This window comes from Barbus barbus (genome assembly GCF_936440315.1).
Source record: "Barbus barbus genome assembly, chromosome: 42".
Taxonomy (NCBI): domain Eukaryota; kingdom Metazoa; phylum Chordata; class Actinopteri; order Cypriniformes; family Cyprinidae; genus Barbus; species Barbus barbus.
Genome location: NC_136720.1, coordinates 23,217,963 through 23,504,179, shown reverse-complemented (window position 1 = coordinate 23,504,179; position 286,217 = coordinate 23,217,963). Strand labels below are relative to the sequence as shown.

General features: G+C 37.6%; 24 protein-coding genes, 1 long non-coding RNA gene and 1 pseudogene across 39 annotated transcripts in view; 12 read left to right on the top strand and 14 right to left on the bottom strand.

The window, feature by feature from the left end:
- Positions 1-594: 594 nt before the first annotated feature.
- Positions 595-5,554, top strand: LOC306861782 (uncharacterized protein; the record flags this gene model as incomplete). Its single annotated transcript, XM_079404260.1, has 5 exons — positions 595-636; positions 787-909; positions 1,011-1,079; positions 4,949-5,041; positions 5,465-5,554. The coding sequence occupies 5 exons, from the start codon at positions 595-597 to the stop codon at positions 5,552-5,554; spliced, it is 417 nt and encodes a 138-aa protein (XP_079260386.1).
- A 5,937-nt stretch (positions 5,555-11,491) lies between these two features.
- On the bottom strand, positions 11,492-48,659 carry LOC306861890 (anoctamin-1-like; the record flags this gene model as incomplete). Its single annotated transcript, XM_079404374.1, has 27 exons — positions 11,492-12,865; positions 13,737-13,842; positions 15,882-16,063; positions 17,043-17,095; positions 17,201-17,353; positions 19,056-19,201; positions 22,514-22,614; positions 23,139-23,196; positions 23,419-23,530; positions 26,742-26,943; positions 27,529-27,603; positions 36,950-37,036; positions 37,443-37,523; positions 38,009-38,091; positions 39,615-39,775; positions 40,321-40,455; positions 40,740-40,804; positions 40,892-40,939; positions 41,021-41,076; positions 41,718-41,769; positions 42,023-42,077; positions 42,238-42,395; positions 42,620-42,718; positions 46,525-46,860; positions 47,187-47,225; positions 48,029-48,186; positions 48,629-48,659. The coding sequence occupies 27 exons, from the start codon at positions 48,657-48,659 to the stop codon at positions 12,506-12,508; spliced, it is 3,192 nt and encodes a 1,063-aa protein (XP_079260500.1). The 3' UTR covers positions 11,492-12,505.
- Positions 48,660-53,012: 4,353 nt separating this feature from the next.
- LOC306861296 (CD9 antigen-like) lies at positions 53,013-61,254 on the top strand. 2 transcript variants are annotated; one of them, XM_079403495.1, is made up of 8 exons: positions 53,013-53,316; positions 57,613-57,715; positions 59,429-59,526; positions 59,661-59,735; positions 60,246-60,347; positions 60,460-60,549; positions 60,633-60,716; positions 60,851-61,254. In XM_079403495.1, the coding sequence occupies exons 1-8, from the start codon at positions 53,239-53,241 to the stop codon at positions 60,914-60,916; spliced, it is 696 nt and encodes a 231-aa protein (XP_079259621.1). In that variant the 5' UTR covers positions 53,013-53,238; the 3' UTR covers positions 60,917-61,254. The 2 variants fall into 2 exon arrangements, with proteins under 2 accessions (XP_079259621.1, XP_079259622.1); XM_079403496.1 differs by lacking the exon at positions 53,013-53,316 and adding an exon at positions 55,648-56,061.
- A 12,783-nt stretch (positions 61,255-74,037) lies between these two features.
- Positions 74,038-79,523, bottom strand: LOC306861222 (scavenger receptor cysteine-rich domain-containing protein DMBT1). The gene is made up of 12 exons (XM_079403369.1): positions 79,174-79,523; positions 78,915-79,019; positions 78,492-78,827; positions 78,080-78,388; positions 77,358-77,678; positions 76,835-77,140; positions 76,442-76,744; positions 75,369-75,677; positions 74,943-75,248; positions 74,764-74,852; positions 74,561-74,660; positions 74,038-74,472 (listed from the first exon to the last, which is right to left on the bottom strand). The coding sequence occupies exons 2-11, from the start codon at positions 78,946-78,948 to the stop codon at positions 74,568-74,570; spliced, it is 2,406 nt and encodes an 801-aa protein (XP_079259495.1). The 5' UTR covers positions 78,949-79,019; positions 79,174-79,523; the 3' UTR covers positions 74,038-74,472; positions 74,561-74,567.
- Positions 79,524-80,501: 978 nt separating this feature from the next.
- selenoo2 (selenoprotein O2) lies at positions 80,502-88,020 on the bottom strand. Of its 2 annotated transcripts, none has more exons than XM_079403562.1 (10): positions 87,509-88,020; positions 84,952-85,155; positions 84,306-84,483; positions 83,841-83,971; positions 83,410-83,687; positions 83,072-83,277; positions 82,904-82,935; positions 81,803-81,988; positions 81,516-81,672; positions 80,502-81,429 (listed from the first exon to the last, which is right to left on the bottom strand). In XM_079403562.1, the coding sequence occupies exons 1-10, from the start codon at positions 87,961-87,963 to the stop codon at positions 81,205-81,207; spliced, it is 2,052 nt and encodes a 683-aa protein (XP_079259688.1). In that variant the 5' UTR covers positions 87,964-88,020; the 3' UTR covers positions 80,502-81,204. The 2 variants fall into 2 exon arrangements, with proteins under 2 accessions (XP_079259688.1, XP_079259689.1); XM_079403563.1 differs by having other exon boundaries at positions 83,150-83,277; positions 87,509-88,007.
- Positions 88,021-89,795: 1,775 nt separating this feature from the next.
- Positions 89,796-90,860, bottom strand: LOC306861889 (tetraspanin-7-like; the record flags this gene model as incomplete). The annotated part of the gene is made up of 1 exon (XM_079404373.1): positions 89,796-90,860. The coding sequence occupies one exon, from the start codon at positions 90,858-90,860 to the stop codon at positions 89,796-89,798; it is 1,065 nt and encodes a 354-aa protein (XP_079260499.1).
- Positions 90,861-92,585: 1,725 nt separating this feature from the next.
- On the top strand, positions 92,586-97,987 carry LOC306861706 (uncharacterized protein). The gene is made up of 7 exons (XM_079404119.1): positions 92,586-92,771; positions 93,390-93,586; positions 93,677-93,766; positions 93,866-93,961; positions 94,086-94,196; positions 94,305-94,458; positions 95,133-97,987. Exons 1-7 carry the CDS (start codon positions 92,738-92,740, stop codon positions 96,821-96,823), a joined length of 2,373 nt encoding a protein of 790 aa, XP_079260245.1. The 5' UTR covers positions 92,586-92,737; the 3' UTR covers positions 96,824-97,987.
- On the bottom strand, positions 97,518-107,636 carry LOC306861705 (uncharacterized protein). 2 transcript variants are annotated; one of them, XM_079404117.1, is made up of 20 exons: positions 107,403-107,636; positions 106,910-107,103; positions 106,740-106,832; positions 106,553-106,648; positions 106,338-106,448; positions 106,126-106,249; positions 104,903-105,340; positions 104,560-104,806; positions 103,715-103,893; positions 103,412-103,637; positions 103,127-103,269; positions 102,258-102,507; positions 102,038-102,156; positions 101,232-101,481; positions 101,049-101,155; positions 100,607-100,856; positions 99,738-99,847; positions 99,327-99,585; positions 99,095-99,247; positions 97,518-98,625 (listed from the first exon to the last, which is right to left on the bottom strand). In XM_079404117.1, the coding sequence occupies exons 1-20, from the start codon at positions 107,431-107,433 to the stop codon at positions 98,607-98,609; spliced, it is 3,399 nt and encodes a 1,132-aa protein (XP_079260243.1). In that variant the 5' UTR covers positions 107,434-107,636; the 3' UTR covers positions 97,518-98,606. The 2 variants fall into 2 exon arrangements, with proteins under 2 accessions (XP_079260243.1, XP_079260244.1); XM_079404118.1 differs by lacking the exons at positions 106,553-106,648; positions 106,740-106,832; positions 106,910-107,103; positions 107,403-107,636 and having other exon boundaries at positions 104,903-105,296.
- A 1,933-nt stretch (positions 107,637-109,569) lies between these two features.
- apex1 (APEX nuclease (multifunctional DNA repair enzyme) 1) lies at positions 109,570-112,653 on the bottom strand. Of its 3 annotated transcripts, XM_079404240.1 has the most exons (6): positions 112,547-112,653; positions 112,313-112,360; positions 112,090-112,209; positions 111,843-112,006; positions 111,497-111,689; positions 109,570-110,678 (listed from the first exon to the last, which is right to left on the bottom strand). In XM_079404240.1, exons 2-6 carry the CDS (start codon positions 112,344-112,346, stop codon positions 110,164-110,166), a joined length of 1,026 nt encoding a protein of 341 aa, XP_079260366.1. In that variant the 5' UTR covers positions 112,347-112,360; positions 112,547-112,653; the 3' UTR covers positions 109,570-110,163. The 3 variants fall into 3 exon arrangements, with proteins under 3 accessions (XP_079260366.1, XP_079260365.1, XP_079260367.1); XM_079404239.1 differs by lacking the exon at positions 112,313-112,360; XM_079404241.1 differs by lacking the exon at positions 112,313-112,360 and having other exon boundaries at positions 109,576-110,672; positions 112,547-112,649.
- Positions 112,654-112,824: 171 nt separating this feature from the next.
- Positions 112,825-116,567, top strand: osgep (O-sialoglycoprotein endopeptidase). 4 transcript variants are annotated; one of them, XM_079404235.1, is made up of 12 exons: positions 112,825-112,854; positions 113,200-113,318; positions 114,185-114,304; positions 114,378-114,553; positions 114,699-114,794; positions 114,937-114,986; positions 115,064-115,142; positions 115,220-115,285; positions 115,376-115,466; positions 115,536-115,611; positions 115,706-115,804; positions 116,359-116,567. In XM_079404235.1, exons 1-12 carry the CDS (start codon positions 112,835-112,837, stop codon positions 116,396-116,398), a joined length of 1,032 nt encoding a protein of 343 aa, XP_079260361.1. In that variant the 5' UTR covers positions 112,825-112,834; the 3' UTR covers positions 116,399-116,567. The 4 variants fall into 4 exon arrangements, with proteins under 4 accessions (XP_079260361.1, XP_079260360.1, XP_079260362.1 ...); XM_079404234.1 differs by having other exon boundaries at positions 113,197-113,318; XM_079404236.1 differs by having other exon boundaries at positions 113,183-113,318.
- Positions 116,563-121,325, bottom strand: LOC306861768 (uncharacterized protein). Of its 2 annotated transcripts, none has more exons than XM_079404237.1 (4): positions 120,655-120,779; positions 118,521-119,246; positions 118,401-118,433; positions 116,563-118,107 (listed from the first exon to the last, which is right to left on the bottom strand). In XM_079404237.1, exons 1-4 carry the CDS (start codon positions 120,668-120,670, stop codon positions 118,058-118,060), a joined length of 825 nt encoding a protein of 274 aa, XP_079260363.1. In that variant the 5' UTR covers positions 120,671-120,779; the 3' UTR covers positions 116,563-118,057. The 2 variants fall into 2 exon arrangements, with proteins under 2 accessions (XP_079260363.1, XP_079260364.1); XM_079404238.1 differs by lacking the exon at positions 120,655-120,779 and adding an exon at positions 121,290-121,325 and having other exon boundaries at positions 117,331-118,107.
- Positions 121,326-122,067: 742 nt separating this feature from the next.
- Positions 122,068-126,591, top strand: LOC306861888 (GTPase IMAP family member 8; the record flags this gene model as incomplete). Its single annotated transcript, XM_079404372.1, has 4 exons — positions 122,068-122,098; positions 123,019-123,726; positions 124,473-125,168; positions 125,608-126,591. The coding sequence occupies 4 exons, from the start codon at positions 122,068-122,070 to the stop codon at positions 126,444-126,446; spliced, it is 2,274 nt and encodes a 757-aa protein (XP_079260498.1). The 3' UTR covers positions 126,447-126,591.
- A 1,565-nt stretch (positions 126,592-128,156) lies between these two features.
- LOC306861343 (clathrin coat assembly protein AP180) lies at positions 128,157-146,011 on the top strand (the record flags this gene model as incomplete). Its single annotated transcript, XM_079403555.1, has 22 exons — positions 128,157-128,286; positions 130,984-131,126; positions 131,217-131,292; positions 131,961-132,063; positions 132,316-132,409; positions 132,663-132,774; positions 132,881-132,987; positions 133,072-133,113; positions 133,984-134,064; positions 134,472-134,590; positions 134,703-134,779; positions 135,313-135,327; positions 135,635-135,799; positions 136,892-136,990; positions 139,146-139,208; positions 141,872-141,991; positions 143,068-143,092; positions 143,192-143,258; positions 144,154-144,207; positions 144,287-144,391; positions 144,490-144,589; positions 144,990-146,011. 21 exons carry the CDS (start codon positions 128,157-128,159, stop codon positions 144,574-144,576), a joined length of 1,884 nt encoding a protein of 627 aa, XP_079259681.1. The 3' UTR covers positions 144,577-144,589; positions 144,990-146,011.
- On the bottom strand, positions 144,766-149,157 carry ccdc167 (coiled-coil domain containing 167). Of its 2 annotated transcripts, XM_079403556.1 has the most exons (5): positions 149,016-149,153; positions 147,709-147,803; positions 147,583-147,635; positions 147,223-147,329; positions 144,766-145,432 (listed from the first exon to the last, which is right to left on the bottom strand). In XM_079403556.1, exons 1-4 carry the CDS (start codon positions 149,064-149,066, stop codon positions 147,226-147,228), a joined length of 303 nt encoding a protein of 100 aa, XP_079259682.1. In that variant the 5' UTR covers positions 149,067-149,153; the 3' UTR covers positions 144,766-145,432; positions 147,223-147,225. The 2 variants fall into 2 exon arrangements, with proteins under 2 accessions (XP_079259682.1, XP_079259683.1); XM_079403557.1 differs by lacking the exon at positions 144,766-145,432 and having other exon boundaries at positions 145,460-147,329; positions 149,016-149,157.
- A 594-nt stretch (positions 149,158-149,751) lies between these two features.
- Positions 149,752-150,328, bottom strand: LOC306861887 (annotated as a pseudogene). Its single transcript has one exon. The product of its transcript is annotated as an uncharacterized misc_RNA (transcript).
- Positions 150,329-154,763: 4,435 nt separating this feature from the next.
- Positions 154,764-159,595, top strand: atp6v1e1b (ATPase H+ transporting V1 subunit E1b). Its single transcript, XM_079403202.1, has 9 exons — positions 154,764-155,007; positions 155,636-155,701; positions 155,819-155,928; positions 156,105-156,171; positions 156,270-156,359; positions 156,456-156,524; positions 158,601-158,695; positions 158,812-158,899; positions 158,986-159,595. The coding sequence occupies exons 1-9, from the start codon at positions 154,975-154,977 to the stop codon at positions 159,046-159,048; spliced, it is 681 nt and encodes a 226-aa protein (XP_079259328.1). The 5' UTR covers positions 154,764-154,974; the 3' UTR covers positions 159,049-159,595.
- Positions 159,596-159,751: 156 nt separating this feature from the next.
- On the top strand, positions 159,752-167,626 carry ada2b (adenosine deaminase 2b). Its single transcript, XM_079403200.1, has 10 exons — positions 159,752-159,875; positions 161,049-161,361; positions 161,437-161,656; positions 162,540-162,750; positions 162,830-162,957; positions 163,557-163,647; positions 163,889-163,997; positions 165,170-165,327; positions 165,951-166,153; positions 166,252-167,626. The coding sequence occupies exons 1-10, from the start codon at positions 159,855-159,857 to the stop codon at positions 166,337-166,339; spliced, it is 1,542 nt and encodes a 513-aa protein (XP_079259326.1). The 5' UTR covers positions 159,752-159,854; the 3' UTR covers positions 166,340-167,626.
- On the bottom strand, positions 167,312-169,597 carry LOC306861112 (putative polypeptide N-acetylgalactosaminyltransferase 8; the record flags this gene model as incomplete). Its single annotated transcript, XM_079403201.1, has 5 exons — positions 167,312-167,513; positions 167,762-167,927; positions 168,020-168,186; positions 168,259-168,463; positions 169,405-169,597. The coding sequence occupies 5 exons, from the start codon at positions 169,595-169,597 to the stop codon at positions 167,312-167,314; spliced, it is 933 nt and encodes a 310-aa protein (XP_079259327.1).
- A 1,477-nt stretch (positions 169,598-171,074) lies between these two features.
- On the bottom strand, positions 171,075-174,131 carry rad51ap1 (RAD51 associated protein 1). The gene is made up of 10 exons (XM_079403502.1): positions 173,894-174,131; positions 173,630-173,673; positions 173,412-173,550; positions 173,203-173,309; positions 173,043-173,120; positions 172,732-172,803; positions 172,101-172,229; positions 171,800-171,970; positions 171,589-171,726; positions 171,075-171,482 (listed from the first exon to the last, which is right to left on the bottom strand). Exons 1-10 carry the CDS (start codon positions 173,908-173,910, stop codon positions 171,355-171,357), a joined length of 1,023 nt encoding a protein of 340 aa, XP_079259628.1. The 5' UTR covers positions 173,911-174,131; the 3' UTR covers positions 171,075-171,354.
- Positions 174,132-176,932: 2,801 nt separating this feature from the next.
- On the bottom strand, positions 176,933-178,518 carry LOC306861279 (fibroblast growth factor 23-like; the record flags this gene model as incomplete). The annotated part of the gene is made up of 3 exons (XM_079403464.1): positions 176,933-177,364; positions 178,056-178,159; positions 178,278-178,518. 3 exons carry the CDS (start codon positions 178,516-178,518, stop codon positions 176,933-176,935), a joined length of 777 nt encoding a protein of 258 aa, XP_079259590.1.
- A 6,163-nt stretch (positions 178,519-184,681) lies between these two features.
- On the bottom strand, positions 184,682-187,748 carry LOC306861309 (fibroblast growth factor 4B-like; the record flags this gene model as incomplete). Its single annotated transcript, XM_079403507.1, has 3 exons — positions 184,682-184,858; positions 186,864-186,967; positions 187,400-187,748. 3 exons carry the CDS (start codon positions 187,746-187,748, stop codon positions 184,682-184,684), a joined length of 630 nt encoding a protein of 209 aa, XP_079259633.1.
- Positions 187,749-217,053: 29,305 nt separating this feature from the next.
- ccnd2b (cyclin D2, b) lies at positions 217,054-231,587 on the top strand. The gene is made up of 5 exons (XM_079403755.1): positions 217,054-217,298; positions 218,240-218,456; positions 222,550-222,708; positions 223,550-223,698; positions 229,067-231,587. The coding sequence occupies exons 1-5, from the start codon at positions 217,104-217,106 to the stop codon at positions 229,232-229,234; spliced, it is 888 nt and encodes a 295-aa protein (XP_079259881.1). The 5' UTR covers positions 217,054-217,103; the 3' UTR covers positions 229,235-231,587.
- A 510-nt stretch (positions 231,588-232,097) lies between these two features.
- On the top strand, positions 232,098-237,927 carry LOC306861092 (transmembrane protein 209-like). 2 transcript variants are annotated; one of them, XM_079403174.1, is made up of 15 exons: positions 232,098-232,184; positions 232,520-232,687; positions 232,767-232,825; positions 232,903-233,034; positions 233,908-234,128; positions 234,213-234,417; positions 234,513-234,688; positions 234,776-234,847; positions 235,284-235,380; positions 235,461-235,586; positions 235,697-235,794; positions 235,922-236,036; positions 236,206-236,303; positions 236,379-236,452; positions 236,604-237,927. In XM_079403174.1, the coding sequence occupies exons 2-15, from the start codon at positions 232,551-232,553 to the stop codon at positions 236,656-236,658; spliced, it is 1,665 nt and encodes a 554-aa protein (XP_079259300.1). In that variant the 5' UTR covers positions 232,098-232,184; positions 232,520-232,550; the 3' UTR covers positions 236,659-237,927. The 2 variants fall into 2 exon arrangements, with proteins under 2 accessions (XP_079259300.1, XP_079259299.1); XM_079403173.1 differs by having other exon boundaries at positions 232,105-232,184; positions 233,908-234,417; positions 236,604-237,349.
- LOC306861091 (putative adenosylhomocysteinase 3) lies at positions 237,797-271,445 on the top strand. Of its 2 annotated transcripts, none has more exons than XM_079403171.1 (17): positions 237,797-238,269; positions 259,226-259,334; positions 259,628-259,771; positions 260,501-260,601; positions 260,856-260,958; positions 261,048-261,142; positions 261,217-261,323; positions 265,022-265,138; positions 265,276-265,339; positions 265,896-265,984; positions 266,280-266,350; positions 267,366-267,460; positions 267,552-267,650; positions 268,303-268,371; positions 268,606-268,684; positions 269,921-270,041; positions 270,132-271,445. In XM_079403171.1, the coding sequence occupies exons 1-17, from the start codon at positions 237,871-237,873 to the stop codon at positions 270,136-270,138; spliced, it is 1,869 nt and encodes a 622-aa protein (XP_079259297.1). In that variant the 5' UTR covers positions 237,797-237,870; the 3' UTR covers positions 270,139-271,445. The 2 variants fall into 2 exon arrangements, with proteins under 2 accessions (XP_079259297.1, XP_079259298.1); XM_079403172.1 differs by lacking the exon at positions 237,797-238,269 and adding an exon at positions 256,213-256,345.
- Positions 270,304-273,746, bottom strand: LOC306861094. The gene is made up of 3 exons (XR_013783446.1): positions 272,974-273,746; positions 272,359-272,929; positions 270,304-272,071 (listed from the first exon to the last, which is right to left on the bottom strand). It is a non-coding gene; the product is annotated as an uncharacterized lncRNA (long non-coding RNA).
- A 1,578-nt stretch (positions 273,747-275,324) lies between these two features.
- The window catches only part of LOC306861907 (striatin-interacting protein 1 homolog), a 27,328-nt gene continuing 16,435 nt past the window's right edge, over positions 275,325-286,217 (top strand). Inside the window, exons 1-5 of one of the 2 annotated variants that reach the window (XM_079404389.1) lie at positions 275,325-275,443; positions 281,341-281,410; positions 281,695-281,769; positions 284,986-285,120; positions 286,077-286,197. In XM_079404389.1, coding sequence (XP_079260515.1) covers positions 275,417-275,443; positions 281,341-281,410; positions 281,695-281,769; positions 284,986-285,120; positions 286,077-286,197 — 428 coding nt within the window. In that variant the 5' untranslated portion in view covers positions 275,325-275,416. The remainder of the gene's footprint in view (positions 275,444-281,340; positions 281,411-281,694; positions 281,770-284,985; positions 285,121-286,076; positions 286,198-286,217) is intronic. The other variant, XM_079404390.1, reaches the window with a different exon arrangement.

Genomic DNA, 286,217 nt, shown 5'->3' with positions numbered 1-286,217 from the left:
CAACTCTGACCTCTGTGTTTTTCTGCAGGTTGATTGCACTGTCCATTCACACTGACCTGCGATCAGACTTATGGTTTCTTCATTATGGCATGAGATAGAGTGGCTGACTGTCAATCAGTATGGAGCAAAACCGCGTTCAGAAGTGTGAAGTAAACATATTGACATGGGACAATTCAATTAATCAAAAGTGAAGGGACAGTGGGTTTTATTAGCACCAGTGTGATTGTTTTAGCAGCCCTGTGTAGAAATAACTATGATGTTTTTTGTATGCCGTCAAGAGTATATTACCATTTGTTTTAACAGCGCAGAGAGCAAACGAAAGGAGAGCGCAAAGAAACTGGAAGCTTATCAGTCCAGGTGAGCTAGCAGAGATATTCTCATCCAATTGAATTTCACAAAATTATGCAGTTATACTAAATCAGGACACAGAAGGACATAAACTAGCATTCCTGCTTACATTTGTGCAGTAATTGTGTTTAAGATGGCGTGAAAATGGCCTGGTGGTTGTAACAAAACTTTTTTTTAGAGTGCACACGATACAAAATGAACTTAAAGTCAATTTGACTGTGAAAAATGTTCTTATTTATTTTTAGGATGGCTCATGCAAAGAGGTTTTCTCAAATCCCCATGTCTAAGGTTTTATGTTTCTATTGCAACTTTTTTATGCATGTTATGTTTATTAGGATATAATTGACAGATTCATTTAAAACCTTCAGCAAAACTGCTCAACTTAGTTGGAAACTTAAAAAAAGGCTCATCATGTGCATTGTCTTACTATCCCCTCAGTGCATGCGAGATCTTTGTAAAGAGGAAGATTACACTTTCTTAAACAGTCTTGGGAAGCAGGATGAGAGTCTGGAGGAGCGCACATGTCTGGAGAGCGAATGTCAGGAAAAGCAAGAAGAAAGGGTAAACTTGTTTACTACTTCCATCTCGTAAACCTCCAGAAGTCTGTGTTTAAATGCATACCGACTTTCATTGCACATCTCAGCACATCTCTGTTCTTCTAGATCCAGCGTCGACAGGCGCGCGAGCAGCTGGAACGAGAAAAGCAACATGAGACAGAGGAGCAGCAGAAGGTATGTTGAATAACATCAAAAAGTCACCGCAGGGCTATTGCTGCGGTCTGCAGAGATAACACTAATTATATCTGTCTCCACCACCCACTGCTTGAGTCTGTGCAGGGACAACAGACCTGCTTCATCAGACTTACATTGTCAGGCTAATTGTGCTTGATTGCATTACGTCTGCATTGTTCCTAACTTTGGCTGCTCATGCAGTGACCTCTGTATTGCATGGCCAGGTTACGCAGGTAAATACTAATGCAAGAATTTCTACTTAAAAATATTTTTAAAATACACAGTCTGTGTGCAAAATATCTTGGCGCCAGATTCCAAGAACATTTGAATAGAAAACACTGGGACAAATCTGTGGAAAATGTCCAATTTGTGTCCATCCAAAACTGATTATTTCGGGCAGAAACATAAAGGGGAATATACTTTAAGCTTGTCAGCATCTACTTTTCATGCTACTAGGTAACTCACATTTAGCTAATCTCACATTTAAGTTACAAAAACCATAAACAAAGCTTATACTTGCAATTATATACAGCAAATATTGCTTATGATGTAAGTTTTGTTGACCAGAGGAGAAAAAGATGTCAAATATTCCATCATTCCCTTTGGTGAAACTGAAAATTTACCAAAAAAATCTTAATATCTGTGAAAATATAATCAGTCTTACCCTTTAAAATGTTGATAAGCTATGCAACCCAAGCTTGCAATTTTACACACATGTCCTCTTTTACAAGAAATCTGTGTGCAAAAACGAGTAAACAAACAAACTGTGGGCAGTCTCTGGGCATGACAATCAAGTGTCCCGTTAGTTCTGGCAGGTCATATTAGTCAAGCTTAAATTAGCTGACTCTCAGCTGATCCTCGTCTACCCATAGGCATACCGTGCCTATCCTGACATTCTTATATAAGGTCTATTCAGTATAGTCTCACATAGCCAGACCAGGTCTGGGAATCATGGCCACTTTGAATGGCTAAGGACCGCCCATATGAGGCCATATGACTGACAGGTAAAGCAACCAATCACATTTCGTTTTGTGCCATGTCATGTTTAGGGGCGTGGAAATGTCCCCACAATAACACACCATTGTGTAAAACTCTGGATGTATATGCCGCAAACTTTACATATTTCACACTTTTGAAAATCCAGCATTTAGTTGATCCTGATAACAGTTGCCACAGTAAACATGAAACTTTCTTCTTCCACGAGGGGATTTGTCGTCACAACATCTTATTTTCCTGGCAGAACACTGAAAAATGTGACACGCCCATCTCTCAGAAATCTTTTAGAATTCATCCAATCAGATGATGACTTTTATACTCCTGAAGTGTTTCCAATTTTGTGTGCCATATGCATCAGATATTCATCCAAAAGTCTGTGGGTGCGAGGTCTGAGGCTGAGACTAATTCAGTATCAGCTTTATTGTTTTATTAATAAAACATCAGCTTTATTGTTTTGCTCAGGAGCTAAATAACCTACTCCTCCATCCCCAACTCCACATTTTTCAGGACTTGGTCTTCTGATATTGCTCATTGAATTAGACTCCTTTATCCTGAATTATGTTGTTACATTATATTGTCATTAAGAACATTAATGATATCTGCTACATTTATGTTGGTTCTGTTCTTTTTATCCTAAGGGGTTATTGCTGCTCTCCCTGCACTCATGCATGCTAGACTGCAGATAAGCAGGGAGTTTTTGCCATGAACTGAACAATAAAGCCAATCCAAACTGTATGTTAATTATTAAATCATCCTTGACAATAGTGATCCTGGCAGAACTAAGACTTCAGATGCAAGATGCAATGGTTGAGCACATGCTACCGTTTAGCTGTTAGCAGGACGCTCAGGGAGTGTTTGTGTAAGTTGATGAACCCCCAGCTGCACATGGTCTACTGCCAGTGAAGTCCAAGACTAACAGCCAAGTGTGAGGTCAATGAAGGACAGCCGTGTTGTTGTTGTCCACTTGGCTGTTGTCATAAATTCAACAGCTTGGGGAATTCCTGCAACGCCTAACTCAGGGCTCGCTTAAGAAGCAACCCCAAAGGGATCAAGTTCAAAAAAGCGTAATTGCTCTTCCTTTCTTCGTCAAGTCAGTCGAATAGCCTTGAGCTCTGCCTTTTTAATTCCTAAAGGCTACAAACGGACAGTCCACCACTCTCACTTCCTTCCTCTCCAGCTGCTCGAAGTCTCCCGGCGAGTTTCCAGGTTTGCAGTGCGTCCGTCCTCTGATTAATGTACAGAAGGCTCAGGGAGAAGTGCTTACACTTGTTTCCCATGTGCGTACTATTTGATCCTGTTATCATTCATAACCTACATCCCCCAAACCACAGATCTCATCAGATAACCCCACCCTCTGTGTGTTTGTGAGTGTGTGTCTTTGGGAGAGAACAGTCTGTGACTGTTTCAATCCTCTGAGGGAAAAGGTGTTACAGTCTGTTTTTTCTCTTAATAGTATGAATAGAAGGCGATGTGTTTCAACGTCTTCCATATGTTGAGTACAGCTACGTTTACTGCCTGGCCTATAGCTGTGATTATCACTTTAGAGACGGGAAGTAGCACCCACAGAATATCTGGCTGAGCCTGTATAGGTCAAAGGTTAAGCCCAGCCTCATTCCTTCAGCCCTACATCAGGGTCTGCCTCACCAGATCGGCCTTCAGACACACAGGCTTGTTTCTAAGTAATAAGGAGTGAAAAATAAATAGCTGTGTAATTTTTGCTGAAAATCAAACCAAGTTTATTCTTTGAGGTCTATTATGCAACCCTGCATCTCAAAAAATAAATAAATAAAATCTGCAGATTTGCAAAAAATACCTAATATTACCTAATTGGATGATTCTGTTCAAAAAAAATTCCACATAATAACAAATATTTTTTGCAATATATATATATATATATATTAGTGCTGTCAAATTAATCGCAATTAATCACATCCAAAATAAAAGTTTTTGTTTGCGTAATATATGTGTGTGTGTTGTGTATATTATGTATATTTAAATACACACACATGCATGTAAATATTTCAGAAAAATAGGTTGTTTATATATTAAATATATTTATTTATAAATTATATGAATATAAATATAGACATGTAAATACATGTAAATATTTTCAAAATATATAAATTTACACAGAACACACACGTTATGCAAACAAAAACTTTTAATCGTTTGACAGCACTAATATATATATATATATATATATATTTAATGCAATATATATCTTCAAAGAACTTATGCAAAAATTGTTTTTGAAAAATCTGTAATTTTCTGTCTCTGTTTAGATGTAGTAAAACACCTACAGATGTAGAAAACATCTGGGTCATGTTTGGATTTTTTTTCTGTCACTGGCCATAATTCTAACCTTGAAATCAGAATTAGGCATTAAAATTGTCTTCAGAAGGATTCATACATGTGAAAATTGGCTAAAAATTTAATACAAATCAATATATATAGCATATTAATGACTAATCAGTAATTAGCAACATGGAACACCCCAATTAATGTTAAGAGGTTAAACAATCATAACAGAGGTTTTGAATATTATCTTAACAGTATAGTAGAAAAAACAGGTAGTTTATTTCTCTGGGACAAAGATTATGGAAAATGGTTACATAAGGCTAAAATTGGTACAAGAATGCTTGACTAACATTATAAGTGGACAGCAGGGTATAAAAAGAAAATGCTACATAAATACAGCTCCCTTAATGTTATTTATGAAATTAGTGGTTTCATAACAACAGCCTAATGTTATTACAAAGCTGCATGTTCCTCTTTCAATAGGCCCACCATTACACTCTTGTTTTCAGCATTGCTTATCAAACCCTGTTGAGAACTATGAACATGCTGTGTGTTTGTATTTGTGTCTGTGAAAGGAGAAAGCCAAGCAGTGGGAAAGCCATGTGGCCGAGCTGGCAGTCCAACGCAAGGCCATCCGTGCAAAACTAGACAGACTACAAGAATTTAGGGTGAGGTTTAACTGGACATACATGCCGATACACCAACACACATATGTAGAAACCCTACTATTGTTCCCAGGTATAAACGTGAGGCCCAAAAGCCGTATGACTGAATGTGACCAGATGTCGAATGTATCTAATGCAAAGTATGCTAACCAATACCATACCTGCCTGACTTGCAGCAATGGACAGGCACAGATTACATCTACAGACACCAAAAAATCCTCATGAAATTTTCATAACATATTATTCAAATTCCAAGTTTTAAAATGAAACACTATTGCAACACATTGACTAAAGGAGAAAATGGTCCGTGGAAGTGGACAAACCGCAAGGCATGTCTGCTTGAGATCTTCAAGCTTATAGGAAGTTCACTTACAATATATCTTCAAAAATCATCGTAGACATTAATGCATCTGTTTTCATTTCCAGGACTTTCAGAAGAAAGTTGTGCTTCAGGATTTGGGTTTGGATCCAGGTTCTGTAGATGAATCCGTCAAGCACCTTCTGATGAGACTGTAACTGGGTTTACTAGTAAATAATGAAATAATCAAAGAAATTTAGCATTAAATAACTTGCTCACCAATGGATCCTATGCAGTGAATGGGTGCCGTCAGAATGAGAGTCCAAACAGCTGATAAAACATCAAAATGATCCATAAGTATTCCAGTCCATCATCTTTAACATCTTGTGAAGTGAAAGCTGCGGGTTTTAACTTCAAAACATTGCTTCTGGCTAAATCTGAATCTGGCTGAGTCTGAATCAGGAGAGAAATATGCGCAGATCAAGCACCATTTACAAGACAATACGGTTCTAAACAAATATGTGAGTGGATTTTATTATGATGTTATTATGGATTATGAACTATTTTGGTCAGAAGTGGCAGTTTAAAGTTAAAACATTGCATCTTAGTGATGGGAATGTTTCTTACAAATACGCAGCTTTTTGCTTCACGTTAACTGATGGACTGGAGTGGTGTGGATTACTTGTGGATTATTGTGATGTTTTTATCAGCTGTTTGTACTCTCATTCTGACGGCACCCATTCACTGCAGAGGATCCATTGGTGAGCAACTGATGGAATACAACATTTCTCCAATTCTTTTCAGATGAAGAAACAAACTCATCTATATCTTGAATGGACTGAGTGAGAATTTTCAGGAAATTTAAATTTTTAGGTGAACTATTCCTTTAACATGCTATCAAAGTCTTAAATGAGATATATTGTTATGCAGTGATCATATATCTTTAGAAGGTGTGTTAATATTTAAACCTAAAGCAGAAAGTGAGTATAAAATAACATGAGTGAAATCATATCTCTACCTCTTTTTTAAAGGCTCTAGTGAGTGAGTTAGAATATAGCTACTTCAGTGTTCAAAATGAATAAATAAACTCTCTGACTCTGTGGCAAATAAATCACAGCTAACAACTTAATGTGTCACATGTCCGATCTTTCACTGTAATATTGCTTTAGATGAATATAAATGGACAATAAATCGCATGACTGCAGTGAGGAGGGAGACATGAGGAAAAAAAGCGAGACAAACAGATGAGCTCAAATTCAAAAAGAGAACAGAAACAATTAATTATCATGCCTTTCATTGTCTTTTATGCATCTTTGGTGATCTCCAGCACAAAAGATGGTGATGGAGAGAGACAGATGAGAAAGGAGAATGCAAAAGAAAGGACGGAAGAGAAAGAAACAGGTGGTTCCAGTGGTACAGGTCTAGCATTAAGGGAGAACAGCAGAATCATGTTACAGCATGTCTGACCCTCCAGGGCAGGAAAATGCCACAGTCTCCAGTGTCACACATCCTCGCATCCCAGAATCCCTTTCTGCACGCCGCAGCTCTACATCAGCTCAATATGCTCTGTTGTGTTTATTTCATGACAGGCACACTGAGTATGTGTAACTGGGCTGGACAGCTCTGATTTATCATCTACCCTTAATGTGCACTGCAAAACATGGAGTCTTTTCCAAAACAAGCACTCCAGTAAATAGTTAGAGGCAATTCATCCCACCATACTGCTGCATTCCATCCGAAATGAAACATCCATCCAAGAGTAATTCCCTTTTGCATTCCCTGCCAGCTTTACCACTCATCCACCTCTCTAAACTCCAGTTAATTTAGCATATTAAATGTTTCTAAGCAATTTTGGCTCATTCAGCACTCATTTTGAGCCTTTTAGGCCATGACTCTTCATTACCATAACTATACAAAGTATAGAACTAGGGCTATGTTCAGAACAGCATACATCTATATGCACTATATACAGTATGCACTGTGCACATTATGCTCATTTTCAGTATGCATGGAATACCTATAGACCTGCTTAATTTGCAGAATGTTTTAGCATAGTGCATTGACTCTCCTGTTAATGAAAGTGCATTGATTCACTGCAGTCTGGAAATGAACCATAAGTAACACCGGTCATCATTTGATCTTCCAATAGATTTTACACAATTTAATAATAAAAAATAAAAAAAATGCATGCACTTAAAATCTTGCAATTAAATGTAATTAAATTAAAACAGATAAGAAAAAGGAATCAGTCCTATCGGTCTATATATATATATATATATATATATATATATATATATATATATATATATATATATATATATATATATATATATTAGTGCTGTCAAATGCAAATTCATTATAAAGGCACCAATTTTATTAACTCGGCGCACATTTTCTGTTTGACCGGTGGCCTAGCCCATAGTTGGAGAAGTGGAGATACAGTGCTGCCAACTTAGCGACTTTGCAGACCCCTTCGGTGACTTTTTTTCCCCAAACCTTATTTAAACTTAGTTTATGAGAATGAGACTCGCTGGTACTGCCGCGCGCACACACCCTTCTTCTCTCTCTGTGCGTCTGCTCTGTTCAGCGAGGGACGGAGAGGAGCAGCACTTTCAGATATTATGTTGCTTCTCTAGTTTTACATGCATAGCCGAAATAACAGCACAGCTATTGTCATTATCTTATGTGTAATTGATTTGATCAGACTACGCCTCGATTATCAGGATTTTTGTGCAGATTAATATCTTGGAAGGGAGAGCAGGTTATGTAGCCTAGTCTTAATGGGTCGCGTTTCAGTCACTATTTCATATTCATTCCGTTGTCTGACAACAGAAACAGTAAAACATACCAATGAAAACAGTTTTATTGAGAATTTAGCTGCATCAAAATACAGTATGTGGGCACGGAGAGGCAAACAAATCTAATAATAAATAATAAATGTACATTTTGCATTTTCAGAAGTGAGCTGCCCTGTCCTGCAAAAACGTAAACAGGTTTGTGTAAGTGAACTGCTCAGTGCAAAGAAAGAGAAGTAATGGGAACCTGGAATTTCTTTTTTCATTTGTTTAATAGACATGAACAAGTTCTTTGAAAAACATCTATGACCTTTGAAACATGTCTAGTCTTCATGCTCTATGTTGACTATGGTTCCAATAATAATAAACATACATTTGCATAAAGCATCCATATTTGTCCATGCCCATGTTAATAAGAGTATTAAAAACTTGAAAAGTATTTATTTTAGAGTGCATTTAAAACAAATAAAAATGTGCGATTAAGTTGCGATTAATCACGAGTTATCTCGTGACCATCATGTGATTAATCACGATCAAAAAATTTAATCGATTGACAGCCCTAATATATATATATATATAGAGAGAGAGAGAGAGAGAGAGAGAGAGAGAGAGAGAGAGAGAGAGACTGATAGGTCCTTTGCATGCATTCACATCATTCACTAGATGGCACAAGCTGATTGGCCTCTCCTGCTGATTCTACAGCCAATGAGATTGCTTGTTCAAAATTTGAATATTTTATTTATATTTTGTATGCAAAGTTACCCTCTCCAGTAAGCGAATTATGCATATGTATGTGTGCATATATATAATTATATATATATATATATTATAATATATAATAATAACTCATACTGTAATATATATATATATTATATTTCAAGATATGACAACAATGTTCCAATGTTTGAAATGTTTATAGTTGCATACTGTGAATTTTTTTTTACTTATTTCATAAAGTAATATGTATTTTCATAAAATAGTAGCCTAGTAGTAAGCTAGTATTCTATTCTGAACACAGCCTACAACCGAGAAGAGGAGGACAGGAAATGAATGGCTATCAGTCACAAATCGGGTCATCTGAAGGTTTAGTTGAGTTGACTATGGAATGCGCCATTGGCAGAGCTTCCGTGGAAAGGACAATGGTGTGATCTTCAAGTGTAGCTAACACCTGAAACCATGTGAAAGCCTGGTGTGTAACAACTCCAGATAAAAGCCAGTGCTTTAGGCCATTTAAGAGAAGCAAACCTGAATGCAACCCCCGGTGCCTCTTTTCTGCTTTTAGACACTGTGTTATGTTAAACCACTGTATAAAGGATCTAAATATAAAGTCTTGAAATGCAAAAATTGCATGCAAAAAATAATTATCCAGGAAACATGCATCTGGGAAGCGTGAAATTCCTGTCCTCTGATAGTTTAGTGACACTTATCAAAAATCCTTCTGACATTAACAATGCATTGACTCTTGAGAGAGAGATTCAGGTTTGTGTCACGGATCTCATTCCATGTCCTTTGCTCATCTCCACGTGCAGATGTTTATTTCACAAACCAGAATCTCTGACATCAAACTCCCAGCATGCACCAGCACAGCATTGTGGGTCTTCAGCTTGAACGAGAATAAATTGCAGTCAATCTGTAACTGATACTGGTTTATACTACTTCGTGCAGACAGATGTTCTGCATAACCAAGATGAAGAACACTTGCTTACCAATCTTTAAGACACACTGAACAAATCCAGGTAAATCTGTCCCTGTGATTATATTGTGCAGTGTGTAATGAAGAAAAGCTTTGGGGAAGATTATGTACAAATTAGACACTTCCGGCCCGCATCATGCAGTAGGTTGGATTGTGATTGTGCAAGAGGACTATGGTGTTTTCTGAGGATGCTTGAAACCCCTTCTTAAACCTTACACAAGATGAAGCCATGAGTATTGCATCAACTTTGAATGCAGATTTAAAGATTGTTAGCTATTTGTACAGAGTGCAGTGCCAGTGGATGTTGGTTGAAAGCCTTATTTTGCCTTTTCTTTTTTTTGCCAGTTTGCCTTTTGGTAGTGTGCCTCTGTTGTTTGTTCAATTTTGGGCATAAAGTATGTATGTTAGGGTTAGGGTTAGCTTAACCCTAACCCTAAAGTCCCATTAGTTAATGTACCATCTAACATTCGCTAACAATGGGCAATTTGATACTGTATTTATTTAACATTTATATTAATTATTCATTGTTAGTTTATGTTAGCTCAAGTCTATTAAGTAATATTAACGCACACAACTTTTGATTTTAATAATATACAGTATTAGTAAATATTAAAATGAACATGAACTAAGATGCTTTAAAACTAATGTAATTATTTTGTGTTAACTAATGTAGTTAACTAACGGGTCCTTATTCTAAACTAAGTATTGATTTTGCAACAAATACCTTTGATTTTTTCAAATATCCATAATTATATCAGAAAAAAAAGTTTTGTTATTGTTCTTACAGTTCTTACAAATGCATTAATCCATTTTTTCTAATTATAAAAGGCATAACAGTATATACTGTAAGTATTATTAAATTTAAAAATAAATAACTTAAAATGTTGAAGTGAAATACACTCACTCATGAAGACTTCAGTTGTATTAGTAACCTAATAAAAGTTGATAATTGGACACCCGTGGAATAAAGTAATTTAACAGCAAATAAAAAATTGTTTTTGGCCTTTGTCTTGTGCTGCATCCACAAGTGTCAGAAGTCAAATCTGATATATCAGCCAGTGCAATATAAAGTGCCCCTTTCTGCATCTACAGTACAAAGCAACTTATATCACCTCTGTTGAGACCGAAGGGGCTGACAAAACACTTCTCAACTTTACATATACCCGTCATATGAGGTGGACATTCAAGATGATCTGTCAAGTTGCATGGCGGCAGTCCTTTAGAGTTGAGCTGCTTAACTTTTGCCCACATCTTATGATTTTTAATCTGTGGGCAATACAAATATTTGCGTATTTTTACCCTCGTTCAGAATGGTTGTGTAATGAAACTATAAAGCGCATAGGACAGACATCATGATATCTGCCAAGATTATAATCCTCTTGAATTGTGAAGTCCAGACCCCAGGGATAAATCAAATGTGGCTCTAGGGTGAAAACACACAAAGATCAAAATCCTGCCCTAGTAAAACAGAAAAAGCAAATAGAGGAGCAGCATCTACTGGGTAAAGCTATCTTTGTTAAGCATGTGTGGCAATCATCAGGGAATTACAGTCCAACAAACAACCTGTGCAGCTGCTATAGTAGTCGAAAAACACAAGTGAATTGACCCCACGGGACTTGTAGCACAATGCCTCCAGGGCAAGAAAGAAAATCCACTTGTGCATAATTGGGATTAAATATTTATTCTTCTTGCATGAGTATTAAGTCCTATGAGTCATAGTGAATGATGACTTGATGGCCAGATGTTGGCACACAACATCCATCCATGATTCCTCCCTGGATAACAGTAACCCCCACTCAACCTTCCCACACCGGTGACGGCAAATTCATGGGAGGATTATAGTTGACATGGCACAAAAAGACCAGCTGCTCCACAATCATAAATACAGCAAATGCTGTGCGGTCCAAATCTACAGCCCTGTGTTTTATCAGATGGAGACATAGCATAAATATATGGATTGACAAACATGAGTTTAATTACATATTGCCTTAATGTGTTACATAATGGGCTGTATCGTTAAAAAGACAAAACGCCACACGTTTCACAGAATACGTCGCAGTACCACATTGAAATTGTGTTCTTTGCATTTTAATTTACTAACACGCATCATAGTCTTTATTAACCCAAGAACGGTCATATTAATGAGAACGAATACAGCCTACAGTGACGCTGTTACCTGAGAAAATGAAAGATTATTTGCCATTATATGCTACATCTTGTGGACAATGTGCAAAGCGGTTTGCGTTTGGACAGCACGTACAGATTGCGCAACGTCACCAAATATGTGCTGCTCTTTACGAGTGTGTGCCGACAAACCTGTGCTGACCGTGGAGAAAAACGTGCGTTTGAGAGGATCCCACTCGTGTTCTTGTGAACGCTAGTGCATGTGGAATGATTGCATCTGCAAGTGGTCCTACTGAAGCTCAAGTTTGTGTGTCAGATGTGCCTGAAAACGGTAGGAACATCTGAGGGTTTAAAAATCAGACACGGAGCCTGTAAGACAGACATTCAGACTACAGTTCAGTGACCAAAAGGAGTGACCCCTCATTCTCCGGTACAAAAAAACAGGAACATAGAACCGAGGGCACCTGATTCCCGAAACTCAGAGCCTCAAACTCCAGCGCTCAGGCACTGTGAAACACTCTCCACCAGTGGACTCATCTTCTCTCACCCGACTTCCCTCACACGGCCGTGTGTTGGGTGATGTCGCTTCGGGGAGACATGGACATCTGGCGGGTGAACTGGCTGAAGCTTGCTGCTCGGGGTCGGGTGCGAGGAGCCGGGGACGAGGTGGGAGGGAGCGGTCCGGTCTGGGTTTGCTGAAGAGGCAGCGAGGTCTGATCTGACACCTTCAGCTCCTCCTGCTGTTCTTGTGTCAGATCTCTGGAGAACAAGCTCTGGATCAACTGCAACTTCTCCTTTTCTTCATACAGGAAGACGTCCACCAGAAGAGTCTTCTCCTTCTTCAGCTGCTCGCTGATGTTTTTGGGCACGTCCGGGATCACCCAGGCCACCAGCATGCTCATGGTTATCACCAGGTTCTGGAGAAGTGGGAGATGCATAAGCACATTCATATTTACACACGTATGTTAATGGGTGGGGCGCAGGAAATCATACACATCAGTGGCTATGATGAAAAGATCTTTTACACACCAGGTAGCATTTCAGGTATTGGACCTCTGCCAATGACATATATACAGTACATACACTTCCTGATAATGAGGCTCATATAGAAGAATATATATTTTATATATAACACACCGTTCAAAAGTACGGGGTCGGAAAAGATTTTTCAATCTCTTCACTCACCAAGTCTGAATTTATTTGACCAAAAAAAGAGTTCAATTATAAAATGTTATTATAATTTAAAGTAATTGTTTCATATTTGAATACATTTCTGTGATGTCTTCAGTGTTACATGAGCCATCAGAAATCATGCTAACATGCTGATTTAACATTTCTTATTATTTATCAATGCTGTAAAACCACACTTTTCTTGTCCTTTTAAGAGCTTCACAGCTATGATCACCAAAAAATGTTTATTTTTGAACAACACTTGGAATGACATTTCATTTTTGAGTGAACTATAACTTTAACTGTTTGGTTTTGTGTTTAATTGCATTTCAATAGAATTAGTTTCCTCCCACAGCTGCTGACAGCAGGACATTTCTACTGAGTTACAGCAATTATTCTGACCAGCATTTAGACTGTTAATCCAAATGTGCAAACATTGCATCATTTATATGTGGTTGAAGCTCTCATGTTGCTGAGGTAGCTACTGTGTGGCTTTTGTTTGGCATTTGCTGAACATTTATGTTCCTCCATTCATAGTCACTTTATGTTGTTCATTAGGAGTAAAACTTTTATTTTAGGCTTTTAGATGGGAGGGAATGGTAAAAAAGGAGCTTGTACCTGGAACAATATGACGAAACCTAACCGAGCCGCTAGAACCGACCAGTACTGTTTGGAGAACTGGTAAGGCTCAGTCGACCATGGTGGTTCTCTGTAATCCTTGTACCTAAAATGAACAAAAAGAATAGGCATCCCGAGTCATTTAAGGCTAATTCATCTCCAGCAAGGATCAGTTTGCTGGTTGCCAATAAAAATAAACAGAAAATTTAAAACACATGCTCAACACATGCTTCTAGCAAGGCTACAAAGGGCAAAACAATACAACAGGACATTTTAAGTGCAAAAGAAGGAATTGCATATTTGTTGTTTTACTTTACAACTACTTTGTATAAGTAGATTTCTTCCTGTTCAGAATGCACAGACAGCTGTTACTTTTTGATCACCAAAAATAATTAAAATAAATATTTAGACTTATTAGCGAGTCATTCTATAATTTAGGGTACATTTCATTTTCCGTGTCTGATAATAGTATGTCTCTTAATGGATCAAATATTTCAACTGTTAGAACAAAATAGAATTATCATCAATGGACATGAAATGTACCCTAAATTATAGAATGACCCTAGTAGTTGTAGTAGGAGGATGATTGAAAACCGAGCATATTTTGATTATATCTTCAGGCCTAATTCATTAGAGCAGGCTGTTCCCAAAAGTTTTGATTTCCTTGAATTATGAAAAGTAAACTCTTGAGTCTTTAATAATCCACTAAGGACGTTGATTTCATGACCATATACAGTAATCTACGTGGAATGTGTTAGGCTGGTTTTGATTTCCTCAGACAGTCAGATATCTTCATCTGAAGACATGGTCCCTGGGGTGAAATCCTTGTTTGGTTATACAAGTCCAGAAAGGACAAATATGGCGCAGTAAAAACATGGGTTTGATTTGTTCCTCAACCCAATTTTAGAACACTGACAAGCTTGCTCTCTTGCTCCCTCTTCATCTATCTGCCCTCTTAACAAACAGACAGGGGGTCAAAGGATCCCAGACATCAGATTGCCACTTCACTTTGGTCCGAGTTGCAAAAAACAAGCGTAATCTCGTCCTCAAGTGCTTGGAGAATAAAAAGCAGACCGGTTTTGATAAAAGCACTTTTCTGACATGCTTCTGATCTGTGTTGTGAAGGCTGCCCGAGATAATCAAAGCAGTGGTGAGATCTCACACTTCAGGGTGATGGAGTCCCATCTAGAGGTTTTTCTCCCTCTCTCTTTCCTACACTTCAGTGTGAGGGTTTAACACTGTTTGCTATCCTGATCTGGAAATAATTCTTTCCAGAGAACTGATGAACACAATTACTATCACTATCATCACAAGCAAACAGCACCGCTTCATTAGAAAACTATTTTTCACATTAAGACAGTTTATAAAACTACTTAGGCCCACACAGGACCGGTGCATGCTCTTCCACATTTTCTGCTCTGATTTTGAAGGAAAATCTACAGAATTCTGTGGAACTGTTTACGATTTTGTAAAATGCTTTACGTTATATAAACTTAATGTGAAGCATCTAAAACATGCAAAAGGTGTGAGTTTTTTCTGAACGACAGTCAGATTCTACAGAAGTCTATTCACTACCAGGCCCATAACGAATCTGTGAAGAGTGCAAAAGATTTCCAAAGAACCAAATGTGAGTGTCTGTTTGTTATATATTTTGGCTAATTTGTGCTCTCAGCTAATTACGAAAGAACTGACGAGCTACCCTTCCTATGTGGTACAGTTCTTTGTAATTTACCGCTGAATTAAGTACGCTGAACTGGATAGGCTGGTTGATTGTTTATGACTGTATTTGTACGTACTGTACCATTTGTTTTGCCCTCCTATCTGAGTTTTCCACATGCAGGTGTGGAAAAATCTGATGAAGAATACACATGCTTCGACACATGTTTATTTCAAATACGATTTAAGAGCTGCAAATGAGGGATCCTACGGCTGTTTAGGCCTGTGTGCTGTTCTACTAAGAATCATTTTGATGAGAACAATCAGTTTGCTTAAACTACTATTCCGTTTTGAACTAAATGTCCGTGGTTGCATGTTTTATCAAAGGAATTGGCAGTTGTGCGTCCCAGTGATTTTACCACAGGAGATGGACCTTCAATAAATTGTTTGACTTAATAATTATTAGTAATATAGTGCATTTTTTCCAACCTGCAGAATGTAATGTCTTTGCCAAGACTGGAGATGGAAGACACAGTTCCTGGTTTAAAGTTGCTGACGTTAAAGTAAGAGAGCGTGTGGTTGATGAAGCCATGCATGGTCCCCGTCTCGCTGTACATGTACTGGTAGACCAAGCGAGGGATGAAATCTGATGTGAAGGAGATGACAAAGGCCTAAAATGATACAATACCAGGTAAGAGATCAAAATATGCAATTAATATGTAAAAAGCAAGAAGCAGTGCAAAACTTTCATAAACCGTAACAAAATCCAGATTAGGGTTATTAGTTAACCCCAACTAAAACCATAAAAAATTAATTGTTACCTAAAATAAAATAAACTTTGACTGAAATAAAATTTGAAAACCTATTTCGCAACAGTTCTCATTTTAATTTAGTTTAACTTGATGTTCTAGAATAACTAAAACTGAAATAAAATTAATAAAAACTAGACAGACGTATTTACAAAAAAAAAATCAAATTGAAAAAACTACTACAACTTTAACTAAAATTTAAATGAAAACTGAAAATATAAAAATCAATTCCAAATATTAATAAAAACTATAATGATACTAAAATAACACTGGTCCAGACCACTAAGAAACGCATAAAACTCAAGGTAATTCTCAGGCTGAGCGGTAATGTGTGGCATTTAATTGGATTGGAGAGGCAATTTATAGCTGTAACATTAAACAAATACTTGATTTCCAAAAGAACAACACAGCTGGAGTGAATCAGATGTCTGGCTTCTGAGTAAATGTGGCTTTCTTAATGAAAGTTCAGAGAGAAGCTGAAGGATCTTTACCATAAGGCTTACTAGAATATTCCTCTCATATTGGGAACATCGCATCTATTAAAATAAATCTGCCGGGGATTTCGAGTAGGAGAGACATGGATGAAACGAACCGTACAGGTGAAAGAACATCTGTACAAATCTAGAACAGAAATTGACATTCACATAAATTAATTTCGTCCGTGAATAATGTGAATTCAAGCATGTATCTTGGTCATCTAAGTCTTATGAAAACAATACCAATGATGCACCCTGGGGTCTTTTTGAATCCCTCTATATGATAAACTTTCCATAAAGAGGACTTACAGTATATGACTAGCATGTGGTAAGCAGCAGAGTTATACAGCAGAACAGAAACTCACATTGATGATGACTGAGAACTTTCCCAATCCACTCAAGATGTTGTACCAGATACCTGTGTGAGGAAACAATTTAAAGCAGAGGTTAAAATAGCAGATCCGGGTATGATTAAGAATGCAAGAGAATTGTTGTGGTGTAAATATAAATGAAAGGTCTTCACCGATATCTTTGGCCCTAACAGCATCTGGCCTGCGAAGCTCCGTGACAAACTTCTTGGCATCGAGGCGGATCTCGATGACATTGTTTAAGAGGGCGAATAGCGGAGCCAGTGGGAATGAGGCCACAAAGAGCGACACGAAACCAAACTGAATGACTGCAGAATGACAAACAAACAAACATGGAGTTTACATGTTGAGACATTTGGATTACAAATTGAAGTTTGACTGATAGAACTGTCAGACTGCTGTTTATTACCAGACACTAAGGATTAAATATTGATTTTATGCAACCATTCACCAGTTTTGGGGATCGGTAATATTTCTTAATGTTTTTGAAGTCTCTTATGCTCACCAAGGCTGCATTTATTTGATCAGAAACACAGTAAAAACTATAAAATTGTGACATTATTACAATTTAAAATAACTGTGTTCTATTTGAATATATTCAAAAATGTAATTTATTCCTGCGATGCAAAGCTGAAATCAGCCTAATATGCTGATTTGCTGCTCAAGAAATAATTACTATTATTATCCATGTTATTTTTGTGGAGACCAAGATACTTTTTTGTCAAGATTCTTTGATGAATAGAAAGTAAAAAAAAAAAAAAAAAAACACTACTTAATTTATGTGGTGATTTTCTAGGAACAGACTGTGTCTTTCTACAGTAACTTGACATTATCAGCACGGGTGTCAAGCACAAAGCTGATTATTTGTCAATCAAAAACACATGGAACATAAGTCTTGTGGGAAACTGCATTTCCTTCTTTGGCTTGACTGACACATGGCTTTTTTCTGTGCAACATGCAAACAATGGCTTCGAGAGAGATCAGGCTGGAGGGTATCCTGCAAAAACATCCATACGAGTGGGTCTCATTCCCCCGCTCTCACTGAGAATATCTTTCACAGTATGTAGGTGGTGATCTCCCTCCAGTGTTATTACTGAAGGTCTTGAGCTCATCTTCGGTTTCTCCCAATCGTTTCTTTGATTTGAAGAGTCTCATAAGCGTTTCTTGTATAAAGAACTTGAAAAAATAAAAAATCTGTTTTACTTGGCAGTGGATTAAACCATCCATACATTTTCGAGAAAAGACTAAGGCGCAAGTTTTATCACGCACAGGTCTCTGATAGACAGTTATGCAATGCGCCTGCACTTCAGGGACTAAACCGTCCCACATCAAACCACTCAATCAACAATCACAATAGGGAAGCATAATAATCTCTACAGATCATATAATTGCAGAATTAATTGCATACATTTTTTATAGCAAAACCAAAAAAAATCTACAGTATTTACAACAGAGCTATTTCGAGAAAAGCTGTTTTTCGAGTTAAGTTGAAAGAAACTTTATTGGCTTGCAAACGTGTCAGGAAACATCAGTCGGCGTCATAGCTCTCAGCATAATTGGGTTGTATAAATGCAGGATTAATAATAGTAATGCAAGTTTGCATTGGTGTTCAGATGTTTAACTTTGCTGTTTATCCACTAGGCTTTCAGATCTTTTGCAGACGCCTTCATGTCAACTTACATAAACACTCAGTTAGTTGTGTATCACCGTAAGCCACATGTAGGCCCTTTCCCGATTCTAAACACAGCTGTAAACCAAATGCTTGGGCTATTGGCCTAATTCACATTCATTCATAATTCTGACCTTTAAAACCATCACAAACTCTAATAACAGAGTGTCTTTCGTAAAACACTGGAGCGTGTGACATCTAGAAACCTATGCATTCCTATGACAACAAATCCTGCGGTTCCCGCCGAAGGGGATGAGTTAGATTAACCAGGTGTTTTCTCACAACGTTTCATCCTGAGGACGCTCTACTTTCACTTTTACACAGGGTGGAGTGCCACTCACTCATCTCCATGTATTCAGGTGTGAGTCCGTCAAAAGGCTCCAGGTCGTAGTCCAGGTGCCACTGCTGGTGGCGACCCGGCTGCTCCACAATCTCCTTGGGTGCCCGCTCTTTGTCCTTGAGTGTGCGGCACAGCTTCTTCAGCTTTCTAAAGTGGGAAATGAGAGGGAGAATGAGTGCGAGACAGAACGTAAACACACAAACCGTTGCTATAAACTTGACCTTGCAGCTGAAGTCAAATGCTAGGTTTGTTTCTAAGAACTGCATATAAATTTTATGCAGACATATCGTGTGCTTTGTTTATATTAACATAACTATTACTATTGCTTATACTGTACACAGAGTTGGTGGTTTTTCAAATGCAAACAACTGCACACATACAGACACAAACATAAATTTTAATTACATGTGTGTGTGATTTATACATGTACTGTATATGAATTTATAATTTTATGTATATATTAATTTTTATATATATATAAAATAGTAAATTCATGTAAACTAATATATAAATTGCATTTTAATTATTTTACATTTTATAAATACACATTCTAGCATTATTGCTGTGATTTTTGCACAAACAACACACATTTTCTTCAGGAAATTGTTCTTCTAACATCATATTAAACTTGCTTTTGGTTTCTGAGCTTTAACTTAATTTAAATTCCATTGTGTGATTCAGTTTAGCGATCTAGCATGTGAATGGACTTTCAGTGGCATGAATCCTGGCCAGACGTTCCATGTTTTATTGGTATAACCTCACGAAGGGGCATACAGGAGACAGACCGGTGCGTCTTATATACACATACACCAAAGACTCGGAAGAACTCTCTGGAAATCTCATTATTGTGCACAGCTGTTCGCTTTGTTTTGGATTTTTCTTCAAACCGCACATACACTGTCTGTTCCAGTCAGGTTACATTGAAAGAATAAAATCAAACAGAATATTAAAAAAAAAAATAAAAAAAACTCTGCAGCAAATCTGTTGATTAGTCAAGCAATACAGAGCTTATTAAATCTCTCAATTCAATGCTAAAACACACAGACAGCTTGACTAGAGGTCCTAAATGTGTAGGAGCCACCAATACCTAAAAAAGCAAGTGAAGATCACAGGACCTTCAGGTGACCATAAATAACTCCCAAAGTGTTGGAGCACGTTCACGTTTAAAGACAATCCTCTTATAAACTTCCATTAAGCAGTCTGGGATTTCAAAGACACAAAGAAAAGGTCGCTTTGAAAAATAGGAAATTAGAACTAATGACCCATGTTGTAAAATTCAAAAACTCAATGTAGCAGGATATGAATCACCATAAAAGCATACCAGCAATCGTGTTAATTACTGCCATGCAATCACGACGACAACGTACTTTTGATCCAATTTAACCTGAGGTTTTATTCCAAGACAGAAGGAATGTGCATAGACTTCACTCTAGATTCAAGGATTTGTGCTTGTAGAGTCCTCATCAGAAAAGCAAGTGCGAGAGCATGACAGCTCACGTTGGACTAGCCAAATAGTGGACGAAATGTGGTCCATGTGGTCCACCCGTCTATTAACGCTCCCAATAAAACCCACCAAATGCATCTGCTGCATTATTTAGTCTCCAAAACTACAGCCTTTTCCAGCACATTACTTTTTAATGCACAACTTTGTATCATAAGTGCTTTCCTCCATCTGTGATAAAGCTCTCGTTTACCAGCTGTTGAAATGCATTTGCATTTGAGAATGTGTCACATGCAAACCCCTACTGGTGAACAACAACTGGTCAACTACAATTAAAACAGACTTTAAAGGGATAGTTCTGCCAAAAATTTTCATTCTGTCATTTATTCACCCTTGAGTTTCGTTCTTTAGATATGAAGATACTTAGAAGAATGTTTGTAACCAAATAGTTGACGGTAGCCATTGAATTCCATAGTATTTTTTCATAATATGGAAGTCAATAGCTATCGTCAAATGTTTGGTTACAAACCTTCTTCAAAATATCTTCTCATGTGCTCAAAAGAAGAAAGAAACTCTTACAGATTTTCTATCAACAACCTGAGAGCCAGAAATGACAGAATTTTCAATTTTGGGTGAACTGTCCCTTTAAAATGACGGGCTTTTGAACATAACTCTGTTTTTTGCATGCACATTAGTGTAATATCGTAGTATGGCATTGGTCTGTGGGGAGATTAGATCGGTTAAGTAGGTCAGGTCTCTGCGTGAGGGGAATATTGAGTCATTCTGACCTCCATCATGTTACGTTGGCACCAAAGTCCACTTTTGTGCCTTCCGCCCCGAAAAAATATATATATTAAGGTGAGTATTTATAGAACTTAACAGGAGAATGGGTTTGACTTTGTTCTCCTCTCATTGCTTTTTTGATTAAATTAACTACTTTTGAACTCTGAGGTAAAACTGGGAGATCGAAAGGTCATTTGCAATGACAACATTGCGGAAAATGCCAAAGACTTGGAGTGTTTTTACATGCTCACACATGGTTTTCAACTAGAGTAAGAGCAAAAAAATCTGAGCTGTCATAAAAGACTAGTGAATTTGGAGTAGCTGTCATTCAACTGAAGCGAGTTACTGTTGTAGCTCGTAAATAGATGTTTTAGGGTCGCATCTAGGAGTAAGATGAGCAGCAGGGAACAAAAGGCATTCCTTTTGAGTTCCTTGAGTGATTCTGGCCAGTTGTGCGAGTTTAAATCGACCAAAACGTGTGACAAAGATGTGGAGATAAAGCACTCATACAGGGAATCATAAATGAAAGCGTTCATGTTTATCAGATAACTCACAACCAACTCAGTGTATCATTCATCAAAGAGATCCGCACGAAAATGGATGTGAAGAAAAAATTAACTGGTGTTCTTGTGAAGGACGAGGAGAAGTAGGTTAAATAGGGATTTCCACAAAATGGAAAGTCCACTCAGACTCAAAGGTTCATTTCTGCACCCAGGGGAAATCGCGCCCCAGATATTTGCAATCGTATGCTCGTGCATTAATGCATACACACTAGTCACTCTGCAGCACAAATGACACCTGTGATAATTTGTTTATATGTGCTGCAAGTACAAACTTCTCTCCATATATTCCATCAACATCAGTCACACTGATTTGCATTTAAACCTGTTCATTACTGACATGACGCACCGCTTGTGCAAACATGTGAAAAGAGACAGGAATCCAGCATATTAGAGTACAAGGAGAGGCATGCCAGAAAGTTTGCCTGTGTGCAAAGAGGGAGTAAATGGAATTGAAGAAAGGAAAAAACAGCAAAATAAGGCAGAAAGGCATTGGAGCAGACAGTGACAGCAAAGTCCACCTCACTATCCTGGGATTTCCTCGTCCAACTTTAACAGGAACAGTGTTTCCTGTTTATCTGAAGGAATGATCTTTCTAAGGTTTCCAGATAGAAAAGCTATTGTGTTTAGTGACAGAGTGTTTTATAAGATCCACGGAGAGGAGCGGGAACTTACGGAATGCCGATCTCAAAGATGTTATTCTGAATAAGCTGCTTCCCCAACATGATGATACTGAGCTGGATACAGAGTTCAATCAGACAGCCTCCAGGAGCACACTGGGAAGAAAGCGTACAAGATGTTTTGACAATGTCACGTTGAATAGGGTTGCAGGATTTGGGGGAGGGGTCATTTTTTGTGATTTAAAATGTGATTATATTGTTTTTATGGTCCTTATTATTATTAAATAAAAAACAAAATTTGAAATATTACTATTGTAATGTTTTACTGTATTTATAATGTATTAAGTTATTAAAGTATTTAAGAAATTTAGACATTTACTGAAATAAAATAAACAACTTTTTTTATTTCAGCAAGCAAAATACTAAAAATTACAAAAACACAAAATAATTATAAAACATTAACTAAAATTAAAGTAAAAATGGTTAAAAACTGATTCAAAATATAAATAAAAATTGTAATAGTATCCTCAATAACACTAAAATAACACTGATTAGTACAACTGTAAAATAATATTTTTGTCAGTCTTCCTTTCTTCTTTTTCAAACGTTCAAAACTCTTTTACCGACAAGAACACAGTGTTGTGCTTTACCGTGAAGTAGAAAAGCAAAACTGTACTCACCTCTTCCATACGGTAATCATTGAAGACATATACGTAGTCACCGGGACAGCCAGCAAACCTGTAAAAAAAAAAAAAACACTAGTAAGGGTCATGGGATTTGTCTCGAACCAAGAAAGGAAGTGCCAAGGGTCACATGCCTATCTTATTTGAAGCCAGATGTTTGTGCTGCATTCAGTCTTCACGTTTACTGTGCTAGAGGCTAAATATGTGTGGGTTTGTGTGCTTTTCTCGTTCTTCTGCAGTTAACTACGGTGTTTTGTGGTCTAATTTAAGCACACACCTCCCTTTGAAGAAGGCCACATAGAAGATGGGTGCATAGGCATTCATGAACTTCAGGAGGAAAGCCTTCAGAATGAGACGCTCCTCAAAGTTGGTCTCCGTTTTAGGGATCTCTGCAGACACATGAATGAAATTATTTTGGATTTAAACAGATATGTTATGGATAAACTGCATAGCATTTCAAAAGCTTGTTGTTCTGACAAGTATTATAAACACGGGTGGCTTGGAAAATTCTCCCAACATGTTTCTGTTTAGCAACTTCTGTTCAACAGGTTGATTTTCAGAAGACCATATGGTTACATTTGGGGTCGGGATTATACGTTTTGTGCTGTTCCCTAAATCTTAATCTGCCACGACAGATTACAGAAAGCAATTTTGGCAATACATTCACCATATTTCAAAGCATTCATTAACAGGGCACTCTTAAAAGAGAGCCCAAATTCCAGTAAGACTGGTATGTGTGTGTGTATATATGTATATATATATATATATATATATATATATATATATATGTGTGTGTGTGTGTGTGTGTGTGTGTGTGTGTGTGTGTATAAAAAGTCAAGTCAAGTCACCTTTATTTATATAGCGCTTTTAACCATGTAAATTGTGTCAAAGCAACTGCACAATATCAAAAAAGGAAAATAGTGTGTCAATAATGTAAAATTAAAAGATAAAAAAAAAAAAAAAATTCAGTTAAAGGCATTTCATTATTGAATTCAGTGATGTCATCATCCAGCTCAGTTCAGTTTAAATAGTGTCTTTGCAATCAAGTCGACGATATCGCTGGAAATTAAGTGTCCCCAACTAAGCAAGCCAGAGGCGACAGCGGCAAGGAACCAAAACTCCATCGGTGACCGAATGGAGAAAAAAACCTTGGGAGAAACCAGGCTCAGTCGGGGGGCCAGTTCTCCTCTGGCCAAACGAACCAGCAGTTCAATTCCAACTGCAGTAAAGTCAGATTGTAAGGGCTCAACTGGTTCCAGTGGTCTTTCCCGATGGCTGTCTCAGTGACGGGGTCCTCACTGGGGATCTGTCTCTGGGGCTCATCTCGGTGTTCTGGTCTCCGCTGACGTTCAGGGCTGTAGAGGTCGTCTCTGGGTGCTGATCCACCATCTGATCTGGATACGGACTGGATCTGGTGACTGCAGTGACCATCTGGGCTGGATACGGACCGGATCAGGTGGCTACAGTGACTGGGGATATGCCCCGGCGCTCATCCAGGCATGAAAAAGCATGAACTGGTGAGTTTGGAAGTAGGTTAAAGCATTAGGGTGAGCCAGACTGCATGTGGTCAGACTTTAAGAGAGAAAAATCAAAGAAGTATGGGAAAATCTATGTCTTATTCACGAGATGATAACACATGCTCAGGGGTGATAGTAGAAAAAAATCCTGAGCCTGAACTTTTTTCCCTGGGAGGTAAGCGGGCCCCTAAGCCAAGATATATGCCCTGATCAACATAATTGGCAAGCGGGATCCAGGGGTGTGCTCCCCTGGGAGAACATTTTGATAAATAGTCCCTTAAATGATAGATTCTGGTGACTTTTGTGGATATAAATGGACCTCATTCAGACATGAGATGAACAAACCCAATACAAGCCTATATTACAGTAGCATCTTTGTGTAGAGCACCAGCGCTCCTGGGACCCTGGGCCTGGTAGGCCTGTTCATTAATCCGTCCCTGCTTTTAACTAGTCACTTTTACCTGCATACTTATTGCTTGTATAGCATACTGAGACTACAGATACTACAGCCATACCAAGAAAGGTCAGTGGGTGGCAATTATAATACTCCAAAGTAAACTACTTACTGATTAGTAGCCTAACCATTGACTTAAGGGCATGAACAAGGAGATATTCATTTTTCTGCTAAATATGCACCATTTATTTTAAATATGTTTTTGAAACAGTTACAGTGCAACAAAACCGTATGTAATACAACACTCAATTTGTTTATTCAAAACCATTTGCTATTAAGAGAACAATAATTGGCAATAATTTAAAGTGCTTCAAGAACTGAAAAACAGTGAGAAAATAAATAAAAATAAGCAAATACAGTTTACTACAAAAAACATTTTTCCCTTCCTTTCCTTTTTGAACAGGTTCTTGGGTTAGCAGAACCTCCCCTTTTCATTTGCAACATTAACCTTTTTGCTGGCAAGGTGCTGTGTTTTCACACTGCCTGCATCCTCGTCATAAAATCAGACCAGTACATTTAGAATCTTATCCATGCTTTTGTCCGTGGCCTCATCGGTTAAGTGAAAACATGTTATTCTTAAGCTTGTCGGACAGATTTCTTTTAAATTCTAGCGAGATGCCGTGTGTAATAAGATAGCCCGCATGCTGTCTCGAGACAGACAGATGCGTAAGGGCGAGTTTATCCTCCGCTAATTTCTGACACAAAGTGACGAGTGGATGAGCGATTGTAAACGACAGATCAAACTCGGCAATGAAGGAGCACAAGCGAATTTTGAAATCAGCCACGCGATCGGTCATTGAGGGTCGGATATCTGCTGTGGCTGTTGCCCCCGGCAAACGTGAGGTGTGTTGAATTGCTCGGACAGCTGCTTGATGACTAGGGTCTAACTCGTGCCGTGGCAGCACTTTTTTCCCGCTAGTTCCATATAATATTTTCATTGCACACAAAGTGCAGAAACATGCTCCTGGTTGCCGGAGTTTTTGACACCAGCTTCCAAAGGGCTTTTCGTCTCTATCCACCTCCTCTATCCAAGACCAGCGCCATTTATTCTTTATGTCTTTATCGACAAGTTTGGTGTCTTCCCCTGGCTTCATAAAGTTGCACTCCATGACTTTGGCTACGTTTCACGCTGCCAGTGTGGGAAACACTGTCGTAGTGTATGGGGAAACACAAAACAAAATCGCACGTGGAGTGACTGCTGAATCAATCTGAATGGCCAAAACCCAAGACCAGCCCCTACCTTATTACCGATTGGCTGAAGTAGGCTTACTGGTGTGGTTTAGTGAAAGCGCCTCTCAGATCTTGGGAATTGCCAGATCACGCAAACATTTTTATTTTATTTTTTCGCAGACACGTCTGTACGCCGGAAATCCGGCGTGGCGCCGGAGTGCTATCAGGCCTGCATGCTTCCTTCCTTCCCTACATATCCACATAGACTCTCATTTATTAAAATGTAAAGGAAATCTCGATGATGGCTAACTGACAAGCCACGTTTTCTCCAGCGTTCCTGGAGTGGCTCAATCAAAAATTCATGTCATGTGGATGGGCAAAGAGGGGAAAAAGGACATCCGAAAGAAGGGAAGTTGACCAAAGTGGTAATTTAGCAACAAGGCAGTGTTAAAATCTCACCTAGTTCTGTCAGCCAGGCAGCCACCATGCCGTATATCTCGTCCAGGATGAGGATGACCACCAGGTTGATGATGACGGCGGTGGCCGTGACGGTCACCCGTACGTTAGACTTGACCTCTGGATCCGGGCTCATCGCCATGAGAGTGGAGATGGTGATGCGGTAGATGATGACACTGAAGACGGCAGAGAAAGTCACTCCAAACTACATGGAGAAAAGAAGACGGAGAAGTAAAAAATAAATTTATATATTTATTGCCAAACAGTAAGTTGGCAATAAATATATAATTGCTAGTTGTTTGGAATTTGCTTGGTGCGATCATCAACAATGATAACATACATTAAACACATACATACACATACATAAATCCAACTATATATATATATATCCAATCAATTATAAGGAGTGAAATGCAGATGCATAGATACCAGAGGAATTGAGAGCATGAACAATCCTACAATAAGTGCTGTTCAGAAAACATGTAGACTTAGTTTTAATTGCTTGAAGGCGTCTGCCTAAAGAAAGAGGCGCAAAGAGGTGTCTGGCTCGATGTAAGGGGTCTTTCAGGATTGTTAAACCTTTTTTCTGCAAACGTGAGACATAGATCTCATCAATAGTGGGAAGATCACAACCAATAATTTTTGAAGCAGCCCCAGTGATATTACAAATCTGACTGCTCTGCTGTACTGTGGAGCTACCAAACCATACTATAAGTGAGAAAGTCATTTCAGCAAATGAAATATGGACAATCACAAAAACATTGCACCAGACAGGAAGAATAAGGCTTACCATGAACAGAATAGAGGAAATGTTGATTAAATATCCAGGCAGTCTGTCCCTCCATGTTAGCTTCTCGTGTCCAGTCTGTGAAGGGAGAAAGACATTTAAAATGACTAATGGAAGTATGCATGTACAGGTACATCTCAAAAAATTAGAATATCGTGAAAAAGTTTATTTTTTTCTTGTAATTTTTTTCAAAAAGTGAAAATTTCATATATTCTAGATTCATTACACGTAAAGTAAAACACTTCAAACATTTTTTGTTTTAATTTTGATAATTAGAGTTTACAGCTCATGAAAGTCACAAATCCAGTATCTCAAAATATTAGAATATTTACAATTGAGTTTCAATAAATGACCATCCCTACAGTATAAACTTCGGGGTATCTCTTGTTTTTTGAAACCACAATAATGGGGAAGACAGCTGACTTGGCAATGGTCCAAAAGACAATCATTGACATCCTCCACAAAGAGGGCAAGTCACAGAAGGTCATTACTGAAAGGGGTAGCTGTTCACAGAGTGCTGTATCAAAGCATATTTAGTGCAAAGTTGACTGGAAGGAAGAAATTGGATAGGAAAAGGTGCACAAGCAACAGGGATGACCGCAAGCTTCAGAATACTGTCAAGCAAAGCCGATTCAAACACTTGGGGGAGCTTCACAAGGAGTGGACTGAAGCTGGAGTCAGTGCATCAAGAGTCTCCACGCTCAGACATCTTCAGCAAAAGGGCTACCAAGCCACTTCTGAACCAGAGACAATGTCAGAAGCATCTTACCTGGGCTGTGGAGAAAAAGAACTGGACTGTTGCTCAGTGGTCCAAAGTCCTCTTTTCAGATGAAAGTAAATTTTGCATTTCATTTGGAAATCAAGGTCTGGAGTCTGGAGGAGGACTGGAGAGGCACAGAATCCATGTTGCTTGAAGTCCAGTGTGAAGTTTCCAAAGTCAGTGATGATTTGGGGTGCCGTGACGTCTGCTGGTGTTGGTCCATTGTGTTTTATCAAGTCCAGAGTCAATGCAGCCGTACCAGGAGATTTTTAGAGCACTTTATGCTTCCATCTTCTAACAAGCTTTATGGAGAAGCTGATTTCCTTTTCCAGCAGGACTTTAGCACCTACCCACAGTGCCAAAACCACTTCCAAGTGGTTTGCTGACCATGATATTACTGTGCTTGATTGGCCAGCCAACATGCCTGACCTGAACCCCATATGAAATCTATGGGATATTTTCAAGAGAAAGATGAGAAACAGTTGATCCAACAATCCAGACGAGCCGAAGACTCAATAGTGCCTCAGAAGAGCCACAGGCTGATCGCTTCCATGCCACACCTCACTGATGCTGGAGTTTGTGCTAAAGGAGCCCCGATCAAGTACTGAGTGCATAAATTAACATACTTTTAAACATACCTTTACATAACTTGAGCTTTTCTATTTTGCAAATCCTTTTTTTGATTGATCTTAGGAAATATTCTAATATTTTTGACTTTCATGAGTTGTGAGCTCTAATCATCAAAATTAAAACAAAAAAACTTTGAAATGTTTTACTTTACATGTAATGAATCTAAAATATATGAAAGTTTCACTTTTTTTAAAAGTTTTAACTTTTTCACGATATTCAAATTGTTTGAGATTTTCAATTTTCTGTATGCAATTCGGTTTCTGCAGTGCCTCTTTATTTGCTTTTTTTATCCTCAATAGTGACTCAGAACTAGCCTATTGGGGAAATAATTTGGCTGCCCACTTGTAAAAACATGACAACATTAAGGCCATTAACACTTGGCCTTCCTGTAGAGTAACTTCTCTACATTCTGTACATTCAGGTGATAGATCATATCTTAAAACATCCGGCCAACAGGGAGAACCTATTTTAATGACCAAAGCAACCTGAATATGCCTCATTTCCACGTAGATCAAACCTAATCAAGCCAGAAACAACAACAACAACAGCGTGCGCTAAACTTGGCTGCACAGGCAGTAGTGGCTTGAGGGTGGTCTGTTCCCCTTGGATTCAGTCTTCCTTCATTGTCAAGCTTTGGAGAGCAGATCAAGAGGTATGTCCCTCTGAGGAATACGTGTTAGATGACATACAGCAGAAAAATGGATTCAGATTTAGTTCTGTAGAAATCGGCGTGAAATGAATTAGCAGGCCACAGGAATGTTAAACAGCAGCTTATGTTCCTTTTAAGTCATAGAAAAATGTCATTACAAAAGCATCATTACAATCGAAAGAGTGTTTAACAAGAAATTAGAGCCAGTTTTTCTAAGTAACAAATGCACACATAGTTCTTACTGTTTACTAGCAGTAGCTATTATAAGGCTTACTGAAAGGAAACCAAAAGTGATTTATTTGATGTTTTAACGTTCTTTCTCCAGAACAATCTGTGGTTATAATGCTGCTAAGCTACTTATACTCCAAAATGCACACAAATACAAAGCACACATAAACACTGGCTGAAATAGTTTGGTTTTAATTAGATGGAATGATTATTGATGCTTTTTAGTAATGAACAGAACATCTCCCTCAGCTTTGTTGCAATGCGTTCTGTTATTACATAATCTGTGCACGATGCAATGCTGCATGATTATAATTTAGACAAAATGCAATTTTGCTGTCTACTGGGAACAGATTTTGCATTTGGAGCATGCCTATGTTTCTGTCTATTTAGGGTTTGAAACAGAGCCCATCTCATATTTGTTGATGAATGGCACAGCTTTCGAGATGCCACAGCTTTAGGGTCTCCAGAATAACGAATGTGGGTCACGCAATTGTGCCGTTAATCATAATCCACAGGCTCGGCTCACAAACCCTTCACCCAGTAATGAGAGGAATTGCAGCAGGTCTGTGGTTTTTCCAGTAACTGACTCTTCATTCAGATGCATGGTGCTATTCAGTGACAGGCTGTGATATCCTCTTAAAATGCATTAATATCAGAAGAGGCCAAGTTCTTGCGAAACCTCGCTGGCACAATGACAAGCAGAGATGCATATTTGAAGCTAATGCCACAAATATGCTGTGAGGTGCCACAAGTATGTAATAAGAAGGCCAATTTGAGACTTTTTTTTTTTAGCTTTTATGCTTATTTGTGAAGGAAAATCTGTGTAATGGATGTAAACATGGTAAAATGTATTAGGGCAAAAGGATTTGTAGCGTTTTGTAAATGTGGGCCATTCGAATTCCACTGAAATCTGTGGATCTTTCTGTGGATTTCTGCAGGCGCAGATTCCGTGCGAGCTTATCAATAAATAACAATAACAAAAGATGCCTGACAAAAGAATGCAGAGGAATGGAATTAATAATTTATGTAATCAGCCACATCATACCACTGTAAAAACAGAAAGGGAGAGGGAGGAAGAGGACAGGTGGCATTGTTAATAAATAATTAACACTTTTTTTATTTTTAATTTGCAGATTTAATGTGTCAGATAAACTGAGATACAAAGGATACAGATATCCAAAGTCAAACTATTTGGTTAAAAACATACTTCAGTATATAAAAAAGGAATGCATGAACTTATTAAATGTGTACCTTGAATGCAATCTGGATAAAACTATCTGCCAAATGCATAAAGATTATTTATATATTTATTTATGTTTAACCTTTGAAACTGACTGATACAATCAAGAAACTGAGGAGATTTTACATTTAAGGTTTGATTGACACATTAGATGGTTCACGTGTGGTCATATGCATGCATGATACTGGCCCGAGGACAGCAGCCAGTGTCTGTCTGTTATATAGTGGATATAGATCACTGGATTAGTTTAACAGCTCAGTGAAGTAGGCTGAGCGCTACCCAGATGTGGGTTTCCACAGATGCCCCTGCATACAACAGCTGTTGGATGGAGAAAATCGCTTCCTTGAGCTTAACTCAAGATGCTCTGCAACCCTCTTTGTCTTTTATTTTGGCTGTCTAGGGGTTTCTTGCAGAAATGTTACTCAAAAGACTTTATAGTTCTTTAACAGCAATAAAACCTTTCCACTGCACAAAAGATTCTTTAGATTGTTAAAATGTTCTTCACACTGAGAAAAGATGGTTCTTTAAGAACTGTCCATTGAAAGGTTCTTTATGGAGCCCAAAATGGTTCTTCTATGGAATCTTTGCAAAAAAAATCTTTTGGAACCTTTCTTTTTTAGATTATATATAGAACTAACACATTTGCAAACTTCAGGACTTTTGTGATGCGACAAACTCTCATTGATTAGACTTCATGTCAACCTGACATCACATTGATCTACCCAACAGACATGAAAATGTCAATGGGCTCGGGTTTTGTTAGCGCATGATTGCCACACGCTCTCTCAGAAACACACACATACTCAGTCGGACAACATACAAGCGTCCCAGCGGGCCCACGCTAAGCCCTTTGGGAAATTAGTGACAGGATCACCACTGTGGGGATTTCCTCCACGGCCATATGCCGCTTTGCAGAAATGCCATGTTCACATTGACGTCACCGTACGCCCCGTTCTCTCAACCCCCCACCCTCCGAATGTACTGTAAGCCAGAGATGCAAGAGAACAAGAAACGGAACCACGCCAGTGCCCACGCTAGCAACCAAGAACACGTAAGCCGCCATATACAGTACAGAAAACATTGCATTTGTGTTAGAATCACACACAGTTTACTAGCGAATATTTCAGGCTGGTGGACTGACAAAAATAGCTTTTAGGGTTTTTAAACCAGGCAAAGGTCCATTAAGACAGGCTTGACTGAAGATTGTCTTTTGGGCGTCGGGTACAGAAGGGAATAATCTGATGTGAGCCCCATCTGACAGATCTGAAATCTCTTTAAAACACACTCTCATCTCCTTCCAGCTCTGTGCTCTGATCTGGGACGACCACCAGACCAGGATTACACACAAAGAAACCTACATGCTTCAGATCAGCGTGATCTTTCTAATAAACAGCTTGAGCAGGAACACACCGGGCCATAGACTGAATCAGGGACGAATGACATCTAAAGTCGGAAGGAAAATTAAATTATGCAACATTGCGTATTAGATGTCCCAGACTTCCTGCTCAGACTTCGATATCATCACTAATAAAACACATGCACACTTTCAGAAAGCAAACAAAACTCTCCTTGCATGAGAATTGCACAAGTGTTTTATTACTTATTTTATGCTTAAAAGACAAAGAATTTGCCAATTAAGTAAAAAAAAAAAAAAAAGAGATATATATTCTCTGAAAACAAGGGTTATTATTTTACATAGTGTTGCTTCTCAAGTAAATTCATCTTGCTTTAAGGATATTCAGCATACAGGGTTCCTTGCATAAGAGTTGCATAAGATTTTAAGTGTTTTATTATTTATTGCAAGATGTTTTAGTATAATTAAAGAGGTTTATGCTTAAAATACTTTAGAATTAGCCAATTAAGTACCAAAAACAGACAATTCAAGATATATTTGATGAAAACAAGAGTTATTATCTTACATAGTTTTGCTTCTCAAGTAAATGTATCTTGCTTTATGGATATTCAGCATACAGGGTTTTACATGACATTTATGGGCAGGTAAATCTGATATTGGACACGAGAAGAACAATAAAGAGGTGTGCTGAAGAATATCTTGTTTACTTTCTAGTGCCTCTATCTTATATCTTTTGAATATCCAAGATTTCATGCCACAAACCTTTCAATCTTTGTCCTAAGACGGTTTTAATCCTTTGGACCCAGAGTGAATGGAATTGAATGCAGAATTTAATAAATCTGCATTGAAAAAACACAAATAACAACTCAGTCAGAGGCCAAACATTTGATCTTCTCCTCCTCAGCCAGATGCACATTTTCAGAAAGCAAATGCAACTTTCCTCCTGAAAGATAATGAGGAATGTTCCCTGACTTTGCTTCTGGAGGCGATGAAAACATTTTGCTTTAAAATTAGTCATTCAAAGGGTGTGCTGCATTTTATTAACAAACGTCACTAATGTGGCCTAAAGATAGCTGCCAAGATGACATAGTTATGCGATAAAGGCTTTTAAAGAGCCGAAGATAAGAGCGAACCCAACCGAGCGTATGAGGGAGTGGGATTCGAGTGCCCGTGTCTCCATGGAGATGTGAGGACTTTGCTTAATTCAGAGGTTTGGCGTTCAGCCCGGCATGGGAGGACGCTTGCACACACCCGTGCGTATACACCATAGACTGTATACACACAAATGCACTGGAGTCTAGCGCGCTCTGTTGGCCAGCCTGTGTCGCAAACTGCACAAGATCTGTATAACAACAAGTCTCTTGCAGAAAAGGCCACACTTTAACAAACTCAGCATGTAAGCAGACACATTCTCCTTCTAACTCCCTGAACTCAATACCTTTCATCAACCGCTCTCTTCGCAGTCATCCCAAACCGCACACGTACCATGTGGCCCTTTTAAATGAGTGATCTGGAGGTTTTCACCAGACTTACTGCCTTTCCAGCATTTATTGGTTTATTCAGAGGGGTTTTGGGGTCTTGTGGCAATACAAATGAGCTGTGAGAAACATGGGGAGGTCTGTCAGTGCTCAGTCACAAAATCCCGTGGGGCAGTGGTTTTTCCACCACAACATTGCTTCCAGAAATTGATGAGCATCAACTGGATCCTGGTGAGTGCTGCGTATTTGCTTGACAGTGAGTATGTGCTGAATAATAATAATGACTTAACTACTATGTGTTTTTTTTACCCACATGAAGATTAAGCAGAAATTGCCTTGTTTACGGCGTCTGGCTGACCCCAACTGCACTGATCTGAAGTCCAGGCTGTTTTGAATTAAGTCATTAGGATGTATAGTCTTAATTTAAGGTTCTGCACAACATCTAGGTCAGGACTGATCGTGGGCCATGATATCTGGGACAGAGTAGCTAAACATAAGAATGAGAAAAAGCGCCATAATGCGAGTGATGGATGGAAATCTGTGACTCTTGGACACAAAGGCCTAAAAAAAAAAAAAAAAAAAAAAAAATAGGCGACAGATTAGGTGAGGGGTTACTGAATCGGTCTGAAAGTATGCCACAACATTACGCCTCCTGTGCTGAACAAGTTTTAATGAGGACTATGGATGCACAATGAGTCCAGAGAGCATCATAAAGGTCATAGCAACTGCTAATATTGTAGCTGAACTTTTCATAATTTTTTTTCCAGTGGGAAAGACACAAGACAGACAGATGAAGGACATTGACATTGTAATCATTCTTCTTTTTTTCACTACTTCCCAAACTACTATTTCTGTAAGCAAAACAACAAAGATTGCCTTTTTTCCTGGTAATGATGTGCAAACATCTTTAAAACAAGATTTACTTGAGAATCAAAATTGCATAAGATATTATAGCTTATATTCAAGCCAAACAAGACTTATCTTAAATAGTTCATTTTTCTTGGATATTCAGCATAAAGTTTTTGTTCAATTGGCATTTAATCGGCATATAAATCTGAAATCCGACATGAGTGTGCTAAAGCATATGTTGTTTACTTCCTACAGACTGCCTTGATTTTATTTCTTTTAACTATATAAGATTTGATACCTTTCAATCTTTAGCAAATCCAGTGAAAAAAAAAAATCTGTTTTTTTTATGTAATCTCTCATTGTAGCAGCCTGGTAAAGATTTTAATTCCCAGCAGATTGAATTTAGATTTTTATTATATTTTTATTATTACTCGTAAAACTAATCTTTAAGGCCAAAAAACCCACAGTGAGTCCAGGCTTGACTTATTAATGTTCTATAAACCTTGTGAAACCTTAAGAAGCTTGAACTACTGACACAGTTGGACGCATAATACGACACACACACACACACACACACACACACACACACACACACACACACAAACACAAACACACACACACACACACAGAGAAACGAGGCTACGCATGCCGGCATACCTATTTACAAGCCACGTCATGTATCAAATAATAAGTCCTAATTTATTGGGCTAATTTTCCATATCGCATTTCATGCAAAACAACAGCCCCCAAGCAGTAATGTCAAACAGACAAGCACAACCTACATTTTCCAAATTAAATGCTCAAATCTCTAAGGCTCACACCTTGTGTGTGAACAAATGAGAACTTCCTGGACAACATATTTATTTACTGAACATATGCTTTTTACACACAGCAGTATTTACTACTGAACAGAGCACAACGATGACTTTACACTTGACCTTAGGAAACCTTTAATGTTGTTACACTGTGACTAATGTTCAGTTACGTGAAACCAACAGAGCAAACTAAGAGATCTAATTGTATTAGCCCGACATGCACCGTCCAACAGCAAGAGGATTATAGCAATGAGAGATGGCCGTATTGCTCATGCCGACGACCCCGTTGTGACCACCCCACCCAGCTGAGCCCCTCTGACAGACACATGAGCCATTTACAAATTAAACAGGCTCAAATTCTCTCACTAAATATGCATCTGTGCTTGTGTGATCTGGCCGTGAGCCATTCTTTCAAAGTTATTGACAGGAAATGGTAATAGAATAGAGGGCAGACAGAGGAGGATTACATCAAAGTGACACTGTTTGGCAAGACATCCGAGGTGAATAGGGTAAAAAAATGGTAGATATCACCATATTTCCCAGGTTTATTGATTACAATAAGAATAAAAAAAAATGATATTTAATAAAAAAATCAGAGAGTTTTCTGAAATATTAAGTATGCAAATGAGATACTAATTTATTAGCATTCTATTTTGTATTCTTAACTGTTTTAATCAATTTAAATATAACTGTAAGCATTATAATTTTTTTGCTTTTATTAATTTATTTAGCATGCTAATTTTATTTCTTCTGCATCTGTGATTATTTTATTATTATCTTATATGTAAAGCACTTTCAATTACTATGAGGTGTTATCTAATTAAATTTCCAGAACAGAAATCTGAACATTGGAGAAAGCCAGTTTCAAAATTAACATTTTAGAGTTTAGATTTAGTTTGTTTTTACAGGATGTTTTTGATTTGTCTTTTTATTACTCTGTAAGTCAGAAAATACTGTCAATAGCCATAAAAAAAAAAAGTTCATCATGTTTATAAAAATAAAATTTTGTATAAAGTCATGTAAACAATGGCTCAATCTATACAATGTATTGTTCTATATTGTTTATGAAACCTATGCAATAGATGAAGTGCAATAAAATAAACACTATAAAGTGTATTTTAGATGTTTTCTTTCCACTAGTCTGAAATAATTACGGGTTATGAAAACCCAAATAGTGCATGAAAAAATGTTTTTGCCTACAGTGTCTTGATTTAAATAGACGAAAAAGAACATTCAAAATAAAGACGGAGCTGGATTGCTGGGTCAGGATGCAGTCGCACAGTTTGAAAGCGGAAAAAAACTTCCAACCTTACAACTAGGGACAACTGTAATATAGAAACTGTAACACAAGCAGGTGGAAACAAGGCTCTGGAGAGATGCAGGCGAGAATGAGAGAGAGAGAAAGAGAGAGCACCATTTACCGGATTCCCAGCTGCCATGGCTGACAGTAACCTCTGCCTCCATTTGTCCTTCCCCAGTTCCCCGCTCTCGTCCACACCTCTCTCAGGCTGGAACACACAGATCTGAACCATCACACAATCGCTGACGATAGAGGGCAAAACTCTTGCAAACAATGCAAATCTCGGCTTTCCGGAAACCAAACCGGATCTACATGACTTCCTTTTTTCTTGGGCATCACCAACGCAAAGTGCAGCCTACGAGCCCCAAAGCGCCAGTGCCAAATGCTCCAGGCCGGAGCAGTGCATGATGGGAAGGGTGTGCAAAAAAAGGCCCACAGCATTTGGCACCCCCTCTATCTGCCCCTACAACCATGGCAGTTCCCTTTTTGACTCTTTTCAATAAAGCATTTGCATATTAAGCCAGAAGCCAAAAGGAAATATATTTAGATCTTTTTAAGTCAGCCATTAATGAAATGCATAATGCATAAAAAAATGGTAAATACAGCCTACCCACCTCATTTTTGTTCTTTTTATTTTTCTTCTTCCTCTGTCTCTTCTGAAGGAGAATCGTTTCATATTTGGGTCTGGGATGTTCCTAAAGAGAAAAGGACAAAGAGGCAATTGCTTTCTACTCCGTGCGAGACCCAGTGGACAGCTGCAGACAGAGAGTTTCAAACCATTCAAACAGGTCAAAAATCCAGGGCAACACAAGGACACAAAGACTCAACATCTCAAAGAGCAGCAAGAAGAGAGTTTCAAACGTAAAACTCAAACCTTCGCTTTTTCCTGGCGGGAAAGATTGCATTTAGAGAAACAACAAGTTAACATATTGGTGAGTCCATTTTTGGCTGAGACTACATGGGGACATTCACATACAGCATTGGGGGATAAACATTAATACTATCGGATAGGGACGCCACCATTGTGTCGCATCACATAACAGTCAGCGTTAGTCATTTTCAGTTGGTCAGTGTTAGGAAACACTGTCATTGAAATCAGCTCTTGGCCAGTGCACTGGAATCCAGACAAACACTAGTGAGTAGTGAGTAACAATGTGACCATGTACGTGTGTGAACGTACCTCCTCCTCCTCCATGCCTGTCAGTTCCCAGCTATAGTTCAGACTGATCTGTCTGCGCTTCCAGTGCTCTAGAAACATGGCAGCTAAAGAGAGAGAGAGAGGAGGCATTCAGCAAATGAGTACTGACAAATATGAGCCTAGTGGGAAAAGAAAAGCAAAAGATGATTTATAAGGGGCAAAGTGTCATTTCTTAATGTAAGATAAATCACATGTCATTTACAAGACCATTACTCAAAATACTCAAAAAATTAATTATCCTGCTAGTTCAGTTTATTTAAATAAAACAAGTTAATCCAACATAATTCTATCAAGATGTTATCATGTTCAGCCAATTTACTCAATCCATTTAATTAAAATTTCAGGTATTATTTTTGTTGTGTTAAAGTAAACTAGGAACACGTTTTCCCATCATGCTTTGCTCTGGGATGTATAGGGAGTGTAAATGCTCAAATAGATAGATCCAAATAAGGAGGAAATGGGATGACTTGTTAATGTTTAATTATGTTGGTATTTGAGAGGCTTTATGTTATGTTGGTGGTTTTGGGAGTTACCATAATTAGCCAAATGGTTATCATTTTGTGCAAACAGTTATCCAAAAATTACAGTCTGTTATAATTTACCCACTTTCATATCATTACAAACATGTATGATCCCTTTTCCTCAGTCAAACACAAAATGAGATGTTTAGCAGAATGTTCATGATGCTCTTTTCCATCTTACAAAAGTAGTCCATATGACTTATATTAAAAACGTATAGCTATTTCAGTAACTAAAGCTATGATACATAGAAGAAAGAACAGTCAAAAAGCTTTGGGTGAATAAATGGCGACAGCTTTTTTTTGGGGGGGGTGAACTATCCCTTTAAATCCACACTAAACCAAACAGCAAGACCAAGGCAGTGTGTGTGCTTCAAACCAGCATTGCATGGCTAATTAATACATCTTAGTACCAACATATAAACAGATTGCAGTCTCTCTACACACTGCTGGGGGTCTCAGTATGACTAATAATGTATAGCTTCTGCTACCCCACGCAGGTGCCAAAGACAAGGCAGTGTCAGGAATTGAGCGGTTTCACAATACCTCCATCAGCCGGGCTCGTGATAGAAAGAGGTAACACTACTCTCTGGCCATTCAACATCTCTTCAACTCCATCACTATGGAGATATCAGCACTTCAGCACATTAATGCTAGCCACTCAAACTGGTCTCATATTCGACAGGACCGAATGACAGATCTAAGGCAGCTCTTCAAGTAAAAGATATACAAAAGTGGCTAATATCTAAACTAGGTTTGTTATTCTTATGTTCAAAAACAAAGCTAGAGTGTAGTGGACTGGAAACATTTAGGTCCTGAGGTGTACCATTTAAAATACGCACTTTCCACTGCACATTATGTTTTTTAATAACTGTTCACTGAAAGGTTCTTTGGGGAACCAAAAATGGCTCTTCAATAGAATTTCCATGAAAACCCCCTTTTGGAACCTTTATTTTTAAAAGTTAATCATATGATGATGTACAGTATAAACCATCAGATCAACGCATGTAAATAATGGTATAAAACAATAGACAGTGAGATAATAAAACGAGAGGAATTTTGAGTCGTACCCCAGAGGGACATGAAGATGGCGAAGAACACGGTGGCCGGGTTGTCAAAGAGATGGCTGGCACGCGCCGTACCACACGCTGTGCTCAGATGCCAGTAGTCACATGCTCGATCGCAAAGGGGACACATAGTGAAGTTCTGATCCTCGTCACACATCTCCTGGCTGGCAGAAACACACACAAAAAACACACACACGCACACAATTAGACACGGCCGTGCAACAGTCCAACAAAATTAATTAATTATGGCCTTGATATGGTGCAGCGTATTCATCCATCAGAGTGGCCCAATGTCTAAAGTATCAATTAAAAATACAACGCTATTTTTAAAATGCAGCTGTACTGGACAGAAACATTCACTGCGGTCTCAAAAAATAATACCGTCTGACTCACTGTGTACTCAAACAAGTACTGACATTTAAAAGGATCACAATATTCCCTGTTCTCCCCAGGGATGTTTCAGTCACAAATGCATGCTGAGCACATTCTTAAAGCACTTGCAATTCTAGCATAAATTAGTCCCATGAATCAGATGAAACCACATAAACACCAGAACTATGTTCCTTGATTCTAATTATCACTTTAATATCAGCGGAATATATTATATTATATATAATCACAGTCCGTTACTCTCAAGCTGGCAGCTATCGCGTGCCCACCCACAACAGGAACTCATGCCCAGCCCTCGGTGGGCTTTATTGGCACGTACCTAGGTACGTTTGTTTCCACAGTGGCCCAGCCATAGAAGAACACGATGATGCCCACCACAGACGCAGGGATCAAAAGCTGAGTATAGACACCAAGCCAGGCAAAGTAGAGACCTATCTTCTCACCAAAGTACTTCCTAAAAGTTACACACAAAACATCAGGAGTGTGCATTGCATGCAGCAATCAATCAAGTATTGATCTACATCAGAGGTGCCCAAACTTTTTACTACAAAGGACCGTGTGCTAATAGTAAATGTTGTATTATATCCAACTATGAATTAGAAATGAAGATATGCTTTAAATTTTATGCTTCACGGTTTTTCCAATTTTATCCTGACACGTCGGGCCAAATCTGTGCCGCAGGCCCTGGTTTGGGCATCTCTGATCTAAAGCAATGTGTCAAAGTGATCTGAGAGTTACCTGATAAGATCAACAGGCTGATACTTGTAAAAAGCACCGTATCTTGCCCATTCATCATGTAACAGCTGAAACCGGTACAACAAAAATACAGAATTTAATCACATTCTCCCTTCTGATTCATTGCATAAAAATTCAGCAAAATAGCAGCATACTTGTCTGTCGTTCTTCCCCTCAGCTTGTCCACTGGGGTGGAAGTCTCCCTGTAATCATACAAAAACACATTTCAACTTAACCTGACAGCAGAACAAATGGCAATGGAATCCAGAAAAAAAACAACTCACATCGTGTAGCGGGAACGCTGACTCATAGACCCCGTTGGCTATCAATGTGGTGATACCTGTGAGGCAAAAAAGAGGGCACCTTAAAATACCCGGGAATAATGATCGACTGCTTTGACTTTAAAGTGACCCAACTTCATTGCTTTTGGAAAGCCGGCAGCCTGAGTCCTCAAGGCGGAAGACAGCTGACATGTGGAACACAGGCTTTAATCAAAGTAATTAATCAGTCCTCAAAGGAACGACACGTACGCACTAGTGATTAGCCCTCAATTAATAAAGTAGCTCCCCAGCAACAAGCTGGAAAGACCACCACTACCCATCGCCCCCCCCTCTTTCCACCTCAATGGACCCGGCTTCAATTCAGATCCCAATCCCAGAACTTTATGACCCAATTTACTCAGTTTGTACAAAACCAAGTGAGAGAAAGTATGAGAGATGGAAAGAAAAGGAGGGATACGGGTGGAGAACTAAAGAGAGCACCAAGCCGTCCGTTCTGCCGGATAGCCTCGATTTCCCAGTAGCCCCCGGTGGTCCGTCTGTGCGGTGGCTCGGTCCAAGGGAGCATATGGCATGGGCTTGTGTTGCACCCTGTCCCAACTGCACCGTGCCCACATCCAAAGCTCTCATTCTGGCCCTGACTATCCTGAGGATTCCCCGAATGCTAGTTCGTGCTTAGGTTATGGATTAATGTATTACTAACCCATGGTTTGGCAGGTCCGTGAGCAGGCGGTGCGTCTGAGGATTTCATACACCTGGGACAGACAGTGAGAGAGAAAGAGTGAGAGAGATACGAGCAAACAAGAAACCTGAAAATTATTCCTGGAAAAACCCCGGCAGAATTGGTTTCCTAGAATGGTGCCTAGAGACGGCGGTCTCCTGCTGCTAGCAAATAACTTTTGTTCCCTCTTGTACATCTTGTTCTCTTCTCAACATCCAAAGAACACGTATCACATTGTACCATTCTGGCTGAAAATAACTTTCACAAGCAAAGCGATATAGACTTACTATTCGGCTCCTTGTGGCGTTGTCAAAGAAGGTGTCCTTTGACTTGATGTTGTACCTGCAAAAAGGCCAAAATTAGCGATGAGACATCCATGAGTTACCCAGATTCCTTTGGCAATCAAACAAATCCTGTCAAGTCCTCTAAAAAAGGAACAAAATCCCATGTGGCCCCTGAGGACATTTAACCCCACGTCACCCCAACCACGGCAGGTTCTCACAGATGGAGCTTGTCCCGGGAGAAACAGTGCGAAAGGAACTTGGTACGGCTGTGTTCTTGCTCCTGATGGGGTACTTTGGGCTGGAACGGTTGATTTAATTTTCGCCACACTTCGTTCATGGTGGCGGCCAGACCTTTTTCTTCCCTTAACTCGTAACTCTGAACAAGAGATAAAGTTTGTACGGTCAAAAATTGGCAGCAAAGCGTTAAACCAACAATCAGCATCAGTCATTTGTGCTTTTCCCTCTCTCCCTTACATACATCAGAGACACATAACTTAACGCATGCAGGGACTTCTGAGGGCTTGTGGAGAACTCGCATAAGGACATTCTGAGAGACTCGGGTCTGTCTTGAGAATAAGAGGGAGCTCTGCTGTGTCTTACCTTCTTGGTGGGTACCTTGATCTTGAGAAACTCTGCCTCTCTGCTCAACACCTGCCAAGGCGCATGTAGTCGGATGAAAGCATGACCATGAGCCTTGTTCTGGGGAAAGAATTGAAAAGAAAGGTCTTGACATACTGCCTCCAGTTTGATTTGTGTCATATTATGAATTAAAAAATACAATCAGAGAAACCAAAATAGTTCTAAAGCATCCCAGAAAGCACAGGACGTCAATATAACGTCAAGTTGATGTTGAGCATGACGTCAGACAGACGTTGCATTTTGGTTGAGAATGAAAATCCGTCTGATGTCAGTATTTGACGCCAATTTGATGTTGACTTAACCTTGGATTTTGGTTACACAACCTAAAAACAACAAATAACAACGTCAGCTGAAGTTGGTATTAGACATCAAATTAACTTTGGCATTAGACGCGTTTTTTGTATATGTACATGAACTGTCAAAATGTGCAAAAACTTTACCTTAAGGCAGTACCCTTATAGGAACAACTTCATATCTCATCTAACCATAGCAATATGTACCCTTAAGGTACTACTATGAACACATTTTTTTCTAGAATGTGGGAAATGAATAAATGAATATTATTGTAAACAACTGTGTATAATCAAATACTTAAATTACATAAAAAGCCTTTTTTTTTAAAGAAAACAACTAAACCGCATTTCACATTCGTTTAAACATACTGTGGAAATTATTGCCTGTGGTAATTGACAGCATGCAAACACAAACACATAAATTGGAAATAACCTAGAATAGGCAGTATCAATGTCAAAAGAGTGGCAGATTGTCATCAAGCCCATCCAAGAGCCCCTAAAGAGGGGCTATATATATTACATAAACTTGGGGGGTAAGGAAATGATCTCTTTTTGCAAGTTGTAGCCATGAAACCTAACACTGAAGCTGCGTCGTGCCCATACAGAGATGACAGTAACCGTATCTGTCTGGCATTGGTCAGCCATGCCATCTAGAGAAGCACATGTTAAGAAGAAAGGAAGATGAAACTGAAAGAGACATTGAGATGAGAGTGATGAGACAGAAAGAGATGATGGAAACCTGAGGACATCCTCACCGTCCCCTGCGTTCCAACACCACAGGTGTTTTTTCTCTGCCCCCTCCACACACACACACTCACAAAGGAGAGATAAAAATAACATGTGGATCTGAGAAGGTTAATTAGAATAAGATATTCCAATTAGTATTTCATCTCAGCAGGGTAAGGCAATTAGGTCGATCTGAGCACAGTCTGAGCGGGAGCCATCGCTACAGAAACCGGGTGCGACTGACATTTGAGGGGCTCCTGAAGACCCGTGAGCAGAAACGGTTCTTTATGGCAGGTTGAACCCTGTCTTTGAGATTTGGTATAATTAACTCAAACAAAGAGTTGAGAAACAGCTCCTCTGAAGGGATACAATCCTAAAAATCCATGGCTTACATCAGTGATGCAAACTCTAGCCTCAGACTCAAACTTAAGTCACACTTAAATAGTTTGCCTTAAGACTCGACTCCAAATTAAAGACTTACGAACAGACTTCAGCTCCACAAGAAGACATTGTTCAGATAAAAGGGAGTCTCTTTTGCATGCCGTAACTCTTGTGAGATCTTGTGAGATTTCAACATGGTAATTTAAACTGGTTTAATGCCCTAAAACTTAAAGAAAATAATAATGAGATAAGCACTGGCATCTACTTTAGAAAATGCTTGCATATCTGAAATTATGCTACATAAAGCATTATCGAAAAATTCAAATATATAATGTTAAATGTAGGTTTTGCATAGTTTGGCTTGAGGGAAAACAATTAGTAGTAACTATGGTAACTAGTTACCATAATTACCCATTCATTTACTATTCAGAAAATGAGAAGACATTTTCTATTGAGTGGATTTATAGATTACTCAAATTAGCCTGCAATATATCAAAAATGAGACTGAAAATGAGACTAGATGTAGCTTGATTTGGACTCCACCTCAAGGGCATGAGACTAGACTCTACGTCAGAGACTTGCGAACATGATGATGGTTCACTTGTTATTGACAGCAATGGTGCTGATAACACATCTAAAGAGGATAAGAATGCTGAATCTTTAATCTTTAATAAACTGTCTGTTAATGCATCATGCATGAATATTCACACCATTGAGAAAGGCGCACTAGTCAAACCCTAAAATAGACAGGTTGTTTCACCATGGACCCCTACAGAAAAAAACAATCACTAGCTGTGCAAATTGATGCCAAATTACAAAAGAAATGCAGGAAAAGCTCCCTCACCATATCGTCCCTCAGATTTTTGTTGTTTTTAGGCTTGTTTTTTATTGCCACCATAGAAAGCCAATGTTATCCATCAGAGCAGGGCTATTAAGACAAACAAACACAGCTAACGCAGCCACTGAAACATGATTCCAGCAGCGACGTCCCCTTGAGCATTGAAGATATTCAAAACAAAACTTCACTCTCTATAAAGTCAATCCACCAGGCACCTCATGCATGAAACAATAAACCAAAACTAGACTATTCTAGAACGCCTGAAGATATTTGAGATAGCATATCCGCCAGAGTGATAGTAAACTATAACGATGTGCGGAGATAAGAGGAACACGCCAGGTGAGAAGTGGTTCTAAGGTGTGACTTGACCCGCTGTCCCTGTTCAGACTGTCTTCAATCAAACTTCACTTACTGGCTGAATAATTCAGAGCGTCTGACCGCAGGTATTTGTAGCGGTCACAAAGCATACCTCGAAAACACCGGCCAGGGCAAAACATCATGTAATGACTGTGCTCAGACAAAGCAGGAGAGGACTGTTGAATTAAGGTTCAGTGATCACGATAATAATTATGATGAAAGCCATCATGACAAAGCGTGTCACTACAGGCACATCTTGCCACCTTACTAAGTTTTCCATGGGGAAACAATGCTTTGGAGTGCATTGGTTAATACCGGTTTTTAAATGCATGATGCATGATAAAAACACAGTCCAAGTTCAAAAAGGGGGAATATATCATTTACAATAATGACAAATAGCAAAGCGTTAAATTTAGAGCAGAAATTTGGTCCCTTTCAGGATAGGGTACAGTTAACTCAGTGTGCTATCAAAGGCTGGTTCACAGTTCTTCTGAGAGAGAGTAGACAATCACTACTATTACCAGCCTGATAATCTTACTTGGCTTCACACCACAAGCATTCACAGTCTAATCACCCTACAGATGCTCAATGATCACAAAGACAGAAATGCACAATAACAACGCGTTTTCTGCTATTGTCTACAAGAGTTTTTCATTAGACGAGAATGCATATCAATTAGCTTTTTAAGTAAGGAGAGTTAACCTGATTCCCCAGATACGAAATAAAAACAAGCTCACTAGCAACAGATAAAGAAGAGTTCATTTGGGACCATTAATAATACCACACAAATACAGTCCAATTACTCCACAATGGGCCGTCTTTAAGAGTAATGGCTTACATAAAACAATGATACGTGGATGATTCCCAAGTTGGTCTGATGCCCTGTGAAATGGTAACTCTATCCAATACTAGGCTGCTTAGTAGGACTTGGAAAGACTGACTAGCTCATAATTCACGCACACACATACACTGTTAAGTAAATAGTCTTTATGAAAATTGAAAACCAAACTGGAGTAAATTTTCACAGTCAATTATTTCCTAACATTTCTAGGATATAAATAGAAGTGGGCACTCTTGAAGATCATGACTGATATTGTTTTTTTGACAAGGCACGACTCAACTGATCAGCTTTCTGTAAAATCAACACCAGATGTGGTCCTTACAAAAATCAAAAACGCAATTAGATGCATCTGGCTAAAGCAAAATCAGTTAATTCTCAAATGATGGAAAGTAAAACCCAAACAAATAAGATCTAGTCAGCTTCTACTCACCTCTTTATCGCGCTCAATTTCCAGCCCAGCGTCCTTTAAATTACCCTCGAACTCCTCTCGGATCATGATTTTCTCCCCATCGGCAGGGTCCGGGGGTCCGACATCCACCACCACCTCCACAGGTTCATCCTTCCCTCCCTCTGGGTCTTTCTCCTCTACTCCTAAAGGATAACTACCATTGGAGATGATGGACAGTCTGTGTTGACTAGGAGACCCCCTGACAGAGGAGCGTTTTCGGTAGTGGTACACCAGCACATAGTCCACTTTCCTTCGGCCGTCAGCAAAGTACAGCCGTGTGCGAGGGTCCTGGTCCATGTCCATCAGGTTATTGGCCACCTGTACAGGTGAGAGGAGAATACAATGTACCCAGGCTCAGTGTTCATCAGCAGTGTGCGTGCATATCAAATTCAACTCAGGAGAAAGGGGGGAGGGAGTATGGTGAGGATAGATGTAGGTCAGACTATTGCTTCTTAATTTGGCTGCTCTCAATACACTTCAATTTAGATTGAAAGTGTGAAGGCAATAGCCACTTTTCATTGATGCCATTATTTCTGGGTTATCCTTCATTCAAGTTACTGGCTGTAGATCTAATGCTAACCTGTTTGAGTATTGTAGCTAATATTCTAGTAGTACTAATCTCGAGAAATCAAAAGCATACTCACGAATATCTTGTTGTCACTTGTCTGCAGCATGTTGTCACACTTAAAGAAAAACACAAAAACAATAAGAAACAGCAACAGTTCCTCGGCGTTCCTGGAAAATCAGATGTCACCCTACAGAGACGCCACCATCCATCTTTCCCTCTGTTTATCCATCGAACTCGCAAAGCATGAAATCCATCCGTCTGTCTGATTTTGGCAGCGTTGACTGGGAAGCGCAAAGCTTTGCTTCACGCACAACAGAACGCATCTCCACAGAAACTTCTGATTTGTCCCTGACTAATTATCCCTGGAGGAATACCTGCGCGTCTCCAAGAGCCGGAGCGCATCATTAGCGCCAGAGGGGCTTCCGCGCGTGCGTAAAGATGGAGTCGCCAACAGGTTCAACACCCAAAAAGAAGAAAAGGAAGAAAAAAAAAGCATTCCGCGAACATCCGTTTATTGCATCGTGAATCTCTGTTAAATAGCGCTTACTATTTAGGATTCTGGAGGCTAAGTGCCCCCCTGAGCACAATGTGCTTACTTCTAAATGAAGAAAAGTAATTAATATTAATTTATTCAAGCTAATTTCATTTCTCACTAGTGACATGCAACGTTTTAAAATTGATTAAATTTTACAGTAGATCAAAATTACCTCTATTTTTATCATTGCATATGATGACCTCTTGAATCGGGAAAGTTTTTCATGCACAGCGACCAACAAGTGCTTAGGAAAGTGGGGCTGTTGTTGTTGTTGTTGTTGTTGTTGCATTTGTTATTTGCTCAATTTTTGTGCTATTATAGCCAACTATACTATAACACATGAAAACTGAATTTATTTGCCACATATTGAGCTGGTTACTCACATGATGCCAAGACTCTTCAATGATGTCAAATGGATCATCAAATGTGTGGCTGATGGAGTTCATGACTTCAATTTCAGATACTTCCTTTAAATCACTGCAGATAGAGGAGGACTCACTCAAGGCAGTGCTGACTCCATTCAGAACACAGTTATTCACCTCTGTTGATGGAAACGGTAAAGTCTTAATAGCAATTAATATCCATACATTTAACATTTATATTAATCTTTCTCCAAAAATGTGACTACACAGGTTTAAGGCCCTTCCTACGGCGCTTTGATCACACATAGAAAAAAATGCAATTCATTTGCATAAACAATATTCGACACCACTAACATGAACAATTTTCTATATTTTATTCAAAACAAAATATTTAAAGTAATATCTAAATATAAGTCATAAATATTTATAATTTAAATTCAAATAAATGTCACCTACACAGGCACGCTGAGTCATATAAATCATTAAATATTATTCATCATCATACATGTACAGTGTACTGTTGTCAACAGCATGTTGTTATCCGGACATAGCACAACCATTCGCATTTTAAAGCACAGTCAACACTTGTATAGCCAATTATGTCAACAGGTTTTGACTTACCTACATACGAACAGGATTTATTCATAGCCATGTTGCCGACGAGCTGAAGCACAACCATGTATGGGACGCTTGGAGACTGTGAAGGCGCAAAATCCTCTCCAGGCTTTGGCCAGGCTTAATTTAATTCCATGACTGCTGGAGAGAGAGAGGGCTTATGATTGTGCCAAACTTTAACTAATTTCCAGGACCTTCTGTCACAGGTGAACAAAGCCCACTTGTCATCCAGGTCCACCAAAAATGGACTCATTTATACTGAGAGACCTATTAAAAACTGAAGCATATTCTGTGGAAATGTCAAAGACGTTATTAATGACTTGGAGTGTTCATTTTGGCTTACAGCATCATTAGGATGACGCACCTGCCCCATTCACTGCAATTATGGCACACACTAAAATATTAGGCCCAGCAGCCTTTATCCCAGCAAACAGGAAATTTGCCTAAGGTTCTGGCAAGGTTCTCTCAAAGTTATGATAAAAACATAGCACGATGGTTCATTAAACAAGTTCTACCTATGTTTTGCTAAAATTCCCATTGAGTTAAAAAAAATCTAGCTTAAGTGAACATTCAGTGAAGGAACATTTTATAATTTTGCAAACATTGTTACTTTTGATTAATCTCTAAATATTCTAAAACAAGTAATAACATCTAAAAAATGTTAGAAAAACATCCAACTAAAATGTTTCAGAAAAAAAAAAAAAATTCCATGAACAATGTATTAATAATGTTTTTGTGCTATAGTTTTTAGAACATTATTAAAGATCAGAACTTTCTGGTCTTTAAAAATGTTATTAAAATGTTAGCACAAAAATATTATTTATACATCACTCATGCAACAGTTTTGTAGTTTTTTAAACATCACATTCAGAAATGACATTTTACCTTAATAGGAACATTAGCAAAATGTGATTAGAACATATTTTTGTTAGCTGATATGTGATGCTCTTTCATACAGAACATCAGAAGCCCAGTAAAACATACATTTGAACACACAATTACCATGATTTTCATGTTGCCGAGTTACGTTCTATATCTAGGTCTATAGGAGCTCTACACATTCAGATCAGTGAGGAGATGTGGACTTTCCTCCATTCAGAAGCGGCGCTTATACCCCTCACCAGCTCACCCACACAACTGCTCTCGATTTGCTTGATTTCCTCTTGGGAAAAAAAGAATGGGGAGTATATCACGTTTAACTCTTCAAGAGCCTGCCCATTAAATCAGCTTTGATGCTCTCATTCATTTCACACCTTCTGCTTATGGACATGCTTTACATTACTCGGACAGTTCTGGAGGGTACAGTTGGGATAGATCTGGCCCACTGGAAAGGTAGGGATTTGCACTGTAAAGGCATGATTCTAATATGTAGGCTATGTAACATGCTCTATACATATAGTGGGAGGTTAAGGCAAGGTATTGATGGAAGTCAACTGTGCAACAGGCAAACCAACTATACAATGAATTAATAACAGAATCCTCTAAAGAGGTTTGGGGATGTGGATATGATGCAACATTAGCACTCTCTTGTGGTTAAAAAAAAGGTTGGTTGTGCTTAGATAAAGTCATCAGAATTTTAGCAGCGTGTGCCCTCGTGTGGTTAAAAATCAACATTGCAACCTAACTATCGCTCATATGCTTAAAAATGACCAATTATATGTTCCTACCCTTCTCAAAAAGAACCACAAGAGGGCGCCATTAACACAGCATCATTACCCTCCACTAGCCTCCAATAGCCTCCAACTCAAAAGCACTTTTTTTTCAAAACTGTCTTTGTGCCACTATGAATACAGAGTTGTTTTGAAGAGAGGTCCTTTCACAAAAGGCCTCAAACTGACCCTTATTTTCCTTTTCCCTTCTCGAAATCTGTTCAATTTCAAATCCAGCTGAGGAAATGTCAAGGAACTTCTTGAACATTATAAATATCACCACAAAAGATAATATTTTTGAAGAATGCTGGTAACCAAACTGTTTCCGTTCCCAGTGACTTCTGTTGTATTTTGTGTCCGTCAGTGGGAAAGAAAACTGATTAGTTTCCGACATTCTTTAAAACATTTTTGCATTCCACAGAAAGAGAAGTCATGAGAATGACATAAGGATGAGTCAATGGTAACAGATTTTTTATACACTTTTGGTAGTAGTGCGAAAGATCATGCACTAGACACCAGAGTATGACTAAAAAATACGCAATAGGTTATCTCAGCAAAAGAGGATGCTTGGTTATACCATGACGCAGATAAGATTAAATATAATTTCTTTGCTCAATGTTTGAAAATGTGGAAATATGAGGTCTGAATGAACTGTCTGGAATTTCATACCTAAATGATTAACCTCCATTTGTGAGCAGAGGCCATTGAATTTAATGAGCATCTGGGATGCTGAGGTGAGAAAGATTGTGACTCAGTTCTATGCCATCTGCCTTGTTGACGGGCTTTGTGAAGTAAATAGAATTTCACTTCAATCCATAATAAATAAATTATATTCCGTTGAGTCCCAGGCAGAATGATTGACAGTCATTGTTTTGCGGTTGCTAAGGGTGACGTGCATCACAGACAGAGATGGATGGGTGTCACAACACTGGGGGATGAAGAAATGTGCTCTGTCCGTGACAATAGGCTCCATTCAACTGCAACGAAATTGTCATCCTGACTGTATTTGCCTCTCCGCAGAGCCAGCACCACCAGCTTTAGGAAAAATCAATCAAAGCAAAGAACTTCTATAATTAGACAGAGGACAGACCCTGTAAACAGAGCAGAAAATGTTCAGTGTGGAAGCAACCATGAGTAATCATTACATAAGGTAGCAGTGCATGTTAATTATCCGCATTATCTGTGCTTTCCACAAATGCCACATGTGGGGTGCAATGCTTTAATAAATATGACTTAAACTGTGAGTTTTGACCTAGATATTATTGGAGAGGAAACCACAACTGACTATGTGTTTGGGCCAGGATTAACTGATGTGTCATGTAATGTTGACATCCTGTTAACATCCACTAGATCATATCTTAGAGAGGAAAGCATCATCTGCTGTGCTCTTATTTGACATTTAAGGTGAGATTTTGACAAATTTATCATTTATAGTCTGTTAATTGCTGTAAAGTTGTTTCAATAAGAAAGCTGTATCGATTATTTTTGAGTAAAAATGGCATCAGAGAATTTTTTTCAATACATCAGTCTCATAAGGAGAAATTATTTGCATAGACCCTACATCTCTTTGAAAAGGATATAAAAACAGGACTCATTTCTAGCATTGCTGGAACAAAAATATGTTCTAAGAACATTTTGTGTTTTGAATATTTATTCTTCACTGAATGTTCAAAATGTTTCCCTTTTTTTGTTAGTGAAGTGAAGTGAAGTGAAGTGAAGTGAAGTGACATACGGCCAAGTATGGTGACCCATACTCGGAATTCGTGCTCTGCATTTAACCCATCCATAGTGCACACACACACACACACAGCAGTGAACACACACACACCGTGAACACACACCCGGAGCAGTGGGCAGCCATTTATGCTGCGGCGCCTGGAGAGCAGTTGGGGGTTCGGTGCCTTGCTCAAGGGCACCTCAGTCGTGGTATTGAGGGTGGAGAGAGCGCTGGACATTCATTCCCTCCCCCCACCTACAATCCCTGCCGGCCCGAGACTCGAACCCGCAAACTTTGGATTACGAGTCTCTCTAACCACTAGGCCACGACTTCCCCCAACTTCCCCACAACTTCCCCCATTTTACATTTTAGCATTTTGCAAACATTATGACGACCTTACTTTTGAATGTTCTCTAAACATTCTGAAATACTGTGAGTACCAAGATTTAAAAAATGTTAGACAAACGTTAAACTAAAACCTAACAACAACAAAAAAACACTGCATGAATGATGTACAGATAATGTTTTTGTGCTAACATTTTTAAACACCAGATAACTTTGAATGAATGCTCTATTAACCTTACTGGAATAACTTCAGTGAACATTGCCCGAACGTGAGGGAAGTTCTGAGAATGTTAGGTTTTTTGCAACATAAACAAACATAAACTTTTATCAAATATCCCTGATTATATTATGATTGCAGATCTGGTCATTTGTTAGTGTTGTAACATTTGAAGAATTAGTTTGGCAGTTTTTGTTGTGCTGACAGTGTGGTGACAGCCACTGACTGCTTAAAATTGAAAATAAAGTGCATGGTGCAAAGTGCCATGTTAGTACTCTGATCACAAGATGAGACAACTCTTATCTGCTGCAGTCTGTGTAAGAGCCACATAGTCTAAAAACAAGCACAGAAAACAAGATCGAGAGGTCATGAGTGGACAATTTGAACATGTTCTTCTCCAAATGCCATTATCTTTCCTCTTTGAGTAGGCTAAATACAAATGCATTACTTGATGATCACTTCATAACATAAGGTGGTCATCAAAAATAAAGAAAGACAAGTGAATGTGAGCGTCTCCCTTTCTCACATGAGAGGTGGGAGTTTACCGTTATAAACAGGCACTTCCCCTGAGGGCAGCAGCATTGAGTCACAGACGAGCAACACAAGGACAGACACAGACCTTTGGGAATTTAAACATCTGAGAACAAGTCTTCTGTTGCTGTGTATTTGATTTAGAAATTGGGTTTACATGATGGCTAAGTCAGGTCTGTCCAGTGGAGAGCAATGCATCAAATACATCATATTCGTCTTTAATTTCATATTTTGGGTGAGTTTAACACAGTTCACTCCTAAATGTTTATTTATTGTGGAAAAAAGTATGCATGTGTGACATAATGTCTAATAGACTTGCTATTCTGCCTAAACAGTAGGCTAGTCTTTTAATTTGGTTTTTAGACAAACTTCTAAAAATACTTTTTTTTTTTATTATTTAACATGAAATTTCCTACAAATATGCGATGTAAAAGGCTGATATCTGATTTGCTGAATTGATTTGTCAGTGTCGTTTCGAAAAGCGCTGTCTCCTACTATAGCGAAGGCGCAACTCATTAATATTAATTACGTAACGTATTGTACAGCGTCTAGATTGGTGAGATTGGTATATGATCCCAATTGCGTTGATCTGTTGGCGAATTAATTTCTGTATAACATTCCCCTAGCTAACTTATTCGTTTAAAAACTAAAAAAGCACTTGCTTGTTATTCGAAATAAAAATGCGAATCGACTCATGAATATTAATTTGATTACGTGAGCGTCAGCACGCCCTGATTAATATTCAGGAGCTAAGACTTCGCAATAGTGTGACTCAAAATATTGCGTTTATTGCCAGCGGGTAAGCAAAACTAAAGACAAAACACATAACTTTCTATTAACTGCCGTTGTTTGTTCTTGTAAAGATTTATTTGAGAGATTTTGGCCTATTGAACACTTGAACTCTTAACAATAAACATGAAACACACAACACTATCATACTTTTTATTTTTATTTTACACACATATTTATTACATTACATCAAATTTGCACCTAACATACCTGTACATACTGAATTGTCTATTTTGTAAATTGTTGTGAATTTTTGTAAATTTGTACATTATTTTATTTTTTATTTTATTTTTTATTATCTGTGTCCTGTTGCTGTCATTCTGTTGCACTGTGGAGCTACTGTCACTAAAACAAATTCCTCGTATGTGCAAACATACCTGGCAATTAAGCTCATTCTGATTCTGATTCTATTAGTGGAGCGGTTCACAAGAAGACAAGTTTCAGGCTAAAATTTGATAATGTCGGCAACCCATGTCCAGGATGGTAATTTGTTCTTATTGAGAAGAACATGTCAAAGTTTTGCATACCTGTTGCTAAGCAACCACATCCCTAATCCATCCCATGAATGAGGTTAAATTTAGCCCTAGGGATGAAATGTAAACATATGCAAACTTTATCTCTCACAAAGAAAGAAATAAGGATTTAAGGACAGAAACCAATTACCTAACGTTATATGTAGTCCACACAGGGGGGAATAGAAATGTATATAAATAATCTATATTAGCACAAACAGGTTTGGTTGAACATTTTGAATACAGAGAAAGCAAATGCTTCCCCTGCTTCAGCTAGAAACTTTAAACAAAGTGTGTTTACTTTGATTCGTGTAATCTGATACCCCGTGGGTTCATCTCAGAAATGGGATCTTCTGGACTGCTGAGATTTATCCACACCTACAAAAGCCCCATAAAGCCTGACATTAAAAAATAATAGTAATTTTTCAATGGAACTTAATTGAACCTTTAGACAAAATATTAAAAATATGTGTTTGTCTTTTATGTTTTTTTTATTTTCACATTTAATACATCAGGTATTTATGGCCCATATAGTATGAGTTATGGAGCCTGATATTTATATTGGCAAAAAATATGAAATTCTGATAGCTTGTAATGTAAATCAACAAGATCTCTATAGCAACAATATAGCATACTACTTATATAAAATGCATGTAAATATCAGTTGTCCCTTTATATTTCTCAATAATATGTTTTAGTAAGATGATATATAAATATATTTGATCAATTTAATGCATGATGATTGAGATGTGCAAAAATGTTCCTCAGAAGCCTGATCATATCATATTTGATACTTACATTTTAACAGGATTTTTCAAAAAAGAAAAAAGATGGATAATCGAGTAAACCAAAGTTGCTTCAATCCAATAAATGTTACTAACAATAAGTTATTCTAACATTTGCTTCATAAGGATCATTAGACAAAATTTTACAGCAAAAAAAGACGTGTATCACAACCTTAAAAATGGGCGTTTTTAGAATAAAAAAACTTAAGCTATGAACAATTAGAGGGCAGAAGATTGTGTACAGGCTGCAACAGGTTTTCAGCACAACTTTGATAAAAGCTGATCATTTGGAGGCCTTATAAAATAATGCATGGCATATGACACAGCAGGCTTCATAGGGTGATGTTCGGTCTTCTCTGTCTCTGACCTCTGTCTCTAACCTGTCTGTTCGCTTTAAGAGTGAAAAGGTATTAAGCAAAGGGACAATAGCTGTGTTCTGACTTCCCAGTGTTCCTGAGAGACAGCTCGAGTTACATCAGCTGATCAGCTTGTGTTGATCCAGTTTTGGCAACTAAAGTGCCATGTGGATCTTTAATACTTTTAATACTCCATTTATATATTACTAAACTGTGTTAGCTCATTTTTCCACCTGACAAAGTGGCAGGTGGCCTTTTTTCTGCAATCTTCCTCTACACTTTCCTGTGACACGGACAATCTAAAGTGGTTTTGCCCCTCATCCTTTTTCCCCTGACAAAGGCCAGGTAGGAGGGTGCGGCCTGCTGGAATTTTTTTTTCTTGTTCACTCCCTCTGTTTTTTAAGGTTGAACTCAAGCACGTTTCAGGTGCTCAGTATCAGGTGTTTTCTCTTGAAACTACGCTTACTTTTTAGCCATGGCAGCAGGTGGACTTCAGTGTATCAAATACTTGCTCTTTGTCTTCAACTTCATCTTCTGGGTAGGTGTTTTTACATCATTATGAGCACATGTTAATTCAACTGTATGTTTGTAGAGTAAAAAAGGGAACATGTAAACACAGAAGTGTAAATGTGGGTTGAATGTGATGTGATGAGGGTATAAAAGTTTTAGTTGCTTGTTTACATGCCATACTTTGTGTTTGTGTGCTTACTTAGATTATCTATATTTGATGTAGTGTATGACAAACGTTGCTCTTTGAGAGGCACACGTTCTTAACATTTTGTATATAATTTACATACTTGAATTAAGTGTGAAATGAGTTCCTTGTTCACATGCCTTTCAATCCGAAGCTGTGCTCCGTCTGTGCATTTCTATCTAGTTCTATTTTAGAACACGTAGGGCTTAGTTGCTCGTGACAATAAACCATATTAACCGCGTTTTATGAGGTGAGCCTGTTGAATTTCTACTTTTACTGTTGACCTGAAAATGATTTAGTAAGATGTTTTAACCAACAAACAACAAAATATAACATTTAAAACAAAATAGGTGTGGTCTGTAACATTTATCTTGTCTTAAAGTGCTTTGAAATGACAATCCAAAGGTGTCTTGGTATTTAGGCCTGGACTTAAGTTTTAAGTTTTAAGCTTTGTGGTGAGTGAACAAACTAGTAAACACTGAATCCACCCATCAGTAACTCCCATTGTGTGTGGATGGAAAAAGTGGGATCAGTTTGGGAATCTTTGAGGGATAAGCCTCCACACCCCTGGCAGTGAGTCACCGTGAATCATATTTGTGACTTGCGTTTTCCAAAACAGAAGGAAACTGGAGGATCGCAATGCAATTTGTCGAGTGCCAGAGATGCTTGTGTGTATGTGTGGGTTTTTGGTGTGATGTGGTTTAGCTAGTATGGTTTGTTTCTTAGTATTCACTGTGTCATTGGTCAAAGCACCAGTGGAAACGGACTGATCCACCCTTTGGGCAACTTCGTAGAAGGCTGAATGATAATGAAAAGTTACACCAGCTTTTTATACATGCACAACAATGAAATATGAACTGTCTGTAGACAGTCAAAATGATCTGTTTTGACTACAATCAAGTCTAAAGGTGTTTTTTTTTTTTGTGTGTGTGGGCTGTTGATTAACTTTTGCCTGTGAGAACATGTAGGAACAAGAACGATTACAATCTAGTACATGTTACTCATTCATGGAAGCCACATTACAGTGTCCTGGGAATTGCTGGAGTTGGTCAAGACAAATTAGAGTTTCGTCACCATATTTTTGCACAGCTCTTTCTCAATATTTGCACTGGGGAAGTATGGTGTTGCTGTTCGAAGCAGGCTAGCAAGATTTTCAGGTTGGTCAGCTTTTTGTTGAAGTGCCTTTCCATAAGGCTTGTAGGACTTCATTCTCTGAGGAAAAAGAGTGAAATACTAGTTTTGGGCCTGACTTCCTGTACACTCTGCCTTCGTAAATAATTCCACGCTTGGCCTGGAGCTATGTTTTCTCTATGTGGTTGCTCAGTTTGCTAATGTCACTGTAGCTCAAACTAAACACATCCCTAGATTTATTAAATCTTTTGTTTGTTTCCTCAGCTCGCAGGTACAGGAGTTTTAGCTGTCGGTCTCTGGCTGCGTTTCGATGAAAGAACTAAAGGACTCTTCACTGGAGAAAATGCCCCGTCAGTGTTCCTCACTGGTGAGTTTGGCTTGTCAAAATAATCTGGCTACAGGCGCCTGTTGCTGACCACTGACCTACGTGATCAGGTCTTTGTAAATTGATGTTTGGGTATGAGGTATAATGGTGGTCATGGAAACCAGCCACACCTGTTTCCAGACACGGACCATCTGTCATGTGACTGTTGCATCATGAACACTTTGAATCAACATGAAGCAAATGAAAGGTGAATCAGGAGTTGTTCTGGCTTCTGTACAGATGATCAAAACTGAGATATAAAAAAATAAACACACCTCACCTGTCAAAAGTTTGGAATAATTATGAAATAAGTCTCAGTACAGTAAAAGTGAAACATTATTACAATTTAAAAGAACTGTTTTCTATTGTAATGTATTTTAAAATGTAATTTATTCCTGTGACGCAAAGCTGAATTATCAGCATCATTACTCCAGTCTTCAGTGTCACACGATCCTTCAGAAATCAATCTAATATGCTGATTTGCTGCTTGATATATTTTTTTGATCATATAAATACAGGCTTGTTGCGCATGAGAGACTGCTTCTTTTAAATCATAAAAAAAAATTGAGCTATTGACGGACAACACCCTGACTTGGTCATTAACATTCACTGAACAGTCCTGTTCTTAAATCGATACAAATAGCTTGACCACTACAAAAACATGTGTAATATTCAAAGCACTCGAGCTATTCTTCTAGGCTGTGTTTGTTTTATGAAAGGCACAGAGACTGAATTCCTTGTTTCTGGCTTGTGGAGGAAGACCGCAAAATGAACTTTAAACCGAAAACCAACCCCCTGATATAACATCCGTCAGTTTTTGAAGGGTGGAAACTGCCTAAATATAGTGACAGGGTTGTTGGGTTTCTCTCTGCGTGTTTGTTTTTTAAGAGGCAGGTTTTTTGAGTTATAATGGCAGTGCTGTTTTGGAAGAGGCTGTCTTTGGCCCACACGATGCCAGCTCTCTGCCCCTTCCCATCATCCCTCACAGAGCTGCCTTTCTCCTCCTCGCCAACAGAACCCGCATTGTTTGCTCCCTTCCCACCTCCTTTTGTTTTGCCCGCTGTATTTTCCTTTCTCAAGATATGTCAGAAGAATTCTCGCTTCCATCGATCCAGAAACACGATAAACTCGGTAGGCACGTGTTCAAGTGTCTGTCAGAGGTTTTGAAAGTGCTTTGAGTGACAGCAGGGCATCCTGCAACGCCAAACATCCTAGTGACAGACAATCCAGAAAAGCAGCTACATTCTTGAAAAGAAACATTCCAAAAGGGGGTTTAGAAGAACTATTTTCGGTTCCCCAAAGAATATTTTAATTAACTGTTCTTAAAATAACCTCTTTTTTCATTATTATTATTGTTATTAGTGTGGAGAATATTTTGATAATCTGATAACTCTTTTTCCACTAAAAATCTTTTGAACAATTAAAGTTTTTAAAGGTTCTTCATGGAACCATAGATTCCAATTACGAAACTTTCTTTTTAAGAGTGTGGTAGGGTGGTGTTTCATTGTTTCTATGGATACAGCACAATCCACTTGCATGGAATTTTCTTTTGCATATCGTGCTTTGCCTAGCTTATTCTGATAAAGTAGCCATACATTACATACAACATGCATTACATACAACCATACATTATTCCAGTTTACACTAAATGCCCTTTTTTCCAGTTGAGAAATAGAGTAATAGTAAGACAAATGTTCTCTCTTTCTTCATCCATAGGGGTCTACATCCTCATTGTGGCAGGTGCCGTCATGATGGTGGTCGGGTTCCTCGGCTGCTGTGGCGCAATCAGAGAATCGGCTTGCATGCTGGGACTGGTGAGTCCTCTCATATTCTTCTACAGCACAAAACATTTGTATTACTGATGTAGTTACACTGTTAAAAATAAAGGTTTTAGTTATTGCTGATGCCCTTGTTCACTTCACCTCTGACTTTTTCTTGCTCTCTCCAGTTCTTTACGTTCCTGCTCCTCATTTTTGCTTTAGAGGTGGCCGCTGGTATCTGGGGATTGTCCAATCAGGAAAAGGTGGGTGATGTTCATTCTCCTGAGAGTCGAGTCACATTTATTTATATAGTGCAGCTTCACAGAAATAAAAAGGAAGATGGCATTGTTGTAAAATGTCAATAATAATAAATGACTTTGATTTCAGTTGTAAAACACTTTAGAGAAGACGGTTGTCTTTTAGGTCGAGTCAGTTCAGAGTTGATTTGATGGCAGTGTCAATGTTGCAAAGTTCATCACTTGTGAAGTAAAATTGATAACGCAGCTCTAAAGAAGACAATAGTGTCATTGTACAGATCAGCTGAGTTCAACATTGATTCAATTCTGTTCAATAATTGTCAAAGTTGCAAAAGTCCCTCAGTAATGGAATGACTTTAAAGACAGCTCTACTGAAGACAATAGTATCATTATCCAGTTCTCATCCATTAGCTTCAGTGCATTTTTGAAAGTGAATTATCTTTTAAGGCCCCTCTCATGATACTCTTTCACTTTCTCACAGTGTGACCTCTTCTTTCTTTCTGTCCTCCTCCTCAGATCGTGTCAGATCTCCAGCAGTTCTATGTGCAGACGTTCAATACCTACAAAGACACTAAACAGGAAGCACTGAGAGAAACTCTACGAGCCATTCAGCACGGAGTAAGTGCTCAGTTTTATGGTTCATTCAAACCATAACATCGAAAACATTGAATGAATGGAGGGAAATAAAGCTAAACGTTAATCCAGCTGAATATATTCTCTCTGTTTTTAGTTGGAGTGCTGTGGAACAACAGGAACGGCTTTTGATGGAGCAGCTGAGACCTGTCCCAAAAAGGAGGGATTGGAAATCTTAATCACAAAGGTAGAAACTCAATGAATAAGAATCTCTTCAGTTCAATGTGTTTTTCCATGGGCCAGTTGTTACCTCTTGTGTTTCTTCTCCAGAACTGCCCAGAAGCTATTAATGAGATCTTCACCTCTAGGCTTCACGTGATTGGAGGAGTTGGGATTGGCATTGGTGTGGTCATGGTGAGGAGATACTCGTGCATATGATTCAGTGCATTTTCACCTAAAAAGCTTTTGACGCTCCAGAGCTTGTAGCAGAGTCTTTCTCCTTGGGTCACACTGCTGTCAGACATTAACCGTGTCTCTTTCATGGGCAGATCTTCGGCATGATCTTCAGCATGCTGCTGTGCTGTGCCATCCGACGAACCCGGGACATCGTATGAGCTGCCGTTGCCGCTGCAGTCTTCTGCTCTGTATTTATCCGTGTTTGTAAAGGTGTGTGTGAGCGTGTACTTGTTTGGAAAATCGCTCTGATAAACTTCTAACAAAGCCCAGCATTAGTCAAGCACTCTCAACTGTTACAGGTCATGCATACGCTGAGTGGAAAAATAAATGTTTTTAATTTCTTTGGTATTTCGACTAATGTTCATTTGAATGTACTTGTAAGCTTCTGGCATTCTTTTGTAACGTTTTACGTGGCTTATTTTATGTACCCATATGGGTGTCTGGAGAGAATAACACCTACTGTAGTAAATTGCCAATAAAGTTGATAACTAATTGACTGAATGGTGGAGATCTTTTTATTTTAAGAGAGCCAGCTCTCTTACTTGACAAAGTAATACACATATATTAGTGGAGAGTGAGGACGGCTGCAACATGGCTCATTTCTTCAATCAGGAATGAGCTACAGTAATGATATTCATACTGCACATGCTAAATCAGCCCCCCATCCCTCCTGGATGAAATTAGGCACATGTGACCTTTCCTTTTACCAAAAATAATTTTCATGGTAAAAAAAAGTATTTTTTTAGTCATCAGATTTTTTTGTCATGCTAAGTTGTTTGCGTGAAGCATTGTGAACATATGATTTATGTCTGCTTAGCTTCTAATAGGCATAGCTAGCATGTGTCAAAGATATTGTGTCAAGCTATTATACCAAGTTTTATCACAGCTATCAAGGGTGGGGACGGTTGCAACATGTTGTTGCAACCGTCCCAACATACTGTCCCTTACCACAACATTGATACACTTGGTTAACTGCTAGTTGGTCAAACTAGTTCTAAAGACAGTGACTAAGTTCATGCAACTGGCCTTAGTTCAGTAACCTTTCACATATGTTAACAGAAGTAGGCTATTATTAAATTTTAGTGTCTTGATTCTGATTAAATGAATATTTTGTAGTTCAAATGTATTGTAATATTTAACCAAGACAAGGTTAGTTACTCTTTTTTTTTCTTCCATTTACTATTCTTTGTTTTTATACAGACAATTTAACTTATTAAAGACCATGTCTATACACAAATAAAATAAAGAACCTGCAAAATGATATTTAAGAATGGTTTTAATTAAATTTTAATGAATGTTGCAACTGCCCCCTGTTGTGGGGTCAGTTGCAACATTTGACTTTGTCTATTCAAGTATAAATTGTGTGTATATAATCATATGTAGACGTGTCAAAGCAATGTGGGTGAGTAGCCGACTGATGTTTCTTTATTGTATTAAAATTCTGGCTTTCTAATGCAAACAGTCTCTGAAAAACTAAAGGAAATGCAAAAAGTGTAGTAACCGTCCCCACTCTCCCCTATATGTTCTGCACTGCCCTCTGGTGTTTTTCTGGTACACTAGCAAGCCAAACTTTTGTTTTTAATTCCAAAACCTCTGCATTTAAGTGTATCACCTTTTATAGAGAGTTTCAGAAAGCCAGTAGGAAGGTTTCAACATTTATTGGGTTGTAACAAGTTGTATATGATGGGATAAATAAATCAAAAATAAAGAGTCAGCTGAGATAAATGCAACATCCATTTTTGGCTAGAATTAATCAAATTGGCCACTTTATAATGCAACAACTGGCCGTTTAAAGAAGTGAAATAATTGAATAAATCAAATATTTGTGCTGATTATATTTACAGATAATTTAATTGGCACAAAACTACATTTCATTTTTTGCTCTTTTGTTTTTTGCCCTTTTTTCCTTTCTTCTTGGTGGCTCCAGTCCAGCCAAATCCTCTGAACTCCAAGCAGTCCACTGCATTATGGGAGATGTAGTAGACGTTCTCCATGGCAGCTGGACTCAGAATATCCACATTTGTCTTTGTGGATTTGGCACTGACAGACCTCTTCTTAGAAGAACGCTTTCTTTTGTTCTTTGCTGCAGGCTTGGCACTTTGAGATTTTGACTTTTTGGTACCTGAAGGCTATAAAGTGTATGGATTTTGGGAATGTATGCAAGAGATCTTCACAGATTTCAACCAGATGTTTCTCTTTCTGTCTTCTATGAAAATGAAGTGTATAGAAGTTTAAAAATTCTTACCATTTTTTAGTGCCTTCCTCTCACACAATAGTTAGTCGCTTGAATACACTAGGGAAAAAAAATAATTGTTTCAGAAAAACTGTGAACTGACCCTCGTCAATGCATGTGAAAATGCTTCCTAGATTTTAAACTCATTTTGCAATCAGCTTTAACAGAAATTCTTTCCAAAAGCTGCCGTTCCTCTCCAATGTATTCCTGGTTTCTGAGGTCTTTTGTTGTGTGCTGTTGTTTATCTAGGGTTGTCCTAGTGATGGGTCATGGGAGCTTTTACATGGGACTCATCCACAAACTGGCTTTTCAGGTTGGACTGGGATCTTTTTTTTTGCTGTGACCCCCCACTGTTTCAGTACACATAAGAATAACCTGATGTCTGATCATATAGTAAGACTGTGGATATTATATTCATAAACTGAGAAATAGGAAACTTCCTGAATATTCTAATAACTAGAAAATATTAAATAAACTAATCTATATATATATATATATATATATATATATATATATATATTAAGAAATAATACATCGTTTTTTAATTAAAGTTTTTGTTTTATTGAATAAATTTGTACATAAAAACTTATAATTATTCAAATCTATTGGAGGATGTATAAGGATGTATATCTGGCAAACGTAATGAAATATAGTTGGGTATTTTTGTAAAATGATTATATTATAGAAGTAATAATATATGTAGTAATTACAAATGACTGCGATTGGTCCATTCTGACGATGCGCTGAGAAAAGTAACAGTTCCCACGTGAAAAAAATACATACTACTTCATTTTAGATAAACAGAAACGAGTTTAGATCGGATAAATAATAATTCATACGAGAATCAAACCAGGCGGCTCAGGAGCAACAACTAGTTTTCCTTGAAAAGGACGCTGGCTTACAATTGACTATGCCATAACGTGTTGAAAAAGAGCACTTAGGCAGGTAATTTAACCGAATTTTTCATACAGCCTATTCAGTCATCTCCACTGATTCACGTATTACGCATTTTTTAGCTAAAGTTGGGAGTCTCCCTCTACGGGAGGAGCTCTGATGTAATTCACACATTTCACCACAGGAGGGCGTTAAATTTGCGTTTCACTGACTGCTTTTGTAATTTACAGATCTAATAATATTTTTCTACTAGCAAAAGAGATGATTTAGCAAATGTAATCAACATCTATCAAATGATATTAAACCAATATAAAAATAAATAAATAATGCCAACTCCTGTAATATAATTAGGAGGAGGGCGTTTGGTTAAGTTCTTTTGATTCGCATGTTAAATAATAATAATAATAATAATGAAATTAATATTAAAGGTCAAAGGACATTTAGTGTACAGAGCTATGAAAATATTTATTCTTATAAAATAAATGTTTGCCAGGTTTGTTGCTGCATATAATAATCAATAATTTTTTTAAGAATCTGTGCAAAATATTATAATTCAAGATTTTCCTCTAGAAAAAAACACATCGATGTAATTCACTTTACTCACCACAGGAGGGCTAATTTATGGGCAAACTATTTAAAAAAAAATATTGCAGTTCATTTGTAAGCTTAATCAACATCTGCTAAATCAAAGGGTAATACATAATTTATTTGATGCATTAAATCAATTCAAAATAGTATTATAGGCTATGGAATAAGCTGCCGCCTAATGTTCATGCTGCCTCCTCTCTCCAGACCTTGAAGTCTCAACTTAAAACTCATCACTTTGTTCTCTAAATAACTCTTTTACCTCTCTGATTCCCCTTTTCTCAACTTCTGTCTATATGACACATGACCATAACATGACCATTTTTAATTTTTAAAGAGGACCTTCAAAAAGAAAATGATGGTAACCTACATGTTTAGTGCACTAGAACACAGTAGATACATCACCTGTCCATGAGCAGATGTCCATCATTACAGTCACTGTCTGTCCACAGCTCTGCTTTATAATCCACAGCACATCACTTATTCTGTTCAGCCAAGACAGAAATCAACACATTATTAGACAGAGGGAATTTTGGGTCACTCCATAATTCACAAAATACTTAGAACAGACAGAAAACAATACATTTTCACAATTTTGGGGGGAATAAAATGTATATAAACAAGCAAATTATATATGAACAAATCCCTCTGTAAAACCCTGCAGGATATCAGAATCAGAATCAGAATGAGCTTTATTGGCCAAGTATGTTTACACATACAAGGAATTTGTTGTAGTGACAGAAGCTCCACAGTGTAACAGAAAGACAGTAACAGGACAGGACACAGGTAATGAAACAAAATAACAGGAAATAGCCAATAACCAATGTACAAAGCAGCAAAAAAAATAAAAAATACACAATATATAATATATAATATAGGCGACTATGTATGTACAGGTGAAGTATGTGCAAATTAGAAATGAGAAAATAAAATAAGTGAGTGTGGTGAATGGATAATGTATTAGTTGTGTGTTCTACGTTTATTTATTGAGTGTTCATGAGATGTATTGACTGAGGGAAGAAACTGTTCCTGTGTCTGGTCGTTCTGGTGCTCAGAGCTCTGTAGCGTCGACCAGATGGTAACAGTTCAAAGAGGTTGTGTGCTGGATGTGAGGGGTCCAGAGTGATTTTACCAGCCCTTTTGCTCACTCTGGATAAGTACAATTCTTGGAGAGTGGGGAGGGTTGTACCAATGATTCGCTCAGCAGTCCGGACTACCCTCCGTAGTCTTCTGAGGTCAGATTTGGTAGCTGAGCTGAACCAGACAGTTATTGAGGTGCAGAGGATGGATTCAATGATGGCAGAGTAGAACTGTTTCAGTAAGTCCTGTGGCAGGTTGAACTTCCTCAGCTGGCGAAGAAAGTACAGCCTCTGCTGGGCCTTCCTGACAATGGAGTCAATGTGAATATCCCACTTTAGGTCCTGAGAGATGGTGGTGCCCAAGAATCTGAATGACTCCACTGCAGTCACGGTGCTGTTCATGATGGTAAGTGGGGGGAGAGCAGGGGGGTTTCTCCTGAAGTCCACGATCATCTCCACAGTTTTGAGCGTGTTAAGCTCCAGGTTGTTGAGACTGCACCAGACAGCCAGCTCCTTAACCTCCTGTCTGTAAGCAGACTCGTCACCGTCCTGGATGAGGCCGATCAGTGTGGTGTCGTCTGCAAACTTCAGGAGCTTGACAGAGGGGTCTTTAGATGTGCAGTCGTTGGTGTAGAGGGAGAAGAGCAGTGGGGAGAGAACACAGCCCTGAGGAGCTCCAGTGCTGATGGTTCGAGTGCTGGATGAGAATTTGCCAAGCTTTACTAACTGCTGTCTGTCTGTCAGGAAGCTGTTGATCCACTGGCAGACGGAGGTGGGGACGGAGAGCTGAGTTAGTTTAACTCAGCTCTCCGTGCAATATAGACAGGAATAAAGATGTAAAGTGTGTAAGTGCTACTGAAGTGGAGAGATATGGCTCAATGTAGGAGAGAAAACTCATTTTGAGTAAACAGCCTTTAAAAATATGTATTGTAATTGAAATCTATTGACACAAATAGATAAAGTGCTATAAAAGAAACACTTTTACAGTGTCTTTTGGATGTTTTCTTTCCACTAGTCTGAAAAAATACTTTATGAAAAACCAAAAAGCCCAAAATCTCAAATTTGACAGGTGCATGAAAAAACTGTTTTTGCCTGCAATGTCTCCCTTAAGAACAAAAACTGAATTCCTAAACTGCGTACAAATATCACAGAGTATATAATACTTAAGCAATGCCATACCTTTAATGATATTTTAGCTCATTCTGCTTTGCACACACTGGGTTTCAAAACGATTTAATACATAATTGCTTCAACAAAAACTTGTATCCAAACTTGTAAAGCAGCAAAGTGGTCTACAGAAAAACAAAAGCACACTGAGATATTTAGACTATACACTTGTATGGGTTAAATGCAGAGCACAAAAACCACACACCACTTCCCTTTCCCTTTTTCCCTTGAAAATATCCCATAGATTCCATATAGGGTTCAGGTCAGGCATGTTGGCTGGCCGATCAAGCACAGTAATATCATGGTCAGTAAACCACTTGAAAGTGGTTTTGTCACTGTGGGCAGGTGTTAAAGTCCTGCTGGAAAAAGAAATCAGCATCTCCATAAAGCTTGTCATTAATTGAAACTCAAATGTACATATTCTAATGTTTTGCGATACTGATTATTGACTTTCATTAGCTGTAACCTCTAATCATCAAAATTAAAACAAAAAAAACTTTTGAAGTGTTTTATTTTACATGTGTACATGAAAAGTTTCAGTTTTTGAAATGTTACAAGAATAAATTAACCCATATTCAAATTTTCTGAGATGCACCTGTAATATTTTGCTACGAAAACAAATAAAAATCAGGCAGTTATATCATGTATGCTATTTAGTATGTATGTGTATGTGTGTGTGTGTGTGAGACATAAAACTGTTACTGTGACATAAATAATTTATCCTATGAAACAAGACAAACATTGCCTTTTGGTAGAAATAATATCTTCGATCTCTAAGCGGAGTAAAAAACATGGCAGCTTTATGAATATATAACCTAACAGATATACTTCAAAATAGTTGTAGAAGAACTTAGCTGCATTATGTGTATTACACTAATGCTCTTATTTTTATTACACTTTTTTTTCTACCCAAGCCAAAATTTAATTTATTAATTTAAGCCTTTAATTATTTTTTTTTATTCAAAATTGTGTCCCTCTAGAGCAGGACGTAATGTTAGAATAATCTAAAATATCACTGACTGAAATTAACTTGAAATTGACTTATTTGTATATATATAAAAAAATTGCATAGGAGCAAATACATGGTGACTGGAACGGTCAATCTTCAAAATGGTTTAAAAAAAAAGTTTATACTTTATAAATTGGTCGTAAGAAATAACTTTTCAAACCTAGAAAATGCATTGCATGCCAACGAAGCGTGTGAAGAGAACATTACCAAGCACTGGTTGTGCAGATAAGACAATGTACCAAATGTAAATTTTCCCATTTGTAATTTGCCTAAAAGATGGCTTTTGGTTACAAACAAATAACAACTAATTCATCTCAAAACAACATGTTTTTTTGGGGGTTTTTTTAGAAGGCTGGAAAGCTGTTGTTTATTATAGCTGTTAAAACATACAAGCAGGACATGATTATAAAAAATATACACCACATAAGGCTGACATCCTTTGATTTTTTAATGAATTAAGAATGACTTGTTTTTCAATCACATTCAGTATTGCTAATTACATACCTTGGGTGAATTTGCCAGTGGGACACTTTCAACTACATTGGTAAAATGAATACCAACATTTTATAACATGTAAATGTTCAAAAATAATTAAGTATATGTATTATATATTAAAATGTTTTATTATATTTTATTTATTTAATAGGGGATTCAAACCAAATTTGAAATAAAACATATTACAATTACAATTTCATTAAATTATCCAGCATGTCAATTACATTTTCTTGCAGCCTTCTTTTTCTGGGAAACTTCTTGGAAGACTTTTCCATCTTTCTGAGTTTTCCAAGTCAGTGAGAAAGGTCTGCTAATGTGCAGCTTCTTCTCCATCTATGAGATGCAAATTAATGTAAATACAGAGAATCAACAGCCAGAAGATGTTTGCAGAAAAATGCAGCTCATTGTTACTCCTGCCACTGCTCACCTCCTCTGAGAGTTTATTCAGGGTTCTGGGATCATTTGGGTTGAACATGGGGTCGGTCTGCACCTCAATCCTCAACAGGACTTTAACACTTGTGTCTGAGCCCTGGACAGGCTCTCCAGATGTGGAATAGGACTCTAAAGAGCAGTGTCGAAGATGTCAAATTAAATATTTATATCTATATAATAAATCATTCCAGTTATGTGTTATATTTGTAATAATATATTACATCAAATATATTATATAATATTAAAATTAATTACTTTAATATTCTCAAGCATACAATTCAAGTGTAAAATAAATGATAAACAATAGGATTATATATTATAGGAAGTAAGTGCAAAACCTCAACAATCAACATAATTTCGAATAAACAACATAAAATCGAATTTACTTCAATTAATACAAGATATTTTTAAATATGAATATTTGAATATTAAAATTAGTGCTGTCAAACGTGTTTGTTTACATAATATATGTATGTGTGTATATTTATTATGTATATATAAATACACACACACACACACATGCATGTATATATTTATATATAATATAAATTATATGAATATAAATATATACATGTTCTAAATATATACGGTATGTGTGTGTATTTATGTATACATAATAAGTATACACAGTACACACGTATATATTATGTGAACAAAAGCTTTTATTTTGGATGTGATTAATCACGATTAATCGTTTGACAGCACTCATTAAAATTTGATCGGCACTCACCCCTACAAATGACTCCAGCATCATGCAGGTGATCAAGGTTGTAGTGTTGCCAGTGATCTATGTTACACTGTACGAGTGAAGACTCATTCCCAACACAGTCAACAGAATCCATCCATACTGGACCAGATCCCTGTCCAAAATAAGCACCACCTTTTGCCTCTATAGCATCTCCACAGCCCAGTTCTCTGCAAACCACTGCAGCATCTGTTAGATTCCAGCCATCATCAGACACGGTTCCCCACTGACCATCATGAAGAACCTCCACCCGTCCAGAACAAATACTATTCCCATGCACCAGCCTGACCGGGACTAATGGCCACACCGATGAAAAGAACAAAAACATGAAAAACAATTAAATATTTTGCTAAAATTAAAAGATATAACATACAGTAAGTGTTTTATTATACATATCTTAAATAATGGTTATTTGTTGTTGTTAATCTGTATATTTATATTTCTTGTCAGTACTTGTTTTGTGAACAGTGCTTTGGCAATATTGTATGCAAACGCATTTATGAAAATAAAAGCACTTTTAAAAAAATATTAAAATATTAGCTTAGTCTACTTAATTTATTGATTTGGTATCTAGCAAAACCTTTTCAGATCTTTCTGTTAGCTTGCATATCAGTGCATCTGAGAATGTGCATTAATGTTTTTGGAAAAACAAATATTCCATTTATTCTTGAATAATGTTTTTTACTCAATAAAATAATATTTTATTTTAGTTTTTAGGCTGTTTCTTCAAGCATGCAAGAAAAACAAATTATAAAACGAGCAAAGCGTCGATAATCAAATGATTTTTATTTACTAATTTATAGATTATATAATGCAATATAGATTTGTACATAATTACTTAAACACAAATTTTAATTATATATATAGTATAATTGCCACTCATAAGAGCTTTTCAGATCTTTATATACAGATCTTTATCTTTGGATATCATTTAGAATGTGCAATAATCTGTTAAAGGAATAAGTGCAAAAACAAATATTCTTTTTTTAGTCACTCACATGTATGACAAATTCATTGAACATTGAAAAGAAACTTCTCAAATGGATGAGCAAATAATGACACAATTTTGTTTTAACTTGAACTTGAATTGACAATTTGCAACTCACGGCCACACATGACTCCAGCGTGATTGGCAAAAAGACAGTTATGAGTTCCCCATCCCTGAAATGCACAGGTGCTCAGAGCTGCCTCTTCTCCATTGCACTTTATATTGTCCATCCATATTTGTCCTGATGTAACTCCAAAATAAGCACCATATGTTAATGCTTTAATCTTCCCACAGCCCATTTCTTTACATACCACTGCTCCATCTGATGCATCCCAGTCATCATCACACACGGTTCCCCATTTTCCATCATGGAGAACCTCCACTCTTCCAGAACAAGCATCAATGCCTTCTACCAGCCTCATAACCGCTGATCACCATGCAGAAGAAAACAAAAGAAACAGCAAGCCATTACAATCATATTGATTGTTGTTTACTTTAAAATTTCAATTATAGCCTAAATACAGTACAAAAAGCTTTGAAAGTTCATTTCTGCCACGGAATAAAATAAAAATTAAAAAGTGATTGCTAATTTTTATTTCACAATTCAGACTTTTTTTTTTAATTCTTACTATTTCTTGCAATTCTGAGTTTATATTTCACAATTCTGACTTTTTTCTCAGGGTAGCGAGATAAAAAGTTGCAATCGTACAAAAAATTCTGACCTTATTTCTCAAAATATCTCTGGAGTCTACATCCCATAATTCAGTTATTTCTGCCACAAAATACAAAAATAAATAAAAAATATTGCATAATTAATTTCTCTCACAATTGCTAGTTTATATCTTGCAGTTCTCTGTTTTTATGACAGTTCTGAATTTTTCGCAGAATTTGGAGGTTATGTCTAGCAATCCTGCATTTATATCTCATAATTCTGACCCTTTTCTCAGAATTCTGAATTTACATCTTGAAATTCTTTTTTCAATGAATTTCGACTTTTTTCCTCAGAACTGCGGGTTTCTATCTCGCAATTCTTTTTTCTCAGAATTGCAAGGAAAAAAAGTGAGACAAAAAGTTGCCATTTTGTAGCCCATGGCGGAAACAAGCTCTCATCAGAAGCATTTCTTGCAATAGTTCACTTACACTGACAGATGACTCCAGCATCCTCTGAATGATTGCAGTCATGCACTCCCCATTCACGGTATTCACATTTGCTCAACGCATACTCATTTGCAGAGCAGTTTACATCATCCATCCATATTTGTCCTAAACCTTCTCCAAAATAAGCAAAACTCTTTTCCTCAATAACATCCCCACAGCCCACCTCTCTACACACCACTGCAGCTTGAGACAGATCCCAGCCATCATCACACACTGTTCCCCACGTTCCATTATAAAGAACCTCCACTCGTCCAGAACAAGAGTTGATGCCACTCACCAGCCTGGTTCTGGCTGATAAGACACATTAATAAGAAACAACATGACAAATTTGAGCACGAGATATGTAATTAAATATTCAGTAAAAGGTTTTGTACTCACGCTGACAGATGACTCCAGCATACAAGTTATGTAGGCACACGTTTTGACCCCATTTGTTCACTCCACCCACTGGACATTCTGTCAGTGAGGACTCGTTTCCAAAACATTTCAACTTAGTCATCCATATTCGTTCTTGTCTCTCCCCAAAATATTCTGATAACTTGATCTCTTTCGCTTCTCCACAGCCCAATTCACTACACACGACATTGGCGTCTAACAAATCCCAGCCATCGTAACACACAGTTCCCCATATTCCAGCATGGAGAACCTGCACTCTTCCTGAACAGGAGCTGCTGCCGTCAACTAGTCTGACTGAAGAAGCTTCGCCTGACGTGGAATTTCCCAGAACTGCTTGTCATGAGAGAACAAACTTTAAGAATCACGAGTAGCCTATAGGCCTATCGTGCTGAATGTAGGGCGAAAATAAGTTAATCAAAATTCAAATAAGCTCTTACTTTGAAGAAAAACGAGCCATGTGGTACACAGCAGCTCTACTGTAAAGAACCTAATGATAACAATGAGAGATATTTCAGAGTAATTGACAACAACAGCCGATTTATATGAATAATCAATTATAAAAGACTTGAAGCATTTGTATATAATGCATTACGAAACATTTTTAATGCATTAAATAGACTTGTAGTGCACCTTCTAATGTATTGTATGATTTTAAATAATTAAAACCATATTAATCATACTTATGTGACACCTTTAGAAAGTTATTTTATTAAAACAGATGACAAACATCCAGTTTTACAAGTAACAAGGAACCCGCAAATGTTAATTTAACTTTGGTTACAATAATTTATGAAAAGATATAATGCATTAAAACATACAAGGCTTAGGAAAGGTTTTACCAAAGTTTCTTATTTTACACTTCCTTATAAAGTCATAAATATAAATAAATCCAATGAAATGGACCACTTTTTGCCATTGAGAAGACTGTCAAAAGTGTAAAAATGTACTTATTACCTCTATATGTTTATATTTAGCCTATAAGGATACTACAAATCAATACCATTTTCTAATTCTTTGTATGCATAATTTTTTTTTTAGAGAGATTCATACCTTAGAAGCAATCGTTAGAACAAATGAATAAACATTTATATTTATTAATGTAGCAGACAAATAGCAATAGTAAAATAACTACAAAAAGTTCAAAATATGATTAAGGGGTTTAAACCTTTTGAAGTGTCCCATGGATGCGGCTGTCTTCCTTCTGAATCTGAAATATAAGTTTGTATGTTGGAGATTTATAGTGCATTTATTTAGAGGTACATCCTCCAGCACCGGACTCCTCCCTACAGATGACCCTGACAAACACACCTTTTCAGTGTAATTTGCAGCACATATGCAACAGGTGTAAAAGTCAGAAATTTGCACTTTAGAAGGAAGCCTATGCAAGGCATATAAGACATAAAACATAAAAGATATTGAAGGTATTGGTCACAATAGTTACAGTTCTCTGTCTCTGAGATTTTATCATTCTCAACTTGTTTTTGTCATTCATAAAGCTGGGTTTTAAGGGGCACCAATCAAGGTCACTGTCATTGTTTGAACCTGACTGAACTGTTTAGTATTCCCAAAATGTTGAATCCTGCTCAAACCTTTGCTCTTGCAAACAAATAACAATGGCACTGAACAGAAGGCTGTTCATTTTTCCATTTTGTTTGGTTTTTCAAATGAGTTTTTCCTCCCTAATTACTCTGACAGGCCCCATTAACAGGATGCAAACTGTGAACCTTTTGAATATTTACCTTCCACAAATAATCCTGGATTCTTAGGAGCAAAAAAGTACCATAATAAGACTTGAGTGCTTCATTCCTTGCATTCTGAAGCCATTCCATGTCTTAAATTAAAATGTGGCTTTATGTTATTATGCACTGTTGGGCCTTCACCCTGTTTTTTTTCCTGCTAAATACATGCACGTGTCTGTCTCAGTTCATTACCCATTGCAAATGGTTTACAAAACTTTTCTGAAAATACTTTGGCTTGTTCTTTTTGACAAATGAGAAACCGGCTCACCAACCACGAGCCCAGATGCTTCTATGTCATGGGTGGAAAGATTCATTTTTGTTTCAAAAACTAAGCAAAAGTAAAATAGTACCACATTAATAAGGTAACAGTAGTCACAATTTATTTTTCTGTAAAACAAGACAAAAATACAGATATTATTCTTCAATCACACATTATTTATGTTTATTATGCAACTATATATAGTAAGTAAATGGAATTGCATTACATGAAATGATTATTAAGCATAATGTTATTATATGTGCATTCATTTAGCTTCAAACAGGTTTATATTGAAAATATATGCACAATATAATCGAGATTATAATATATTTATTACATTTATATTTAGCAAGTTAGACAACATCTAAACACAAATATTAGGTTTGCATTGTCATTAGGGAAAAAATGTACAAGGTTATTATATAAAGCATTGTTATATGTGGAAAATTATGTAAATTAATTATTAATTTCAAAAGAGGGATGTAGCATTCAATGCCCTGAAGTGTTTGCTTGTTTTCTGTATTCCAGAAATGACCTGTGGAACCAAACAGCATTGTATATTGTTATTGTGGAAAATATTAAAGATTTAAACTTTATTTTTAAAGATAATGTTGAAGTCTTACCAATTTGTCAGGGTGCAGCTCCTCTTCTCTTATGGAAGATTTTTCCATCGGCCTGAGTTTTCAGTGAGAAAGACCCATTTATTTGTAGCTTCTTCCCAATCTATGAGATTCACATGAGTGTAAATACAGAGAACAGATCAGTAACATGAATATACAGTAGATGACAGCGAAAAGATACAGCTCAATGTCACTCATGCTCTCACCTCCTCTGAAAGTTTATTTATGATTCCAGCAGCATTTGGGTCAACTCCAAGGCTAGCCTTCACTTCAACCCTCAACATGATTTTAACAGCTGTGTGAAATCAAAAGCAATTAATGTCTCCATGAATAAAACACATTGCTGTATTACCTCACTCACTAAAATGAAAACATTGGCACTTACATCCACAAATGACTCCAGCATCTTTCTCATGGCCACATTTATTTGGAGTTGCATTATATGAGCAGCTCATCAATGTAGGCTCATTCCCAAAACAGTCTACATTATTCATCCAAACTGTTCCTGAACCCTGTCCAAAATAGGCAGCGTTCTTTACTTCCAAAACTGTCCCACAGCCCAATTGTCTACAAACCACAGCAGCATCTGATGCATCCCAGCCATCATCACACACTGTTCCCCACTGACCGGCACGAACAACTTCTACTCGTCCATAACAGGGGCTGGTGCTGCTGACCAGCCTAATGTTTTCTATTTCTCACACAAAAGAAGAAAGTTTATATATAATGACAGGTTGACCATAAAGCACATATACAGACACTTCAGCCCTATTTTGACTACATTGTATGCTGTTAAATGGTTTGCTCTCACCCTTACAGATGACTCCTGCATCTTTCTCATGTCCACAGCTGCCTCTTCCCGATCCACTTGATTTACAATCTCTTAGTCTTGATTCAGTGCCAGAACATTGTAAATCACTTATCCATACAGGTCCTGATCCCTGACCGAAATGAGCACCGCTCTTCACCTCGCTCACATCCCCACAGCCAATCTCTCTACACACCGCTGCAGCATCTGTTAGATCCCAGCCATTATCGCACACTGTTCCCCATATTCCATTATGAAGAACCTCCACTCTTCCAGAACAAGAGCTATGTCCATTAATGAGCCTGAGAGAAGCTAACAGCCACATAAATCAAAGTAAAAGAAACACATTAACTACTTAAAAACATATTTAGGATGTTTTCTCCATTAGCAGTGACTATTTGTATAGGTCAACTTCACTCACCCTCAGGCCATCCAAAATGTAGATGAGTTTGGTTCTTGGAACCAATTTAGATATCACTTGCTTACCAATGGATCCTCTGCAGTGAATGGGTGCCGTCAGAAAGAGAGTCCAAACAGCTGATAAATCATCACAATAATCCACAAGTAATGCACATGACTTTGTTAAATACAAACCGCTGCTTCAGTCTAAAATACGAGTCCTCCATCTATAATACTGCTTTCTTAAGTGAAAAAGTTGTCTTTTCTGAATCAGTAGAGAAATATGCACAGACCAAGCACCATTTACAAGTGAAAACAGTTCTAAACAAATATGTTGGTGGATTTTGAGAGGACAACAGGGGATGGACTTTTTCAAGGGAGGAAGTGTTATTATGGATTTTGGACTCACATTTTGCCAGATGCAACAGTTTAACACTTTAATGATGGATTTGTTTTTTGTTTTTTTACAAACATGCAGCTTTTCATTTCACAAGATGATAACTAATGTCCTGGAGTGGTGTGGATTACTTGTGTATTATTGTGATGTTTTTATCAGCTGTTTGGACTTTCATTCTGACGGCACCCATTCACTGCAGAGGATCCATTGGTGAGTAAGTGAGGTAATGCATTAAAAAAAATGAAAGAGAGAGTGTAGAATATGAGTGGATTGCACTTACGGTCACAGATGACTCCAGCATCCTTTGAATGGTCATACATGTCCATTCTACGTGATTCACAATCATGAAGCATGGTCTCATTTCCAAAACAGTTTACACTGCCCATAAATATTTGTCCCGCACCTTGTCCAAAATAAGCACCACCTTTTGCATCTATAGCATCTCCACATCCCATCTGTCTACACACCACTGCAGCATCTGATAGATCCCAGCCATCATCAAACACAGTTCCCCACTGATTGTCACGAAAAACCTCCACACGTCCAGAACAAGAGGTGATGCCATACACCAGTTTGATGTTAACTAATGCCCACAAAAAATGTGAGTGTTACCAGTGGACAAAACACAATAAAGTTTATACTGTTAATTTTGTGTACAAGGTTTTGTACTCACGTTGACAGACGACTCCAGCATCCTTCTCATGTCCACAGCTGTTTTGTCCCCATCCCTTTGAATTACAGTTTCTCAGAGTAGAGTAACTGGCACACTGTAAATCACTTAGCCACACAAGTCCGGATCCTTGTCCAAAATAAGCACCCCTCTTTGCCTCTATAGCATCCCCACAGCCCAGTTCTCTACACACCACTGCAGCATCTGATTGATCCCAGCCATCATCGCATACTGTTCCCCACCGGCCATCAAAAAAAACTTCAACTCGTCCAGAACAAGAGTCGGTGCCATTCACCAACTTAACAAGAGCTAATGGCCAGACAGAATGAAGGTAAAGAAAAAGCTATTAAAAACATATTTAAATACAGAACGGAATCTTTATTCTAGTTTTCCTCTCCAAATTAAATAATAATAGTGGACCTTAAGCAGCCTGGGGTTAAATGATGACAAAGTTTTTTCATTTTTGGGTCAACTACTATTCATTGACAATATTTTCTTTTCAATATTCTTACATGGAGCAACTTACATTGACAGATGACTCCAGCATCCTTGGAATGCAAATGGTAAGATTCTATTCTGTTGGACTCACAGGCAGCGAGGGTGAGCTCATTTCCAATGCAGTTGACATCATCCAACCATACTTTACCCTGACCGTGTCCGAAATAAGCAGCACTCTTTGCCGCTATAGCATCTCCACATCCCATCTCCCTACACACCACTCCAGCATCTGATAGATCCCAGTTATTATCACATACTGTTCCCCACTCTTTGTGTCCCAAGTAATTATAGTAAAAAATCTCCACTCTTCCAGAACAAGCACTGAAGCCATTTTCCAGCTTAATTCTGCCTGAATATCAATATAATGAGAGCTGTTGTCAGTGGATTATATCTGATGCAGTTTCCCAGTTTCATATAAAATAAGACTTGTGAGTCAAGAAATATTCTGGATTATTTTTACAACAAAATTTCTATGCACAGCATTTGTGGCATGGTGTAAATTAACAAAATTATATCCACTGGAATTATGTTGGTGTTATTTATTTATTTTAAAACTGAATAATTCATGCAAGTGCTTTGTAAGTAACTCATTTGAAAGTCGCTTTGGATAAAAGCGTCTGCTAAATGACTAAATAAATAAATAAAATATATGCTTGATGTGCTATAAACTAAGGAAGGAGTAAAAATATTTTTCTGCCACAAATGCTACACATCACCCTTAATGTTGTGTGTAAAAGATTTTATACTCACGTTGACAGGAGACTGCAGCATCCTTGTCATGTCCACATGAGTTTTGTCCCCATCCCTGTAAATTACAGTGTCTCAGAGTCCTTTCGGTGTTAGAACACTGTACATCACTCAGCCATACCAGTCCTGATCCCTGCCCAAAAAACCCACCGATCCTTTGCTCGAAAACATCCCCACAGCCCATTTCTTTACATATCACTGCAGCATCTGAATAATCCCAGCCGTTATCGCACACTGTTCCCCACTGATCGTCATTGAAAACCTCCACTCGTCCAGAACAGGGCTGACTGCCATTCACCAATCTGACAAGGGCTAATGTCCACACAGAGCAGAAAACAGAATCAAAAATCATTATTAACTGCACTCATACAACATCAAAACAGTTGTTATTTCAAGTGAAATACCAGCAACTTACAGCGACAGATGACTCCAGCATCATTTGAATTGTCACAGTTAAACTGTCCCTCTTTCTTAGAGATGCAACTGCTCAACGTAGGCTCATTTCCAACACACGCAATATCGCTTAATACCTTAGCCCAACTTGGACTGAAAAAAGCATCACTCTTTGTTTCAAAAGCATCCCCACAGCCAATCTCTTTACACACCACTGCAGCATCTGTTAGATCCCAGCCATTATCACACACTGTTCTCCAATAATTGTTATAGAAAACCTCCAATCTTCCAGAACAAGAGTTATTGCCATTTTCCAGTCTGATTGATTGGTACGCACTTGAAATGGTAGTGCCTAAAACTTCATGTTACAGAAAAAATATGAAGAGTTAAAAACACTGGCATTTTCTGTAAAAAAATGCTTGATTGTGTTAGTATTGCTACTTACTCAGAAATAGAATGAGCCACATGAAGCACGGCATTGTTGCTTGTCACTAAATATATGGACACCGCTGGATTTGTCTGGGAAATTACAATTTCCACTTCTACAAATCTACATGACACAAAATTACATAAACCAGACACTAATATTAAAGTTGCCACCAGCAAGAAGTACAAATATAGATGCTATGTTATATTATCAAAATCCATATGCACAAAAAACAATCACTGAAAAAGTATTTTTGAACAGATATTTTGAAACTCACTGCAATGTTCACTCCTGCTTTTGTTTTTCTGTCCCTAAATTGGCAGGTCCACTCTCGTTAAAGGACATGATTAGAATCATATTTAAATGTTGAGGCTGCCTCCTACTCAATGTTAGGACATAGAGTTAAGATTGAGGTTGGTTAAATCTGGTTCCTCCCAGTGTCTGACAAGTCCAAGAAAGTGAAATCAAATGTGTCTCACACATGAGCATGACATCAAAAAGCAAATGCATTTAAGTACATCAGCACATTCCTGAAGCAAACATGATACACATGTATTTCTTTGAAACATAACATGTAGGCTAGTCATTGTAAATGCAACTGGCATGGCTGAAATGAAGCGTGTGTCTGATGCCTTGTGCTGCTTTGAGTACCATTCAGATTGCAACTTGAATCTCTTCTAGATTTGCTTTACTAAGTAAGTAACTTTGCATTCAGTCTTAAATTTGACCACTAATCCCTCATGATCCCTGGTCTTAAATTTCCATTTTAGCTGAAGTTGTACTTTTGTCTGTTCTTAGAATTAATCTACATAGAAATTCCAGGAAGTTATTTTCATTCTTATCATTATAGTCTTTAGGCTAACTAAGGTCTGATTTAATAACCAAATTTTCATTTAATTTATGACCACTGAGATCTTAAAATATACATTCTTGTAATACATGCACAAGAGTGTCATAAGTGGTGACTTAAGATAATCGGCTATTATTGTGGTGCCTGGTGTTTTGTTTATAGAGAGATTAGGGCATAATCTGCTCATTAGGTAGTATTATACTATTTATCCCAGAAAGGTGCATTTTCCACATACTCCAAATGTGTTATTTAATATGCACTTAAAAAATATGAAATGACATATAAACATATTAATTTTTTTTAAGAAATTCCTTAAAAATAGTGTTTGATTGTAATGTGTCAATTATTAAACCATTTTAAATTTGTTTATTTTAACTGTGTATTTGCCTTTAAAAACATTTATGGCATATTCAGTGTGAAATCCATGGTTCACACTAATCAGATGCTTTGAATATAATTCAAATAACATTTAAGGGTTTTAGAAAAATTTGCTCTGCTGAATGAATAATGCAAAGTACTTTGAATCGGAGCACAACGTCTTCAGCTTTTCAGTTTTATGTTCAGCTCTTGTTATATCAGAACTCTTTATATGGCCAGGCAGTTATATACTTTTACTAGTATATCACAGGGTTCAGATGAAGTTAATGCTTAAACTCATCTCACGTCATTTAGATCTCATTTGGTAATGTGGTTTGTTTATACTGAGTCCAACTACTTGTGATTTAAAATTGTGAATAACGAGAGGCAAAACACATGCCATTAAGAAAACATTTATTATAGGAAATATTGTACATAACATTTTTTTAAGAGTCCACTGAACTGACTGACTGATTTGTGGCTAAATGTATTTGCTTTCATATATCTGTTTTTAATTAAATATGCCTGTTTCTCACTAAATGTATTGTATGAAAGATTTCAGAAGACTTATATACAGTAGACTACATTTATAGTGCTTTTTCGAGCTTAACAATATAAGGCAACACATTTCACTGTATGCAAAACAACAGCTTGGACATTCTGTTAAACTTCTTTTTTCTACTTTGTGCAAGCTATCTATTAAAAGTGATAAATGTGTATTTAAAGAGATGTGTTTGTATGTGTGCACAAGACACTCCTTGTTATTCAAACTCAGACAGGCCTGCTAAGCTGAACATCTGAGTCTTCATTGATCGGATGATTGCAGAAATAATTGAAGGGTAATTAAAATATGAATAATTTAATGTCATAGTACTAAAACATATGTTTAATTTAACAAAAGTATGCCTCATTTATTGTACCTACTGACATCTAGCTGTTTCTGCATTATCTGAAAACCAGGAGTGTTATGTGTTACTCAGCCTCCCTCAACTCTAACAAACCTGATCAAGACAGAGAAACACAAGAGAGAATGTTTGACATTTTCTCTCGCTTTCTTTCTGTTTTGGATTGGGCTGTGATGTTTGGGAGGCTTTAGGATGATCATGTGACACAGACTGTTCTGGCCCATGCAGGAGGTTTACTGTTGTATGGAATCTGGTGAGTATGAATTGCTGCTTTTCTTTTGGTGTTCTCCTTAACCTCCTGTCCCTTAATGATGTTTCCATCAGCTGGGTCTGGCCCACTTCCTGCTGACCATACTGGACGACGTTCCAGATCCGGACTGACCGAATAAGGGTTCTCCAAAACTTTAAGCAGCTGTTGAACCTGAAAGTTTTTTTTTTTTTTTTTTAGATGAATACACCACAAAATGTCAATGTTTTAATCAGTGCATTTAAATCAAGACCTCTGACCTCTGAAAAATCACCCCTTTCAGCTGTTTCAATTGCATTCTGGGCAATGTAATTCCGCAGCACAACAGCAGGATTGGTGGAGTTCATAGATTTGACCCGTTCTCTCTCTACCTCAGCAGGGTCACTTGCTTCGTCACATTCACGGGCCAGACGTCTCCTAATGTGAGGACCAGAAATATCAAAAGTCTTGGACTTTCAATTCATTGTCATTTAAATAGATTTTCTTTGCTTTTATCCAGTCACTAAATAATTAAAACTTGTTATTCATTAATATTACTTATTTATACCTGTATTGGTGTACCCATCTCTGCCAGTGATCTCTCTGCTTGGTTTGTAGCTCCTCCTCATTGATCATGAGAAGCTCCTTCAGCCTGCCAATCTTCTCCAGTTGCTTGGCAACCTCTGGCTGATTGGCTACCATGTTAAACATACCCGGATTTGTCTCTGCCATGGAGAGAATCATCTCCAACTCACTAAGAATGGACACAGAGGAACAAATGAAAACAAGAAAAACATAGTTCAGTTATTAAGTATCTCCAAACTACGAGGGGGTCGCAACCACGCTCTTAAAAATAAAGGTGCTTTACGATGCCATAGAAGAACCTTTTTGTCTACATGGTTCCATAAAGAACCTTTAACATCTGAAGAAGAAGGTTATTTGTGGCGAAAGAAGGTTCTTCAGATTATAAAAAGGTAAGAAAGAGGTGGTTTTAAAGAACCTTTGACTGAATGGTTCTTTGTGGAACCAAAAATGTTTCTTCTATGGCATCGCTGTGAAGAACCTTTTGAGAATTTGTATTTTTAAGAATGTAGGATTACTACAGTTACTGTAACTAAAACCATAAAAAAATAAATGTTAACTGAAATAAAATAAAATTAAATTAAAATGGGAAATGTTGCATTTCAACTAGCTAAAATTAATTTTGTTTAACTTGATGTACAAAAGTAACTAAAACTTAAATCAAAATTAATAAAAACTATATAGACATATATAAAAAAATATTAAAGATGACCATTTTATTGAAAATAATATTTAAATAAATTTAAATTAAAACTGAAAATATAAAAATATAAACTGGTTCAAAGTATTAATAAAAACTATGAGAATATTTCAATGACTGCACTGGTCTCAACAATCCTAAAAAAGATAGAATATAATTTCTATTTTCTAAAACATAATAAAAAAGGAATACTAGAGCATTCAAAGGATTTGAGAAAATACTAAAAACAAACTGAGCAAATTGTGTGAATATCCATGGCAAATAATTGTGCTTACATATATTTACGCTCTTACAACCTCTCTCAGTACCGGTTTAGAGCTCACTTTTTCAGCTCTGTTTTAAATGTCACTAGTGACTAACCAATGCAAATTAATTCAGACAACATACCAATTCTCTTGACTTGCCACTCTTGCAATGTGCTGACAGCATCACATTAAGAGAAGAATGCAGAGCACAAGGAAGTGAAATTTTGGTTATTTTTACAAATTCTAACACTGCACTAAAAATAAAATATAACTGCATATTTGTTGACAGACATAAACTGGTGAAATATACATTAAATTTGTTAGTATGAAGATTAGAGCCTGAGAGGATGTACATCCCCTCACCCGGGCTGCATTGTAGGATGGCCACCTTTAGTTCCTCCAGCGAGGCACACTGTTCCACGATCAGTTCCACTACTGAGTCTGTGCTGTCTTTCTGTTCACCTACAGGACAGGACACGGCACTCAGCAGACGAAATGTGTTTGTGAAGTCAGCACCTAGTAATGGAACAGCGATAGATGAAAATACTAGACAAGTAATTTGTTTTTGAGCAATCTGAATCAACTTCCATTCAACTTTCCATTTATATTCAATGCAAATGTAAAAATATTTCCTCCCTTTCACTGTACCTGTGATGTGCATGGTCTTCAATAAATCAGCCACCAGTTCCACATCCTCTGGTTCTTGTTGTCTCAGAAGACCCAGCTTCTTTCTCATGTTGTCCATGTAGAAGTCCTGATAAATGGTCATGAACTCATCTAAAACGGCTCCTGCTTTGGCTGACTGGAGCTCCGCGCCAAGAGCTTCTGCCAAACGTGCCAAGTTCCAGCGGCAGACATACGGCTGAGCTTCATAAGAATAACGGCGTTTCTTATCAGAGGCATTGCTCACAAACTCAGGGTCAAACCTGCAATTGACAACAATGTAAGTTTTTAGAATGCACTAATATACAAGCAATTAGTTAAAGCGCATCGTCTTTCAGGATGCAATTTGGTTGCGTTTCCTGCATATTATTTGCATTGTGCAATTTAATGCAAAGTTTCTGAACAGCTAAACAAACCTGTCCATGAAGCCAAATGGGCCGTAGTCTATAGTAAGGCCCAAGATGCTCATGTTGTCTGTGTTGAGAACTCCATGGCAAAATCCCACACTTTGCCACAGGGCAACCAGTTTGGCAGTCCTCACGGTCACCTTGTAGATCCACAGAATACATTAATATCAATACACTCTTAAAAAAAAGATTCTTTGTTGGCATTTACATCCATGGAAATGTTTCAATGCACAAAAGGTTCTTTAGACTGGAGAAAGGTTCTTCTGATTATTAAAATGTTTTTGACACTAATAATAAAAAAGGTTCTTTTAAGAACTATTCACTGAAAGGTTCTTTGAGGAACCAAAATTATTTTTCTATGGTATTGTTGTGAAAACCCCTTTTTATTTTTAAGAGTGTACATACAAATTCTTGTTTTAAGGTAATAATGATAAAAGTAAAGCTTGTCTTTACAATATGCATAAGTGTTAAAACCTCTCTGAAGAAGGAAGCATTCCTCTCTAGGCGGTCTAAATGTCTTCTTTGTATTTCAGGGTAGAATGTTTCAATGACATAATCCAGAAGTTGTGCTCGGATGTCAGGTCGTCCAACACTAGGGCCATGTCTACCTGTGAAGTCGTCCACAGGGTGGAAGATCTCAAACGAGCCAAATCTGGTGAGAAATATAGAGAGAGTTATGGGAGTACAGTGCAAACATTCAGTACATTTTAATGAAACTAAATGTGAGGACCGATTTCAATTGATCTCATCATTTAAGCCTTAATTGTTTTTAGGGTTATATTCGACCGGTAGATGGCAGTATTTAGGTATTCAGACTTTATTTAGCATACTCTAAGACACTTGGACAAGCTTGGACATGAGCTCCATCTTAAAAAAAAAAAAAAGTCTCATGAGAGATCTATCAAATCTCAGCATGGACCTGCAATAAACAACTTTTCTGCAACATTTGCTGATGAGCTTTAACACTAAAATCCAGTTTTAAGACAGTAAAAGTCAGTAAATAGATTCTTTGTTTAGCAAACCTCAAGATTTTAACTTTTACAACTTGGCATAGTGAAAAAGTAATGCGAGAAATGTATTTCTATGTGTCTGAGGGTACATATAAATAGATGTACTCAACCTGATAAAGGTAGGTGCTATTCTAAGAACCACTGAGCACCTCTCTGGTCTGGGATTGCCACTGTAGAATGCATCCCTCTGGACATAAAGGTCAGAGGTCACCAGCGATCCTGCTCGTGTTGTGGGAATTCCCAGTGCAAACATGGCCTCACTGCACAGGAACTCTCGAATGCTGGAGCGGAGCACTTTACGTCCATCAGATTGCCTACAGTGCACAGATAATGAAGCTTAATTTTTTTTAAAACAAAGCACATGGATTTAAGGTGATGGTTCACTAAAACAAATTAAAATTCTGTCATCATTTGCTCACCCCGTATGAGTTTATTTTTTTCTGTGGAGCACAAAAAAATTATATTTTGACCAATGGTGGAAACCAGTATCTGTTTGGTTACATTCCCCAAACATTACATTCACACGTGCTGTATGAACATAGTCATGTTCTTAAGAATTACTCTGAAAAAAAAGAAACTTTTGGAGAGTGAAATGGAGTGCTTTGTATCAACAAAAGTTTATTTTCTTTAATACTGCAAGAAAAGTACAGTGGGGCAAATAAGTATTTGATCCACTGCCGTTTTTTCAAGTTTTGCCACTTACAAAGAATGGAGAGATCTGTAATTTTCATCGTAGGAACACCTCAACTGTGAGAGACAGAATATAATTTAAAAAAATCCAGAAAATCACATTGTATGATTTTAAAATAATTAATTTCCATTTTATTGCATGAAATAAGTATTTGATCACCTACCAACCAGCAAGAATTCTGGCTCTCACAGACCTGTTAGTTTGTCTTTAAGAAGCCCTCCTATCCTCCACTCATTACCTGTATTAATTGCACCTGTTTAAACTCGTTACCTGTATAAAAGACCCCTGTTCACACACTTAATCAATCAGGCGCCAACCTCTCCACTATGGGCAAGACCAAAGGGCTGTCTAAGGACACTAGGGACAAAATTGTAGACCTGCACAAGGCTGGGATGGGCTACAGGACAATAAGCAAACAGCTTGGTGAGAAGGCAACAACTGTTGGCGCAATTATTAGAAAAAGGAAGAAATTCAAGATGACTGTCAATCTCCCTCGGACTGGGGCTCCATGCAAGATCTCGCCTCGTGGAGTATCAGTGATCCTGAGAAAGGTGAGGGATCAGCCTAGAACTACACGGGAGGACCTGGTCAATGACCTGAAGAGACCTGGGACCACAGTCTCAACGGTTACCATTAATAACACACTACACCATCATGGATTAAAATCCTGCAGCACACGCAAGGTCCCCCTGCTCAAGCCAGCACATGTCCAGGCCCATCTGAAGTTTGCCAAAGACCATCTGGATGATCCAGAGGAGGCATAGGAGAAGGTCAAGTGGTCAGATGAGACCAAAATAGAACTTTTTGGTATAAACTCCACTCACTGTGTTTGGAGGAAGAAGGATGAGTACAGTCCCAAGAACACCATCCCAACCGTGAAGCATGGGGGTGGAAACATCATGCTTTGGGGGTGCTTTTCTACAAAGGGGACAGGACGACTGCACCGTATTGAGGGGAGGATGGATGGGGCCATGTATCGCGAGATTTTGGGCAACGACCTCCTTCCCTCAGTAAGAGCATTGGATCGTGGCTGGGTCTTCCAGCATGACAGTGACCCCAAACACACAGCAAGGGCAAGGAGTGGCTCCGTAAGAAGCATTTCAAGGTCCTGGAGTGGCCTAGCCAGTCTCCAGACCTGAACACAATAGAAAATCTATGGAGGGAGCTGAAACTCTGTGTTGCCCAGCGACAGCACCAAAACCTGAAAGATCTGGAGAAGACCTGTATGGAGCAGTGGGCCAAAATCCCTGCTGCAGTGTGTGCAAACCTGGTCAAGAACTACAGGAAACGTCTGACCTCTGTAATTGTAAAACAAAGGTTTCTGTACCAAATATTAAGTTCTATTTTTCTATTGTATCAAATACTTATTTCATGCAATGAAATGGAAATTAATTATTCAAAAATCATACAATGTGATTTTCTGGATTTTTTTTTTTTTCAATATTCTGTCTCTCACAGTTGAGGTGTACCTACAATGACAATTACAGATCTCTCCATTCTTTGTAAGTGGGAAAACTTGAAAAATCGGCAGTGTATCAAATACTTATTTGCCCAACTGTATATGATCAGTGACTCAGATATTTAATAGGCTAAATAGAGTGAGATGCATTTAACAATGGCACAATCTTTACAATGTTATTTTGTATTTTTTGTCTTCTGAGAATATGCATTTTGTTTATACAAAATATTATAGGCCTATACCTACTTACATGTAAAAATAAATATTAAAACTTTTTTAAAGCATTAGTGATGGCATATATAGGCTATAATTAGATTTTTATAATAAAAATTGCGTTTCTAATATGTTTACACAAAATGCATATCTTATTTTTAACAAACCATTACTTCACTCATTCTAATCCTATATGTATAATTACACGGTAACAATGACACCGTGAAATAAAGTGTATACACTTAAGGAAGGATTATGCAGTGAATAGCCTACACTTAATGCAGTGAAACCAAAGTACTTGTACCGAGAATAAGGCGTCAGTCCAGCGCCTTTAACCTGAATTTCCCACCGACCACAGGGGCCTCTGTTGATCGGGTCAGAACTTTGCTTAGCACCGGGCTCCACCTCCCCCAAATAACACACAGCACCGTCACCCAGCTGCCCGGCGAACTGGCCAAACTGGTGTCCGCAGTAGCAGTGCGCAGCGGGCTCGGAGCCCGGAATCACCCGAGAGCCGCTCAGATATTCAGCCCCGTGCGGGTCACGTAAAACATCGTCCACGTTCAGTCCCAGTAAACCGAGAGCTGGCTCTGATAACGCGACGAAGGCTGGCTTGAGCAGCGGCTGCGGCTGGACACGGGAAAAACACGCTCCTGTCACGGTCCGCGAGCCCGGTTCTAGAGACGAATCCAGCGGGAGTTTCTTCAATGCAACGTTGTTGAACTTTAGTCTTTGCAGTGGTGTGACACTTTGGGCCATTCTGATACTAATGAGAGTTTGTCTTGCACTAGCAACTGTGATCCCTTTGCCGCATAATCCTTCAAGAGATTAATTAATTACATAATCCTTCAAGAGATTAATGACTCAACACTGAGCTCACAGAGAACCTCTATCTATCTATCTATCTATCTATCTATCTATCTATCTATCTATCTATCTATCTATCTATCTATCTATCTATCTATCTATCTATCTATCTATCTATCTATCTATCTATCTATCTATCTCTTCTTATTGCCATGCACCCTCTGCAGTAATAAATTTTACAGCAAGAGTAGTCTGAAGCATCCAATCATAGTTGTTTGCAGGTTGAAATTGATATACATTTCAATCCACTATGTGGCAGGCCATTAAAGAGACAGCACTGACTGTCCCAGATCCCAATGATTCATCACTCGCTTGAAATTGCAGCAGGGGTTGTGCTAAAGAAATACAGACTATCATAAATAAGCTTGTTTAAGATCGCAGATTAAGGTTTGGTCAGCTACCTTTCGGGAGCCAAAACATAAATCAAGTGTCTATCCAATTTAAAAAGCACAATAAAATGCACCTTTTGCATCAAATTATCAACCAGATAGAGCTGTGCATAGTGGTTTTCAAAGTGGATTGTCCACAAAGTTAATACCTGCTGGCATGATGGTGTTCAACACATTTTTTAACATGAGAAAAACGACGTATTTCAATTCGTGTTTTTACTTTTATGCTTTGCTGCTCTTCAAACTCATATTCGATCTGGCTCCATTCATCTAAGTACTGACCAGTTTTTGTGATTGGAAATTAGATCCCAATAAACAAAGAAAACCAAGTTCTGCATGTATTTTTCTTGTTTAATATTCAGTTTCAGAATATTAAAAGAAACGGGTTGCAAGTGGCAATTCACAATTATGAATAATCACATTATTGTTACTAAAACATCAAGGTTTAATGCAACTACATTGTGCACATGGTCATGCATTCTGTATTAGAAATTTATTTAATATTGTTAATATTATGTTTATTTTTAAGAACACAACATATTTTTGTCTTTTTTCTTTCTTTTTATTGACAATATTTTAGTGCTGTCAAACGATTAATCGCATCCAAAATATATATGTGTGTGTTGTGTATATTTATTATGTATGTATAAATACACACACATGCATATATTTAAGAAAAATAAGTTGTTTATATTTTAAATATATTTATATATAATATAAATTATATTACTATAAATATATACATGTAAATATTTTCTAAATATATACTATATGTGTGTAATATATACTATATGTAAATTTATATTTACACAATAAATATACACAGTACACACACATATATTATGTAAACAAAAACTTTTATTTTGGATGCAAATAATCGTAATTAATCATTTGACAGCATTACAATATTTACATCAATGCACAATTACAATTACCTGCTGGTAAAGCATTCAATAGCAAATGCACTCCGCAATCAGTGTAACATCTCTAATGGACCATTAATAGAAAAACAATTTACAGAATAAATATGAGACACACTATATAGACAATATCTAACCTTTTACACATAATATTTCAGGCAGAAATACATGGACTATTGGACAAAAACACAAGTCATTCAGAGTCATGCAAAAGTTAATTATATATAAGATAATGCACATTTTTTTACTCTCTCTTAAGCATTCAAACTAACGTTTATGTCACACTTGCAGTGTTAATTGTTGCATTTGTCCAAAAAAATTTTTGCTAGTCTCTTCCATAGAAACTGATCTGAACTCAAGAAACTGCAGCAAGTATATGAGCCTAGATGAGGCAAATTCATGATGCTTTTTTATTTCAACGGGCTTGTCTTCGTAGTCTGGGCAAAAGACGATTGGCAAGCAGACATGTGAGGGCTATACCTGCCACCTGGGTGAAAGCAAGGCCCAGGACTGTTGCTGCAATATGAAAGACATTGTCATTTACCAAGCTGAAGACTTTGCGGAAACAACCGTGAGCATGAATCCCTGCGAGCTCAATGTCGCTGAATACACTCTCTGGCAATGGCCTATTGCGACAGCCTTTCCGTTTTATACAGCAACTGTCTGGCAACGACAAAGTGGAAGAATCATTTCCAAAACTTCCTGTTGAGTAAACAGTATCTTGAATAGCCCAATCAGACATGAGCCAATCACGCCAACCCTCAGCGCCACAACACTCAAGTGCCCTCTGTAGGCTGTCCAGTGCATCTGCGCGGCCCTCATCTTCTCCATAGTCCAACACAGCTTTCTTAAGCCCACTACGGAAACCTTCGGCAATATCCTCTCTGTAAAAGAGCCCCGAGAGACCCGCCGCTAGTCCACCCATGAGTGTGGCCAACTGGAAGAAGCCATATGCGCGCAGAAGGTAGGGAAGGTTGGCAGCCACTCCCAAACATCCCAAAAAGCCCCACGTGGTCACAGAAGCACCTGTGCCTAACAAGATGATGGGTGCGTTTGGGTAGCGGTTCGCAGAGAGTAGCATGTAGTCGGACAGCGAAGCCTGCGCCCAGACCCCTAAGGTGAAGATCGCAAGGCCTGCTGCCCAAAAAAGGAAGCTGAAAATCAGAAGAGCAAGGCGCAGCAAGGGCATGACTCCCACCGCCCGGCAGCACGGTGGAGCAGCGCCCACTGCAGGCACAGGGGGCGCCAGCGAGGCCTCTGAGCACAGCGATAACGAAAGACGTTGCTGTTGGTCAGCGTACTCTCGAGAGGGTGAGACCAGATATCCAGGGAGCACTGAAGGCCGTCGGGAAACGGAAGGTAGAGCCAGTCGAAGTGGGGAGGACAGTCTTTGAGCACCATGCAGCTCTCTTTCCCACTCTTTTGCACGGCAGGGGCTTGGCTGAGTTGGTAGCGAGTCGTAAGGTGGTGCAGAGCTCATGGCCCCGTCTTGCGCTTTATCCACAACCATTTCACTCTCTCTTTTACTCCTCCCTTTGTTTCGTCCTTCCTCATCTCTCCCGCCTGTGTTTTACAGCCAGTCATCAACCCACCAGGGCTTATTCACACCCTCGTTTCACCATAAATCGTCTTTGGATGAAAGCATGGCACGCTTATCTTCGCTTGCAGATTCTCCGCCCTCTCTCCGATGTTTATTTGCGACATTTCTTACACTCTCTTGATGCTGCTGCAATGGCCGTCTGACTACACTGCGTCTCTGACGATGTGAAGGGGGGTTGGTGATTATATGGCTATGATGCTGTTAACCCACACCGCCCTGATCTCCCTCTACTGGTGCAGGAGCCACCGGTTCAGGATCATAAATGTCTGTTCTGATCGATATGAGGCCTTTATAGGCCTTTAGATTCAATCTTATAGATTTTTAGAATTACTCATTCATGTTATGTGTGTTAGTGCATATTCAAGGACACACTTTGTAGGTCTTTAAACAGGATTGAATGACATGTATGTTCAATTTGCTTTGACTTCATTGACACATTCACTGGTATTAAAACATTTAAAACTTTTAAACTTAAACAGCATTGAAAGAGTTTACATGTATGCTGACTTGTTGGCTGCTTTTCCCTCACTATCAGGTCCAAAAATAATTTAATACATAATTAATGTAAAAAATATTTGTAAGAAATAATCATATGCAGGCATAATGTACATTTGATGCATTTAAGCACATAAAAAGGAAGAATGATGTTTGATACCTTCACTTTTTCTCTTGTTGTGGTCCATGTACTGCAGTTCATCCAAACCATGTAAAACAGCAAAAAACAAAGTTAGGCCTCAATGACGAAACATCATCAAGACAGTATAAATTCTGGAACCTCCTGTCTTGACAACTTATAGCACAAATTACACATTTTCTCCCCCATAATAAATGTAATAAATCTTCCATAATAATCATTTGCATTTCTATTTATTATGCACTTTGTCACACTCCAGCCAGACTCTGCCTTTTGCAAACACACACACTCACACAGGTAACAACACTCAGTATGCCCCTTTAATAGTGAAGATCCATATTTATAAAACCTATGAATAGAGTAGTATCTCCCTTAGCAGACATTTGAAACAGCTTGGGAAATGCGATCCCCCTTTTCAGGAGCACCATTTGTCTTCATCACATCATTTCCTCCCTCCATGGGACCCTTTATCGTCTCCTCCTCTAATTAATGTGTTTATGGATGAAGGTGCTTCTCAGAAATAACATCTGTCAGTAAAAGGCAGTGATGGGCTCTGGGAAAAGTGAAGGAAAAGAACAGAAAATGTGAGAGAACAGATGCAATATTGTGAATGATTACAGTTTCATAGTAACGGTATCTTAATTTACTTATGATTCCTTTGATAATTAAATAATTTTGTCAGTTATTTTATCAGTAAATCTGAATGTCCCAAATGTCTTAATGCTTTCTACTAGCCTATGCATTTGCTGTTACACTATTTGATTGTATTTACACTTGAGCCAATTCCTTGCTGGACAGAGTTGTATTTTACATAATGCCATGAACACTTTAATCACTTGCAAAAATATAAATTGGCAAATTTTGTTTTACAACAGGTCACAGCGCATCCGTTTCCCGCCAGACCTGATGCGGTGTCGTGCACGTTTAGAAACATATTTAAAAAAGCGCGGAATACATACCTACTTCCGGCTACTTCCGGTATCCCAGTCGAGCGTTGTTGTTCGTTGCTTCGGTCAACTTCACGACAGTCGTTCACCAGTGCGTTTAACTGGTTTAATGCTGTGCCATGAGGCGTCCAGAGTTTGATTAAAAGACAAAAATCGATTTATTTTAACCTTAAATAATGGAAATCCTTAATGTAGAGAGTCGCGAGGCGGGTGAGTTTTACTTAGCTTGTGAGCTAAATGCTAAGAGAGTGAAGCTAGCACAACCAATCCTATTAAAGTTACTCACACACACACATTTGGTTATATTATTTTTTTTAAGAAGAAAAAATAATATTTTGTTCCTTAATTTAACACTATTCGAACTGTATTATTGTTGAAGAATATTTCTAAAAAGTGTCAATGATGAATAATGACAGAATACATTTATAATCTAGTTGGTGTCAAGATCTATTCACTTTATTACTTACAAGTATTCATTAAAACAAGATTTAATTTGCTTTGTGATTAATATCTAAGAAAAGTTCTCAGCATGCATGTAAAGGTTAATGTACTGTATTATTATTATTATTATTGAGCCATGTTGTACTCCACCTGTTACAGATTAATTGTCTTAGCATTAACACAACTATAAGCCTGATTTCTTATATAAATTGATGAATTGGTTTAAATGCATTAAATTCTTTGAAACGAGAATTAGATTTTTAAATCAAACAACAATTAAATGCATCATAATAACTTCAGATTTATCAGACTCATCAGATTTATTAAGATCTTTTGATGTTATACTGTGATATTTATCTGCACTGTCTATCTTTATTTCCCCCCAAGCTCTCCCTCTCTCTGCACTGCGTCTGGTTGTGCCGCCTCTTCGGCTGATGTCAGCGTTTCTATGGCAGGTGGTTCAGCGTCGTAATGCGACACAGTATGGGAAGCTGGAGCAATTTGTGGTGCTGGTGACCGAGACCGTGCCAGAAATCATGAGTCGAAGTCTGGTTAATAAACTGATCTTTCACCTGCGGAAAAAGGTAGTCATAAGCTAAATATTTAATATACTTATTTAGTTTTTTAATATTGTATAATCTGAGACAAATAACATGGGATTTGTTTTCTTTTAGGTGATATTGGAGCTTTGTTTAAAAGATAAAATGCCAGATCTGTGGGTCATTCAAGCACATCTGGATTCTCTTCGAAATCTAACACATAGAGTAAATCATGTTGCTTTTGTTATGAACTAACCATATACAGAAATTCGGTTTTTGCAAGTTATCAGTGTCTTTTTTTTATTTTCTTTCAATTTTTTCCAGTGTAAAGATGTGGAAAGTGAGATCATCAATAACAAATTTATCAGAATGGTTCACAACATTTTAGAGGACGCAGAAAAGAAAGAGAATTTCATCCAGGTTAGATTTGCTCACCTCTCTCGTCTTTTAGTGCATCTTTCCTCTTCACATTTCTGTGAGGTGAATGAATAAAGCAAGCATGAAAATGTTTTTCCATGTTTCACCCCTGTCTCTTTGTCTTCAGCATGTCTTCCCTGTAGAATATGGATCGGGATATGATGCAGTATTACAGAGCCTTGCATGGGAGTTCCTGTCTCGAGTAGAAGATCTGCTGCCGGTGCCCAACCTCAGAGAGGTGTGTCCTCAATGAAAGATTGAAGAAAATGGTCCATCTACAATAATAAACCAAACATTTTAAAAGGAAAGGTAATTCTGATCAGAAATCTGATGTCGACTTTCTCAGACAGCATCGCGGCTTTGCGGCGGTCTCTCGATGATGGAGGAGATTGTGCAGCCACTCTCAGATCCAGCTGAGATCAAGGATGTTCTCCAGCATTTCAAAAGCAAAAGACTGCATGCAAGAAACAATGAGCAATCTCAAAGTGTTATCAGCGAAAGTGAGCTTTACTGTTGCTACTGAACAATAGTTGTTTGCATCTGTTGAATAACTAAAACACAGTGAGACATTTAATTTATATTTAATTCATATGAAGCTTTCAAAACACATCTGGGTCATATCGCCCTAAAATCGAAAAAAAAAACAACCCAAAATTAAATAATTTAAAACACCTTATCATTCTGAAAATAAGCTTAATTTGATGATTGTTTTTATTTTATTTTTTATATATACATTAAGTACTTTCAACAAAAAAAAAGGTTTTTTTTTTTTTTCATCGAGACATTTTAAGACTAGTTGTAAGGCTAGTTGTAATTTCTAATATTTATCATTTTGTGGTGGAATGTGACCTTGTACAAATGAGATACTATTGTGGTTTATAGTTTGTTTTTATTTTTATTTTATTTTACAATTTAGTATTTAAGTAAATTTTGTTGTGTATTTGTCATTTTTATTAGTTTGTTTTTTGTTTTGAAAATATGTATATAGTTTATTCATTTTAAAGGCTTTTTAGTTATTTTATACAAGTTTAAGCTAAATGACAATGGGAAATTATGGCAATTACCTGAAAAAAATCTCCTTTTTTAATAATATAGTAAGTAATAAAAATATTTTTATGATATGGTTTTAGTCAGCTATATTAAGAGGTTTTCTTTTCTCTTTTGATCTGTGCAGTGTCCATTCCTTCTACAGCTGAAGTAGTTTGTTTGCCTCATCCAATCGAACAAGAAACTGTCTCGCCTACCATTACCATTGAAAATGAGGAAACTTTGGCCCCCACCTCCATTGCACAAGAGACAATTATCATTGAATCAGAAGGCACAGAGAACCAATCAGAATCTGATCATGCGGCCATCGCCATAATGAGCCCTTCTCAGAGTTACACAGAAGAGGCTGAGCCTTTAACGGACAGCGAGGAGTTCACAGCAATAGCTGCCACTGAAGAAGCAGAGGAAGTCTTACAACAAGAAGAGGTACTTTGTGAAGAGAAAGACTCAGGTGTTTGTGAAGTCCAGCAGATCTACCTGACCACAGATGGCTCAACCGTGGTGGTGTCAGAATTTGAGAACGAGGGAGAGGAGGCGACCCAACTGCAATTTCTAGAGCAGTCAGAGATGGTGGAAACGTCTGGTGTGAGGCAAGTCAGTTTAGAGCAGTGGATCTCAGAATTAACTGGAAAGGGCATCTCTCTACCAGTTTTGCCTCCAACTCCTGTTGAGATTGTGAGGGAGGAGACCATCTACGTTCCTGTCATAGAAAGACCACCGTCTGTGAAGTCTATCATCCACAGAAAGAGCAGTCCACCTCGAGCCGCAGTTTCCAAAAAGGCAGCGGCCACTCCTTCTGAGTCCCAGACAACACAGGAGGAGAAAAGACACAGCTGTCCCGAGTGTCACAAAGACTTTCGCTTCGTATGCCTGCTGAGGAATCACATGCGCACTCACACGGGCGAGCGGCCATTCCAGTGTTCAGACTGCGGCAAAAGCTTCAGGTGCCTCAGCTTCTTGACGAATCACATCAAAACGCACTCGCTCACCAGACCTTTCAAATGCATACAGTGTGTCAAGACCTTTCGCAAGAAAGCAGACCTCATCAAGCACATCCGTGTGCACACTGGTGAGAAACCGTACAAGTGCACTATTTGTGGCAAAAGCTTCTCTCAAGGCTCATACTTGAAGATTCACCGCGAATGCCACACCTCAGAGAACCTGCATCAGTGTCCTCACTGCGACAAGAGCTTCCCGACGGCATTTAAGCTGTCCATTCACGTCCGCTACCATTCCATGGAGCGCTCGTATCAGTGTAATCAATGCGGGAAGAGCTTCATCTATGCCAGCCTCCTTCGAAGGCACAAAGGTTATCATGCAGGTGAGCGCCAGTATCTGTGCTCCATCTGCGGCAAGTCCTTCGTCTACATGTTCGACTTGAAAAAGCACCAGCGCAACCATGAGAGACCGCGGATCAAGATCCCATGCACGCTTTGTAACAAAACATTTGCGGGACCTGAGATGCTGAGGTGCCACCTGCGCATACACACTGGAGAACGTCCATTCCGCTGCAAGATCTGCGGAAAAGCATTCTCTCAGATTGGGAACATGAAGAGACATGAGCGCGTGCACACGGGCGAGAGGCCGTTCACCTGTGAAAGATGCGGGAAGACGTACAAGCACTCGTCTCACCTGAAGAACCACATGCTCAGCCACACGGGCGAGCGGCCGTGGCAGTGCTCTCATTGCGGGAAGAGCTTCAAGTTCGCTGGACCTCTTAAAAAACATGAGAGAACTCACTTGGGTGAACGAGGAAATCGTAGAAGGAGTTACGACCAAACACGTAGCCGCATGAAACCAGAACACAAAAGCCCTTAATTGAATGTAGGGATCTTGCAGCTTAACAATGATCAGCTGACACATGATTAACTAGTCAATTATTTAAAAGGTAATATCATTTTGTTTTCCAAACCATGCTTTATGCAACTCATAATTGTAAATGCACACACAAATACTTTATAAATTTATACTTTACATAGTTTGTGGTATTTAAAGGAAGGGTTCACCAGAAATTGAAAGTTTGCTGAAAATTTACCCATAGGCCATCCGCCGTGATGTAGATGGGTTTTGGAGAAATTTGGAACCGATTTTGAGAAATTTGCTCACCAAAGGATCCTCTGCAGTGAATGGGTGCTATCAGAATGAGAGTCCAAACAGCTGATAAAAACATCATAATAATCCGCAAGTAATCCACACAAGTTAAAAAGTTCCCGATTAAATTGTTTGTTGCACACAGCAGTTTGTTTCACAAGACATTAATTGATGGACTGGAGTGGTGTGGATTATTGTGATGTTTTTACCAGCAGTTTTGACTCTCATTCTGATGGCGACTGGTTCCAATGAAAAAAACACTACATCTACATCACGGATGGTCTGAGGGTGAGTACATTTTCAGGCAAGTTTCATTTTTGGATGAACTACTTCTTAAAGTTGACAACAACTGAGTTCTTCAATCCAGAAGGCTTGTTGTCATAGGCATTGTGATATCTCAATCATGCTGGACAAGTCATTTCAACAAACAAACCAATAAATAATCTGTTTATTGCACAGTAAAATGCCTAAGGACAAAAGCAATGTGAGATTTAAACCACTGAATTTTATCGGTTGTCCACTTAAAAAAAAAATTAAGTATATTGGATAAACTCACTGTAACAACAATACTGTCCACTTTTCCACCATCACTGAATAATGCTGTTTGTTTTTGTACACAAAATTCCTGTACCAATTCTGACTGGATGTAAAATTCATCCGTTATTTGGTGGATACTCTTTAAAAGAGATTGAGATTTGAGCAGTGATCTTTGGCATCATCCTGTGTAACAGTAACTTACATATGTATAATGTATATATTAAATTTAGTTAAATCTAGCAAATATACTTCAAAGGTTAATGCTTTTGTACAAAATGGAAATTCTTTTTAGTGTTTTTCCCCTTGTAGCACAAATGTGCTTCTTTTTATGATACAAATATACAATATAAATCCATTTTCTGGAAGTTTCTTTTTTTTCTGCACTAGGAGGAAAAAGATTTACTAAATTCCCTCCAGTTATTCCATCATGTCCTAAAATGATTATTTGTTAGAGTGAAAGAGCTTTGCTACAAGTTCACACTTCTTTTATTTCCTGTTACTCGAGTCAGTTTGAGGTTGTAAGGACCTTGTATTGTTCAGTAGACCACTGGCTTCAGTTCTCATCTTACTACGCAAATCCATCCCACTCACATGCTTTCTGGAAGCTGCCAAGCATCTGAGACAAATTTAAGTTCAGTGTTAAAATTTACCCCGTGAAAACATGATCAACTGAGACCACATGAGAACAGCACCATTAGGCAAATGTCTTTCAGATGTACAGAAGAGCATAATACAGTGCCAGTGCGCTGTATTTTGTGCACAGAGAACCTGCACAAATAAGGCTCTGTATTTCTGTTGCTTGGTAGTGGAAGTGTTGGATTTTTCAGCGACAAGTTCATGCTTGGAATTCAGCCGATGAAAGGTTTGTGTGTGTCACCATCCTCCACAGTCCACCTGACAGACAGTACCTCAGATCTGGTTTATATTCCTCAGCCCAGACATCCAGGAGAATATGGTTCTTGCCCCCTCCAGACTAGTGTAGCGTAGTCAGACTGAAGAAGTGCAGTAGCAAAATATGGTTGATTACAAGTTTTAATTTTTTTTTCTTCAAACATTTTTTACTAGTACATTTGCATTAACATTTGACATTAAAAGGTGAAGTATACACTGTAAAAAAAAAAAAAAAAAAAGTTGAGCCAACTTAAAATGAAGGCAACCAGCTTCAGCAGATTTTTGAGTTCTCTCAACTTATTTTTGTAGGAGATTCTCAACTTTTTCTTGTATAAACGTAAACAAGTTGAAACAACTCAATCTGCTGAAGCTGGTTGCCTTCATTTTAAGTTGGCTCAACTTTTTTTTTTTTTTTACAGTGATATGAATATTTTCTGTTATAATAAAATAAAATCTCCATTTGTATTTTGATGCCCCCATTGTATGTGCACATAATTTTTGCTGTACTTTTTAGTGGAAATTACATTTTTACAATCAGAAATAAGAAACATTTTCACAGTTCAGATTTACCTGAGCTCTGCTTTTGTAGACCTGTTAGGGTTTTTTCTCCCAACTGCCTCTGGCTCCTGAGCCGTGGTGGTTTCGGCGTCATCAAGAGGGTATTTCTCAAATATTTTATTCAGCTGTTTGAAGAACTTCCACTCCACCTGCTCCCCTTCATTTCTATGGGTTGTGATGACAAAACATGTTTAATTTTAAGATTTAAATACTCCACTTTTGAGGTCAGCGTTGTTGTATTTACCTGTAATTGTCAAGGCACTGGCGGTAACTGGCCTTCAGTCTTTTGATCCTGGAGCGACACTGTTCATCTGTTCTGCTGTAGCCCTTCTCGGCCAGGACCAGTGCGATCTGCTGGAATACAGGTTTGCGTTTGACGCAGCCTTTCAGTCTCTCCTGGATGGCATCGCTCCCCCAGATGGATATAAAAGTGTGCGTCTCACTGTCACCCCATGCCAGCTTCGGTCCGTCCGCATTGAGAGGTTTGGAGGGAGCAAGGGAGTCTGGCCATGCAAATACATTTCACAAGTACAAATGCATGAACTGTACAACATTACAAATTATATTCAAGCATTTTCATATGAAATCTCAATTATAAAGGGAGGCTATATTAAAAAAAAGAAAGAAAAGAAAACGAAATAATTGAGATTGATACCTGAATCAGAATCCGTTATGGATTCCAGCTCACTGATGTCCTGGCTTTCAGATGTTCTGTCCTTTAAAATAATCCGTTCCAGCTGATCATAGAATTTACACTCCTCCTTGCTGAAAAACACATTAAAAGATGGAAACAGAATTCAAAATATAATACATTTATGCTCAGAATAGCATGCTACCACACTATATTACATATTATACATATACATCACATTTTAATGTTTTTGAAACATCTTGAATATGCTCACCGAGGCTGCATTTAATTGAAAATACAGTTAAAATATATTTTGTGAAATATTACAATTTAAAAGAATATACAAAGGTTTGGCGTAAAATAGATTAAAAGAGAAGGAAAAATTATATTCAGCAAGGACAGATTAAACTGGTCGAAAGTGACAGTAAAGACTTTTATTTTATTTTTTAAATTCTATTTCAAACAAATGCTGTTGTTTTTAATTTTGCATTCATTAAAGGACTCACAAAACATTAAGCAACACAACTGATAATAATAAGAAATGTTCCTTGAGCAGCACATTAGGTTGATTTCAGAAGGATCATGTGACCCTGAAGATAGGAGTAATGATGCTGAAAATTCAGCTTTGCCATCACAAGAATAAATTTGATTTTAAAATATATTAATATAGGAAACTGTTATTTTAAATTGCAATAATATTCCAAAATATTACAGATATTAATTTAAAAAATCTTAATTATTCCAAAATTTTGACCTGTAGCATGTGCTATGCAGTACACAATTATTGCATTCTGAACATAACCTATAAGAACTAGTCATCAATGCAATTACAGATTTGAACATCTTTTACTTATAACCAGTACTAAAGCCTGCTGAGTTTGGTTCTCACTCACCCATCGTAGTAAAACTGGGACTTGAGTCTCTTGACACGCGAGTGGCACTGCACGCCTGTTCGGTTGAAACCCAGTGCCATCATTCTCTTTGAAATATATCTGTATATATGCCTGTTTTTCGGGCAGGACATGAGGCTGTGCTGCACACGGTCATCACCCCAGATGTCCAGCAGGGCCTGCGTCTCCCGGTCTGACCAGGTCATCTTCCTGCCGGACTCAGATACGGCTGCCATGGCTGCCTGCTGGTATTCTGAGAGAGAACAAGTGGATGAAAAAAACCCACTGAGCACAGTAATGATGATCATTAACTATAATTATAAGAAAGTCTAAAAGTAAATTTAAAAACATAATCATTTCTAATGTAATTGTGGGGTGAAATGTGACCTGTGAGATCCACCATAAACAAAATGAAGTAATGAATGAATGAATTTCAGTCACAAACCTGCATCTTGATCATCTTCATCATAGGCATCAATAGAAATGGCCTCATCACCCAGAACCTGCTCCAGTTTATCATAGTACTTGCAATCTACTTTCTCTATGCCACATCTAGATGAGAACAATATGGAGGACATTATTAAAGTGGATGAAAAGTTAAAGCCAGTGTCAACAAGCCAAAACTCACTTTTTCCTTTCATAACACTGTCGGAAATTCTTTGTCAGGTTCTTGATCTTCCATCTGCATTGCTCTGGTGTTTTGAAGAATCCCTGATTGTTCAGTTTCTCTGCTATATCAGTAAACACATGGATGTTATGGACGGATCCTCTCAGGGCTTGCTGCACCTCATTTTCTGTCCAAACATCTATTAGAGCTACAGTTTCAGAGTCTGACCAGGAAGTTGTCTGGTCCACACTGTTGCAGGTATCCTGAGATTCTGACAGAAGGAAAGACTTTATTTTCACCGGTGTATCAAAAACAGGCAGTACTACAATTTATAAAATCATTATGGGCTGAATTTTTGGGAAAAAACAAATATACTACAATATATAACCTTTATTTTATGTACTATGATGTAAAATTTGAAGTAATTTAGCATTCCATCACTTGCTCACGTATGGATCCTCTGCAGTGAATGGGTGCCGTCAGAATGAGAGTCCAAACAGCTGATAAAAACATCAAGTAATTTACACCACTCCACGGATTTGTTTCTTTCAAACACACACACAGCTTTTCACTTCACACGGCGTTGACTGATGGACTGGAGTGGTGTGGATTATTGTGATGTTTATATCAGTTGTTAGGACTCTCATTCTGACGGCACCCATTCACTGCAGAGGATCCATTGGTGTGCAAGTGATGGAATGCTACATTTCTCCAAATTTGTTCCCATAAACATACTCATCAACATCTTGGATGGCCTGCAGGAGAGTAAAGTAAAGAATACACATTTCAGATCTTGCACACTATAACTAGATGTTTAATAAAAGTACCTGATTTGATGCTTTTGTTGGATTCGTTATCTCCTGACCCTTTAGAAGAAGCATTCCTTTGAAAAATATCTTCCATCAGATCATAGAACTTGAATTCTACACGTTCAGCTTCAGGTGAACTGCACAGAAAAAACACACACTGAAATGCTCAGGCCATTTTTATAAATAATGTGCATTTTAAGCTGTATAACATAAACCCCTTTGGAATATCTTCACTGACCTCATGCTGTCCCTGCACTGCCTGTAGCTGATTTTGAGTCGTTTGATTCTGGTGTGGCATTGCTCAGCGGAGCGCAGGTATCCATGGGCATTCAGTTTCTCCGAGATCTCTGAGTAGATGTGGCCATTGTGAGGGCAGCGTTGAAGGTTCTGCTGGACTTGTTCATTGCCCCATAACTGGAGGAGAATCAGTGTCTCGGCATCGGACCAGGCAACCTTCTTTCTATCGTCCATGCAGTTCATTGCTGTTTCTATGTTGGGTGATGACAGGAGGACATGACACAGTGACCCCAAAAAGTATTAGACACTTATACACCCCATACATGATAAATGAAATGACTAGAAGGTCAATTTATGCAGCGTGTCCTCTGTGTGTCATTTAAAAAGGTTTGGGGTCTGTAAGATTTTTAAAAATGTTTTTGAAAGAAATGTTTTTGATCAAATATACAGTAAAAACAGTGAAGTATTTTTACAATTTAAAATAACTGTTTTCTATTGTAATATATTTTAAAATGTAATTTATTCCTGTGATGCCACGGTGAATTTTTAGCATTATTACTCTGCATCACACGATCCTTCAGAAATCCTTCTTATATGCTGATTTGCTGCTCAAGAAACATTATTATTATCAGTGCTGAAAACAGTGTGCTGCTTACTATTTGTGTAGAAAACATGATTGTTTTTCAGGACTTCTGATTAATAGAAAGGCCAAAAGAACAGCATTTATTTGACATCTTTGGTAACATCCTAAATGCATTTACTGTCACTTTTTATTTAAAGCATCCATAATTTCTTTCAAAAAAGCATACTGACCCCAAACTTTAAAACAGTAGACTAATACAACAGGAAGGAAGACAGAAAGAAACAAACCTATTTCTTGGTACTTGTACACCTGATATTCAATGTCCGTTGACTCCTCCTCTTTGATCTCCGATGAGCATGGTTCTTCATTAGCCATAATTCTCTCCATCTGGTTATAGAATTTAAATTCAACTGGCTCTTTGCCGTCAATGCTGCAAAAAGAATCAAGAACAGCACTTTCAGTTAAAAATAATACAACAGTGCATTGAATTATATTCACTAGTTTGTCATGCCAGATAGGTTTGCTTGTCTTGTAGCAGGAATTTTTTGACAACGATGTTGGACAGCGCTCACTGTTTACTCTCGTAAGACTGTTTGAAGCACAGCTTCAGTCTTTTCACTCGACTCTGACACTGCTCTGCTGTTCGGATGTAGCCGTGAGCCGCCATCTTTTTTGAGATCATGGCAAAGATGTGTCCGTTCTGGAGAACCCCTCTCAGCTCTCGCTGGGTTTTGTCCTCTCCCCAGATCCTGATGAGGGTTTGCGTTTCCTGGTCTGTCCATGGGATATTCCTGGTGCCTTGAGAGGGTGTAAATGAAAATTTGGTTAACAACATATCAAGTCTTACACAGTTTATAGAATATGTCCAAAAATACCCTCTAGTCCGACATGACCAAGAACATCCCAATCAGTGTCATCTTCTGCCTGCTGTCCCGAGGACTCTTCTGGAATGCTGACGTCAGTAACAGTGTCTTCCTGTTCTGTAGATTCTTTACGGCACAGAATCTTCTCCAGCACATTATAGAACTTCCATTCCGGTTTCTCTCCTTTCATTCTGCCAAACAAACACACATTCTGTTCACTTACAATCGTTTCATAAAAAAAAAAAAAAAATTATAATAAATTTCACATTTCAAAGATTCATATACCCTTCTGTTCAAACGTTTAACTATATAAAAATATAGATAAATCAGTAATATTATTAAACTATTTCTATTTTGAAAATTCCTGTGATGCAAAGCTGAATTTTCAGCATCATTACTCCAGTCTTCAGTGTCACATGATCCTTCAGAAAGCATTCTAAAATGCTGATTTGCTGCTCAAGAAACATTTCTTATTATATTGTTTGTGGAAACTGATACATTTTTAAATTATTTTTATTTTAAGAATAGAAAGTTAAAAAGAACAGCCATTTTTGTACCATTATTGTTTTAGTCCTACCTGTCATTTTTGATAATTTAATGCATCCTTGCTGAATACATTTTTTAAGTTTCTTTCAAAAAATTGTACTAATTTACCTTTTAAACTTAGTAAATGTCATATTAATGTCTTGTTTAAAAAAGATGGATCTTTTTTAACTATACAGAAAGATATTTGGCCCTAAAATTTTTCTTTAAACTCAACATTTATTGACTTTCACAGTAATAACAATAAAACCCAAAATATTCATTATGAAAGTCTATTTCATGTTGATTGCAAATGCATTTATGAATTAACTCACATGTTTTCATGGCACTGTCGAAAGCTCATTTTCAAGCGTTTTATCCTGGTGTGACACTGCTCTGCTGTTCTGGTAAAGCCTCTCTCGAACATCTTCTTCGAGATGAGGTTGAATATGTGTCGATTTCGGGCGCAGTCTTTTAGACTCCGTTGGACGCTGTCTTTCCCCCACATGTCAATGAGGCTGAACGTTTCTTCCTCTGACCAAGGGACTTTTGAAGCGTCAGAGGTCTGGTAGGAAGACTCTTCTGAGTAAATAAAGCAGAAAAGAGTTTAAATCTGCTTGGTTGCTTATTAAGTGATTTAATGAAAATAAATATTTCCCTTAATTTCGAGGAACTGACCTGTGTATGCACCCAAATGATTGATAAATGTGAACTCTCCGGACACGTCTGCACTGTCATCTCGTTTCTTTTTAGAGGATTTTTTAGAGGTTTTTTTAGTGTGTGTCTGATTCAGCTCTTCACCAAGAAAGCTGTCAACGTAACTGTTCATCTTTTCTCTGTATCCGGCACCTGTGATTGGCCAAATCTGATCATCATCATCCTCTTCATCCTCTCTCTCTACTTTGAATTTTCTCTTTTTAGCCGTCCAGCAGGATGTATCAGGATCAGACAAGGTTTTAGAAGTGTGGCGATCATCTTTGTCTAGACCATCTACATCGGTTCGTGATTCAGACGGGTCGCCGGATTCTGTGTGATCGCTGGAAATGACGACTCGAACCAGCGGAGGGAGAGACTGAGATGAAAATGTACAGCTGTTATGAGCAGAATGAAGAGACTCTACAACAGAGAAAGACAAAAAGACAAATAAAAGATCATATTTGTTGGGTGCTTGTGGGGAAAGTAATTAAGTGAAGGTGTTTTGTGTAGCATAATGTTATTTGCTACTAGTTTAATTAAGAAAATGCTAATTAGGTGTTATTTTAGGCCTTATTTATTGCATTGTGTGACGTTCACTTCTGTTGTTAAATGATGTCTGTTGTTGTGGTGATTACCATTTTGCTGAAGAGTAGTTAAGTTGTGGTTAAGTGGTTATATGATGACAACTAGAAAGTGTTATTATAGATCCCAGACTGGTATTTTGGCCAGATGCAACAGTTTAAAGTTGAAATCAGCATGATTATGGATTTGCTTCACACGACATTAATTGCTTTGATTACTTGTGGATTATTGTGATGTTTTTATCATCTGTTTAAACACTCATTCTGACGGCACCCATTTACTGCAGTAATGGTAAACTTCTCCAAATCTGTTCCAACGAAGAAACAAACTCATCTTTATCCTGAATGGCCTGAGAGTGAGTACATTTTAAGCAAATTTTCATTTTTGGGTGAACTATTGCTTTAAGACTTCCCCAAATGGTTATCCTTAGTGAAACTATCCCTTTGTAATTCGGGTTTCGTTTGTGAAGCTGTTCTTTTGTCGTTCTGATTGTATAAGCCATCTGGCTGAACACAGATGCAACTAAATGAGAAAGTCAAAACTGCATCTTGTATTTCCACAACATAGAAGCATCTGATATATCCTTTCACATGGATTTCGCATAATTTACCATAAAAACCTACCATTGTCCTGAAGACTTCCATTAGCTCTGTGATGTTCAAGCAGGGTCTTCATCTGCTTTGGGACAAAAACTGAACGAAGACATTCCTCCAGAAGAGACGGGCAGGTCCTGAGCCAAGAGACTGTCTGAGGAACAAAACAAGACCAACTGTAACAGAAATAATAAGCAGTAACCGGTTTCAGTTCTTTTGACATGTTATGTTTATTGATGTACCTGTGAAAGGTCTGGGACTGACATCATCTGATCAAACTGCAAGAGGAAGGTTTCCATAAGTGTCTTTAGGTTTTTGTCAAACTTGGGGCCATATTCCTCTGGGAAAATGTTCTGTTAATTACACAGGTTTGGGGGGGGGGGATAATTTGTTTCATGTCACAGAAACAAAACCAGAAAGCCGTAAAGTGTTGTGAGCATGTTTATGTGTTTGCAACCTGAAAGAAATGCTCTCTCTCTTCAGGGTTGCTAATAAGGGTCCGAATGAGGTCTAAGAAACAGGCCTCAGATTCCTCCACGTCTTCACTAACCACCTGTAATGCATAAAGTCTATTAAAAATTGTAATTTAAGTGCAAGCGTGATGTTTCAACAACCTCCAAATGGGGTTCTGAGCATGGCTTGACCTCACTGACACGAGGAGCACGGATTCGATCCAGGTAAGGCTGAATGTCTTCAAGGTTGACCTGACGATTACCACGACACAACTCCAGAAGACGCTGTGAAAAATAAGAGATACAGTACTGTAACCAATGCTCTATTTGAAAGCCCAAACTTTCTCATGGTGGTTTTTTACCCTTGCTCTTAATCCAAGTATCAGCTGGGTTCTTTGATTGTAATTCAGAAGGTCTGGCACACTCTCTGTCACCATGGTTACAAACTCCTCCAGCATCCCATAGTGCTTCACCTGCCTCTGTTCAGTCACCTGCCACATGGCTGCAGACAGTAACCTCGACGGTGGAATGATGAAACTCATCAATGAAAGAGGGTCTGATATAAAAACAAGACAGATAGGAAAGAGAGGCAGCATATGCATGCATGTTAATCAGTTTTGACTTTATATTAGGCATGAAAATTAGGATATCGTGTAACTGCATTGTAAGCCATTGAATAAAAATACATTTAATACCTTATGCTTTCATCTAAAAGGAAGTTGCGTGATGATCATGAAAATGAAAATGATTGAATGCATTACATTGCTTTCACTTTAACATGCTGATTTGATTTGTTGTGTTGTTTTACCAAAATGGAAAAACAGACAGGAAAAATAATAATAATAAATTACTCACCTTCGATTTTCTTGGTCCAAAGCGCTTCCATTGTTTATAACTTCAATCAAGTTTAAACAATCTCGAAATTAATATTTCACAACAGCTGTGTATCATAATTCAGAAGAAAGCCGCTATCAGAAGGGATACTTTTTAATTTCCATTTCGTTCGTTTCAAAACAGTGGACTGAACGACACAGATTCCGGTCTAATCCGCTTTGGTCTGGTCTACAGTGTAAGTCGAGTTCTCCCTCTGGTGGTGCAAAACCACATTATACTAGTTTTGCAAGACCATCTCCCAAAGCCAGCTCCCAAACCATTCTTTCCTTTCGCTGTTGTTTTGTATGCGTCTTACTGTTAATGCGGTTTAATCTAGACTGGTCTGGGGCATGGGGTCCAGAAACATTATGGATTTATGTTCATATTTTAAAAATTGGTCAAATTGATGAGACTTTTATTATGAAGGATGCGGCCGTGGATTTAGCTCATGAATATTTAATTTGGTCAAGCCAACGTTGCTTTGGTAACCTTCCCGGAGTTTCGATCACGTGTCCTTATTAATATTCATAAGCCATTCATTGCTGATGAACTTACTCCCTTTATAACTCAGGTTTTTAGAGAAAGTATTGAAAAAGAGGCTTTACCTCCTACATTGATGCAAGGTATCATAACTTTAAGTCCTAAACCATCACACTCCTTAATAATGACTTTAACATTTTCACTATAATATTTGCTAAAAGACTTAAAGATTGTTTGGATACTGTTATAGATGAGACTCTGGATTTATGAGGGACCTACATATAATGAATAATATTAGATTAGTTTTTAGACTGATTTGCTGGAATATAATAGCTTTATTCTTTTCCTGGATTTTTATAAAGCTTTTGATTCAGTTTAACATAAATTTATATTTAAATCAGTGGAAAAATTTGGTTGTGGTGAATATTTTTGTAAGGCGGTAAGACCTCTATATTACTGTAGAAGCACAATTAAATTAAAATATGGTACTTCTCCTAGATTTTACTTGTCATGTGGTATTAGGCAAAGGTGTCCATTATCCCCTTATTTATTTTTACTAGATATTCGCTTCTTATATTTCTATTAGTGGTCTTCCTGGTATCTCTATTGCTGACAAACAGATACTCATCAGTCAGCTGCTGATGATACCACTCTTTTTTTGCAAGATGCTAATCAAGTTCCTTTAGCATTAAAGTATATCCAGCAGTTCTCCAAAGCATCAGGCCTGTTCTCGAACCTCTCAAAGTGTGAACTGATGTCCATCAAGTCAGAAATTTGTAATATTCAAATCAAAGATCAAGTATCTTATTTAGGTGTTATTATAACAAAAAATGAATTAGAAAGATGCTCCTTAAAAGGGAAGAATCTTACGAGCCAAAGCTGAAGGTTTGTCAAGGGTAACATATGTTGCTCTCTCTTTCAATGTTGACACTGCCATTCTTAAAAAAATTGATACAATGCTTCTCAACTTTGTTTGGAAGAATAAAACTAATTTTATTAGAAAATCTGTACTTATGAACACCGTTGAGAAAGGGGGTTTAAACTTTCTTGATTTCACCACCTTTAAAATAAATTGGATAGAAAACTGTGTCAATAAGCCCTCATCTATATTTCATAAACCTTATTTTCCTGTTAGCTAAATATCGTATTCATAAATGTAAATTTTCTAAATGCAAACCTCTTTTTTAAGATTCAAACTTGAAATGAAAATGTATTTTGAATCTATTGAGTTCTCTATGAACTTAAAAGCAATAAAAACAATAGCTTTGCTAAAGGACTTGGCACTTCCTTTGGACTCAAAGACTGAATGACCCTGGACTGTTGTTGTATTTTGATGATGACAATTGTTATTGGTTTTTTGTTGTTGTTGTTGTTTTTCTTCAAGCATTGAATAAATTTTTTTTTTAAAAAGTCATTTCGCTGTCTGGTATTTAGACACTTATATTATTTAAATATAAATTAGATATAATTAAAAGATTGACTAACATTTTCGCACTTATGAGCAGTTTGGGCTATTTTCACCTTCTATAAAAATGTAGACATGACTGTTTAATATACATAAATACATTCTAATCGGCCTCTTTTTCATTTGAACAGTAACAACCGATGAATAGTACAATACTTATATGGTGTAACTTTAAAATGAAAATAAGAGACATTTTTTTTTTTTATAAACTATATTTCAAAATCTGAAAAATGGCTACAGACAGACACACTCTGGGAAGAAAAGAAAAAAACCCAGCACATAAGCAAAATCATTGCTCTTTTGAAACTATATGTAACATTTAACCACCACTAACTTCACTAAGTCGAGAGTAATATAAAATTCAGAGATTAAAATAGCACCAAAGACATAATCCAAAGAACTTTAACTTCATACTAATCAGACACATCATATATGTTTATAGGTCGATATATTTTACAAGCTTCAAAACGTCTTGCTATAATCAACACTGAAACTATGTTTATTACAGTAGTTTGGCAGGGTTTGTCATTACAAATATAAAGTGGGATGAGAGCTTGAAATTATGATTTTTTTGTGATATTTTAGTGTCAAAATCTCATTTCAGGCGACCAATAACAGCAGAATGAACCAAAATTGCAAAACAATTTTCAATGTGTGTCTGCACCACACATATTCTTATATGTGGACCTGTATTTGGTTTTTAGAAAGGAAATAGTATTCTAGGACTAACAGGACTAGATCCTGTGTCTATGCAGATGTATATGAAACTGAAAAGCTTGTGGCCCTGAGAAACCTGATCTACACTGCCAAATACAAGGTAATAGGACAGTGGTCACTTCCCATGGCTGTGTTTCGGATCTTGCTGTCACACAGACCTGGGAGCAAGGCGGACGACAGCAAAAAGTAGTCCAAACGCCAGCCGACGTTTTTGGCTCGACTGTTCATCATGTAGGTCCAGAAGGTGTAGGCATTGGCTTGTTCTGGATACAGCTCCCGAAAACTGTCGGTAAATCCGGCCTCCAGAAGTTTAGTGAAGCCCTCACGCTCCTCGGGGGTGAAGCCTGCGTTCTTGCGGTTACCCTTGGGGTTTTTGAGATCAATCTCTTGGTGGGCCACATTCAGATCTCCACACAGCACCAGGGGCTTGCGCTGGTCCAAGCCACTCAGGTAGGCCTGGAAATCCACATCCCAGGTCTTACGGTAGTCGAGTCGCACCAAACCACGGCTGGCATTAGGCACATATGCCGTGACCAGGAAGAAAGATGGAAACTCAGCAGTGATAACCCGACCTTCTTTATCATGTTCCTCTTTACCTATATCGAGGCAGAATGCGATTTAAAAAATTATAGAAAATTCAAGATTTGGATTTTGGAAACAATAAGCATTACATCAAAGAAATATTACAATTGCAATAAAACTATTGTACTGTATAATATAATTTTTTTTTTTTTACAATAATAATAACTGATAAACATTACAAAAAAGAAACATTTTTCCCTCCCCATTCAATATTGCTATATTATAATATTAGTAGTAAAAGTAGATTTATTTACATAAATGCTTATTGCAATGCTATAATACTGTAAAATATTTTTTTGGATATTACTACTGCTGCTACTACTAATAATAAAAAATAACATTATTATTAAAATCATAAGAATGAAATACATGACTATTGAAATACTATTGTAGTGTAAAATAAAAGTACTTACTACAACTAACAATCTTAATATTATAATTAAATTATAAAACTCAAAGAAATATGATTCTGCGATAAAACTGCACTGTAATCTAAAAACAAGTACATAAATACTACTATTTCTATTAATAATAGTAATTTGAGTATAGTAAGGACAAACCTCAAATTACAATAGTCATCTTAATTTCTTTGTGTTCAAAACAGTGCTTTTATTTTGTTTGAAAACTGCAGGGAGACCTTAAATCAAATTTGCTAATAAAAGATTTATAAACAACTCTCATTACAAATTTGGAAACATGGTTGTGTGCATTGTTTTCAAATGCATACTATAAGTGAAACAAACTCACAGCCGTTGCATAGATGGAGATTATGCAATTCACATGGGCCATACTATATTGAAATTTGTTTAAATATGAAAAAAAAGACACTTACCAATACCATAGGAGACATTGAGCGGTTCAGTTTTGCAGAGCATGGCGACGCCGCTGTAACCCTCCTTCTCCTCTGATCCAGCCCAGTACTTGTGTGGATACTCGGGCATGTCAGTGATCTCAGACGGCAGGGCTTTCTCAGCGCACTTAGTCTCCTGCAGACACAGCACGTCTGGATCCTCCTTACGCACCCACTGCAAACAGACAACAAACAAAGAAATCGAAAACTCCATACCGCTACCAATCTGACATAGACTGCCACACAAATACTAAATAAAGACACTGGCCAGACTGTTCAAGAAGGACCATGCCGTACACAATCAATGTCTCGTATGTTGAATTCTCACATCAAGGCCTTTCTTTTTGACCCATGCACGCAGACCGTCCACATTCCAGGAGGTGATCTTCATGTTGGACGCACGACCATCCTTACTGGACATCTTATCTGGAGGATCTTCATACAGAATCGGGGCCTCTGGCTCTTTCCCCTTTTTCTCTTTCTTTGCAGGTTCTGTGACAGAAAACTCAATGTTATCTGATGCACTCTGTGAAGATGCAATTTTTTTTCTTATATATAGTATTAAAACTCTGTACCAGCTCCATTGCCAGTGTCCCCATCGACAGCTTCCTCATTCTTCTTGGCTCTTTTAGGCATGCTTACAGTTGTTTTAAGACCACACACACGTAAGAATCTGACAGCACACACACGAGCACCTACAAGAAAGGACATGCGCAATGGAATGTGTTCAATGCAAACCTCTCAAAACAAAGGCTGTTAAACGTATATAGCTCGCACACAAGTGATTAAATCACTTACATAAAATGCGTGATCTGCATAAAACAAAATGCATGAGTTTGCAGTATGCTGCAATAACGAATGAATATATATTAGCCACTATGTAAGTTGGCCAAAATTGCGGCCTGAATGAATGAAACAATAACAAATGACTCGCACGCTCTGCGTTTATAATAGACACATTTATACAGACCGCGTTGAAAACACTTCAAATATAAATTTGTGTCTCACTATATACAAATAGATCTTTCTTACCTAACACTTTAATCGTTAATTGCGTTTATAACGAAACCTCAATCTGTGCAGAACGGGAAGCCGAAGCGATGTGCATGAGGCGCATGTGTCTCCATCAAGAGGTGTCTGAGTTATTGCCTGACTAAAACTAAAGGCTAAAACGTTTTTTTAATAACATTATGCATTTATAATTTGTATATCAAATTATAAACAAATATTAGCTTCAAAATATATTTCTATAGATTTAACAATTTGTTAGCACGAATATCCCTTTCGATTTCATCCAGGCATTTAGTAAAAGCTGTTGTTATGGTCCTACAACCAGCGCGGTAAGAGTGGAGCAGCAGTGTTAAATAAGAGATAAAACAAACAAAATATATAATTATTAGTATACAAATTAATATAATTAACCCAAAACATGTCAATCCCGACAATTTAATCTATAAATGTTATTAATGATCGGATTGTTTTATCCAGCAGCATGTGTCGTAGATCTCTGACAGACATAACAGATTTAACTTTAATTGTAAAAAAAAAAACTTTTTAAAAACACTCGCACTTTTGCAGTATTGACATTAAAACATAAAGAAATAGATTTTGAGGAAAAAATGGTGGACATTGTGTAATAGTGTCTCTGTGTTTTCCTCATGATTCCAGTGTCATCCTCCCAGCAGAAACATGACTGTGGTGATTGGATTTGAGGGCAGTGCTAATAAGATTGGTGTGGGTATCATCAGAGATGGGGAAGTTCTGTCAAACCCCAGGCGCACTTACATCACCCCACCTGGCCAAGGTGAGATCATCAGACCAATCGTTACCTCTAATGGACATCTATATACAAAAGTATTGGCACCCCCTTCTAATGAACAGGTTTGACTACTTTAGTAATTTCCATGAGTACAAATCTTAATGTTTAAGCATATAATGATATTCTAGGGAATTGTGTGTTTTTAATTTTATAGCAACAGTTTGGACAGGACCCTTTTTTAGTCTAACATGACAGTGTCTCTGTGTATAAGGCAAGGTTCAAAAAGACATGATTGATTCAGTCAGTGTGGAAGAACTTGACTGGTCTGCATAAAGCAAAGCTGAACACCTCTGGTGTGACTTTAAATGCAGACCTTGAGCCGAAAACTCATCACCAAACACCAATAATTTGTACATACACTATATGGGCAAAAGTGTTCTTTAGAACAGAAGAAGGCACTTCCAAAACTGTGGACAGCAAAGATGGAAGCACAATTCACGTATTTAAAAACTGTATTTCCATCTCTGTTTTGAAAGTGTCTAAAATTACTGTACCCATATGTACAAGCATTTAAAGTCACACCAGAGGTGTTCAGCTGAGATTAGCACTGCTTTCTGCAGACCAGTCAAGTTCTTCCACACTGAACTTTTTGAACCTTGCCTTATACACAGAGACACTGTCATGTTAGACTAAAAAAGGGTCCTGTCCAAACTGTTGCTATAAAATTAAAAACACACAATTCCTTAGAATATCATTATATGCTTAAACATTAAGATTTGTACTCATGGAAATTACTAAAGTAGTCAAATGGGGGTGACCCAATACTTTTGTCAATATAGTGTATATATATAAAAAGTGCCACCATGCTTGCATAGTACTATTTTTATATTTCTCTCTCGTGATCTTCTCAGGGTTTCTACCTGGTGATACGGCCAAGCACCATCGTAGTGTGATTCTCACTGTGCTCCAGGAGGCACTAGATGAAGCAGGGCTGAAAGCTGCAGATATTGATTGTGTGGCGTACACTAAAGGTGAATATGTCTTACTTACCTGTTATACATTTTTCCACATTACTCCACTTATCAGAAATGCCCTGTTGTACAGGGCCTGGAATGGGGGCTCCTCTGGTGACAGTGGCGATCGTGGCCAGGACAGTTGCCCAGTTGTGGGGAAAGCCATTGTTGGGGGTAAACCACTGTATCGGGCACATAGAAATGGGCCGTTTGATCACCAATGCCCAAAACCCAACTGTTCTGTATGTGAGCGGAGGAAATACTCAGGTAAGAATTAAGAAGTGAAGATTAGATAAGATTTCAATCTTAATTTGTTTTCACAATTATATCAAGAGCAGACATATCAATATCCTTGAAAGAATTACATTGACATTCTCACATTTCTTTTAACATAAACATATTGTTTCTACAGGTTATTGCATATTCTGAACACCGTTACAGAATATTTGGAGAAACTATTGATATTGCTGTAGGAAACTGCCTTGACCGGTTCGCCAGGGTCATCAAGGTCAGTAATTAAAAATAAGTTAATTTAACATTTAGTACATTTATAGAGCCTTATGTTTGGTATGCTTCTAAGGAGGATTGGAAAATATTCCTATGATTTGTCTAAAATTGATGCAATTTTAAGATGACAGTTGTATTCACAGATATCAAATGATCCCAGTCCTGGTTACAACATTGAACAGATGGCAAAGAAGTGAGTTTCCATGCACTTTAACATAATGTGTAAAAGCATTTGTTTGATATTTGTTAATATGCATATTCATTCTTCAGGGGCACCGAGTATATAGAGCTGCCGTATACAGTGAAGGGTATGGATGTGTCATTTTCTGGGATTTTGTCCTATATAGAGGTGAGATGAATGACTCGGAGATGTCTTTAAATTCTGTTTACACTTCTTTAAATTTCAATAATCATGTTCACATGCAGGATGCCGCTCACAAACTGTTGAGTACAGGTCAATGTACGCCTGAGGATTTGTGTTTCTCCCTACAAGTATGTACTTGAACCTGTGCTCACTGTGCTTCCAATAAGACACATTAATTTATGATTATGAAAAGTGACTAAAAATAATGTGATTGACAGGAGACTCTGTTCGCTATGCTGGTGGAGATCACAGAACGAGCTATGGCTCACTGCGGCTCTCAGGAGGTTATGATCGTCGGTGGAGTCGGCTGTAATTGTTTTTATGCTCATTTCTCTGTATTGCAGTTTTGTCAGCATCTAAGCATGCACTTTTTTGCAGGTAACCTGCGACTGCAGGAGATGATGGGGGTCATGTGTAAGGAGAGAAGTGCTCGACTCTTTGCCACAGATGAGAGGTAAGAAACATCGCCGGCTTTTCATTGGTAACTGCTGAAAGAACTCACGACATTCAGTGTCAGTGGTTTTTAATCTCTTTGTGTTAAATCGTAGGTTTTGTATAGATAATGGAGCAATGATCGCACAGGCCGGATGGGAAATGTTCCGCTCGGGTTATGTCACAGAGCTGTCAGACTCCTGGATTACACAAAGGTAAACAACTTAACAAATAGCCATCAAAAACATAGGAGCAGATTTGGAGAAATTTAGCATTATATCACTTTCCCAAGAATGGATCCTCTGTAATGAATGGGTGCCGTCAGAATGAGAGTCTAAATAGCTGAATAAAACATCACAAGTAATCCACATGACTCCAGGACATCAATTAAGGTCTAATGAAGTGAAAAGCTGTGTGTTTGTTATAAGCAAATCCAATATAAAGACATTAAAACTTAAAAGGTCCATAATTCATTATAACGCTTCCTCCAGTGAAAAAGTCTATTCCCTGTTGTCTCTCACATCAAAACCCTCATAAATATTTGTTTAGAACGGTTTTGCACTGCTTTCATTTTTTGGTAAACTATTTCTTTAATAAAACATTTTGCTTTGTGCACGTGACTCTGTGTCACAAATAACCATGCTATTTTCATCATTATCAATGATTTTCTCCATTGCATGCTGAGATTAAATATAGACCCAAGATAAGAGTTTTTTTTCTTGTTTAGCTGTGATGTGATCATTTATTAATGGTCTATTGTGTTTTTTAGGTACAGGACAGATGAAGTGGAGGTCACATGGCGGGACTGATGCTTGGACCTGGTTATTTAGGAATTTCAGTGGCACTAAATGTCAAGTTGTACTCCTTGATCCCATTTTTTTATCCTCATGCAGGGACAGAAGTAGTTTTATATCTCAGTTAAAGGAGGATTGTCTAATATTTTTGTAAAAACACTGAATAAAAAACACCTATTGACCTAAAGCCTCAAATCATTTAATAATATATGATGGGGTGAAGTGCTGTATAAAAGCAGCACTAAACTCAAAATACATTATACATCACTAAAAGTCATCCAAAAATTAAAATGTTCTAAAAACAATGTTCTCGCCCTCAGGCCATACAGGATGTAGATGAGTTTGTTTCTTCATGGGAACAGATCTATAGAAATTTAGCATTACATTATTTGCTCACCGTTCAATCCTGTGCAATGAATGGGTGCCATCAGAATGAGATTCCAAACAGCTGATAAAAAAATCTTGGACATAAATTGATAGACTGGAGTGGTCTGGATTAATACTTGTGTATTGTGATATTTTATCAGCTGTTTGGACTCTCATTCTGATGGCACCCATTCACTGCAGAGGACCAACTGGTGAAATTCTAAATTTCTTCAAATCTGTTCTGATGAAGAAAAAAAAACTCATCTACACCCTGGATAGCCTGAAGGTGAGTGAATTTTCAGCACTTTTTTTTATTTTTGGGTGAATTACTCCTTTCAACATTAGACTGATTGACAACATGGCAGCTCTAAAATTAAGTACTGGTGATAAATCAGCAAGATTATTCAATACAACATATTTTCAGGTATGTTACTGAAACACCGTATGACTCAAAAAAAAAAAAAAAAAAAAAAAAAAAAAAAAAGTTATTTGGAAAGTGGGTAATAAATTGATTACTGAAATACTAAATATCAACATATCTTTCCTATAGATTTATACAAAAACCAAAAGACCTTGAAATATTTTAACAAGTTTATTCATTTTTATTATGCAACACTGTTCGATTAAATCTCTGAACATCTTCCAGTGTAAATTATTTGTATGTTTCTAAAAAAACAAAAAAAGCATTAGGTCATACACAGCAACGGATTCCTATTAGGATTTATGACCGACATTCAATCTGGGTGAAATATATATTAAAAAACAGCATTAAGACCAATAGACATTTGAAGGTGCTGCCGTAAAGTGCCAATGGCACCTCTGTAAACTTCATGAGAACAATTTGTGTGGCAAGAAAGGGATCGTCACCAGAGGGAAGACTGATGAAGACATTCTGGATTTGGTTCTAAAACGAGCTCAGTCTTTAGAGAAAGGGATGACGTGTTCAACTACAGGTCAGAAAGTGCTCGATTTAGCCACTTACAAACAAGTAGGAACAAGGGAGGAATAAAGGATTTTTTAACTGTAAAACTGCAGTTCACTGAAATAAAATTGCAGCTTTTTTTCCTTAAAAGAGACGATTCTCCACCATTAAAATGACAGAGGTATGCAGAGGGACTCTGCGCCTGAGGCAGACTCTGTTGTAAGGCAACCGAGAAGTCCAAGACATCTATCTTCATAGGGGAACAAGTCCTAAAGTGTCTCGGCAGAAACGTTGAGGGGATGAGAACCTGAGTGCAGGGGGTGTGTGTTTCGAGTGTGTGTATGTCTGTGTGTGTGTGTGTGTTTGTGGAGATGTGTTAGTGTGTGCTAGGCAGGCGACTCCAGGGCATTCTTGTACCAAACAACCTTTGCCGGGTCTGAAAAACAAATCAAGCCTTTTAAAATAGAGATAATTATCTAAAAATAGTCATTCTGCTTGTTTTATGGATAGTAGGGCTAAATAATATTGGAAGAAAACTGACATTGCAATATTTACAAAACAAAAACAGGATCGTTTATGCTCGTTAATACATATTATATACACTTCTTTGTTTACTCTTTACAAGAACTAACTCAAACCTCTTTGCCATATCAAGATACTGATCTAATTTTGACATATCATGCAGCCCTAATGGAGATTAATAAAAAATAAAAACAATCAAACACCAACCTTGTTTTTGTTTCCATAATATTGCTTTCCATTCTGCGGATCAAAAACAATTACAGTGAGTTAAAAAAATAAAAAATACAAACGAGAAAGCCTTCTGCAACCATAAATGTATCGCCTTACCTTGTGTGTGATACTCCAATGCTTCCTCCAGGTGGCGACAGCTAAGCAGCAGCTCCTCTGAACTCTCTGAGCCTCTCGTGACCTGACCAGGCAGACACTCTGAAGAGACATGGGCTGGTTTTACAGTAACCTCTCCAGCAATTGGGTGGAGATCCGGAGTTTTCTCCTGGGGAACATCTGCCTCCAGGCCATCGCTGATGAAGCTAAGTCCCCACTGGTTCTGCAGCAAAACCCCAATACCAGGGGGCTCTTCGGCCGCCCCAACAGAACTTCCCCCTGCCTTCACCTTGGAGGCGTAGCTGACGGCCGGCTGCAGTTTGGCAGGACTGTCCTTCACTGGGAAAGCAGGTGGAGGTTTGAGCAAAGACAGGCTGTTGTCTACCCATCGTTCTTTTCGACCGGTTCTGGAGTGTCTCTCATCCGAACGTGGCCCCGGTCTCGGACCATCACGCCGAAAGCTTCTTGATTTATTTGGGACGCGACGCTCTCTCGACGTGAAGGTCTGGGTGTGACCCACCCCATTCAGAGAACCTTCCAGGCTACTCGGTGAGGCTTGACGTTTATCCATCCCAGAGGAACAGCCCCCTCCTCCCCCACCGCAGCTGCCAGAGCCGGGGGAGAGGCGACGGTTTCGGATCTGTGGTTCGGGTTTATGGGGTGACACTAAGACAGCTGGATCACACAAGGGGTCGGACTCGCACACTGCATTGCTTGACTCCCAAGTACCTAAGGAAAGAATCAGATGCAGTTATTCCAATGATGAAACATGCAAACTGTTGCAAAACATGTTAGGATTCTCCCAAACCTTGAGTTTCCAATGCAATCTCAATCGTATTAACTCTAACAACTTCCCCCAGCTGCTTTATTCACATTTCGGTGTTTGCATCAAATTACATTTACAAAAGTGACTTTATATTGATTTAATTTTATTGCCATAGCAGCACGTATGGCCAGATCAGTGTATTATAAAAGAAACAAACAGTTAATACACAGTAGTAATGAAAAACAACAACTGACAACTCGCATCATAACAAAAGTTAAATAAGATTTTTCATTTAGTATCTGATTAAATATAATTAGCATTTTTTAAAACATCCATTATAGAACTTTCTGAATAAAAACTTTGCCCGGTTCAAGTAACTTAATTTAAAACTTCATTGGTGAAATAAATCTTCCATCGCCATTCAGAATAACAGATTTATTTTAAAATGAAGCAACATACTTATTCTGACCTGTACTTAAACATAAAATAATTAGCAATACTATATATATATTTTTAAATATTTCAAACCTAGTAGTTTGAAGCATCGTGTCAAATATTGGTAAAGATTTACAATGACAATTAATTATTTTGAGGCTACACTGTGCGTCTTTTTAAATCTCATCTAATAATGATTTTTGCCTATCCAGCCACTAAATAAAGATATAGTACATAGATAGATGGATATACACATGCATACAAACGCCCCAAGCAAAGCAACGTGTCTCGAGGCAATGAGCCATAGCAAGATGTAACTGGAAATTTCTAGTCCGCGCCTCATTCACATCTACAGAATCAGAAAGGCCTACGGCAGAAACTAAGACTAAAACTTCCTACTCATAAACAACATTTATTAATAATACATCTCATTACAGTTCGGTGATTTCAGTGCCTTCGTATATATTCACGCACTTTACACAAGCCTGGAAACACACAAAGCGTATATACTGGCACGCATTTATATAGTCTAAATGAACAAAATAAACGTGTCTGTATTTCTAGGCCATTATTATATCGTCAAATTTGAGTCAGAATAGCATTAACGACATTTAAAGGAGTTGTTGGCGTGTTAAGATTGCTAACGCTAACAGCAGGCCGCTTGTGTTTGGATGATTAGCGCCCATAACAACCGCCTTTACACCGGTCAGCAGAACAAACCCGACACGTCGGATTAAATAAGAGCCACTGAGTATTATTTCAGATCATTAAAAATATAAATATAACAAAGAAAGATACTAGTGGCATCAGAAAGATCGAGAATCAAAAGTTTCGTAAGTCTCATTCACATTCCGTCCCACTCGAGCACAAACAACTTCATATTTCAAAACACTCTCACTATTAACCAGCCAAATATACCTTATAACCCTCTCTTACCTGTTTTGATATGCATTTCGGTGTGAAAAATCCGGTTTGTAAGCGTGGTTTGGACTTTAGTGTGTCAACGTGAGTGTGTCGCGCAGCGGCGTGTTGCTTAACGCGATCATACGGAAGTGACAGTCACCAGGGAGAAATGGGGCGATGACTATTTCCGGTGTGCTAAAGGCGCGAAGAAGAGCGGGAACGGCGCATGAGCAGATTTTTTAAATTATATTAGGAATGATGGTAACAAGAAAACTGATAATTATTCATGTTTTATTTGTAGTTTGCCGTTATATAAGAAACAGATACGTAAGTACATTTATGTACAATTAGACTCACTGTATAAAATGAGGTAAAAGACTACACTTGTGTCTAGTATGATATGAAATATGGTTTAAAGCAACAACTCCAGCATTTTTATGCCCAGAAAGGAACACAAATTCAAATATACTACTCAGATTAGCTGTTGTGTAATGAGAAGCTCCCTTATAGACCTGCCTTGGAGCTGACTAGCTAGCAAATCATGTTTCATGAGATGTATGACAATTGACCATTGAAGTTCATTGTGTCTTTGAGGAAAAGATGGAGTAAAAATGTTTTTTTAAAGACATAAACCATCAGTCTACACCACTGCATGCATGTTGTCTCACCTTCACTGTCCATTCTGTCCACTTTATCAAAGTGTGTCTTTCATAGACAAAGAAAAAGTTCAATATTTCTCCTTTCAAGATTCTGGTTACTTCTTCCTTTGCTGCCTTTCCTGACCTCCTCACGGGAATCTCCCCTGTCTTCATTACTTCTGAGTTTTGTTGTTTTCCCTCAGCTGATTGATCTTTTGTCTCATGGGGTAGGCTACACGATCAAGCTGCGTGTCTGTGAGGTTATCTGTGTTTTTCTGTTTGGGTTGTATTTCGTCACTTGAGGAGGATTTTCTGATTTGTGTAATTCAGGTTTAATCTTTAACTGTTGTTATACTGGCTAATGAACGTTGCCCTTCTCTCTGTGATCAATCTCTGTTTGCAAACTCTGAAACAATCACAAATAATGACAAAAAAATGTAACTGACAACAAAGACGAGAGCACAGTTTGATTAGTAAATTCATGTTGATATCCTGAGTAACAATAATAAATGCAATAGTGACGTTACAGTATATTTCCTATTCAACGCCCTTGTAAATATTAAAGGGGAATAGAAAACTTGGTTCTGAATAAACACAAACTAAGCAAAACTTCGAAAGTATATGGCTTTGTTGTGTATGAGGGAGTGGCATTTTGGTATTTCACAGGTTTATTACAGTATAAACTTTGGACCCATGGAATAGGTTGAAATGACACATATCAAAACACACCTAACGATGATTCACTCAGTCTTGTCTATTTCCACTGGAAACATCCTGCATGAACCAAAATAAGCCTGCATGACCCATTATGGCCTTAAAAGGAACTGCTCGGAATCAAAGTAAGTATTTTCTTTATATTATTTTGACACATATCCTTAAAGTTAAAAGCTATAATGTTAATTAATAATTAATGGTTGTTGTTGTTGAGGGAAAAAGAGATAAGGGTCAGTTTGTTGGAAAATTAAACATACAGAGTTTGGAAAAAGGTATATTATTCCATTTCTTTTTATTCATTTTGATGGATGTCCAAAGACAAAAGCTAGGGTGAATTCAGGTAAACTGGGACACATTTTGTCATTGAGATGACTGGGGAAAAAATTTAATTATCCTGAATTAACCTAATGTTGTTAATATAAATACTGGTTCCAGGAGGAAGAATTAAACTTTACTGACTTTGCTCTTATCCCTTAGGCCACATTTTCTCACATTAAAGTACCTCGTGTAACTTTTATAGCAGTGATGCAGAAGTGTGAGTTACAGTTGTAGGTCATATTTGGGTATGTCTGTATAATCTTTGCACATTTAGATGTGAAATTTTAGGTTATATTTTAACTGTCTCACAGACTTGTCCTTTTATTGAATTATTAATCTGCTGCTTGAGGAAAAAAAAAACATTGCATATGTATTTTAGAAGACGCCATTACTAGCATGTTATACAGTGCCTTGCGAAAGTATTCATACCCTGTCATTTTTTTTCATGTTTTATGTTGCTGCCTTATGTTAAACCCCTTAAAATGACCTTTAACATCCAGAGAAACTTTCCATTCCACAATAGGTTCTTTATAGTGGAAAAAGGTTCTTTAGATTTTTTAAATGTTCTTAAGAAAAAAATGTTTCTTTTAAGTAGTGTTCAGCGAAAGGTTCTTTGAGAAACCAAAAACTGTAAAAACCCTCTTTTGCTAACTTTTTCGAAAGTGTAGTATTTTATTGTATGCATTTTATTGTTAAACTCAATCATTCTATTTCTTCCTCCCCTTAGTGCACTCATCTCATCAACAAAATATAAGACTCATCTTGCTTGGAGCAAAGGGCTCAGGGAAGAGCTCAACAGGAAACAGCATTCTAGCCGCAGGAAGTGGCCTAAGATTTACAGCAAACAAGCGGACCACACAATGCATGAAGGAAACATTCACAGTGGCAGAAAGACAGGTAACAGTTGTAGACACACCTGGCTGGTGGATGAACTATTTTACCCAGGATTCTTCAGCTTTTGACAAAGAGGAAATAGTCAAGTGTGTGCACTTGTGTCCACCTGGTCCTCACGCTTTCCTTTTGGTGGTACGGGTGGACCGGTCATTCACAGAGATCTACAGGAGAGCCATTGAGGAGCACATAGAGCTCATTAGTAAGGATGTTTGGAATCACTCTATAGTGCTGTTCACCTTTGGGGACTGGCTTGGCGACACAACCATAGAGCAGTACATTGAAAGCGAAGGTAAGACCCTCCAGCGGCTTGTGGAGAGATGCGGAAACCACTACCATGTGCTAAACAACAAGAGCCTTGGGAATAAGTTCCAGATCACAGAGCTACTGGAGAAGATAGAGGAGATGACAGCAGGAAGCCACTTTGAAACAGATGAGAGTCTTTTTAAAGAGATGAAGAGAAAACAGCAAGTAGATGAAGACAGGGCGAAGATCCGGCGTGAAAATGTGCTGAGACGAAGACAAAGCTTGAGAGCTTTTAAGGGTAAGTCAAGAACCTTCCAGCACCATCTAATAAATTATTCTGTGAAACAAAATTTGATTGTGAATTAACTTTGATTCTGAATCATCCCTCATCTCATTTCAAACCTTAAGACTTTCATTCATCTTTGAAACAAATTAAGATATTTTTAATGAAACCTGGGATGTTTCTGTCCCTTCATTGAAAGTCTATCAAAATTTTGAAGATCCAAAAAGATCATAGAAGCATTGTAAAAACGAATCCATGTGATTAAATACAGTCTAAATTAAATCCGTTCATTATAAGCCCGGTTTCACATTAATATCTTGGACTTAAATTATTTGGATTAAATTGCTCAATTCGCATGGACTAGGCCAGTGGTGCCCAACCCTGTTCCTGGAGTTCTACCTTCCTGCAAAGTTCAGCTCCAACCCTGATCAAACAAGGCTTAACCAGCTAATTGAGATGTTCAGGAGCACTTGATAATTACGGGCAGATGTGCTGAAGCAGGGCTGGAACTGAACTCTGCAGGTAGGTAGATCTCCAGGAATAGGGTTGGGCACCACTGGATTAGGCTCATGACACTTTTTTGGATCTTCTAAGTTTTGGTCACATGGACTTTCAGTTGAGGGACAGAAACCACTCCAATTACATTAAAAATATCTTTTGAAGAGGAACCAAAATCTTACTAGTTTGGAACAACGTGGTGAGTAAATGATGACAGAATTTTCATGAACGTCCTGTAAGAGTTTTTTTCTTTCTCTTTACAGACAAAGTACAGTTGCCCTCAGTTGTAAGAGTATTTCTCCTCGGTGGTAGACACTCTGGTAAGACATTTTCTGCAAGTTGCATTTTGGGTAATGATGGACAAGAGGCTGACAACCAAAACCTCATGAGAGGTGCTGTTGTACACAATGAGACAAAAGTTGAGGTCATGGACACTCCAGGCTGGACAACTGAGTGTCCATATACTGCAGAGTTCAGAAGGCAACTTCTCCATGACTGGGTTTCTGGTTCAGCCAGTGGGATCTGCATCCTTCTGCTGGTAATCAATGCCAGTTCGTCATTTACGCTAAGGAACCTGAAAGCAGTTGAGGACCATCTGTGCACTCTGGGAGGGAAAGCATGGGGCAGCACTGTTGTGTTGTTCACACATGGAGACTGGCTCGGTGATGTCAGTGTGGAGCAGTATATTGAAAGTGAAGGAGATGCACTTCAGACGCTGGTGGAGAAATGTGGAAATAGATATCAGGTTTTCAACAATAAGATCAAAGACAATGGCACTCAGGTCACAGAACTGATGCAGAAGATAGAGGAGATGGTGTTGGAACAAATATTAAATAACGCAAAAAATCAAGGGAATATTCAGCGACCTTTGGTAAGTGACGTATTCAGGTTTGGTAGGAAGGTACAGATTGGGGAAATGCAAAAGACACCGCTTAGAAGCACTACAAACATTCATCATGGTGAGTTGTTATATTTTTTACCATTAGTTCTCCTCATTTTATTATGGAAGCTTGTTTCCACCATGCAAGTTTATGTCTCAAAATTTGTACTTTATTATCTCACAATTCTGACTTTTTTCTCAGAATTGTGAGTTTTTAATCTCTCAGTTGACACTATTTTAACTCACAATTCCAATTTTATATCTTGCAATTTTGAGTTACGCTATTGCATTTTTTCCCCCTCAAGCTTCTGAAGGAAATGTAAATTCATGTCTGTACAGTAGAGGGTGCAGCTTTGAGAAGATTTTCTTGTAAATTAAAAAGTAATGCATTGCTTTACTAGTTATCCTCAACACTGCTTGATTAGATGCAAAGGTTTATATTTTTTTGCTTGATTTTGGTACTGGATGTTGATATTGATACTGGATGTTTAAAGTGTTTATTACTCTTTTCATAACAGGTGATACTGACATTCGAGGAGAGCATCAAATGATTGAGATCTCTGAATATTTGCTCCCATCTACATCCATTGATCCAAAAATTACCACCACAGACTCCAGCCTTTCACCAAATGAAAATCAAGCAGTGGCCTGCAGGAGTATCCGATTATCAAATAGAACCTCATTACCCAGAAACGTTCATCAAAGACTAGTATTGGTGCTCAACACTTCCGAATGGTTTCACCCAAATGAACCATGGATTGGTGTGAGCAGGACAGATGGGCCTGAAACAGGTTCTCTTGCTTCATTCAATGTTTCTACAACTGAGAAACCAATGAATGTGCAACAATTATTCAGGAACGAATCACAGGGGGAAAGGTTTTGTGGGCCGTCCCCTCCATATTACCACAGGAATACACCTTACACAGCTCAAACTGCAAAAGAAAGAGCCTTTATGAATTTTATCCAATCAGAGAACCTGCAGAACTTAATTGACCAATGGGGTGACAGTAACATTGAGGAGCTGGAGGCATTTATAGATTCTTATTTTGAGATGGTGTGGCAGGAGGCTATGAATGAGCCTAAATGCAGCAGCATGACTCCAACCAACTCTGAAGGTTCAGGCATCACTGAGAACGATCAGGGACACCTGGCCTCAATTGACAGGAAACTGTCAAAGCTTGACATCTTGGAGGGAGTACAAAGAGACTTGCAGGAGCTGAAGCAAACAATCAAGCACTATAGTAGAATATTTCAGGAACTGAAGGACAGGAGTAAAGAGACACACGATCCCAGCCGACCCTCTGAAGCAACTGCATCAGCAGAAAGTGAGGAAACTGGTCAATCAGATGAAAAGTAAATGCCACTTTTCAGTACTGAAATGGCAAAAATTGAAAATGTATTTGTCAAGTTGGGTCATGACTATAACTTCAGTGTTTAAAGTGTAACAAGATGTGCATTTTTGTCTCTGACAGAAAAAGAATGCAACATAAAGATGCTTAGTTGGTAAACAAATGAGTAAATCCTTTCGTTCTAAATATTTTAATACATCTGGTATCACACAGTTCTCATTCATGATCTGGAATTCTCTTGAACAGCATGCAGACACTGTCATAAGTGCTGGTAACAGCAACAAAAAGTTTTATATAAATCTAGAAGACTAATTAATTGAAAAATGAACACAGTTCTGCATTTGACAGTGTGACTTCCCACCTGTGCCTGCAGACCTTCTCTGTCACCTGCATTAACTCCAGTCCATGATGTCTTTCCTCTGGGCCGTCTGACACACGATGCAAACATGAATGATAGTGTGAGAAAAATATCTAAACACAGAAAGAAGGAAAAGATTAGTGCATTAATTGGTAAATAGGTATACAAGAAAAGCTTTATTATGGCTAAACTGTTTGTTGTGTGAGTTTAAAAGTAAATAAATAAATAAAAACGTCCTCTATAAGCAGAAGAAATCAAGTGTTGAATTGCCTTCACCTAGTGGTCGAATGATGAAGAGGCTGTTTTTTACACTCAGTGTTTAGAGTAGTTGAGTAGTTTGACATGCAGAGGATAATGCTATTGCATATTAAGCATCCATAACCGCAAGGATAAATATAGCTTGTACGTAGCCTATTCACAGAGCACATAAAAGGCAATAAATGTCCAAAAATGTAATAGAATTCCGAGACAAACTTGAAGATCATCTACACATTGCACGATCATTTGACTGCCGTCTATTCAGCCAATATCACTGAAAGCTCGTGACAGAAAATCTACCTCTGCAGACAGATGAACCGTGAACGCGCACAGACCCCTTAAAGGCGCGTGAAAGCGTGACGCGCTTCCCTTTAAGAGCCCGGTATGCGTCACCTGACCAGGTCCACCGACCACCGACGAGGCAGGACCGAAACCTGCATTACCAGAAAAATAAGCAACTAAAATAGCCAAGATCTACACGATATAGCACTGAAACGTGAAAACATACTTGTCTTCAAACTCCTGCCCTTGAGACGGCTGGAAAGAGACACGCCACCATCACCATCATCCCACCGGACGCGAAGGAGACACGGGCTGTGACCGAATATTCCCGGTATCCCGACCAGCTTTATAGTAGGAGCGTTTCTACAACTCGTTTTTAGGTGTTTATTTAATTACGTCGCAAATTAATTATTTAATTAATTACGTCTGTCATTTCGGGGGTCTTGAATACATATGATAATCAAAGGTGACGTTTAACGTATTAATTTGATTATTTATTTCCCGTGAGAGCCAGAAAACAGCTTGTCGTAGGGCGTTACGTAATAGAGGCATTATCCAGGGTGCTGAAACCAACCCATGCTAGACGCCTACGAGGGATTTTTTTTTAAAAGGATTCAATTGCGAATATATATTTTGTGCTTTTAAATACGCAAATTCATCCGCTCCGGTTGGAAACCGAAAGGGGGAATTGACATTGTCAGATTCTAGAGAGCCGCCTTGGATTCCGTCTCTTTTTTTGTCGGCGAATATCATATGCATTTCGGCTGTCCTTCCCCCTGAAGTTGATTCTTGAGGTGGTTGTCGACGCTACCGGGAGAAAATGTCGGGACAGACTCTGACGGATCGCATCGCCGCGGCGCAGTACCAGCTCACCGGATCCGATGTGGCTCGTGCCGTTTGCAAAGCCACCACGCACGAGGTGATGGCGCCCAAGAAGAAGCACCTGGAGTGTAAGTGAGACATTTTGCACTCACCCTCGTTCCTAAGACCTGGCGCTGTCCAGTTCAGCACCACAGTCCAATGCGTACAATAATGAAGCTGTGTTTGCCGTGCAATTAGCACAGCGCTCTGCATTATGCATGCTTTGCACTCAGTTGAGGTTGTTTGCTACCAGTTGCAATTCTGTAAATGGAAAACCTGCCTTTTTAGGGTGCATTTTATATAAGGAGCTTAGTGTGTGAAGCTGATTGAAGGCAAATTGACAGCACAGAACATACCCTGAAGTGTCTTTATGTGGGTGGCTTGTCTCGTACTGAGAAGACAGAAGGAAATCAACTGCATTCAGACAGGACAGAGAGGCTACAAAGCATCTTCATGTCGGCCTCGAGCTCTCTGTCCTGCAGGAGAAGGCCTTCTGAATTATAAATCGATCAGCCAAAGCATGCATGTATTATTTACAAAGCCAAAGGTGAGGACACTGGTATGCAAGCAGAGGAATTAAAAGCCTTGAGTGTGTGTGTGTGAATATCAGCAATCCATTCATCAGGGAATCATACATGATGTTTAAGACATTTCCTGATATCACAGCCCACTTTAGGCTCTTCTGAAACCCATTCGGTCTTGGCACAGTTTAGCACCTGTGGAAAGATGCATTGTTCATTGTACAGAAACAGTGACCATGAAATGTGTTTGATGAGTTTTTGTCTTATTACTTCAGTCAGTTCTTTGTTGAATTGGAAGGCATGAGGGGTGTTGGTGAAGCTGTCATGGAAACTGAAGTAGATTATTGGGGAAGGGGGAGGAGTGAGTGACATCATGGTGACATGCTATCAGTTTGCATAAGAGGGTCTTCATTCTAAGACATACAGGCTGCATTTGCTTTGAATTAAAAAGATTAAATTTAAAGGAATAGTTCACCCAAAAAATGAAAATTAGCTGAAAATGTACTCATCCAAGATGTAGATGAGTTTGTTTCTTTATCAGAACAGTTTTGGAGAAATTTAGCACTATAACACTTGTTCACCAAGGAATCCTCTGCAGTGAATGGGTGCCGTCAGAATGAAAGTCCAAACAGCTGATAAAAACATCATAATACTCCACAAGTAATCCACACCACTCCAGTACACCAGTTAACATCTTATAAAGTGAAACCTGCATATTTGTAAGAAATAAATCCGTATAAGGCGTTCGAACCTCAAACTTTTGGCTAAAATAAAAGTCCTCCATCCATAGTATTGCTTTCTTCGGTGAAAAAGTCATCTTGTATGAATCAAGAGAGAAGTGTGCACAGATCAAGCACAGTTTACAAATGAAGAACAGTTCTAAACAAATATGTCGGTGGATTTTGATGTGAGAGGACAACAGGGGATGGACTTTTTCACTGGTGGAATTGTTGTTATGGATTATGGACTCTTGCAAACTATTTGGATTATTTTGTTTCTTACAAACATGCAGATTTTCAATTCACAAGATGTTAATTGTTGGGCATTTTATATTTTAATTGTTGCAGGTTGTTAGCATTTTCTGTATTATATTTGGCAGTATTGGTAAGTATGATGTTGCATCATATACAGTAGAAATGAGACCCAAGCAGCCGTTTAGTCATGTGCTCACATTAATGTGGCCTAGCAGATGACTCTGTGTGTGTGTTTGCAATGTGTCTGTATTTACACTGCCCGTAATCCGGTCACATGAAGCATGGTGTCTTGAGCAATTCCATAATCCCAGTGAGCTGCACCTGCTCACATTTTCTTAACCGATATATACTACAGGGACTGCTGTGCCATATACTTCAATATATTATGACATTACATATTACACTAGTGTTGACACACTGCATCTCAGCGTGCGTTTTAATCGGAACTATTCTTGGCTTCTTAACTCCACTGCAGTGTGTTCTCTAGCAGCCATGACTAACATATTGGCACCCTAAGCACAATGTTATATGGTATTTAAGATAAGCTCACTTGTGAAGTCTATCAAGAAGATTTCAGGGTCATGCTGCACTCCAAATCAAAATAATAATAAAAAAAAATATATATTTTGATTACTGAATCCTACTATTAAGATTTTTGTGCATTGTTTTCATGACAATTAAACATTTTCCACCAAATTTCCCAATGCTGATTTCAGTTTTAAAAATAATTGAATTACAGTATTGAGAATCTAATGATAATCACCACTGAGAATAATGGCTTTATTCCTTTACGCTCAAAAAAAAAAATCTTAAAGTAAAATGTTGCCTGGACATTTTTTCATGTGTTTATCCATTTTTCGATTATGTTGGGACTTTATTTAGACCTGTCAAGTGTGATTACCTTCACACTCCATATACAGTATGTTTCTAAACGTTAAATTCCTACTGAATCTGGAAAACTAGATTTTCACGACACACATTTGATTTCCTTTGATTTTGTTCAATAAGCAAATATTGAATGACCTCAATCTCTCTGACTAGAACATTTCTTTCATTTTTTCCCTCATGCATTCCACTGCATGCAGTATGTTGTTATGTGCAAGAAAAATGCACAGTCATATTGTTGTTTATCTCCATGGGGCTATTTCTTGCTTCCATAATGCAATTGCGGATATGAATTTTCCCCTTGAGAATCTGTCTGCCGGTTCAGTAATCATAAAGCTCTCAAGTCCTTTATCTACATTTCAGTGCGTAGTGCCGTAGTGGTAAATGTGTGTTTTTTTGTGTGCAGATCTGATCTCAACCACCAATGAGACAAACGTGAACATCCCCCAGATGGCTGACACACTATTCGAAAGAGCCACTAATGCGAGCTGGGTGGTCGTGTTCAAAGCTCTAACCACGACCCACCACATCTGCATCTACGGCAATGAGGTGAGGTGCTACTTGCTGATTAATCTCCTTTTAATAATAAAACCCACAGATTCTGAATACTAAAATACTGTCCTTTTTAAATCCCTGCAGAGATTCATCCAGTATTTGGCCTCAAGGACTTCCCTGTTCAATCTCAGCAACTTTATTGACAAAACAGGCTCCCATGGTGAGTTTCTGTACATTTGTGTATGAGTTAAATGGATGAAGACACATAAAACTTCAATTCAATTTGATTTAAAATAGTTCACCCAAAAATGAAAATTTGATAAATTTATTGACACACCCTCAGTCCATCCAAGATGTAGATGATTTTGTTTCTTCATGGGAACAGATTTGAAGAATTTGAATGATTGGGTGGCATCAGAATGAGAGTCCAAACAGCTGATAAAAACATCATAATAATCTATAAGTAATCCGAACTCAAGCCGAACACAATCAACTGCAGTCCATCAGTTAACATCATGTAAAGCAAAAATCTATGTGTTTGTAAGAAACAAATCCTTCAAGATATTTTTAACTACAAACTGGAGGGGTGTGGATTATTGTGATGTTTTTATCAGCTGTTTGGACTCTCATTCTAATGGCACCCATTCACTACACATTTATTGGTGAGCAAGTGATGGAATGCTACATTTCTCCAAATCTGTTCTGATAAAGAAACAAACTCATCTACATCTTGGGTGGCCTGAGGGTGAGTAAAAAAATAAAAAAATCAGCAAATTTTCTTTTTTTGGGTGAACTATTCCTTTAATTAACATGTTTAGCCTGTTTATACAAGAACATGGTTTTAATTTGAAGGCTACTTAGTGCTGTTTTTCCTTTTCTGTCTACAAGGCTATGACATGTCTACATTCATCAGACGATATGCACGGTACTTAAATGAGAAGGCATATGCTTACCGCGCAATGGCCTTCGACTTCACTCGAGTTAAGAAGGGGTAGGTCGATGGATTCTGGGAATAGAAGGACACACTGGCAAAATTTAGTTACTAGTTACTTCAAGAAATTAAATATGTCAGAGTGCATTTTAAATAGTATGTTGTTGTTTGCATGAAGGTTAGAAACACTTCAGAATTTACTCCCAGAGCGGTTACACTTACAGAACACAAAGGGAATGCCATCTCTAAGTTAGAGAGAGTGAAAGGATGGTTTCTTATGTAGAGTGTGTGTGTGTGTGTGTGTGTGCGTAGAGCTGACGGAGTGATGAGGACTATGGTTCCTGACAAGCTTTTGAAGGCCATGCCTGCCCTTCAGACTCAAGTGGACACACTGCTGGAGTTTGACGTGAGTAACATCTCCCACAACGTCTGGGACCTTCTGTCTGTGACAGAAGACCACTTGAGATTGAGCAGTCCAGGTTTAGTCTTAATGATTGTGGTTCCGCCACTAATTTTGTTTTTCACTGGTTTGTTGACTTAATTGTATTTTTTCCAATGTGCTTTATCATTATTTGGTCAGGACCTCTATTTTATTGTTCACATTACTGTTTTAAATACTCTCTTTTGTCTTTTTCTCTTCCCTCCACCTTTTTTCGCAGGTTCATCCTAAAGACTTGAACAACGGCATCATAAATGCAGCATTCATGCTTCTCTTTAAGGATCTGATAAAACTCTTCGCTTCCTACAATGACGGCATCATCAATTTATTAGGTATGTGATAACTTATTTTCTCAATCTCTGAACTACATTATATTGTTCAATATTTTGTACATCTGTTTTTCCCCTGAAACTAACGGGTCTGTTTTTAATTATACAGAGAAATATTTTAAAATGAAGAAGTCTGAGTGCAAGGATTCTCTGGACATTTATAAGAAATTTCTGACCCGGGTGACCAAAATTGCAGAATTCATGAAAATTGCTGAGGTAAGGCCAGAAGCAGAGATATTTTCAAGTCAAATATTTCGATAGAATGTCAATTCACTGTATTTTATTGTAATTCTGTTGCAGCAAATAGGAGTGGATAAGAATGACATCCCTGACATCTCTTATGTAAGTCAGCCACCTGAAACAAACATTTGTTCTTTCGTAATTAATATTAGAATCAGGTCAAGTATTGATATCTTGATGTCAATGGCTTCTAAAACATTATAGCATGGGAAGAGCCTAACAACCTTTTAAAATAATTAAGTAAAGCTGGTGTGAGTTTCAAAGAGCTTTTCCATCCTAACCAAGAATCATTATCAAAACGCCTTCCCGTGGGGATTCCCAGTGTTTGCACCCCCGCGTAGTTGCAGACCTGGCAGATTCAGACAATGAAGACTGTCCCTTTAAAGACTGCCGCAACGAAGAGCCGGTAACCATGGCAACTGATGTGGGACGCAATATGCATCTCAGTGTATTGCTTTTACCTTTTGTACAGAAGCCCTTCCTGACTGGGCTTGTCACAAAACACTAGTTTGTTTGCATATGCTGTTACTGGAAGCTTTAAAGCAATAATAAGAACTCATATAAGATACTGTTGTCTTCTGTGGAGCAGCTTTATAGCTAAAATCAAAGAATTTTGCAACATTAACACTGTTATTTTCCTGCTTTAGGATGCTTTGAAACAATCTGTATTGTATAAAGTAACAAGACCGAGAGGTCACATCCTAATTAGCCTTTTGTTCAGAAGCTAAGGAAAGCAATGCACTGAAGTCCAGTTCTGTCCCACAGTTTGTGTTTTGAGCTGATTTTGCGGTGCTGTGAGGAGTGCTTTGGGTAAAGATTTTCACTGGGTTTTGATGTGGTGTTTTATTGTTTGAATTTGCTGTGGAGATATCCAAAATCAAAAAATGCCTTGATGCTATGAATATGTCTTCACACATCTTTCCTTTTCTCATCATATGCACACGTGTGTGTGTTTTATTCTGCTGTCCTCAGGCTCCCAGCAGTATTCTGGAGTCTCTAGAGGCACATATGAACAGTCTCGAGGGCAAGAAAGGGTACGAGATCCCTGAACTCATTCTAAATCACTTTAAGTAACTCTGCACTTGTAAATCAAATGTTGCATGCTAGATTTGATAGAAAAACTTGAGAAAGGCACATAACCATGGCTTGTCTTTGTAGTTATTATACTGTAAGTCTCTTTGAATAAGAAATATAAAGCCTATAAATATTAATCCTAATTTATGTTCTTTTCCTCCTCCCACAATGGTTTGTTCAGGGAAGGGTGAGTATGTTTTAAGTAATCTCAAACATTTTCAGTAGTTATATTGTTTTTATATAAAATCATCTGTTCACTTCTATCTCACTGTCTCCGCTTGTGTCCTTCAGGTCACCCACAAAAGTAAGCGGGAATTTTAAATGTTTTATTTTTTTATAGATATCACACACATGTGCTCAATCTGTTGCTCTGTGTTATGTTTTAGGGATCACCCACCAATAATGTGTCTCCAACCTCCACTCCTGCCAAATCAGCCGCTGCCGTCCCCAGTTTGGAGCCGCCACGTGCTGAGGCCACGCCTGCTGCCGTCGAAACTGCCACCGAGTGAGTGACCCAAGTAACCAGACTTCCCTTCCTGTCTGATTAAATGCTAATCAGAACAACAGATTATATTAGAATGTACAGCTTTCATAAGTGTTTGTCCATCTCGCCGTAGTTCTCTGCTGGATCTGGACCCGTTGTCTTCCTCTGGACCTTCTACAGGAGCATCAGCTGCTCCCACATCTTGGGGAGGTACAATCCAAACACTTAACACACTTTGCAACTCGAACCAGTGTTGTTAATGTTTTCTAAAGATAGAACTATTAAACATTTTAGTTAATTAGGCTGAAAAAAATTAAACATAAACATTCAGAAAACTTAAACTAATTGTAAATTAATCAAATTGCCTGCATGTTCAAATTGGGTTACTTGAATATAAAACCATGAAATATTTATAATAATAATTGATCTTATGAACATACCTATTTCACTTCCATAATGTGACATATTTTAGAGTGAAAGGGGTCATCCAGCAAGAAACTTTGCATTACAATTAGGTAAAAACTTATGATTATATTTGCAATAATACACACCAAGAAATTATTCACAGTTTTGTAAAAGTGTTAAAGTATATTAGATATTAGACCAAGCTTGCCACAAACCCAAAGTAATATGAAAAACAGACCTTTAACTTACAAACTTCCTAAATTAAAGCATCTGTTTTATATTCCTCATTACAAACTCTTAATGACCTCTTTCTCTGTCATGGGCTGCTATCACATCAGATCTGCTGGGCTCAGGTAAGCGCTATTGACCTTTCATTTTATGTTAAATAAGTGTTTTCATCTAATTTGATGTGTTAAATGTCTCATTCACTTTATTAAACTTTTTTCATCTGGAGAATTGAAATTAGAGTATGACAGTCCTAAGTATGACAATCCTAGTCTCCTAAAGCCCTTTTATAATCTCTGTGTCAATCCCTCAGTCTTTGCTCAGTAGAATCTATTTCTCTCTCTTTTGCTCTTACCCTCTTCTTTGGTTCCTTTCTTGGTTATCTGTTGATTTACGTTGTGTTTATATTGGTCTGCTGGGGGCGTGGCTATGCAGAGATAGGCTCCCTTACTACAGAGACTCTCCTTCCTGACCCAACCCCTGCCATAGACTCCAACTCATCAGCCACGCCCACCACCACAGCCGCTGAGGCAGCCGTTTCTTTGGCTCCTCCTCCTTCCGCTGCCGGTGCTTCCTCCGGCTCAGCGGATCTCCTCGGAGGTCAGTATTGAGGTTTCTTCCTTACGAAGAGAGTTTTCTGGGCGAAAAGGCTGTGCCACATTCTGAAACGGAGGAAGAAAATCAAAGATTGGATGGAAATCACAGTTTGTGCTTCATTTGTGAAGTCTGTAGTCACCATTGCTCCTCCATTTGTGTCTGTAGTAGAAATCTAGAGCTTCTCATTTCCCTTTCTACTTTATATCTTCCATGCTACACTTCTGCAGTTTGCATTTGACATTCATTTGCTATCATTTGTGTATTAAAATTACATATGAATTCTAATCTTTTGATAATTTTTGTGTACATTTTCAGACTGCACAGTAAGATTAATCAGGTTTTCGTTACAGTTTTAAATTCAACAACTTCAAATTGAAAAATTAAAATTTGACCCATTTTATTTTCTAATACATGTTCCTAGAGTAAAATGGGTTCTTTTCATATATTATTATTACTATTAATAATAGTAATTCGGATTACTTATTATAAGTGTGCAAGACATAAACTGTGTATTCCCAATTCAGGGGCTGCATCCTTAGACGGACCACCAATATGTTCACCTTGGTCCATTTATGTACATAATAAAAGTGCAAACTGCCTTTAAAAACTCATCTTGGTAAGGACCACATTTGAACCACTTTAAAGTGTCACATTTGTGACATTAGATAATCGTGTAAGTTGACACTCAATACTTATTTAAGTGTAGCTCTCTTATAAAAAATAATCCTGTCATCAACAGCACGAAATGAATCTTGGGATAGTCTGTGCTGCGAAGGATCCATCTTTTGTATCGTTTGTGGCTCGGGAAAATAAAGTCGAATTTCCGAGCCCACATTTATAGAAGCCTGCAAAATGGGACAGTCTTCGCCACACTGCTATCACACATTCAGTCTTGGCATGCAGCTTTTGAAGGATGTAGCCCATGAATTAGGATACAGCTTCAGATTTAAATATTTTAAACGCAAAACATCTTTTCATTCATGACACTGAATCTATTGTTTCTCTCTCTTTCTCTACGCTCTCTACTATTTCCACTTCTTCCTTTCCTTTGGCTATTATTCACAAACCCTTTGGCCCTGATGTGCGCTACTCCAGATGTGTTTGCGGCCCCTGCGGCTGAATCAGCTGCTGCTGCAGAAAGCGGGGCCGTAGCAACCACGCCTATCCCTGCTGCCGATGGCACCGCGCCAACCGGTGGGTGACGACAGTTCATGTGCATATATGTGTATGTGAGAATGTCAGCACATAAAGGGTGAGAGAGTGCATGTTTCTGAATGTTTCATTTACCGGTTTGGAGAACCTCACAGAGCCTCTTATGCAGGCTCTGCTCCTAATGAAGCCTCCTGTGGTCAGTGTTGAGTTTTCTGGATTGGCATCGGTGTTGCCATGGATATTGCTATCTGTGTTGCTAGGGTGATATTCTTTGAACACTGAAGTTCTGTTCTCCAGGAGCCACAAGCAGATGTCGACTTGTTAAATGTGCAACAAAACCCTCTCCATCTTCCACTTTCTTTTTCATTCTTCCTTCTCTGAAATTTCCTCCCCAGGACAACTCTATATAAGTCTTTCAGAGCCTGGAAGATGTTTTTAAACGCTCATCCTTTTCTCCCGGTAGATCCCTTCACTCCAGCCGCTGGTACTGCTGATAACTCCCATCAGTTGGACCTGTTCTCCATGCAGCCAATAGAAGACAGTAGCTCTCTCTTTAGCTCAGTGGCGCCCAACACTGTCCAGGCGTCCGTTTCCACAACCACCAGCACTGTAGCCCCCGCTGCTTCCCCAGCCCCAACGATAGACCTGTTTGCTGGTAAACCTCCTTAGGACAGAGATTTGGCAAGACCCCTTATTAAAATCTGGATGGGAAATCTTTTATTTTCCTATGTTGTTTTTCAGCAAGTGCTTTTAAGGGAAGGTCCACCCAAGAGTGATAATTATGTCATGATTTACTACCCGTCCTCATGTTGTTTCAAACTTGTATGACTTTCCTTGTATGACTCTGTGGAATGTAAAAGAAGATACTCTGAAAAATGTTGGCAACCAAAGTTTCGATACCCATTGAAATGGAAGTCAGTGGGAACCGAAGCTGTTTGCTTATCAGCATTCTTCAGAATATCTTTTTTCTTTATGTTCCGCAGGAGACAGAAGTGCATGCAGGAACAACATGAGGCTGAGTTAATGATGACTCAGAACGTTTTTTTTTTTTTGGGTAGACTGTCCCTTAAAAGGTAACAGTTAAAACTGAGTTTGAATAAAACTTTTGCACTTAAGATATTTGTTCCAGTGTAAAGCATAAATTCACATTTCCATGTGGTTAGCCATGGTACTGGAACTTTTATAAGGTATTTTTTAGTTTGGTTTATTTGGTCTTTTGGTATTATATATTTTAATTTATTTGGTTTGTGTTGTGTATTAATATTATTTATGTCTATAAATGTTGTTTTTAGGTTTTTTTGATCCCATGCCAGACTCATCTGTTCACAAAACAGACCCAAACCCCAGTCTAGACCTGTTTTCAGCAGGTACACGCTACAGTAAATCCATCCACTCATTCTCTGCCTCGCTTGTGCTTTGCTTTTTCTCTATTCTGTCCTTGACTGCTCAAGGTGAGCCAAATATGCTTTTCTCCTGGTGCAGCCAAAGGAACTGTCTGTCCAACAAACCGATTTCTCTCAGTCCCTTAGGCCTTCATTCACTTCTTAATCATTCCCAATCTTTCCTTCTATGTTTCTCTTTAAACATCTCCAAGACCCATTATTTACATTATCCCCACTTATAAACCTTTCTATTTTCACTTGTACCCTTGGGCTTTATCTCACAAACCTGTCTTCATCTATGAAGTAACCAGGCTCTGGTTTTGACCTAATATGCGTTTTCGGGTCCTGGTTTACATAGTTGCATATTTACACTTCAAATAATGGATGTTAAACAAGCAGGACTTTAGGTGTCATCTAAACCCATTCCTGTGCTCCAGATGTGTTTCGTCCTCCTGCCGCTGGTCTATCGGCCCCCATGAGCTGGTCAGACAGCGGAGCAAATCAGGACCTGTTTGGGGGTTGGTAACTACCCAGTGTGCATGCTGGGGGTTTGATTTGCATGTCTTGACCAGATGGTTGCTGTGGATTCTGTTAAAAGCTGATGGTTGATGGACCAGGAGATTTCCTGAGCTGACCGGTCAAAAGGCTTTAATGAGGTGTATGTGTGTGCTTTTGTGTGAGTTTGTGTCTATTTCTGGCTTTTATTTATGTGTGATAACACTCTCTCTCTTTCTCTCTCTCTGGGGTTATTTCTCAGAGTAATGGCTTTGGCTCACTTTAAACTTTTTTACCCTCACGCTGCGTGGATGGATCAGAATCTGCGGGCGCTGGAGAGACCAAACCAGCCGCAGCAGCTGCCGGAGGAGATCTGATGTCAGGTACGTCACACCTGCAGCCCTCGTGACTTCTTTCCTTTTTCTTCATGTCATTTTCATTGTACTCTCAGAACAAAAGGTACATCTCTGTACCTTACTTACCCTACCTCAAAAGTACATGTTAGTACCTTTTGAAAGGTTTCCTACCTTTTTTCTGAGTGTGTTCAGCCAAATTTTTGTCTGGTGTTCAAAAGAGTCATGGTTACAATCCTCATAGTCCATAGCATGGAAACTGTAGCACGGTTACATACCCTTAGGAAAGACAAATCACAAATGAGATCTCAGTAGTTTCTCATTGAAAGTTGTGAGATTAGATGGAGACTTGAGCTTTAAGTCAGAAGGAAAGAGAAATTGTTATAGATCTTATCTTATTATTAACAGTTTGTTAGTGTGCGTTTCGTTAAAAATGTTTTGAACATGCAATATTTAATCAAAATGTAATAACTAGACAGTCTTTTCTGTGGTGCTGTCCAATCATATAGTCTGCTTAAGCTCCACCCCTGCAAGATCACATTCATCTGCCACGCCCACATCTCAACATCCAATCAACAACCAAAAAAAAGAACCACATCCCTGCCCAACTACTTTTTTTCCAGATATTCTATTCCAACCTCATGTGTATCACATTATGGCAGAAAATATCGGTCACTATGACTTATTCTCCTTCTTATCCAGTTTTTGTTCTGAAAAATTACCTTCGTAATCAAGAGATCTCAATCTCTGCTCAGATTTGCCAAGATACTAAAGTCTCCAATATACTGATGATACTCTCGGTTGTCCAATGAAACATAACCGAGAACTCAAATTAATCTTTTTTTTTCCTTTTTATAAAAAAAATTTCTGGGTATATGTCACTTTTACATAGCAGAGACATGTTTGATGTCCAGTGATTGTGTGCGTGTGCCACTGTGGCATATTGAGTCTAGACACGTTACATCTCAGTTGTGTGGTGGTACTGACGTGTTGAGATGAGATCAGTTTTGTTTCCATCTGTTTCTCTCATGCGTGGCGTTTACATTCATCTCTGCTCTACATGGACTGAGAAATTCTTCTTCCCAGTGCCTTGCTGCTTAATTCTGCTCTTTTCTCTCATTCACTCTCATTCTTTTGTGCTCATCTGATCTAATTCTTCCGCTTCTTCGTCCTGATCATGTTCTTCTTCCATTTCTCCTTCTGATGTTTCAAATTCCCTCTCTTTATCATTTTTTTCCCCCTTCATTTTCCCTTTCTGTCCCTTCATCTGGCTCTTGGGTCATTGCTTGCTTCCTCCTGTGCTACTGGTGAGTTCTGATGCTCCTACACCAGCTGCAATCCCACAGTGCATTGCTGCATTGCAGAATAGGGCTTTAGTGAATTCAACTGAACACTGCTAGCCAAACTATGAAGATTACAAAATGGGTGGATGAATGAATGGATGTTTGGATGCTTTACAAAGATCTCTAGAGTGACATTCTGTGCAACAACATGTAGAAACTAATAGTAGAAAAGTGCATTATGCAAATATTGTTGTTTTTAGACTTGTTTCACAACATATGTGTAAGCAGTAGCACATATTAATTTCAGTGCAAATATTAAAAGGTTATAGGATTCACACTGCACATGTAAGCAGTGCAGACTATTTTCGCTTAGTGTCCTGAATTTAGCAGGAAATATGCTGAAAATGCACTAAATATATATAGGCTTTTATGAAGGAGCATAAAATAGTGGAGGAAATTACTCACCCTTTGTTTCATGAAAAAAGACTCCTGTCAGGCTCGATTATACATGCAGCAACATGCAAATAGCATTTCTATTCAGTGAATCTGACTAAATCCAGATGATTTAACCCACTGTAATTACAACAGTGAATTCCACTGGGGGCTCCAAAGTTGTGTTTTAATAATTAATAGATGTAAATTAGTTTGGGTGTAAAATGTGATCCTCCTCTTCTCACAGGCCATTATTTAAAGAAATACTCAGTGTTGTTTTAGTATTATTATGTACTACTAATATAGTTTTTAATTAATATTTTGAATTTGCTTTTTTATTTACTTATTTTATTTGAATTCAATTTTTTTGTAATTTGTAATGTGCTTTTGTCGTTTTTATTATTCTTTTGCATACTATTTATTATACAGTATATTCTTTTTATATAAAATATTACATTTTAGTTTTAATTTCCAGCTATTTGCCAAGGCAAAGTTTAGTTGAACCTTTTCATCTAATATTTATATTTTAGATTAGCTTTCTTATAGTTAACATATTAATAGTTAACCTTTAAACCCCAGTGTAGTAAGGCAGAAATCATGTTCTTTTCAGTATTTAGCTGCAGTTTGTGGTGTCAGTATAAAAGCACAAATCAAGTCTTTTGGTAGTAGTATGTTCTGCTTATCTGTGCTGTGTGAAACAAGTCTTTTACTTTAAATGATGATAGTAATGTTAAAGGTTATGATGAAATGAATGTTTAATGTGTCATGGCTTTGTGTGACTGTAGATGATTATAGTGCTCGGCTCTCTTTCTTACTGCTCTCATCTTTTAGATTTTTCTTGTAGTGGTTGCCATAGAGATATGCACTGTATAACAGTTGTTAGTGTTCAGTTAAGCTCCTTTTTTTTTTTTTTTTTTTTTTACTGTTACTCAAAATCAAGCTCACTATGTTTCTCTTACTCTTCACTCCCCTTTAAAGCTTTTGATGGATTGGGTGATGTGCTCATGCCAGCTATGGCTCCACAGGCAGCAGGGGCCACCTCACCGATCAAACCCATGGGAGGAGACCTGGACTCAGCTATGGCCAACATGGCCAGCAGTACGTTCCCATCCACTTGGTGTACTCCAAAATCATACAGTCTTAACATTAAAGTTTCCTTTTTGGCATCAATGGTTCCACGAAGAACCTTTAGAAGGTTCTTTATAGTGGAAAAAAGACTCTTTAGATTATTTAAAACTTTCTTCACACTAAGAAAAATAATGGTTCTCTTTAAAACTGTTAACGGAAAGGTTCCAAAACACCTTTTAGAACCTTTATTTTAAAGAGTATAGCCAAATAGAATGAAGTTACAGCACTTTGAAATTTTAGGGTTCTTTACTGGAATCTGTGGTTCCATGAAGTACCTTTAACATCCATGGAATCTTTCAATTCCACAAAACATTCTTTATAGTGGAAAAGGTTCTTTAGATTATTAAAGAGTTTTTCACACTAATGGTGCTTTTCCACTGCGTGGTATGACTCGGCTCGGCACGGTTCAGTACGGCACGACTCAGTTCGGCTCGGTTTGCGTTTCCACTGCAGTTTAGTACCGCTTTAGAATGGGTGGGATTATTCACATGTAGTTATAGTTGCGCCGCCTGTACTGACATGACTCCTGAAAGGCTCAAAGCTCTTGCTGGATCCGCTCCTCGGCTATCAATGAGAGGACAGCCTGTACTTCCTCAACAGACAAGAAACAGCCATTTTTTAGTTGTTAAAAGAGAGGTGCGCTCATTCAAAACAGTTGCGTTTGATTCGATCCTTCGCTGGCTGATTTAAATCTAGCGGGTCTATTCTATTGTGTCTCGTGCCACAAGTTCAATGGCAGTAACGATTTTCTCCGGCCAATCAGTGATCAGCAGAGTTTACACGTCACGTTTTGGTAACGCTACGGTTCGCTTGGAACCTTGGCCGAGGTGGTACTAAAAAAAGTACCAGGTACTGTACCCAGTGGAAAACCCCCCAAAAGTGAGCTGTACTGAACCGTGCCGTCCCATGCAGTGGAAAAGCACCATAAGAAAAAAATGCTTCTTTTTAGAACGGTTCACTAAAAGGTTCTTTGGGGAATAAAAAATAGTTCTTCATGACATCACAGCAAAATATAAAATGATATATTTCTGTGTCTGTGCTTGCAGATTTGACAGCGGGGAACCAGAAACCGTAAGCTACAGTAACTTCCTTCTCTCTGTTTCACCATATTTTCTTGCCCTCTTTAAATAAATATTTTTGTACCTGTTTCTATCTCTCTCTTCCTCTCAGGGGGGAAGCAGCTGGAGGCGCGAACTGGCAAGCGCAGGTACCCACCCCTAGCTGGGGCGTTGCCATGGTAAATGTTGTGTTGTTCTGTAGATGTGGAGCATGGGGGTGGAGTCGCATGGCTTTGAGCAGCATGGCTTGGAGCCAATCACAAGCTTCCTCTTCTCCCCGCCTCTCTCTGGACTCCTATCAGTTGAATGAACAGGACTAAAGAGGCGGAACTTTCTAATATATGAAACTTAGGATAGAAATATTGAAAAATCAACCGTCCCTGAATGTTAGATAATTACATATTTTAAAAGGATGTTTCAAACTTTGAATTCATATTGCGTCAAAACTACAGAACCCCACACATTAAATGTGGGGGAAAAAACAGTGTCCACAAATTAAGAATTAGTTCCCACAACTTAATCAATTGTGGCTACGTTGAATTAATTAATTAATTCACTCATTTTAATTACTTTTATAGTGCAGTGTGGCCACGATTTACTAAAAGGAGGGAACAAATTCATAAACTGAGGAAACAAATTTTTAATTTGTGGCCACAATAAATATATTTTTGTCTGCACATTTGCTATATATTTTGTTTGCTATATACTATATATACACATAAAATTGGACATGTATCCACGTTTATATAAAGATATAATATATATTTATTTAATATAAATATATATGTATATAAAGAGAGAGCTACATTAAGATTTATTCTTGCTTTAGAGCTTCAGACCTGTTTGGCTTGACAGCCGCTTCCTTCTCTATTTCTTGTCTTTTTATATTACTAAACATGTATGCATGCACATGCCTCATAAAACATTCAAATTCACAAATCATACTGGTATCCACCATCCCAGTGTGTGCAGGTTCCCTCCTGTGTGTCGTAGAGTCATTTTGTTCAGGTGTTGTCCTGTTCTGTGTGGTTTGGTGCTAACCTTCCCCCCCACCCATCCCTCCCACCCGCTTAGAGTTCCCCTCTCGGGGTCTGTCCTGTCATGGGATCCTCGTCACCGTTTGGCATGGTAAGAGTGTGTGTTTATGTGTGTATGTGTGTGTGTGCAGGCGTATGTGTCTCTTACTGTGTCTCTGTGTGACTCATAGTCTGGTGCAGGAGCTGCTCCCATGATGCCTGGCTCACCAATGATGGCCGCGCAGCAACCGATGATGAGGCCACAGTTTCCCACATCAGGAGCCCCTGGACAACCGGTATTTTAGACATACATGCAGTTGAATTTACTGATATAGTCATTTAGACAAGAATGCTTATTGTGTAAATACACACACACTTAATTATTGCTCCTCAGATGTCTCCAGGAATGGCCCAGAGTCCCAGGAAGCCTCCCCCTCCTAAAGACCCTCTCGCTGACCTCAATATCAAAGACTTCATGTAGATGAGCAGCTGGTGTAAGTTTCACTACAGCTAGAGCACATGTGCAATTTGACGACAGGACACACAATGAGACTCAAGCTGATTTTTTTTTTTCATCTGATGCATCTATATTTTAATATTAAGAATATAGCTGAAAATAGCCTGCTTGTAGAAACAAAACATTTACATGAGGCTGTAACCACCAGGGGAAGATGGTCCAATCAGGATTTAATCAATATTCAATACAGTCAGTCAAGATTTGAGACTTCTTATACATACACATATACAGTATATACTGTAAAAAATATGTTTTTTAGAAAAAAAATACTTGAAATTTAAAAATTTCAATGTGTTACTTATTTCTTTCTAATAAGCTGTACATGTTTTTTTTTCAGTGTATGATACTAAAATCAGTTTTTTTTTCCCCTATTGCAGTTGTCACACTTATTGTGCAGCCCTGATGAATCAGACGTGTATTCTCTCTTCCGTTCATCACATTCAGGGACTCCAGTCCCTCCTTTTCGCTCTCTTTCCCTTCCCTGTCTGTTGTTGTAGCACAAACCGTGAACGTGAATAAGTACATGTGTGTACGTGTGTTTGTATTTCAATGTTCTCAGTTACTTCAGATCTATATATATATAAAAAAAAAAAAAGTACTATGAAACATGAGGAGAATGGCAGATGCATTCCTGAATGTGCATCTGCAGGTCTCTTAATGATAGATGTGTGTTCAGTTTTCCTGGCTCGCTTTCCGTGGGAAATCAAATCAAAAGTGTGACGTTTTCTGTGGAAAATGGTTTTTTGCTGTGGTGAATATCACTGGGCCGGTCTGTCATCATCATTCGAGTATTAGTCATCTTTTGACCATGGAATAACTTCTGTGGGAACAATATCAACGTATTACGAGTTAAGATAGTGTCTCACGCACTGTTTGTTTTTATCAATGCCCTGATTTTATTCTTTTTCGTATCTATCGATTGTGAGTTACATGCAACATGTGGCTATTTGATGAAAATACATATGCATTTTAAAATATTTTAAAAGACAGATTGTTTTGAATATCCTTAGTCTTTATTTTGAGATAAAAAGGTTGAATATATTTTAGTTATGTCAGAAGTTTACTTTGCATACTACATGGCTAGTTAGTAACCCCATTTGTACAAATGTCTGTGTACATCACAAGGCACTGAGCCGATTGAGTCCTGCTAGTATGTACAATATAATATCGCAGCATGTATGATAATTCCTCTGTTGTGCAAAGGGGACGCCAGTGAGCCAGACCAGATTCTATCAACAGCAAGTTCACCTACATCTTAATCAACATATCAGGAATAGTTCAACCAAAAATTACAATTTGCTTAAAATATACTCACCCTCAGACCATCCAAGATGTAGATGAGTGTGTTTCCTCATCAGAACAGATTTGGAGTCATTTGCCGCATTACATCACTTCTGCAGTGAATGGGTGCCGTCAGAATGAGAGTCGAAACAGCTGATAAAAACATCACAATCCACAAGTAACCCACACCTCTCCAGTCCATCAGTTAACATGAAGCAAAAACCTGCGTGTTTGTAAGGAACAAATCCATAATTAAGACGGTTTTAACTTCAAAATGTTGCTTTCGGCTAAAATAAAATTGCTTTCTCCAGTGAAAGTCATCTCATCTGAATCAGGAGAGAAATATGCACATATGAAACGCTGTTTACAACAGACAGAAACAGTTCTAAAATATGTTGGTGTATTTTAATGTGAGAGGACAACAGGAGATGGACCCTTTCCCTGGAGGAAGTGTTATTCTGGATTATGGACTCATATTTTGACTTTAAGCGACGGTTTAAAGTTAAAACGCCTTAATCATGGATTTTTTTTTCTTATGACCATGCAGAAAGGTGTGGATTATTATGATGTTTTTATCAGCTGTTTGGACTCTCATTCTGACGGCACCCATTCACTGCAGAGGATCCATTGGTTAGCAAGTGATGTAATGCTAAATTACTCCAAATCTGTTATGATGAAGAAACAAACTCATTTACATATTGGATGGCCTCTGGGTGAGTGAGCAAATTTTCATTTTTCAATGAACTATTTCTTTAAAATAGGACTGAATATACCTGGCTGCCTTGTTGTATTGCAAGTGAGTGTGTTACCAATTCTATTTGCTACAAGTATCAAGGATATCAAAGGGACGAACGGCAGTTTCATGGGACAGTATTGCATTTTATTGATGGCTGTTTTTTTATTTCAACTGAACATTTTGTTTATAAATTTTATTTTTGGATGGAATAACACCCTCTGCCCCTCCCACCTTTGTGCATGTTAGTCCTGTTGAAATGCAATAAACCGTGATCTGGATAGAAACATCATTTAGTCATTATTGAGTCAAGTATTTCACAATGAGGATCATATAAACATACACGATCCCAATTCCGTGTCTTTTTCTGATGCACAAGCATCTAATGTCTCTTTGTTGCACAGCAAGCAAACTATACAGTTGAGGCAATCCAAGACGTTGAGGCCAAGATGAAGATAATGTACATTTTGGCTAAAATGACACTGACAAATTCACAATCTCTGAACAAACCAGTGTTGCCAAATGATGAACACTGATGGGTGTGAATGGATATCAAATCTGATTCTCTGACAGTGTTTGGCATGAGAGAAAAATACCTCTTAATATATAAATGTGTAGTAGAAAAGAGCACTGATGGCTAACAGAGCGACGGACAGCATCATGTTCTTCCTGTTCTCTCCTCTCAGCACCTGTAGCTCATTTTCTGAAGGATAAAATATAAACAGTGCTCTCAAACAGTACTTTTCTTTATCAAGTAATGCAATGCATCAGGAAATTAGAAATGTGGTCAACATTTTGCATGCTTCGTAACAATTTTTGGAAAATAGGTAGAGTATTTTGAGTAAACAAATCCACAAATTCATACACGGGGTGTTATTAAATTCGATGACCAATGCACTTAATTGTCATTGTCCGATTGATGTATTTTTACACCCCCAACCATAAAACGGACTCACCATATTTCTGTATTCTTTCACTCAATATGGTCATCTCATCTTCCAGGGCCAGCCTGTAAGTACATGAAAAGACTCGTTTGCTGTGTTTCTGTATTAGGTCATGCAGCAAAATGTTGGCATAATCACCTGTCGTTGTCTGAGAGCTGCTCTTTTCTCTGTCTGAATTCTGCCCTCTCCAGGTTGTTTTTACAGTGTAATCTGCGCTCTTCGATGCGGTCAATCTAAAAGAGACCATGCTATGAGCATCATATTTCAGTAAAAACACCAATATTAAGGCAGACAATTTCATATATCACAATAGAAGTCATTCTTGAGAAGTGGGACAAAACAAAATAAAACCTTGTACTCAGACAAATGAAACTACATTTATGTATCTTAAATGTACTGAGCTATGCTTTGATACAAGCTCCCAACTTTTCTCTTTTTTTTAACAAAATGTGCTTTTTGCCTCGGACTGTGTAATATAATTTCAACTAGCAATCATTTCAAAACACATTCTCATGTTAGCAAACAGATTACACTTTAAATTCCTCAACAAATCATAATGAAATATCAAAATATGTAAGGTGGTGACGAAAACCTGAATTTGTAGTCATTTTATCCATCGAATACATTGAATCAGTCAATTACTGTATTAAACAAACACAACACACAGGGAGTATGTTATTGCTTATGAAGCTTTTATTCAAGAGTCACATTTAAGTATTTTGATTTATTATTGGAATGCAAAATCTGATGGTGTTGACAAATTTGGCATTTCTTTCACAAAACAAATGGAGTTCACGTATTTCTTTTTCTCTGTTGATGCGAGATGCTTCAGGAGAATAAAATGATTAAATATTTCAAATAATAAATTGGAAGATGGTGTTGACATATCATGGTTGTGACCAAGAAATATTAACATTAGGATTTAAAATATTCTAAAACTATGAAACTGTCTGACAGAGATGTACTCTGCAGATATCCCCTGATTTTATTACAGTTTAATGAATGTCTGACAAAAAGTGGGGACACAACCTTATAAAACATGCATGCGTCACTGAAAAACAACCTTGCTTTGATATGAGATACTATTAAGTGTTACTTTTGAAAAATCATTAAAATAACTTTTGTCCACGTTATTATAGCATATGAATGACTGAACCCTTCTCTGTGGAAACACTGTTTTAGATGTAGTGAGAAGACTATAAGTGTCATAGCTTTCACATAATAATGATACAATTAAATTGACGGGGATAATTGTGTTATTAATCCCCATAACATTTACAATTGAAAATATTAATAACCTGAGAGCAGTTAGAATAGCTGGATATGTGTTTTGACCCATGTCTCATGACTGATATGACTTTATAATGATATTTTTCAGTACACTGTTAAGTGTTTCATACACATAATATGGCATACAATTTTATATCTATTAACGTGCTACTTACCTCGCTTGCCACACTTATTTTCTCTTTCTTCATGGTTCTTGATTTACTCATTTTGGAGGGTCTGAGGCTTTTACTGAAGAGAAATCATGGGAACAGCAGCTTCTTCCTTCCTTCCGTGCACGAATCCTTCACTCATTCTCGTGCTTGTCGCGCTCAGCCTATAGTGAGTTCTTACTGCCACCTGCTGTCGGAGCGGCCACATTTCATATTGCACACCGCCGCACATTCGCTGAATATTTTTATAAAAAAAATATTCCAACGTTAATTAGTTTACTAGTTAATGGCAACATTCATATTACTATTACTACACCGTTTGTATTACTATTACTAAAAAATAAAAAAATTATCAAGCTTATATTTATAGCGCAATACTGAAAATTGACTGAATTTGTATTACTATTGATTTTTTATATATATTAAACAAATCTTTATTTGCACTGTAATACTGTAACTTGACAGTATTTGTACTGATTGTTTTTTATTTATTAAACATGCACCCAAAATGTGAATACATTAATTATTTTTTTAAGAAAAATGACAATTACTGTAATACTGAAAATTATCCTGTCACTTGATTTTCCAGATCAGAATAAATTAAAGACTGTATAACACATTCTACAATGTATTTTTTTTCTTTTGATTTTTGAGGAGAAAGATTATCCAGACTTTAGTTTAGACTAGTGTAAATATGCAAAATAAGACAAATGACCATATTTAATAACACCGTATTTTTATATCACATAGTCAATAATGCAATCTGTTGAATTGTCAGGGTGGCGGCACCACTAACCAGCAGCACAGGGAGTTCAAAGGGTGCAGCTGAAAGCGGGTCTGCCTTTGGAACAACCTCTTCCGAAGATGACGCTGACACACTAGGTGCATTAATAGACTCTGATTCAGAGGCATGAGGTTCCTCTGAGACTGTGACTGTGGAGGGTGGGAGATGATCTAAAACCTGCGAGATGATTTCAGGTATGGGAACAGAAGCCAGCGTAAAATCTAAGGGCTCAGACAGAAGGAGAGCGTGAGTGAAATCCGGCTCAGAATCAATTTCCTCCTCAACTGGCTCCTCCACACACATCAGGAGCTCCACAGTATGTGGAGGCTTGAGATCTGATTCTACAGGAAGTGCTCCAATCTCTTCCAGCTGGCTGCCAATCATGCTCAGCAGGCTGCTCTGAAGCTCCTCCTCCTCATCTGACTCCACCCTCTGATGGAGCGCCGCCTCTAGGTGGATAATGTCAGAGGTGGAGGAGTGGTTCTTGCTGTGCTCCCATCTCACTGGTCTCTAGACTTCCAAGCTCTGGCTCCATGTTGCTAATAGATGCCCAGGACTCGGCTAGACTAGCATTCTGCCAGGGGCCGGACCCACTGCTGCTCTCCTCCAGGCTTGAGGTTCGATCCTGGGGAGGGTCGGGTCCCGCAAACTGCCTGTCCTCAGACAGGATGGAAGACCTTTTACTCCTCTATGAATATCTGACTAATCTTTACAGGTTCAGTGAGTCCTAAAGATGAGAGACAGTATTAATTCAGTCATGTAACTGCATTGTGCCACTGAATAATTACATTAATATGAGCATTGTGGGGATGTATATGTATTTTACAGCACAAGTTTTGCTAACATAGGCTGACATTTAATATAAGCACAAATTCAAAAATATAAAAAGCCATTAACAACCCATTCACTTCAGAGATTTGAAATATTTTTAAATGCCAAAATCAATTTACATAAAAATTAGATTAATAATAAAACAACAGCAACAATCAAAAAATGAATAATAGTTATAATAATAATCATCATCACAGAAAAAGAGTTTTAAACTGTGCCCATCAAAGACTTAAGATGAGAATTAGAGTATAGTTATAGTATAATAATGTTTCAAATAAAAAAAATATATATAGTTACAATCGCACATATACAAAAAAATAAAATAAAAAGTTCAGTCATTCACTTTTTTTCCCTCAATACTTATAAAACATTTATGTAAAATGTTAAACTTCTAATATCTTATATCTCTTTGTTCTCTCTATAAAAAATGTAAGCGAAGAAACCAAAGCAAATTGAATTAATGAGAAATTAGAAAAACAAAATGTGGGACAGGATTAAAAAAGTCTAGAAAAAAATCTGATTTCTGCAACATTTCATTACTGTATCCAAGATAAATTACAATTACAAAGATCCTTATCTGTCATATCGTATCATATTGTGATATGTATGCCAGTCGGATCATATCTGACTGGCTACACTGTAAAAAAAAAAAGTTGAGCCAATTTAAAATTTTAAAGCATCCAGTTTCAGCAGATTTTTTAGTTCCCTCAAATTATTTTTATAGGAGATTCTCAACTTTTTGTTGTATAAACTTAAAACAACAAGCTGAGAAAACTCTGGTGAAGTTTTCTGCTGAAATCTGCTGAAGCTGCCTTAAAATTTTAAGTTGGCTCAACTTTTTCTTTTTTTTCTTTTTTTTACAGTGTATGCAACCTATAGGCTATATCTCCATCTGTTCCCAAGAGCAGAGAATGTCAGACATTTCACATGGCATGACAGCATCGTGGTTCAGTTCATGTAGCACGTACACAAAATGGACATACTGTATCTATACTTACTCTTTTATGACTTAAATTAATTTGTCAGAGAGAAAAATAAACTAAACTCATACATTTCCTGCTGACTTGGATTCTAAAGATTCATCACTGTCTATCAATACATAAATAAACAAACTAACTAACTAATTCTATGACCATACAAATTTTAGTGTCCAGACACGTTAATGAAGTACATAACATGAGGGTAACAATTATTGTTTGCACCAGCTCCGCTTCAGTCACGTCACAGTGAAAACGTGCAGCATCAACAGTCAGAGAGATAAACTAAAGCCCACCGGCAAGATCAAAGGTCAAAGTGCTTAAAGGGATCAAATGTGCAAGAAATACATGCTGTGGCTTTTTATCTTGACCTCTGACAGAGGCAGACTGTAAACCAATAGAAAGAATGAGAAACAGGCAAGAACAACAACACAGGTCAGTTATTCTGTAGAGAGAAGCACATTTTAACCAGCATGAGTATTTAGTTAAGAATAACTGAATAGGTCATTCACTAACCAGACAGTTAATATAATAAGATGATCTAATCTAATTATATTTTCAGCTTGTTAAGAGTGACATATCCCTCTATATGATATCACTACTGTTATAAAAAATATGCTTATGGCACCTTATAGCATATGAAAGGAGTATAATTTGAAAGGAAAACTAAATGTGCAAGTTTACATTCTCATATTATACATACAAGAAATTGAAATGACACATATTTTTATATTTTGAAGACTGGAAAACGAAAAAGACGAAAAGAAGAATACACACAGCTTAAACTCCACATGCCAGACTAAATGAGTGATATTCTGCAAAAGCAGCCATTGAAAACAGGTCTTACCTTCTCTGAGCGCAAGGTTTAGTCAGACTGCAGGCTTGAATAAATACAGAGGAGGGTCACTGGAGCAACAGTATGCAGTCCAGCACCTCCCTGTCCCCTAAAACCCCATCCCTATCCTATTACATCTGCCCAACTCATGGTGGTCTGACAAAGCAGTAAAAACTCCCATCGGTCCACTTACCTTTGTTCTGTTCTACTGTATATTGAGGGTCATAACACATCGCTCTGTCCTATTTTCTGTGACACTGTCCTGTTTGCTTGACGTGTTTGTTTGACAAAGTTAGTGTCCACCTTGTGATTAAGGTCACTGTTATTTTCTTTCTTATTTTTCCATCCTTTAAAAGTTCACAGTGATCCTATGTGTACAAATACTGTTTGTGTTCATTTTCCATTTCATCAATCAGACGCCATATTGAATTAAACGCTGATGAAAACAACACTGTTTACAATTACTTTTTACAATGACACTTGCTGTTTTGATCTACTTAGTTTTTATTTTTTTTGGAACAACATTTCATCAACTGAAAAATCCAAGTAGGGCTCGCTGCAGTCCACAAGATCCAGGGGGCGTGGTTGGATCCACATCTAGGGGGTGGAGATGGGTAGGTTTAGGGGTGGAGATGGGGTGGGTTTAGGGATCAGGGAGTGGAGATTGGTTGGTTTAGGGGTGGAGATGGGGTGGGTTTAGGGATCAGTGGGTGGATATTGGTTGGTTTAGGGGTGGAGATGGGGTGGGTTTAGGGATCAGTGGGTGGATATTGGTTGGTTTAGGGGTAGAGATGGGGTGGGTTTAGGGATCAGGGAGTGGAGATTGGTTGGTTTAGGGGTAGAGATGGGGTGGGTTTAGGGATCAGGGAGTGGAGATTGGTTGGTTTAGGGGTGGAGATGGGGTGGGTTTAGGGATCAGTGGGTGGAGATTGGTTGGTTTAGGGGTGGAGATGGGATGGGTTTAGGGATCAGGGGGTGGAGATTGGTTGGTTTAGGGGTGGAGATGGGGTGGGTTTAGGGATCAGGGGGTGGAGATTGGTTGGTTTAGGGGTGGAGATGGGGTGCGTTTAGGGATCAGGGGGTGGAGATGGGTAGGTTTAGGGGTGGAGATGGGGTGGGTTTAGGGATCAGGGGGTGGAGATGGGTAGGTTTAGGGGTGGAGATGGGGTGGGTTTAGGGATCAGGGGCTGGAGATGGGTAGGTTTAGAGGTGGAGATCGGGTGGGTTTAGGGATCAGGGGGTGGAGATGGGTAGGTTTAGGGGTGGAGTTGGGGTGGGTTTAGGGATCAGGGGTGGAGATGGGTAGGTTTAGAGGTGGAGATCGGGTGGGTTTAGGGATCAGGGGGTGGAGATGGGTAGGTTTAGGGGTGGAGATGGGGTGGGTTTAGGGATCAGGGGATGGAGATGGGTAGGTTTAGGGATGGAGATGGGGTGGGTTTAGGGTCCAGGAGGTGGAGATGGGTAGGTTTAGGTATATGTAAGGTGGGAAGAGATGGATCTGGATCCAACCACGTCCCCTGGATCTTGTGGGCTGCAGCGAGACGCTCCTCATCAGCATGTTGCCAAACAACAGTGCAATCCAATAAACTCTCTGTACTTCAGTGCCTCATATAGCCTCGTTTTCAAAAATTAAATATGGCACTACCCTGACTAAAGCCATAGATTCTTATTCTATCATTTTAAACTACACAGGCCGTTTTAAAATTATTATTACAGAGTGTCTATTTACACTAAGTGCAAATAGCCCGTCTTGTTGGCAAAGGCTATTTACACTAGCTCCGCCCACTAACGTGTGATTGAGTTAGTCAGCACTAAGAAAAGCGTAGCCTTTTTTACGTTCGAACCCGCCTTTTGTAGAACTTTTTTTCTCATATCGCATCAGAAAGCCATTTATTTTCAATAAAAATTAAGGAAATAATCAAAAAGTTGAAGATAAAGCATCGGGTAGGTGTAGGGAGGGCTTTATTGTCCAAATCAGGTGGCATCCATTTAATAATTTGAATTAAAACTCTAATTTACAATACGTTATTATTGCGTGCTGTTTTATAATGTACTACAATACTGAGGTGCAGATAATTGCCACTACGTATGCAATACGTAGTATAAATAGCAGAAAATCTTGCTATTTTAACATAGTGTAAATAGAATCTATAGCTATTTGCACTTAGTGTAAATAGCCGCTGCCTTATTATTATCAGTAGTAGTATCTATCATTATTATTATCGTCTGTCACCAGTTCAAAATAAGCGCATCACATAAACCTCAACAAAAAGCCTAGACGCGCACTGAGATCTGATTGGCTCCCAGAGAGGAAACACGCATCATGTGACGCCTGTGTCATCACTGACTGAGAATCAGCTGATCCTTCCAGGCTATTTTCACGACTCCGTTACGGTCAACCCTTCATGTCATTTTTTCGTGCGGTTTTAAATCTGTAGGCTTTTCGCAAATAATTCTAAAATCCTTTCCGTCGCCGCGACACGAGCTTTTTCATTCGGTGGAGTTTAAAATCCTCTTACAGCCGCAGCAGCAGCAGTCATGGCGCTCAGCGATGCCGACGTCCAGAAGCAGGTGAAAAGGCGTTCAAATGCATAATTTATAATTGCATAATACTATAGCAAGATTAACCAATTGGTGATTAGATAAATGCATCGTTTTAGATGAGCCTGGCACGAGCATCGTGATATAATCCGATGATGTGGCCTTCAAGGTTGTTCGTCGTTTATTCATTACGCACGCGCTTGAATCACGAGATATGTCTGTATTATAATAATAGTGAGTTTATAGTAACGCATTGTAATACGTACACGTGCATAAAGGGTGAATAAGGGCAAATTAAATTGAGCAGCTCATTCCAAAAACAAATGCATCAAGGCAGGGTGATAAATAATATCAAATATTAAGCACAAAATTACCCATTTTAGAATGCAGATGATGCAAAATATTATGTGCATAGTAATAACACAGTAAGCAAACACAAACACTAGACAGACACATTCCACATCCTTTTGATGGAGCCACAACAGGGCAACTCATTGCTACTGGAAATTTAAACACATGATGATTTTTTCTCAAAGGAAACAACAATCAGCGCTCTAACAATGTATTTTATCTATGCTGTTAGACCCCCATAATATCTATGCTGTTAGACCCCCATAGATATTGAATGGTTTTCATTTTGATTCTCATATCTTTCCAGATCAAGCACATGATGGCTTTCATTGAGCAGGAGGCCAATGAAAAAGCAGAGGAGATTGATGCAAAGGTCATTTTTATTTACATATAGCTTTAAATTATTCCACTAAAACATCTAAAGACTAACTGTGATAATGGAAATGGTGTGAATAAGAGCTGATATGATGATAAGTGACTCCCTCTGCAGGCAGAGGAGGAGTTCAACATTGAGAAAGGCCGGCTGGTTCAGACTCAGCGTCTGAAGATTATGGAGTATTATGAGAAGAAGGAGAAGCAGATCGAACAGCAGAAGAAAATGTGAGTGTGTCTTCCTCTGACTGAAATAGACAGACGCCCAAATCATTACTGTGGAAACTCCCAGTTTCCTCTAAAACAAGCGTTTCATGCAGTAAAACAGTTTCACATTATTGAATTATTTATGAATGTTCTGATTGTGATTCATTTTATTATAATTGCTGGCTTCCTGTCCACAGTCAAATGTCCAACCTAATGAACCAGGCAAGACTGAAGGTCCTGAAGGCCCGTGATGACATGATTTCGGTTAGATCCTGTTCTCTTTTGTGGCACATCTAGCCTTAAAGTAAATATAGGGTTTCTGTTGTCTTTTTACGCTGTAGTTTTAATTCTTTGTTTTTTAGGATTTGCTAAATGATGCACGTCAGCGACTAGCGAATGTAGCTAGAGATCCATCCAGATACGCAGCTCTGATGGACGGACTTGTCCTGCAGGTGAGCGATATATAATGAAACAGTGTAGAAAACCAGGTCTGTCAAAGACTGTATGTGAGTCTTATCGGGACACGCTCTGATATTCTCATGTTTCAGGGTTTTTACCAGCTCCTGGAACCCAAAGTGACCATCCGTTGCCGCAAACAGGATGTGGGCATAGTGCAGGTCTGTAGTTCCCTAAACCTAAAACCTAAAAAAAAAAAAAAAAAATTGTTACTTGAAAGAAAATCTAAATGTTAACTGGAATAAAATATATAAAGCTAGTTGCCAAGGCATTTCTCATTTTCATTTAATTTAGCTTGATGTATTAAAATAATTAAAGCTGATATAAACAAACTTTTTTTTTTTTTTTTAACAAAACAAAAACAAACTAACAAAGTTACTAAAAATTAAAACAGAAAATTCAAAATTTTAATAAACCATAATAGTAAATGAATGATACTAAAATAACATTGCCTTCAGCAATATAAAATTCTATAATGTACAGTATTATGTAAAATTATATAATGAATAAACATAACTTCTTATATAGTTATAAACACTTCTATAGTTTATGTATAGTTAAATAGATATATAAACACAATATATAGTTTATAATATTTATATACATATATACAGTCGTGGTCATAATTATTGGCACCCTTGGTAAATATGATCAAAGAAGGCTGTGAAAATTTATCTGCATTGTTAATCTTTTTTTCTTTCCAATTCTTTCATTGGATAATAAGAATTTAAAATGGGAGGAAATATCATTATGAAATAAATGTTTTCTCTAATACACATTGGCCACAATTAATGGCACCCTTTTATTCAATACTTTCTGAAACCTCCATTTGCCAGTTTAACAGCTCTAAATGTTCTCCTATAATGCCTGATGAGGTTAGAGAACACCTGACGAGAGATCAGAGACCATTCCTTCATCCAGAATCACTCCAGATCCTTCAGATTCACAGCTCCATGTTGGTGCTTCTTCTCTTCAGTTCACCTCACTCATTTTCTACAGGGTTCAGGTCAGAGGACTGGAATGGCCAGCAGAAGCTTGGTTTTCTGCTCAGTGACCCATTTTTGTGTTGTTTCTGAGGTTTGTGTTTGGATTATTGTACAATTGGAAGAACCAAACATGGCCCATTATAAGATTTCTAACAGAGTCAGTCACTTATAGATTTTTTTATCTGTTGGTATTTGATAGAATCCATGATGCCATGTGTCTAAACAAGCTGTCCAGGACCTCCAGCAGAAATATAGGCCCACAACATCAAAAATACAGCAGTATATTTCATTGTACACATGGGGTACTCAACCTTTCTCTACAATTCTCCAGCTGTGGTTCTTAGAGAGTCTTTAGCCACTCAAACTCTCCTCCTCACCGTGCATTAGGACGATATAGACACACATCCTCTTCCAGGCAGTTTCGTACCATTTTATGATGATTGGAAATTCTTAATTATTGCCCTGATGGTGGAAATGGGGAATTTTTACTGCTCTAGCTCTTTTCTTAAAGCCACTTCACTAATTTGTGAAGCTCAATTATCTTTTGCTGATAATTTTCCAAGCTCAAATCTATCTTTGGTTTTTCGTATTGTGATGGATGATTAAGGGAATTTGGGCTTTGTTTTCCCTACTATTTATATTTCTGTGAAATAGGAAGCCATGGCTGGATAATTTCATGTTCATAATCACCCTGAAGTGCTCAAAATTGTGAATATGAATGGGAACATACTTCAGAGATATTACCAATAATTGTGTCCAACGTGTATTTGAGAAAAACATTTATTTCATAATGAGATTTCCTCCTTTTTCCAATTGTTTTAGTTCAATGAAAGGTTAGATTTTTGTGTTTTTTTTTTTGTTTGTTTTTTAATAATGGTTCAATAATGGAGGTTTATTTTCAGAGCCTTCTTTGATCATATTTACCAAGGGTGCCAATAATTATTTAAATCATTATATAATATACAGTTTAACTTCATGTATTCAAATAATTAAAACTGAAATATAATAAAATAAATAGAAATAAAAAAACACTCATAAAATGACAAAAAACAACAACGCATTTACTAAAACTAGATAAAATTAAAATGAAAACAGAATATTCAGAATTTTATTAAAAACTATAGTATCTCAATGATACTAAAATAACACTGGCTGCAGCAAAATATGTATTACTCAATTATTATGACATTAATATGACAATTATTAATAACCGATTACTTCATGATATAAATCAAACATGTGTTTTATTAGGCTGCTGTGCAGAAAAACATTCCCATCTACAAGGCAGCAGTGAAGAATAATCTTGAAGTGCGTTTTGACCAGGAGAACTTCCTCTCTCCAGAAGTGTGAGCATCTACGGTTTCAGTTTCTAGTTTACAAAATTAGTCTGAATATCTTTTTTTTTTTATGAAATTGTGGTTTTTAAATATAGAAAATGAAAGTCTCTGTGTTTTTTGTGTAGCTCTGGTGGTATTGAGCTGTATAATGCTGATGGGAAGATCAAAGTGTCCAACACTCTGGAGAGCAGGCTGGACCTCATAGCACAACAGGTACAGAGGGCTGAGAGGGTTACGATTATGAGAAGCAGTGTGAATTGTACAGCAGATTTTTCATTTGCTTTCGATTTCTTTTTTAGATGATGCCTGAAATCCGAGTCGCCCTATTTGGTGCAAACCAGAACCGCAAATTCATGGACTGATCCTCACCCACATAAAACCACGGCAGAACGCCATTGTTTGATGTTGTACTTTTATTTTTATTCTGATGTTAAAGACTCCATTCCTGTGTCTATCTGTATTTAAAAAAATATCATGAGTATGTTCTGTATGTGGTGATTCATTATTGCTGTAAAAAGGATCAAAATAGTGTTTTGATTGGCTGCTAGATCTCTGGTCCATAACATCTCATATGTTTGATTCTGAGTGCAGCTGTAATATAACATGGTTATGTTTACAGAAACACCTGAGTGAGCTCAGTCTTAAACTGATGTAAAAATTCAACGATTGTTTGCGAACTCACCCATTTTGGGGCTGTGGAGGAGAGGACGAATCCATCTTGAACATTCACAGACTTGAAAATTACAATGTGTTTACTTGTTTCTGTTGCATTTTTATTTGCGGTCCTTTCCTGTGGTGCCGAGCATGACCTGTATATCACAAGCAATCGTGTCTGTTAATACTGCAAAGATTATATTGATGTGGAAATGATATATAATGAAAAAACGAAACATTACCAAACAGATCATCTTCCATTGTGTTCTTACTGAGTCTGGTGTTGTGAACGGGTAAATGTCATTCATTAGAGGAATGTCATAAGCGTTTGCGGAAGGCTCCTATTCCTGAGTCACTTTAGATTTCTCAGTATGTCACATGCTCTATTGTTATCACATTCTCAACATGTGCTGGTCTTGCAGAATGAGGAACTTCATACGCTAGAAATACAGACAGCAGCTGAAATACATGCTCTCTGGATTTAAGACAAATAGAAGAAAACAAAAAGGGAGTAATGAGCCAAATAAACTTGAAGGTAAGGTAACTTTCAGCCTGAGGATGGAATTGTTAATTATATGCAATCAATAATATTGGTTTAAGGTTTGCTGTTTTCTTACTGTTGAGGTTTTCCAGATTAGATTGCTAGGAAAGTCAATTCTTTGATTATTGCAAAAGCTGGGATTCAAACTACCACCATGTTAAAATATTAAGGAAATTAAGAAATTATATTAAGGAAATAGATCTAACATAACTTGTTCTTAATAGTATAACAATATGATCATGATGTAAAAATGCTTATTTATAAATATTAATAAAATTAAGGTTACAATGAGAGTTTAAATCAGACTATGCCAAATTAACTAACAATATCCTTTCAAAAGCTTTTCACAGAATGACTGCAAAAATATTAGTCAGTGAGAAAATAGCTAAACTATTATTAGTAGCAGAAGTAAAACTTAGGTTTAAAGGAATAGTTTACCAAAAAAATAAACATTTGCAGAAAGTGTACTCACCCTAAGGCCATCCAAGATGTAGATGAGTTTGTTCCTTTATCAGATTTGGAAAAATTTAGCATTGCATCACTTGCTCATCAATGGATCCTCTGCAGTGAATGGGTGCCGTCAGAATGAGAGTCCAAACATCTGATAAAAACATCACAATAATCCACAAGTAATCCACACCACTCCAGTCCATCAATTAATGTCTTATAAAGCAAAAATGTTTTGTAAGAAACAAAGTCATTCTGGCTTCTGGCTAGAATACAAGTCCATATTCCATTATAAGGTTTAGACTTAAAGCTATACATTTAGGCCCGGTTTCACAGACAGGGCTTAGACTAAGCCAGGATTAAATCATTGTTCAATTAGGACTTTTAAGTAATTTTTATAAACATGCATAGAAAAAAACATTACTGGTGTGCATCTTGAGACAAAACAAAGGCACCGATATATTTTAAGACCAGTCAGTGCAAGTTTATTTCAGTTCAAACAGCTCAGATTTACACTTTAGTCTAGGACTAGGCTTAAGCCTTGTCTGTGAAACCGGGGGTTAGAGTTTAACTTTGAATTACTGTAATCATGTCCACTGCCAGATGAAATGTCCAGGCTCAGTGTAGGTGCAAAATTACACTAAAACAACTGTGCAAAAGTACAGACAAATCATTTTAAAAACTAACAAGAATGGGAATATCACTCTCTCACCGTCTCAGGATCTCTGTACGATCATGATGAGTCTCTCCAGCATGACGGCTCTGACTGTCCTGATGTTACTGTGTATCAGAGAGTGTAATCCAATGCCAGATCCCCATCAGAGGGAGCTGATGCTGAAGCAGGACATGTCCCAGCAAGTAGGGGGCAGAGTGGAGCTCACTGCTGCTGAAAGGCAACTGGATTCAATCCTACACCAGCTGAAGATGAAAGAAATGGCTGCTTCACCTTTCCCACCATCTAAGCACTTCTTCAAAGTCCGGCACATCGTGCAAAAAAGCCCTGTCTTCAAACTACTACAGAAAATGCCAAAGGGTAAAAAAAAATGGTTAATTGTATATTTGGGAAACATCTGTCCTTCAGATGCTAAAATGACTGTGTCTCTTACAGGTGCTGCTCTTCACATACACAGCTCTGCTATGGTGAGTGTGGATTGGTTAGTGATGAACGCAACATACAGGCCTCATTGTTACATCTGCTTCACGTGGGACGGGTCAGTGCACTTCCTTTTCTCCACCGATACACCCTTTCTGCGATGGGGATGCTCTTTTTGGAAACGCCTAGATGTGCTGAGGGCAAGTCTGAGTGACGTCACTGCCTTTGATAACAGGTGATTAAACGTATTTCAGCATCAGTATAAAATAGTCACAGGTGTTCACTGGTACAAACAATGACAGTGGCCGATTCCAAAAATAGTTTTTTTGTTCTGGACATTACGTTTTCTTACAAAACATGATGCATTTCATAAATTGAAAAAGTCTTGATTATCACTTAACCAGCAGAAAAACTGCCACAAAGATTCATATCTTCCTCTAGGCCAGGTTATATTATTTGTTCAATTCTCAGCTGATTTTCACATGCATGGAATCTGAAGACATTGTTTTATGCCTAATTCTGATATCAAGGTTAGAATTATGGCCAGTGACAAGAAAATGCAAACATGACCCAGATGTTTTCTGCTACATCTGTGGGGGTTTTACAACATCCAAACAGGGACATAAAATTTGATTTTATGGGTGAAAAGTTTATTTTTTTAAAGTTCTTTGACATTAAATTGAGCATGTGTCTATGCAAACATATTTTCCACTACTTTGCCGATCGAAGTTACATTTTAAACATATAATTTTTGTCTATTTTATTTATTTATTTATTTTACATTTGATAAGTGCACCAGATTTTTGAACCGGAAGAACGAAATGAAAAAATGGCCACTTTTCCCTTAATAATAGACATAATGAGTGCTATTGCAACCTGTCCATGTTAACATCTCAAAAAATGCATTTTAGAGTTTCATGAAACTTTTATGCTGATACATCCATATATAATTAAAAAATAATAATTCTTATTGTGTTAAAAAAAACTGAAAGTTGTATTGATGTTTTTGAACTCAAAAAAATTAGGTAATATGTTTTTTGTTTGTTTTCCAAAATCAGAAGCTGCAGGGCAGTGTAATAAACAGTTCCAGAACTAATTAAACACATTACATTTCTCAGTTTAATGCGGAATCTTACACTCTTCACGGAAGACCCGGAGATGTCTTATCCGACTCCAGATGCAGCATGGGACAGGTTTGAGAAGACTTTTATGGCTCTATCTGGGCTGATCACATATGCACCTGTCTTTAAGGACTATATCTACCAGGGTCTGAAGGAGCTTTACGAAGACAACATCATTTACCTGGAGCTGAGGGTTGGACAGTCCAAGGTTTGTGACTGATAGATTACCATAATAAAGTGTATAGGTGCTCTTGGATTAAAAACGTGTATTATATGATTATTTTTAGGCGTATGAACTTGATGGCACCACCCATGACAGAGCGTGGTCTCTGGAGGTCTACAGAAACATCACTGAGCAGTTCAGAGCAAATCATCCAGATTTCATAGGAGTTCGTTTAATCTTCTCTGTCCACAGGTAAAACTACATTAAATTACCTAATCAATCAATAAATTGTCTCTCTTGTCCTGTGAATAAACTGAAAAGTCCACTGCAATAGTAATAATAATAATAGTAATAAAACAACTTGTGTCTTGTGTAAATAATTTCTGTTAACAAGGGTCATAACAGTCAGCTTTATGATTAAAATGTTATTTTTTTACAGCCTTTAAACCAAATGACATTTCATACAGTGCTTTTCCCTTATAAAGAGCATAAGTCATGTTGGCTTATTTAATAAAGTCACTTTAATGGTTACTGTTTCTAAAAAAAGAAATGACATTTCCTCTATCCAAATAAGATTGTTCTTTTTTCCAATTATGACGTTACTAGACTAACAAGGTTAAAACTTTGGATAATAATGGTTTATAATGCTTCCTTGAAACATTTTCTTGACATGACGAAAGCAAAGACACATGCCCTTAATTACTCCAGAATAAGAACAAATTTGTTATTTGAATTAAAAAAGATTAATTATATTGTCTAGGACTTTTGACAGGATTTAACATACTAAGATTATTCATTTCAGATGCAGTATTATATTCACATTGATCTGATCTGAATGCATTTTTACACAGGTCTCTTAGTGTGTCTCAAGTGAAGCAGGCAGTACAAGAGACCATTGAAATGCAGAGAAAATATCCAGACATCGTTGCTGGTTTTGACCTGGTAATCTCATCCTTGACTTAAGTTACAGTTCAAAGCCATGACAAGCCATACTAAATACTAAACATGTTACTGTCTGCATTGAGCAAGAAATCCACAGCAATAACAAAGCCAAAATAACTGAACCATGAGTCAGATGAGTCGATTCTAAAAGGTGACATGGCACCATAACGCTAAAAAAAAATGAAATGTGTGAAATTATATTACCACATTTAATATCAGTTTGAACAATTTGTTGCTGTAGGTAGGTCGTGAAGATACTGGAAGATCTATCTGGTACTTTCGAGATGCCTTATCACTCCCTTCAGAAATAAAGACGCAACTTCCTTTCTTTTTCCATGCTGGAGAGACAGGTCAGTATATGTTGCTCACTTCATGAGCTTTTGAGAAATTACACTTTTAAATGCATTGAACCAACTGCTTCACAAAATCTTCATGAAGCACTCAAAACACCACTTGTTGGACAAAATTATGTAAATGCAACTCAGTACAAACATGCATAAAAAACACCTTTTACAAATCAATTGCAAATATTTGATCAAAAGTGTAACCTATTAAATGCAATTAAGAAAACTCTAAAAATAGTGTAACCATATGTCTTTTTTTCCTTGACATATTCTGGCCGGGATTTCTAAATTGCATAAAATGTTAGGATTTTGCCTTTGTTTTCCTATTATTTTCATACTTGCTGAAGGTAATGACTGAAAAGTAGTTTAACCAATAGCATGCAGGTATTGTGTGAGAAGGTGCGATCTACAGAAAATGGTCAAAGCAATGCAAATACCCATACATATAATGTTTGAGGACTGAGTGAATAGTGAAGTGACATACTGCCAAGTATGGTGACCCATACTCGGAATTCGTGCTCTGCATTTAACCCATCCAACGTGCACACACACAGCAGTGAACACACACACACCGTGAACACACACCCGGAGCAGTGGGCAGCCATTTATGCTGCGGCGCCCGGGGAGCAGTTGGGGGTTCGGTGCCTTGCTCAAGGGCACCTCAGTCGTGGTATTGAGGGTGGAGAGAGCGCTGGACATTCACTCCCCCCACCTACAATCCCTGCCGGCCCGACACTCGAACCCGCAACCTTTGGATTACGAGTCTCTCTAACCATTAGGCCACAACTTCCCCCCTAGAGAGCACGACAACAGAAAAACAAAGACAAAACACGGATATTTTTGGCTTTTTAAAAAAGAGGCCGTATGGTTACCCTAATCAAACACCATTAAATATAAACTCTGTGTATTATGTGTTCTTTTATTAGCTGTTAACTAATACTTTCCTTTTTATTATACAAACGTGTCACTGAAAATGTCTACAAATTTATCAAATCATTTATCATAAACACTAGTTCATGGGAGTTAGAAACCTGTGGTTCGTAACGAATGAAAAGTTTGAAGCAGTGTTTCGAAAGCCCCTATCACTACACTCAATTGTTTTACAGTTACAATTAGTTGTACAATAACAGCTGAATTGGATAGATTGGAATTGGCTTGCTGTGGGTGTTTCTTTTTAGATTTGGATGGTACAGATGTGGACAGGAATGTGTTAGATGCTCTGCTGTTTAACACCAGCCGCATTGGACATGGTTTTGCGCTGGTTCATCATCCCCTGGCCAAGCAGCTGTCCAGGACAAGAGGAGTGGCAGTGGAGTTGTGTCCCATTTCCAATCAGGTGAGCTGTGGTGGAAAAATAGGGTGGCCATATTTCCTCTTTTTCCCTGGTATTTCCTAGTTGAGATTTCTAAATTGCCTAAAATATCTGGGTTTTGGCTTTGCTCATCTATTTTTTTTTTTTCATACTTGCAATGCATCAAAAAGCAATGCATTACAATATTGTGTTACTTTTTTTTAAAAAAGTTACTTTTTATGACTTTTAGTTTGTTACTTTTATTTTGCATTACTTTTTGTCACCTGGGCTGCGCTTGCTTATTTATTTTTAATACCAAAAAAACCCCAAAGCATGCAGCCATTTTACATAATCGGCCAATTGTGTCATGCAAGAAGGTGGTATGTACAGAGAACAGTCAAAGCAATGCAAAATATGCGTACATATAATGTATGAGGACTGTAAAGAGCATGTCAATAAGAAACCAGAGCCCAAACCCAGACATTTAGATTTAGAAATCTAGAAAAAGAAGATGTTTGTTCACCCTTCAAAGCCTTACAATTTGTCTGCCAAATAAAGTTCCAAATGTTCTTTTAGGTTTTACCAATAATTTGACATGTATCTTGAACAGAACTGTGTCAATAATGTCATTGTGATTTGTTGAATCAGCAGTGTTTCGTACTCTCCAGGTGCTAAAACTGGTCTCAGATATGCGAAACCATCCCGCCGCGGCACTAATGTCAGAAGGTCATCCCATAGTGGTGAGCTCTGATGATCCCACCTTATTCGGGACCACAGGACTCTCTTATGATTTCTACCAGGTCTTTGTGGGTATTGGTGGGTTGAGTGCAAACCTGGGGACTCTAAAGGAGCTTGCGATGAATTCAATCAGGTGCTTAAGATGTATTTATTCACATACTTTTATTTGAAAAGTCTTTTTCGTTATGTAGAAGAATAATTTAAGGTTGCACTTTTCCCCTTTATTAACAGGTACAGTTCTTTGTCACCACAACTACAGGATAAAGCTATTACGATATGGAAGAAAAAATGGAACAAATTCGTAGCAGAAAATTCGTAACCATGCCAAACAGAAGAGGAGAGGACTGTATTTTTTATTATTACTTATCTTTTGAAACTAAGGGTGTTGAAAATTGTATTATTTGATTGTATTACAGGTTGAAAGTATCTGTGAGGTTTGTCCACAGCATTTATAACATTTTATAAGTCCTGAATTACATACTGTATCCTGTGCTGGTTTCTGCACTCCTGAATTAAAACGTCATATTAGTTCATGTTAGTAGGACAAATTAAACCATTATTTTCTGATCTTCAGAGTCCATACCTAATAATGTTTTCAGAAAGAATTTCTTAACTTAAAATAATAATAATAAGTATCTTATGCTCATCAGGGATGAATTTATGTAATTAAAAATATAGTTTAAACAGTGAAATTACGGCTTAATATTTTTATGGAAACTTAAAGGATTCCTTGATGAACAGAAAATTCAAAAGAACATTATAAATGTATTTTCTTTCACATTTAATGCATCCTTGCTTTCCCTGGGAATCGAACCCATGATCTTAGCGTTGCTAGCGCCATGCTCTACTATTTGAGCTACAGGAAAGCTCAAATAGTATATATATATATATATACACACACACTGTATATATCTTTTAAAAGTAGTTTACTTTGTTTTTTAAATTATATATTTTAAATTTGCAGTTAGATTAATGTGCAGAACACGCTTAATAATAAAATGTCTTTTATAGTTTTTACCTATAATGTCCTGGGGATGGCACCCATTCGGTGGAATGGCCAATATAACATAATATAAAATTACTTAAGAGAATGCTAAACATGTTTTTAGGTGCATGTGAATTACCCGTATTCCTAATTCAACATTCTCTCCTCCGTACACCTCCATCCCTCCATCTTTTACACTCTTAATAGAGCAGAATTTAGCAACATCACATCCACAGCATGACTGCCAATATGAAAGAATATTGAGAACAAGAATATTAATCAGGCACAGTATTAAACAACGTACACTTACTTTCCTGGCTGTGAAGGATCGTTTTGATCGTACCACTTCTGTGGGAATTCAACGTACATGCACCAGAGAGTCCAGTCAAAACCTTGAGCATATATGGGATACTTTGTCACTTGCAAATCATAGTAATTGACTTTATCAAACACAGGGCTCAGGACCAGCGTACGGTCAGCCTGGATACGTGCAAGAAGAGGCTCTGCCCTAAAAGAGAGAGAGAGTACTTAAGAAAATGTGATTTCATACATCATACTGTCATTATGTTCATTTCTGTGCTGGAAAAAATATTACATGTACTATTTTAATAAAATATGACTAAATACATTATAAATTATACTTAAACACAGCTTTGCACCAGTTAGGCAATATTGCTTTAAAACAGAAAATTGCATCTAGTTAAGCAAATATTTCATTTATTGCCAAATACTGAAGTCAACTGAGCAGTTTCACACCATTTGACATGGACCTCAATGTGGGCGTCCAAAATGGCAACCTTCCACCCTGAGATCCTGGCCTGGGAAAGTCCTTTCTGCTCTGAATGGGTCACCGTCTTCACCAAGCCTGGGTGCTTCTCATTGATGGAGCTGATATAAACATGTAGCTGTGTTTTCAGATCTTCTGCAGAAGAGATACAGACAGAATTAATAACTCATTTTGTGAACAATATGCATCTGAGACTAGGGTTGGATGGGGTTTTGAGAGAAACAAACCATTTGTGCTGTGGTCGTCCACCAGTATGATCTCTTTGAGCAGGTGGGCTGGAGTTCTGTTGATGATGCTGCAAATGGCTCTTTGAATGACAGACAGAGTCTCATCCAGATAAATCAGCACCACGCTGAGGGTGGGCAGATTGTGGGGGTATTCACGGCTAATGCATCTACAGACGTGGATGAATGCATCAAGACAGATGTTGAATTTCAGAGCGTGTCCATAAACCGCTGAAACTCACCTGTGGTCTCGAGTGTCCGGCAGCTCCCGGTCCAGAGGCAACTGGTCACTGAGGAAGGCATTATAGCCGTATTTCTGAAAGAGATCCTCAGCTTTCCTCTGGTCGTCCTCAGAAAGTTCAACAGTCCATTGCTTGAAGAGATATGAGTTTGGGAACAGCTTCTTTGCTGACTTATTCTCATTTCTCACGTTAAGGCTTTTCTCTTCTGCAACAAATGTTTGATTTTAAACATCACTGTCGACAAGAATCGCTTCAAATTAATACAAACCCACCAAAATAGTGATAAAAATGTACATGTAAAACTAAATGTGCACTAATTTTTCTAAGATTTTGAATAGCACTCTTGAAAAATGTTTTTAAAAAGATATTTAAAAATACATTAAAAAGTGATATCAGTAGTCTAGCAACAGCTGTAATTTCCAGGGAGTGAGTTGGCAGACAGGTTGCGATCACATTACCAGATAAAAACTGCTCGCTTTATCTTCATAGTCTTACTGCTTTTGGCTGTTTCAATACATTAATAATGGCTGACTGTGAATGAAACGTTCAACATTCGCATCGCTCACTGAAGACTTTTGCTTTTGCATGGTTATTCATATCACAGAAAGAGCAAGTTATTTACTTCTGTAGAACAAAAAAGAGAATATTTGGAAGACTGTTCACTCTAAAAGATCCATTTTAGATTATTTTACGTAAGAACCTTAATTTAAACAGTTATTAAAGAACTATTTTTTTTCCTAATGCAATTTTTGTTATAATAATTTTAATGAATTTCAATAATCTGAAGAATATTTTTCCACTATAAAGAATCTTTTGTGCAATGAAAAGGTTCCCTGGATGTTAGGCTAAATGTTGTTCTTGCACCATTGATATATCAATAAAGAACCTTTCATTTTTAGATTGTTGTCAACCTAACAGTTTTGGTTACCATATACTTCAGTTGTATGGACCCAAAAATTGTCAAGATTTTTTCAAAATTATGGTTCATTGAAAAAAGTTAGGGCGAGCGAATGATGAACTAGAAGGAAATAAATAGGGTCAATTATGATTTCATGCCAACTTTAAAGATTGCTTAAAAAGTAAAACAACTGTTGTTGTTGTTTTTTAATCTAATTCAATTGCTTAAAAGATTTTACATGAACTCACCCACTGCTATTAAATGAGCCTCCAGTTTGTCCAGCTTGTTAAGAAGAAGTGCGCTGTGTAACGAGAAGTTCTGCTGGACTTGGTGGAGCTGCTTCTCTTGAGTTTGGATTTCCCACTTGACAGAGCTCATATAGAGAAACACCACAGCAACAGGCAAGACTGGGAACAAAGTCTTCACAAAGCTTATTCTCATGATGATCAGAACAACAAAGGTCACAGAGCCAGTTGTTTTCTAGATGTTTTCCGTCTTCATGTGTTACTCTGTGAGGTACTGGGTCACAGTGTACACTTCAGGCAGTTGTGAAACTAATGTTTGCTGAGGGTTTGTGATGGTCACATTCATCATAATAATATTGGGAGGGAGAAAACCAGGACACTGGATCCTGGTAGAGGTGGATGAGTTAAACACCGGGGATGACTTTTCACAGTCCATCAATATAAACCAAAACAGGGCCGTAGATTTTCGACTGCATGCTGAATAGAACTATAAAAATGATCAAATAGAAATAAACTTGCTAAAATATCAAATTCACATAAAAATGTAAACATCAAAACATTGAAATAGTTTTTTAAAATATTAACATTAAAGTTTCTCATGTCATGGTAATTTATGAATTACAGGTTACACTTGTTATACCAATAATTATTATTTTTTTAATTGAAAAGGACCCAAATAAACTTAACCAGAACATTAAAAATCTAGTGCACACTGTATTTTTTTAGTGAGACTGTTCACAAAGAGCTTTGTGGTTTTGAGTATTTTACAATAACATTCAGCACATACAACCTTTGTTAAAAAGAGTTGACACACAGTATTACAAATTAATTCAATTAATGAACAAACAAGATCTACAAATTACACAGGCCATTAAACACTATAAGATATTTGTTTGCAGTTACTCTGTAAATGAAGTGCCGGTGAACTGGTTTTCTATGGGATGATATTAGACTCAAAATGATTTGCATAGTGCTTTCACAATACATATTGTTCAAAAGAACCAGATGACTGTGGTGAGAAAAAGCTTCTCTTGTTCTCCTCTCCTCCACACATGCTTCTTTTTAACCACTAGAGGGAGGCATCGCTTGAGCATTAACTGAGAGAACACAACATTAACTTGTAGCAAATATAAGATGTTTTCACTATGTAAATGCAAAGAGATTCATGTTTCATTAGATTACAAAAATATCTTTGCTTAACCCTTATGTTATGTTCGGATCACTTGTGTTCAGGATTTCCTTTCTCCCAAAAATGCTAGTTAATGTTTATTGCATTGGACTAAAACTTCATGACTTTACTCACACAGGGTGTAACAACTTCTCAAATTTTTGTTGTTGTTGTAATCTTTGTACTTTTTTGGTACCAACACACACACACCTTGTGGTGTTCCGAGTTTCAGTTTATAAATTTCTTGTTATGATATTATTATTACCAAATATTGGATTCAATCTTGTTTCCTTTCAATTTGCACAGATTTTGTATTTCTTTTTGAAACTGTCTGAACGCAAGCTTCATCGAGCTGGCCTTATGCCACTCAGTTTTATCATAATATAGCATAATGAGAGATTTATAAGCAGTTTTTTTTTACCAAATAAGGAAAAGGTTTTCAGCACAGTGCAAGGGTTATAAGACAAGTGATGCACATAGTATGCAATAATGAAATGTGATACATAATATTTAGAACTGATTTTAGCATATCTTTATTTATTAAAAAGTGCATATTTACAAAGCTAAAATACACCATAAAGAGACATTAAAAATATTTCAAGCACAACCAAAAAGTTGTTACATATTACTGCATATTATTCTAAGCGAGGGATGAAAGGTCTTAAATTCCAGACAAATTTCAGTAAAAAAAATATATCCATTCCTTCTTACCATTTTTTTTCCTGCCCCATGCACTACGAGTTCAAAAAGCCATTGTAAAGCTTTTGAATTCAAAACAAGTCTGTTTAGTTCGCAGCAGCATTAGGGTGAAGGGGTTTGACTCGAGCCATACGGGAAAGTCCTAAACGCAGCCCCTGTCCTGGAGACTTGACATGTGCATTCTGAGACGCACCGGGACTCCGGCCAAGCAGACCTGGAGATGGAGTTAGAAAGAGTTTACAAAAGGACACTTTTCTATTGTGGGCAGTTCTGGTGAAAATTCCCAACTGCACAGTGAGGATTTGAGCGTTTAGTCTCACCAGGGGGATTCCATTTAGTCAGTCTGGCCCCTGCAGGACTGGAGCAGACTGCAGGTTTAGAGAGAGGCGGAGTAGTAGGTGCCTTCTTCAGTCCAGACACAGGAGCAGCAGGACTCCGACAGATCGCTGGAATGGGAGCTGTCAGAGAAAGAGACATGTTAGTGTAGTTGATATGGTCTTTTACCAGACTGTAAAATTTTAAAACATTTACCTGAGCCTTTGGCTTTTGTTGGCTTTTTGTCTTTCTTTTCTGTCTTGTTCTTTGCAGCTGGTGGGGCCTTTCTTTCTGTCTTCTGTTTCACAAGCTTCTTTTCCTTTTTCATAGTGAATGTCTCGTCTTCGCTCTCATCTTCTTCAGTAAAGTCTGCATCACTTTCTGAATCTGCAACAGGAACAAGCTTAAACAAATGGCTACATTTTGTATCTAAAGTACAGAAGTATTAAGCTTCATCATGTAAACACTGAAAACAGTCCAGCCCCAAAATAATTGAGCGTGAGGGTCCTCAGATTACCTGGTGCATTCTGAGGCTGGTAGTCCTCATCGTCTCTGTTGTCCTTCAGTGGTTTTCTCTGCTCCTCTGAGGTTTCCTTCTGTTTAGAAACACTGGTAGGGGAGGCGTCTATACTGATCAGACTCAGCCCTGAAAACAAGACAGTAATAAACACAGAGGTACATATGCATAGAAATATAGCACATATGCATGTGTTATAATGAAGTGAAGTGACATACTGCCAAGTATGGTGACCCATGCTCTGCATTTAACCCATCCAACGTGCACACACACAGCAGTGAACACACACACACCGTGAACACACACCCGGAGCAGTGGGCAGCCATTTATGCTGCGGCGCCCGGGGAGCAGTTGGGGGTTCGGTGCCTTGCTCAAGGGCACCTCAGTCGTGGTATTGAGGGTGGAGAGAGCGCTGGACATTCACTCCCTCCACCTACAATCCCTGCCGGCCCGAGACTCGAACCCGCAACCTTTGGATTATGAGTCCGACTCTCTAACCATTAGGCCATGACTTCCCCGAATGCAACATTCATAAAACTCTTGTTTGCTTGTTTTTTTCCAGCTTCATTGTGTTCTCAAAAAGAGTCTATTTTTTAACACTGATTTGTACATTTCAGAATTTTATAGTTACCTAAACTTTTGCCATCAATGCTACAATTAGACAGCACAGGAGGAGAATCTGGACGTGGCTGACCTTCGCCGACTGTACAAAATCAAGGGACTTTAGAGGTTTTTGCATGCATATATATCAAATAAAAAAAATACAGAAATAAGGAAATAAAATGATTTTCTTTGTACATTTATGTATTTATTTATATTTGCTTTTTTACATTTCTTTGTACATGATTTATTTCTAATTACGGCAGCTTCGGCATTCCATACATAAAAAATAATAATCAGTTTGTGACCCTGTAAAAAGACAAAACAGTTATTCATTATTACCTACATGGCTGCCCTCAGCGCTGCAGTGTATTAGAATAGGTGGTGAACACTGAGGAGGCTGAGAACTGTCACGGTCATCTGCAGAACACAGAGACATTAAATAACAGCATAATATAGCTTTGTACTTCTTGATGCTTTATTATAGTAGTAGTACATTGACCTGTTTTGGTTGTAGGCTCTCCATCTTGTGTTCTTGAAGAGCCCAGCAATGATAATGATAGAGCTGTCTCCAAATCTCTTTCATAAAGTTTATCCTCCAGAGACTCCCTGAAATAACACAATGAGTGCTTTTATATATTGATATATACATTTCTGTGTGCAGATCCTATAATTATGTTTTGATAAAACGTCAAATAGTGTTTTTGTAACCTCTTCCCGCTTCCTGAGCTGGTGAGATCAACAACTTCATTTGGAGAGGCACTTGTAGTTTTGAGGTTTCTCTCAGAATCAGGGTCTTCGATGGCCGTTCGAGCTTTTTTGGGAGGTTTTACACAGGCAAAATCCTCATCTGTCAGATAAATAGTGTAAACATGTTTATAGGTCTAACTAGCTTTAGTTCTGAGCATTTTGAAGTAATAATATCTCACCATCATCGTCTTTGAAATCTGTGTAGTTGACAGCTTTCTTATTTCTGATGACAGATAGAAAGCAGATTACATCAAACAAGACTAATATTCCACATTTCTGAACTCAAGCTGATTGTTTATGAAAATATCAGGTCATTAAGTGCCAAAGACATACAGCTGTCAGATACAACAAGCACACATAGAAACTGACATGATAACGTCAACCATGATCTGGTTTGGATCAACTAATTTAGTTATGAAGGTATGGAAAGCATTCATACACACCTGGATGGTCGGGCCATTCTTTAGATCAAAAAGTGGAACTAAAATGTCACGTTATGCCCCGTGAATATAAGTTATATTCAAATAACGTTAAGTTACTAACACGTTATGCAAAACAACCAGCAATCAAAGTATTTGTAAGTTTAAAAACATACTGGTCAATTAGAAAGTCTGTCTTTGTGTCATAAGTTTTATATGAATGTTGTTTTGATGCGAGCCTGACGGAAATCTATCTGAATACACCAATTTGCAATTCAATAAAATCTTTTCTATCTTCGCGAGTCCAGTTTTACACTAAGTAATTGAATAAATATAATAATATTTTTCTAATTACTATATGTTTGTGAAACTTCTACCTGGTACAAGCTTTTTGTGCGTTTTGTAAAATAAATCTCGAATCTGCGGATATGGTTCTAAAGCGTGGTCGCGTTTTATGTTGGTACACCAATTTAAATAGTTGTTAGTTATTCTTTAAACAATTTCTGTCAATTTTCTTAATTTTTCTTGTTTTCTTAACATTGTCAACAAGCCTACTTAGCAGAATATATTGGACAACAAAATTAATTAATTAAAAATAAATAAAATGTAGGGAATGAAAAATATAATCTTTTGAAATATTATAAGCACGTTTAGTCTAAAATAAATATTACAATTTACTTATGTAGCCTGTTTTTTTTATTATTTTTTATTTTTTTATAGGCCTATAGGCTAAATCAGACATACAAATTATGGTAACGTTTTACATAAGAAAGTATAAAACGTCAAGAATATCAAGATTCACTTTAGACAAGACACCAAACTATTATTTTTAATGCACTGGACAATTTTGAGGTTTTGGGCTTTGCTTTCATAACATGACTTATTTTAGATCAATGGAATGAAATCATTCAAAATTGACAATTTGACTGTGTTACAATTCAATGGCAATTAATATCTTTAAATGCCATTTTCTTACAACTGAGCCAAACTCTTCTTACCTTCTGTATTCTAGGTGTTTTTAGGGGTTTGTTCATATTTCACCTGATGTATTTAACATTTTGATGGTGCGATAAGAAGATACAAGTCAAAACTTTACATACACCTCTCAGAATCTGCAAAATGTTCATTATTTTACCAAAATAAGAGGGAGCATATAAAATGCATGTTATTGTTTTATTTATTTACTGACCTGAATAAAATATTTCACATAAAAGATGTTTACATGTAGTCCACAAGAGAAAATAATAGTTGAATTTATAAAAATGACCCCGTTCAAAAGTTTTCATACACTTGATTCTTAATACTGTGTTGTTACCTGAATGATCCACAGCTGTGGTTTTTTTGTTTAGTGATAGTTGTTCATGAGTCCCTTGTTTGTCCTGAACAGTTAAACTGCCTTCTGTTCTTCAGAAAAATCCTTCAGGTCCCACAAATTCTTTGGTTTTCCAGCATTTTTGTGTATTTGAACCCTTTCCAACAACGACTGTATGATTTTGAGATCCATCTTTTCACACTGAGGACGACTGAGGGACTCATACGCAACTATTACAGAAGGTTCGAACGCTCACTGATGCTCCAGAAGGAAAAGCCATGCATTAAGAGCCGGGGCGTGAAAACCTTTAGAATGTGAAGATCAAGGTAAATTTAACTTAATTTGTCTTCTGGAAAACATGTATCTTCTGTAGCCTCTGAAGGGCAGTACTAAAGGAAAAAATATGATATTTAGGCAAAACAAGAAAAATTTACTCATCTTCATTCTGTTCAAAAGGCTCTTAATGCATGGTTTTTCCTTCTGGAGCATCAGTGAGCGTTCGAACCTTCTGTAATAGTTGCATATGAGTCCCTCAATCGTCCTCAGTGTGAAAAGATGGATCTCAAAATCATACAGTCATGGTTGGAAAGGGTTCAAATACACAAAAATGCTGGAAAACCAAAGAATTTATAATTATAGTTACTCCCCAACACTGTGTGCAAATTTAAAATAGCTTTAGAAAAACTGTAACAAAATCAACTGTGGATATTAGCTGATTAAAATGTTGACCTTGCTCACCCATGTTGTCTTGCCTTAATTCCTCAAATCAACTAAATCCAAATCTGTAGTTTATAGCGTAAGCAGGTCATAGTGTAACTTAAATGTTGGCTCTCTTTAAGGCCCTTCGTCCCAAAATAGCCAAAGTCCAGCCTTTGACATTGGAAACAAAACAGAATGTGGAAAGATTTATTTTTAGTGACTCAGAGATTGATGTTTCAGATTGATTCTGAGTGTTCATTATTCACCTCTAATGATGGGAAAGTCTGTCAAACCAGCTGAATTTCCAATGAGGAGTCCAGCAACCAACAAGTGACAAACAGATCAAACTTACTTTCTGTACCTTTTTAGGTTTACTGAAGACAAAGAAGACACAAATGAATAAAAGAACATATTTTCTTTAATCAAGAAACACAATTTTTATTTATTTAAAATGAGTATAACATTTCACTGCACATCTAACACTTAAAGCAAACATATAAATACCATAAATAAAAACCTATGTCATGTATTAAATAAATAAATACTTTCTTGGCAATTGTTGTCCACAGGTGGTGTCCAGCACCAACGACAAATTCATGGTGGCAGGTGAAAAAACTCAGGTTTTGGTTCTTCAGGTTTGTTGAGATGGAGATAAAATTCTGTAGATCTCCGCTTTAAAAAATAAAGGTTCTTTATAGAAATTGATGGTTCCATGGACTTCCGTGGACCCTTTATATCACACAAAAGGTTCTTTATAGTGGAAAAGGGGTTTTAGGATTATAAAAAAAGTCCTTTACATAAAAAAATGGTTCTTTTAAGAGCTGTTCTTTAATTGGGAAGCCAAAAATGGTCCTTCAATGGCATCACTGCAAGAAACCTTTATTTTGGAACCTTTATTTTTAAGAGCGTACACATGAAGCTGGTTTGAAATATATGTCCTTAAAACACTTATGCATGAAGAAAGTATTATGGTGCCACACTCTAACGTTGGCGCATCGACTTTGCGCAAAGCAGCGGCGGTTCAACAGTCACGCCATGGAGGATCTGTCACTTTATCCGACAATTGCTGAAATCCGGGGACTGCCGGGGCTCGTGTCGTGAAGAAGATCCCACGGGTCATCATCAGAAGGGGAAACCAGGGTTTCTCTGGAGATGTTTCGACCCTCTGACGGCTCAAAGTCCAAGTCCCCATCGTCCTCTTGAGCTGCTCTGGAGTCTGACGCCTCTCCGTACCGGAGCGCGTTCAGCGGGTCTGAAGGATTCACCTGCCGGTTTCTCCTCTCCCGGTGCTGCAGGCGCTCCAGTGGAACACTGTTCTTCTCTGATAAGAAGAGAGAGGACTGAGGGAGGTTTTGTCCCGCTATGAACACCTGCTTCGCCCCGTCCAGGTTAAGCAGTATGCCATGCTTGGTGGAGTAATACACGTCACGATGGTTTTCCAAAAGTTTGTGGTGAAAAAGACAATCTTCCTTATTGCAAACCGTCTAAAAATATAAAAATATACAAATATACAAAGAGTTAAATAATGAATCAAACTTATGTCAAGCTTTATACACAGCCTATTGTTAAAATAAAAATAAAAATACGGTTGCCAGAATTTTACGTAAAAATGGTAGAATTTTTTTTTAGGTTTTACGAATTAACTTTTATTGATAGTAAAATAAATGATCATCTCATATAGGCTAATGATACTATTACAACCTATTTAAGTACTAAAATATGTTTGGCAACTTTATAATACTGACACTTTTTCACCTCCAAAAACTGTAAATCTAACGTTAGGCTACTTTAATGTAAAATGTCTTGAAATATCCCGTTATTTATTAGTATTTCAATACTAATGTTAACCAATTAAGACGTTTTTAGCATTTTTAACGTTAAAATGCGAACATTTTGGCTATAACCTTTCTAGATAGGTAGCCTAAATCTGGTAACCTGCCATTCCTAGAGCTATATCTACTTTATTTAACCCATACAATGTATATTATTTGCATGAATTGATGTAATTAGGTTTATTTTGTGGCAATAAATAACATTTGAATAAAACCAGTTAAATTCAACGTCAACATTTTTTAATTTCATACCGACTGCACTTATATAACTCAATATTAATAATATAATAATAGATTATATATGACTTTTTATACCTTAATTTTAATTAGTTTGAATACTTACAGATGTGAAAAGAGTTCCTCCTGCGTCCATACACAAAAATCGGTTACTTTTCACTCCAAATATTGCCAGACGGTCTCTGCTCTCTGCTTTCAATAAAATTACACCTGTTGAATGCAGAATGCAAAGAGAAATAAGAAGGACATTATTTTATAGATAAAAAATTTGATTTTTATTTTACTGGACTAATATCCTACATAGGATAAAACAGGATAGGCTACTCACTGTAGGACCCCCGGTGTGTAGTTTTGCGCACATGTCCATTCGGGCTGATCTCCAAGTAGAAGTTGTTTAAGTCCGAAGTGGTCATAAGGTGGATGTACCTCCGCGGGTTCCCCCAGCTGGAGCCCAGGAGGGGAGAGGGGTTAGGGGCAGCATCCGCAGATCTGAATCCCTGGAGAGCCGTGATCCACAGCGCGAGGACAGAGGAGCGCAGCATGCGCAGTTTGGAAAGTGCGCAACGCATCTTCACGAAGCGCAAAGTATGGATGCGTAAAACCAGTGTGCAGAGCTGAAGGAGTTGTGATGCGTGAAAGTTTGTGAGCGCGGCTATTTAAACGCATCCTGTGCCACTCCTTTACGCAACACTCGCCCGCAGAGCCAGAGGATGTGAGGAGGCGGATTCAACATGTCCACCTTCTGTTTGTTATGAAGGTAATTGACTGGTAAACCATAATTGGCTTGACAATTTGGCACAGCTTTGACTTTCTATGCATCCTGACATCTTGCTGTCAAAACAAAACTGAAAACAAGAATTCGTTTTAATAGTTTTGAGGCACGTGAGAATCAGTTGGTTCTCTCCCAATGCTTCTCAAATGCTAAAGCAACTTACTATGACTTATAAGTAAATATGTACGTTTATTTAGGCTATTTATTTATTTATTTTTACCTATAAAAAATGTACAGAGCTGTTACTAGGGCGGTATCTTTAAATACGAAAGATAGCCTACATCTTTTTACCTAATTAATGTCACATATCAGAACTTTAAAAGTCCATATTATACCGCCGAGTGACCGTTTTGTACCTGTATTAGGTGACTGCATGATTAGAGTACTGAACGGATAGTTGCTTTGGATAAAAATATCTGCACAATTAATAAATGTAGCTAGGCTTAATGTAAATATAGTATGACCCCAATCTGAACTTTCTCAAGTTGGCCAGCAGAGGGAACCTGTGCCTCATTCACCAACAACTAACGCAGCAAAAATTAAGCAAAGCTGAACATGAGCAAAACTGTGTGCTAATAACGTTGAAATTGTTGAAATAATAATAAAAAAAGCATAAATAAACAATTTTCATTATTCATATATAACATAATAATCTATAATAATATGACATATAGCAACATACATAAACTGACTTTATCTTTTATATTTGTATCATATTATTATTTTTTTTAAATACTTTATTTTTCTATTTTCGAATTTCAAAATGGAAACCATTTGTAAATTTGTATTTTGAAAGAAATTTTGAAAGGAATTTGTATTAACTATAATAATTTGGGCTTGGAGAAGTAATGATTATCTCTCAAAAATGTAAACATTTTATCATTTTTAACATTATGAAAAAATAAATATATATTTACAGAGAAACGGTATCCAGTGGATGCATTTTAACTATCAAGTTTTGCATATGAATGAGAAAAAACATCAAATAACCAGGGAAGCAGTTTATGAATGACTTGCGAGTAGTTTATTGAACTGTTGTCATGTTGTATAAATGATCCTGTATGAGTGAAAAGAATCAGTTCTGGGCACACTGTTCATGACTGCTCACTCGCTACGTTGAGCATAATTAAAATGTGAAACAAAAACACACACAAAAGAAAAAAAAGAAAAAAAAGAAAATAGTTTTATTAACAACAGGATATGATTAAACTGCTGTGCACAGCACATACGTAGAAAAGTAAAGGAAAATAAATATTTTTCTCAAATCTGTATTTATACATAGCATCAGCGCTTGTTCTCAGAAACACATGATTATGTCCTCAGTTTCCTACTTTCAAAAATGGCAAGAAATTATAACTAAGGCAGGAGTGAGAGATGTATTTATAAAGAGGAGCGGACAGAAAGACACTTTTAATATACAGCCACACAAAATCCTGGATTTTACTGATGTGCAGAATGAAAACTCAGTTCATATTTTGGATATGAACTGAGCATAATGAGTATAATATACCAATCCTACTATTAAAATAAATAATTAAAAATGTAAAAGAATATATATATATATATAGACACATATATATATATATAAGTAAAAGTATGCATACCATTTTCATCAGAGAAAATAGATAAAAGTAAGTATGTGGTATGCTAGTGGAAAAAATGTCAAAAGAAAAATCCAGAAATCCCACTAAATGATTAATGAGGCCTCACAGGTATGGGGTCTTCACTGTAACAGGATCAACCACACAAAGTCATTTCAAAACAAAGACAGTGGCATCCTGTTCTAATGCCTCTGGTGCTCCAAAGATTCCAGAAACCCTCCCTGCATATGTGAGGAGGATTCAGCCGGTGACAGCTTGCAGTCATTCATGCACATACGTTTTTCTCATGAGTCCAGAGTGTACCAGGAAACTGGTGTCTATATTTTATGCCCAATAAACATTTTTACAGCTGTTGCTATAAATCCAAGCGACATACATCAGCATATCAGATGACTCAGATTCCCAAATGTTCACATCGCTCATTCTTCACAGACTTAAGATGGTATTGTCACAATCAGGACACAAATTAAAGAAACAGCAACATTTGTCTCCCTGATTTAACTCCTCAATTCCTAATGCATCATTAAAACACATTCAAAAGACATACTGTATTACATTAGTACATTTATATAAGCTGACTTGCAGTATTTTAGTACCAGTCTGCCAAACCCATTACTCTTGAGTTACTTGATTTAAAATAAGGCTTTAATGAAGTTGAACTTTTCTGTGAAACCAAAGCCAAAATGATGGTAAAAGCTGTGACCGTAGATGGCTTTTAAATAGCCTATAAATGTGTTTTATTATTTTTGTAAGTGTGCAAGTCTCACTGGGACTCACAGTGATATGAATTCTGAGGCACATCAGCTAAATACAGTCCTCAATGGCACATTATTGACAACAAACTTCCTAATGTACAAGTAATGACTGAATGCCCTTGAATACTGAAACATCTCTTCATAGATGAGACCACAAAACAAACAGCTTGGCAGAGGCGAGAAATGAGCTTTTTTTGTCTCCCTAAAATATTGCGTCAGTCCTGCAGAGGTCTGTCCTGATATATTCACTGCGCTAGAGGAAGAAGCCAGTCCCACAAAAAACTTTCCTTTTCATAGAGTAGCAAACAAGTACATAACCCAGTAAGGCACTACTGGATGCACCCAACACAATCTCACTGTAATTCATAGCTGTTTTATAGTTTCGAATTGGTGGCTAATTCGTATTGGTACGTTTTCGTTTTACCGTGTAAAAACAATGTTTCTCATGAGATCAAGTTGAATTTGTTTGGATTCGTGGTGACCTGAAAAGTCTGGTGTCAGATTCTTAAAGTTAACATGAAACAGTAACCAATTTACTTCTCTAATCCGATAAACTTCTGAGTGAAAATGGATATTTAATGGGAAAAAAAAGGACTGGGCTTGATTTTAGCCGTCAGAAATGATTTAAATCTTGAACTGTGGCCGTTTACAATTTTGCTAAAATATTACAGAGACAAACATTTTTTCTTTGGAATAATGTGGATTAATGAATCTCGATAAGACCAGGAACCGACGTGAAGAAAACAAATAGATCCATTTAGTGTAGAGATGTATGAAGCACAGCTCACACAGAAATCACTTTAAAACCAAGCAACTTTATGTTGTTTAGTGCAAATTCGCATGAACAAATCTGTGTAGGGAACCGATTGCATGATGTTGAAATTACTGGAATTCACCCAACAGAGCAATGGTAAATTCAGTTAAGAACAACCTTAGCTGAATGCAGCATGGATCCGAACACATGCTAATGAGACCACAATGGACTTGAGAAAAAGAAACGAGACCTTGGATGGACGTTTTCCACCAGTTCAACTCCATGGCTACGACCTTGGACTAAATTTGGCTGGAAAACCATAAAGAACCCTAGTGCTACTACTGGAATCTCAAGGCTTCTGTGCACAGTGGCTTTTACAAGACTACCCATGTTGCGAGGGAGACGTCACCAGCATGGCCTCTGCTCAGGTATTCCACCCCCACATACTTCAAATAGATTGAACAAACAACCAGGCCACAAGTCTTTCTAAAATAACGTCATTCATTTCAGTTCCTTTCCCTTTAACCCGCATGCTGTGACTTGGAGAGATTTTCTATTTCTCAAAACTGCTAGCTAATGTTATCGCATTGGACTAAAACTTACTGACATTGCTCACACAGGGTATAGCAACTTCCCCCAAATATTTTTTTTTTTTTTACTTTTTTGGAGGTGTTACCATCTTGTTCCACCTCTAAAATGAACAACCTACAAAAAAATTGCTAACAAGTTTCTCATTATGCTATTTTATCACCAAATATTGGATTCAATATTTTTATCAACCTGTTTTCTTTGAATTAACATGAGTTTTGTTTTAGGAACTGATTGATCAAGGGTGTCATTGATGAGAGTTCATGCACCTCAGTTTTTAAGTGACCAATGCCAAAATGATCCACAAATAATGTTTTTTCACTCAAAAACCAAGGTGCATAAGCTCAGATAAACCAGTCCATAAATAAGAATCTGTGTTAATTGAAAGAAAACAAGTCGACTAAAAGATTAAATCCAAGACTTGGTGATTATATAGGATTAACAAGAGATTTACAAGCAAGTTTCAAAAGGCAAATTTGGCTAAAGGTTTTCAGTACAGTACAAGGGTTAAATAAACAGGGTGGGGTGACATTTGGTGACAAACTGATGCAAACGAAAGCAGACATACCAAAATCATAAAAAACAGTGAGCGTCCCTCGGTTCAGATGCCACACGGTGTCTGCCCTGTAATTACATTTGCATAGAGCAGCAGTCACAAGTGCCACTGCAGTGCATCTGCAGCAACAGGAAAGAGCCCGACTCGACTGCCCCCTCGGCCAGGATTCACACACACACACACACACACAAGCATCCACATGGACAGGTGCACACACATATTCTCACACCAGAAGCAAAAATAAATAAACATATACTGCACGTATTCCCTTGAATCAGATACCATCATGGATGGCAGTGTGCCTTTAGCAACAAGCGACAAAGCTCTGGGCTACTGGCGTTTTCAGTGCACAGTCAGTATTTACAGTATTTTCATTGGTTTAGAAGACGTTCTCATTCACAGCAACGCTTAAAGCTTATGTTCAAGTGCTCCTTTTGTTCAGGCAAACCTGTGGTAAGCAATAGTATAATCGAACCAGCCATATTTAACATTTTCAGTGCGCGCTTGCATCAGTTCCCCTGTAGGTATCTAATTTTTTTGTTGTTTTTTCCTGTTTTCTTTATAAAAAGTTTCATTCTGATTGCAAAAACAGTCTAGTCCACAAATAAAATGTACAGCCTCGAAGCTCCAATAGGGGTTCGGCTAGAAAAGATAATAGACCCTTTCACGCATACTATCCGTACTGGTAAATTACTGGTAAATTACAGTTTAATGATCATGTGTCAACAGGACGTTTTTTTTAAATACCGGTAAATCAGTTCTAGCAGTGTTTTTGATACTATTTTGTGGCGTTTTGTGTCAAAAACGGCTTTTTGACACAAAGCCATTGCGTACTGGAAAAGCCATTCTGGTCATTTTTACAGCAATTTACCAGGATTACCAGTGAAAGGGGCTAAAGTTACACCTCATTTCTGAGTCGACAGCAGACAATATGAAACGCCAGAGATGATCAGTGTTTACGAGCTGCTCTCGCATCTCATACAGCGTTCTCTAATTAGAGAAAAGTAAAATAAAGCAGAGATGCACACCCATCCCCCTCGCCCCTCTCCGGGGCCCTTGTGGGACAGTCCCTGCGGGGCCCTGGCTAACATATCAGCCCTATTTCTGACGCCCCGGGGTGTTCAGAGCATGCATGTTAAAAGGGCGGTGTGCGGGAATGCCAAGGCACCTCAGTGCGACATGCAGCAAGAGAGATCTGCTTTCTTTTAAGTGCTCACACAACCCCACAGCATGAGAAAAACAGAAAGAAAATAAAGTCAAAGATAAAAAAATAAAGACTCGTTATGCTTGTGTTGGCTCAGACAGAACTAAAAATAACAAGCGTAACTTCATGCATCCTTTTAAACCATCTAGGTAGCTCTTTGAGGTAATAAAAAACATAATTTCACTGTAAAAAGCAGAGGAGGACTTCCATCATCCATCCTAGAGTCTGTTCGATTCTTGGCAAGCACCTGATAACAGAAAGGAAGGCTGGGAGAGCCTCCACATCCATAATCAATAATATATATATATAAATAAAAGAAGTAAGCAGCGACGGATAGCATATTCAGAGATCCTAATAAAAAGCTGACATATCCAAATATACATATAAAAAAAGAAGTAGTACTATTTTGGTGATATTCTTGCAGTTCCTTGTATGTTTGTGTGTCAGTTTTCAAATCTCTCGGGGTGATCAGTGCAAATGAAGAATTATTGCAAGAGTCTGCTCATATTCGCGGGAGGAAGTGGGTGGCCGTCATGGCGGTGGTGGCCTTGTTGCCTCGCTTCCCTCGGCCGTGTTTGCTGAGAGCGACATAGAATCCCTTGTAAACGGAGGACTCGTAGGCATTGTAGTTATTTGGCAGCAGGGTCTCCTTGAACTTGCATTCGTCTTTAAAGGTAGCCTGAAAGACGGAGAAGAGAAGGAATGTGAATGCCAGCATTCAGTCAGAGGCACCAGTGTTATTTCAGTATCACTGAGATACTAATTCTTCAAAATAGTTTTTACCATTTCAATTTTAGTTATTTATTCATTTATTTAGTCATTTTGTTGGGTGTTTTTGTCATTTTTATTAATTATAAAAAAAAATGATATATGTCTATATAGTTTTTTATTCATTTTAAGTTGTCATTTATAGTTATTTTAATATGTCAAGGCAAACTAAATGAAAATTAGAAATTTTGTGTGGTTTTAAACTATTTTAGTTAATATATATTAGTTTCTGTTGTTTTGTTTTAAATTTGGTTAAAGTTTAAGAGATTTTGTTGTGTGTTTTTATCATGTTATTGTTGTTTTTAATATGTCTATATAGTTTTTCATTAATATCAGTTTTAATTGTTTTAGTACATCAAGTTCAGCTAAATGACAACTGGACAATTTCTGTTATTTTAGTATCATTGAGATACTATTATAGTTTTTATTTTTGTATTTTCCATTTTCATGTTAAATTTGGTTAAAGTTGTAGTAATTTTTTTGTGCTTTTGTCGTTTTTAAGTTATTGATTTTTTTTATTTAAATATGTCTATATAGCTTTAATTATACCTATATAACATATAATTTCAGTTTTAGTTATTTTAGTACATTACGTTAACCTAAATGAAAATTAGAAATTTTGCTTTGGCTGAAATAAAAAGTTTATTTTATTTTAAGTAACAAATATGTTTGTTTGCTTGTGTGTGGTTTTAGTTTTAGTTAGATAATAGAGTTAGTTAGGTAATAGAGTTTTAGTTAAGATAATAAGCCTGCAATGCACATTAATTTTGCTTTCATGACCATTAGTGCATTCCTATTTCAATGAGTCAAACATCTGAGCAAATAAATGAAATGAGCAACTCATTAACAACAGCACTGTTTTGCACATGACTGAGTGCAAATACATCTCACCTCTTGAACGGACCAGTTTCTCAGCCTGATTTCCCATAAAAAAACAACATACTGAACAAACTTTCAAAGAACCTTTCAGCTGAGTCTGATTCCACAAGAAACCCATTAACCTGAAGCATTAACCTGATACTAATCCCTGAGCTAAACAGGCCTTTTAATTAAAAACCACTTTAATGATGACTGCAAGACCGGCCTGTGGCGTCTGCTTTATCTCCGCTCGTCCAGAGGATGCTCTAGTAACGCTCTGCAGTTTTTGGATAGAGCTGTCATGTGCTCATGGGCCCCTAAGGACCAGTGTTGCACTGCGCTTGTCACACCTATGCCAAACTTCAGCCAAGTGTATCATTTACCCTTCAAACCTTCAGACACACTTTAAATTCATGTAAATAACAAACTACATAATCACTATTATACTGCTATTAACTGTTCAAATCAACGTGTAAATACAAGCTGCTATACAAAATATTTCAATTTATGCACACATTTAATTTCATATTCAGGTTAATTTGTGACATTTTCCCCAGTCATCTCCAAATTACCAGGATTCCCCCCAGTATAACACAGTATATCAGATAAAGTGTAAAGCAAGATGAGAACTGCAACTATGCACTGCATGACTATACCTATTGACCTACAACTAACTACCAGCTAATATAAAAGAATGAGGCGTTAGTTTATAGGCTTAATGCAAGCAATTATTATAAACCTTTAACTCGTGCTTGCAAGGTGCTTTGGCGCTGTGCCTGGATCTAATGCACCGTTTAATAATAATTTGCAAAAGCCGTGCAGCTGTGGCAAATGTCCTGCTTCAACACATTATATTTTAAAAGCCATGAATAATTGAAAGCAGCACGCGCCGTAAACACTATTATTAGTCGCGCGACCCCTCTCGTGCCAAATGCATGGGTCATGAATTAGTTCAAAAAACGCACGATGGAAGCATCACCTGTTTAACACACACGCACTCGATTTTCGGGGATGCATTGGCAGGCAGAAAGAAAGGCGACACGGTTGCGCACACCTACCGTTCCGTACAACCTTCCTCTGTTATTCATTGCGACAAACAGCTTGCTTCTCACACCGTACAGGCTAACCACTCCTCTGGCCACAGTGGAGATCTCTATGAGACCTGTTCAAACAGAACAAGCATGTTACACACAGTAAAGCGGCTCCGCGGGACTCAGAACAACAAGGCATGCGGTGGGTGGAACCTCTGCAGGTGCCAATTGTGGATGCGCAAACGTCCTCTCTCGCGCCACTGGGCTACTACATTATTGCCGAAAGACGAACATCCCTTACACTTGGAGAGTCGTGCATGTTCTAAGCGCTTCTGGGCCACACAAGGAGCCGGTGTAAAAATAAGTTGGCATCTATATCCGTCCCAGCATTCATGTCATGTTTAAGCCCAGCGAAGATATTTAGCACTAAGGGATACTGTGTGTGTGTGTGTGTGTGTGTGTGTGTTTTAATAGATTTGTCTTTGCCTCCAAAAACGAGTGTCGCTTCTAAAGAATAAAGAGCTCTGCGCAATTGAGTATACTGCATTATTCCGTGAACTCACTGTACTGGTTCTCATTATGTACACCGTTTATCTTGCCGTCTGGGAGGACCTGAAGATGAAACCCGATGCCTACATTGCAGTACAGCCTCCGCACTCTTTTGATACCCAGCAAATAGTCATTCTCCCAGTTCGCCTCTGGTCTCTCTCCAGAGATCCCCAGCATGGAGCGGGAGAAGAGGCTCTCCCATCGCTTCTCCAGTAAAGTTGTCCTATTAGTCCTACTCGGAAGCGGACTGGAGGACACAATCCCAACTAGGAGCAATCCCAAGAGCAGAACGGCAGTCCTTGGCCAGTGTTGCGCGTTGGCCTCGCAGGACATACTGATGAGGAGCCTTTGCGCAATGACCATCGGGTTTACCTTCGGGGCACGTGGTCAAAGTTAATGGCACTAAAAATACCCCTCTTCTAGTTTTTCTTCCCTCGGCATGGTGGTGCAGGCTTAATTTAGCGAGGCAGGTCAGGACTTCGGGCATGCGACGGTGGCCCGAGATGAGAGCAGCGGAAGAACGGGGAGAGAGCGCGGAGACACGACTTGAGGTGGAGAAGGTGGTGATGACCATGTTTTGTAGCTCCGAAGCCTCGGGTCGTGGAGAATGCCACTCACCAAAATCCCTATCTCACCTCAGAAGCCACCCTCATCCTTACATGACATCATATATCAGGGGAGGGGGGAGGAGAGAGAGTGAGTGAAAGAGAGAGAGAAAGTTGCGAGCGGCGGGCCGATGATGATGATGATGGGACGCTGCTGTCACTCCACGTGTGCAATGGGGGTCGCACGCTGAGCCTTATTGGACGGCTTGCGCGAGATCATGGGATGCGATGGGCACTCTGGCAGCGCCCAAATCGGGACGGTGGTCATATGCCTGACAGCCCTGCTTCCTTATTTAGAAGGATGGTGTAAAAACAGTCCACTTGTCACCGGAGAGCAATGGCACCCCTGTCTGTCACATCCCAGGCTGTTTGTGCGGGAAGTTTACACAACGACCTGATTCCACAATATTGCGCTCCCACGATGCGTGCCGATCGTAACGTTCCCCGTCTCGTGCATCGTGCAGCCTGAGCTTTTTATCTTCCGGGAGGCTGTCTGCCTCTCTGGATCTCGCGGCGGTGATGCTGAGCAAAACGCACCTTCAAGAATGCTCGTACCGCGCGCAATGTCCGGACGTCATCAGATGCTGCGCGTCGTTACGCGGATCTCCAGGTGCGCGGAGAGTACAGCGAAGCCGGATTGTAGTGACGCTTGGGGAGGCGCTGTTGTTGGCAGCGTGTTAAAGCGCCAATCACGTTATTTCAGCAGTTGCCTGGCTCCTCTGGAATATGGAGCAAAAATCAATTATTAAAATATGAAATATTTGAACCGTGAAATACATGCCACCCACAAAAATTTTCATTCTTGCTTAACATATAACAGGGGGGAAAAATACTATACCATCTTTATACTTTTATTATAATTTTACTTACTTTCCAATTAAATCAAAATAAAATAAAAACAAATAAAAATAAACTAAATTAATTTTATTCATTACATTTTTATTCCAATTCCTTTTAGTTATAATTAAAAAATAGATTAATTTAATTTATTTGTATTGTTTTACATTTTAATTGAAAAAACAACAACTTAATAGTTAATTATATATCATAGGTAAATATATACTATATATGTAAAATAGTTATTAAAAAATCCATTAACTCTAAAGCACAACGCAATGCAGTGCAAAGTTCTAAACATAGAACACCTGTAAAAATCAATATGGAAAATTCCTATTTTTACAGAGGGTTTGTCAATCATATATGACCCTTATGAGACAACATAAATAAAAAACTAGACCTGATAGAACACTTCACTTTACCAAGTATTCCCAATTAGAATTGACAGCTGTCCTTCAGGTTAACTGAAGAACTGCAGTGTGTAGCAATAAAATTAAAAGTCATGACTTGAACATTTGTGGCTGAGTAATCATCAGCTGTCTTTAAAATTCTTACAGCTCTTGCTAAACAGTGACAGTCTAATTAGCAAAGAAATCTCAAATCAGTGGCAATATACCTGAACCCTTCTGACCCTTCCGCACCAACACAAGCAGCATTAATGACGTCATTGCAGGGCCTTCAAGTCTAAAGATGTTTTAACACATAATGTATGAAATTTTAATGATGTTGTATTAATTGCTCATATAAATCGGGTTGCACGTATTAAAGGTGATGCACAGAACAGCGAATCCACCCCATGGCATAATTCACAAGATTTCCACATGTCCATTCTGATAATACACCAAAACTAAGATCAAAGCAGACATTTCAGCATTCAGCTGTCTCTGCATCTCAAGTTCAGACAGATTACGGCACACCCAAACATCTGCTGCACATCACTTCAGTTTACCTGAGATAGGATTCAACAGCCTGTGACTCGCTCAATCATCTCTCAGAGGAAAAGCAGAAGCTTTGATTAATAAATTAAACAGCTTCTAATGGCATCTGTGAATATATTACATGTTTAGAACTGATTTTTGAGGTTAGAGGCATTTAGCATCAGCACATTATAGTTTTAAAGGATATGGTCATTCCATGGGGCTTTGTGTGAGGCGGGGTTGTCACAAACCCATGTAACTGGATCCATTGTAGTTTCAAACTCTTCCAATTAGGTTTTTATTAATGTGGGTTTAGGCAGTACAGAGACGACAGCTGAGGAGAGCCGCTGAAATCCAGGAGAGAATTACTCACACATGACATCAGTGGACGTTTAACATTTAACACAGCGCACAAATGGCACTCTATACAGGAGAGCAGCTGCGCGGCGGTACCCATCCACGTCCTACTGAAGAAAACCCTTCAGCATATGCTCTATTTTAACTTGCATTCATATCCAGCCGTTCATTAAAAAAAAGATGTGCTCAAGCACTAGAACAATCTGCATGATGGCACTTTGGGGGAAATAAAGCTGGTAGTCCGGGTGTAAAAGTGTCCAGTGGAATGGCAGAGATGGAAATGAGTCAGACCCTGTGATCTTGCTGACACAGCTGATCAATAATTCAACACTGAAAAGTGGCACGACAGCCTTCAGTTCACATTTTATTTTTCTTAAAAAGCACAAAAAACAGAACTATGCTGTGAAACAATGAATTCTACAACAAATGGTTGACTGGAGAAATGTTTGTAAATATTAATTGACAAATCACTTCTTATATAATATTGGCAGCTACAATCAATCAATCAGTATTAAAGTTCATGTAATTAAAATGTATTTCAAATAAAATGCATAATAAAAAGTATGACCAAAACTGAAAATATCAAAATAAAAGCACATTCAAAATATTAAAAAAATATAAAAATAATATTAAAATGACATTGATAAAAATGTACACATATATTTAATGTGTGATTTAAAAATTCACGCATCCAAGGATATCTGTAAAGACATAATGTTACAAAAACATTTTTGATCGCTCTATTCTGTTTTTAATCTAATCTTAAAAAAAAATGTATTACAGTTTCCACAAAAACATTAATCAGCACTAAAGTTTTCAACATTGATAACAATAAGAAATGTTTCTTGAGCAGCAAATCAGCTTATTATAATGATTTCTGAAGGATCATGTGACACTGAAGACTGGAGTAATGATGCTGAAAATTCAGCTTTGATCATAGGAATAAATTACATTTTTAAAATATATTTAAAAAAGACTATTTATATATACATATATACACAAGATAAAATCTACATTTATATATAGTTTTGAAACGATCACCACTAGCGATGTAAAGTGGTTTCTGCAGTGGTGAAGTTCCTGTCGTGGCAGGGATTGTGTGTGCCAGGCTGAGCTGCAAGAACAGCACTAAAAGCACAGTGTGTTCAAGAGCTGACAAGAACTCAAGAGAGAACATCTGACCCCTGCAGAGAGCAGAACTCTGCGCACACTGTTAGCACAGCTGAAACTCACAGCACAATGACTCAGGTAAAATTTCTGTCCACCTTAAAAACTAAGGTCACTTTCGCTAATTGAGTTCTGAATCTGGGGATTTAAGCTTTTTGTGCTTTTGTTTCTATGTTTGGAACAGCCTAATGCTGTCTGCTTCTTTTTCTAGTGAGCTGAAAAGTGCACAGTCATTTTAAATTAAATCTCACCTCTCAACACTCATTACATGAGTCACTCTTTCTCAGCGTGACATCAGGCGTTGAGTATGGATTGCCCTCACATGCACCCTGATCTACGATATTCTGTGTTATACATTTAGAAAGAATCTAATACAAAAAAAACCCACAACTGCCATCATTTTTACCAGAACTGCTGCTACTCGGTTCACAGATCCTGCCAGAATAAGTTTTTGGCACAGAAATGTATCATTACATCACTTGCTCACCAATGGATCCTCTGCAGTGAATGGGTGCCGTCAGAATGAGAGTTCAAACAGCTGATAAAAGCATCACAGTAATCCACACCACTGTCAGTCCATCAATTAATCTTCTGGAGTAAAAAGCTGTATATGTATGAAAGAAACAAATCCATCAGGAAGGCATTTTAAAAATATGAGTCCATAATCCATATATTGCTTTCACTAGTGAAAAATTCCATTCCCAGTTGTTCTTTCCCACCAAAATCATATTTGTTTTAAACTGTTTTGGCCTGTAAACAGTGTGCATATTTCTCTCCTGATTCAGAGGAGATGACTTTTTCACTGGAGAAAGATAGAGGACTCGTATTTTAGCTGGAACCAAAGGTTTAATGTTAAAAACGTCGGATTTGTTTAATTAAAACCACACAGCTTTTCACTTCACAAGATGTTAATTGATGGACGGGGGTGATTACTGTGATGTTTTTCTCAGCTGTTTGGACTCTGACGGCACCCATTCACTGCAGAGGATCCATTGGTGAGCAAGTGATGTAATGCTAAATTTCTGATGAAGAAATGCCAAATCTGTTCTGATGAAGAAACAAACTCATCTACATCTACTCCGATAGCCTGAGGGGGAATACAATTTCAGCCTTTTTTGCTTTTAATTTGAACTGTTTCTTTAAAGGAGCCATAGAATGCATTGATACAATATTTTAAATTGTTCTCTGATACCTACATAGAAGGTATGTGGCTTAGGTAAGGGCAAAAAATCTCTAGATAACCCTAGGATTTGTCCCTAGAATGAAATGGTCTGTTATTACCTTATTAGGAAGGGTCATGAATAATAATGTTGAGCTCTGCTCTGGTTGGCTGTTTCACAGCGCGGCTCGTTTCAGTAGCTCACACAGCAAACAGTTTTTGAGAGATTTTGCAAGAATTTTTAATGTCCGTGGTATGAACATGATCGCTGCGAGACGCTGGCGGAGTGAAGACTGTGTTAGAGAGAGAGTTGTGAGTGAGGGCGCGGATGCAGCCTCTGTGTTGCCAGATCCAGCTATTCTAAGCGTTTTTGGACTTCTTTTCACTCTTTTTGACACTTTAGAAAGTTAATAAAGTAGGACGTTGAAGTTTAGGGTCAGCGATATCTTTATCTTATCTTAAAAAGATTTGAAATAATTTTATTTTTATTAATCGTTTTTTTTTATTAATCATTTTGTTTGTTTTAATAGCAATATCTGGCAACACTGCAGTGTTGATTCGGCTGTGCAGGTCCAGCTGGCCTAGTACACGGGCTGGTATACGTTATGCAAATGTTGGGGGCATAAACATTAATGATCCCAACTGTAACGTCACAGTCGGTGTTATGTTGGGATTCTCCTCTTTTTCAGTGGTCTTTTGCACGCATGAGATTTACATAAGAAGGAGGAAACAATGGTGTTTGAGGCTCACTGTATGTCCAGAACTCTTAATATTCAACTGTGCCAAAGTAAATACAGTTTTCCATTCTATGGCACCTTTAAAGCACAAATGCCAGTAAGTATTAGAAATGGGTTTGTAATAATTACATTTCTTCTCAAATAGTCAAACTAGTCAAACAACTCATAATCAAGAGATATTCTGTCTTATAAATTTACAAAAAAGCTGAACTGCCATCATCTGCTCCCAGACCCTGCCAGAGTAACTTGTTTGCACAGAGATGAGCTGCACTAAAGTGACTGCTTTTGGAGGATTCCGGCCTGACGAGCAAAGAAGGAAAAGCAGAATGACGCCAGCGGAGGGTTTCTGCTGAGTCAGCAAGACACGACCCCAGCGGTCTCCCAGCATTCCCCTTGAACTCTACACCAGCACCGGCTCCCTCTGACCAGCCCTGGAATGAACGGCATTCTGTTTAACATCCTTGCACCACTTTACATATTCTCACTCCCTACAGGCGAGAATGGTGTTACTGACTCTGATGCGGGCGTAAGGTGGGTGTATCTACTACTTTCCATTCTGTCATTTCAGCAATGGAGGAAGCAACTGCACCACGGGACAAGTGTTCGGGGCTTTGGTGAGCAGATGAGTGGATGGGGCAATTTGCTTGATGAAGGGACACACACAAACACAAATGCAGTGACTCATCCACGGCACCGATTCTGTTCCTGTGCCAATATACGCACTGCAGCAGCAATCATTTACATAATAAATATCTCATTACAGAGACAGTAACTGGATTGCATTCATTAATCATATTTAAATCCAACAGAGAGGCAACACAGTGTTCCTGTAAAGAAACAACTCTCTCTAGAAGATTTTTCAGTGTGAAGTATACACTAGTATATTCCCTATACAGCCATGAGCAGGTCACAGTGACTCTGGATGGAGAAACGGACTTTGTTATAAAAGCAACAGCTGAATCAGTTCATATTTCTAAAAGCCATTCCTTTGTATTGTGTTTGAAATGAGCAGTCCTGAGGAAAGATTTTCTTTAAAAAGTCATAGTGAAGCGGGTCATTGATATTACAGTATAAAATACATTTAATGTCTAATAATTAATTAAATATTTACATAAAACCTATCTAATATTAAATGTACATTAACTTATGTACTTGATATAAAACTTTTACTCATATGTTCACTTAACTGTTCTATTATCAAAGAAAAATACAAAGAAATGTTAATATTTATTTAAAAATATAAATACCATTTCTCTTTAATAATATCACAATTACTTGAATATAGGAGTGAAATTGTTTATTAAATAATTAATCACATCATCCTCCAGGAAACAACATTATTTTAGTGGAAAAACAAAAGCACAAACATCAAACATTAGCAATGGATTTTTGATTTCTGACTGAGATGAGATGAAATTTTAGTTGGTTTGTTTCACTCTAAAGCAGAAGTGCCCAAACGTTTTAATACAAATGCCCCAAAATTAAACTTGTTTGAGGACAGTGGGCCAAAAGTCCAACTATGCTATACTTTAAAATGCATTAAGATTAATGATGAAAATAATAATAATAATAAAGTCCAACTGTCATTTTAAAATGCATTAAATATAAAAAATATTAAATTAAAAATCAAATTAAATAAAAATTCTTATACATTTACATTTAGTAATTTAGCAGATGCTTTCATCCAAAGCGAAATTATAAAATTATATATAAATAAAAATATAATATTTAATTATTTTCAATTATTATTTAATTTATATATTAAATTTATTTTTAATGATTTATTTTATTTTAATAATTTTTAATAATTTATTAATTTTTTTAAATTAAATTTATATTTAAATTTATTTAGTCTTTTTGTTTTAGATAGATAGATAGATAGATAGATAGATAGATAGATAGATAGATAGATAGATAGATAGATAGATAGATTAGAAATGAAGATGTGCTTCAGTGGCATGTTTTTTCTTTTTCCCTCCTCTACTTATAAAATGGCATAGTGGGCCAATTTTGTCCCGGGGGTCCTGTTTTGGGTATCTCTGCTATAAAATATCCTATAATGTTCACCAGAGCTTGACAAGAGCATATGTATAAAGATGTGGTGTACCCTTGAATAGAAATATTTCCTTAGAGCAAAACAGGAATGATTTATATACCTTTCATCGCTGCTGTCGCCCTCTGCTGGTGTGAGGCTGAAGAGCATCTGTCCGGTGGAACCGATATTAATTTACTGCATTGCAGCACTGGGACGTTGTCACTCATTTTGGCATTTTTGCCAAAATTTGCCACTCATTTTTGTCTGCACAGATCACTCCAGGAAGAAAGACGGAAAAAACTTGTCCTAATTGTTCTAGACAAATATTAAACATTAGAAAAATATTAAACTTTCTCTGAATACAAAACTTCAGAGTTGTTTGAGAAATCAATATTCCATTAATAAGTAAAAAAAAAAAATTCTAAAGTCAATCGTGCTTTTAAGTCTACTAAAAGAGTATATTTCCATCTTATTTCTTTTTTGCTTCCCTGCCAAGCAAAAATGAGTCAGGAAATGCAAAGCACAGGAAACGTAGATAATTAAATTTAATTAATTAAATAAAGGTAGAATGGAAGCTTAAACACATTCCATAAATAAAATTAGATTATTGGCTCCAATCTGCAGTGCAGGGTCCAGTGTGTGAATCTGACACTGCAATTACTATTACAGATCTCACGATACTGTTCATTTAGTTCAGAACAATATTATCAATATAACACATTTTTATTTATTTTTTTGTTGTTGTGGGCAATATCAAATTCCACCTTAAGAACCGCAAGGGAGCCAATTCAAAACTTTGACAGCCAATGATCATCATCATTTCATTTGTATTTATGTTAAGATTTGATAATAGCTTACTGAATGAAACAAGGCACGTCTCAGTTTAAAGCAAAAGAAAAGCGACTCAATAAGAAACAAAAGGGTTTTATGAAGATAAATTGAAGATCCAGTAAGGAAACGCTGAGTTTATTGCAACACTTTAAATTTGGAAAAATACAAAATACAACTGATCTCCATTACTTTTTACTTATTTCATTACTTTTTAATTCATACAATACATTTTTTTATAAATAAATAAAACCTAGGCTTGAATAGCTCTGCTCCCAATGACTAGAATATAGAAATAACTTTTAGTAGATGATCATAGATCAATGATAGCAAAAACTGAATGAATGAATAAAAAAGGTCTTTCTCTGTATTTTTTTCAGTGCACAAGTCTAAAGATTTATACTTTTAGATTTAAATTGACTTAAGAGGAAAAAACACCAAAATATATGTTTTGTTTTCTGTCAAATTGATAAAAATGAAGTGAGATTATGATTAAAAAAGAACAAATATCTGCCTATTGCCTCAGAAAAATCAACTTCATTCAAAGGGAAAAGAAGTTTCACACCATGTTGATAGATAATTTTCTTGTTTTATACATAAACTCGCCTAATTTTGTCCAATTTCTCAGAAAACAAGACTTGTTCATTTTGCACTGTAAATGTATCGTGATTTAAGAAACTTGTACTAGGAGACTCATTAGGAGGGAGAGATTCATTTTTAGCAATGCATGCAACATATAATGCCAGGATTTTAAGATTTTCCGCTCTGATTTAAAACCTTTTTAAGGCTTTAATATGTGAAAGGGTTAATTGAGACTTTTTAAGAAACCTGTATAATAAGTTTTTTTTATTTGCATTCAAAATCCACTTGTTTAAAAATGTCCTCTCGCTCCTGCACACACGCATAAATCCACAGCCCATCAGGGCAATTAGCAGACTGGCAGCCCGGCAGTGCGTGTTCCGCATAAAAAGCTGTTCAGAAGCAACCGTTTAGAGACATGGAGGGAAAATAAACTCCGGAACACAATGCACCACTAGCTTTCTCTTCCCACAATGCCCCCACCAAGGTCTGTGGCACAATCCAGTGTGGTCACACTGCGGTTTGGTTCTGGAGAAAACTGACCTCGAGCCATTCCTGGGTTACAGGAGCACCGGAGCGTTCCACAGGCCTCAAAAAGCGGATATCCAAAAAGCCCGGTCCAGCCCTTGAGGCCTTTTATAGAGAGAACAGGAAGTACAATCAGTATCCACAAATTAAACACCTCTAATTATGAGCTGGAAATGTAGAGTTGAAGAGATCAGCATTAGTATGCGCTCTCTATAAATACACCTCTTCACCACGTCCTCCATCACTGACAGGATGTTACCTTACTTCCTTATCCTGATATTTCACCGCTCACACAGTTCTGGAAATAAAACTCCATTATTAACAACATTGTGAATTCAAACGAAAATTGGATTCTGATATAATTAGCAGTAGCACAATGTGGTTTCTTAATGCTCCATTAGTGTTTGGCTGTGATTAATGAAGGTGCGAAGCGTATTGACTGCTCATCTCACAGGGCCCATGAGAGCTCTGCTGTGTCATCAAACTACAGCCCCCTGAGACTCGACTATCACTATGGACTACACAGCAATAATAGCAGAAATTATGAACTAGAAACTCTGCTTTCAGAGGTGGTAATGGGGGAGTTTACCCACAATGCAATTCCAACTTCCTCTTCAGGCGAAAGCCCATATTTGTAGAAGCTCTCCATCAGTTTCCTCAGATGTGGAGTGAAACACTTTCAGTTATAACTTCATTTATAATTTTGGTGTTTAAACGACAAGGAGAGTCAGTGCTGTTAAGTAATACACTGGGAAAACCAATTTTATTTTGGATTTACTGTCCAAATATACCTAAACATTCTCAAATTAATATATATTTAATTGAGAATATTTTTTTAATTAATATTTAAATATTTTATATTAATATTTTAAGTCATGAAGCGAGTTTATGATTAAAACAAGAAATATTTGAGAATTTTTTATTTTCGCACTGACAGATATTTTCTCTTGTTTAATCATAATTTATCATAATTCTTGACATATTTTCAGAAAACAAGACTCAACATCTTAAGTCCTTTTCCTTTTTAAATTAATTAAAATTAAGGGAGTTTATGATTGAAGCAAGAAAAGAAAAGAGAATACAATCTGGTTTAATTTTCTTAATCCAGATATGTTTTTCTTGTTTTAGTCATAATTAATTTTTTCTTTTTAAGAAAACAAGGCTTAATATCCTACACGATTTTTATTCCCAAATTTATCAAAATTACGTGAGTTATGATTAAAACAAGAAAAATAGAGAAAATGTTTCGCTTAACCCACTGACTGATATTTTTCTTGTTTTAATCGACTACCAGCCAATTTGACCCCTTTTAGATATTTGTACTGGAAAAAAAGATCGAAATACTTAGTAAGAAAATCATTTTGCAGTATACTTAATGAAATAATATTTTAATATACACTGATGTCATATAAAAAGCAGAACAAATAACAAAATCAAGTTTTTGCTAGAAAAAAAAAAATTAAATAACATAAATTTTAGGGTTACCCAGCTGAAAAAAGGTCTAATCTGGCCACTAGCTGGTTCTCACTGGTCTGGTTTGGTGGTTATATTTGGAGCACCAGCTGAAAAAAAAACAGACCGGCAAACCAACCGGTCAAGAGGGTTAAGAGGGACAGCAGCAGAACAAAACGCTGAGCATGTGACTTTGTTTGGGTGTCTAAACGGTGTGGAAACTAAATAAAACTGTTGGTTTTATTTAGCCGTGGCGTTTTCCTGTCTATAGAAGCAACAGCCGTTTTGCACCAATGTCAATGTCTGCATGTGTATGAACAAATTACACAATAACACACCTGAAGCTGCTTTGATGGGCCACAGTGATTCTTTGGCATGTGTGTGTGCGCAAGAAAATGTAAATGTGATTTGTCTGAGCAGATATTTTAGGAGCGTCTGTAGGAGTTGAAGAATGTGTGGCCACAGACTAGTCTATCGTCTGCTTGGATTGCAGGACATCGTTCATTCGAGCCGTCCAGGTCCCCTGCGTGACCAACTCAACCAAACTGCCGCCCACTAGGAAAATGACAAGCCTTAGAAGACTGAGTTTCCTTCGCCGGTCGGCACGGAGAAAATGAGGGACCAAAGATGGTGAATGTTTCCTGTTGGAGTGGGTGGCAGCGGAGACGTGTCCCATTCTTCTCTCCATCAGCAGGTTGGCCCCTCTCTCCTCCAGAGGTCAGTAGCACAGCGCCATCTATTGGACGAGACCACAGTCCAATATACAAAACCACAGAACCAGATGGAATCTGATCATCACATGTGGCATTTTCTTCCTGTTGTGTTCACAACATGGGTATAGGCTAATTCTGTTTTGGGTTTGTTATTGCTATTGTGTTAGGGATCAATTTTTGCTCATATTTTAAGTTCAAAATTAGCTGCACAAACACAAAATTAGGATTTTTTATTGTAGCGACTATTTGAGGAGCAAATAACTCTAGCTATAAGTATAAATAGCATCTAACATTATTTGTACCTAGTGTAAGCAGTATTTATTGCTATTTGTACTTCCTCTGCCTTTTTAATAATTCAGAATGGGTTCTCACACTTCTTTTCAATGCTGCATCAGTCTAGTATTAACCAAAACAACCTTTAACAGATGATTTTTTTTGACTGTGAAACTCAAATAGATGAAGAAACCGTGATTTTTTTTCTTGGACGATTGAGACGATGAGTCCCAATTTCAATCAAACTTTAGTCTTAAGTCTTTTTGTTCTCATGTATTCCATATTTTGGTTACACTTTATATTAAGGTGTCCTTGTTACAGTGTGATTACATTTAAGTACTGAGTAATATTAATTAACTACATGTACTTACAAAGGTTACTTGCTTGTAATTATGCCAAATTTATTGTTTTTATAATATTAAGTATATGTAACGTTTAACAAGGACACCTTAAAATTAAAGTGTTGACAAGCTATAATAGAGGTGTTCTGATTTCATCTCTTTAGTGTTTTTCAAAGTGTTGATTTCTGGCAAATTGCACAGAAGCCAATGAGAGTCAATTGGGGAGTCTGTATGACCCCGACTCAAAGGTTTCCAAAGCACATCTATGTGTTGAAACTTTCCATGCACATTCAAATGAGAAATATTCACCAAATTTCAAGAAGGAATAAATAGTTTAACCAGAAACAGGTTTACATACCGCTGTGCATCTCACATTTAACACTGACTTAACCTGAAGATAAAAGCTAATACAAAAAAACAATTAACAAAATATGAAACTGTAAATGATAAATACATCTTTAAGGTGAAGCATCACATTTTCTGCACACAGCAATTTCACCTTTCATCACACATCAGAATATGCTTACAATTGCAAATAAATACCATGTTCTTGGCTTAATGTTTCTCTGAATGTCTTTATTACACATGAATATGTAGGTGTACAGTACACATTAATTCTTCAGCGATTCAGAAGCCAAAGCCACGGTAGTGTAAGTATAAAGTGCTTACATAACGGATGATATCAAAAAGACGTATTGCGATTGCATTCAGTCAGCTGCCAGGATCAACATCACTGCAGTTAAATACTGTTAAGCAATTTTCATTACCTTAAGTCTTTGTCCTTCTCAAATTGACCAACATTAAGCGAGTTTATGATTAAAATAAGAAAAAATAGAGAAAAATCATCTTATTTTTCTTACCCCACTGACAAATATTTTTCTCATTTTAATCATAATCATGGTCAGTTTTTCAGAAAAACAAGACTTAAATCATTTTGCTTCTCAAATGGATCAACATTAAGTGAGTTTATGATTAAAACATAATTCTTACCCACTGACAGATTCTTGCTTTAATCAAACTCACTTAATTTTGATCCAATCGAGTATCAAAAGACAAGAAAACAAGACTTCATGTCTAGGTTCATTTTCCTTATTAAGTGAATGCATCTCGATTTAAGAATTTTTTAAAAATGAGACAAAAAATACTATATAAGAAAATTATTTTTTGCAGTGTACTTCAATCATCCAAATGATCATTTACTCATCCTCAAGTCTGAGTTTCTTTCTGGTAGCCATTGGCTTCCACGGTATCTTATTTTTATAATATGGAAGTCAATGGCTACCATTTGACTTTTTCAAAATATCTTATTTTATGCTCAACAGAAAAAAACCTCCTACAAGTTTGTAACAAGACACAATTGTCTATTTTTTGAGTGAACTATCCCTTTAAAGCAGTCATATGTCTTTCAAAAGCATAACAGTTAAATAATTTACACAAAATCAACCATACAGACTTGCATGTGCTTCAGTTGTTGAGTTTGTAAGGAGCAATAAATACAAACACTGGCCATTTCAGATATACCAACTAGTCTCAGATACACCTCACCATAACACAGTCAATCAGAGTTTTTGACGTCATCCAGGTGGTCTTTCCGGTTGATGAAGACACTCTCTGCGGAGGGTGATGGTGAACCTGCTGATGCCTTTGTTTGGGCACGGGGGGAAAAATCTGGTTCATCTTCAGGCCTGCAGGCAAACAGCAGTGCAGGTGCTCCACTAGGTGGCGCACAGACACACGGATAAACGCCCCGTGACTGACGATCAGAGCGTGGACAGGTACGTTCTGGACTCCATCATCAGCTAGTCCAGCAATCACAGGCTGTTCTGGTTCTGATGGTCCAGAGGTGGACCCTGAACACCGTGCTCCTCTAACATGCGCTGATACAAGGATCTGAGGAACTTCTTAAAGCGCGTCTTTACCTGGATAAACAGAAACAGTTTCTTCTGTGTGAGCATTTCATCTGATCACCCAATGGTGACTGCTGTCTTGGAAAAATACTTTAAAAAGGACTAAATATAATTGCTTGGAGTAATCAAGATTTTTATGTTTTTGAAAGGCATTATTTTTTGCTTTACACGACTGCATTTATTTGATCAAAAATACAGAAGAAACAGCAATATTGTGAAATATTATTACAATTTAAAATAACTTTTTTTCTATGTTGATATTTTTTCATATCTAATTTATTCTTGTGATGCAAAACTGAATTTTCAGCATCATTACTCCACACTGTTAAAAAAAAAAAAAGATTTTTGAGCTCTCTCAATGTATTTTTGTAGGAGATTCTCAACTTTTTGTTGTACAAACTTAACAACAACAAGTTGAGAAAACTCAAAAATCTACATCTTTCATCTACATCAATCTACATCTATTTTACAGTGCAGTCTTCAGTGTCACATGATGATCCTTCAGCAATCATTCTAATATGCTGATTTGCAGCTCAAGAAATGCTTGTTATTAATATCAATGTTGAATACAGCTTTGCTACTTAATATTTTGGTGAAAAAGATCAAACGCTTGGGATAATAATATTAAATAAAGAGTAGACATTTACGATTTTATTCAGCAAACTTTCTATTCATCAAAGAATTCTAAAAAAAACAAAAAAGCAGCAAACCAACATTGTTAATAATTGAGCACCAATAGTAATTGAGCATTACATGATTTCTGAAGGATCATGTGACACTGAAGACTGGAGTAATGATGCAGAAAATTCTGCTTTGCATCACAGGAATAAATTACATTTCTCATTATATTCAAATAGAAATCAAATTGTTAAAATATTTCACAATTTTACAGTTTTTACTGTATTTTTAATCAACTAACTGCAGTCTTGGTGAGCAAAAGAGGCTTCTCTCAAAAACATTAATTCTTAATTATTCCAAACTTTAAATTAAAGTACTTTAACAACATCCAGCTGCACCAATTTCAGTGTAAAAGCTGCTTCAATTTCCATCTGGATTTAAGTGGCATCCTATTTTTCAACAATCAAGACTTCCTCAATTTCTACCTGTTCCAGCGTCTCTCCGTCGGGCGGTGTATAATCTCGGGCAGGCCTGACCCGCTGCGTTCGCCATGTTCTTAAGATGTTCCTTTGGTCTTCCCTCTGCCACCACAAAACCCTGTCCAATAAATCACCTGCATGCATTTAAACCAACACAATAGCAATTCAATGCCAAATATATTTATTTATCACATAATTACTTATGTTCATCTAATCATACAATTTGATCTATTATTATATTTAATGCACAGTCCAAGTAGCTGCAGACGGACTGCTTGGGGAAACTCACCCTCTCTCTGAGTAAAGGATCCAATATCATCTCAGTCGCAGAAGAATGAAGGTTGTTTCCTAAAATGATTTCAGCTGTCTTGAGAAGAAGTTATATTTTATTTGAGGGGGGGTTCAAATAATATGCATGTCCTCTCTGTCCCTATGGCATCATCTAATAACATTTCACAAATGATTCATCACCCTTGTTATGCATGTAAAACAAAAGCAAACAGACAGAATACACACGTGCACACTTACTGCCGAACGATCGTCAGTGCAAATGAGAGCATAATACAGATTTGCAAGAATGGATGAAATGTATGACCGGTGCTCTGAAATATTCGGTGTCTGAGATTTTCGGTGGGTGGAGCATTCATGAATATTCATGAGTTTTCAGAATAAGAAATGCTTCAAAGTGTGATGAAGTTCAGCAGGTATTCATGCTACTGTTAATTTAGGCACAATAGTTTGTAGATTGTGTTGTATGTTATGTTTAATTATTACTATTCATTTGTTGATGTGCCTGAGGATACACTCCAGCTTACGGAGCCAACACACATTTTTGTTTATGTACCTAATTTATTTTGACAATCTTTAAAACTGTTAATAACTGATATAAATGTATCTTTGCTGTTGTTGACATAATAAAGTTTCAGTTGTGATCATTCTGTGGTGTTAGCTCAGTTGGTAGTTGTCTGTTGTTCTATTACACTATAAGAGAGTGGATTTTTTCCTTTAAGACTGAAAGTTAAATTCAATGTCTTGCCAGGTAATATATCCTCAGGAAGGAAAGATCATTTATTTAAACTCATGCACAGATGCGTGAAGACCTGGGTCTATGCCTTTTGAATGAATCAGGTTTTTCTTCATTATATAAAAAAGGGATGATGTATTACATGTGATAAAGAATATAATGTCACCTTGATTACTAATAAGTAATAAATAATAAATAATAAGTAATAAGTAATGTTTCTCCAGACTATAAATTTTACTAAAATGCAAAGAGAATCTTTTAAAACAAATAATGATCTAAAATAACTAAAACTAAAATTTAAATAAAAACAAAAACTAATAAAACATGAAATTACTCAAATATACTAAATGCAAAAATAGCACCAACTCAACATAAGTATTTAAACAAACAAATAAATAGGAAACTTTTCTCAATTTCATTTAGTTTCATTTGTTGTAATTTTTCCGTTTTTAACTAAAACAGAAATAAAATTAATAAAAAAAAAAACGAATAAAAATCACACAAAAAAGTAATTAAAATTGTAAATAAAAATGGAAAACATAAAAATAAAAATTTATTCGAGCTTTTATAGTTTTTATATATTAGTATCTCAATTGTAAAAAACAAAAGAAAACAACAATAACAACAACAAACATATCTCTCCAGATTTTTTGAATTTTACTAAAAAGCAGAGAGAATCTTCTTTCGAGAAACAGGCCTCATGGGAAACAGACAGTTGCAGTCTCACCGCACACTGTCCTTCACCTCCCTTTGATTTCTGATGATGGTTGCTGATACGGACCACCGCCTAGAGCAGGACGGCCCATCATGCACAGGGCTGCTGATATAGGACTAATCCATTAACCCAGTATTCAAGCAATGAGGCCTGGAACTCTGGAAGCAATGATTTTTTTTTTCTTCTTTCTAGCAAACTTTTGTTGCATAATCTTGTCAGTGCAGGTAAACGAAACATCTGGATCTCATCTGTAGTGTGTTACAGCACAGTCAGGCGGGTGTGTGTGTGTGTGTGTGTGTGTGTGTACGATGACATCATATGCATCTTAGTTCTTGCCTCCATAATAGGCCCGTTTCCTCCAGCGGCGCGGAACACACAAGTGGAGCAAGACACATGCTCACAGGGATTTTCCAGAAAGACGAGGGGCCCTGTTTTAGGGACGCTGAGGGGCTGAAACCACTGTAAATGTCACAAATGAATGAAGGGCCTCAACCCAAAACGCAATCTGATCCAGAGTGCCCCTGGGCAGTGCCGTTTGATCTGCTTCACATTCCACCTCCGAGAGCCAAGACAACAGACATTACAACATCCCCATGTTATGACATTATCAAAATTATCTTCACATGTATATTGTTAAGAGCTGCTCGGGTTTGTTTGTGTGTGTGTGTGTGTGTGCATTTTGAACGTTTATCTTGCGATTCCCGCATTGATCAGCAGCCAGGTGCTAATTTCACAATCAGAGGCTGATGCTTTTAAAACAGGCTTTTTGAGTTAACATACACACCCTTAAGATCTTTGGCATGAAATCTGGATGTATTTGTTTTCTTCCCAGAAATCTTCTGCAGAGTGATTTGCATGATCCCAGCTAACAGTGAACTTTCTCACAACTTTCTCTAACGGTTGTTAAAAGTTAAGTGTTAGGTGAAAACGGTAATGTGCTAAATGAAATCATGTTAGTAATGTGCTAGGCTATATCGTGCTAGAAACATGCTATCAGATCAGTGTGCTAAATCATACTAGAAACATGTTAAAATATGCTAGCAATGTGTTAAATCATGCTAGCAACATGCTAGGAACAAATCATCATGCTAGCACCATGTTAAAGCAAGCAATTTGTTAAATCATGCGAGAAATATGCATAGCAACATAATAAATCATGCTATCAACATGTTAAAACATGTTACCACCATATTAATTGTTGCTAGCAACATGTTAGCACCATACTAAATGATGCTAGCAACATGTTAAAACATATTAACGCAAAATCATTTTAGAAACATGCTAGCAGTAAGCTAAATCATGTTAGAATCATGCTGTCAGTATGTTAAATAATGCTAGCAGCATGCTAGAAAAAAATCATACTAGCACCACATTAAAACATGCAAGCAATGTGCTTAATCTGGCTAGAAACATGTTGCTAAGTCATGTTATCAACATGTTAAAACATGCTAGCAATGTGTTAAATGATGTTATCAACATGTTGGCACTGTACTAAATCATGCTAGCAGTGTGCTAAATCATGTTAGCAACATATTAAAATGTTAGCAATGGGTTAAATCATGTTGGAAACACGCAAGTAGTCATGATAGCAATGTTTAAACATGCTAGAAACAAACCATGTCAGCTCCATGTTAAAACATGCAAGAAATGTGCCAAATCATTTTAGAAACATGCTCTTAAATCATGCTATCAACATGTTAAAACATGCTAGAAATGTCCTTAATGCTTCTAGCAACATGTTACCATACCAAATCATGCTAGCAGGATACTAATTCATGTCAGCATGCTAAAACATGCAAGAAATGTGCTAAATCATGCTAGCAACCTGCTAAATCATGCTAGCAACATGTTAAAACATGTTGTTAAATGATGTTCTTATAATGTTGAGAGAACACGTTCTTGGAATGTTTTCAGAAAATGTCCTTATGGTGTTATTTGCATTTGAATAATGCTCTAATCATGACAAGAAAACTGAACACTTTAACATTCTTAGAATAGGTTATTAAAAATAAACATTCAAATAGTGTTAGCTGTATGTTGGGTGAAAATAAAGTTAGTCGAATGTTGTAATAAATGTTTTTGTAACTTTTAAATAACGTTATAAACGAATAAGACAAGAAATCTGAATATTTCAGCATTTCAAAAAAATATTTCCACAATGTTTTTATAATGTGTTACCTGGGATGGATCTCTGCAGTCTAAACTACATTTAGATGATCATTTGTCTTCATAGAGTTGCCACTGTGTAACTGAAAGGCATCTGTGTGCCTTTTCCTCAATATTAGTCTTGCATGCCAACACTGTGATGAAGTTCTAACTATTGCTTCCATGATTTGCTCCAAAAAGGACGTGTGTAACTCTGACAGAGCTGCTAATGTTTCAAATTGATTTGACTGGAGCACTGTATTTATTATACAACATTTGCCCAGTGCCTCTATCATCTGTGGGTTTCGCAGATACTGTGATGTAATTCAGCGTACCAAGGGAAAAAGCAGAATAACCTTTGCAAATTTGCTCCTAATTACTAAACATTGCCGTTGACAGCTCCTGCTAACTTGCCCTTTAATCATGTCCCAGAATTCCATGCAGGGCTGTGAAACTGATGATGTGATTGCTGTGCCATTGTCAAATATGCAGTCAAAATTAGATTCTAATCTAAATGAACATACCATTAACCCTTATCATCCAAAAAGTTGTCTGAACAACAAATTCTGAATGGGACTGAATATGCTGATGTGTCTGAAATATAATGCAAACATGCATATTGTGTTGTTTACCCAAATATCTGCCACAGGGTTGTCAGCTAAATGATGCGCATGTGTTTATACATTAAACTCGATCTTGACCTCATTCACACAGTGCTATTTTTAAAATATCCTGATTCAGCGCTTCTCTCACTTGATTGATATCTATAATGAGGCTTGCCAACAATACATTTAAACGATTTCTAATGATGTTGAATGCTAGAAAATACTACACACTGTAAAAACAATATTTATTGAAGTTGTAAAGATAGACAGACACAGGACTCAGAGGCAATACAATCAACAGGTTTATTGAGTAGTAGCAGAGGGGAATGAGATGAGCAGAATGTCCAGGTAAGTAGGCGGGGAAAGGGAATGTCTCTAGGGGCTTATCGGGATCCGGAGGTAACAGTGGAGCGTGGAGATGGTGGAGAACTGGAGCGGTGGGAGTACAGCGCTCTCTCCACCCTCAATACCACGACTGATATATGCCCTTGAGCAAGGAACCGAACCCCCAACTGCTCCCCGGGCGCCGCAGCATTAAATGGCTGCCCACTGCACCGGGTGTGTGTTAACGGTGTGTGTGTGTGCACTTTGGATGGGTAAATGCAGAGCACAAATTCCGAGTATGGGTCACCATATTTGGTCGTATGTCACTTCACTTTCACTTACTTTTTGTCATAAAAAATGGTGTCTAACCTGACTAAAGTCAATTATTTGTGAAATTTACAAGCAGTTTCTGAGAGAAAAAAATTTTCCTACACCATTTTTTTCTGTTTATATATTTGTTAAGGATGCAATGATATATTTCCTGATATGGAACTTGTGTCCGGAACCAGATGGAGATGTTGATCCCTTTGGGCCATTGCAGTCCTGGGAGGATCTGTGTCAAGATCAGGGACATCTCTCATTTTTGCTATCTTTCCTTCTCTCCTTCTCATATACAGTATGAGTAGGTCATTTCAGGCCTGTTTTCACAGGCTTTCAATAACGATATTATTAACAATGAAAGAACGTCTCTGCTACTCCTCACTGAATCAGTGGCTGCTGGGAAGGGTCAAGAACCTCCTCTGGCTTGACCTTGCGGAGAAGGTCGACAGAGATTTTCCAGGGGGCATCAGTTATTATTAGACTATCTGTGAAGATGAACTCAAGCAGTCTGTGTGGGAATGGATTATTTGAGTTTGATGAGTATTAGCAAGCGGTCATTCTCATGAGCTCCCCAGAACACACACCATTTATGCTGGTTTTCTTGAGCAATCACAGAGCGATACTGTAATGTTGTGGAGAACATGTACTGCTCTATGCTAGAAAAACAGCAGTATTTTTCACTGAATCATGGGAAAATCAGATCTGCCCATTTTGGTATGGGAAATCTATTCTTGGAGTGTGGGACGGGCGAAGAGCATCGAGTTATTTTTTTTGGTTTTATGAGTTTTTGAAGTGAGACTTTTAGATGTTTTTGCTGGTTTATGGCACACTCTCAGAGAGCAGGAGAGCTGTGCATACTAGTGCATACGTGTCCTTTTCATTTTCACCATAAAATGAATTCTCCAACCGTTTACATAATAAAGATCTGAGGATATCATCACCTTCTCATCTTTGCTGATCTTGTTCTTGTAATGCCATTTCCTGCTGATAAGGCTGGAATGTTTAAATAGAATGAAAGATTATGTAATCTTTGACAAAGGCCGATACAGAGATATGAACTGGAATGAATGTGGGCAGGTAATGGAAAAAACAGGTAAAAGTGATTGCTAGTGCTTTAGAAGGAAAAAACTGTATTTAAACAGTTGCCATGAAGAGAGTATTAGCTAAATTTACTCTGCAAGCATTTGTAAGCTCATAGATTTCAGTTTATAACAGACTAAGCATGTTATTTCTTTAGCATGGTAAAGCACTCAAAGTGGATCAAAGAAATGTCTTGTATTCTTGCTTTGGAAAAACTGACGTAAATGTATTTAATAAGATATGGACCCCTTTATGTAAGTTATTGACAAGTAGATCATGTGGGATGAAGATAACTGTGAACAAATCCCTGATGTAAGATTTTTGTTTATTTTTTATAAACAATAAAAGATACTGTACTGATTACTGTAACTATAATTTAACATTAAATTATTAATTTATTTTTACTTATGCATTTTTATGTTTATTTTTAATAATAATAATAATACTTGTATTATTGTTGTTGTTGTGATTGTTATTATTTTATTTATGCATTTTTATTCTGTATTATTTATTTATTTATTTACTTGATTTTATATATTGGATATGTAGACTTTATGAAAATAATACAATAAAATAAAAGTAATAAATAATATCAATAAAGTAAAAAAATAAAGAAAAAAATAAGAAAATAGTGTATACGTGTCATGTCAGTGTGAAGATATTCTGTCTTCTTCCTTATTTGGTGACGGGTCTTCTCTGGTTTGTGGCTGCCATCAGCAGAGTCCAGGGATTCAATAAAGCAATAAGCCAATCAGGAGAATTAGAATCTAAAGCTGTAGCTGGCTCACAGTGGGCCCTTTATGTGGCGGAAGGCTGGGGGGGACGCAGCAGGAACACAGCGCTGGGCTGAGAAACATCTACCCTCTGTATCAACCTCTGCTGTTTCGCATCGACTAGCTTGATGTCTGTGACTAATCAGAGGTCCGCTTTGATCCGAGCGCTGTTTAGAAAACAACTGCTGATTTTTGTCTTGGTGTTTGAATGTCAGTCTCTTCCTAGCCATTTCCTTTTGTCCTTCATTCAAGTCCTGTTTATTGTGAGATTAAATTCCAAAGTGGTGTATATAACCAATCAGCTTCCTCGCTACAATGGGACCACACCCACACAGACGTCTGTGACTAATCAAATCTTTCCAGCTGTACTGTATCCTTCATGTTCCGGACACGAGTGGGGCTTAGAAAGTGAACTTTACATGAGTGCAATCCTGAGACTTCATTTTCAGTTTGTTTGGTCTGGGTGGAGAATGAATGCTTAAGATGTTATAATGTTGTCTAAAAGACATCAAGTGGTAAGAGTGCATTGAAAAAATAGCAGATGGCAAATGTACACACTCACTGAAGTGCTGTCTAATTCACATTGTAGTGTTTCCTCATAATGTGTGAGTTTCTACTGATCTTCCTCTGTTTGGAGATGTGATTGAGGATGTGATCTCACCCTCCAGAAATCCAGCCTATGTGACTCTTTGCTTATGACTGAAGTCAGGCTTGCCTTTATACTGGACACCCCACCCTAGAGCCGTGTAATGTCCATCCATACTCCAGATGGCATCCCGGTGTGGTTTTATCCCATGAGTGAGTGTGAGAGCATCATCTCCGAAAACAAAAACTCTTTTGTCCCTAAATATTGTTTTCATCATTGGCCTAAAATAAATTATTTAATTCATATAAACAAGAGTGTTAAAGTTCTTTTAAACATTTGTGAAATGTATTTATATTAAAGTTATATTTTTTATTTTGTAAAACAAAAAATAATTTTAATGCATTTTTACAAAACTATACAATTATTTGAAAAACACATATAGAGATAAATAGATCTACACATATCAGAGCAGCACAGCAGTGGTGTTTAAATCCTCACAGAATCATTGTGTTTGAATGAATTCGTTGAGTGAATAATTCAATGACTCACTCAAAGACTTGTTTCGATCTTGATTGAATCAGTGTGTTTGAATAAATCTGTTGCGTGAATGATTCAATGACTCACTCATAAATTGAAAGTGAAAGTAAAGTGACGTGTGGCCAAGTATGGCGACCCATACTCAGGGGCGTAGAATTAGGGGGGGCCGCCAGGGACACGTCCCTACCAATATCCAGCGACTGCCAAACTGTCCCTAGCAATCATTTTGGTCAGACAATTAAATATATGTAGGCCTATATGAAAGTGAAAAAGTGAAATGTTTTTGTAATTTCAGACGCATCTGAAAAGTCATACCATTGATATTATCTAAGAAGTTAAAGTAAATAGGCTACGTTAGAAAACTGCACTGGCGGAATGTAGTCGCACAACGGATGAGAAGCGCAGCCGCGTTTAGAACAACTCACAGGTATTGCATCTAATTCAAGACAGCAGTCCAAAACAGTTCATATCGGAAAATATCAGTTTCACTTCGGAAATGAACAAAATTGCATCGATGAGTTTGAAATACGGTGTTTGACAAAACAGAGCAAACGGAAAAAGAAAGTGCAATCTATGGCTATTATTAGCTCCCTAAAGCATGGACAGAAAAAGGTTGTGCGGAAAGATACACTTCCAGCCTAGGATAAAGTCATTATTAACATTAACAATAATTTGGGACAAATATAATGTGATTTTATGGTAAACCACGTAAGTGGCACTCTGTGTTGCAGCAGGATTTGAAACAGTGTCCCGAGTCACCGTGGACAGTCTTTAAATTAATGTTGTTGAACTGAGTGTACAAATCAAACTGTTAGCTGAAATATCCACAAAATAAAAAACAACTTGTACTTGGGTTTATGTCCCCACCAATGTCAAAAGCAAACCTACGCCCTTGCCCATACTTGGAATTTGTGCTCTGCATTTTACCCATCCAAGTGAACACACACCTAGAGCAGTGGGCAGCCAATGTTGCGGCGCCCGGGGACCAGTTGGGGGTTCAGTGCCTTGCTCAAGGGTCTCACCGCAGTCGTGATATTGAGGTGGAGAGAGCGCTGGTTATTCACTCCCCCCACTGACAATTCCTGCCGGACCTGAGACTCAAACCATGACCTTCGGGTTACAAGTCCGACTCTCTATCCGTTAGGCCACGACTGCCCCATAAAGACAATAGCCCCTCACTGCAGAACAAAGATCCAGGAGGTGGGGTTGGCTCCACATCTAGGGGGTGGAGATGGGTAGGTTTAGGCGTGGGAATGGGTGGGTTTAGGGATCAGGGGGTGGAGACGGGTAGGTTTAGTTATATGTGGGAGGAGTTGGATCTAGATACTCTTTTGGACATACTACTCTTTTGGCATACTGTTCTTCGCATACTATAAAGCAGGGAAGTATTCAACATTTGATGCAGCAACAGTCACTTGTTCCAGTCCTGATTGGATTATTGTGTTTAAATGAATCGGTTGAGTGAATCGAGTGAGTGATTCAATGACTCACTCATAAAGACAGTCACTTGTTTCAATCCTGATTGTATAAGTGTGTTTAAATTAATCAGTTGAGTAAGCGAATCAGTGACTCACTTGTTGCAATCATTTACATTTACATTTACATTTAGTCATTTGGCAGATGGTTTTATCCAAAGCGACAGACCAAACAGACCAACGACAGAGCAACAATATACAAGTGCTGAGACAAGTCTCAGTTAGTCTAGCACAGTGTAGGTAGCAAGGATTTTTTTAAAATAAATAAATTAGACCAAAACGAATAGAATAGAATAGAATAGAATAGAATAGGTAAGTGATAGTATTAATTGGTCAGGTGATGGTGAAAAAATAGTGTCTTTAGATGTTTTTTGAAAATGGCTAAAGACTCAGCTGCTTGGATTGAGATAGGCAGGTCATTCCACCAGCTTCCAGGAAAAGGTCTGTGAGAGTGATTTTGTGCCTCTTTGGGATGGCACCATGAGGCATCGTTCATTTGCAGAACGTAAGCTTCTGGAGGGTGCGTAGGTCTGAACTAGCGAGTTTAGGTATATTGGTGTAGCACCAGTGGTTGTCTTGTAGGCAGGCATCAGTACCTTGAAATTCTTGCGTGTGGCTATTGGCAACCAGTGCAAGCTGATGAAGAGAGGTGTAACATGAGCTTTCTTCGGCTCGTTGAAGACCACTCTGGCTGCTGCATTCTGGATCAGTGTCAGAAGGCCTGCCAAGAGAGCATTACAAAAGTCCAGTCTGGAGAGAACAAGAGCTTGGACAAGGAGTTGTGCAGTCTGTTCTGTTAGGAAGGGTCTAATCTTCCTAATGTTGTATAAGGCAAACCTGCAGGACTGGGCCGTTGTAGCAATATGGTCTGTCAAGTTTAACTGATCATCCATCACAACTCCAAGATTCCTGGCTGTCCTGGAAAGAGTTATGGTTGACGAACCTATCTGTATAGAGAGGTTCTGATGAAGTGCTGGGTTGGCGAAGGTGAAGGTGATGAAGGTGACGAACCTTCATCCAGCCAGAAATGTCTGTCAGACAGACTGCAATGCGAACGGCTACTGTCGGATCATCTGGTTGGAATGAGAAGTAGAGTTGAGTGTCATCAGCATAGCAATAATAGGAAAAGCCATGCTTCTGTTCTGAATGACAGATCCTAAAGATGACATGTATGGAGAAGAGAAGTGGTCCAAGCACTGAGCCTTGAGGAACCCCAGAAGCAAGAAGTTGTGACTTAGAAACCTCACCCCTCCATAACACCCTGAAGGACCTACAGGTAAGACTTGAACCACTGGAGTGTGGTTCCTGAGACATGAGGACATCATCTTCATGAGGGTGGACAGGAGGATCTGGTGGTTAACAGTGTCAAAAGCAGCAGACAGATCCAGCAAGATGAGTACTGAGGATTTGGAAGCCGCTCTTGCCAGTCTCAGGGCTTCAGTAATCGAGAGCAGTGCAGTCTCAGTTGAGTAGCCGCTTTTGAAGCCAATAATGATTGAATTAGAAGGAATCGGTTGAGTGAATGATTCCTTGACTCTCTCATCAAGAGGGGTCAGTATAAAATAAAATAAAAAATAAAATACAAATAAAATAAAATAAAATAAAATAAAATAAACACTTATTGTTGTCTGTTTTCCTATATATTTCTCCACAAAGTATGTTTTTGGTATTATATAAAAAAAAGCATTTAATCCCAAATGCTTTGCAAAGCTACATGTCATGTCATGTTTGAGATATTCACGTAGGCAGCCAGGTCTACACCTGAATGAAGAGTTTTATATAAAAGATTAATAAATTAACCACACAATCATTATACTTGTAGGTTAGTATAACAAAAATACTTTATTAGATGTCTGTACCGAACTGTGAATTTCACTCTTTGCTGGTGCATTGTTTCTGTCTTAAAGCAGGACATCAATCTGAATTTGCCAACAGTTGATATAATAAGACCATAATAAAGTAATATTTACGTTACATTTAACCTGCCTCAGACAAGAGACAAACAGTCTGTCTCTGTCTCTCTGTGGTCAACTGGCATGCAAAACCGGTATGCAGCAGGAATCTTTGGCTCAAGGTAATTTCATGCTTCTACACATTTTCCCAGGCGGCTGAGCATTCCTTTACCTTTGTGCCACTTTGGAGTGTGATGTGGGCTGACATGTTGTCATAAGACACACACATACACACAACCCTAGATGCACACACATAAACCTCTCTGACAGGGACAAATGCATTCATTTCAGGATAAATTGGGTCATGTAAATATGTATGCGTTATATAGTTTAATCATTAATTTTGATTTCTGATAAAACATCACACTAATCCACAGGTGATCCACATGACTCCGGTCCATCAATTAACATCTTGTGAGGTGAAAACATGCATGTTTTCAAGAAACAAATTAATCTTTAAGATGTTTTTAACCTCAAACCATCACTTCCTCTATATCCACAATATTGCTTTCTGCAGTGAAAAAGTCATCTTGTCTGAATCAGGAGTGAAATATGCACAGATCAAGTACCAAATACAAACGATAACAGTCCAAAACAGTCCAAAAACAAATATGTTGGTGGTTTTGTGAGAGACAACAGTGGATGGACTTTTCACTGGAACAATCATTATGGATTATGGACTTGTGTTTTGGCCTGAAGCGACAGTTTAAAGTTAAAACGCCCTTATGATGGATTTGTTTCTTACAAACAATTGTTTCCAAATCTGTCCTGATGAAGAAACAAACTCTTGGATGGTTTGAGGGTGAGTAAATTTTCATTTTTGTGTGAACTATTCCTTTAACGTCCGGCATTCCTCTCCCTGCCAATGTCTTGTAGAACTGAATTAACATCTCTAATTAATTCACAACAAGGATGTTTTTGGGTTTGAATGAAATTCCAGTATGTGGTTAGACCCACTGCTTGGCCAAAACTATTTGTGACTCTTTCAGTTGCCACATTAGTTCCTGACAGGAATATTTCAGTCATTTATCAACTGTATTCATGTCTATTTGAGATGTGGAGAGATGTATTTTAAATACATATGTTTTGTATGATAGTTTCTGTTTAATCATATTTTTGTGCAGTTTGTCTACAACTAAGTAAAAAAAAGTTTAGGCCCAGTGCTTATAAAAAAGACACAGAAGTTCAAGCAATGCAGTATTTTTTCATACATGGAATATGTCAGACAACACAATAGTCCCTGTTATCTTCGCATCTGTGCACCATTATGGTTCTTTTCAGAGATACGGTAGGTTCTACTCCATTTACAACGCATATTTCCTACTAACTCTAACATAAACATTAACACAAAAGACACCTTTTTAGCTATTCATTAGAATAATGTGGGTGTTACTCAAGACGCCATTTCACAATTGAATTTCACCTTCATCACCTGTCACAGACTGTTATGATCAAATAATTAATGAATATGCGTGTTGGTTTGTGGGCTGGCAGGCGGCAGCCTATCATTTAATTGTGGTTTCATCTCTCAGGGCTGTAACACATGGTTAATTCGTCAGTTATTTCTTACTAACCAACATCTGCTTTATGGAGAAAGACAGACAGGTGCAGTTAACAAACATATTGTTCTCTGGATGACCAGACATTTTAGATGAAGGAAAGTCATGTTTTTATCAACCTAATCTTAAGCATGGCAATGATGTCTTTGATATCATGTAAAAGTTGTCAATTCAAGCTGTTTTCTTGCTTTCTTATTGGCTATTCGTATTACACTGTTATGTAACCCATCAAGCCCAACTTGTCACTTCCCCTTTTGAAGGCTCTGCCTTTGTGTCATGAAGCTTTTTGTGTGATTTGTTGTTCACTATACCATCATTATTGCACATATTGTTGTAAGTCATTTTGTTATAAACTGTTAATGTAGGTCCTATATGTTATAGGGATTTCCACTGTGCATTAATAAGAGCTGCTTAGTTAGTGAGACTTTAAATGCATTTAACCCATTTATTACAAGCTTCAGTCTTGAGTAATGTACAAATCATGCATTTGAATTGTGCATGACATGCAGCACTCAGTAAATGTACAGATGGGGTGTTTAAAAGAATGCAAGTAAATAGCAGCAGCGAATAAAATGAGTTCACATGACATGTGCATCTGCACGTGAGGGGAAATAATATTCAGAAAAAAAAGAGAAAGACATCATATCTCATGCATGTAAAAATTCTATAATTATCCCTCCCGGGACTTGTTTCAAAGTGCACTAAATTTATTTTTGAGGGTCTGTGAGGAGAGGTTTACCTAAGGATTGGCTAGAATGCCATGCATGTGCAATGACTGGGCAGGAAGGAGAGAATTTGAGCATTTTTGCAACGTGAATTGAGCAGGAGGAGGGACTGACATTGCCTTTTGGTGGCCATGCAGTCAGAAGAGTTGTTCTGCTTCATCTGTGTCTGTAGTTCAGAAGGAAAGACTCATGCCTGGGATTGCAGCCTCCGTTTTTGTAAAAAGTAAAAGTTCTAACAGTGCAAACGAGTTCAGTTGATGCCTATAAGGCAACAACACCTTCGTCTTTTTTGCATAGGCACAGCCACATGCAGCTGGCACTGTGAGGTGGTTATATTAGTTAGCATCACCGAGAAAAGCCCAAACATGGAACTTTTTTGCTTGGAAAAGGACGCAATCATGCGAGCTCAGAGAGATCCCAACATCTTCTGCGATGAAAGAGTATTGCAAAGTCTTTTAACAGTGGAGGACAGATATGTTCCGCAGGGACCCTATTTTAAACGTGTCCAGAAAGACATTCAGCCTTTTATGAGGCGGATGGTCGCGACGTGGATGTTGGAGGTTTGTAGTTAAAGTTTTATTATTGGAAACCGTTTGCTTGAACTGTGTTAGAAGTATTATGGAGCCTAATGTAGAATAGGCTGGGAAGTACCTAAAGTTACGTTAACTGACTTTGGCATGCATTCGTTTTATTACAATGCAGACGATGTTCAAGAAAACATTTGTTCACACCTGTATGCACATTGCATATATGTGTAGCTAATCAATGTGCAAAGGAAAAGTTTGATCAGGAAATGCAACGCTGAAATCTCCACACTTCGCGATTGTGTATGCTAGCCTATAAATGTCAATCATATAGAAAACGCTTTAGTATTTTTCTTCAATGCATGCTTTATTAGCCAGATGGGGGTCTTTGCTTTATTTACATGCGTGTTATGAATGGTATTATACATTTATGTAATTTTTGAGAATTTTTGAAACAGACAATGTCTTCGAGTTGCTCGGTGCGAAAGTGCAGCCATGTTAAGAACCGTCGATTTAAATGGATTTCAGTTCATCAAAGCAGCATAATAATTGTCGGAAATGGCTTAATTCGATACATATACATGATATTATATGCTGTCATTGACATTACTTAGATCATATTTTTTTTAACGTGACGAATCACCAAAGCAGTCATGTGTGGGCGTCATTGGGTTTCACAGCACACCCTGCTTGAAATGAATGAAGAGCTTCACCAGTTCCTCTTTCTCATGAAAAGAGTTTGTATCAGTAAACACATACAAGCTGCAAATAGTAGCTATAGATCAAAATAATTACACCAATATAAATAGCCTAATTACAAACAAAATAGAATATGAACAAAAATGTCTGATTAAGAGCATTGGGCCAACAACAACAACAGAAAGTTGAAGCAAGGACATGCAAATGTTAAATAAATACTAAATATTAGACAGCCTTGATCATTTAAATTGTGAGTGAATTCTGTTGTGTCCTTGTAGGTTTGTGAAGAGGAGAAATGTGAAGAGGATGTCTTTCCCATGGCTATGAACTACCTGGACAGATTTTTAGCTGCGGTTCCTACAAGAAAATGTTATCTGCAGCTCTTAGGGGCCGTGTGTCTCTTCTTAGCTTCAAAATTAAAAGCATGCCAACCGCTGTCGGCCAGGAAGCTCTGCATGTACACAGACAACTCCATTACATCTCAACAACTGCTGGTAAGAGCTGATGGCCTTGATGACAGCAAGAAGTCCTTCATCTGTTCTGTAATTCTATATTACTCAAACCCCAGATTATATATTTAAATTAACAGATTATATATTTTATATATAGGCTAGCCCTAGGCTCGTGATCTGTTGATTCATCATATTTTTATTATTGTGAAATGTAGATGTTGGGGAAGTGAATTTAGCTTGCTTTGCCCTCTAATGGTTGTTTTTGATGTTGAACAGTCTTCTGGGTTGAGCTGATGAAATGCACTTTTGATTTTTAGCCTCTGATCAGCGTGAGAACGGTTTTGATGATTTGGTACGGTTCCCATAAATTGGCAAGGACTCCCTACTTACATCATACACTTTTTTTCTAATCACATGTAAGCTGATAAAACCCGGTTAGTGTCTAAATCGAAATTATTTCTGGAGCTTCTGGATATTATAAAGAGAGCAGGAAAGACAACTGGTTCAACTAGGTCAAAACAAAAATATTTCTTATAAACTGCAGTGTTGATTCTTGTATAAAACAGATACATCAGCAAACTGAAGCATGCTAGTAGGAGGTGGCTTTAGGAGTCTTGACCATGGTGATTTGGTGTCACTTGTCAGGGACTGTCCCTTCTCGGCAGAGTCTTTACAAACTTTAAATCTCTCTCACTCTCTCTTCACTCAACAAGACACACACAATAAGGGTGTAGAGCTTCTCATCTTGGGCTGGTTTTCCCCTCATGTCTCCGTTCTTAAGAGTTTTTCAGAAAGCAGTTTCAGTAGGTGAAACAAAGCCAGCTGGGCACGTGCGAGGAAGGAAGTTGAGCGTGTGCATCGAATGCAGCATCTGGTTGGTGGAGATCAAAGATAAGCTTTCCTGTAGCTCAAATAGTAGAGCATGGCGCTAGCAACGTCATGCGTTCAATTCCCAGGGAAAGCAAGAGCTGATAGAATGTAAAAACTGTAACTTGAATGCAATGTAAGTCGCTTTGGATAAAAGTGTCTGCTAAATGCATAAATGTAAGGGGTGGAGCTTTGCATCATAACCTGATTTATTTTACAACTGTGATGTCCCTTTGGGCAAGACAGATCCATATTTAAAGAGCAACTTGACTAATTTCTCCCCCGTTTTGAAGAATCACAAGTGTTGAGTGACATAGAAACACAACTTAGACTTTTTAAATGCTAGTGTCAGTAGGGCATGCTGATTTATGTCACAACTTCTGTTTTAAGGCAATACATGTCTTTGCATTTTTAAGCATTTAGTCTGATGTGAGTATGGCATGTGATTGGCTGTTACCACACAAGATTGACACATTTTGCACAGTTGAATCACTAGAGGGCAATAAAATAGGCTGCAGTCAGGGGGGATTAAAGGGGTCATATGATGCGATTTCAAGTTTTCCTTTCTCTTTGGAGTGTTACAAGCTATTTGTGCGTAGATAAGATCCCTAAAGCTGCAAAGACTAAAGTCTCAAAACCAAAGAGATATTCTTTATAAAAGTTATGACTCGACCACGCCCATCTAAAACAGCTCATTCAAACACGCCCCCACATGTCTACGTCATGGTGTGGGCAGATTTGCAAAACACCGCCCAAATGTTTACGCAAAGAAAGAAGGCGGAACTATTATTCTCGCTGTAGTATTGTTGCTGCCGCCGGTGCGATGTCCTGGAGACGCTGTGTGTTTCGTTGTGAAAGTACATTGTTTTGGCTTCCAAAAGAGGACACAACTCCTTTTCAACACTTTTCAACACTGTTCCAGAACAGTTCAACCCAAATATTGGAGTGTGTGCAGCGCATTTTACGGAGGACTATTTCCTGAACCTGGGAGTAGCCTGCCAGCTGTGTACAAAGGCTGTTTCTATTTTCTATAAAGTGGGGCAATTCCAACTTTGCAAGGACAGTCTGGCGCTTCTGACTAAGTACGTTTTCATATTTAAAGAATTTGCCACTGATGATTCAAACATGAGTTTTGCGCAGTGTAGAGTAGTGTTTGTTGTTTGTCGTTTCTCCGATCACAAATGCAGACATGGTAATGTTTACACGGCGTGATGCAAAGTGATGCATAAAAAGACAGTATAAGTTATTATAATCAGTAATTATGTCCCCACTGGATGCAACAAATGCCTCGTTTGTAATGGGTTTTATTGTTTTTGTCTCGTCACGCCGGGACAAGGCATCAAAGTATGGTGAGGGGCGTAACATTTCAGTCACACGCTTGAGGTATCACAATCACAACGCACTGGATAGCTGGCCAATCAGAGCACACCTCACTTACATTCACATTTACATTTATGCATTTAGCAGACGCTTTTATCCAAAGCGACTTACATTGCATTCAAGTTACAGTTTATACATTTTTAACAGCTCTTGCTTTCCCTGGGAATGGAACCCATGATCTTGGCGTTGCTAGCGCCATGCGCTACCATTTGAGCTACAGGAAAGCTTCTCAAAACGATGAGCTTTGTAAAAATCAACATGTTTCAGAAAGGCGGAGCATAGAGGAGCAACAATAGGGCTGTCGCGATAACCGAGCATAAGCGCACAGCAATGCAACAACCGCGATATTTCCGTGTTTTCTTTTTCGTAAGGTTACGCCCTTCTCGTTTTACACTTAGTGCATTTGTATTGAATATTTGTAATGATAACAATGTGTACCATGCAGATTTGTACAGAGGCTCAGCAAATTTGCACTTAACCAGCCTAAACAGACAACGAATGAGAGAGAGATCGGCTGATCGTGTGCGATTACCTGCATCTGTCCTTCAGGCTGAGTCATGTATATTTGTGAAAACAGGTTGTCATGTCCAAGGAAAGCGAAATCTGTCTTAGCATTGACGCACTGCTGGTCAGCTGAGCCTTTAAAAGTGGCCCTCAAAGATAAAATGATTTCAACATCGTGTTTCATTACATCTCTCTTTGAATGAATCAGCATTTTTTAACTTGTTGATGAATGAACGTTTAAAGACTCACTGAAAGACAGTCTCTTGCCGCCTTGTGGCGCTACAATGAAACTGCATTGCACTGACTTGACAGCCCGTCTAGAACTCGCAGGTGAAATATCAACAGAAAAAGTATCTTGTCAGTCAGATTCGAGGATCAGAACTAACTGTTATATATACAGGCTAACTATAGACTAACGATCTTATTGTCAGGTTTATGTTTTGTAATGTGGACCGTTATTTAGTCATTCTGTTTCATTGGTTTCTGAATATGACCTCGTTACATCGTAACACATAAACACACAGATTTTATATATATATATATGCGGTAATACCGCAAACTGCACTATTGAACCACTCAAAATTACCGCAAGGGAAACTTCACCGTGACAGCCCTAAGCAACAATGTGTGTTTTGCTGAATAATGTGAGCAAAATTAGTTTTTTTAACCTTAAATCGCATAAACACTTTGCATTACACCAAATACACAAAATATTGTTTTTTTTAGCAACATCATATGACCCCTTTAAGTCAAAAACATTATCATTGACAAATACTAGTGGAGTGATGTTATCATATCATGATACTGTGGTACTGAATATACATATACTATGTTAATTACATGATATAGTTTGTCAAATATTTTTGCAGACCCTTTTAGCAATAAAAGTGCATATTCACTGTAAAAAACGAATTTTCGAAGATTATTGGACTATGGTTTACAAGAAAATACTTGGTGTTACTTGTCATTTCTTTGTAATTATTTGTGAAATTCGCCAGCAATTTCTGTTTTCAAGTACATCCTAAACCAGTCCACATGCATGAATAGGCTTGTATAAATTCCATAGCAGATCTAGACAGGTGGAGCTGGTGGAGGTGGAGGGTTTTAGGTGAATCAGCTTACAGAGAACACTGAACCAGACTATTTAAATGTTGCACAAGCAATCTCATTGGTTGCAAAATCAGCCAATCAGCTTGTGCTATGTAGTAAACGATGTGATTGCTAGCAGATTGCATGTAGATCTATATCTTTAATTAAATGAATTTCATCTTGTATGGATGCAGAACTAGAAAGGTTGGTAATATAGTAACTTTAGCTTATATGTTGTCCTGCCAGTCATATTCATTACCTCTTGTTCTGTTTGTCTTTCTCTGTCTCTCTGTTGGAGTGGGAGTTGGTGGTTCTTAATAAATTGAAATGGAACCTGGCTGCCATCACCCCACTTGACTTTATCGAACACATCCTGCACAAACTGCCCTTCCCTGAAGACAGACTGACGCTGATCCGCAAACACACGCAAACCTTCATCGCCCTCTGTGCAACAGGTAGGACCCGAGTCGAGTGACAGTGCACTGACTGCATTTGTCAGAAATGTGTCTGTATAAGCAGAAACATAACCGTTACTGTGCTAAATATGTATGATGTGAATGTGTTACGATGCTTTCTGCCTTGTTATTTATGTCTATATAAAAGTTTTGTATATTTAACTGGGTGTGTTTCTGCGGCCCTGCATCTGTTCAAGAGGCTGAGGCCTGAACACGAGCCAAGACGGAGGAGCCTCTTTGAGCTATTGCAAATGTTTTTGGTGTTTTTGTCATTGCCTTTAACAATTTTCTCAAGTCAGGAATGTTGGTTTACTGCACAGCTGCTGTACTGTGGCAGTCAGTCGAGTGTAGGGTGTTCAAGGATGACCATTGCGTCCTGAAATAAGCAGCACGCTAACACCAACAAAGCAGATGAAACGAACGACTGAATAGCAGAGGCTTTCCTCACTGACTGAAATCTGAGGGCCCGTTCTCAGGATCTCAAGGCAGAGGAAGAGGGGGAGTAGTTCCTGGAAACCTCAGAGCCCTCTGAGAGATGAAGGGAGGGAGTAGGAGGAGAAGGAAGGCTCTCCTCACTTTTCATTCGCAGCTGCAGGACGATTTAAGGGAGGTGGTGATGTTAAAACAGGTCTGAAACTGGAGAGCGTGTGAATGTCAGGTTCAGGTTTGCGTGGAATTCAAAGCAGATGTAAGATGCAGTAAGACTCCTCAGTCAGATTGCATTATCTCAACTGTTTTCTGGGAAGTTGTTTTGAAGTTTCTCACAGGTGAGTAATGTTCTAGGGAACGTACTGACCAGGTCACTGATGTTTCGGGATGCGTGTGCTTGTTTTTTCCTCAGATCACAGCTTCACCATGTATCCTCCCTCCATGATCGCCACAGGATGTGTGGGGGCAGCAGTATGTGGCCTCCAGCCCGACCAGAGCAACCAAAATCTGTGGGGGGACAGTCTGACGGAGCTGCTGGCTAAAATCACCCACACTGAGGTGGTAAGTGTCCAGCATCTTTGTACTGTAAAAAGGAAGTGAAGCAAAATCTCAGTAATTATATAGCAAATGACCATTCAAGATGTAGTTTAACTCAGGATTAGCCCTAGTTTATTTGTTTAGTTGTACAGTAATCCATTCATTCTGTCACATTTTATGAAAGAACAACTTCCTGATGACCCATTTTTTTTCCTTTTCTTTATTTATGTATTTCCTATTAAAAAAGGAAGTTGGGACGGGACACATCTCAGGGTTCATCTGTTTTATTTCAAGCAGTGTTGTTTTAATATCATTGAAATTCTATTTTGTTTTTATTTAATATATTAAAAAAAAAAGTTTTTATTTATTTCTATTTTAGCATTAGTTATTTTGTTTTTTAATATTTTCATTTCAGTTAACATTTTTAATTTCATATAAAAAAATAAAGATATATTAAATTAATTAACCACAAATAATTTTCTGATTCCAGATGTTTCAAGAGCTATATGTTCATCAGTAAAAATAGTTATGGAGGGGTAAAAAAAAAAAGGAAGAATTTATCCTTTTTATAATTTTAATTTAGATTTAGATTATTTCAATATATTAAAGGTGCCATAGAATGGAAAACTGTATTTACTTTGGCATAGTTGAATAATAAGAGTTCTGTACATGGAAATGCCATACCGTGAGCCTCAAACACCATTGTTTCCTCCTCCTTATGTAAATCTTGTGAATGCAAAAGATCACTGAAAAATAGGCGAATCAGAACATAACACCACAGTCGGGATCACTAATAGTTACGCCCCCAACATTTGCATAAACCCGCCCATGTTCTAGGCCAGCCGCCAGCCGAACCATCTGCAGGTATTGTGAAGAAACAAGCGAGGACAACAGCGAAAATGGCAGATCATGGAAATAAATGTTCCAGGCTGTGCAGGGGATATGAAGTGCAGGGTTGGGTTGGTGTCTGTATTCAGAAAGGCACAGAAAGCAAATAATGCGTTCTAATAAAATAACGCGATATGGTTAGCTTCTTGCTAGCGGTAGCCTGTTACATTACAGACATATGATTTCACTTATCACATAAACAAAGTAAGGAGAGATGACTGAGAATGAGGGCAAATGATTTACAGATGTTGAGCACCATTGACAAGCATCTGATCTTGTAAAATGTGTGGTAAGTACTGTAGTAAGTACTGCCGCTCCATAATATAAACGGAGTTTGTGCGATTGCGAATCTCGAAAGTGAAACTAAAAAGCGATCGTGCATTTGAAAGCAGTTTCAATGCCCAGCATATTAATAGCGGCTCCCTGATGCCCGCATTTTATTTACAGTAGAATGACCCAACGATATAACTGCGTGAGAAAGGATTGAAATATATATTTTCCCTGTGTTTCCTTCTTGTGAGCTACTGAAATGAGCCGCGCTGTGAAACAGCCAATCAGAGCAGAGCTCAACATTATTATTCATGACCCTTCCAAATAAGGTAATAACAGACCATTTCATTCTAGGCAGAAATCCTAGGGTTGTAAATGGACATGTAAAACCGTTTCTGGAGAATTTTTGCCCTTACCTAAGCCACATACCTTCTATGTAGATATCAGAGAACAATTTAAAATATTGTATCAATGCATTCTATGGCTCCTTTAACAATAATTTATTACTTTAAACACTTTTAAGTTTGCTGAGGCCCCCTGGTTAAGAAACCTAGAGACTGAGAGCATTGAATAAATGATAGTTGTCAATTTTCAAATGAGTTTTCAATACTGAAGTCAATTTTGTCAAACGGTGGACATAGCAGACGTGTGCAGGACATTCATGCATGACTGTATGGAAATGGAGAAATGTGTCATTTTATGAATGAGTGTTTGTGTGTGTTCACTGCAGCAATGGTGAAGTGTTTTCAGAGCTGCATACTTGTGGCGAGACACAGGCCTCTCAACCACATCTGTGGATTAAAGCGCAATGTTACACACACACACAGGCTCTTACACAAACTTACACATCTTGGCTTCAGGCTGTTTTGAAAGTCACACAGTAAAACTTTTTTGAATTGGACCCAGAGAGTGAACGCCCCATTTAAACTCCTCATACACTCATAAGGTTTAACACATTCTTTTCTCTCTCCTCAATGTAATGTGTTAAGTTTTTTCTACATTTTAAGTTCTGGAAAAAACACCACATGCCGCCGTTAGCAACCATTCCTTCCTGTGCCTGTAGTTGTCAGGACAACAAGGCCTGATGTGGCCATCTCATTCGGTTTAGGGAAAGAACAGGTTTTAATTATCCTGAGAAAAAGACAAGAGTTTGATACGGGATCACTCCCACATTTCTGCAGAAAGAGAGACAGATTTCAATGTTTTATTGTTTGAAAGATAAAGGTTCCAAAAAGGTTTTTTCTCAGTGATGCCATAGCAGAACAATTTTTAGCTCCTCAAAGATCCTTTTAGTGAACAGTTCTTAAAAGAATCATTTTTTCTTCATGTGAAGAACATTTAAAAAGCTAAAGAACCTTTTTCTGCAATAAAGAACCGATAAAGGTTCTTCATGGAACCGTTGCTGCCAATACAGAACTTTCATTTTTAAGAATGTACACAGTCCTGCATAGCCGATTGGCATAATATCTGAAACAGTTTACAGTTTCATTTTGGCTAAGAACTGCCCATTTAGACAGGAAAAAATCTGTCTGACCAACATGAGAACAACAACAGTTTTATTTTATGTGGCGTTTGAGGGTGAGTGGTTCTGAAACTGTAAACATGATTTTTTTTAAAGTTGTAAAAACAACAAAGATTAATGGAGCAAAAGAAAGTACTAGTTCAGTCTTTCTACTTCAAAAAAAACATGTTTAATTCAGTGTTGCTTGCAATTACATTGTAATTAATTGTGAAATTTACTAGAAATTTCTGAGGGAAAAAAGGTTTCAAGTAAACCCTACACCCATTTGTTGAATCTAGTTACTACAATAATCATGGACAAATCATTGAAGTAATTACATAACAGCATAATTGTAGTATTTGGGAAATTATGTACATCTTTTGTGCCGAGTCTCATAAAAATAAACCCAAAAAAACTTTTCAAAAGTTCTTAAAACAACCATTTTGTTGTTTGTGTTAAAGGGGTCATCGGATGCTGATATGTTGATATGATTCTTTAGGGTCTTAATGAAAAGTCTATAACACACTTTGGTTAAAATTTCTCAATGGTAGTGTAAAAAACACCTTCTTTACCCTGTCAAAATCAGCTGTTTTCAGCACGCTGATCTAGTCCATGTTGCTTTAAGGGCAGGGTTCGAGTCTCAGGTCCGGCAGGGATTGAATAACCAACACTCTCCACCCTCAATACCACGACTGAGGTGAGACCCTTGAGCAAGGCACCGAACCCCCAGCTGCTCCCCGGGTGCTGCAGCATTGGCTGCCCACTGCTCCGGGTGTATGTTCACTACTGTGTGTACACTTGGATGGGTTAAATGCAGAGCACATATTCAGAGTATGGGTCACCATACTTGGCCACACACCACTTCCGTTTCCCTTTCCCTTTAAATCAGGGGTTTGCAAGTAAGTTTGGCATTGAGCCAAAAAAAAACACTAGATGGCAGGCCAGAACATAGTCAAAGGATAATTTAAGATATTAATTGCAAAAAATGCAACCAGAATTGCCTGTGACTGACTGTTACAGTGTATTTTGTAAGTGGTAGTGAGCTGTTACTCTGTGTAAAATCCTGCGACCATCATTAACAAAAAGCCACATTTGTGTGGCGGTGTCCGATCAGAGTATGTGAGCGGAGTTTCCCCTCTGCGCTCCGAGCATTTAATAATCACTCCGTTCTCACTCCACTCCACGCTCACTGATATCAGAAACACCGCTCCGCGTCTAAAGTATTTCAGTATGTTTGAAATATCACAGTTCTATGCCCGTTTCCGCCACTGAATAATAAAAAAAAAAAGGTTATTGCGACTTTTTGTCTCACAATTCTGACTTTTTTTTCACAGAATTGTGAGGTATAAACTCATAATTCTGACTTTTTTTCTCGCAATTCTAACCTTGATGAAAGTAACATTAATCCTCTGCATCTTCAGCGGCTCAGACGTCGGGAGTAAATGACGACTATATTCATTATTACATCCAACAACTAAACACTTCAATCGCTTAATCGGAGACGCCTTGTCTTCCCCTGCACCAGAGTCGACACAATGTCACATATCAGTAAGCTATTACTCTGACATGAAGTCGATTTGAGAACTGTTCGACCTACAAGTAAAGCATACAGTTTAATGTACGGTAATATTAGTATCACTCAGCTCAAGTCAGGCAGCGCTAAGCCATAGCTAGTGTCAGCCTGTTTCAAGACGGAGAAACACCTCGCGTTTAGCCCGTCAGCTGCTTCAAAAAGTTGAGTGCTGAAATGAAGATTTACAGTGGTTTATTTCCACTGATTAAGTTCATGTAACATCTTAGCAACAATCCTTGTTGATTGTAGACCGTAGTTGTCGCTCAAACATCTTTTAATCATATAAAGGAGTTTATCCTTGAATGGTGCACTGCAAAAAGAGTTTTTGTCTTGTTTCTAATCCAAATATATCTTAAATCAAGAAGCATTTTATAGACAAGTAAAAATGATTGTCTTGTTTTCAGAAAAAAAAAAGTCAAAATTAAGTGACTTAAGTTTTTCCTTAAAACAAGCAAAATAATCTTATTTCAAACCGAAAACAAGATTATTTGGACTTTTGACTTGAAAGATTTGATTTAAGAATTATTAGGTATTTTGACTGAAATTAAGACAAAAAATGTAAGAAAAGCAGTTTTTTGAAGTGTGTAACATTTTCTCCCAATAAAACATTTTGACTTGCCATTGTGTGTGAAATGTGCTATGTGAATGAACTTTTCTTGGAGGGGGTTAGTTTGTCACCTTTTTCACTGCTGACGAGTTTGCACCACTGGATGGATGTGTACACACACTTCCAATACACATTTATGTTCAAACAACTTGTAAAGTGAATTCTGCATCCGATGACCCCTTTAAGAACATTTTTATAATCTAAAGAACCTTATTACACAACAAAGAATCGCTTGTGCAATGGGAGGGCTCCATGGATGTTAATGCCAATAAAGAACCTGTATTTTTAAGTGTAACGAACTTTGACATTTTTTTTTATTATTGGAATCAATGGTTTGTATGGAAAAACCTTACACTAAGAAAGAAAATGGTTCTTTTAAGAACTGTTTACTGAAAGGTTCTTTGGGGAACCAAAAATGGTTCTTCTATGGCTTCTCTGCGAAAACTCCTTTTTGGAAATTTTATTTTTAAGAGTAAGTATGCAGTACCATCCGAAGCTGACACTAGTGTGCATAGTCCTTATCATGGTTTCTTCTTTTCTCTCTTTCTTCTAGGATTGTCTGAAGTCATGTCAAGAGCAGATCGAGCAGTTACTGACCAACAGCCTGAAAGAAAGTCAACAACAGCATCAACAGCAACAGGAGGGCAAAGCCAGCAACAAAGGGACGCAATCTCAAAACCTGTCCTGCACCCCTACAGATGTCCGTGATGTCAACTTATGATGTCGGTTCCTGCTCCTATCCACCTCCTCAGCCTAGAAAAGATTCAGTTATTATTATTACTGTATTTAAGTTTAATTTCAAAGCCACATTAGATGGTCACATGCGCATAACACAAGCTTGATGTTTTATAACGGAGCGAAACAGCTGCTGTCTCATATCTGCAGGCGGTGGCGTTTTACATACTTGAATTTAATTGAATTGGCCTCAAACCATGATTAAATAATGCAGTATTTTATATATTCATTAACAGAGCATACATCTGTCTTGGCTATCATATGCAACTGTGTTATAGGTATAATTATTATTATAATTTATCTGGTTATTTAATAATTATAATAATAATACCTATTATTGTTAAACATATGATGCTTTTTATCTTACAAAATGTATTTGCTTAGTAATTCCCAGAGGCCATTTTTGCTATATAATATAGGATGCATGTGATCCCACAAAAATGCTGTTCTACAGCATGGAGAGAAACATCCATTAGTCCTTTAAGTGGGATCTGTTTGCTTATCATAGAGATATTATTAATACAATGATCTGATGAGTTACTTCTCAGATATAAGTAACTCTTATTATAGGGATTATTTACGGTGAATGTTATTGCATGAAATAAGCATATATGAATATGTTAAACGGTTTCTATCCATGCATGGTGACCCTCACAGCTTCATGAGCTCGCAGGACAGTTTCAGATGGGCACTAAGCATGTAGCAAAGGTGGAGTAAAGGTGAGGTAGGGAAGGAAGGAAAGAGGCGAATCGAAGAATACAGATTGAAAGATTTTGCATGTGATTGAAATATGAACGGTTTTAGACAGGAACGCTCTAGAATGTTTGTAATAATAAGCGTGATGCTGTTTGCTCATTTGATCTGTTTGAACACCAGCACTTATGGGTCAGGGATACTCGCAATGCTGGAGGGATTTAGTCTTTTGGGAGTTTTAAAATCCTTCTTAGCAAAGACACAATACAAATGCACTTTCAGATATCACCTCTCGCTGGTTATTCGTGGTATACAAGAGGAGGGCTAGTCATTTCTAAGGGTTTTATTTTTTTTGCATTCTTTTTCTTAAGTTATTTTTGTTTTGGGGCTGGTTTCCCATATTAGGTGTGCTTGCGGGTTATAGTTTTAAATTTAGACCAAAAACTGATCTAACAGTCAATTGCCAATAGAAATGTTGAGGTTTGACATGCCAAGATTGGTCGCGTTTTACTTTAGTTGTGTGGAATTCATGTCAGCATAAATAGGACATCATCAAATTTCATTAAATCACTTTATTTTGGTAGTCTATTTTACTTTATTTGATCAAAATATCAGTCATCTACTTGAACTTTTCTTAAAAGATATTTTGAAACATGCCATTTTCTTTTCTCTTTCTTCATTAGTTTGTTCTTGCACTTTTGAAAATTGATTTCTCAAGTCGGTTATCTTTATATCGGTGGACCTAAAGGTAACTGAAGAGGTGTGAAGTGTTCCACAAATATGCCTTTCCAACACATCTATGCAACTGAACTCCATGTTATGAGTGTTTTTCAAACAATGATCACCCATTTAAGTTTTGAGTGAGTTTGTGTGCTACTATATTCTTAAGTTCATTTTGTGTTCTTCCCATTCCTTTATCTCCGTGTAAATGTTTGAACTTGTGTTCCAGTGCTGCTAAAAGAAAAAGAAAAATGAAAAAAGAGCTAATGCATATCTTCATTTCGGTTTCCATGTTGCTGCTATATCAGAATTATTGAACGTGTTTTCATGGTGGCTGCATTTCTGTTTTCTTTTTGCATTTACACTCAATTATTTTCACGCATGAAGTGCCTTGGCGGTTACTTGCAGATATTTGCATGAACAGTCTTGCTTCATTTGTGTTTAATTTCATCTAACTTAACTGTTTTCTGACTTCTTCTAACTTAGCTATATTTTACTTTGTGATATGAAACGCCTTTATTGTTTTCAAATAATGTTCCTGCCCACAGTCACAATACCTCACAGTACTTAAGGCAGAAGTTTATAGAAGAGTAGTAGGATTAAAAAGAGGCGTTAAAGCTCCTCAACTAGTTTGTTAAACCTCCAGGTTTGTTCTTTTAGTAGCTTGTCAGATACACACTCACCAAACAGCTATAAATGTATTGGCTTGCCAGGTGGTAGATGGTAAAACATGGGGCAATGCATCGTTTAGATAGGCCTACAAAAAGAGTTGTTTTCAATTTTGTTTGAATTATATTGAAGCAGCCACCTTTTGTTCCACCTTCACACCTAAAAATATCCAAAGAATTTCAGCAATACCCTCATTTTTTATTTTTACTTACCTCATTTGGACCTATCAGACATTCGATTAAATAAATCTCAATTTGAAAAAACAAAAACTGTGTTGTTTTTTTTTTCTTTAGGAACTTCATGTGAATTAGATCTAAGGTTGTTTTTTAAGCAAGAGGCTTTGAATGGTTTCTTGCTGACGCCTGGTGCTTAGAAGATGGGTTGCAGGAAGTTTGTGGCATTATATCAGGCAGCCTCAAACATCATGTAATTATTTACATCGTATTTTAAATGATTAAAATGGATTTTTTTAAACAACATTATTTATTTAATTGAGGCAAATAAAACCAGTTGCACCTTTATGACAATTTTGAGGGTCCATACCATAGACTGTAAAGGTCCATACATCTTTTTTTTTTTCCCCGATCATCAGGAAATTAATAAAACTTAACATCTACATGTCGGGGAAAGCCATTAACGATAATACTTGATATTATTTACTTCAGTTAAGGCATGTTTAACCTACATGGTGCCTGTGTAATGGTAAGTGAAAAGATCACATGAGAGACTTTTATTTTGAAACGCCATTTGACAGTAATTTATTTGCTGCTCCGTTCACTCTGTTGATATTCTTTAGTGTGTCTGCCTTCACACCTCGTACTTTACCGCGATCATGGAGGGCTAATGCAAAGGAAGTATGTATCAAATCACATTTTAAGTGAATTTGTGTTGAGTTTAGAAGCTTTTTACCCCTAAAAGCTACTATATTCTTTCGTGTTTTATTAATTGTGCGAGTTCTCAAGCTGTCTCAGTGTAGAGGTGGCTATGGAAGTGCACGTTATATAGTGTAACAACAACATTACAGCTGGCTAACTTGGGTTATAATACTAATAAGCTCTCAAAGTGACAACTGAGTATTGTGTAGTTGTATTCTCTTTAGACAAAAGGTTTTTGAGCCGTTCACATTCTTTGGAATCCTTTATGTGGCTGCTGATATTGTCTGTTTACACTTTTTATTTTATTATGAAAGCTTATGGTTTGGTAGAGGATAAAGTGCAGATATGACACCATCAAAGGAAGGCATGACCTTCCTCATCGACAAGACCATAAAGCTGAGGAAGGAGGAACAGGCACGGCAGGTTGTCCTGGCATGGGCCGTGCTGAATATGTCTCTGGCTGGGATGATCTATACTGAGATGTGAGTTCAGACATGCCCCCTAATAATCCCTAATGTGTGTCTTCTGAACCACAGGTAACCAAGTTACCTTGTCTTTTAGGTCTGGGAAGCTTCTTAGCAGATACTACAGCATAACCTACTGGCCCATCTGGTATATTGGTAAGTGTATAATAAGAGCTCAAAGTGTGTCAGTGATCTACTAGGTTGCTTTTCATCTGACTGGTTTTGTTGGACAGAGCTTGCCCTGGCTTCCCTGTTCAGTCTCAATGCTCTTTTTGACTTCTGGAAGTATTTCAAGTACACTATGGCCCCATCCACGATCACAGTCAGTCCAGGACAACATCGACTTCTTGGACTCGAGGGCTCATGTGAGTTATGAAGTCTTTTGGGTAAATACAATCACGCACAATGCTATCTCTCAAGGCAAAGACAATTTTGGCATACAATATTGTGTTATTTTACTCAAAAATGTGACGTATGGTTATAAAAGTAACCAACAGACTGATCAATATGATGATTATTCCACTGTGAGTTTTAGGTGCCCTTCATTGGGCAGTGCCGGTGCTTTCCATTGGATTCGTTGTACCAATGAACTTAAGTGAACCAATGAACTTTGGGTGATTTCCACAATATGATGGGTACAACACAAACAACTTTGATGTATGTCCAATGTGAACGCTTCCAACCAATAGGAGAGAGTGAAATAAAAGTTATTTTAAATCTGGATTTAAAATCTGGATTTAATGGTGGATCTGGCCACCAATAATAAAAAAAACAGATTAACAATTTTTTGGTTAAAAAAGATTGATAAGAACAAGCTGTAAGTATGGGTGCCTGAATGACAGAGACAGATGTGGTGACATCTCGGCTTCTTTGCTTTGTACAATAAAGTCTTATTTTAACATCTGGAACTGACATCTGAAATTTACTTCATTGAGAAGACCATTGCTTGCGCCACAACACATTTACACTGCCCTGTATCATAATTGCTGAATGAAATTCAATACTTTTTTCGTACCAATTTTGGGGTGCTGATTACAAAAATAGTAGCCGTCACACTTTCTCACAAAAAATGATACATTTAGCAGCACTTTTACTTTCAACAACCAAAATCATTAACATAATAATATAAAACAAGTATCATGAAATAAAGTTTTTGTGATGCTCCACAGTAAATAAATATATATTTAATGTATGTATGACCTAATCAGGTTTGCTTGACAAATATGCTGTGTTCACAGGGATTCAAGCCTCTCCACCTCAGAAACAAGAAGAGAAGGAAGCTCCGGTCTCAGTGCAGTCGTCTCCCCTGCAGGGACAGAATGTACTCAGTTTTAGTCCTGCGCGACCCTCAAGCGCCAGCCCCAAGTTTTCCCCCAGCTGTGTGTCTGGGTTCAGTCCACCTCTGAGCACCCCTTCTTCAGCAGGAGGACCCTTTTCACCCTCCATGGCATTCGGCAAGGTTGAGTACTCTGAAATGCTGAAATGGAATTGTATTTTTGGTATTTCATTCTGTTCACACACCCACTGCTTTTTATGTCTGCAGGTGTTGAACTATAGTCCATCTCCAAGTACTTCTCCGTACCCAAGCAACCTCAGACCGGCAGAAGGCACCAGTCTCCGCGCTCGGTACCGCACATCCCCGTCAGTCTTTAATTCACCCGGCGGTAAGGAGGACTACATCGAAGACGTGAAGACTTTGGAGAAGTTTTTACGAACAGAAGAGGAGAAAAGCCACCGCAGCCAACTGGGTAAGAGTCCAGCTTGGACATAAAGTTGTGAATCAAACTGGGGCTGTGCTAAGCAGTGGCCTACAACATTTCCTTTGCAATATTTTCTTATGGAGGGAGTCCAGAGTCAACATCTCCAAGACACAGTCCATCGTTCTGGAACTACAGTCGTTCGGTGGGAGATTACGCACAAAGCCTGAGGAAGTTTCAGTATCAGCCGGCCTGTCGTTCACAGGCACCGTCTGCCCATAAAGATGACACAGAGCTGGGCTCTAAACAAGCTGCTGAAGAGGTGAGGATCAACGTAATAGCAAGATTTCAAATCATCTTTAGTAAAGAGAAAGAGAGCTCAGTAAAGAGATGTTTCAATTTATTACAGGTCTGGGCAAGAATCACGACGAGTCGTATGGTGACGGATAGTATCGACAGCTGGACTGCAAAACTGAGAAATGTGAGTCCATTATTTGTTTTTGTTTTTTTGTATGTATTTAGATAAGAATAGTATTTTATTTTTATTTTAGTAGTTTAGTATTTACGTATTCTTTGGTATTTAAGCGTTATTATTTTATTTTTGCTTTAGTATGTAATTATTTATTCTTAATAATTTTCTCTTATTATTTAAATTAACAATAATAATTAAATTACTATTATATTGTATTAAATTCAATTGTTGTTATACATTGTTTATTTTATTATTTTATATTCATTTTTTTTTTGTTTTAAATGATTTATTATTTAACTATTTAATAATAAAAATAATTAATATTAATTATAAATATGCATTATTTAATAATCATTATTAATATTATTATTCAAGTTATTTTATTTGAATTTAATTGAATATTTAATTTAAGAAAACTTCGATCTTTTTTACTTTACTATTCCAGTGGATCAGTGACACCATTCTAGTTCATCTGGTCAGAGAGATCGACTCAGTCAACAGTCAGCTCAGGAGGATAGGTTGCCCGGAGCTCCAGATCGGAGGTAATCATCTTTTCTGCCAAAGATATTTAGCTGTAAAAGTTTCCATTATGTCTCACTTCTGTTGCCCTTGTTTCATGAAGAGGCCAGCATCAGCAGTCTCAAACAAGCTGCTGTGGTCAAAGCTTCTGCAATCCCCACCCTCAATGCTATCGTACAGTATCTAGATGTCACACCAAACCAGGAGTATCTCATGGAGAGAATCAAGGGTGAGCAGAATACACAACTGGGATTAAGCATAATCAATATTTAGATTTACCATGGTCCTATATCATGAACCGAGATGATGCTACTGTGTGTTCGTTTCTATCTCTTGCAGAATTAGCCCATAGCGGCTGCATGAGCTCTTTCCGCTGGAATGGAGGAGGAGATCTCAAAAACCGGAAATGGGACACAGACCTTCCGACAGACTCTTCGGTGTGTTTGCAGCATTTCAATGCCATATTACCAATGCATTGCATATTAGAGGAAATCATTACAAATATCATTGATGCATTGCATTTATGTTTGCTCTACATTGACACCAACACTATGACAAACACAGATCCTGATGCATGTGTTGTGTACATACCTGGACTCCCGGCTCCCTCCGCATCCTAAGTATCCCGACGGAAAAACCTTTACATCTCAGCATTTTATACAGACACCAGATAAACCAGGTATGCATAGACAATGTGTTGCAAAACCAGTGTTATTTTAGCATAATTGATATACTATTATAGTTTTTATTAAGATTTTAGTTTTTATTTAGTTCTTTTGCATGCTTTTGACTTTTATTTTCGTTAAGTCAAGCTAAACTAAATTCATTTATTTGTGAATTTCTAACAGATGTGTCCAATGAGAACCTGTTTTGCATTCATCAAAGTAGCACAAACCCTCCTCATTATCAGCTCCTCTACCAGGGCCACATCTATAGCTTGCCTAAGGTAAGAACATACTCTCCAACTATAATTACAGTGAAATAACTTTTCTGTGACTCATGCTTGTTTGTGTTTCCACAGGGCAGAAATAACTTGTTTCATATCATCCTGATGTTCCTCTACATTATCAAAACCAAGGAGTCTGGCATGCTGGGGTGAGTAGATTTATCATGTTATCTGTGATTTGCTTGGTTTTAAGGAATTTTGTTGCTAGAAGAGCAGTTTCTATTTTTGGTTTGCTCTTTGGATCTTGAAAGTAGGCTATGTGTTATGTTGAAACCTTTCCCCCCCCATTTTTTGTACCAGGAGAGTGAATCTGGGTCTTTCAGGAGTGAATGTACTCTGGATCTTCAGGGACTGAGATGTCATTTTATCAGAGGAAAACCCTGCACAAGCCTGATTTTGTTTTTTTTAAACCTTTACATTCTTGTGATGTTGCATGTTTTTGAGATGCATTGTACTGTCGCATTACTTGCAACCTTAATGCAAATACAGACAAAGCACAGAAAGTAATTTTAGGAAAATGTTTTAAATTTCAACACTGAGATATTTATGACTTGAAACGGTGCCAAAATGGATCTTGTTCCACTGGTTTTTGTATACAATTTTTTGTATTTATCATACAAGAAAAACGATGTAGTTATATATGAATGTAAATTCTTTATGCTTAGTTTGGATGGGTGGACACTGCAGGAGTTAGGATTTTTTTTTTAATCAATTACAAAGCAGTTACTGGTAGTTTTTCTTCATGCACTTGAAATGACATGCAACTATGATCAAGCATAAGTCATATTTACTTTTTTAAAAACTATTTGGTGTAATAATGTTTATTTACTTGCTCTCAGCGACGCCTCACTGTTATTTTGACAGTATACTGAAGAGCTGGGATGACTGATTATCCCGATCTTGAATGCCAAATTACATATTCGACAAGAAATGTTTATGTTGTTTGTATTTTATATTGTGTCTGAAGTGAAACTTGAAATGGATTGAGCTTCCATTTTTGTCTTTGGTTTTCAAGTTAATAAATTCCCAGCATTGTTTTTTACTGCAAACTCTATTCTCAGTGTTAACCACTGGATGGCAGTGCTGCACACCTACAAATGGTTATAAATGGTAAGAATATACATGTTATTTTTATAACTACAACTTAAATTTTCTATAATGCTAATTTGAAATTGATTTATGTTCATGCACAAGGTCTGAGAGGATATAAGAAATGTTTAAGAAGTCTTTAATTTATTTATTTCATATTTTACAGTGGTCAAACTGAATAAAAGCATGGTAGAGCCATGCTATTTCTTGAAGTACCTTGTAAATACCTATGGTAAGTTTTCGGTACTATGGTTTTATCTGTTGCCAGTGCTGTACCATTGTGTTCCCAGCCACAGTACCTTTTGTGAAGTTATAGTTGACAGTGATCTAAAAATAAGTTTTTATTATACTAAAATAATAGAGCGTAGTATTTGAAAGATGTCTGACGACGTGTGAATAAATGAGGGGGGGGGGTATTAATACTGCCGTTTGCTATTATTAACCACGCGTAACATGACGCTCTGGTAACGTGAACTGCATGTCCCATGGTGCTTTGCGCTCGCGTCACCCCACAGTGCGTATTGTATCTGTTCGTGTGTCGGTTCTCTGTGTTGGGGAAAAAAGCACAGTGCGGTTCGCAGCGATGTCAGTCCAGGCTGTGGCAGCGAAAATGGCCGAGGTCGAATTAAAAGACGTGACCGGTAAAGACGCTTTCCCAGCCATATCTCCACTGACACAGGAGAAGAAGAGTGAAAATAACTCGAGTTCGTCGTCAGCAGCGGCCGCGGCGGTGGAGTCGAGCCCGGTGACCACTGCTCCGAACCCCGTGAAGATGCCGCAGGCGTCCGCGATGAAGCGGCCGGATCCGCAGCAGAACGGCGGCGAGGCGTTCGTCAACTACGATGGCACCGTGGCCGAGGCACCGCGAATGAAAAAGGTAACATTGGGCTATTTGTGGTGAAATCTGTGACGGAGCTCGTTTTGAACCGTTCATCCGCTGTCGCGTGTCATTGTGCGGCGATGATTCCTGGCCTATCAAACCTGTACTAGCAGCGTAACAGCTGTACTTAATTCAGGTCTGTTTACCAGCAGCTGTCGGGATGATCGGTGACAGAGCTACCGAGTGATTTCACGTTATTTGTTGTTGGTCGGATGACGTTGATTTCGAGCGCGTGAGTGATTGAAAGAGACCCGCAGTGCGCGTGTCGTGGCGTTTATCCGGGTCAAAACACACAGTTCCAAAACAAAACATGCTTCAAATTGTAACACTTTTATAATAACTTTAAACATGAATTGATGCGCACGTTACGTTATGCTTTAGATAAGCAGATGCATGTTTGTAATTTTGTTGCACTTTTATGGGATTGTTTGATGTTTATGAGTTTAATGTTAAGTAACCCGAGTGTTTTTATTTTATTTTATTAAAGTGTGTTGTGGTCCAGTGTCGATGAACAATTTGTGATGTGATCTTCAAGATAAAAAGCTGCGTGAGAAGCCTACAAAAATTGTAAACAATTGTGAGTTGATATTGGAGTATTAAAATGTTTTCATTCTCTTATTGCATTATTAAAACACAAGTCTATACTTCCCCTGCTTGTAAGTATAAATATCCAGTTTTGCTTTTCACTTTCAAAGGAGAGAAATGTTTTGAGTATATACAGGTTGTTTGGTGAGAATGCAATGGTTGTGGCTGATTGTTTGTGTATTTTTCCAGTTCTCTGTTATTATGCTTTGTCCGTGTGTCCTGATTGATGATGTGGTCATTTGAAACCCTGCCGTTTGACTTTCTGAAATATATGTCATTTCTGTTCCCTATTCAAAAGCATTGCCAGATTTTATATGAGGAAACAGACTTTGTGCCGCTTAATATAACTTGGTAAATGTCACACTTTTATTATGTGTCGGTGTGGATAACACTCTGGCAAGACGGTGACACGTCTCTCTGTTATCTTTGTGTGGCCGGGACTGGATTAGGTACACAGAGCGTCTTAGGGTTGACACTTATCTGGTCGGACTGTTCCTCTGAAGGACTTAACGCAGACTGTGTTCTCAGGGAATCTCTTATCAATAATAGAATGTCTGCATTATCTTATCTTAGCTGACAAAACAAAGATTGTGTACAGTTCAAGGATAAGAGGTTTTGATAAAGAAATGTACTTTTATTGTTAAGGATTTGATGCGGAATGAGCCATAACATGACATTTGGATATGGCCTTGTATATTTATTCTGACAATTTTTTTCTCAAGCACTAAGTGCATAGTTTGGTCTTGAAAAAAAAAATACAATTATTATTACTATTTGAATTGTTTAATCCACATAGATATTTTTTATTATATTAGTTTTCTTAGTTTGTTTAGTTTTCTGTTTTCATTAAGAACTAATATATCATTTTATAAGGCCAAGTCTAACAGTTTTTATTCATTTTGTTAAAATTTGTATTTTTTTTATTTTTCGTTTTCAGTTGAATTTTAGTTAAACATTTAATAATTTTGTTGTGCCATTTGTTATTTGTATTAGTTTTTTATTTAAATGTGTCTTAATTTTTATTATAGTTTTAGTTATCAGAAGTGTATTCTTTTGCGGCATGCTGAATTTTTATTTGTTAAATTCGTTTTTTTTTTTTTTTTTATGGTCTTAATTTTTGTTCACAATAATAACGCTGCATCTAAGTGGCCCTTTTCTGTGGACAATGACAGATGATTGACCATAGTGGGTTTAGGGATGATCTGTCGTTGGTTTTGTGACGTCCCAGAATTCCTTTTAGCACAGCCACTCTTTTATATCTATCCTGAAGGTGCTGGTGCGATGCTTTCAATGCACTGACTTTATCTGCCCCATTTCTGAGAAAAAAGTCTCTTAACCACCCATGAAGCATGCTTGGTGTTCCTCTGTAGAAGTGTTACATCACGCCACTGTTGCTTCTGTAAAGCGTCCGAGAGGAGGGGGAGGGCAGTGACATGTCCCGCAGCGGGATCTCAGATCCAGGTCTGTCCGTGTCATCACATCACGTAGGTGCAAACGGCCTGTAGTTTGACTAAGGATTGCTGTGACCTCCGTGAGCATTCACACCACTGGATCTGAGGGTGTAGAGGGGAAGCGTGCTGCCGATAGACGTGTTCACACTGCTGTTTGGCATCAGGCGTTAACTTTGTGCATACCTTGCACTGTTTTGATGTTATGTCACTAAGCTTTGGTTCCCAGGATGCTTAGACCTAACAGGCTTATGACGTGATGCAGACAATTTGAGGGAAGCCCTGTACGTGACTATCGCGTATCGCTCAATGTAGGGAATGGTCCAGTTAACTATATATAGGCTGTTTTTTTTATAGTGTTTGTTAAAGGGTTGGAGCTGATCTGAATGAGAGCGAGAGATGCAGAAACCCTGCCTTGGCAACTAACTAAAATAGTTATAAATTAAAATATTAAACTCATTAAAATTTGAAAACTAAACTAAATTAAAGCTAAATAGAAAGGAAAAAAAACTGACAAAAGCACATAACATAATTAGGCATACTCAAAATGTAAACTGAAAATATGAAAGTAATAAAGGCAAATTTTAAATATTTCTAAATATTAGAATAGTATAAATAATACTAAAATAACAATGGCAGTCAGTTATGGCGTTTGAAGTACTAAACTTACTAAAATGAAATAAAAATTAATTATTTTTATAAAATAATTTACCAGTATTAAACCAGTATTAAAATAATACTGGTAGTAACAGGATTGTTTACATGTACTTTAAAAGTTTAGTTGGACTACAGTAATAATTAGTCTTTTTACAATGTCATTTAAACACTTTAGTCTGACTAAAACTCAGAGATTGAAGTCAACTAACAAACCTAAATAATGCATTGTAGCTTGGCTTCATTCAACATGTAAATGCATAAATCAACAGATGAATGTGGGATCGACAACCACCGTTCACACTAACTTGTTCCAACTCTTAATTATTTTGACCTGTAACCATGTTTACTCCTCCATGTCGCTTTCGGGAGGGCTTAGAAATTTTTGCTTTGAAATCACGGTCAAGGAGGCTTGCGGTAAATACTGTGATTTTGTTCGTGTCTTCATTCCAGTTTGCTCCGCACCAAGTTCCTCGTTTGCTCACATGACGTCTGCTGAGATTTCAGCGAGCAGTTGACAGGAAAATATTTCTCACCATGGTGTGAAGTTTGGAGACTGATTAATGGTGGAGTGGAACCAGAGAGACTGACCTAGACGTTGAACCTGCCTGTGTTTATCTGCACTTGTAGGGGGTTCATGTGTGAATGATAGCATACCTCCAGGAAGGTCGTATTCTGTTCATGCCATTTATTGTCTTAAGAGCTTAAGAAAGAGGACCACACACGTGTGATTAAACAGAACTAGACGTGCTCTCAGGTAGGCCTGTCGCGATAATTAAATAACTGTCTAATCGCGATTATTTGATATAACCGTGGTTGTTTCAGCTAGTTTAATTTCATAGCGTATGTATTTTTTCTCTAGTTAGGAAGCGAGTATTTAGTGGATTGCCTTTAACAAAGGGTTTAAAAAAGAGTGACTATTAGTTCCACAAACACAGTATTGATATTTTGTAGTGGTGTAGAAAGAAAACAGCGCTGGTGTTGGATCTGTATTGGCCGATTCTTAGAATTTGGAGTACTCCGTAATCTTACACTGCAAAATAACTAAAGAAAGATTAAAAGATCCCTTAAATTAATCACAAATTAATCACACCCCTCTGGGGTCTGAGGTAATTTTGGGGCCCTTGAGATGTGTTGACATACCCTGATATTTGTGCTTATTTCAGCTACTTATAATATACTATTGACCAACATTGACCAGCACAAACTATGCTACAATAATATGTGACCAAGGTGGATGTACATGTTTGCATTTGTTAGAAGAAAAATATTATGCGTGGTTAGTAAGTTTTGGGGAAAAAAATGTAGCTGAAATAAGGCATAAAAGCCACACTAAATCGTCCTGAATAAGACTTTTGAGTAATCAGTCTTCTAGGCTAGAATATTTACTTCACAATTATGTGAAAATCATTCATCTTACTCATTCACAGAAAACAATATATTGATTTAAATGTTTAAAGACATGTTTTGTGATAGAAAGCGTATATGCGAGGGAGTGGAAATGGTCTTGAATATTAAGTGATTCTCACCTGAGAGACAAAGGGCCCTCCCCTAGAGCTGCTAATGGCCCATCAGTGTGACTGTGACTGAGGCAGGTAAGCTAGAGAGTGTGAGGAGACTGAAAAAATGGGGGTTTTAAATTATCTGTATTTTATTTACAACACAGTATAATCAAAACATACATAATGAAGGTCAAAGACACATTATTGTGCACACTGATCTAACCACAGAGATGTGAACAGACTTTGAGTCATTCCTGCAACAGATTCTGTTCAACAAGTGGAACAAGTACCTTACATTTACTTATTTCCATGGATTCAAGAAGAAAAAAGCATCATCAGTAGTCAAGGATCTTGTTTTACCATAGAATATCAGTGTAGTTGACCATCTGATGTTGGTACAGCGCTCTCAGAGGAAAACATCTTGAAGAAAGGATTCATCTGTGGTTCAGGTACCTGATTCAATAAAATACAAACAACCAAAAAAACAAACATTTGTGAGCATAGACTCATGCATGCTTTGTACTATCGTACACAAAAAAATACATTTTATATCTGAGAAACTAATTATTATTGTTTAGTAAGTTATTAAAATCTATTTTTGAACAGAGTAGGCTATTGATAATAAACATGTTGTAAACATACTTAGACTCGTAGCATTCATCATGTTACAATATACTCTCATATTACTTTTATTGTTTTATATGGAGCATGAAAACAACAGTTTGGGGAAAAAAACAAACAAAAAAACAACTATTTTGTAGTCAAAACCCCTAGTATGTATGATTTTATAGAAGCTGTTATGATTCTGCAGCCATAGACTCACGTATGCTGTGAACTACAAAAGGATGTACTTTGTACTATTAAAAAAAGGATATTTTATATCTGAGAAACTAATTGTTATTGTTTAGGACGATATTAAATATTTGTGAACATTAAACATTCTTAGATGCGTAGCATTCATCATGTTGTCGTTTGGGGAAAACCCAACTAAACGCGTTCAGGTTTGTCACAATAACTCGCTAACTAATGCAAAAAACAAGCATTTACTTATCAGATCGATCAATGTATTCTGGAAGAACTCTTGGCTCTTATTCTGAGGTAAATCCAGCCTTTACTCAGCGCGTCTTCTTCCAGAAACAAACAGCAGCAGAGATGAACGGAGTCTCGTGACTGTGTTTGTTGTTGGGCGTCTCCAAGCGCGCGCGGGTCACGTGGTTATTTCCATGTGAACACGAGGGGGCGGGATCTTATTAGAAATGAGTTAGACTGGACAGACTGAACATCGTGTCGGTTTCATACGGATTAATTTATCACAGAACATTTGTTTTCGACAACACTTACTTCAGTTGAAAGCAGACACTTTAGGCTTTCTATAGATATAACTCATGTTTCTGTGTTGAGTATTTGCTGAGTTACACTTCATTTTAGTGACACGTTACAATAAACATATCGCGGAGAAGAAGACAGAGAGCGCACCCTGTTTGTTTTCTTTTTTCCCCAAAACCACAAAGTTTTGTTGTAATCGTGAGTGTACTCAAAAACAAAAAGTAGACACTTAACAGTTTCGATTGATGTATAACACTTATTTGTGTGACCAAAATCAACAGAGTACTTTTAGTGTCTTTTGCACTTACCGAGTTCGTATCGCCGGCGATACAGCCGACCCCAAAGGGTTAATGAAAGCCATAAAAAAGAGACAATCATGATAATCGGCATAATCGCAAAAGCCCTAAAACAGACTATTAATCGCAATAACCGTGGCGTTTTAGACAATGAATCATCAGCCAAATTTCATAATCGTGACAGCCCTACTCTCAGGCTAGTGGTGGTCATGGAGACTGAAGCTTTGAGGGAGTGATGCATTGAATTGAACTGCACGTTTTGTACTGATGCACTCACCGAATCATCTTCTCTTCCTTTCAAACACTCATCCATGACTCTGTGTCCTTGGCAGCAACCCTAATGGTGCACTTCAACACTTTAAAGGGCACAGCTGAGATCTCTCCGTCCCTCAGGCAGCCGTAACCACACCGCAGCAGCACTCGTTCACCTGAAATCGCCCAGAGTCTTCTCGAGTGCCTTAATGACTCGGTGTATTGCGGAGGCAACGGTGAGAGCGAGTCAGCCAAACAAACATAAATGTGCCAGCTTGACCTAGGACCTGATGAAATCGGTTTTATTTTTTCCTGAATTCCATTTTAATATTTCAGAATTTTTCCATTCAGTTTAAATGGTTAGGTTAGATTTCAGTAGTCAAAAATCATGTCTAATGAATTGAAATAATGAAATGTATACACTTTCATAATATTTTAAACATAAAAAAAAAATTATTTTGTGGCCCTGTGAAATTTATTTTTTTCCTGAATTCCATTTTAATATTTTCCCAAATTCCAATAGAATTTTTCTGGATTCTGTTTTTTCCATTAGAATTTTTCAGATTAGAATTCTCACTAGTCAAAAAACATGCCTAATTAATTGAAACTTTTGACATTTATACTTTTGCAATTTATTAAACATTTAACAAAAAATTGTTAGGGCCCTAAGAAATCTGTTTTATTTTTTCCCAAATTCTTTTTTTTTTTCTGTTTTAACTTTTTAGGTTTATGATTTCAAACAAATGTTTATCAAAAATAGTGGCAATCAAATGAAGGTGGAAATCATTAATTTAATTAATCAGTTAAAATGTAATTAAATGAAAATTTGCCTTTTTTGGCAAAGTGCTGCAGAATAGAGGTTTACTGTTAAAATAAAAAAGTTCTTACATTTTAAATTTGAATAAGTATTTATTTACTTATTTACTTTGAAATATACTTTTGAAAAGTACATTTCACTGTACAATAGTAATATATTTGTCACAATTTCTTAAGATCAACTTAATATCATCATCTTTTATTCTGACAGGTTTTGATTGAGACCTTTGGGTTTTAAATTTTTTGGGTTATACTGTGAATTCCATTTTTATGACTTTTTCCGCATTGGAAATCATGTTTACCTTCTCTGACTCTCTCCTGTTCTTTTTTTGGGCTTAAAAGCATTTTTGTTTTACTCTCTCAGACTGTGCTTTTGGAGATGTGCTGCATGTTGCTTCTATTGCCCAGCAAACCTGTGCAAGAGATGGCAGTTTCCGTACCGTGGCTTGATACGCTGCTGGATTGGATCTCTGACTTGCTTGTCGTGCTTTTTCACAAGTAAGCTTTATAATAGCTGTCCTAGCAGAGTCAAAGTAGTCATCACGAAGGCAAATCTTTTGGAGGCTGCCGGATTGTATACGGCTGGTCGTAGGATACAGGAACACCAGGTCCAAGCTGTGTACATGGCAGTTGGTTATTTATTATCTCTCTTTACTCGACATTATACGTTAAGCTTTGCTTTAGAAAGATTGGCAAATACAATCCTGTAAGAACATTTTAATCCCGTTGGTTTATACATTTGCTCACTGAATAAATTCGGATTTGCAGCACTGTTGAACGAAGGAGTGAATTCGCATCAATTGTGCAAGTGAAAGATTAAGCCACCGGTCAGGCGTTAGCCAGGAATGTGCTACTGAATGAATTAACAAAACCTTTTCCATTGACCAAATTGTGACTGTTGACTGTTCGATTGATTTATGGTGCTGGAAATTAAGTAGATGATTTCTGATGCCATTTGTATGGTATTGAGGCCTCAGGTTTTTCAATTAGTTAACCATGGAACGGACACACATGCAGGATCCACGGCTAAGGAATGCACCCTAGACCCCTGCATCAGCCCCTCACAAAGAACCTTCATTGTGTTCAAAAACTGCTGCATCACAAAAGACTCTCACAAAAGGGTTAGAAAAGCCACCCTCGTTTCTCTTCCTTTCTACCAGCTCAAAAAAAAAAATACAACCCTTAGACCACAGCTGCTGGAATGCTTGGCTTGATTGTGACCGTTACCTTGATTTATAGTTGTCTGGCTCACCTCAAACTTCACAACATTGTGTTGAATTTACCTGAAGATAACCTACAATTTCCAACATCAATTTTGATTGTTTTTATATTGAGTTCCGATAAATGTTCTAACAGCAATGGGAGCCAACTGTGTCTGGTTCCCCAAAGAAGTTCTTAAAAGGACAATTTAAAAAAAAAAAAAAACTATAAATAACTTTTTTGTGGAATGGAAAGTTTCCGGATGTTAAAGGTTCTTCATGGAACCATAGATAGAACCTGTATTTTTAAGAGTGTAGAGCGTGTAAAATTTCTTCTGACCCACAAAACGTTTACATTTTTGTGCATTCTTGAAATTCAGAAAAAACATTATCATATATTAGCCAAATGTCTTGCACTGTGGCTTTACTTGATACGCATTGGAAGACTTCTTTAAGCTTCAACTTGTGTTTTCATTTTCCCACATTTGAATTGAAGTAAATGGACGTGTAGACAAACGCTTCTGTCTCTTAATAACCTTTATGGCAAAGTGTAGTGTTCTTAATTGCATATTTGGTTGAGTAAAATATCTATTTGCAGCAGTCTGCCCACACAAACCTTCCATTTTTAGTATACCCTAGACTTACTTTGTTGTGTATATATATTCCGAAAATTGCAGTCCATCGTTTTCTTTCGGACCACAACCACCTCTGCAGATCAAAGAAGTGGAGCACGGTTACTGTATTTGATGCTTCTGATCTGGTGCGGGGTTGAAAATACTTCAGTGTTGCTGTGGCTTGTTACTCTTCTTTAAGGAGGTCACACTTTTGGTACCGAACATTTCTGATCGGACGGCTCGGGACGGGGTGGTCATTCTGATTGCTGAGTGTACATGCTTTCAGAGCGTTTGGTTTCATTGACTTCAATCGGCCAATGACCCAGAACATTACTTCTGAGCTAAATTTGTGGGCCGATTGATTAGTTGATTGTTCATTCGGTCAGGATGAACATCACTGGGCGTGGTGCCATCCTTTATTCTGGACCCTCCCTATTCCCAGGCAATGTGTCAGCAGTGCAGTGCATCATGGGAAAAACTGCAATGAGATTTTCTTGGCCTTCTGACTCCGTGTACAGGTAACAAGCTTAATGCTGCAAATGCAACAAACATGACATTTGGTTCTCTTCTTGCCAGTCATTGCATCAAGCCCGTTTTTTTGAGATGGTCCTCACTGCAGAACACAAGATCTAGGGGGCGTGGTTGGATCTAGATCCAACTCCTCCCCCCGTACATATACCTGAACCTACCCGTCTCCACCCCCTGATCCCTAAACCCACCCATCTCCACCCCTAAACCTACCAATCTCCACCCCCTATAGGTGGCTCCAACCCCGCCCCCTGGATCTTTGTTCTGCAGTGAAAAATGCAGTTAGTCGAAGACTGTAATTGTTGCATGTACTGCTCAAATGCCAGAGTTGATAAATCAGTGCAGCAGGGCATTGCTTTCCTAGTGTTTCTGCTTCAGGGTCTTGCTGCGCTTTCACGCTTATCTTGTGGCCCAGTAGCTCCATTGGCCAACATAAAACTAAACAAAGTTTCTTCCTCTTCTGCTTCACTGCAGATTGGATGCGCTCTTCCTCTCCTTAAAGAATGAGATTAGATAATGCAACGGATGGATCTGAATGAAATGCATGCTTGCGTAAACATTAGTGGTGAAATTATTAAGCACCTCTGTTACGTACATCTCCTAACACTTATTTTTGATGTTGCTATATTTGACTTGAGAGAGGAGTTGAGGCCTTCTCATGGTCATCTTGTTCTCTTTGAAGCTCAGTCTCACTTATGAATTAGGAATCAGTAACTGGCTTGAGTAAGAAGATCCTTCTCATTTACTTCTCTCTCTCTCATGTCTCTAAATCCTGAACTGCTATTTGTTCCTTATGTGGAGCAAGAGGAATGATTGAGCGTCAGACACATTGATGATTCTAAAAAGGCCGCAGCCATCTGCTCTCGAGCCAAAATTAGCGAGGCGGAGGCCCTGATACACTGAGAGCTTTAAATTTAATAGATGTAATATTGGCTACAATTCACTATTAAAATACAATTATTAGTTCCATCTTAAAATGACCAGTGGATGTGATTTTAAAATGGTCCCTAAATGTATCCTGATTATAAGTTTAGACTTTAAAAGTCCTTGTACATTCCCTTTTTGCACATTTTTATTTCCATTATCGTGTGTTACGCCTTACATCACAGTAGTGACTGCATAGATTCAATAAATCATTTTAGTCCATTATAATATTGCAAGATCATGCATGGCAAGTAAGTCTTGGAACATTGTTTTTCCTGCACCTGCTGTAGTTAATGATGCACTCGATTTAGGATAAGTTTAACAGGATAAGCAGAATACGTAACAAGCTCAGAGTGGAATCGGACATCTGTGTTTGTGTCCACCAAAATCAAACTTTTTCTCGGAGTGAAGTCAGATAGGTGGCGTTAGTCTAGGGGACCTTTATTTATTGTATTCATGGTTGTTGTTGAAGACAGGAGACATGCAGATGTTATCTCATGCTTGTTTCTTTGTTTCGGTCTTTATCAATGCATAACAGATGATAATAGGAGAACGGTGTCTATAGTTAAACATTGCGTTTGGCCAGCAAGACTATACTTATGCAATAATATCAGATTCAGGGAGAACAGTTAATGTGTACCACTGAGAAAACCCAAACTTACATTGTTACAAGGGAGGTCTATAATGACCGGAGAAAGCTAGCGTTCCCATTCATTTCAATGGCTGTTGCTTGGCTGATGCACAACTGGAAATATTTTGATTTGATTTTGCTGTTGGCATCAGAGAACTTTTATACTTTTATACTGTACTATAGGAAAATAAGCTTTGAGACTAGAAATGAACTGGATGCAACAACGACTTGCTAAATAATAACTATTTTTAGTCTATGAGATCTGCTCTACCCCTTTCCTTGCCTCTAGAGCCCACAGCAGTGAAATTTATTCTCATTTTAGAAAACTATGTGGGATGATTTTCTTCTTTCCCCTCATCTCTTCAGAATAAGCACACTGTGAAAGAACATGCTGGCAGTCTGCATTAAACCCAAATACGAAGAGAACGGAGAGAACATCGCTCTCTCTTTCTGTTTGTGCTTAGTCAGAAGAACACCATCTGGCACATAAATAGAAGCGTTTTATCCAAGGACCTCTAGACAATGATTGCCGCTTGTCACTGCCTGTGGAACAGGGAAATTTCCAGAGTGGGCTTGCAGGAACAGGTTCATACTGGTGGAAGAACACCGCTTCAGTTAAAGTCCAAAGGACTGCATCTGAATACGAGCCCTTCAACTGGCCAGTCTGTGCTTTTGATATGGTTTCCTTTCATGATCTACATTGGTGTTCCAGTAGACTCTGCTATTGCAGTCTAATTTCCACATTAATTTGTAATACAAAACTAATTGGTCATAAAGGTTAACTAGTCCTCCAACATCCATGAGAATATAGGCCTAGATATGTCGGTACCATAGAGGTTATCGGCTGTTATTATCATTTTATATATTATTCATATCAACAAATTAAATGTAATTTACTACAGCCAGGTCAAAAGTTTGGAATTAAGTCTCTTATGCTCGCCAAGGCTGCATTTATTTGACCAAAAATACATTACAGTCAAAACGGTAATATTGTGAAATATTTTTAAAATAACATACTTTTTTATTCCTTTTGATGGCAAAGCTGAATTATGCCAATCTTCAGTGTCACATGATCCTTCAGAAATTCTAATATGCTGATTTGGGTCTTTAATTTTATACATTATATCCATATTTACCTTTCCATAACTGGTAACGGTTAAATTATATTGTTGAATGTAACCTTCAGCAAATATATATTTTTTTCAAACAGTACATTATAATTATAATTGTGATGCCTAAATTCACTTTTAAAACCATTTTATTTTTAATGCATTTAGACAAAATTGTGTTATTGTACCGGGTATCGACCATGACTATCAATTTATCATCGGTAAGTTTAATATCCATGCATCTCTAGTTCCTCCACCATTCCCTGTTCCAAAAGTTAAATATTTTGAAGCAATTGAGAATCTGTTCTGTTTTAAAAATCAGTTTTTGGCCCCCACGTTTTTATTACCATAGCATGTCTGTCAGGGTGTGTTCACAGCAACCACATTTTTTTGGTTTGCAATTACAACCTCAACTTTCACTGTGTGTTTAAGAACCTCGTCTATAGCAGAGGGCATGAGAACAACACATCTTGTAGGCTGATATTGACATTTCTGCATTTCTTTTTTTTTTGCTCCTCTAGTACAGCTGAAGCCTCCCGAGGTGCTCGTCTCAGAAAGCTTTTGTTAATAGCGGGACGTGGTATCGAATGGCTCCTCCAGAAAGAATCTGAATTGGCCATGGGGTAGCTGACCGCCCTCTAACCCTTTGCAGCTGAGCTCTCTGCGTAGGTGGATTGCTTTTATACATTCACCGAACAAGTGCAGAGTATGACATTTATTAAACAGAATGAACTCTTGTTCATGCTTTTGATATGATGAAATCATGGCGGTTTTGTGTATTAGTCATGAACTTTGAGGCGGAGAGCAAGAAAACTATTTTACGATGAGTTAGACTACTATACTACTGTGAATTTCCATTGAAATCCTTTAGACTGACTTGTGTTTACCGATACTGGCAAAGTCCGAACAGACCCTTCAACTACGGCTAACCTCTGTTCTTCAGAGCGGAAAAATCCACATCAAAGTTCAGATGCTTTGCACTGCTTGAGTGCTTTTCAACACTTCATTGTAGGAAAGGTCAAACTCCTTGCCAAGCCCAGTGATATATTGGCAATATATTGGTGAATACAATCCTATTATTTTGTGCCTGAAGCATACGAAGAAAAAAGGAAGGGCTGAATTTCAAGAAATGGTAATCAAATCTATCAGGTACGTTACGTGTTGGACGCCAAACACTTGAGCGCACATGCCCCACAATGTGATCCGTCATCCGAGCAGGAAGCAAATTACCTGTCACACCTTCCAGTGTTCTTTGCCACACGATTGCTAGTGTTGGATCGGCCATTTGAATTATGGATATTCTCCGTATACCTTCTGTTAAGCCTATGCGTTAAATTAAAACGTTTAGGTGGAAGAAGATTCCCAAGAGCCCATAATTTGACTTTAGCCTGGAGCTAATTTGTCTGATTTACTATCCGAGTGAATGGGCATCGCAAAAGCTCTTTCTCCAGTTAAGTGCCCTGAGATGATCCTCGGTGTCTGTAGCACCAGGCTCTCGTTTCTGGTGCCATCATTAGTCAAAGTGAGCCGCCGTGTTGTATCACATTACCCAGGCTACCCGCCATACCCCAAACCCTGTCTGTTCTGGCTGTAAAGTGTAGTTGCTATGGGAGTCACTTTATGGCTTGTAAAGCTTGTGAAAATACCAGGATGAAAACAGTATGAAGTCGTAAACTGCCCTACAGTAAGAAAGCAGGCCCACAGATCCATGTGTCACAGCATTAGGCTCTTAACAATTTAAGCATATGCAAAAGATCAGTTGCCTTAAGTTACTAAGATCTTTGTTTTTTATGATGCAGTTGTGCATGACGGCAGCAAATATTAGTTTAGTTAAGTTTTCATCTAAGGCTACACGATTTATCACTTATTTTTAATATTTAGTATATCTATATGTTACTGGTCACTGTTGATCAGTCAACTCTGAGAAAAAAGTTAAAATTGCGAGATGTAAACTCAGAATTCTCTGAGGAAAAAGTCAGAATTGTGATTTAAAATTCAGCAAAACACTTTTATATTATTACATTCATGTATTTGGCAGACTCTGTTAAAAGTGATTTACATTGCGTCCAGGTACACATCTTTCAGTACAGTTTTTCAGCCTGAGTTCTGTAGCACAGCCTTACGCTGCACCACTCGATGCAGGTGCTACACAGGACTTGTGAATCTCTTTACGCACATCTTTCCACAGAGAACACATTTAATGATTCTCTAGAGATGTTCAGGACCTCAGGCTGACGTTGCTGCTGCCTTGTAATGAAAAGCTCAGGGGGTGAGGAAAAAAAATAATAATAATGTTTTCCTCTGAAGAGCTCCTTTCTGCAGAAAAATGTTTGATTTTTGACACTCAAGTGACTCCATTACTGTTGTGTGCTCAGAAGAGAAGAATGTCAGGGCGGCTACAAGTATGTTTTCTGCTGTTTGGCCTACAGTTTTTGTATGGTTCTGTCATTTGTCGTCTGGAGGAAATGTTTTTTTCTCTTATCTTGCACAGTTATTCTCCACTTCTCTCCCGTTGACATGCGTTCCTGTACAAGCCCATCTGTACATCAGTTCTGACATCCCCGGTGGTAAATGTCCTTGTTTCGTACTGTGATTATGTAAGATTATGTGTGTATGTGCAACCTTTTGTCCTGGAGTAAATTCCAGACTATCATATCTCATGAAATTTCCATTACAAGTGTCCTTGTTTATTGTCTCAGAGCTCAGTGTGATGATAGGAGCTTTTTGAACCGTTGTTTGCAGCTCTACCCTGCAGAGAGTTCTGTGTTTCAAGTCTAGGAGACCTACACTAACTGCACTTATTAATGTAGGCCTAAACTTAAGTCTCGACTCAAGTAAATAAAAGCATTACAAAATGCTGCTTTTGAATGCCCAGTGCCACCATTATGCCAGTGCAATTACCAACTTGTACCACAGCAGGCTAAATAAACAAAAGCCCTTGCACACCAGCCATGGTTTCATCATTGTAACAGGAATCTAAAAGATGGGGTCTTGGATGAGCCGCCATCTATTTTGGCTCTTTAGTGCCTCCACACTTCAACAGGACGGGAACCGGCGATGTAAGCCGTCACTTTACATTCATTATTCAGTTTTTGTTTGCTTCTAAATTAGCATACATGTATAGAGCAGTAAGATAACACAGACATTAGTTGAGGAAACGATTATACTGAGTGTTTAATATCTCTGTTATATGCTGTAGATATTTTTACTGTGATGTATATTAAAGGGGTCATCGGATTCCCATTTTACACAAGTTGATATGATTCTTTAGGGTCTATAACATACAGGTACTCAAAAAGTATATTCCAATACTTCCTCTCGCAATTATATCGTTGGGTAATTAACTGCAGGCATCAGTGAGACGTTATTAATATGCGGGGCATTGAAAACACTTTTGGACAGCTCTCAGCTCTATCAGGGCGGGTCTAAGGTAAGACGGCCTTGTCAATCAACTATCATGGGAGGGGCCTGTGCAGAACTACGTCATTCTGACAGGAAGCTCAGAACAGCCTGATTTGAGAGAGAGGATTTTAAAATAGGGATTTAAAAAAAAAAAACACTGGCTAGATTTTTATCATAATAGGATGGGTGTACACACACACTTCCAACACATTTATGTTCAAACAACTTGCAAAGTGAATTTTGCATCCGATGACCCCTTTAATGTGGAAGGGAACTCTAATTGATATTGTGCCATAGTGTTGAGTGTGCCATTGATCATTCGTCAGCTTTGTGCCAAACCTTAGAAAGCTGCCTTGCTGTCTACACTACCATTCAGCTAGGATATATTTATACTGTATATACACACTTTAGATCTTTACACTGTAAGTACTTCTTGTAATGTTTACATTTTCTTATGAAGGATGGTTAATGTCATCTTGGCAGGCGGCTCGCTGGGGTTTTGAACAAAGCTGCAGTCTAATGATTATCCTTGAATTTCAGTTTAGTTCATTAGAAAAGTGATTCAGCATTTCAATGAATGACCAATGAAGCACCCTGCAGCATGGTTGTGTTTGCGTTCATTGCGGAAGCTCTCAACGTGAAAAACATAGTCGAGCTGGACTGTGAACACTTGGACATCCGTTCGCAGGAAATATGAGCATTTTCCCCCGCTCTGTTCTATAGTCATCAGCTCTCAGCAGGGTCACTGAAATGTACCGTTACCTTGATGCGAGCATCTCTCTCTTTCTCTAGTTCTTTCTGTCTTTCTTACATAAGTGATCTTTTTTTCATGGAAGTGCTGCTCATGCGACCTGAATCTCTCCTCCAGTAATATACGGCCTTTGTGTCATTCTCAGAAATTGAGCTTTTTGCCTCCTGTTTAATACATATATCCATTCATATTACCTTTGAAAGATTAAAATACCAAAATGTTTTATTTAAAAAGAGGACATAATAGCACAAAATGCTTTTTTTCAGTACATGATTATCCTCGTCTTTTTATTTGGCTAATGACCTTTTCATATTGCATAAGTTTTTTTTTTTTTTAGATATTAATAAAACCCAAGGAATTTCCATTTGTGTTTTTCCTCTAAATGAACTTGCTGCCTTTACAGTGAACTTAGATGGTGTATAAAGATAGCAACGATAGCATCATAGCAACGAATGTAATACAAAACCACAAATCCTTCTCTGAACTCTGTGAAGTCAGAAAGTTTATTAGTACACATGCAATGTCTTAAAAAGACTGTGTCTACAAGGACAACAGTATAATGCAATGCCAGTTGCGATATGCAGCAGGCATTAACATTTATATTTATGTGTTTGGCAGATGCTTTAATGCAAAGTGACTTACATTGCACTCAGGGTATACTTGTATAATTGTTTATGCATTTCCTGGGAATTGAACCCATGACCTTGGCATTGCTAATCCCATGTTTTAGCTAAAGGAATACATAAACTAAACCATCTTTTGTAGACACTTCAATCTTTCAGTTCTACTATCTAATCTAATCTTGTTAGATTACTTGTTTATAGCAAACTGCTATGCATCACATTTGGTTTAATGCCACAAAGATTTAAAAGTAAGATGTTTAGTTTAAGACCGCACATTTGCAATGCTGGCCAAGCATTTGCATCTGTATTTGCATACATGTTTCTGGCCTTAAAATAAATGAGGCGTCAAATTTACATGTATGCATTTGGCAGACACTTTTATACAAAGCGAGTTAAGTTGCATTCAAGGTACACCATGTTTTCAGTTCCCTGGGAATGAAACCCATGACCTTGACGTCATGCTCTACTGTTTGAGCTACATTACGGCTTTAAGTGTATTAGTCTGTTTTGTTGTGCAGATTACATCGGCAAAATGAACAGACTCACAAAAGACTGATAATAGTTCTCAAATATTTGACTTTCTCAACTCCCTAGATAAAGTTTTGCGTGATGCAGGTCCATGGGAAAGGTATGAAGTCGTACTGGGAAAAACTTTTCAAACCACACCTCTGAAACATTTCACAAAGGAGCTCACAGGAGATGTGGACCACCAAATTCTTACAGGACGACCTCCCACTCATTAGCACTGTTTTCAAGATTGGACCTTCATAAAACATCTATCAGCAATTTGTATGCTTTACAATGTTGAAGAGTTTAAGTCTTGGCACATTTTACTTGTTAAAGGCCACCAGTTGATAATCAACAAGCTAAACCTGCGACCAAGACGCTGATGTTTGTCATAAAGGTGAGGTTAAAGAACTCAAGAACATGCCAGAGTAATTATCCCTCTGGTATTTCCGATCTGTCCCCTTCTGCTTGTATATTCTAGGACCAGAAAAACACAAAGAGCCCTTTGTCAGGGCCAGTGGTGGCAGTGTGTGAGTATGTGTCCTTGGCATGTTTCATTATCTTGAGCATGAGACGCAGTAATCACTCCTAAAAGCCTCCACACACACACACACAAACACTCACGCACGTTTTGCCAACTCCGACAAGAATCGTTCCAGCCTCTAAACAATTAACAATTAAAAGAGAGATGCACAAAAACCCCCAAAGGGAAACAGTCTAGCATTGTGCTGCACAGGCCATGGGATCAGTTCAGACTGGCCACGTGTAAAGCTGGTATAAAAATCCACTTCCTCTTCGCCGGCCCTTCCCTTTTGCCTCTGTTTCTTTCTGTCTCTCTTCACTTTCAAGTTTGTCATGCTGAAGAAAAAGAAGGATGGAGAGATCTCCGAGCCCTCAGTTAAGAAGGTAAGAGGGGAGAAAGTGACAGGGTGGTCTTCGGGCTGTCCTGGGGGCTGAAAGCTTAACCTTCTGGAATGAAAATAGTCCAGAGCCATCTGTGTGCTCAGCATGGATTAGCAGGGAGCAATGTGTGTCTTCTGCCATAGAGAGCGAGAGGGGGTCCAACGTAATTTCTTTCCAGCATCATTGACCCCTGTTAGACTGGATCTGAGCCTGGTGCAAATGCAGATTCAGGGTTTTTTCACACATTGGCTCATTTGGAATGTTTATTTCAGGACTTGGTGCATTTTCTCCCTGAGATTGGTTCTTTTAGGCAAATGTGAACTTGGTGATCATGCTTGGATCTGCACCAAAATAATCGGTCCGAGATCACCTGGACAATTCAGCCAATTGAAAAGGAACTTTGGAGTGGTTTGGTTGTCCGACTCTACGGACAAAATGAGCTCTGGACCGGTTTGGTTATTTGACCCAATGGACAAAAACTCGGGAGTGGTTTGGTTGTCCAGCCCAATCGCCAAAATGAACTCTGGAGTGGTTTGGTTGTCTGACCCAATGGTCAAAACAAACTCTGGAGCAGTTTGGTTGTCTTACCCAACGGTCCAACAAACCAAGTTTCATCAGAATTCATAATGGGAAATATATTGAGGAAAAAAGCAACAGTGTCCGATTCTCAGGGTGAGCATAGTAGTTATTACAGTTAAAAACCAAATAGTGCCGTTTCATCTTAGAATGTTGTATAGTTGCAGTGCAAGAATGCTGTCTTGACGAAGCCTTGATTGCCACTCCAACCTTGAAATTGAAATGCCCTGAAAAAACTGAAAACGCCCCAAGTATCTTGGTTAAAAATAGATTCTGATATTATTATACCCAATATTTATGTGTGAAATGTATTGTTATACTTGGAGAATCATGCTGTTAGCTTAGCAACATCAAACTGTTTGTATCAAATATGAGTTGAGTCTCTTTGCAGAATTGTTGTCTTTTGTAGAGCATTCCAATTCCAATCAAACATTTATGATTCTAACCAAGTTTTGGACTAGAGTAGTAGTTGTATTTTTAGATGGTAAATCCTGGAAATATGTGTTTTGTTTGGTTTTTGCCATGGATCTCACTGAATCTGAGCATTCTGAGCTTTTTCTTATCGGATTAGTCTCATGTTTTTCCTGCAAGTATGTGATTTGGAAGAGTGTGTTTCCTGTACAATGAAACGTTCCCAGTACAGTACTTTGGCCCTTTGTGCCAAGCGATAAGAGACTAAACAGGTGCCAAATTGGAAGTTCACAGGGTTTGCTGGTGTTTGTGTCTCTGTAGCATTATTTTCGCAAAACCCCTGCGAGAGACAATTGCTCAAGTGCTTTTGGGCACAGCGGTGTGTTTGTGTGAATCAAGGTCTCTGTAAGTCAGGACCTTATACTTGTCTGCATAACTGTGTGTTTTACTCATGGTCTAAAAGCCATCCATCCGTCCTGGAAACAGCACCTCCTATAGCTCCAACCTAAAGCCTGAAGATTAATCACTGCGATCACTCAGTGGTTGATTGAACACTGATATGGCATGGGGTTATGTAATAGTCGTGCTTTTAAAAAAATCTCTTGATTCAGCGGGGGGGGGCTTTGAGGCTTGCTGTTAACTCAGATAATAACGTCAGCAGGGGATGACTGCACCGCACCGTAATCCTCTCACGGTTCACGCAGCGCGTTCCTCTCTGCAGGCAACAGCTGCCAGGCCATTAATAGTAGCACAGTTTACCAACACGTCTACGATGAGCTCTCAATGATTTCTGCTCCAGACTTTCATTGAGAGCAGATTAGTGGTTTATAAAGGATACTCGATTGAGTTATCAAGGTTATGATATCGAAATTATCACAGTCAAACCTGCCTAACTGTGGGGTACCGGAAGTATTTACCTGGCAGGTCAAATTGTGTTAAAGATTGGGACAGATCTTGGTTTAAATCATTTCCTTCTCACTTTCCAAGTAAAGGTTTATTCCTAATATTCAGCTTAAAATGTGAATTGTAGCATCGTGCTGGGACTGATCATTGTTTACATACATGTTTGTCACTTCCTGTGGTAATAGCCACACTGTTAAGCATTATCCGTTACAGCTCCGAAAAAGGGAAAATGGTGAACATTTGAGGTGTGAAATCCAACCTCAACAAGTGTGTATATGTGTGTATATACAGCATCTCAATAAATTAGAATGTCGTGAAAGTTCATTTTTTCTTGTAAGTTATTTCAAAAAGTGAAACTTTCATATATTTTAGATTCATTGCATGAAAAGTAAAACATTTCAAAAGTTTTTTTTTTGTTTTAATTTTGATGATTCGAGCTTACAGCTCATGAAAGTCAAAAATCAGTATCTCGAAACATTAGAATATTTACTTTTGAGTTTCAATTAATGATATATATTATATGAGTCACATTTAAGTACACTTCTATGAAATGTTTTCCAAAACTGTCCTGGAGCAGCCCAGGACTGTCTCACTCATCTAAAACACCCGATTCAACTCGTCAGCTCATTAATAGAGATTTTAAGACCTGAAGTGCAGAAAAGGTAAAGAGAGTTGAGAGAAAATATGTGTGTCAGATGCGCGTCATGTTCATCAGCGGCAGCTCTTAAGGAAATATCAGCCAAAATACCCTAATAACCAGCCGCTGTGATGTCTATTATTAAAGGACAAAGAAAAGAAAAAAAAGAGGAAAAAATAACTTTAATAGCTTTAAGGATTCATTTAGAATTTAGTGTTTGATCATTTCAATTTCTGCATTATTCAGCCCATTTAGCCCATTGGTGAACATGAGACTTTTTCTTTTTCTCACTACAAGGTTTCTCACTCTGGTGTTTTCTCTCTCTTGTCCTGACCCCCTACCATTTTTCATGACAGATCCAGTTTGCAGACCAGAAGCAGGAGTTCAACAAACGTCCCACCAAGATTGGCCGCAGGTCTTTGTCTCGCTCCATCTCACAGTCTTCTACAGACAGTTACAGCTCAGGTATGGCGTTGTACAAGCACCAATACATGCTGTACAGTCACATGCACACGTCCTGTTAAACCTCAGTCTGGTGGGCTACATACATGCGTCAAGGGTCTAATGTAGAGTGTCAGGTGAGTCATGTGAACAAAAGCTGTGTGGGTTCTCTGGCAGGCCTCTTTAAGAGGATTACATTGATAAAGGAGAGTAGATTGTAGGTTAGAAAAGTAAAATCTACATTCCTGCAGGGCTCTCTTAGAAACAGATACACAAGTTTACATATTTTTTTTTTTCTTTATTACTCCCTTTTTCAGCCGCCTCGTACACTGACAGCTCCGATGACGAAACCTCTCCCCGTGACAAACAGCAGAAGAACTCCAAGGGCAATGCAGACTTCTGCATCAAGAACATCAAACAGGCCGACTTCGGACGCAGGGAGATCGAGATTGCAGAGCAAGGTGGGAAGGGCCCCTTGTGTCTTAATGTTATGTGCCAACAAGCTATAACCGTTAACGAGCATGACGGCCTGCCAACATATTAAGCCACTTGTTATATTAAGTATTTGTTTAAGTGTGTAAAAGTGTGAGATCAAGCGAAGCGTGTTTTGATGTTCTTCCTGTGCTGCTGAGGGGCCATATGTTCAGTGTGCACTGTGAGACAGCAAGGCCCCCCCCTTCAGCTCCTCATAACCACATGGCCTAATACTCCAGTGTGCACTTACACACAGCCTGTGTCTTCAGATCTTTCATATTTACAGCTGTTATGTGACTTTTTTTGTTTGCAAAATTAACAAAATGTAAATAACGAGTCTTAAAACCATTTTCCAAACCATGTTTTTGGCTTAAAATCACTATGGTAAGCCTATAATAATTAATATTTATAAAGAGTTGTTCCAGGATTTCCCAGGAAACTGCATACTTTCATCATCACAATTCAGACTTTATCTGGCCTTTCTGAGATTAAATCTCACAATTCTATATTTCTGAGAAAAAGTCTGATTTGTGAGATGTAAAAAGTAGAAATTGCCTTTATTTTTAATTCTGTGGCGTAATCAAAAAACAGAATTGCGAGATGTAAACTCTGAATTCTGTTTTTTCTTCTTCTTTGAATTCTGAATTCTGCAAAAAAACGTTTAATTTTATATTATAGACATGTTAATATATTTTGTGTGTATTTATGCACTGTAGAGATGCCTGCTCTCATGGCTTTGAGGAAGAGAGCTCAGGGAGAGAAGCCATTGGCTGGAGCCAAAATTGTGGGTTGCACCCACATCACTGCACAGACTGCTGTGAGTTTCTGTACACTCATATACCTAATATTAACTTAATTTGTTCTTAAATTAAACTAATTACATTAAATTACACTATAATTCCAACACCCTAATCCTACCTCAACACTTTTTGGGACATTATTCATCCCATTTTTTACTGTCATACTATATTTGTGAGGATGTTTTCAAAAATAAAGCTTATTTTTGAGAGCCGAATGACATCTGTTTCAGTAATGCATCAAGTGTTTGTTTGCTTGTATGTGTGTTTGCAGGTGTTGATGGAGACCCTCTCTGCTCTGGGCGCTCAGTGCAGGTGGGCCGCCTGTAACATCTACTCCACTCAAAACGAGGTAGCAGCCGCTCTGGCCGAGGGAGGTTAATATTTTTCTTTTCTTATTCATATTTCCTTTGTATTCTTTCATATTTTTCTGTCCTGATGAAGTCCGGTGTGTCGTCTCTGGCAGGTTTCTCAGTGTTTGCCTGGAAGGGTGAATCGGAGGATGATTTCTGGTGGTGTATCGATCGCTGTGTTAACGTGGAGGGTTGGCAGCCCAACATGGTAGCTAGAATATATGCATATAGAGAATTGAAATATTATGACTGCTCGATGTCTCAACAGCTTATGTCTTGTAGATTTTAGACGATGGAGGAGATTTGACTCACTGGATCTATAAGAAATATCCCAACATGTTCAAAAAGGTCAAAGGCATCGTAGAGGAGAGCGTGACTGGAGTTCACAGGTGATTATGGTCATTTGTGAAAAACTTTAGTTTGTTAAATGCATTAAAGTAATGTTACATTTTTGGCATTTGATTGAGGATTGTTGTAAAAACTTGGAATTGGACACAATGTGGGGACTGCAATTGTTTTTTCATATCAGGAGGGAATGTCTCCATCTAGTGGCAAGTAGTGGAACTGGCAAATGTGGTTGAGAAATAATGCTTAATAAGAAACATTGTCATAATTATAATAACCATTATATATGTATGTGTGTGTGTAATAATTATATACATACAGTGGATATAAAAAGCCTACACACCCCTGTTAAAATGCCAGGTTTCTGTGGTGTAAAAAAATGACACCAAGATAAATCATTTCAGAACCTTTTCCACCTTTAATGTAAACTATAACCTGTACAACTCAATTAAAAAACAAACTGAAATCTTCAGGGGAGTAAAATAAAAAACTAAAATAATGTGGTTCCATAAGTGTGCACACCCTCTTATAACTAAGGATATGGCTGTGTTCAGAATTAAGCAATCACATTCAAACTAGGGGTGGGAATCTTCAGGCACTCTACATTTTTTCCCCAATTAATTCTTCTGCTGTGCAAATACATCTTTACATCTTAACCAAAATTGGAGTTTCTATGCTTTTTGTTTATAGTTGGAATGCAAGTGCATTTAACCGCAGCCGCAATCGAGCTTCAGGACAAACAAACACAAAGCGCATGTGAAAGTCTATGAGAGCACGTGTTTCATGCATATAGTACTGCATTCCAAACGGCATAAATGAAAGCATATCTAAAGTAAAACACGGCAGGTGGAAGCACACACTGTCAAGCAATGTGTACGTGTCTCACAGCGCAAATTCTGTGTAATGAAGCCCACCGTGTCGCTTGCGTGCACACGTGCCATATGCGGGGGAAAAAACTAATTCAGAATCGTTGAAGAGAGAATCGCGATGCATCGGAGAATCGATTTTTTTCTCCCACCCCTAATTCAAACTCATGTTAAATAGGAGTCGGTACACACCTGCCATCATTTAAAGTGCCTCTGATTAAACCCAAATAAAGTTTAGCTGTTCTAGTAGGCTTTTCCTGATATTTTCTTAGTCGCATCTTACAGCAAAAGCCATGGTCCGCAGAGAGCTTCCAAAGCATCAGAGGGATCTCATTGTTGAAAGGTATCAGTCAGGAGAAGGGTACAAAAGAATTTCCAAGGCATAAGATATACCATGGAACACAGTGAAGACATCAAGTGGAGAAAATATGGCGCTACAGTGATATTACCAAGAGCTGGACGTTCCTATAAAATTGATGAAATGATGAGAATAAAACTGGTCAGGGAGGCTGCCTAGAGGCCTACAGCAACATTAAAGGAGCTGCAGGAATTACTGGCCAGTACTGGCTGTGTAGTACATATGATAACAATCTCCCATATCCTTCATATGTCTGGGCTTTGGGGTAGGGTGGCAAAAAAAAAAAACAAGGTTGAACTTTTTGGTCTTAATTCTAAAAGGCATGTTTGGCAAAAAAACAACACTGCACATCACCAAAGGAATACCATACCCGCAGTGAAACATGGTGGTGGCAGCATCACGCTTTGGGGCTGTTTTTCTTCAGCTGGAACTGGGGACTAAGTCAAGGTGGAGGGAATTATGAACAGTTCCAAATATCAATCAGTATTGGCACAAAACCTTCAGGCTTCTGCTAGAAGATGAAGAGGAACTTCATCTTTCAGCACGGCAACAACCCAAAGCATACATCCAAATCAACAAAAGAATGGCTTCACCAGAAGAAGTCTGAAGTTTTGGAATGGCCCAGTCAGAGCCCAGATCTGAATCCGATTGAAAATCTGTGGGGTGATCTGAAGAGGGCTGTGCACAGAAGATGCCCTCGCAATCTGACAGATTTGGAGCGTTTTTGCAAAGAAGAGTGGGCAAATATTGCTAAGTCAAGATGTGCCATGCTGATAGACTCATACCCAAAAAGACTGAGTGGAATAAAATCAAAGGGTGCTTCAACAAAGTATTAGTTTGAAGGGGTCATCGGATGCAAAATATACTTTAAGTAGTTTGAACATAAATGTGTTGGAAGTGTTTACACATCCATCCTATAATGATAAAAATCCACCAATTTTTTTTAATTTTTTTTTTTAAATCCCTGTTTTAAAATTCCCTTTCTCAAATCAGGCTGTCCTGAGGGTCCTGTCAGAATGACGTAGTTCTGTACAGCCCCCCCCCCCCCCCCCCCACCCCCCACGATAGTTGATTGACAAGCCCGTCTTACCTTAGACCCGCCCTGAGTGAGCTGTCATCAGTCCAACATTGTGTTGATTCCGGTGCAGGGGAAGACAAGATGTCTCCGATTAAGCGATTGAGGTGTTCTGTTGTTGGATGTAATAATGAATATAGCAGTCGTCATTTACTCCCGACATCTGAGCCACTGAAGACGCAGAGGATTAACGTTACTTTCATTTTGAAGTGAATGTGCCAATCTCAGTCTACATAAATGCGTCTGTGTTCGCCCGAATCATTCGTGATCCAGCTTTATCTACAGAAGAAGTGAGTATAAAGGTTTTTATGAATCTTTGCAAATCGCCTTTCCTAATAATGTGCTAATTAGCCAGTTTCGCGGCTGAAGTTTAGTGTGCTCCGTAGATTTATATACATAGATGCCTCATTATCGACTGTTTCTATGGCCCGCGATACTTAAGCCATCCTCCATTTTTGGAACGGTCTGCGAATCTTTGAGCGCATTGACTGTGTGCGTCTACAACAGCAAGTTATACGCTTGTATATCTTTGAATATTCATTGATTATTATGGTGAATGCGAGATGGCTGACACATCAACGTATCTGGAGCGGTCGAATAAGGAATCTACACATATCTATGGTCTGCTCGTCACTCCACGGAAGAGAGAGGTGGAGCCAGCAGAGCTCACGAGCATTTAAAGCAACATTGACTGCAACAGCGTGCTGAAAACAGAGCTGATTTTGACAGGGTAAAGGTGTTTTTTACACTACCATTGAAACATTTTAACCAACGTATGTTATAGACCTTTTCATTAAGACCCTAAAGAATCATATCAACTTAAAATGGGCATCCATTGACCCCTTTAAGGGTGTGCACACTTATGCAACCACATTATTTTAGTTTTTTATTTTTACTCCCACTTCCCTAAAAGATTTCAGTTTGTTTTTTAATTGTGTTGTACAGGTTATAGTTTACATTAAAGGTGGAAAATATTCTGAAATAATTTATCTTGGTCTACACTTTTAACAGGGGTGTGTAGACATTTTATATCCACTGTATATATATGCGTATATATGCATGTATAAAAAAGGATAATTGAGGACCAATCAGCATATTTGAATGATCTCTGAAGGATCATGTGAAAGTGAAGACTGGAATAATAATGCTAATATTTCAGCTTTGCATCACAGAAATAAAAATATAATCAAATAGTTATTTTAAATTATAAATAATTTACAGTATTACTGTTTTTACTGTATTTTCATTAAAACATTGCAGCCTTGGTTTAGTATTTTTGTTCGACTTTCAAAAAAATTAAACATCTTAATTATTCCAAACATTTGACCTGCAGTGTATATATTAATTATATGTTAATTATGTATTATATGTAGTGATTATCAACATTAATCCTTTTTTTTTTTGTGTGTTTGTTGTAACTATCTCTCATATTTTATTTTCTAGGCTTTACCAGCTGTCAAAGGCTGGCAAGTTGTGTGTTCCCGCGATGAATGTCAACGATTCAGTGACCAAGCAGAAATTTGACAACCTCTACTGCTGCCGGGAGTCCATCTTGGATGGGTATGTCACTTATAAAGGCACTCAATAAGTTTAACACACTGTGTGTGTAAAGTACATGTCTTTTTCGGCTCGGCAGGACTTGTGTGGTTAGTATCGGCCTGTGGTTTCACTGAGCATGTTTGTGTTTTGTGTTCAAGTCTAAAGAGGACCACAGATGTGATGTTTGGAGGGAAGCAGGTGGTGGTGTGTGGATATGGAGAGGTGAGATCATTAGGTGGCAAATGTTGCCAGCTAATAACTGTTTCCTATGAGAACCTCTAGAGAGCTGCATTTAGATCTTCAGAATATTCTTGGCCTTATGTAAAGGTACACATTTAAATCTGTTTATTCGAAAGACTGGTATCTGACACATGCAAAATGTAAAAAATGATTTTTAGGATTGGAAAATGCTCGGTGAAGAATTAAAATAGGAAAATAATTTGTCTGATCAGCTAAACACCAACCATTTTAGAATGATTTTGTTAAATGTTTGAATATTCTGTTTCATCTTTTGCTGACCACACCTCCACTGCATTACTGCATTAGTAAACAGAGACCAGATTTGGCCACTAGAGGACAGAAAACCCCAGGAAAGGCCTCCACATGCATTTCATTTGATTTCTGAAAGTCTTAACAGGAATGTTTTTCCAGGAAGAACAAAGGATCTTGCCCTGTTTGTGTCAGTCACATTGTGTGCTACATACAGTGTATATTTTCACAGGTACATTTAACCTTTTTGTTCCGAGTCATTACTGTAAATCCTGTTGTGTGTAATAAGGTTGGAAAAGGCTGCTCTGCTGCTCTCAAAGCGATGGGCTCCATCGTCTACGTCACTGAGATTGACCCCATCTGCGCCCTACAGGCCTGGTGAGTTTGCAGCTGCTTTCACTGATTCAGCATTTCCTCAACAGCAGCGATGCCGTTAAATTATACTTAATTTCATTTTATTGTGTTAATACATTGTGAACCAGCATTTGAGTGGTGAATGAATCTCCAGGACTGTGTATTCATCATTTTTGCACACCTGATTCAAATTACTATCATAGTACTTTCCTAACTCTTGTAAACGTTCTGCAAGGTTCTCATTCAGAATTGAGTCTCTTGCCACTTGTTTTTAATGCTTACCCATTAGAAAGACTCGTTTTTATTTGTCATCACACAGCATGGATGGCTTCAGGCTGGTAAAACTCAACGAAGTCATCCGACAAGTCGACATTGTCATCACCTGCACAGGTATTTTGGAATCCTGTTTTGATTGTAGTCAATTTCAAAGGTTTATTATTCTGATTTGAGGGGGAAAAAATTACAATTTACCCAAAAAAGAAAATAATTCTTTTTGCATTCTTTTTGAAGCTTGAAAGCTGTTGTGCCCATTCTTTGTAATTGCTTGTAAAAAATAAATATATTTCATTTTAAAAAAAAATATATATTTTTTTTTAATGATTTTTTTTCAAGGCTTTGTCAAATAATAATAATAATAATTATTATTATTATTATATTCATTTATTTATATATATTTTAAATAATTATTTTTTTTACATTGTTTTTAAATGTGGTTATCAAGGATATTATCATTATTATTATGTATTTTAAGTAATCTTTTTTTTTTTTTAGATTATCATTATTATATATATATATTTTTTAAATATTGTTTTTAAATGAGGTTATTATAAATAATTAGCTATCAGCTAGTGTTTAACAGACACTACACAGCTGCAGTGCACTACACTGTTATATAACTGTGCACAGTTTATTGTCTGTATAACTGCATTCTGACTCTCACTGCAGTATGCAAATGCACTTGTCATTAGCACAGTGATTCTAGTATAGATTGCTCTACCTAAAGTTAATTACATCTGAGACTTCAAGTAATTATGCCTGAGCTGCAGTCAGTCTTGAATTTCAATTAAATGTAGTTTGACAAAAGTTCTGATTATGGACCAATTTTTAACCGTTCCTGTAAGATAGAGTATAAACAGGACGATTCAAGAATCAAACCTGAATTACAGTTCAGTCTGCAGGCAGCTGTGTTGCTAATGTGGATGAATTACTTTTGGTAGTAATTGCATTTGGACTTCTTTGGATTCATTTAGTGGTTCTGTGGGGAAAGACAGGTGGAGAACGAGTGGCTCTTTGAGTCATTTTAGATCAATTTCTTTCCCGAAGCTCCTTTCATCAACTAAACCAAGAAGCTTTTAGGGTTTCTCGTCACCATTCATTTCACTCTTGTTGTGTGTGGTGTCCTTAGGCAATAAAAACGTGGTAGTAAGAGAGTACATGGACCGCATGAAGAACGGCTGTATTGTCTGCAACATGGGCCACTCCAACACTGAGATTGATGTGGTGAGGAAACTGCTCAAACCCATAGTTTGTCGTCACATATGTATGTACTGTAAATAGCTGTCTGAAAGTTGACGGTCTTCCAACTTTTCAGGCCAGTCTGCGAACCCCTGAACTGACCTGGGAGCGGGTGAGGTCGCAGGTCGATCATGTGATCTGGCCAGATGGAAAGAGAATAGTGCTGCTGGCAGAGGTTAGAGAAATGTTTTGATTTTTAACACCATTTAGATTAAAATGAGTCCTGCCGGTATTTCACAGTTGTTTAATATTCAGTCATTCATTCAGTCACTCACTCATACATTCATTCATACATACAAGCATACATAATGAATTGTTTTGTCGGAAGTAATTTCCAGAATTTTGTGGAAAATTTCCAGTGCTATTTTTATAATTCGATACACATCCGATTTTCTTCATTAGAAACACTTCAATTACATTGCAGTGTTTTTTTTTATTATATTTTATTTTATATCATTTTCATTTAAATAGTTGAAGTTTTGGTAATTTTGTATTGCATTTTTGTAATTTTATAAATTTTTGTTTTATAGTTCTAGACTTGGCAACTAACTGAAATAAAAGCTTTTTTTAAATATTTTACTTAACATTTAGTTTTAATTGAAGTTATTATTTTTTTTACTGTTACATTGGATTGTGTCCATATATAAATGCAAAATATCTGGGAAGTATCTTTCTGTATGCAAGGCAAATTTATTTCTTTAAACAGTCGGATATATCACAGGCATTATGAAGGAGAAAAAAGAAGTTTAGATTAAAATGCAACTAAAAAATATAGTTTGTTAGAATTTTAATGTCTTAACCAATCCATATACTGTATATATTTGCAGGGTCGCCTCCTAAACCTGAGCTGCTCCACTGTTCCTACCTTTGTGCTGTCCATCACCGCGACTACCCAGGTGAGACGAGAGTGAAAGAGTGAAAAAAGAAACACAAATGACTTTATTAAATGGGTAATGTGCTTTTGTGTGCATGCAAGGAGAATTTGACTTCATAGTCATAATTCAGAGAATTGGTTTCTCAGTCTGTGAGCTGTGTGACAGTATGAACCTCAGGCACTTAGTGTGTATGTGTGTGACACACACACCCTTGCTGTTGTCATGGTGACTGATTTCTTGCTCCTTTTTCCCCAGGCGCTGGCTCTGATAGAGCTATACAATGCTCCTGAAGGCCGCTACAAACAGGACGTCTACCTGCTGCCTAAAAAAATGGGTATGATGCACTGATATAAATATATGCACGTGCATAAAAAATGCCATGTCTAAATGAATGGTTATGTTTGACCTAAAACGAACTATTTGAGAGTTCTGTACTGCTTATTTTCCATCAAGACAAGCGTCACATGCAATAAACCCAGCATTTAAGTGAAATCCTCAAATGTTGTGTTAATATTATGGCCGTCTAGGGGTGTAATGGTTGTAATTGTTTTAGTCTGCTCCATGCACGGATGTTTTCAGCCTGTTGAAAGATTCAGTGTTTTCTGCAGCACGCATTATAGAGAGTTTAGCCATGTTGGGATCCTGCGCAGACTCTGAGGAGCAGGAGACAGCTGAAAATAGGTCACACTGTCACAAACGGCTGCCACTTCTCCATCCCCGATCTCTCATCCTCTCCACTGCTCTTCAGCTTTTCCTTCTAAACCTGCAGCTCATGCTCATAGACATGAAAAATAAATCCGAGATTGAATCCCAAACGGTCTCTTTAAGAAGGAGGTGGAGCGATATGGGTAATTGATTGTAGTCAGTTAAGATGCGGTCACATTTACCTTTGGTCTGTGATATTTTGTGGGTGAATTCCAATAGGAATCCATACGACTGAAAAAGTTCTGCTGCAGATTTCTCTCATTTTCAAGCTGACCAATAGAAATCTGCTTGGTTTAAAGCGAGTTGTGCTTTATACTTCACTCTGCTATTGGCCAAACACTTTTCTGATTGGAGATGAGATTTCTTGATTTTCCGAATCTTTGCATCAGAAGTAAAATATTATTATTTAAATAGGCTTTTGTTTGTATATATATATATGTTTTTAAGTTATGCTGTATTTAGACTCCTCTAGGACTCTTTACTTTTCAGTTGATTCTTCTGAAAATTTTTGATGAAGTGAAGCCAGATTAAAAAAAGAATCTGGAATAAATAAATGCATACATGCATATAGCATACTAGAATGATTCTGAAGGATCATGTGACACTGAAGACTGGAGTAATGATGCTGAAAATTCAGCTAAGATCACAGGGATAAATTATGCTATATTCAAATACAAAATAGTTATTTCAGTTTCTAAAAAATATTTCACTATTACTGTTTTTACTGTATTTTTGATCAATTAATTGCAGCCGTGTCTACTTGGCAAAGAACTATGGTGCTAAATTTATAAACAATCAATCAAAATATGACTTTTCTTGATGCACAATGTTTAAAATGTGCTTAAAAAATCTGCTTTTTCTGCAGATGAGTATGTGGCCAGCCTTCATCTCCCTACTTTTGATGCACATTTGACTGAACTGTCTGATGAACAGGCCAAATACCTCGGCCTGAACAAGAACGGACCCTTTAAGCCAAACTACTACAGGTCAGCAGCTGCTTGATGAACCTTCATGATTCAGAAACTCCTGTCTATTTTAATTATTTTTAATAATTGCTTGCAATGTTTCATTTTTAGGTACTAGACCCATTCACAGGTGGGAAACGAAGACTAAAGAAATTACCAAGACTCCATAATTCATACAGACTAAGGCGAGACAGAGCTGTGTGTCACAGCCTGCATTTGGAGGGGAGGGAGAAGCCCTGATCTGATTGTTTAGCTGTGAATGGCGTGGCTAATTATCACTACGGCAGTGTTTATTTATTTTATGCTAGAATAACATAGCCAATCTTTTATGAGCTGCTACTGCCAGTGGTGCAACCTAGCGACGTTTTCATGGAAATTTAACCATTTCATCTTTTCTTAGCTTCATGTGTTAGTTGTACCTAATCCATTTAGTGATGTTTTATTGTTTAATTATAAGTTCCAGTAAGGACAAAAAAAAAAAAAAATGTCGATCATACCCGATGATTTAGTCATGGACATGCCACCTTGTCCTGTTCTCTTGTTTTGGACGTGATTTTTGTTTTTTCTTTATATAATATGGGGGGGGTGGGACAGAATTGCGGTCGGGCGCTTTCTTTTTAGTTGATCACACTATTCAAATTTTATTGTTGTTGTTTATTTTTTAAAACTTGTATTAATTTAAAAAAATTGCGCTTTCCGTTCTAAATAAAAAGTTGTTAAAATTTAACTGGATTGTGAACGATTTGGGGGCGGGGCTTATCCCCTTCGTTCACTCAGACTGGAATCTCATTGGCTGATGCATTAGCATTTCAAATTTCGCAACACGCTCCTTCCACACTGTTTCCAAGAATGCCAGTATTGATGTTTGAGATCGAAATGCTCAAACTGTGCGCAATCTATCCACGTTATTGCTGAAACTCATCAGGCTGTGTAATCACGGGTGTATATTAAGATATTTATACAGTTTTTTTTTTTTACTTTTTCTTCTGCCATCAACTTTTGTTCCTATGAACTCATCCTCTGTCATTTTAAAAATAAGCAATTCAATGTTATAAGATATTCTAGTGTAATATGAAATTGAATGAAACCCTTGTTTTATATACTGTGAAGTATAGCCTATATCGATGAGATACCAAATGTACAGTTAATCCGGTACCGAGTTTCTTTCCAGGTCCTCTGCAGATTTAGTCTGGAACACAATGGGAGAGAAATGTGTGTAAACTGAAGCCAAGACCAACTGTGTACTCATTTCAGAGGATAGAAGGAAAGTTTTGCTGTTTGCAGGCCTGTAGAGCAAAAGCTGCCTTTGTGACTGGGATATTCAATTCTAATAAAATTGGGACCTTTATTTTGCTACACTTCTGAAAATCTTTATGGCAGATATTTATCTTCTCTTTGCCATCTGTGTTTGTCATAAAGGGAATCAAAATGACCTTGTCCGTTTCCTGTTTAATGTGGCGTCTCTTTCCTTCGCTCAGGACCGTCTCACATGGAAGGTGTCGATTAGCCAGTGGAGCGCTTGCAGCGCAAAATACTTTTTTCATTGTCCTGCCCAAAGTATACTTCGTTGTTTTTGTTTTTTTAAATGAACAGTCGAATGCACAGGTTTTCAAAGTACTCCATTTGATAGCATGCATGAACACAGGTGCTCCACATGTTCACTAGAAAGATTCATACATGTCCAGTGTCTGCGCCTTTTCTCTCCAAAAGTTAAGAGCGAATAGATCTGTTTTAATCCTCTCACACGAGCACTCGTCAGCGCAGACGTCTGTTGTTTTTGCTGGAGTTTTCAGTTTGTTCTTGTTCTGTCTGCTCTTGTTTATTTTCCAAAATGTGAAACAGTGGCCCAGGCGTTTCCCATGGAAGCGTGTTTCAATCACAGAATAAACTAAATTAATTGCGACTTTTTGTCTCACATTTTGGACTTTTTTTTTTCGAAATTGGGATATAAACACACAATTGTGAGATATAAGCTCACAGCTCATCTTGCAATTCTGAGTTTTTATCTTACAATTTGGACTCAGAATTTATATCGTGCAGATTTTTCAACGCTATCTCACGGCAATTCGTACGTATTTTACGAGGTGGCTAATTCGTACAAATTCATACGACCTCACTCGTACAATTTAGTACGATTTGTCTAAACCCCAGTGACGGTTAGGTTTAGGGGCGGGGTTAGGTGTAGGTCATTCGTACAAATTCATACGAATTGGCAACTCGTAAAATACGTACGATTAAGCAAAAATCGTATGAATTTGTACGAGTGAGGTCGTACGAATTAGCCACCTCGTAAAATATGTATGAATTGCCGTGAGATCGGGCTGGATTTTTTTAATACAGAGGTAATTACAGCTTTATATCTCACAATTCAGATTTAGAAATGTGAGTTTGTATCTTGCAGTTATGAGTCAACATCTTGTTTTTTTCCTTCAGAATTCTGAATTTTTACAGTTCTGCGTTTTATATATTTCAATTCTGTTTTTTTAGACTTCTCAGAATTGTGAATGAGGAACTCGCAATTATGAGTAAACTTGAAATTGTGAATTTTTTTCACAGATATCTCATTCTTTTATCTCAATTCTGAATTTAATTTCTTGCATATTGCGACTTTATATCTCACAACTCTGTTGTCAGAATTGTGAATACATCTCGCAATTGTGACTTTTCTGAAATTGCTAATTTATTGATTACTGATTTTTTCCCCTCTGATTCCTAAGTTTACATCTCTTTTCATCTCTTAATTATTTTTTTTAACTCTTTTTTTTTTTTACTTTTTTTTTTTTTTTGTGAGATGAAAGTTTCAGTTGGGTTTCCATCTTGTGGATAAACTAGTGCAAAAAAAAATATTGAAGTGCATGTAGCTGTAAGTATCCTACTTGTGCGGTTAGAAAAATTGGGCTGCGTTTGCACTCTGTGCATATGATGGCATTCTCATCACGTACTTTACATGTACCCTGTAAAAACCGAAGTATACTTTGGGCTCTGTGGTCCCTGTTATATGACAAATTATCACATTACAGTTCCAAGGACCCTTTTAAACTCTAGGCTGCTTTTATCAACTTTACAAAACCCTAAAGGCATATAACAATGTTAAATTTTCTCCCAACATTTGCTTTTAACCCGCCTTCTGTTTGTAAATGATTGTTCCTCTTACGTTTATAGTATGTGCTGCTCTTGTAGTTTGTGTCCAGAGAGTCTACTTTAGTATTAAAAATGTAAATGTGTTGTTACCCCATATCTCCTCAATAACACTCCTGTCACGTTTGCATTCACTACTTACACACAATCTCTGTACTAAAGCACATCAGTTGGTGTACGTCTTATTCAAATGTTCAACCCGCTGTCTTAATTTTATTTCATTTTTATTTGCGAGGGTACGTGTGTGCGTGTGCATTATAAAGCGTTTGAAGGGGCTCGTGTGCACAAACGGATGCTTTGCTGCTGCTGTGTGGCAGTAGACGGTGGTTCCAGGCCTGGGATTATTCCGGGTGCTTTTAGAACCACGTGGAGCGCATTGGGATCAACACCAGCACCTCTTACAGAATGAGCATTGATGAAAAGAAGCTAAACCGTCTGTATATTTATTGTTGTAAATCACTACAAAAAAGAAAGTCTTTAATGATGAGTTGTCAACAATGTTTAAATATTGCAAGTGATGGTAGATGAGCAATAATCTGTAATCTTGAACAAAAATAAAAATCACAAATATAAACATTTTTTGCAGGCATTTCCGACTGCGCTATAATTTTTCTGTTTTGCCTCAAATCAGGTTATTAAGTAGGCTATCATATGCATGTTTGACTTGATTGTTTACAGATGTTTTTTTTTTTAAATACTAGAAATCATTTACAATAAAGAGCACAAATCCCTGTTTGCAGGGGTGTTTAAAAGGTACACAAATTCTAAAAGTAGAATATTTAAGGTTTTATATTTACATTTTTTGTCATTTTTACTCGTTTTTTTATAAATATATAGTCTGTTAAACAATAAAAATGTCTTAAATACTGAAATATTTTAAATTTCAAGTATTATGATTTTTTATGGTTTTGGTTTTAATTATAATATCCCTGACTTGATTGATTTTCATGATCTCCAACCTTTGAAGGTCTGATGAGGAGACTGATTTGTTTGTAGACAGTGACAAGCCTGTGATTTGACAGTGTCAATATCCTTTAGGAGGTTTTAAATACTACCTATGGGCATCCCAGTGTGTTGAATTAACCTGTTATGATGCCTTTAGGAAAGGGTCTCAAATTTTAACTTAGCCGCTACCTAAAAAATAAGGTATTTTAATGCTATTCTTGGTGTGCTTAGTCACTTTGTATATTCCTGGACGCTGAGGTCATGGATCGGAGGTGTAATTGGACAGTGTAAACGGTGGGTGTTTATTCTGGACACATGATGGTTTGAGGGGTATGTATGTATGCAAAGACAGGAACAGCTGCTTTGGTCACTCACATTACAAACACACTCAAAGAGTCACTGTCTGTTATCTTCACTCTTTTGTCCAGTTTCTTTTGGGAAGACATCACCACAACAAACATATCTCCATCTCAACAATCAATAATTCACTCTGTTCAGAGTATGGCCTGTCAAAAACGTCACAATGTGGCTCTTTCTGTTCCTCAACATGAATAATAGCACTTTGTTTGTATCACAACAGATCTCTGACAGCACTTTCTAAAGGCCATACATGATTGACTGGTGATTTTTGTCAAAACATTTACTCGAATCAATGCATAGCACTAATAAAGACACAGTCTTACAGATCGTTAACTCAAAAAAGTTGTTTTAGGGTTTAGTTACCCTTTAATGAATTTATGTCTATCTGCTATTTCCTCACCTGGCATTTGGATTAATATTTTGAATTAGTTTAAAAAAAAATTTAATTTTTACATGGCAAGTTTTTATAAATAATTTTCATGTAAAGCTGGAATTTCATGTAAATTAATATACATTAAGACTTATTTGTTTAAAATTGTATGTGATTTTTATATGACATCAACAAAGAATATTTTATTTTATTTTATAAAAAATAACCCCTGGGAAGCTGTATTGCAGTGATTTCATGGTACACTCCCAAATATAAAAAAAGCAGAATATTACAGCTCATTATTGCATGTTTTACAGCAATTAAAGTGACCATTTATCACATTTATTACAATTAGTATGAGAGAAATACAGGCAATTTATTTGTAATAGCACCTGCATATTACTGGTCAAGTGCGGTGTGGGCGTGGCTCGCCGCAGGCGTTACGTCAAACCGCGCCCTCGTCGGCTATCAGCAGCCAATCAGAGCGGCGGGGACGGATATTATTCTGAACTTGGAGTCCAGCAGCGTCTGTTTCAGTGTGACAGTGTATTTCCGTGCGGCGAGCGGATCCACAGCCTGACAGATGCAGCAGCAGATCGACGACATGGAGGTACCTTTCCTTAATGATTCTAACAGTAACAGACAGTCTCTGGCTCAAGAGAGAGATGGGTTCAGCCATCAGCTGAAGGATTCGGAGGTAACCCGAGCACACTGACAGTTTGCAGGGGTAGAGGGGTGTGTGTGTGTGTGTGTGTGTGTGTGTGTGTGTGTGTGTGTGTGTGTGTGTGTGTGTGTGTGTGTGTGTGTGTGTGTGTGTGTGTGTGTGTGTGTGTAAGGTGGCTTGTTGCTGGGGGCTTTAAATGCCTCGAGTTGTTCTTTTAGAAACATGCATGGCGCTAAAAATACCTTGTCTTTTGGAATTTGATCCAGTGTGACCTGCTGATGGTTTTATAGAGGATATAGACATGCATTTGAAGGGTAAATATGAAGGATGCATTTGTTTCTGTCTTGAATTCCCACTTCTTACTCAGTATATGGATATATGCACACGCGCATATAAAATACTGAGCATGTAAGCATTTGGCTCATTTCATCTACATGTCGATTCCTCGCATTAACCCGTCAATGTCAGTGGGCACACAGTCCTATGCATTATAATACGTATTCAAAACCACTTATTTATTAAGCTTGATATCAGCCTGATATTATGGAACATACTTTGTTATATTGGGGGATAAGAGGGTATATGCAGTCTGCTGCAGGTTTATTTATTTTCATTTAAATTTATTTAAAAGCAGTGGTTTGTGTCCCTCCATCCATCCATCCGTATCTGAATTGATTTGTTAATCAGCTGGTGAATTTTTAATTTATATTTATATAAAGGAAACAGGACTTTATCATTTTATCTCTGTCTTTATTTATCTATTTATGAATGGACTGAACTGGAGTGGTGAAGACTGCTGACTATAATGTAGGCTACTCATTGCTCTTTCCAACAAATTAACTTATTATTTATTCAGTCATTAAAAATAAAAGCAAGCAAATGCATATTTGATTCTCTTCTTGGCATAGCGCAGTCTTCAAGGACAGTAACACATATTGTGCTGGGAATATGTCCAGCCTAGTGAAGTTATGGTAATGAATTCCTCGACCATGATTGTTGAGCATATTGAATGGTTTTTTAATTTTTTTTGAGGAATTAGAGCGTGTTTTCCTCCTGCAGAAGATTTTTTTTCTAGGACAGTGATTGGGAGGTGGTTTGAATGTACACAAAATGCCTCAAAATGTTGTGCATGGCTGGAGTTTATGACCGGGAGTGAAACTCAGAGGTCAGATATGTGAGTGATCTGTCATTAAAGCAGAATACACTGGATGTGAAGCTCTGTGCTTGGTCTTTTGGTATGTGCATGGTGATGAATAATTGCATCTGGCTGCATTAAATGAATAATGAATATTAAATGCTGAATATTGACTGGATCTTTTAGTATTTGGTCCAGTAGCTCAGGACTGGCACAGGGCACATTGTGCATGCCTGTTTTGAGCTTTACAGATTATTCCAGTTTGTTTCATAGGACAGAAAAGCATGCAACTCTTGATCGTTTGCTACTTGTTATGATTTGGTTGGGCTTAGAGCTGAACTTTGGACTTTATATTTGATGTGAATGTACTTTATATAATGTATGAAAAAATTAAATGTAAGCCTGAATTATGAAATAACACTCAGAAAAATCATGCTTTTTATCATGATTTTATAGCTCATATATATGGTACCAGAGATTATGAAGCTTAACACCTCGTTTATTTTTTTTCAGGGGCACAAACTGAGCAAAAATATGCAATTTGGTGCAGTTGATGATATTTATATGGCCAAAACGTAAGAGGGAATTCTGATAGCTTGTAATGTAAATAAAGGCGATCTATATATAAAGCAGATTATTTACATAAAATGCATATCAGTTGTCACTCTGTATGTATTGTCACATATTTATTAAGATGATATTTAAAAGCTTAGTTTTATGATCAACACTCTTTACTCTTTATTATGGGGGCAAAACATATAGGCTAATACAATGCAATATAATGATGATTGAGAAACAAATAAATGTTCCTCAAAAGCCTGATGGATCATATTTGATACTCTATTTTTCTAAAAATGATGTATGGATAATCAAGTAAACCTAAGTTGCTTCAGTCCAGGACGTATTCATCTTGATATAATACTAACAATGTAGAAGTTATTCTTTAATTTGCTTTATAAAAATCAGTAAAGATTCACAGCAAAAAAAGACACAAATAATAACCTGAAGGTGGACTTTTTATAATTATATTAAAAGGCCTTTTATTTGCTAAAAAATCTAAACAGTCCAAATTCATGTAGTAGCTTACAACAGTTTTTTTTTGTACCGTTTTTATCATATTGATGGTTTAGAGTCCTTAGAAATTTGCCGATCAAATGATAGTGTAGGCTTTATAAGGTGAAACACCAGAATATATGACTGTTTGCAACCTATAACTTGCAAGTACCTCGTAATGATCAGGTGTAGTGTAAAGTTAGGCGTAAAAAAGCCTAATGAATCTCTCATGGTTCATTAGACTCCACCACTGAGTCAGTTTCTTCAGCGTATGACGTGTGTGTGTGAGTAATCAGTGTCATGATTCACAGCAGAAATGTGTTTTCTGTTTACAGGACATTGTTCTAGTTTATAAGTATCATAGTTTGCCTCTGATTGAGATGTTTTGGCCCTTGACCTGCCCTGTTTCTCTGAAAGCATCAGTATCTGGTGCTGGTTTCTATCAGACACGAATGTTTTGCTTCTGGGAGATCAGAGTGGGAGTAACCTTTAGGGAAGGTGTCAGAAAAGCTGTCAGAAGGAAAGCCCATCTTTCTCTCTCTCTGTCGCTCCCACACAGCTCTCAGTTAGAGCTTCCCACCATGAGTATCAATGCCATCTGCTTCTGAGGACCAAAATAAAATGCTTCTGACGATGCCACACATGTCTGTGAGTTAGGAGGGTAAATCATTAGTTTAGTGTGCACATGCATACATAAAATCTACGCACATGCATTATGCATAAAGTATGTGCGTTATGATGAAAATGTGCGTGTATAATTTTCTCACATTCATTATACAATGTTTTTTTGCCTATAATCCATATACAGTGCCTGAATTATACATCATATATTTAAACTAGGTGTGCAACAATATGTTGTGTCACAACATATCGCAATACAAAAATGCAACAATATGTATATTGTGTATAGTTCATCCAAAAATGTAAGTTTAGGCAGATGTAATTTAGGTTTTATTCACATATAAACAACGATATCCAGTAAATCCAGTAAAATTAATTTTATTTTTTAATTTATTAACAATTAATAAACACTAAAATGGCTATAAATTGGAGCTTCCATGTTTATTAATTGTTAATAAATTAAAAATCAAATTAATTTAATACATTATAAATGTATTTCATATTTTATTAAAAATACTAAAAATAAATATATAAAATAAGTAATAAATATTATAAAAAATATAATTAAAAATAAATTATTTAAAACTTTTTGTAAGGGGCAGAGAGGAAGCATAATCCTGCATTTTGGCTATTTTTATTTTGGTTATGAAAAGTACTTTTCGTGAAGTGTTTATCATGAAGTAATAATAAAAAAAAAATACAGTTTCATTCATATTTTGGCTTTGTTTAAAGTATTGTGAAAGTTACTTGTGAGATCAGTATCATTTATCGAACCAAATTGTGACATGAGTGTATTGTTACCATCTGAAATTAAACTTAAGTGTAGTTTTATTTCTGATCACAAATTTACAGATAAAACGATTGATCTGATGATTGGACTTATTTTAAGTTTCTTTGACTGGCTACCGCCTCTGAAGTCATTGTAGCTTATAGCTGTCAAACGAGCGAATATAAGCTTCCCAAAGATGTTAGAGATACAGTAAAACAGGGGACTTGTTTGAGAAAGTAGAGAGAGGTCAACAATCACTTTGAAAAAGTAGAGAGTTCAAGATATGAGAACCGAGTCCACCAATATCAAGAGCTCTTACAGTATCATTGTCAAGAGCCGTGCATTATGGGTGGGTGGCAAAAGAGGCCATTACTCAAAACGAAACCATTTGAGGTTTGCCCAAAAAGCATAAGAGTGGATGACCCATTTGTGATGGTTTTGAGGTCGGATGCCTCCATAATAGAGCTTTTGGGCAAAATTCAAAGTGTCAACATCTAAAAAATAACTGCATGATGGTGCAAAATACAGGGAGAGACTGCAAGAAAGCTGCCTGCTAAAACAGCTTGAGAGAAAGTCTAACAACAAGGTGAATGTCCTGCAGAAGTGCTTCATCTTTAAATGAATAAGCACTTGAGCAAGAGAACCTGGTCCTCAGGGGGAATGGTCCTCAGAAGTTCATCTTCAACGTTATGCATCTTACGTAATTTATCCTTCAACTGACAGCACAGAGCGTGTTCCCCAGATGTTAATTGGACTGCAATTAAATCAAAACGCCTCAGAGGACCTGACACTTCTTCATTTCAGGCAGACTGTGAAAGAAAAGCCTGGAAATCCTTGTTTGGCTCAAGGTTTCAGAGGTGTTTAGGGACATTAGCATACAGTAGATCAGCACTGAGGTTTTGAAACCATTAACACTGCGTTTGAGTGTGAATGTTCACAGTTTAGTAGCTCTTTGAGAGAGCTGGCTAAAAGACGTGGCTATTCTTAAGCATAAGTGCAGACTTGGCCAACAGTCAGCAGTCATTTATGCAGGAAATATCCTTTTAGGTGGACACACACTGGAAACCCTGCAGCCTTGCTTCCTGTTAACATGACACACTGTGGGCCAGTGAAAAATCTCTAGAATTTACTGTAAAAAGTTGACAGAACTTTGCTGTAAAAAAAAAAAAAAAAAGAACAATAATCGATGAACATTAATTTATCCACATAAGATGTGGCGTAGAAAGCTAATTGTAACTGATAACAAAATACTAAGAAACATGAAAAACCATCAAATCAGATGTTACAAAGGGAATGTCAGTTTTTCATTGTAACTTGTTCTTTTTCACTTTTCTTTTTTAAATGTCCTGTTTTCCACTGTATATAATAAAAAACGTATTGTTAACCAATTAACATGTTCACAGTAGTATTTCTACAGTTCTCGACCATTAAAATTATATTTTTATTTTAAAGTGTACCACAAGAGGAAATTTTGGGAGGGTTGATTTATAGTTTTTGACTGTAAATTATAAGATGAATTGTTGTTACAGCAAATTTAATAGTATTTTACTGTAAAATTACATGAAATGTCTCATTAGAGTTATACAGTAACACATTACAGTATATACAGTAGCAAAAAAAACTTACTGTTAACCAATTGGCAGGTTTAACCGTAGCGTTTTTAAAAAAAAATTAACGTTAAAATAATTTTTTAGTGCTCTACAGACCCTGCGTACTGCATTTTGTAAAGTAATTCCTTTCAAATGTTATTATTAAAATATGTTTTTAATCATACTGAAAGTGTTAGCAGAGAACAGTTACAAACTCTTCATCTCTCAAGTTTGTAGGCAATATTGTCCCAATAAGCATGTACAGATGCAAACACAAAAATACAGCATCAAGTCACCCTAGACTTTCTATTTTCAGTGTAGGCTACTACAATTTGAGATGCATTCATCCTAATTTCACATTTTATTTTAGAATGCATGTGTATGTTTTAATGGTTACTTCTTTGTAACTTCTGAGCACATGTGAGGTACTGTGGTGATCGAAATGCTAGTTCATGTTGAAATATCGCCATCCTTATTTTCTCTACATTTCCCACACTATTGTCGTTGTAATACTACAGTGGTGTGACCTGGCTGAATTTGCATAATTACAAGGAAAATCGCATGCTGCAGAAATAGTGGAAAGACCTGAAATGGCAGTTGGCAAGCGCTCCAGGATGTTAGACATGTGATACTTTCTGTTGTGGCAGTTCAGTTATTATTTGTCTCTGATCCGCAGGGGTCCATGGAGTCCCCGAACCTGGAGTTTGAATATGGAGACACGGACAACTTCACTGCAGAGCTCTCAGGTGGGTCACACACACACACACACACACACACATACATTTCTAGGGATGAACAAACACTGAAATTAGGTGAACAAAACTTAGTGGAAGCAGAACAAGAACTTAGATCTGTTTAACCATAGATTTTTAAATAAAATAAATATAAATTCATAGAAGATTAGATGTCCTGTAATTTTAATGTTGCAACATGTAACATGTGAAATGCCAGTGAATCTATATTACTATGAAAACCCAATGTTATGTGCTTGTTTTTTATTTAACTATACGTCTTTGTCTCTTTCTCACAGAGCTGTACAGCTACACAGAGGAACCAGAGTTCAGTCTAAACAGGGATTACTTTGAGGAAGACTTCAAGAATCATGGTATTGTAGCCTGCAGTGTTGGGTGTAATTAATTACTGTAATTTAGTTACTTTACTTTTCTGTAATTTAATTACAATTCCTTCTGCATTAAATACTGTTAGACTACAGAACAATTCTATATAAAACAATAGAGGATTTAACACCAAAATTTAACATCTAATATTAAAATATATATTTTTATCATAACCTTCTCCCTTTAAATACATTGGACAGTTCAAGAATAATTTATGCAATTTTATGTTATTTATTTGAAAGAATTAAAAGAGCCATTTCATGTCTGTCCTCGTATTGTTGAACTGGTCGAGATTGATGTGGGATTTAGAAAATAATTATTAAAGTGCCCCTATTATGCCATTTTTAAGGTTGCTAATATTGTTTTTTGAGTCTCCTATAACAGGTTTACATGCATCCAAGGTAAAAAACACTTTAGTTTTCTCAAAAAATAGCTTTAATTTTACTGAAATGATTCCTAAAGGACTCGTGCGAAGCAGTTCAAAGAATCAGTCTCTCTAAACCCCTCCTGTCCGTGAGCCCTCGCTGCTGTGATTGGTCTACTGCGCACAGCGCGAATAACAGCCCATGAGCGGACATTATGCAAATGTGTGACGTACAGCCGTAACAGAATAAGATTCGAATTCCAAAAGACTCGTTTAGGCGATTGCGAGCCGACTCTTTTTTTTTTTTGATAGACAATAACTTTATATATCGTGCACTTTCGGCTTCACAACTTTACAGAAAGTTTGTTCACATACTGCTACATGACACGCTGCATGAAAGGTAATATTTGAAAAGGCATAATAGGGGCACTTTAATAAGTAATGCAATATTTTTTTTAGAGAGAGTAATCTAATTTCACATAATTTCACAACAGTAATCAAATTGCTGTTGAAGATGTAATTAGTAGCTGGCAATTAATTACTTTTTTAGAGTAACTTACCCAACACTGGTAGCCAGTGCTATATTACAACAAAATAAATATTTTTGTAATTGGTACTTTTGGTATTAATTTCCAGGATAAATCTTAAAAAAGTGCACTGTAAAAAAAATTCCGTAAAATTTACGGTAAAAAACCGGCAGCTGTGGTTGCCAGAATTCTACCATAAAAAATACGGTAGCAACGTTTTAGGTTTTACGGTTTTAACTTGAATTTACAGTTAAATACCGTAATTTCTTTAACTGATATAATCTTAATATACCAACCTATTAAAGTACTGAAATCTGTTTTGGTCCTTTGAAATACACTGATAACCACCAAATGCAGGTGATGATGAGAAAGTCACATGATGAGCCAAAGCCCATCACAAGCAACATTTAAACAATAGCATGTAGAGAAGGTGCACAGTGTCATTCACACACTAAACACCATCATGGTGAGACTCATTAAACTGAAATATGCTATAAACATTAATTTAACAACATTAGATGTAACATACAACCCTAATAAACAAAAAACTAAGAAGAAACAGTTATTTCAAAGAAAAAATGTCAAATTCAAACAGAATTTGAAATGTAACGCATGGAATTCTGGGAACGTCAGTTTACGGTTTTTCCCTGTAAATTTTACAGGAACTTTCCATTAACCATGTAACAGGTTTTTACCGTAGCATTTTCACAGTTTTTTACCGTTAAAATCACGATCATTTTTTACATTGACTTGAAATGGAATTAATTTACTTGAGAAATACATTTCAGAAAATAAGTTTATTTTTCTCACCACGCTGGATTTTTTTAAAGCATAAACCTCTCTAAATTTTAAATTAATATTTAGAATAAGAGAAAAAAATGGCCAATTTGAGGAAGAAAAACTCATTCTAAAATGAAAATATGTACTCTAAGAACAAGTGTTGTGATCCTACACAGTTTTGCTTCTTTAGATATTTTTTTAATAGAGAACAAGAAAACATATTTATTTGCAGTGCATCTTCACCCAACACTAACTTATAGTGCTCAAGAGCTGTTGAGTTTTGTGCTGGAATTGCATTGTGTTTAAGAGTGAGAAATTGCTTGGAGCCCTGGTGGTGTGGATGTGCTGGAACAGAGAGACGGCTGATTAACTCAATGCTCCCGGGTATAACATTTCCACCTGTGTCTGAGAGAGAATAGAAATAAACTGTCAGCAAAGTTGCGCAGTTCTCTTTCTGTGAGAAAAGGAGAAATTTAATGAATGTTTATGTAGTTACAGTGTGTGTGTGTATAGCCTCAGGCTTTACCCTGCCTGCTGTGTGCTCAATCTCACCTCGCCGGACCTCTCTCTCTCTCTGTGTGTGTGTTTGCCATGGCACTGCAGGCCTACAAAATGGAGAAAAGCCAGGAGGCTGGATCACCAATGTCACTTTAGCTTTTGCGTGTTTGTGTGTGTTGATTGTGAAGCAACTGCAAATCACGTTTACACTTTTAAAAGTTTGCTACCATCTAAAGGGTTCATATATTTTGTTCATTTTCCCCTGGTGTCGACTTATAATGTAACACTGCAATTTTCCACTGTCTCCCATACGCTCAGATTTTATGCACCTTTTAAAGGAATAGTTGACCCAAAAAATAATATTTGCTTAAATGTACTCACCATCAGGCCATCCAAGTAGATGAGTTTGGTTGCTCATCAGAACAGATTTGGGGAAATGTAGCCTTACATCACTTGCTCAGGATGGCCTGAGGTTGAGTACATTTTCATTTTTTGGTGAACTCTTCCTTTAAAGACATGTAAACTCTTCAATGATAAAAGAACACAAGCAAATGTTTCAAGATCTTATAGATCAGATCAGAAGATCAAGGAAAGTCAGATTCCTCATGATGTGACTTTAATAAAAGCATCAGTCCTGTCAGAATTCCAATGTCAAGCCTTCAGTGTCAGATGAATGACCTCAGTGATTTAATTTTACACATGCCTTCCACTGAAAAGACTTGAGGCTTTACAGCAGAAATCTTCACAAACTCTCGAAGCATATGGAAGATATTTTACCAATATTCAGAGGGAGGTTTGCACATTAATTTGCATTCATAAGTCCCCCACTCATGCATGTGGTTGAGTAATATTTTTGACTGAAAGAGAAGAGAGGTTAGTGAAGTGATCGAGTGTTTTTTGTGTGCTGCTCCTTTCACGGGTGTTTGAGCAACACAAATCCTGACTAATCTTTCTCACGTGTGAAAAGGTGGTAGAAGAATGGCAGAAATGATTAATATGGACAGAGACCTAATTCTTCTGTGCTATGCTCTCAGTGAAGGGTCGGAGGTGGATGGAGTTGAGTATGGAGGAGCAGAGGGCGTATGTCATGAGACTGCTGGACGCTCTGGAGGTCACCGATCGAGACAAGAGGCTCAAAGTGGCCCGAGCCATCCTCTATTTGGCACAAGGTATGAATATATACATACAACCACAATCCAATGGGTGAATCTCATGAAACCAGTCAACAACATATTTCATATTTCAACCCCCAAATCAAAGGAAGGAAATAATGAAATATCTTATGAGAAATTAAGTCTATTTTAGGATCATTCACATATTTTGCAGCTGCATGTGACTTATTTTTTTTATTTATGTTATCTTTAATTTATTATATTTCAAGAATTATTAAGCACATTTCCCCTCGATCTCATTACTTTAATAATGATGCATTATTTAATTTGTAATGTAATTTTTTAGAACTGCCCTTAATTTATGCATATTTAGCTTTTTAATAATAATTCTGTAAAGCAGTTTTTGTTTTTGAGAACTTGGACCTTAATGTGCTTAAGTGGCATGAAAATAATGTTTTCTTAAGAAAAATGTAATTTCTTATTTTCTTTCATATGCTTTCTTTAATGACGCATTATTTAATTTGTAATTGAATTTGCAGTACTGCCTTTAATTTATGCACATTTAAAAATAAAATGTGTTGCAGTTTTTGTTTTGGTAAAAATATTTGAAAAAGATAAATAAAATGACTATTGCAAAAATGAGAATCATTGTTGAGCGTTTTTGTAATGTGTATTTGGACTTTAATATTTGGCATGAAGATAATGTTATGTCTTAAAAATATATTTTCTTATTTTTATTTATTTTCTATTTTAATTTAATTTAGTACTAAAATTTATGCATATTTAAATTTTATTTAAAAAAAGAGAATGTATTGCAATATTTGTTTTTAGTAAAAATATAAATATATAAAAAGTGAAACAATAAAATGTGAAACATTGAGCATTATGGTAATTCGAATTTGGACATAAACATGCTGAATTGGCATGATTTTTTTTATTTTCAATTATTGGTCCTTAAAATAGTCTTTCCTTAAGCAAAATATAATTTCTTCTTTTTTCTTACATGTATTCAGGTGTGTTTGATGAGTGCGACACAGAAACTGATGTCCTCTACTGGTCCAGACACAACGTCTTCCTCCTCTACGAGATGGGCATCTTCACGGCTCTGCTAGAGCTCCTCAGCATGGAGATAGAGTAAGTGTTTTCATTTCCCA

What these genes read in the sequence shown, in the direction of transcription:
- osgep (XM_079404233.1), top strand. Translation starts at nt 113,204, where the DNA reads ATGACTGTGGTGATTGGATTTGAGGGCAGTGCTAATAAGATTGGTGTG. An exon ending in TGAGCGGAGGAAATACTCAG is followed by an intron (nt 114,554 to 114,698) that starts GTAAGAATTAAG and finishes TTGTTTCTACAG; the next exon opens with GTTATTGCATATTCTGAACA. An exon ending in CTCTTTGCCACAGATGAGAG is followed by an intron (nt 115,612 to 115,705) that starts GTAAGAAACATC and finishes GTTAAATCGTAG; the next exon opens with GTTTTGTATAGATAATGGAG.
- LOC306861091 (XM_079403171.1), top strand. Translation starts at nt 237,871, where the DNA reads ATGTCCCATGGTGCTTTGCGCTCGCGTCACCCCACAGTGCGTATTGTA. An exon ending in GATCGAGATTGCAGAGCAAG is followed by an intron (nt 259,772 to 260,500) that starts GTGGGAAGGGCC and finishes TATGCACTGTAG; the next exon opens with AGATGCCTGCTCTCATGGCT. An exon ending in AGGGTTGGCAGCCCAACATG is followed by an intron (nt 261,143 to 261,216) that starts GTAGCTAGAATA and finishes TATGTCTTGTAG; the next exon opens with ATTTTAGACGATGGAGGAGA.
- LOC306861706 (XM_079404119.1), top strand. Translation starts at nt 92,738, where the DNA reads ATGGAAATCCTTAATGTAGAGAGTCGCGAGGCGG. An exon ending in TCTTTCACCTGCGGAAAAAG is followed by an intron (nt 93,587 to 93,676) that starts GTAGTCATAAGC and finishes GTTTTCTTTTAG; the next exon opens with GTGATATTGGAGCTTTGTTT. An exon ending in AGAAAGAGAATTTCATCCAG is followed by an intron (nt 93,962 to 94,085) that starts GTTAGATTTGCT and finishes CTTTGTCTTCAG; the next exon opens with CATGTCTTCCCTGTAGAATA.
- ada2b (XM_079403200.1), top strand. Translation starts at nt 159,855, where the DNA reads ATGAGCCAAATAAACTTGAAG. An exon ending in TGAGCCAAATAAACTTGAAG is followed by an intron (nt 159,876 to 161,048) that starts GTAAGGTAACTT and finishes TCACCGTCTCAG; the next exon opens with GATCTCTGTACGATCATGAT. An exon ending in TTAATCTTCTCTGTCCACAG is followed by an intron (nt 162,958 to 163,556) that starts GTAAAACTACAT and finishes ATTTTTACACAG; the next exon opens with GTCTCTTAGTGTGTCTCAAG.
- selenoo2 (XM_079403562.1), bottom strand. Translation starts at nt 87,963, where the DNA reads ATGGCCCAAAGTGTCACACCACTGCAAAGACTAAAGTTCAACAACGTT. An exon ending in CCATTTGGCTTCATGGACAG is followed by an intron (nt 83,688 to 83,840) that starts GTTTGTTTAGCT and finishes TGTCAATTGCAG; the next exon opens with GTTTGACCCTGAGTTTGTGA. An exon ending in GAAGACCATGCACATCACAG is followed by an intron (nt 83,278 to 83,409) that starts GTACAGTGAAAG and finishes TTCCATTACTAG; the next exon opens with GTGCTGACTTCACAAACACA.
- LOC306861296 (XM_079403495.1), top strand. Translation starts at nt 53,239, where the DNA reads ATGATGGCTAAGTCAGGTCTGTCCAGTGGAGAGCAATGCATCAAATAC. An exon ending in TCTTTAATTTCATATTTTGG is followed by an intron (nt 53,317 to 57,612) that starts GTGAGTTTAACA and finishes TTGTTTCCTCAG; the next exon opens with CTCGCAGGTACAGGAGTTTT. An exon ending in TGGAAATCTTAATCACAAAG is followed by an intron (nt 60,550 to 60,632) that starts GTAGAAACTCAA and finishes TTTCTTCTCCAG; the next exon opens with AACTGCCCAGAAGCTATTAA.
- LOC306861092 (XM_079403173.1), top strand. Translation starts at nt 232,551, where the DNA reads ATGACACCATCAAAGGAAGGCATGACCTTCCTCATCGACAAGACCATA. An exon ending in CCCGGAGCTCCAGATCGGAG is followed by an intron (nt 235,381 to 235,460) that starts GTAATCATCTTT and finishes TGTTTCATGAAG; the next exon opens with AGGCCAGCATCAGCAGTCTC. An exon ending in TCTCATGGAGAGAATCAAGG is followed by an intron (nt 235,587 to 235,696) that starts GTGAGCAGAATA and finishes TATCTCTTGCAG; the next exon opens with AATTAGCCCATAGCGGCTGC.
- rad51ap1 (XM_079403502.1), bottom strand. An exon ending in CGCTGAGGGCAGCCATGTAG is followed by an intron (nt 172,804 to 173,042) that starts GTAATAATGAAT and finishes GATTTTGTACAG; the next exon opens with TCGGCGAAGGTCAGCCACGT. An exon ending in GACTAAATGGAATCCCCCTG is followed by an intron (nt 171,483 to 171,588) that starts GTGAGACTAAAC and finishes CTCCATCTCCAG; the next exon opens with GTCTGCTTGGCCGGAGTCCC.
- atp6v1e1b (XM_079403202.1), top strand. Translation starts at nt 154,975, where the DNA reads ATGGCGCTCAGCGATGCCGACGTCCAGAAGCAG. An exon ending in AACTTCCTCTCTCCAGAAGT is followed by an intron (nt 158,696 to 158,811) that starts GTGAGCATCTAC and finishes TTTTTTGTGTAG; the next exon opens with CTCTGGTGGTATTGAGCTGT. An exon ending in TGGACCTCATAGCACAACAG is followed by an intron (nt 158,900 to 158,985) that starts GTACAGAGGGCT and finishes TTTCTTTTTTAG; the next exon opens with ATGATGCCTGAAATCCGAGT.
- ccdc167 (XM_079403557.1), bottom strand. Translation starts at nt 149,066, where the DNA reads ATGAGTAAATCAAGAACCATGAAGAAAGAGAAAATAAGTGTGGCAAGC. An exon ending in CAGCTCTCAGACAACGACAG is followed by an intron (nt 147,636 to 147,708) that starts GTGATTATGCCA and finishes ATGTACTTACAG; the next exon opens with GCTGGCCCTGGAAGATGAGA. An exon ending in TGAAAGAATACAGAAATATG is followed by an intron (nt 147,330 to 147,582) that starts GTGAGTCCGTTT and finishes TTTATCCTTCAG; the next exon opens with AAAATGAGCTACAGGTGCTG.
- ccnd2b (XM_079403755.1), top strand. Translation starts at nt 217,104, where the DNA reads ATGGAACTTTTTTGCTTGGAAAAGGACGCAATCATGCGAGCTCAGAGA. An exon ending in TCGCGACGTGGATGTTGGAG is followed by an intron (nt 217,299 to 218,239) that starts GTTTGTAGTTAA and finishes GTGTCCTTGTAG; the next exon opens with GTTTGTGAAGAGGAGAAATG. An exon ending in CATCGCCCTCTGTGCAACAG is followed by an intron (nt 222,709 to 223,549) that starts GTAGGACCCGAG and finishes TTTTTTCCTCAG; the next exon opens with ATCACAGCTTCACCATGTAT.
- LOC306861768 (XM_079404237.1), bottom strand. An exon ending in ATTGGAGTATCACACACAAG is followed by an intron (nt 118,434 to 118,520) that starts GTAAGGCGATAC and finishes TTTGATCCGCAG; the next exon opens with AATGGAAAGCAATATTATGG. An exon ending in ATTATGGAAACAAAAACAAG is followed by an intron (nt 118,108 to 118,400) that starts GTTGGTGTTTGA and finishes TTTGTTTTTCAG; the next exon opens with ACCCGGCAAAGGTTGTTTGG.
- apex1 (XM_079404240.1), bottom strand. Translation starts at nt 112,346, where the DNA reads ATGCATTTTGTTTTATGCAGATCACGCATTTTAT. An exon ending in ATGCAGATCACGCATTTTAT is followed by an intron (nt 112,210 to 112,312) that starts GTAAGTGATTTA and finishes CCTTTCTTGTAG; the next exon opens with GTGCTCGTGTGTGTGCTGTC. An exon ending in GGACACTGGCAATGGAGCTG is followed by an intron (nt 112,007 to 112,089) that starts GTACAGAGTTTT and finishes TTTCTGTCACAG; the next exon opens with AACCTGCAAAGAAAGAGAAA.
- LOC306861222 (XM_079403369.1), bottom strand. Translation starts at nt 78,948, where the DNA reads ATGCCGTGCTTCATGTGGCTCATTCTATTTCTGA. An exon ending in TGCTGGAGTCGTCTGTCAAC is followed by an intron (nt 76,745 to 76,834) that starts GTGAGTACAAAA and finishes TGTGGGCATTAG; the next exon opens with TTAACATCAAACTGGTGTAT. An exon ending in TGCTGGAGTCATTTGTGGAT is followed by an intron (nt 74,853 to 74,942) that starts GTAAGTGCCAAT and finishes GATTTCACACAG; the next exon opens with CTGTTAAAATCATGTTGAGG.
- LOC306861705 (XM_079404117.1), bottom strand. Translation starts at nt 107,433, where the DNA reads ATGGAAGCGCTTTGGACCAAGAAAATCGAAG. An exon ending in TGGTCATGTCGGACTAGAGG is followed by an intron (nt 103,638 to 103,714) that starts GTATTTTTGGAC and finishes CACCCTCTCAAG; the next exon opens with GCACCAGGAATATCCCATGG. An exon ending in CAGTGTTATGAAAGGAAAAA is followed by an intron (nt 101,156 to 101,231) that starts GTGAGTTTTGGC and finishes GTTCTCATCTAG; the next exon opens with ATGTGGCATAGAGAAAGTAG.